Source organism: Rhinolophus sinicus, linkage group LG05, assembly GCF_036562045.2.
Source record: "Rhinolophus sinicus isolate RSC01 linkage group LG05, ASM3656204v1, whole genome shotgun sequence".
NCBI lineage: Eukaryota > Metazoa > Chordata > Mammalia > Chiroptera > Rhinolophidae > Rhinolophus > Rhinolophus sinicus.
The window spans coordinates 154,477,971-154,721,519 of record NC_133755.1 but is presented as its reverse complement, the minus strand read 5'-3'; the positions used below and the strand labels follow the sequence as shown (position 1 = coordinate 154,721,519).

The 243,549-nt window shown below is 37.7% G+C and overlaps 2 protein-coding genes across 11 annotated transcripts; one reads left to right on the top strand and one right to left on the bottom strand.

Moving 5' to 3' along the window:
• The first annotated feature begins 90,699 nt into the window (after nt 1-90,699).
• On the top strand, nt 90,700-133,005 carry SAMD3 (sterile alpha motif domain containing 3). The gene is made up of 10 exons (XM_019729461.2): nt 90,700-91,139; nt 91,816-92,005; nt 94,799-94,906; nt 107,915-108,100; nt 108,353-108,437; nt 111,147-111,314; nt 124,299-124,499; nt 128,690-128,861; nt 129,364-129,446; nt 129,670-133,005. Exons 1-10 carry the CDS (start codon nt 91,061-91,063, stop codon nt 129,946-129,948), a joined length of 1,551 nt encoding a protein of 516 aa, XP_019585020.2. The 5' UTR covers nt 90,700-91,060; the 3' UTR covers nt 129,949-133,005.
• Nucleotides 133,006-133,156: 151 nt separating this feature from the next.
• Nucleotides 133,157-238,308, bottom strand: L3MBTL3 (L3MBTL histone methyl-lysine binding protein 3). 10 transcript variants are annotated; one of them, XM_019729420.2, is made up of 23 exons: nt 238,152-238,308; nt 234,584-234,660; nt 216,446-216,564; nt 209,408-209,519; nt 208,969-209,043; nt 207,383-207,542; nt 206,170-206,305; nt 204,225-204,309; nt 202,621-202,712; nt 200,468-200,572; nt 196,574-196,709; nt 194,905-194,996; nt 192,246-192,397; nt 182,797-182,873; nt 177,783-177,868; nt 175,886-175,996; nt 169,246-169,360; nt 167,639-167,741; nt 159,393-159,542; nt 148,286-148,365; nt 139,464-139,633; nt 139,171-139,233; nt 133,157-134,973 (listed from the first exon to the last, which is right to left on the bottom strand). In XM_019729420.2, the coding sequence occupies exons 3-23, from the start codon at nt 216,545-216,547 to the stop codon at nt 134,830-134,832; spliced, it is 2,346 nt and encodes a 781-aa protein (XP_019584979.2). In that variant the 5' UTR covers nt 216,548-216,564; nt 234,584-234,660; nt 238,152-238,308; the 3' UTR covers nt 133,157-134,829. The 10 variants fall into 10 exon arrangements, with proteins under 10 accessions (XP_019584979.2, XP_074189668.1, XP_019584980.2 ...); XM_074333567.1 differs by having other exon boundaries at nt 206,170-206,302; XM_019729421.2 differs by lacking the exon at nt 238,152-238,308 and adding an exon at nt 237,354-237,539.
• Between the last annotated feature and the right edge of the window lie 5,241 nt (nt 238,309-243,549).

The window sequence follows — 243,549 nt, the reverse complement described above, 5'->3', positions numbered from 1 at the left end:
CCCGGAGCAGTAGGGGATCCTCGGCCGATTCCGGTTTTCCTAGAGCAGGAGCCTCGACTCCTCGCCCCTCGGACTCATCTGAAGCCTCCGGGGCGGGGCGGGGTCCCCCTGGCGGGCTGCTCAGGCGCTGCGCCAGCGGAGCCAAACCGGTCCCCAGCCGACACTTCGAACCGCTCTGGAACGCCCATCGGATAAACCGCGGGTCTGGCACAGCATGGGTCGAGAGTCATGCGCAGAGGCGACGAGGATGAACCAAATAGTTGAGGGCTTCTGTGGACAGTGCAGAGTTTCAACTCTAAACATCAAAGCCAACTGGGGATACAGGTTACTCCCCCTTACCCCCAAGCAACAGTGAGTGGAGACTGTGCCCTATTCATAGAGGAAACCAATATGATAGCTACCTGCAATTGGACAGACACAGAAGTGGTCATTGTATATATGCTGGTCCGTTAAGCAAATAAAGTTTCATGTAAAAGTGGAATCCTGGCTGTTTTAACCACGACATTGGCATGTGCAGAGCACACCAGCTCCCAGCGCTGGGCGTGGGGTGTACCTGTGTGTCTTCTGAATGTATTTTAGATGGTGGACTAGAAGGCAAGTATGGCGTTCCGCTACAGTGTATTTGTGTATTTCAATGTGGAGTCTATTGATCTCATTTTCAAGAAGAGTTTGTTTTTGGAGGTGGAAAATGTATGAGAGAGTGAGAGAGAGAGAATTCTATGCAAAACTTTACACATTAAAAAAAAATCTGGGAGAGATACAACTGAAACCAGCAAGAATAAAAACAGAATCAAACTAAAAAAAAAAAAAAAAAAAAGCCTCAGAAATCAGATAAGAGACTAGAAATGTATTGCCTGTGGTACAATCTTCCTGTCTTGACTAGAAAAAATTTGGAGAATTGACACTTTTAGTAAAAATTTAACAATCAAAATGAAAAAAAAAAGCTAAAGGGATTGGGAGGGAGATGGAGAAATGAGTCACCCCTATAAACCATCTGTAGTGCTATTTTTACCCCACCCGCATCTAGTACTTTTTATCTCACAGCCACCTGCTCAACTCTCTTAGGTTTCCTTACACACTTGTCCACGCACCCCATCAAGGGAGTGTGATTCCAACAGACCTTCCATCTATAGTTGTAGCCCCTACATTTTCTAAGGAAATATCCACAGGCTGCCGGATGGCTCAGTTGGTTAGAGCAGGAGCTCTGAACAACAGGGTTGCAGGTTCAATTCCCACATGGGCCAGTGAGCTGTGCCCTCCACAACTAGATTGAAGGACAACGACTTGGACCTGATGGACTCTGGAGAAACACACTGTTCCCCAATATTCCCCAATTTAAAAAAAAATATTAAAAAGACAAAGAAATATCCAGAAGCCACCCTTCCCTAGAAAGCTTCTGAGAATGGACACCTCTTGGTTAGGATCAGTACCTTCCCAGGGAATGAGGAGTAGGGAATGGGGAGCAGGCTCGTAGTATCCTTGGAGATCAAATAAACATGACATCCTATCAAAGACAGACAACAAAACATTTAAAATGGTCATCTAACCATTTTAGACATTGAATGACTGAGCCTTCCTCAAAAAAGGACTGATGAAAGAAAGAACAAGCACATTCTTATGGGCACCAATATTAATGATTCCTCATTTCTGCACTTAGATTTCAGTGATTCAACCACAAAGGAAGCAGCAGAAAGATGAACTACAGAAGACCTACAAAGTGAATTATTTACATGTCTTTTTAAAATAATTACTACTAGTCTCAGTAAAGACTGGGGTAACATGTCCATAAATAAAGAATCATCTACAGTTCAGTGGACCGAGCAACTCCCAAGATATTAGTTATTAAATTCTTCCTTGGCTCTGAGTGCTCAAGGGCAAGTTCAGGTAAATTATTTAATCTTTGTTAATGGCCAGTATCTCTCCATCTGAAAAAAGCCCAGTGAATATACCACACAATAATAGATTTTTGAATTTAGCTGCATACTCACTTTTGAAGTAAAGGATAGGACCTCTCACCCTTCCAGCTGCACTTCACACATAATAGTTTTTGCTGTGTCTTTCTGAGATGTGTAAATTTCCACTAGAACAAGCCCATTTTATAAGTGTGCATCGTGGAAACAGAGCACTCCTTCCTATAATTCAAGCTCAATTACCTACTAACACAGGGACTTTGAACCTTATTTCCCATTCCTTAAGTAGGAACAAAGGACCTATTTCAAAGGGGTTTTAAGCAAATTGAATGAAATAATGCATATAAGACTCTTTTTACCCGTGACATAGATCCTCAATACATAGTTAAACACACACACGAGCACGCACACACATGCACACACACATCAAAATTGTTTGAATCCTATTAACATAGTAAAAAAAGAAGACTTCCTCTGGAATCAAGAATTAACTTGAGAAAAATGTTGAAATGTGAAGATTAACATTTTCACTCTTGGTACACTATAAATGTAAACCCAATGGTGGCAACACATTTTTAATGAATTACTTTTGAAAACATATATTGGAATGAAAAATGATAAGTATTCTGAAGTAAATAGTGTGACAAGGCTAAGGGAAGGCCTATCAGAAAAGTTTATGTGGGATTATATGCATTTTCTTTTGCCATAAATGTAGCCCATAGCATCTCCAGACCTGAGAAGAGGGTCCTTTACCAGAAAATAAAAATATCTTCAATGGAAAACAAATGGCATTGTTTGCCAGACTCTTATCTGAATCACTTTGCCCCAGCTGTGAAATAGATTGATAGTCTTAAAGCCCCCGAGGTATCTCTGCTGGCAGCCATAGTTGCTGCTTCAAAGTAGGGAGTAAGTAAAAACAACATCAATTAAAAAAAAAAAATCTGCCTGATTTTATCCTTAAAATATAGAATTTGGTGGAAGGAAAACAACAGAAAGAAAAGGTAGCAGAAATACATTTAAAAATAAATTTTAAGGTCATTTTTATTTCACTCTGATTTTGACTAGCACTTTGACATGTTTTTTTATTTTTTCTATGTCATTATGTGCAATTGACTAATAGTTCAGTAGATTTAGCAGCAGAAAGATGTTGCTAATTTCTGTTCATTAAATGTGTAAGTTAGAGTGCTACCTCTCTGAAATAAGTATTTTATAATATTGAGTCTGATTATGTTACTTAAATATCTAATGAATTCTGTGTTAACTTCCTTATTTGACAGTAAACCTGATTAAATTCTTTTTGCTGAGGAGAACTATCAGCATTCCTTTAAAACATGCAAAAGGGTACCCTCTGCCCTGTCTAAAGCCCCAGTTCTCTTCTCTGGACAGATTTATACTTATATGAGGGGAAGGGTCACCTTATAGCTGTAACAATACAAGAAATAATTTAAAAAAAAAATTCTGACTGTGTATTTTGTTACCAGAATCTACCCATAGAAGACATTAAGAGATTTGAATGAAATAGCAGAGAAGATGGTAGTAGTAGCACACCTGTTCCACTGTCCATGGTACTGAATTAGTCATTGCGCATTGGGACTTGGCTACTAGAAACGTGGTCTCAGGATTGGCAGCATTGCCATTCACTGGGGAGGTGTTAGAATAGCAGGCTCTCAGACCCTCACCCCACCTACTGTCTCACACTGCAGTGAACTACACCCTCAAATGATTCATTTGCTTGTTAAAATTTGAGAAGTGCTGCACTAGGACACAGCTCGTGTTGCCTGGTGCCTTTCTTGGTGCTCTGCTGACATAACCCTTCATCAGTCCCCTCCAAGGCAGAACTCCACTGCTGCCTTTTTAGCTACGTTTAATTTGGTGATGGTCGTGTGATGTTACACAGACGGCATAGCCTTTGAATCAAACAACTAGGTTAAAAATCTCAACTTGTACTGACAATTCTGAGCTTCATCGTCCTCATCCATAAAATGTCAACATTATCATATATCCTTAGCACACTGTTTTCAAGATTCAATGATAATAAAACTGTATTTGTAAAGCACTTAGCCTGACACATAGCAGATGTTCAATAAATCTCTCAACTACTGTGTGAGTGCCACATCCTCTACCAAGGAGGTGTGCCCTCTCTGCACAAAACTCTCAGGCATGGTAAAACAATTTAATCTCAAATTTCTGCTCAATCAAGTCAATAGTACATCTACATTAAATTAATTAATAAGATAATAACCTAAAACCCAGCAAATATGTCAGTGTTGTATTTCTATAACTACATCATTGTAATCTGGAGTAAACAAAGATAAGATCTTTCTTGACAATTATATTAGATCTGTTTTTGTTAAATTAGAACAAGATGACTTGGTATTTTGAATTGTAAAATGTGTATAAATATCTGGATGCCTTAATTCTATAAACAGAAATCTACATGTGCAGTTTACTTTGTAAACAGTAATTATTTACACTAATGTATAGACCCTAATTAAGCCACAACATTGGTAAAATATAATGCAGTTTAAATTGTGCTATTTAGGATCCCTGGGAATACCCTTTCCGATATTTGTTTTAGAACATGAGGAAATGTCACCACATTCATTTTTCAAAAGAAACGTCAAATCTGATAATCTATTCTATTACAATGGTCATTGAACACATTTTGACACTAGGCTCATTGCTCATTGCACCACTACTGATCTGGAAACACCTATTTCAATAAGTGAGCTATAATGAACTCGAGCAGGTCAAATTTTCTTTCAGGCACTACATTCAGTTTTTAAAGTTCCTGGAAAATAATCTTCAAAACATCTTAGATACCATTTCTTTGAGTTTCCTCGCTTTTTAGTTTATGAACACAAGTTAAGTGCCTATCTCAGGATCACATAAGCAGAGTTTGACAGGGCCTAGACCACAATCCAGGCTTCCCTATTTCTCATTTAGTGCTTATTCAACGCTCATAAAACTGACTCATATTAGCCTTCTTTGAAGCCACCAGGTGATTGTTGGAGAGTTGTTTTTTTTTGGTTTTTTTTTTTTTAATTAAATTTATTGGGGTGACAATTGTTAGTAAAATTACATAGATTTCAGGTGTACAATTCTGTATTACATCATCTATAAATCCCATTGTGTGTTCACCACCCAGAGTTAGTTCTCTTTCCATCACCATATATTCGATCCCCCTTACCCTCATCTCCCACCCCCCACCCCCCGCCCCCCTTACCCTCTGGCAACCACTAAACTATTGTCTGTGTCTATGAGTTTCTGTTTCTCATTTGTTAACATATCCCTGGAAGTATATACATTCTTACCACCCCTCTACACATAAGGAAATAGGCTTATGGTAAAAATAAAAGTAGAACTTAAGGTTTAAAATGTTCATTCATTAATTCAGAAAGTATTCATATAATGGATGTTATATTCAGTTAGGACCATATAAAAATGAACGAGTCAGAGCTTTTTTTCTTCATAGTTATTGTGGTTTGGCGTGTTTGTTACTTTCCTAAGCCTATAATAACAGTATGAAAAGTGCCCTAAGAGGGGTACAAATTGATGATATGAAGTACGCATCATCAGAAATTCTTTGGCGATCTATAGTTCAAAGGAGATTTCAAAGACATGGAGATACAAGATCACGGCCTTAAAAAACAGGGTGGCTTCAGAAAGTGGACAAAGGGGGAATAGAATTCAAAGACAGAGAAATGTGTGTGCAAAGGCGAGAACAGTGGGACATTCAGAGGAGTGTAGGTAAAGCCAGTATGGTGAGAGTGTGGAATTAAGACAGGAGCTTTAAAAAGGAAACTGGAGAGATAGTCAGGGACCAGCTCACAGAAGTCCTAGTATTCCGGGTTAGGGAGTTTAGGTTTTGTCCTGGAGAAATTAGGGAACCATTGAAATGTCCTTTTGGCAGCAGTAGCAGAGGTTGGATGGAAGGGACGAGGGACTCCAAAGCAAGCAGACAAAAATATTAGATTTTTGTAATAGCCCTAAAGGAGATGACAGACTGAGCTAAGACATTGGGAATGGAGGTGAACTGGAGAGATGCATATGAGTAATGTTCAGCGTTTGCTGATTGGGAAGAGTGTGGGATGAAGCCCAAGTTTCTGGCGTACGTGATGGATTTTCCTCCTCATGCCGCCAACCAAACCCAGTAATGCTACACAAAGTAAGTGTAATCAAATCCCATTTTTCTACAGTAGTTCAATGGACAGTGCATTACAATGATAATTTTCATGTTTAAACATAAAATTTAAAAATCAACCAATAATTTAAAACTTGTAGTAAATTGAAATCTACCGAAATTGACCCCATTTCACTCTACTCATTCCAATTTCACACAGGCCACTTTTCAAGATCTACCATCACTGTCCCTGAAACACTTTATATTTTTCCATTATGGGTTCTCACTGTGTATATACTGCTGACATGCGCAATTGTTATTTTTATGTTTCCTCCATTATAATATGTTGGAGGCAAGCCCTATGTCTTCTACTTCCTACACAGCTGAAAATAACACTTGGGATCTAACTTATGTCTGAAGGTGTGACCTCACTCTGTGAATTCTCTTTTGGGTGGAAGTAATGGATGTAACACACTGGGATTATATGAAAAAGAAGGCGATTGTGTGTGTGTGTGCATATGAAACTTGGGCTATTTCTCTGGGCTGGAATCACTTTCTAAAAGACTGAATAAGGCCACCCAATCAACTTCTAGATCACTAATGCTGGAGACTAGTGACCACACATTCCAAAGAAGAAATGATTATACATGGTCTGACAATGGAACCTGAAGTTTATTCCAGAAAATCCAGAATTGCCAGTATTTGGACTCTAGGTAATGGCCCCCAATTTTTTCCAGGCTTATTATGCTTAAATTGAGAAAAAAAACTTATATATCTTTGTTTTATAAATATAATCTTAAAATTATGAATCAAGCTGGGGAAAAAAACACCAAAACTCACATCAAAACACAGAAATTTACAAAATAAGTATTTTTATTTACAGTTTCTAGTACTAGTATTCAACAAGGAGAGCAATGCACTGCCTTTCTTATTCATTCTACTTTTGCAAAATAAGAAATGAAGAGTAAGAGTTCATTGGCTGTTTTCACCACAGTCTAATTCTGTGTCCTCAAAAACATCAATTTCATTCAAGAGTTAAAATTCAGAAATACATGAAAGCAATGGGTTGCAGTATAGTCCATAGTAACAAAATACCATAGTAAACCTTCCCATGGTAATTACTATGAGGTAGGCACTATTCTAAGCATTTTATATCCATTAATTCTTCACAATAATCTAGAGTTAGTATTACCCCACTCCCCAACCCCATTTTACAGCTGAAATATCTGAGAACTAAGGAGATTAGGTAACTTATTCAAGTTAGTAAGAGGAGGAGCTAGGTTTGTGAACCCATGCAAACTGATACCAGAGTATGGATGGCTCTGAAGAAGTATGTTACCTGTCTCAGTGAGAACTGGAAATCACCCCTGCGCTCATCAATAGGAGAATAGCTAAATTGTGATATGCTCATACAGTGGAATACCATGCTACATTAAACAGAAAAGATCTCTATCCAGTGATATGACTAGATGTCAAAGAGACACTTGTAAATGAAAAAAGAGGCTGTAGAACATCTTTTACAGTGTGATTCCACCTTTGTTAAAAGTGCGTGTGTGTGTGTGTGTGTGTGTGTGTGTGTGTGTGTGCAAGGCATGGAAGTGTATGTACAAAAATATTAACAGAGGCTACCAGTACAGCATGAAATTAAAGAACGAGGAAATTCTTTTAATTACTTTCTAGTCCTGTGTGACTAGAAAGCATCCTTTTCATTCTCCTGGTCATGACTTATGAAATAGATAGTTCACTTAAGATTCCAAGCTCTGGAGATTTTGGGGCTGCCTGGAGGGATGGCAGGGAGAATGTCTGAACTTTCACTGGAAGATTTCAATGAGATCTCTTCTAAGTTAAAAAGGTTATTTGAAAAAGATTCTGAAAGTGATTGATAATACATCCTTGACATTGCCTTTTATACCAGCTTCAATATGAAATTATACAAAAAGTACATAAAAATCAATAAAACTAATTCTAGAAGTAATTAAATCCCATTGTCATTTCCAAAAAGTTACGTCTCCTTCCATAACTTTTCTAAAATCACTTACTTGACTCCATTCTAGAAAAGTCGTTTTTTTTTCTAGTAGTTTTGAATCAAGGCCACCCCAACATGATCTAAATTTTCTAGGTTCACCAGCTATGCCGCTTCCCAAAGCATGTAACATTTCATTTTATTATGTCTTTGTCTTGATCAAAGACAAAGCCTTTGATAATGTAATAAAATTTTAATAATATTTGTTACTGCTACCTTTCAAGAAAGCTATCTAGCTTCCTACTGTAGGTCAAAAATAGTTACAATCAATTAAAATACTGAGTTACATATGAAACTTACTATATAATTAAGTATTGGGTTAAATGATTAATTGGGTTTAATCTTTTCGTTTATTTCTTTTAACAACAGAGTTTCACATTCTAAGCTATCATTAAAGGGAAAGATGTGTATATTTTCAGTATTATGGAATTCTGTCAAAATGAGATGGTGTTTCATATTTTTAAATGGAGATAAATCCTTGAAAAAACAAAACCAGCTGTAAGGTTTGCAGAGCCTCTAAAGTGAGTTTTAAAGCAATCAACTTAATTAATTCTAAATATGATTGTAAGATATTAAAATTCATAGCCTAATTCTTAGCTGAAATTAATTGAAAATGATGCTGAATGCACAGGTTGCTTAGCAATTATATTTTTATGTTTTCATATTAATTTTCCAAAGCTGCTGCTCAGTTTATGCATGATGGCCAAAAACAGCTCATTATGATGCTAAACAATTTTTTTCCTGCGGTTCATAAGCAACATATTGTAAAAAAAAAAAAATCTAAATCTCTGGTCCTTAACCATTTTATTTTTTCTGTTATTACTTACTAGACACAGGGTTGTTTGAGACTATGGTAAAAGCTGTGGCTCTTCATTTCAGAAAAATCCACCTGCAAACACAGTTTTTCCTACGATTATAGAGGATGCACTGTCGGACTGATATCCTTTTTGACCACACAGTTATCCATTGACCCTGGTTCAAAAGCCAGGTCAACGTTTTGTGTTAAGATTAAGAGATATGTGTGTTTTAGCTTTGTCGTAACTCTTTTCCCTGCCAAGTTTAATCCATTGATTGAAAAACATGAATAGTTTATGAATATTTGATTTTGACTGAGTTGAATTGATTCAGGAGGTTGGGTGTGGAAAGCAATTAATTACCCATTTTAGTATTTTGGCCAGTCAGCAGGGTTAAAGTAGAGAAGACAGTGAAATGTCATGCAGTATTTCCTGACAGGTTCCCAAAGAGTTTCTTTAATGTGTTTAACAACTTGCTACAATAACAACAAACCTACTGCTCACAAGTGTCGCCACCATTCCCAGTGCACCAATTCCAAGGCGCTGTCCAGGTCTTCACTCACTGACAGACGGAAGTCACTCCGCACCACCACCAGGTTCTCCTATAAATACGCTCTTATCGCAGGCGCCACGGAATCTATTGCCCCAGAATATCTTCACTTACCTGTCTGTAATTTAAATGTTATTGTAAATTTCAAGTCAAAGTGGGTTTCAACTAACTAGAGTGGGATTCATTTAATTTTGAGGCAAATGAAGCCTGCTTTTATTTTATTTCTTATTTAACAAATATTAGTACGTTCTTAAGTGAGAGAAAACAACTAATGAACAAAACTAAAGCCTGAATTAAAAACAAAATTAAGAGCAAGGCATTCCCACTGCATCTTTATTTAAAAAAAAAATCATTACTGTTTGACCATTTTACATTATACGTAGAATAGTCTAAGTTGCAATTACTGAAGAATTCTAATGTCATGTGTTGTGTTAAAGGAAGAGTGATAGGCCATATTAGTTATTATCACTTAGTCTCCTCTCTCTCTCTCTCTCTCTCTCTCTCTCTCTCTCTCTCTCTCTCTCTCTCTCTCTCCCCCTAGCAAGCTGTCAAACAATACATGAACATTAACACTGAGAGTTTGTAGAATTTAATGTCAATACAACTCAGTCATTAGACACACCTGAAACTTTATGTGTATTGGAAATCTTTTAATGCTTCTGGCATCACTTTTTGCTTTCCAACAGATTTCACTTAAGGATGGCATACTTGTTTGAAGGCCTACCTGCATCAGGAAAATTAAACATTATCAGAAAAAAAAAAACAACACACTTCAAGAAGAGACTGAAGCACAATTTGAAACAACGTAACTGAACTTTTTATAAAGAATGCCAGATGGCTGGCTACAATAGCAGAAATCCTCATACTAGGTGTTGTGAAAAAGGCCTCAAAATGATATAAATATGATCAAACTATCGATCAGATATACCGTGTTTCCCAAAAAATAAGACCTAAATGGAAAATAAGCCCTAGTATGATTTTTCAGGATGACATCCCCTGAACATAAGCCCTAATGCGTCTTTTGGAGCAAAAATTAATATGAGACCCTGTCTTATTTTCCAGGAAACACGGTAGTATTTCTTCCTTTTAGAGTTTCCAAGGAATGTTGGTAGAATTAAAAGACAAGATTTTGAGAATCCATCCTGATTTTACCTTAACCCTTTCTATTTTTACTTAATTTATTCGTATTTGTGGTAGACAGAGTAGTGGTTTCCCAAAGATATGCATAACCCAATCTCCCAGAAACTGTGAATATGTTATGTTACATAGCAATGAGGAATTTAGGTTGTAGATGGAATTAAGGCTGAGAAACAGCTGGCTTGTCATGGGCAGATGGACCAGGTTGGCCCAATGTCATTTTTATAAGGATCCTCATAAGTGAAAGAGTGGTGAGAGAGTTGGAGTCAAGAAAGAAATTTGAATATGCTATGCTACTGGCTTTGAAGATGGAGGGAAGGGGCTATAGCTAAGAAATGTTGGAAAGGAAAGGAAACTGATTTTCCTCTAGACAGTCTGTCCACAAGGAACTTGCCTTATCGACCCCTTGACTTTAGCCCAGGTTTTATTATTTTATAAATCTGGACTTCTGACCTCCAAATTTATAAAATAATAAAAATTTGTTGTTCAAACCACTAAGTGTGTGTTAATTTGTTATAGCAGCAATAAAAAAAAAAAGAAACCCAAGTACAGTATTATTGAACACATATTGTGTGACCATCTCTGCGTTATGGATTGGGTACACTTTAAGATATAAGTCATGGTCACTACCTTCAATAAATTTAGTGAAGGGTGAGATAATATTTACAAAATATCTCTTCTGTATGCCATGTAGTGAGTCCTACGCATCTCGGGACATTGCCACAATATTAAGAGTCCTCTGACTTTTAATGGACTACATTAAGAGGATAAACTTGAGCATATAAGCTAAGAGATATAGACTTAGAAATGTATGTAGAATTTTCGAGTTGGAAAAGCCAATATCTTACATTTACTCAGGACTGGTTCCCTGATGTTCTTTCTTCTATATCCAACCATCTGCTGCAGAAGGTAACAGTGGGAATTAATTCTTAGAAGTCCTATTTTCTGAAGGAAGGGCTTGGAAAGGAGAAATATCATTGTGGATTTAGGTGCCCAAGGGTACTCAGTGCAACTGGCAGATGGTGAATGCTGGTGGCGCTGAAAGTCAACCTTCCCCAACTGGTGGTTTGCTTCAGGCTGCTCTTACAGTCTCTGCTGGTGTTGTTAAGCATCTCATGATCTAGTTAGGGTTTGATCATAACTTACATTCAGGACTTTATATAGCTAAGTCGTAACACATTTTATAAACCCTTCTTGAGTACAAACATTTTCTAACATGTGAGGTGGCTGGAAACAAATCCTTGGCAAAGTCCAACACAGGATTGTCTAGCAAGGTGCAAATTCCACATCTTGCGTGGATGGGTTGAGATTCGAAAAAGAGTACATTACACACCAGGTTCTGCCATAAGTACAAGGAAGTGCTACATCCTCCTCAAAGAGTCACAAATTACAGCAATTACCGTTCCCTTCTGGCAAAGAGATCCAAAGAATCATCAACGAACATTCTCTCGGGCACTTGGGCACAATAAACAGTGTGGAGGACAGTGGTGGCAGATGCTCCCCCTTATTAATGTGAACAGCTGAAGTTCTAGGTGCTACAGTAACTTGATAATGACCAGCACTTTAGATACTGAGTTTTCCAGCTTAGGAGTCAATCATACACATGCCTTTTAGAGCATGTGTAGAACACTACCTACTCTAACAAGATGAATTACTGCATTTTCAGGAGGAAGTGACTATATTATCATAGGTACTTCCACAAGAGTACTAGTTGGTGGCATAGAGGAAAATATGAATTTTTCCTCTGAATACTTCTGAATAGAAATCACTATGAGTTGCCTGCCCATTGTACTTATGGGAAATGCACAACTACGAAATCTGTTATCAAAAACATTACTTCCACTCACCCAGTATATCCTCTACAACGGGAATCAGTATTCCTTCCTCCTATTTCAGAATGAAAATTTCCCAGAGATAGTTCCATGCACTAGGGTTGGAGCCCTTGAACGTACCATTATCCAGTGATTATACACAGAGAAATCAGGATTCAAACCCAGGTTCTAACACTGTGTGGGACCCTAGCAAGCTGAGCCTCATTTTTCTCATCTGTAAAGCAGGGATACTAGAAATTAGTATCATAGTTTTTCTTTGATAATTAAAGAGATAATTAATGCAAAGTGCTTAATACATTGTATTAACATTAGCTCTCATTTTAATAGCTGAAGCCCAGAAATCTACTGACAGAATATATGTTTGATAATGTTAGTTTACAAAACCCCAGGCTGGTTGAATGAATAATGAATTAATGAATGTGTATCTGATTTGCTTAAGTCTGTAACATGTAGTACAAATGAGTGCACTGTTCTTCACTTAGCAGGATGAGTTGTCCTCTTTCAAGAAGATCCACCAGTGGAATTATCTCCTTGGTGGTGATTGGCTTGGGCTGATTTGCCGCATTCTTTGATGCGTTTCTCCTGGGGATTGGTCATACACATTAGTTGTTTGGTCAGAGTCAGGGCTGGAACTCATCAGTCTCGGCATATTGTTCTCCCTTTTGGGAGTGCACCTACACATAAAGGAAGAGAACTCACAACCTTGGCCTCATTTCCATTCGCCCTGGATTAGCAGCATTCGCCAAATGCTGCTAATTGCCTGCCTGCTGACCAATTGGCTCCTCTTTGGGAATAGGAAAGCCAACTTGAGAGAAATAGCAGCTTGGGAGCCTGACTCTTTACTACTGTCAGGCCTTGGTCCATCTTCCGCAGTTTATAGACAAAGGTGATTGCTGTTGCCAAGTGTTTTCACAAATATTATAAATCTTTTATATGAAAAGCGTTGATGGATAAATGGCATGTTGTCCTTTTCACACTGAGCACGCATCCTACCTGTCTGCTGGTAACAGATTTGTGTACTGCTAATGGCCTGGTTGTTCATATTTTACTGCTTTTCTCAGATGACCACACTAATGGTGCGATATGAAAGAACTGGAGAGGAAGGAAACCTGGGTGTTTATTCTGAGCCTGCTCTGCATGGCATACATATGGCTTTGAGCAAAGGGGAAGAAACCAGCATTGTTAAATATCTTCCATTACCAGTCTCCGTGTAAGAGACCGTATATGCGTGCAAGCTCTTTTATTGTCCCGATGACCCTGTAACGCAGGTGATGAATAAGCTGAATCCCAGAAAGACTGTACAACTTGCCCAGATCATCGAACAGAATTGGGAAGCCAACTTAGTTTTTGTGTTCTTTTTTTAATTGAAGTATACTTAACACATCATATAAATTTAAGGTGTAAAACATGTTAATTTGATACATGTATACATTGTAATATGATTGCCACTGTAGTAATAGTTAGCACTTCGACATGTACATAATTAGCATTTCTTTTTTTATGATGGGAATAATTAAGATCGAGTCTCTTAGCAAGTTTGATGATTATAACAAAATATTGTTGTCTATAGTCACTACATTGTGAATTAGATCTACAGGACTTATTTGTCTGCATTGCAAGTTTATACCTTTAAACAACACCTCCTATTTCCCCACCCCTTAGCCCCTGGTAACCATTATTTTATTCTCTCTTTTTATGAATTTGGTTTTTTTTAGATTCTACATATAAGTAATATCAGGCAGTATTTGTCTTTCTCTGTTTGACTTATCTCACTTAATGTAATATCCTCAAGATCCATCCATGTTGTTGCAAATGGCAGGATTTCCTTTTTTCTCATGGCTGAATAAGATTTCATTGTATAGAAATATACTGCATCTTGTTTATCCATTTACCCATTGACAGGCACGTAGGTTGTTTCCATATCTTGGCTATTGTGAATAACGCTGCAACTCAGTTCTACTGATTGCAAAACCTCTGCTGCTTACTTACTACACCACGTTGCCTCTGGACATCTGTTGTCCCATCCCTAAAAGAAGGAGGTGAACTAGATGAGACATCCACATTTTCTCAGTACAGAATCACACAAGATCAAAACCCAATGCCATGTAGGGCACAATCTTTTTTTCCTTCCTCTTCTTTCTTCTCTTTTTATAACATGTTCTTTAATAACATGCCTGTACATTATGTAGAAATATCACAGGATTATTCACTGAGATAGTAATTTGTTTGAATGTGTTTCTTTCCTCCCTTCTCTTCCCACTGCCAATTTCAAACAGTGGGCAGGGCTGTGCTCCTTCGACTCAAGGTATCTGTGGCAGGATGGAAAGCAGAAGCCACTTGAAATCAGAGAATGTACCCAGTTTTTGTAAAAGCCTAAACTCCCTGATGTTATTAGAATAAGTGTTCCAGTGGGAGAGGAAAGAGAAAGCAGTGCCTCTGAGGGCAACAGAAGGAGGTGGAAAGATTTTAAGAGAGAAGGAGAATGGAGTTGAGCATGCAGGAATCTAAACAAAGCTCCAGGACAGAGTCCCAGGGAAGTGGCAGCTCCACAGAGGGGTCTAGTGGTCCTGTGGTCTCATCAAGGCTGGGTCTCCAGACAGGATTTGCAGGCTCCTTGTATGGAAGCAGAAAGTGCACAGACTTAAAAGCATGAAGATAGATGACTACAATGAACTGGAGATGAAACAATTTTCCCTGTTAGTCAGTCCCACATACACTTCCTTGATTGTTATACACCCTTAATGACTAAGGCTGGATTTCTCACCTGCCTGAGAGTGTCGGAGCTTAGAGCAGATTTTATGTGGATTTGCAATAATAAATAAACGTGATATTTCCTGCCACCAGAGTTTATAAACTGAATCACACCTGCTCTGTAATATTGGATGTGACTTAGACCTGAGCCCAATGCCTATAGAAGTTTTATTCAAACCTATTTTCCTTTTGTTTATAATCCCTCATAAGGCCCCTTTTCATGGTGTAATTTTAAAGGAATTAAATATGAGCTACTCAGAATTCTATATTAAATGCGACTCAGCTTCCCTTAGAATGGCTAATTGATCCAAGTCTGTTTAACGATATCATTGCTAGTCGTGAAACAGTTATGCAGGCTGGGGTTAGGATGCCCCGGGCCACTAGCTCATCCTTAGGTTACAACGTCCATTTATGAATCTTGGTGAATTCTGGGGAGGAAGCGGAGCAACAGGATCAGGGAGGAGCACACAGGGACGTGAGCGGTTCTGGTCAAGTTCTAAAGTCCAGATGGTAAGTGGGTGGTAGGAGCACAAAGCTTTCCTTTATTATGTACACTTCATGACATACACATGCATAACAAATACTCTTTTGTGTGTATCAAATACACATTAAAATACTTTTAATGCTGAAAACCTCTAGCAAGGCCAAAGTCATGATCCTAATACATATCCCCAGCAGGTTTGCTTTTCTGCTCTGCCAGAAGGCTCTTGCACCCCTTCTTACCCCTCCTCAAACCTGAAACCCCCTTATCACACACACACACACACACACACAACTGGGCCCTCTTGGACGTCATTGAGGAAATAAGCACAATGATATGCATTAATCACTAAATCTACAAAACTGACTGCCTCTGACCTTTATTTCTTCCCTCTCTTCTGCTACAATGGAAAAACTGCAGTAGTCCTTCCACGTGTCTAGATCCTGTTTGCTCAAGCACACCACATATTTTCCCCGGATCAGCCCACGAAGACTCTAATATCTTTCCCTAAAACAGCCTCCCATGACCTCAAGTCCCCCTCAGCTAATTCTTTTTTCCCTTTCCAGCAAAACTTCTTTATAAAATCCTGTCCATCCTTACAGCCTACATTTTCTTATCCCCTAGTTTCTTTCTCCTTGACCCACTTGGCTCTTATCTCCACTGAAACCACTAATGTCAAGTTTCTTTTCCAGTCCCCTCAACTGATGTCTTCTTTAGTCCCCTTTCCTGACAGTTTCTCTGGCTAATCCTAAATGTTGGAATGCTGGGGGATCTTCCTGGGCCCCATTTTTATTCTGCAATCCCTCCCTAAATGACCATCTCTCATCTCATAGATTTAATAGTATCTGTTTATCATGATTCCCAAAGGTACACCTCTACATCTGACCTCTCACTTCTGCTCCAGACTCATACATACAGATGCCTTCTTGACATCTCCATTTGAATATGTAACTTACCTCTCAAACTTAGCGTGTATCAAGCATAACTCCTGCTTTCCACCCGCAAACTGTTTCTTATCTAGTTTTTTTCCTTATCAGTAAGTAGCATCAACTTTTACAACCCTAGTCACTCGAAACAAAAGCCTAAAAACGATACTTCATTCCCCTCTCTTTCCTCTTCCATGTCCAAATTCTCAAGTTCTGTCAATTTTACCTCCTAAAAAAAATACCCTAAGCATATCAACCCTGCTCCATTTCTACCACTGCCATCCTTACCCAATTGCCACATTGTGTTTTGGTCCCCGCAGTAACCACCAACTGGTCTCTTGCTTCCACTTTTACAACCCCATAAAGCACCTCTGCATAACAGTCAGAGATGCTTCTGAGTATAAATCAGATCACATCGTCTCCATCACCAGAAGGCCCTCCGATCTGCTCCTGACAATCTCTGCAACTTCATTTCCAATCATTCTCCCCATTTTGTTTTGTTTTGTTTTATATTTGTTGAACACACTAAGCTTTTCCTACCTGTAGGTCTTTGTTCTTGCTGTTTCCTCCACCTGGAATGATTGGCCCTAATCATTGCAGGGCTACTTCACGTTGATGTCCAAGTCTTGTCTCAAATGTCACTTCCTAAGGAAGGACATACTTTGCCACATCATGTGAAGCTGTAAACACACACACACACACACACACACACACACACACACACACACACACGTAAAACAATCACCATCTGTCTAAAATCTGAATTCTATGATATCAGAAGCCTTGTTCCCCACTCTGTTCCCAGGGCCTAGAATAATTTCTAATGGGAGGCAGGCACTCAGTAAAGACTTGTTGAATAAAGGAACAGTAAATATTGCAAAACTACCTGGGTATAGGTCTCACATTTCTGGTTAAATTATTTCTAATATTTCATGATTTGTTTTTGGTATTATAAATGGATCTTTATTTTTGCCATTTTATTTTTTAGCTGGTTAGAACTGGCACATCACAAAAGCTAATGAATTTTTGTATAATTGTTTTGTATCCAGTCACTATTATGAATTCTGCCATGAAGCCTAAGATTTTTTTTTTAAGTAAATTCTCTTAAATTTTCGACTAAACAATCTTATTTTCTGGATGTAATATCAATATTATCTTTGCCTTTATAATTGCTGTATGTCTTATTTGCCATTTTTTTGTATTATTGCATTGGACAGAAACTCCTAAGCAATATTAAATGTTAGTGATCATAGTAAAGAGCAGTTTTGTGGCCCTGAGTTTAATAGAAATAGCTGGTGATGTCTTTATTTGGAGTCTCCATGAAAACCCTCCTGTTTTCTCCAGCTCATTGCCTTAATATGTTGATCTTGATTTACAAATTTCTTTCATATTCAGTCATAGCTTAATTTAGTTTCTATTCCCTTTTCCTCTAGCTTATATTCTAAGAAATAGCCTATCCCCTAAATGACTTCTGCAGATAGCTAAACTATTCCATCTTCTTTTAATTGTTTTAGTATCAATGTGAGCAACTTATTTTATTTTCAGATTCTTAAAAGAGAGAAATAGTGCAGACGATAATTCAGGTACCTAGTAATCTGAAAGGTAGGGATGTAAATGTAGGGATTATGATGTTGGATTGTGATATTTTAGAACAGTTTCTTTTCCCAATTCTGTCAAGCCTGATCAAGGGAGCAAGCAGTGCCCTTCAGCCAACGCCTACCCAGCTCATCAAGCAGAAATCCTAAGACATCTTAAGTCTACCCTTTCCACCAATGAAGTTTGGCTCCCCCAAATTTTCTTCCTTCATCTTTTCACTTGTCAGTTTTAGCTTGTCTAGCTCAGGAGTATGTATTACATGATTCTCCCCCTTTAACTGTACTTGCTCAGTAAAATATTTATATCTTTCTCTAACTTAGTGGCCATGAATGCTGTGTTAGGCCACTTGGGCTGAAAAACAAACAAACAAACAAACAAAACCACAGACTAGGAAGCTTATAAACAAATAATTTATTGCTCATGGTTCTGGAAGTCCAAGATCATGGCACCAGCATGGGTGAGTGAGGGCCGTCCTTCTGGTTCGAAGCTGCCACCTTCTCACTTCCTCACGTGGTGGAAGGAGCAAGGAATCTCTCTGAAGCCTCTTTTAGAACAGCTCTAATCCCATTCATGAGGACTCTGCCTTAATGATGTAAGCACCTCCCAAAGGCCACACCTACTAATACCATCACATAGACCATTAGGATTTCAACATATGAATTTTGGGGAGACACAAACATTCAGATTGTAGCAGATGCACTTCAGCACTTTATTCACATAAGTTCCCCCTTTTCCTTCTTCTAAGCTGTAAACCATTCTCAAAAACATATATACATGACTGAATCTCACAGTTTTCCATCCATTGAGGTCCTGATATTGTTAATTTTTTTATTATTTAAATATGTTAGAACTTTGGAAGCAACATAAACTCTTAAGTACTATTTAAGTGGAAAGTTTTTAACACAAAATGCAGCCATTTTAACTTTATCCCAAGTCTCCCATACTTATACCCCAACATATTCTTTCTGTCTTTATATGGTGCCCCCATATCCTAAATGTCCCCTTCTTGTATCCACCTCAAGCCTAGATACTAACATCTTCCCAGCCTCTGAGCCTGTTTAACTTTCAGATAACTCTCCTTACTCCATTATACGTGAGATGTATTATCCTGGAGTTAATTATTCATCATTCCCACACTTACCAGAATCACTGGACTGTTTAGCTTATTTATATTACCTTCTGGGAGTGTAGTAGAACGAAGCTAAAAAGTCTAGTAACTCTGATTGGTGCTCTGTATCTGAGAGTAGATGGTAAAGATGTCAGACAGATCTCATTGGTCCCCAAAATTAATGCAGTTCAGCAATAGAGGCAAGGCTATCAGCAGTGCTAAACTTTATCAGACCTTTTTTTGGAGATTTGTTCATGGTGCTAATCTCTGTATTTAACTACTACAAACAAGGCAGTGATAATGATGGCAGCCACTATATTGAAGATAGTGAATAAAACTGTGGTCTACCTCATTAAAAACAGAAAGTACACGTGGATTAAGTGACCACCACTTACAAATGTAATATATAGATCACCTCTTACTTGTGCCCACCTCAGGTCAACCTCTTATATTCTGATTTCCTTGGGACACTCTCAGCCTGGTTTCAGCAAATATGCTAGCTTTCCTTTATACTCTAAACCTTGTACTTACTTTGTCTCCACTTAAATTTCTCTATATTATGTCTATCTACTTGGGCTTCCATATGACTTTCCATATTTTATCCTGATTATTCCTTAAAACTGACAATAGATAAATACTAGGAAGAGAGAGTTTGGGCAAGCCGGGTCAATATTTGGGTGACTGGAACAAATGGCATATATTTTCAAGGTTCAGGGATTGTACTTGGCTAAACAGGCTTGGCCTCAAGGCATTCTGTGCTCCTAGCAGCAGCATTGTGAGCTGAGGGAGGTGGGCTGGGACTATGCAGGGGAGTAGCTGAGAGGACCAAACTTGCTTTGGGTTAATCTTGTGTGCAGTTGCCCAGTAGTAAAACCTCAAAGTCCAAGATGATTTGGCAAACTCGGTTTTCTTCTGGGCTAATGTGAACATCCAGAGCGTCTCCTCTTTCAGCTGGGGTATGGGATCAGTGTTTCCTGAGCGTCAATGACACTTAAGTGGTAGCGTCTTGATCCTAAGAGACGTGGAGGAAAGGGGAATTTGGGATTGAAGTAGAACCCCAGAGCTACTTAGATAGAAGACAGAGTTCAGCCCACCAGAAAGCAGGCATTGCCAAGGGCTAGGCAGGTGTGTGTCTGCCGCCAGCAGTCAGACCCCAGAGCACGTAACTCCAGGCCCAGCAGGTCCTGTAATATGAATCAAAACTGGAGCATGAGTCCTGTCACACAATAGGGCCAACCAGTAGCAATTGTGGAAAGAGTAACCGTCAATCCGTACATGGGTTTACTCCCAGGGACTCATGCCAGATCTGCAACTTAGAGCAGCAGGTGAATTTCAAACCTCAGTTTCTGTGGAAAACAAAAAGGGGGTGGAAGACAGGCAGGAACAGACAAGGGTTGAATGGACTGTATGTGGAGAGTTATAGTCTCTTGGCCTGGTTCATACTTGAACTTATTTCTAGGATTAGGCAGTAATGGTCTTATTAATGTTCACTGTTGATTTGAAAATATTTACTTTTTGATTTATTTGTCATTCACTTCTTTATTTCCTTTATTTACCTCTCCACATATCTATATGTTTCCTCAATCATAATGTGGGCATTGTAATCACTTTTACCTTATAAATTCTTTTGAGTATAAAAATGACAAAATGTTAAAAGTACTTAATATTTAGTATAGTACCTGATACATAACCCTCAATATGCGGTTATTATGAATATTAATACCAATATCCATTCCATACAGATTATAAATACCAGCTGTAAATTTAATAAGTCTGTACTAGGTTTTATGCTGAGGTGACCATTTACCCAGTTTTTATCTGATACCTTTTTGATGCACAAATCCAACTGCTATTTTTACTAGCTTCATTGCCTTGAAAGAATTGTCTGGTTTATTGTCCATTAATTTATAATTTGCTAGTTACTAAATATGGAATTTCATGGTTTTTAGTCTTATATTCTCTAAGAGTTAAGTTTCCAATTTCCTAGAGAAAATTGTCTTTTTTAAAGTAAAAACCTGAAATTTAATGATAAATTCAACTATTGAGTGTAATTCTAGAGTGTGGAAGATGGTAACATCTGTTTACTGACAGCTTTCTTTAGCATCAACTTCTGTATCCTCTGATTTAAAATATATATATATATATATATATATATATATATATATAAAATGTTCTAATTTTTACTGATTTGTTTGATGAAAATAGCTATTTTACAAGCCAATGCTTATTTTTCATAGAGAATTCCATTGACTTATATCTGTCCATCTATATAAACTTTATGTTCCAGGGGTTGCAAATTCAGTCAAGGAAATGAGGACATGGTCCAGGTAAGAAAGGCAAATTTTTTCATAATTTATGAGGTGCATACTGGGAAGAAGTATATCATACAAAAACAAATGTTTTCCTAGAAACAGACTCATAGATACATGATAGAAAACAAACTTATGATCACCAGATGGGAGGGGGTATGGGGGGCTGTGTGAAAAAAGTGAAGGGATTGAGAAGTACAAATTACTAGTTACAAAATAGTCACAGGGATGTAAAGTACAGCATAGGAAATATATAGTCAATAATATTGTAATAATTATGTACAGTGCCAGGAGAGTACTAGACTTATGGGGGGGGAATCAGATCATAAATTATATAAATGTCTAACCACAACCTGATACTAATATAAAATAATGTTGAATGTTAACTAAAATTGCAAAAAAAATTTTTAAGTGGAACAAAAACAAAACAAAACAAAAAAGTAAAACAAATGTTTTCCTATGAAAAGAGACAGTATCAGATAAATAATCCCAGAATTCTTTTGTTTAATGAACACATATATGATTTTTAAAAACCCAAAGTAAATTTCAATTTAAAATACAAGTTTCTTAGAGTTAATTATAGTTGCTGCTGTGTCCTCTTTATCCATCAGGGCAGCTGCCTGCAGTTTGGTACTTCTACAATTTACAACTAAAGGGGTAGAGTGGACATTCAGAATAGAATCTATGATACGAGTACCTACCCCCTGAGTTGTGCAGTGCACAAATGTGTGCAAATGTATGCAGTGGCTCTAGACATGCTAGACACATTTATAATTAGTGGAAATATTGAATTCCTGTTTGTTCCACAAAAAGAAAAATACAAGTATCCACACTTCAAATTAACACATATTTATGAACTACCTTTTATGTACCATTGAAGTTATTATAATGCCTAAGAAAGAATTCCTTCCCAAAAGGAGTACACAAGGAAAACCAGATTGTTAAACAGTCAAATAGAATATAACAGATGTATTCAGTTAGGGAAATGCACAAGGTGCAATAAGAATAAGTATTCAATTAGGAAAATACACAAGGTACAACAGGACAAAAGAAAAGGGGCACTTAATAAAACCTGGAACTGCAGAAAAGAATTACTAGAAAATGTGTCACGTTGACTGAGCAATGACAATGAGCAGGAGTTTGCAAACAAAGTAAAACGACCAGGCACTTCTAGAGACAGAAACACCATGGGTAAAGTCATAGAGGCAAGAAACAAAATTACATATGCCAGGAGATATAACCAGCGTGATACCATGTAAGCATAAAATGCAAGGTCAGGAGTAAAGAACAATAAGGCTAGACTTAAGGCCGGTGTCGTGAAACATGAACAGAGTCTGAGAATCCAAATTAGAAGCTATTGCAACAGTCCAGGTATGACTATGGTGAGTGCCGAAACTAAGGTCGAGATGGCAGAAGTGGAGAGGAGGGGATGGAATAGATAAATATTCATAAATCATATATTCCTTAAATATTTATTGAGCATCAGGGACTGTGCTGCCTCTGAGTTTACAAAGTCCCTGCCTCCATGGCAGCTGCAGTCAAATAGGGGAGACACACAGGAGACAAACGCCATCATTAAGTGTCTGGTAAATGTAAGCGAGCAACGGAAAGCAGTGCAGGCCGACTTCTGGATTTCTGATGGGCAACCAGATAGATGTGGCCCATTCCCTGAGATCAGTGACACTGAGAAAGGAGAGGGATGATGATGAGTTCAATAATGAACATATTGAATTGGAAGCTTTTAAATCATGACATTTAAAAAATAATTTCAGTCCTGAACTGTGCCAAAAGTACAAAGACATTCATACATTCTAAATGAATAGATAGCAATGAGATTTCTGCTAAACTAAAACCCTGCTGGGTATAGCTCTTGTTTGTGAATAGATACATTTCTCCAGGGCTGAATTGCACCTGCAGTATTTCATTTAAGATTACACTGATATCGATGGCAATAAAGAGATACTTTACTTAAGAATGGCAAGATTATAATTTAACATTTAAAAAAAAAAAGACCCCCTGACTTCTTGGCAAGCTTGCACTGTCGTGTCCCAGCATGCACAGGAAAGGATTAATTCTTGCATATGGAGGCTGCACCCAGACCAGATTAGGTGATTGTGTTTGGGCAACTGTTGTGCATGAATTAACATTTTTCTGCTCCAAGAAAATTTCTCCAAAACATAATTTTTGTTATTTTAGTCCCAGCTATTTTAAAGAATGTTGTTCAGATCTTCTGAGTTTCGGAATTTACTGATATATTTAAAAGATCATTTGTCCTCCTCTGAGCCTAATACGCAGAGCTTATTACTCCTGATAAGCAGAGCTTTAACTTAGTGTCTTCAAAGAAGGAGAAATTGTTTTAAAGGGAAAGGTAGCACATGGTAAACTGGTACAAACAGTTCAGAAAGTGCTACATACTTTGAAAAAGGCCAAGTACAGATCTAAGAATAGAATTGTATATTTTGAGAGTAAAAAATCCAGTTTCAAAAATAATTAGGCTTCAATATTACATTAAGTTGATACGACCATTCAAAAATACAGAATGTAAAAAATATTCCTCACATACATTTTCAACAGCAAAATCAACCACAATACACATACTGATCATACAATAAATTGGCTTTTACCAAAAAGGGGCAGTAATATGTTTAAAAAGAAAAAAAAAAGCACTGTATTTAAAGGCCTGATTTCTAGTCTGAAAATAAGAGTTAACCTTAATTATCTCAAAGACAACTTCTAACTCTGTTATTCTAAATCAATACTTTGAGATTCAACTAATCTCTCTTAACTATTATCTTAATGTTTAAGAACATTTGATCAATCTAAAATTTAAAGAAATATTTAAAGGATTATTTATGCTTAAAGTGTTCTGTTTTTTAATCATGAAAGAATAATATGTTCATAAATATATTTCAAATGTTAAATGCTAGATTGTATTTAAATGCTCCCTTAGGTATCTCATGTGCACACCAGATTTTAGCTATTCATTTATTCATTTGTTGATTTAAATAGTTATTGAGCATACGTTGCATATCCAGCACTTAAAAGACACTAATAAAAAGGAACCAGAAAGTTCAGTTTCTTATCTTTTCCCTTGCATTCTGGTTGGGGAGCAAACTATCATATGGTGTTTACCATGTACCCTACCAGTTAATACAAGCACTCTTCTTGTATTAACTCATGTAAGCCTTGCAATAACCCTACGAAGTCAGTACTATTATCAACCTATTTTACAGATAAAGAAAATGAAGAACAGAGAGGTTAAGTAACTTATCTAAAGTCACAGGGCTAGCAAGTAGTGGTCCCAGAAATAAGAAAGAAAAAAGAAATTTTATAATGCAAAATGTTAGTGTGTTTTTTCACATAATTCCAAAGGCATATAAATGAAGAGAGTGAAGTAAAATAGTCCGATGAGGTGACTTGTCAGGGATTTGTCTCCAGTTGCATCTCAAAAGAATAAAAGAGAATGTGGATTGGATGGTAAGGAGGAAGTAGGGCCAAGGAACTGAAAAAGCCTGCTAGGTATAGCTAGGGAGGCTCGCTTTTGGAAGGGTTGGGGAAATGGTATCCATTGTCCTGTTCTCTCACCTGTCTATATTTTAGATATATCTGACATTCATCTATCGGAAGAACCATCGAAGAACATAGCAGACATTCTTTTCTGTTTTGACTGTTACAAAACACTTCACTGTTAACTACTTGTAAAGCAGTTTTATTTCATATGTCAATGGCTGTTCACATGATAGTCACTGTTTGACTTTTCAGCTATTATTCCATGAATATTTTCTATTATAAATGTCTAAATGTCAGGAAAAAAGAAAAAAAACACCTAGTAGCTTGCGATTCAACCCTAGTTATTCCCTTTTCTGTGTTAACCAGCAAATCACGACCACACTGCCACCTAGTGGGTCTTAGCAGCAGCCTCCGTGATTGACAGAAATTGTATTTCAAATATCTCCACCCCACAATTCTTTAAAATTTCTGTTTTTACAAAAATCTGTTTTTACATTGGCGCCTTGGAATACACAACTCATTTTAATACAGATATCATGAGTGGCTGTTAAGTTTCCAGCTCGTTCACAAAATCATTAATCCTATAATGTATTTTGAATGAATACTTTCCAGTTATGTTGAAACTGCAGTCAGTTTCACGATCTCTTTGGATCGCGTCCCATATTCCTTCTGCTTTTACTGTTTTGGTAGCTCATGAGAAAATGCCCAACTCTCAGCCTTCCCCTCCAGCCATGTTGTCTCAGCCTGTACCCTGGCCTTGGCCAAAAAGAACCCTCCCTGGGAGCCAATCTTTTCCTCTGAGCTTGCTGCTGGGTCCTGATGCTGTGACTCAACCACCAGGTGGGCCCAGCCTCTGTCCCTGCCCCCGCTCAGGGCCAGCCCGCTGTGAGTCTCCTCTGCTGCCCTTGCCTGGCCCACTCTGACTGCCCTGTCCAGCCTTGCCTCGCTCAGTTGAACCCTTGCTGATGAGTTCCTGTCAGTGACCTTCACCCTGCCCTCTTGGCTCCTCTGGGAGGGAGAGGTAGTTTTCTTGCCTGCATGTTTCTCCTTTCCAAATATTTTGAGTACATGATGAATTAATACAGTGGTTGCCTCATCCTAGGGAAAAAGGAACACTGTAGCTTCAGGAATTTCTTGTTCTTCTGGTTTCCTAGGAAAGACTCTTCCCTTGAGGTGAGATCTATATACATCTATGAGACTATTAGCTAAGGAGAACCTGCCTCACACTCAGGACTTTTGTTTAAATTCTATGTAAGGTTTTCAAATAGGTTGTTAAAGTGCATTGTAATCATTTGGTTACTTGTATATTACTACAGTAGAGACTTTCTTATACTTCATTGCATTGCCAGTGCCTAGAATAGTACCTAACACATAGTAGGTCTTCAAGAAATACTTTGATGAATGTTCAGTGAGCTCTTTCTGATTCTTTTTGGGAAGATGTTCATGGATGCCCCACTAATTCAACTAAATCTGGACGGTCTTTCCATCAGCATTTCAAGATTCCAAGAAAGGGTTGGAATCTGCTGCTGTCTTCATTCTCCCATTCCCTTGTCATCTAGTGGCTTATGGTTGCTAGGAACATGACAACTCTAAGAAACTCTAAGGACAGTGAGGCAGAGAGCTGATGGTAGCTGTGAAGTAAAACCAAATTGTGTTTCTGAGGATTTCTCATTAGTCCATCTGCATTGAGTTCTTAACACATCATAGACCAGGAATCCGAAGGTCTGGATGGACGTTCAGTCTGCCCTATCACCTGCTGTCTGTGCAAACTTGGGTAATTAACTAACATTCTGAAACCATTTTCTCCTTTATTCAATTGGAATGATAATAACACAGATTTACAATTTCTATTTGCAATTCCCAAATCCTAAAATACATGAAAACCAAATGCTTTTTCATAATTTATTTGGCATCAAAAGCTGACCTGAATGAACTTCTGTGAGGCTCTTTAAAATTTTTATTTATTCCATTAAGATCATGAGGTGCTTTCTCAGAACCTGTTGGCTGTCTTGTTTAATGGACGGTAAAGGTATCCACTTACCTTTCTAAAAACTTTAAATTCTGGATTCTACAATCTAGCTTCAATGTACACACCTTAACAGAGCATGTATTTGGGCCTAAACATTTTCTAACAGGGACTTTCGGTCTTTTCATATCTGATGTGAAGTGTAATAATATCATGAATGAAAGCTGTTATCACAGTGCCTGGATGTAGAAAGCCCTTAGCGAGTATAAGTTATTATTATTATTATTATTATTATTATTATTATTATTAAATTTTAACTCCTTTTACCCCAAAATAAAAGATATTTTCTCACTCCTGGATAGGCACACTCTTCCCAGCCATGTGTTCAAGTTTCTTTTTCCTTTATCTTTCTTTTTTCCCCCCTCACATTTTCTTCTACTTCCTTTCCTCTAACATCCCATTCTTTTCATTTCTGAGAATGTGATGAAAGATATGGATCTTGCTGTAGGATAGCTATGATCTCCTCTCCTCTCCCACATTTTCTGTTGACTTTCCATCTCAGCACATTTAGGTTTTACAACATGCCATTGAAAGTCAACAGATAGTGAAAATCAAGAACACCATATTATTTCTCAATGCTTGTTAGCTTGAAAAAACAAGGTAGTACATAATTTTAGCAGGGACCTTGTGGTTTGTCCATATTTTGGGGATTAAATAAGTCATAATACAATGGAAATACTAATTTATATTTAATAACATGTACTAACCAAAATTGTTTAAAGAGCTAGTATTCACAAAGCACTGATCATTCATAGAAGTAGATGGAAGGTATTTTGTCAAAAGAAGTCAAATGCCAGGTTCAAGTTTTATTCATATGAATAAAACTTAGTCCATTTCCGCTGTGATGTTTCTACAACTCCCCTGCTCAGAGAGATTTACTCCTGAGGGATCCAATAATTTTCCCAAAGCCAGGTATTTGTATGTGAAGAATTTCTACTGGTCATTTCATTAATTATTTAAATTCAATATCCTTTTTGGTTACTTCTTATGGCTAAATCCCACCTGACCCCCAAAAGTCAGGAGTTGGGAACTCTCTCAATAATAAGAGGAGTTATACATGAGCACGTATGATTAATACCTAAACCACTTTCAGATTGCGTTCAGATTTCAGATTGCTAATATTTGGGAGAAGCAGCCAAGTGGTTCCACTGTCTAGGATATTAATAACAACAAAGAACAAAAAAAATCTCTAAATTCTTCAGGGGGTTTTAAACTCACTTTTAAGCTACTTGGATTAGTGCCAGTATTATTTTCAAAGTAGAGAGCAAGTCTACTGTAAGATTATATGGCTTTGACTTTGAGGGTAAAAATTAAGTTCTATAATCTTTATATTTTAATTGGGGAATCATAACCCAACCATAGGTGTATATTTGAAATTTATTAAAGGTGTTAACAATTTTTTTAATTTTTTTCTGCAAATAAATCTGCTATTTTGGGATCTTTCATTTCAGAGTCTCTTAACAGCTATATTTTTCACTTCAAATGTTAGTTTTATTGAACAGACAATAATGAAATATAACAATCATGGCTTTAGGGAAAAAATTGAATTATGAGAAGAATGTATTTTATACGTTAAAATTTTTTTTTGTTCATCTTTAACCAAAATCATTAGTAACACCTTTCCAACTCACATACCTTTAGCCCATTTCCACCCTCCCTGTTACCAAAACTTAATTTCAAAAAAGCATCTGAGAATTCTGGTTACACACAGCAGAAAAAAACCACACATGTTTATTGTTGCCCCTTTGTAATACGATAAAATGAAAAAGTCTTATAAGGGCATAAATCTACAAAAATAAAGAGAATGGGAGAACAGATAACAACAGATGAAAGATGTCAACAAAAACTTTGGACTCAGTAAAGCAAAGGGAGGAATAGTAAATGATGTGACAGATCAGAAAAGACAGAACTGTGAGCTTACAGGAGAGGAAGCTGCTTAGATCTGGTGAACCTCAGAAAGACTGGAAACCGACGTAGGTATTTTGAAAGCAGAACTTCAGAACACAACTTCAAGCTGGAGGGTAGGTTGAAAGTTTCAGTGAGGGCCAGCTAGACCCCCCAGTTTGCCTCCCTAGGAGGTGGGTCCTTTTCTACCTCTATGAAGAGATTTATCTTTGGAGAGATTTACAGGTGAAAATGGAGAGTGGAGCGATAGTGGCAAAAGTCTGTCATTGCTCCAAGATTCTCATTGCATGCTAAACCCACTCTTCACATTCCCTTACATGAGTTTTACGAGACAATAGAATTGTTCTTGACCATGTCCTAGCTAAGCAAGGTACGGTTTGCTCCGTTGTTAATACCTCTTGTACTTGGATAAAACACCTCTGATAAAATAGAAATAGGTTAAATAAAATCTGGGCACAAGTCAAATAATTAAATGCAGTGCCCACTAACACCTCACAGCTCTTTAATACCTTCAGCTGACTGTCCTCAGGCATTGCCTTCTGGTTCAGATCTATTCCTCAAATTGGACCTAGCATTTTGTTTATTTTTTTTTTTTTTAAAGAAATTGCTGTTATCTTTGATGTGCGTAGTTCGATGTCTGACACCACTCTGATAATGGTTACTCAACATTTTGAGATAATCGCTAAGGCCTATGTGGCTTCATATGAGAAACCCCAAGAAACTACAGAGGATGCCCTCAAAGAAATATGATGAGAAAGACTTACTCTGTTCTGGCACTCTTGTTGCTCAACTGTGGCCTTAGGAAAAAAAAACAGCAAACCACTTTCGCTCCTACATGGAATATGACAACCCAGGAATAAGTCTTCTTGGTGACAAGGGACTGACAATGGCATGATGTACCCATCACAAGTGACCTGACAGTGAGGGACCAATGGTACTTTTTTTTTCAATGATACTTTTAATAACTGATCAGTGCTGCTTTCTGATGATTTATCAGGAATGATTTCAAGGAAACATCTTGATGAAAGGGGGAAATGTCAAAATAACTAATTAGAGCCACTTTAAAATGGAGCCAGAACTGCCATCCCAGAGGAACTGCCTCCTATGCCTCATGCCTCAAATCTTTGGAAAGCTAAAACAGGGCAAAATAACCTTGGGGCTGGGCCTAGGGCAACATTGTGTCCCAAAGAACTGTTTGCAAAGATAACAAGAAAGAAGTTATGACTACTGGACTGATAATTACTGGACTGAAAATGACAACATGGTTTAGAATTAATATCATTATGTTATACTATCTGCACCAATAGAAATGTCATCCTTCTATTGATGTAATTTCCCTTCTCATAAGTATCCATTGCCTTTGTGTCCTAATTGGAACACTGTTTGGCTTCTGTCTGAATCAGTGTATCCCAAATAGCTACTCTTATTGATCTCAAATAAACACATTTTGCCTCTCCCTTTGAAAGGCCTTTTGTTTTTAGGTTATCCTATTTCACCAAAATAAGGTAGGTTCCAAAAAGCAAGTCACAGATTTAGCGCAGGGAGCTCAAAAGTGAGTCCCAAATTACAACAAGAATAACTTGACACTGAGTCCCCGAGTGAACAGGACTTCACCAACTTCTATTGAAGGACTGGGTTGGTCTCAGACACACATGTAGTTCAGATGACAAGTCTCCAGCTCTGGTTGAGAGGAGTGCAAAACTTAGAGAAAGACCTTGTCAGGAAGGTCTTTCCTGACAAGGACAGAACACTTTGTAACAGTACCTTGACCAAGTATGACTCAGGAATCAATGCACAATCATTTTTGTTTTCCACTATCATTTTCAGATTTGTTCGATAAAAGCTGTCTTCTCCTGTTTTTAAATGAAACCTTTGGCAGTTTCATGAATTCTCACTCTTACATTAACAGAACATCCTACCATCACTTAAAGTCACAAAACACAGTCTCAATTTACACATTAACAATGTCCAGCCCAATGTATCAATCAACACATCTGTATATTTATTTGTCGTAAGGCTTCTCTTCCCTGTCTTTCCACTACAACCCACACAGCTAAGATCCTGTGTTTTAGGCAGAGACACGTTAGCTGTGGATTCTCTTTGTCTTGCTCTGCCTTTGCCATCATTGCTAACTGTAGTGTAGCCCCTCAGGTCTGGGAAGCGGGGAGAAGGAGCACTCTCTGGCTTGATGGAGGTTTCAAGCTGTCTCATTCCTCCTCGAGCACTTCCTTAGGTTCATCAGGAACCTTTCCTGGTGGTGGAAAGATTCTGTGCCTTTAGTTACCACTCTACCCTTGATTCCTGGTTCTCTCGTTGTCCATTGAAACACAGATGTTCTCCTTAGGCAGTTTCTACAGGACAGGCCTTTGAACTGCTCCAGACCAGCTTCTTTGGCTCTTCCTCCTCTGTCTCCAACATGACCGTCATCTGGCAACAGAAAACCCTTACATATCCTTTATCCTGATAAACTCAGGCATGCCAGACCACCTCAGTGCCGCCACCTCCATCCTGCTGCAAAGGCCTCAAACTTTCTCAGGTTGACTCAGGTACAACAAGCTCGCTGAGGGGTCCTCTCACTCACTAAGTGTGGGGCTGGAGGTCATTTCCTCCTCCTTCTGTTTGGGTAGGGATGGGGGCACTCATAGTATAACAGCTCTGTCTAAAAACTTCCCCTCTCAATGGGATGTTTCCAGACCAGAACCTAAGAGATGAATTAGGAAAGACACTGAAAAAAAGCAGCAGTTTTATAGATGTCTCCACAAATTTTATTTTCAACACTTCAGGTGTTCCTCTTGCTCCAAGTCACAGCCAATTTTTTAAAAAAGTGTTGGAAGACTAACCCCTGCAAGATGCCCTCTCCGCTTTTTCAGCAGGCACTCTGTACCATGCAAGTAGCTGCAGCACAGTCCAGGGCAGGTCGGTGGGCTGGAAGGCCTGGCCTGGCCTCTGGCCTTGGCTGGACACAGGGCTTCTCCAGGTTCCAATTCCCCACATCTCTCAGAAAATGTATCTTTAATAAAATTTAAATGATTTCTCAATAAACTTCCAGCCCTGATATGTTGTAATTCTGGCCACATAAATCAAACACTATTATGGTAATTGAATGAATAAAATCGATATTCACAGTAGAAAAGTCTCAATTATAATAAAAGATGAGATGCAAATAATAATAATTCAAATTCAAATTTGAAATTGATTCCAATTCACTTAAATAAAATTTAATTCTAACATCACTTCTGAAAGTAGGGAAAATAAAAGAATGGGTGGGAAGTTGATTCTGTTTTCTTACCTTATCAGTTTTCCTCGTTAAATATTGCTTCTCCTGTCTGTAGCTACATGCTTTGGTGAGGGAGGTGAGATGCTGCACCGAATGTGTGGTTCTTTGTCAGAGCTCCCTGGCTCAGCTTCAGACTTTATTCACTCCTCCCAGCACTGCTCAGCCTGAGGTCATATACCTAAGGTACAACTCGCTAGTGCCTAGCATTGGGTTTACCACTGACAGACTCCCTTCTTAATCCCCAGGGGAAGAATATTAGCTATGTTTTAGTTTACCTTTCTTAATATCTAAACCTGCTAAATACAACACATGACTGAGGTTATTGAATACCTCATGCTCAGATCTTAGCTATTCAATGCAGTAGAAAAAATTAGTGTCAGTGTTAATAGACATACAGTTGCAATCATTCTTCAACTCATTATTTTTACAATATAATTCAGATCCTTAAGTCTCTGAGATATGCAATCTACAATTGTAGGGCTTGGGAATTTACAGGTGTTAAATTATCTGCACAGAGCACATTTACTGTAATTTTGAATTCAATAGAAGTACATTATTTATTGCCAGGAAAAATTTTAGCAATAAAATGGCATAGAAAAATTATAACATTCAAGGAAATTGTGTTCCCTAGCTTGTAACCAGAACTATATATATGCACAATGTATTAAGATTTTGTTGTAAGATGGTATGTTGTACCTTGCTTTTTATACAAAAAAAAAGAGTTTAATTGCTATTAGCCAACAAATGTGTTTAGAAGACAGAGATAATTAACCTTGGAAAGCATATCACTCTTTTGGTCAATGATGAAATAAAATATATGAAGTTTTTCTATTAATACAAATTCTACCCATGAAAGATTCTAAAACTCATTATATATGAAATGAAATCTTCTCAAAAGTCAGTATAGGTTTTATTAAGACTACATTCACATTACAGATATTGCAATATATATAAAGATATGGAGGCCCAATTTTGGATGATGTTTTACATTCTTTGAAGCAATTGAAACAGATTCTGTGACTCAAATGGATAGGCATGCCAGAAAATTCTGGGGAAATATTATTTCTAATATAAGAATAGAGAAATCATGAGTATACTATTCTTCTCTCATTTTGCTTCTCTCATGTGTCTGCAGCCCATTTAGCATTTCTGTTTAGGATAGGAGGCTCAAAAAAAGGTATTATCTTAATTGAATAACAGAATTACCTGCAATTTTATAAATTGGAGAAAGGTTTTTTTTCCTTCATATGGTATTATTTGGTGATTACTTTCTGAGCTGGAAGGAGAAAACTGAGAAGGCAGAAATATATCATTAAAAAGGAGTTAAGTATGGCCTTTTCCTTCCCAAAGGCACAGGAGCTTAGAGGAAAATAATCAAGACATCAGTTAACAAATTCAATGGCAGTGAAAGTGGTCTGGATTCTGGCTCCCTTCTCAGCATAACTGATGCCCCCAATCCTGCAAATCTCCTTCCTTCCTCTGGCAGGGTGGGCACCAGGAAGCTCATGTTTCTTGATGACTTTTAGGCTCTTGCTGTTCTTTTTCAGTTCCTCTGGTTGGTGGCCGTGCTTCTCGGTTAGTCTGTAGCTTCTGATGTCAAAGATTTTTAAAGCCCTAACTCTGACTTTGTAGTTCCAATACGAATAGCCACAGTAACAGAAATAAATTCAACAATAGCTACCAACGTCTTGAGCATTTTGTTGTGCGCCAGGCATAGTGCTGACTAAACCCCGGCACCATCTTATCTGATTACCACAGCAACCCTACTAAGTGGGGAATACAATTGTCCTCATTTCACAGGTAAGAAAAGTGAAACTTTCTAAAAGTCATACAACAAGCTAGATCTGCGTTACAAATGCAGAATTTAGAACATAACACCTAAGTTTTATCCCTTCCATTCTAGTTTCCCGCATCATAAAACATAGTATTTCTGACAGCGTATAACATGCCAGCCATGGTATCAAGTCCTCTGCATGTATCGTCCCATTTGTGACCACAGTACTTGAAATGCTCTGACTTTACTTCAGTGAACTTGGAAAAGGCTCTCTTCCCAGGTAAAGAGAAGGTAAAAATTAGATTAAAAGATTGTTGAAATAGTAGCCAACTCTCAATACCAGAGATAAGAATATGAGTCTTGATTTTGCCACTTACTAACTTTGTAAATTTATTTAAACTCTCTAAGCCAATGAATCTTTGTTATTAAAATAAGGATAATGATTGTATCTGTTTCAATAGTTATTCAGAGAATTAAGAATTATAACATACAAAGAGCAGTGTGTCCTCCTATTATTCTCTCAGTAAGTGTTGGCTATTCTATTAACATTGGTATTTTTCACCTGAAACTTTCTCTTATAAACCTCTCTCCCCAGTTCATTGGGACATCTTTGCTTGGAGTTAAGTCAAATAGCCATTGTGAATCGGTATTTAAGAAGCATTTTCAGCACGTTGATTTGCTTCTATGTCAAAATAACTTCACTTCTCAGAAAAGAAATTTTTGCCTTCATTTGAGGCAGACTTTATCGTTCTCTTATTCTAGGTTCTTAGCCTAGTTATCTAGGAACTATTCACCAGTCCCCAAATTCATTCCATCAATATCTGATGTGACACCATCCAAAAGGGGTCTTAGAGTCTTTCTAGGTTGGTTTATAGATGAGGTTTCTCTCCCAGGACTACCTTTCTTACAAAAAAAAGAAAGAATATAAAGTAGCATGAAACTTTGAACTGGCCAATTCATAAAGGTTGAGATGGAATGAGGGCATCTTGACCAACTCCAGAATTTATAAACAACTAAAAATCTGAAATCTTCTGGGACTTTATCTTAACTTTCTGAAACACTCCCAGGAATTTGTTGGTCGTGTTTCTGGTTTGAGCAAGACTAACATAGAGCTAAGCCAAGCAAACCTAAACAAATGAAGCGAAAACCAAATTAAACCTTGTTTGATCAGAGGCCAAATGTGGAACAGAATAGGAGAGAAGACTCCCAGGAATATACCATATATAATCTCATTAAGTTCTATATGTTCACTAAAAACAAATTCTAATTATTGGGTGGGAGACCCTTGGGCCACCTATGAGACGAAGTCTTCTACTTCATGGTCAGCCACTTATGTCAATGTCAAAAGATGTTATGAAAGCAGAGGCCTCAACTGGCAATGTGGAAAATGACTTTTGACAAATCTTTAGCTCTGAAACAACCCTCTTATATTTGATAGATGCTAAACTCTTTTAGAACCGCATCTGTCTAGCCATATAAAAAATTGATTAGAATGATAAAATTAAATAAAGTGTTGGCCAACTACATTTTGTAACCAAATTTATTTAAAAGTTATTCTACCTCGTGGATGTAATCATTAACATAGCCAGTTAACGTAAATTAATTCTGTAGTAAAAATCTTATAAAAATTCACTGAGGATCAGTTATTCGATTTTCCAAAGTAAATTTTCTGTTTCTTCCTCAGTTTGTGGAATGATCCAAGTAAATATTAAGCCCATTTCTCTTTCATTAAATTGTAAACCTGGGTTTCCTAAATCAATATTTTAATTCCTCTCTTAAATCGTATTTAAATTTATATTTTTAATAAAGCCTTAAAAGAATCCTTATTTTTCACGGTTAATGAATACTTTTTAGCAATTACCAAAATAAATAAATAAATAAAAGAAAGCTTAATTTCAAACCTGTCCTCTAAAACTCACCCAAGGATGAGCTACATAACTTGCAAGCCTCAATGCAAAATTAAAATGCAGGGCCCCTTTTTCAAAAATTATTAACAATGTCAATACAGTGGCAGCAGAGCAATAAACCAGGAGTGGGCCCTCCGTGGGTTTCATGTGCACGTAGCCAGCTCTGTGCACAGCTGTACTCCTCCCAGATATGGTCTCTCACATTTAGTGAGTGCTTCTGCTTTCACTGTATGCGTAGTTTAGATATGTGCATAAAGTTTGAGCCTTGTGAATTCACAAATACTATCATACAGACTATTTTAGATACATGAAAATGAATATGTTCAGAAGCACAGAAAGTGGAAATGGATTAAAATAATTTTTAAAAGTTAGGGGACAGAAAGAGTGAGATAGAAAATAAATCAGAACAATAGCTCGATGATCCATATCCTTTGTCACATTACAGAAGTAGAACCTCAGTAGGAAATTCATACTTAGAACTTTAATCAGTAGTTTAAATATTTTCCAAAAAAGAAAACAAACATCAGGCCCAAGTGGTTTATCAGCTGGTTCTACCAAATGAAGAAACAAATAGCTCTATGTTCATCAGCTCTTCCAGAGAATAGAAATAGAAAGGACATTCCCTTGCTCATTTGATGAGGTTAGTCTAAATCTTGATACCTGTGGTAGACAATGTTCTTCCTCTACTCTGCACATGCCCTTAATATTTTTTTCTATGTCTCTGGGCTAGAAGCCTGCAAATTATATTTCACAGTCTGCTGGTCATCTGGCTTCCCATTGCTTTCTGCTGATGTGAGGCACTGACAAAGGATTGGAAACTGGAAAGAATGAAGAAGTGATTTGTTTCTCATTTCTGGCAGCAAGTCCAGCAGTTGCTGCTTCCTGGTGGGCAGTGGCAGCCACCTAAGAAAGTGGGTTAACTGCTTAGTCAACTCCTTTCCAACTGCCTTAGGATCATAGCAACCATAGTACTAGGTAAGACCATTTTTACATTTCCTTTTTAGCCTACTTTTACCTTCATTGGGTAATTAACTTTTCCTTTTGTGCTCCTCCAATTCTTCCAATAACTTTAGGGAGCAAATTTAACTCCCCAGATTAAGTTTCCTCTTCTAGAAACATCTAGAATGGCCCTATATTTTTCTATTGGGAGAGTGACCTATTCAGTGCTTAAATCATCGAGGTATAGTTTGAGAGAGAATCAAATATTTTTGTATGAGTGCAAAAGTCCTAAGTAAAATATCAGCAAATTAATCTAGCAATGTATTAAAAAAAGATAATATGTGATTGCCAAGTTGTGTTTATTTCAAGATTTAAAAGTTGAATATTGGCAAATCAATCAACACATTTTATACCGTTGATATTTGAAAGGAGAAAAATCAAATGATCTTTTTTTATAGATTCAGAAAACAGTCTTAACAGAACTTATTATCCATTCATGATTAAAATTCTTATCTAACTAGGAATAGAAGGCATTATCCATAATCTCATAAAGGAAATCTACAAAGGCCTTATAACTTTCATTTCTATTAATTACAAAATGTTATAAACATTCTCTTTAGAATCAGGAAAAAACACAATGATTCCCACTATCATAATTTCTATTCAACCTTTTTCTGGTGATCATAGCCATGGAAACAGGTAAGAAAAAATAAAATAGAAGGACAGAATATTGAAAACTAAGAATGAATACTGTAATTATTTAGATGACATAGATAATATAGTTGATTGTCTACAGAGAAAACCCAAAGAATCTGGAGGAAAATAATTAGGATTAATAAGAGTTTAGCATAGTTACTAGAAACAAAATCAATGTAAATAAATCAATTTCATATTTTTACACTAGCAACAATTAGAAAAAGCAACTTTACTATTTATAATAGCAACCACCCTCCCCCCAAAAAAACCTTATAAAGATGTGTAAGCACTTTGCAAAACAATTATAAAATTTTATGGAGAGATATTTTTAAATACCTCAATAAATAGAGCAGTATAGCATATTCTTGGAAAGAAAGATTTAATATAATAATTATATATATATATATATATCAGATTTAATCTCATTAACTTAAAATTTGGATAGAATTCTAAAATTTCAACATGATACTTTTTGTGTGGAACTTGGCATAGTGACACTAAAGATCAAAGAGTCCTGAGAAGAGCCAAAACTCTTCAAAAGCAAAAGAATAAATTGGGCAGATTTGCTTCAACTGTAGTAAAAAAGTTATAAAGCTCTATTAATTAAGATATGTTTGATATTAGCATAGAGATAGGGAATTTGGCCAAGAAACTAAAGAGAAAGCCCCCAAAATAATCCACATATTATAGAAACTTGATTTATGAACTCATTTGGCATTTCAGACCAGTGGAGAAATAAGGGAGTACTCAATATTGCTGACAGAACATCTGTTTTAACCACATGGGGGAAAAAATTAAAATTGATAGGTACCTCACATGATACACAAAAATCAATCACAGGAGATTTAAAAACTTGACTTTGAAAGGGGAAACAAACATTAAAACACTCAGGAGAAAATATGGAGAAATATGTTTAGACACTCAAGTTGGAATTGATTAAAGAAAAACAGAGATGACAAACCTTAAAGGAAAAGATTGATATATTCAACTGCTTTAAAATTAGAGCCTTATGTTAATCAACACAGTTTTGAAAAATGAAAAATCAGACAGAAACTGGGAGAATGCACTTGCAACACATAAATATTAAGAATTAAAATCTAGGATGTATTTTGGTGGGAAGTGACATGATTTTACATATGGTTTTAAAAGATTAGCAGGCCATTGTCCAATAAATTGAATAGGTTCAAAAGTGAAAACTGGAGAGCAGGTAAGAGGCAAGTTAGGTGAATAATGATGGAATTTTAGACTGGGGTAGCAGCAGTGGAGAAAAGAAAAGTGGACAAATTCAAGACATATTTTTTGTATGTATGGCCAACAGAACTTACTGAAAAATTGCATGTGTGTTTTGAAAGAATAGAAAAAAAATGTTATTTGATTCCAAAGTTTATGGTTTGATCAACTAAAGAAATGGGATTCTATAAATAAGTACATTGTTTCTATTGGGTGACCTGGGAGAGGAAAAGTTTAGTGATGAGGAGGAATCAAGAGTTTCCTTTTGGTGAGAGGTTTTGGGAACGTACAGAGGGATAGTGGATGGGGGGAGGGGGGTTCACACAGTGTGAGGGATATAAATGATAAACGTCTAAGTTTTGCTTTGTCTTGTGCACCTGAAACTAATAAAAAAAAAAAAATAGCAAAAAAAAAAAAAAGAGTTTCCTTTTGGCCCTGTTAAGTCTAAGTGGTCTATTAGATATCTAAATGAAGATTTGGGGACCATTAAAATAGGCATTGGCTGCTTTAGCTCAGAGTTCAACAGGGAGATCGAGCTCAAACAGTTAATTTGGAAGTCATTGGTTATATATGGTGTGAGGATACCCCTAGACTGTGACCTGAAACAAAGAAGGTTGTGACTTTTGACTTTGGGAAAGAAAGACAAAGTGAAGGGGACAGCTATCTGGATGAGATATGCTGCCCTGGATGATGGAGGCAGGAAGGTACTAAAGGCAGCATGTCCAGTAGGGTCTCCCAGGGAAGGTATTCATTGGTCACCTCCAGGAACAGTAACATGTGACATTGTTTTATTACCCAAGTAATGGTCTCCTAATGTCTTCATTGACACACTTATGTGGGGGATAATTAAACTTGCTGTTATGTCCATGGCTAGGGCCAAGCAAGGGAAAGAAGTGACACCAACCTGGGGAAGTAGATACAATGCAGTAAAGAAGCAACAAGCAGAAAATCCCAGAACATCACCCATGGCGGCATGCTATGGAATGACTGACTATCCAATATCCATTTTCTACCCTATCTGAGGTAGGGGCTGGGGGAACAGGGGAAGAATCATTGATTAATATGGGCCAATTACAATAATTCTCCTTTGTTAGAGGGTGTTGGTGGAAATGCTTAAGGCAGTTTACACCAATGAGAAGAAAGGAGAGTTTTGCTGGAGTCTTCTGGGAAAGATATGTCTTGACTATTAGAGGAAGCTATAAAAAGTCAACCTCCTTCACCCTAGACTTGAAAATGGAACTCTAATTCCAACTGCTACTGACAACCACCCTATGACCACAAGGGAAATTTGGAATGAAATTGCTCCAGTGGATGCAGTGAGTAAAGACAGAAAGAACCACGTCCTTCTCATAAGGCATGATTCTGAAATATGCCTTACCCCTGGAGATCCTCTGATGTGAGTCAATACATTCCTTATTGTTTTCAGCCCAGTTTGGGTCAGATTTTATGCTAGTTGAAACTGAAAATATTTCAACTGATACAAACCTGGTATACAATAATCAGAAGGATTTATAGAAAAATTACACATTCCTGGCATTCAAAAATATTAAAGGAAGGAAATCCAATAATAAGAGATGAACTACCTGCAGAAATTCTAGATGAATGATTGGACTGTGGTTGTTGGATATTGAAGAAAAAATTGATCCTAGAGGTAAAGAACTTAGGGACATTTGGGACATTCAGGATACTCAATAATGTGTAAATTTCTATAGACGCAAAAATCAGAGTTATATAATTTTGAGACCAACCTAACAGTCATATTGAAAAATAAATAAATCATTGGAAAAGTAAAATAAATCCTTAAAATTGGAAACATTAATAGATATGTAATAGTAATGATGAATGTGTTCTTCAGTTGAAGGCAATGCAAGAATTAAAAAGGAATAATAGCATTTGCCTTGGCACTTAATCAGTCCTTTCTGGAGAGTCTAAAGAGCTTCACAAATGAGATGAACATGAATAACTGGATATTGAGTAGAAACACACAAATTGTTTGGGCAAAGTTTTCTTAGATTAATTGGAAATAGTCTGAAGAAAAGCTTATTCAAAACTCTCTGAAGAATTTTCAGAGTTGTGTAGAATGCTTAAAGCCCTTTGAAGTCCAGTATTATATTGTATGACATCCTTAGGCTGATCCCACTTGAAATACAAAAGAGAGAGCGAGAAGAAAAAACATTATCTTAAGTAAGCAGTTTTCTTAAACAAATATGAAAATATGATTTTAAAATCAATAATGACTTGTTTACCAGCTCTTCAAATCCATATCCCTCAATCACTGTTGCATTTCCCAAAGAAATGTCTTGAAAGTGAAATCTGTGTCCTTTACAGAATATGAACAATCAAGAGGTTGTCTGCCCTCTCCTGGTCATTCTTGAGGCCAAGCCACACTCAGGTCCCACTGCTATAACCTCATATGCACAAAGCCCAGCTGTGGGTTTCTTCTTGCCCACCTAACAGAAGAATTACGGAAAACAAATTCAATATTTATGTAGAAAAATTTAGAGATTTAAGAGACAAACTACAAAGTCTTTTGTAGTATGAAGCACTAAAAACAAGTTTTCAGCATAAAGTAGCATGGAGTGCTCTCAAATCTATAGATACAGTCAACTCACTTTCTGACAATAAAATAGAATCAGTCTTCATTACATTAGTAACACGTCGATATTAATATATTAATGCTATATCTTTATGGAATGTTTTCTGAAAATTGTTTATGGAGACCGTGGAAACACCATATTCTGGGGCTATTCTTAGGACTATAATATAACTCAAGAAACCTGTATCTTACTTAAGGATAATGTCACCTGCCAGAAAATTATGGTGATATGGTTATTTGTGAAAGAGAGTAATTGGTTGGATAATAAGATTTTTTTCTATCTTTGTCTAATGGAAATAGACAATGTATCTGGAAAACATCTGTATTCTAATGACTAGAGTGAAGTGACTAGAGTGAAGAAATGTATTGTGGGTCAAGGATAATTGTCAGCTTTTGTTTAATAGCCTAGATCAAAGATAGCAGATACAGGGCATGCTTGATTCACACCAAAAATCTTGGGCAGATGTAAGATGCTGTCATTCAATCATAGCATTCCTTTTCAGTGGCCTCAAATGTCGTCTCAAAATAGTTTTCAACCCAGCACCCAAGAAATAGAGTTGGCCCATAATAAAGGGGATCAAATATATGGTGATGGAAGGAGAACTGACTCTGGGTGGTGAACACACAATATGATATATAGATGATGTATTACAGAATTGTACACCTGAAATCTATGTAAATTTACTAACAATTGTCACCCCAATAAACTTTAATTAAAAACAGAACAAACAAACAAAAAAAACCAAATTGCTCCTCTGACATAGATTCAACTTTCCAGTTTTCTTTACCTTAATTATGGACTCTTGAAACAGAATTTTAAATACTAATTAAGGTTTTCAGAGACTTTGATACTGAAACCGAGGATCCTCATAATTTTGATTTGATTTGTAGCCTTAGTTTAAACATTATTTTTTTTCTCTGTACATGTCACAGATCTTAGCCTTTACTCTTGATAATCACTCACCCCTGAAGCAGCAGATGACAATAGCCTGGTCCTGACTAATGATCAAAAGGTTTGAGCTAAAGAGAAAATTTTGACCTAAATTATGTTTCAACTCCTGAACCCTAAGGAAGAAGGACCCCCTTGCTGACTTACCTCTCCATGAAACTGGACAGAGGGACACGGGAGCTGGCCCCACAGCTGTCCTCAAGACCTGAAGAAATGATTTACTACCCTTACCTCACCTTCGATCAATCAGCTCTTAACATGACCCCCAAATCCCTAATCCATGGTGTCTCATGATTTTGCCCTTATAACCTGTTCGTTACCTGTCATAGGGCACCTGGGTCTTTTAGAGCACAGGATCACCCAAACTCTGGACTGATGTCGACCTTAATCAACTCATTCTTTTCTCCACTGTAAACTCTTGCTCATTCATCTTCTTTCTGCCAGTGTGTATAGCTGGACAAACTCACATATTGGGGTTCCATAACAATACCAGACGAAGGTGGTACCCTAGCTTAATCTTTGGATAGAATCAGCCTCCAGTGTAAATGAATAAACCAACGTTTTGAATTATATAGCCATCATTTATGATTTTGATTCTTAGATTTGTTCCTGAGAACCAGCTTGACTTAAGGGCCTGATGAAATTGAGGTTCTAAATATGAAAAAGCAGGATCCAGGCACAGGGTTAGAGTGGCCCTGCCAACTCACTGGCATCCTGTGAGAGCCTGCCTTGGTAGCCAGCTCTTCATCTATCTCTGTAAGTACAAAAAAAATTGACTTCTTACTCATTCATAATGTAGTAAATCCACATTGAAATTTTATCTCAAAAACAGTATTAGATTCGTTCTAATAATAAAGGTCACCTAATCAAACTCTTACAATTTTGAATTCCTTTTTAAATTTTCTATTTTCTTTTTCCAACTTAAATTGTTTTTATCTAAACAGATCTGGTGTAGAGATACATTAAGAACCCACATATCTGCCCCCATACAGTTATTCTGATGGAACTGGATCTTACTAAGTACACACTTACATGACTAAAGGAAAGCCCAGTTAATTAAGTAATTCAGAAAAACCAATAAGAGTTGGAATGATAAAATCACATGAGTATTCGCAAATAAAATCATATATCAACAACTTGTTTTAGATGATGATGCTATGTTCAGATGCAGAGAAGTAAATAAACTATAACCTTTTGAGATTATGGCAAAAAAAATAAATGAATAATTTTGCATGATATTAAGAATCCATCCCCAAGATACTGCCTACAAAGCAGCAAGGCTTTTTAGCTGACAGATGGCTGATTTGCTGGTTCTCTATTAAACTACAGAATAGACCATGAACCTGAGTAGTGAAGCTTAACTACCATCTTAGAAAGGTCAATTATCTTCAATATTTATGGCATGAATATTTTGTAAACCAAACATCAGAATGAAAGTTCTAAAAAATAGAGTGTGCTAATGGTGATATTGTGGCAGGATTGAAACTATGGCACCGAGGATGGTTGGTTACTATATTTATACCTGAAACCTGAGGAAAGGAAAAAATAGGACTAACAAACATAGGGAAAAAAAACAAAAAAATTATTTTCCATTTAAAATGTTTGTGTTGTTATATTTCCAGATTTTAAAACAGTGCTAAAAATAATGTATGCCATAATTTTCTGCATATTTCCTCTGTGCTACCCTATTCTGAACACTTTACAGGTATCATCTAATCTCATAACAATTCTGTAAGGTGCTTTAACAGATAAGAAGACTGAATCACAGAAAAGGTACAATATTTACTCAAGGAACTCAGCTCCCAAAAGGCAGAGCTGGAATTAAATCTAGGCAGCCTAACACAAGAGCCAAGTATTAATTATAATGCTGTATTGTAATGGTTAATTGTATGTGTCAACATGGCTAGGCTATTATACCCAGTTGTTTGGTCAAACATCAATCTTCATCTTACTGTGAAGGTATTTTTTTAGATGTGAGTAACATTTAAATCAGCAGACTGTGAGTAAAGCAGATTGGTGTACCTAATCCAATCAGTTGAAGACCTTGAGACCAAAGACTGGTTTACCGAAGAAAAAGCAAGTCTGTCTCAAGACAGCAACTCAGAAACCTTGCCTGAGTTACCAGTCTGCAGATATAGGACTCAAGATCACAACACCAGCTCTTCCTTGAATTTCCAGGCTGCTGGCCTGCTCTGCAGATTTCAGACTTGCCAGCCCTCATTGCTGCATGAGGCAATTCCTTAAAATAAATCTCTCTCTCAGTCTCTCTCACAGAATTATATACAGGTATATAATTGTATCCTAGTTGTTCTGCTTCTACAAAGAACCTTGACTAATCATGTATATTGGTATAATCTGTTCTGTTATATAATGTTATTTCATTTAATCTCACTCGTAACTTTATGCCCTAGGTAAAACAAGTATCATTAACATGTTAGAGATAAAGAAAAGGAAGCCAATCAAGGTTGGATTATTTATCTAAACCACAGCACTAGTAAGTAATAAAGCTTGAACTAAAAATGTAAATCAGAGATTATGAGATCCCTCAGCAGATGTGTTATGTCTGGCTACAGCAGATGTGTTAGATTTCTGTAGGGATTGGAGTTTGCCACCACCTAGTACCTAGGTCATCTGACTCCATGGTTTAGAAAGATTTCCTCTACTTCACACTACCTCTCAAATGAACAAGTACATTTATCAGATAATTCAAACAAACACAGCAAGAAGAGAACACTGAATCAACAGCTTTAGATAATTTCTGCCTCCTAACCACTTTCTGGGGCATGATATGCAAAGAAGCAAAGATGTAGAAATAGACACAAGAAAACCAACACCTTCCTTCGTTTATTCAAATACCCATAGAAGGCCTATTGCACAGTGTGTATGCTTGTACTTTGAAAGATGGCACAAAGAGTGTGTTAATATTGAGCCACAGAGCAATGGGTCTATACTAGAAGCCTCTAAAGTACTTCTAGCATTTAAATTAGTCCCAATAGTCATATTCTCCTTAAACCGATACACCATGTCACCTGTGCACCACTGTAAATTTTACTATTTATGATATACATAGTGTTACAAGGCAAAGAATAATCAGGTCTTCAGACAAGCAGACCACAGCTGACACTACTTAGGGCTAATAGATGGAATAAGAGATTATATATAGTAAGATGCATAGCAGTTAAGAGAAGAGTGGTGTTTGCCAGCAGAAAGTAAAGAACATTACTGTGTAAACACTTATAAAGATATAATCTTAAGTAAAGTGGTATAGCTAAGCAATGAGTACTTATTAAGGAGTTTGTACTGCTCATAAGATTGTGATTACCAGCCCTTAGCTCTGCTTAGCAATTTTACTCTATTTCACCTGGCAACTCATTTTCCCTTTCACTGTAGAGAATTTTGCAAACCTTATCTACTATCCTCAAACCTTCAATCTCTTCCTCCCAGCCCAGGAGATCTCATCTACTTCATGGAGAGATAGAAGCCATCTGATGGGAATCCCCTATTCACCCACATCAAGACCCACCCTCATTTCCCGTTTACATTGGAGGAGCTGACTCACCTCCTACCTGGTTCTCTGGCTTCCATCCTGTGATAATGAATTTTATAAAGCAACTTGCCTTGTCTGTGGTACCCTGTTCTTAGTCAGACACCAGCCTTCCCGTTGCTGTGAAATTATTATTTTGAAGTGATTAGCATTTAAATCACTGGACTTTGAAAACAGATTACCTTCCACAATAAGGTGAGCCTCATTCAATTGAAGATGAGAACCTTAAGAGAAAAAACTTAGGTCCCCAGATGAGGAAGGAATCCTGCCTCCTGACTCAAGACTAGAACAGCAGCTCTTGCAAGAATTTCCAACCTACCAGCCTGCCCTGCAAATTTCAGGCAGCCAGCGCACAATTGGGTGAGCCAATGCCTTAAAAATCTCCCCTCTCTCCTCTCTCTCCCTCTCCCTCTCCCTCCCTCCCTCCCTCTTTTTCAATTGGTTCTGTTCCTCTGGAGAACTCTAAAACATGTCCCCACCTAACTTCTTGTGAACCTCACACCAGGACTTCCCAATATTTTTCACAAAATAGCCTATAGAACAATAATATTTGTATAACACACCGGGTGCTCATGATTGGAAGCTTCTGCCACCTGGAGCTCATGATTTCATCACACCTGTAATTCTTATCTGTGGCACCTTTAAGGGACTCCGTGCCTACCCCATTTGCTCACTTTCCTCCCTTGTATATACCTCTCCTTGGCTTTTAAATTATCCCAAGCTATCAGGTTAAAAAAAAAAATAGAATATGGATTTCCACAGCCCCCTCAAATTACCACCTTATTTCTTTTTTCTGCTTTATGTTTTTTATAGTTATTTATTCTTTTGTTTCTTTTTTTGTGCTTCCCATTCAAGCATTTGTTGAATGTATGAAGAAATAAATTAATGGAGAGTCTACTAGATGTAAGACTGTTAAGCAATATGGAGACTAGTGAACAATATAAAAATTACTCCTTAAACAAGGCATATATTGATACAAATAAGCATATATATATGTGTGTGTGTGTGTGTGTGTGTGTGTGTGTGTGTGTGTGTGTATGTATATTCATGTGTTAGTTATAAGGAAGAGGTATGGAGATGGGGCAGAAAGGGGGCTAGGATTGTTCGGAAGATTTCTAGGAGGAGATAAAACTTAGACAAAGATCATTGTAATAAAGGACAAACCCCAAGAGCTCATTTAGAAGACAGAAGAAAAATATTGAAGCCAAGTAAGAAGATAGATAGGAAATGAGACATCCACAAATCATTCTGGAGGTAGGAAAAAGGTGGGGGAGGGAAGAGGTTTTAAAAGAGAGAATGAGTTTCTCCAGGGATAAATTCAGTTTTGTGGAGATGTCTATGAAGGAGAAAATTTAAAGAAAATGAAGAGGGGTTGAGGAGAATAGAAAAAAAAAAGAAGAAGAAATATATAAATATACATTTTTCAATTAGTACGCCAGAGGTGACTACAGAAAGAACAGTTTCAAAAAAAAAAAAAAATTACTTGAGGCAGAAGCTAGATTATGTGTTAAGGGATAGGTGAAGGAATGGAAGCAATGAATACTAAGTCTTTTTTCAAGGACAAGGGAACTAATCAAGACCTCTGAAATCTGTGTGATGCTTCACTACCCTTTATCCTGTATCCGTCTGTCACTAAGGCTCACTATTCCTCTTACAAATGTCTATCATCTTGATCCCTCTTTTTTTTCTTCCTATGCCTACCTCTACCTTAATTTGTCTCCCTGACTCCCATTTCTCCTTCCTTCAAGCCATCCTGTGTGAATGATTAAATGAGAAGGATAAAGGCAGCAGTGCCACAGGGCAGAGAGTGTAGAATGGAAAAAAGGTAGGTAAGAGAGCCTGGCCTCTGCAATTGAACAAACCAGACTTAAATCTAATTGCTCTCTGATCTTGAGCAAATTATTTAAATTCCATGGGCCTCAGTTTTCTCATCCATAAAACATAGACAAATACCTTCTTTATTGTTTGTTATAAGGTTTGAATGAAATAAAATCTGTTACACAGACAGCTATGTGCACACAAGATGATCAATCATTTTTATTATGATACAAAACTAATGTTCCTAAAACACTGCCTTATTATTTTACATCCGTGACCAAAAGCTTTCAAGGCCCTCCTATTTCTTACCACTTTAAATGTAAATTTCTCTGTCCTAGACTGTAATCTCCTGAGCCAAGGACCTGTCTTAGTCATCTTTGCAATCCCAGTGAACAACTTAATACACATGTATTTTCAACACAACTTTCCTTTATCTGGAAAAGAAATGGACTCGTTTAATTGCCACTAGGGTAGAATAAGATACTTTTGGCTTTAAATAGAGGAAAATATAATTAGCAGTGACTTTACAAACTAGATGCTTATCTCATATAACAAAATTCTAGAGGTAGTGAGTTGCCACATCAGTCAGGTGACTCTATAATGTCAAAGTCTTTCTCTAATTCACGATCCTCAGCATGTTAAACTTGCACCTCAGTCTTGCTCCCGCGTGGTTCCAAAATGGCTCCGGTAGCTTCGGGCATCATATGACCACTTTCAAAGCAGGAAGCAGTGAGGTCAAACAAGAAAGCTTTCCTTATTTCTCTCTCCCTTTACCTTATCAGTGAGGCTGATTTTCTGTGTTTTATTTGCTTGATTCTCTTCCTCTCAGTTTGCTCTTTAAATGTTGGAAAGTCCCAGCATTCCAAGGGCTTTCTTCCCTACTGATTGTCCTTGATGACCTTAGGCATTCTCATGCTTCAAAAGGATACATGCAGACAACTGCAAAGCTTGTGTCTGCCCAAATCTCATCTCTAAGATCCATGTTTATATAGCCAATTCATATCGCCACTTGGCATCATACTATATGTAATATTTTGCAACTTTCTTTTGCCATTCTGCATCATGTTTTTGAGAATCATCTACTTTATCAACGAGATATAGTCCATTTTCAACTGTTGAATCCTAATCTAATGTAGAAATAAAGCACAGTTTAGCTATTTCTTTGACTTGGGACAGTTGTTTCTACTCTTTGCTATTACAAACAAAGCGACAAAAGAATAATTTTCACATATCTGCTTGACATACTATTATGGAATAAGGAGCATTTACTTCCCAGTATAATTATGAATTTGTCCATTTCTCCTAATTGTATAAAAATGCTCTCTCTATATGTTGTTAGAGGCATATAAATTTGAAATGTTATTAATTACTTGTGACTTGAACCTTATATCAATGTGTAATAACCATCTTTATCCTTAATAATGCTTTTCCCTTCAAAGTATATTTTTCATATTAATATAGCTACATTAGCTTACTTATGATTATTTACCTAGCTATTTTTATCATTTCTTTACATTAATTAGTTTTGTGTTATTATGTTTATGTTTCCGTATAAAAAAAAATTTTATTGGATGCTTAAAACCCAACTTACAGCCTCTGTTCTTTAACTAGAGAATTTGTCTCCTGACATCACTCATGATTACTGATTTTTTTTTAATCTCTCTTTTTTTTTGGGGGGGGGTTCTATTTAAAATGCTTTTATCTTTCTCTCCTTCTATAAGATTGGCCAAGGTATATTTAATTCCTTTTTATCCTTTAATTAGTTAGCTATTATATGAGCAATTTCCATTATTTAAATGATTATGATGAAATTGTTAACATATATACTTGATTAAAACAGGGACTAAAATTAATCAATAATTCTAACCTCTTCTAGACAATAATTACCCAATTCCCTTATTAAATGTTGTAGCTATTTGGAGTTTTATTACATCTTGCTTTATATTATCTAAATTAATGGCCATTGAAATGAAGAATTGTTATTGTTCTACATAAGAAAGGCTTCTTCATATTGAGCCACATGTTTACTAATTTCTTTCTTACTGTTCCTAATTGAAGCCTGTAATTCTTTCTGTTTTTTTCCTTACATTCTTTAAAATATTTTTATTTACCATGCATCTCGGAGTGGTAAGTCCTCTGAATTTTGTCTAAAAATGTATTTTTAAACCCTCCTTCCCAAATGACATTTTGGCTAATTTATTCTAGAGTAAAAGTTACTTCCTCTTATTATTTTGAAGAAAGACAACAGAAAAATAGTATTGACTTTTAGCCTCTATTCTTGCTCTTGAAAGTTCATGCCAGTATAATTCTTATTTCTTTTTAGGTAACCCATCTTTTCTTTCCGATTGCCTTCAAGGTCCTCTCTTTCCCTTTAGTTTTCTTTATTTTTAAAATAATATCCTAGGTGTGATTTGTTTTTATTTAGCCTTCTCATGACTCACAGTGTTTCTTTAATCTAAGGATTCATATCTTTCATTAATTCTGGGAAACTCTCAGCCATTACCTTAATAAATTTGGTTTCTCTCTTTTTCTCTTCATTATCTCCATCTACAATTCCTACCACACTGTATTCTCATTCTAACCTCCATAGTTCTTAATTTATCCTTTCTATTTTCTAATTCTTTACCTCTCAGTGTTATATTCTGGTAATGTTCTCCAATCTAACTCTGTGTTCACTAATCCTTGATTTAGTGGTGTTTCCTTTTCTATTTTGAATGCCTATTGATGTTTTATTTCTAGAAATCTATTATTTTTCAAATGTATAATTTTTTATAGTATCTTGCTGTTTTTACATGATTTAGATTTCACGTTATGGGCTTTATATGTTTTGAACAAACTTGTTTTATACGTTCTACCATAGTGTTCCAGGAGTGGAAATTCTCAGCGTTCTAATCCTCCTTATTGTGGCATCTGCTGACTTTTGCTCATGTTCAATTATTTCTCTACAGCAAGGGTTGAGGGATGCCTCTGGAGAGAGGTATTGCATTTGCTTCTTCCACATGTCCCAACGGTATCACTTTGTTGGGCCCAATTCTTATGAAAACTTCTTTCCTTCATTCCAAGCTTAATGACAAGTATTATTTTGAACCCTAATTCTGCATGAAATACAAGTTTGAGGTTTAGATTCTTAGAAAATTCAGCTTCCTTGTCTTCTTGCTATACCAGTGGGTAAATTTATTTTATTTTTATTTTTTTACAATACTCTTTCTTTGAGAGTTTCTCAGAGCTTAATACTTTGAGGGTCTCATACTTATTCAAAGATCTCTGTTTCAATCCTCCTCTTTTTCTGAATACAAAGCTTCAGTTTCTGTCCCTATGAGGCTGTTAAACTTTGAGCCTCTGGGTTACGAAGACCAAGAATCATTCAGAGCAGCCACTGTAGCTCATAGTCTCACATACTTTACTGTGAGACTTACCACCTGATAGTCTGCTCTACCTTATATGCTCAACTATGAATTAAAAGTTGTTTTTATAACATGCATCCGGCATTTAATAGGTTTTGGTAGCTGGAGAATTTCTGCTTCTCTTTGTTCTCCATTTGTCATATCTCTTTAAGGCTGCTGTCATCTCTGTTAGGCTAGGAAAAAAGGTCCTTTTCCTAGCTATAGAAGCCAACTTCAGGATAAAAAACAAGGTCAATCCTGTGTGTGTGCGTGTGTGTGTGCGTGTGTGTACATAAGTAAGGCTTGTGTAAATGTGTTAAGTGTGTGAAAGTAGGCTTCAGTGAGAGAAGACTTTCCTGAGGATCTGTGTCTTAAAAGAAGAAGAGTTTGCCAGAAAGACACCAGAAGCCTCTTCTGGGCGCTGGACCCAGTGGTTCAAATGCTCAAAGGCTTAAGGGACCACGAATTATTTTACAGATCTGTGAGATGGTCCATTCAACAGGAGCATAAGGTAAACATGGGGAAATGGTTAAAGTCTAGGACTGGATGATAAAAATCCATTGTAATTCCATACTAAGAAGCTTAGATTTTGTCCTAAAGACAGTTGAAAGCCTTTGAAGGATTGCAGGCAGAAGAGTGACATAATTAGATTTCCTCTACAGAATGCCAATATGAAGAACTGATGCAGGAGCCAAGAGACCATAGCACAAATCCCTATGTCTGGTTCTTCATGCCACAAAGGGTCATTTGGGAGCAGGTAATGTCAGGAACTAGGGGAGGGATGCAGAGAAACACTGCCAAGTGTAGGTACCTGACAACAAGAGCACTAAAACCCAAGGAAGGATTGTGTGGGAAGCTGGGCAGAGGGTCTGAAGTGCAAAAGAACCCGAAGAGGTGTTATGAGGATGAACAAAACTGGGTCAGAGGCTCGTATCCAAATTTGGTTAAGGGGCCAAGAAATCTAGGCCAGGAACATGCAGACTAATCTAAACAAACAGGGAGAACAGGGATGGAAGTTTGGAGTTGTCAGTTATGGCACATTGTAGTCAGGAATGGGAAAGCTTTTAGATATGTCTATTTTCACTTGTTCTCATAACAGGTAGGCATGTCCTCTGCTTATTTCTGCTGCCTTTCTGATTGGATCTATTTGACCCATCAGCATCTCTGAAAATTCCTTCTTAAATAAAGCCAACAATAAAAACAAGATGCACAAGCTTAATTATATATAAATAATGCATTCCACTGCTTCGGCGAGAGAGAAATAATTCTTTAATGTACCTATAGTTATATCTCTATTTGTACAGGGATAGAAATATTGTATGGGGCAAGGTGGCAGTGTTCTGCCAGAAGAAACAATCTGGACTGCCTTGATTTCCCATTTGCTCTGTGAGAGGATCTGGCAGACCTCTAGATGCCTGACAGGTGTTTATCACAGTATTTCTCCTCCAACAGGAGAGACACAGCCTGACCATGTGATTCTCCAAATTTAAAACAAAGCCTCCTTTATCCCAGATGATGAGCTCTAACTGGGCATGCTCCGGGGAAGCAACTGCTGATATCTGGCTTCTGTGTTCTTTGGGGAAATGAAAGCCTTTTTCCCGTCTTGGCAGCAGTGCACCTCTAACCTTAATTAAATATCCACAGTGGTGCAGGCCTGCTAGTTCTGAAATTTAAATAAAGGGGAAATGGTAATTTTATACTGTAAAATCAGTAAGCAAGAGACTTTCCCTTTTTCTATCAGTTTGAACTGTGGTGATTTCTACTGTGCTCAGTCGCATTATGCCACCTTTTTAGAATAAACAGTTCTATGCAAGTATATTATTGAGCAATTATAATGATCAAATAAGTGCTTGATGCCATTGAGAAGAATGGCTACAGAATCGTTATATTAGGTTGGTGCAAAAGTGATTGCGGTTTTTGCAATTATTTTTAACCTTTTAAGCCACAATTACTTTTGCACCCACTTAATATAAGACTAAAGGAGTCAAAGATGAGGCAAGCAGATTAAAGACAGTACAATTACCATCCCAAGGAGTTTGTAATCTGCAATACAATACTCCCAGTAACTACAGTATAAGACACTGTGTAATATGTGCGAAAATTGGAGTGTGAACAATTGCCAGGTGGGTCCGCAATCTAATTTTAGACACACGAAATTTGAGGTGCAGGAATAAATTTCATATGAAAATTTGATTAGGCGATTGGGAGGTTTAAACACAGTTCCAGTGAGAGGCTGGTGTTGAAGGCTAGACTTGGAAGTTGTCCATCTAGAGGTGCTATTTTGAAGTCTTGAGAGTGGAGGTGAGTGCCAAGGAGAAGCATGTGAGACAAGAGAAGAGAGCCAAGAACTGGATCTTCTAGAAGGTGCTGCTGGAGGGAACAGGAAGAGGAACAGGGTCAGAAAAGGTCATATGGGAATGGTGAGGAAGGAAAGAGGCATGAGATTGCGTACCATCATCAAAGGCAAAGGGAATCAGAATGTCAAGCCAGAAGGGAGACCTACAATGCAAAATGCTGGTGAAGTTTAATAACTCAGTCATGGTGAGGCTGGTTATAACTGCTAGAGAAGAGTGTTAGTAAATAGAAAGAGAAAGGGATATTATGATGTGCTGCACAGTGAATGGGAACTTGAAAAGTAGAAGCAGCTTGTGAAATACTACACAAAACAGAATATTTGAGAAGTTTGGTGATCAGAAAGGGGGAATATAAAATAGCCTAAAGGGGCAGTGAAATTGAAGGCAAGGTTTTTTAGTTTGTTTTGGTTGATTTGGTTTTATTTGTGACTGAAGATAAGAGTCAAAAAGGCAGAAAGAGACTTAAATCTGAGGGGAAAGGAGAACACGATAGGGTGCCTGAGGGATGGGCGCTCAGAGACTCAGGTAATAATAAAGACTGCTTTTTGTTTAGAACTCACTGTACACCAAGTAGAGAGCGAGGAACTTGACATACATTAGATAATGTACTCTTTACAACAGTGGTAAAAGGGCTGTCAAGTTCATACAGCAAGTGAAGTTATGGGCTAAAAATAAATTAAGATCTATCTAACTTGACTCCTAAGCTCATTCTCCAATTCCTCTACTAGGCTGATCCTGACAAGGGAGAATGTTCAATAGAATTACAGAGTATGATCATATCCATGTTTTCCCACCTTCTGTCGAACCACTAGAGTCAGTGATATGCTCATGCTAAGCTCATCGTGTGTAGTGGGCATTACTCTAGTTCACCAGCATGTGGTTTTTCCTTTCCAAGCACATGGAAGAGTATACATCTCAGCCCCTTGTTGTTGGGTGGGTCTGTGTGAACAATTCAAGTGGATGAAACGTGAGCAAAAGTAACATGCCACTTTGGCACTGGGGCAATAAAAAGCATGATTCTCCTATTTCACCCTTCCTTATCTTGACAGCAGTGCACCTCCCACTCTAATTTTTTTGTTTGCTTAGTAAAACGTGAATTTGTTATTTGAAGGTCAGAAATTTCTAATCAGTTTTACTGAGCTAAAATTGGGGTATCAACAAGCCTGAATTCCTTCCGGAGTTCCTAGAGGAGAATACTTTCTCAGCTTTCCCAGTTTCTGGAGGCTGCCTACATTCTCTGCCTTGTGGCCCCTTCGTCCATCTACAAAGTGCATCGCTCCGACCTCTACTTCTGTCCTTTCTCTGATTCTGGTCCTCCTGCTTTCTTATAAAGACCCTTGTGGTTACACTGAGCCCATCTAGATAATTCAAGGTAATCTCCTCATCTTGAAATCCTTAACTTAATCACACCTGCAAAATTCCTCTTACCAGTAAGATAACATAGTGACAGGCTCTGTGGATCAAGAAAAAGACATCGTTGGGGAGACATTATTCAGCCCGCCACTGTACTTAAAGGAATTTTGAGCAAGGACATAAGCAGAGTGTGAGGGGCAACAAAAGTCCTAAAATAAGAACACAACCATATTGGGAGTGGAACACAGAGAAAATGAATGAACAGAACATGATGAACAAAGAGAAGAAGCAAGACTGGAAGATCAGTGGGGAAAAAAAAGCAAATCAGGACCAAATAGACAATTTCCTGATCATAATATGCTAAGGATTGATTCCTTTCCCCATATCATTAGTGAGGAAGGGGATTAGTAAATTAACAAATAAATGCAACTCTATAACAAGAATAGATTACTGTATGTAATGACACTTTCATTGGGTACTCTGCTTAAATTATAAAATGTGGAATTTGTCACTGTAAACCAAATATATGTTTTATTACTGTTCATCTAAAGTCCAGTGCAATAGAACCCTGCTAGGTATTGAGACAAATAGATTCCTGAACACTTTGGGCTTTATCTGAGTATTTTGGTCAATATTTTAAAACCCAGAGTTGACAGTCAAGAAGGTACAGCATCTTTTGATTGCTTCCCTAGTATGACTTATTATTATGTCAGTAAAATATAATATGCTGATAATGGGACCCAGGCCAATTCAAGAAGCAAGAGAAATCACCAAATAAGCCTTTGCAAAGTTGAGAACTATTGATATAGAGTTAGCTGCTGGTATAGGGGTAAATTTAATTTGTAGGAAATATTGGAATAAAGGGAACAGGTAAATGACATCACAAAGAAGCAAAGAGAGAAATAGAGAATAAAAGACATTTTTGAGCAGGGTTTCTCACATTGAATGGGTGTACAACTCACCTGGGGATCATGTTATACTGCAGCTTCTGATCTGGTAGATCTGGGATGGGGCTTCAAATTCTACATGTCAGGTAACTCCAAGGTGATGCCACTACTGCTAGTCAGCAGACTATATTTGAGTAGAAAGGGTCCAAAATGTCACAAACTTGATTTATCCAACAAATTAATGGTATAAGAAAAAAAAAAAAAAGCAGAGTGGGAACAGTAAGAGAACTGGGCTTAAGAATCTTAAGAGATACTGTAACCAAATGTAGTGTGTAATGCTTGTTTGGATCCTGATTTGAGCAAAGGAACTGTAAAAGAAACTTTTCTAAGACCATTGGCTGCTTTGATTCTGAACTGGGTTTTACGTAATTCCAAGGAATTCTTGTACGTTGTGTTAGGTGGGATAATGGCTTAATGGTCATTCAAGATAATGCCCGTATATGTATTTTAGAAATGCATGTTGAAGTATGAAGGAGTGAAATGCTTTCAAATAGTTCAGTAAAAAGAAAAAAAGAAAAGAAAATATTAATAATTATTATATTTGAGTGATGGGCGTATTCTATTTTTATTTCTATCTGTATATAGAAAAACTTGAAATAATTTTAAGTTAAAAAAAATCGAAGTATTTATAGTAACGGAGGATGAAGATTCCAATATCTGTATCTATCTACCAGTCTGTTGATTTTTTTCTCCTATGAATTCTACTGATTCTGGTCCTCTAAATCTATGAATGAGTGAGCCATAGTTGAAAGTTGAGACACAGTAGTGTATGCTAAAAAAAGCTATAAAAACTAAGGCCATCTTGGATGAAATTTGTCCACATCTTCATGCAGCACAATATTTAATATCAATTGAAGACTTATTATCTCATCACTAGCCAGCCAACTAATCACTGTGATCGTTTAAGCGAACACATTCCTGGCTCTCTAGTTATTCCTTATTGTTCATAGAAATGAGAAGTATTGAACTTTTTTGGCTGTTCCAGGACACTGTAAAGCTACAATTGAGATCTGAACTAAACTGAAACAGTAAGAAGATCGATAACTAAATCTTTTTAGAAAGTTGCTATCTCAGTCTGACCCCTGGATGTAAGAGAATCTCAGAAAAGTAATTGATTTTAGCCATCCCCAAATTTAATCCATTAAATAAAAGATTGATAAATATACCTGAGTATAAGCAAATGATAAAGATGGTATTTCAAAATAGAAAAAAGATAGGTTAATTAATAAACAGAGATGGGATAATGCCCAGCCATTTGGAAAATAAATGTAACTGACTTTTCCCTTACTCTTTTCACAAAATAAATTAATGGATTTAAACATAACATCAAAACTTTAAATATAACAATGTAAGAGAATTATTTATAATCTTGGAAGGGATAAGATCTTTTAAGGCCAAATGCAAAACTCAATAAACCACGAAGAAGAGGGTGGATATATTTGTCTATGTAAAATTTTGAAATTCTGCTCAAGGGAAAAAAACATAAACAAAGTCGAACACAAATGACAAAAACTTAAAGGATATTTGCAATACGTGAGACAGACTAAAGGTTATTTTCTGAATATATGAATGTTACTGAACTCAGGTTTGGTACTGCTTGCCACTCATGAACCAATAAGGGTTAACAGAAGGAAAAGAAGGTTTATTCAAGAAAGCCGGCATTCAGGGATGATAGCGGACTTCTGTCTCAAAGATCACCTTCCCCATTCCTAGAATGGTCAGGGGTTTTTATAGGTACACAAGAAGAAGCAGAGCAAAGGAAACGGGGAGTTAGTCAAGCGACTCCTCCGGTAGAAACGTCTTCTGGTGTCTGGTTTGTCCAGCCATGGTTGTCTCAAACCCAGTCTTATGGGTGGTTCATATGTCATCTGACAGAAAATCGGAGTCCAGAATTGCAGCCTGGTTGCTGGTGTCCAGATGACTGAAGACTGACTCAGTTTCTTGTAAGTTAGAGTTCTGTTGATTAACTAGATTAAAGAGGTATGCATGTAGCCTTGGGAAAGCAAGGCAATTTAAATCGGGCAGTGAGGGAGAGAAACAAAGAGGGGAAAAATAATAATAAACCACAACATAAAGTAAATCAAACTGTAATTCCGTAAACCAAACTAGATGGCTAAATCTTTAACAGTATACCGTCACCGTTACATGAAGAGCATTTCTAAACCAAGTAATAAAAACCAAACAATTCAATAAAAAAATGGGGAAAGAATATAACCATAAAAAAGTCTTAAAAGCATAAGAAAAGATGTTCATTCATAATCTTAAAGCTGCTTATTGAAATCACAATAAGGAAACATTTTAACCCAAATTTGTAAGCAATCAACTACTTTGATAGCACACAGTGTCAGTGAGGTTGAGGGGAAACAGGAATTCTCAGACTGTTGACACGAATGGGTACAAATTATTTTGAGGGTAATTTGGCAGTGACTAACACTACTTAAAGTGCTCAAATCCGGGGCAGCTGGCTGGCTCAGTTGATTAGAGCGTGAGCTCTCAACAATGAGGTTGCCTGTTCAATTCCCACATGAGATGGTGGGCTGCGGCCCCCTGCAACTAAGATTGAAAACAGTGACTGGACTTGGAGCTGAGCTGCGCCTTCCACAACTAGATTGAAGGACAACAACGACTTGGAGCTGATGGGCCCTGGAGAAACACACAGTTCCCCAATATCCTCCCCACCACAAAAAAAAAAAAAAAAAAGTTTGAAAAAAAATGCTCATACTGGTATCCTTTGATCTAGCGATTTCACTTTTAGGAAATTTCAACAGATATATTTATACAGATACTCCACGAAATATGTACTTATTTCCTGCAGTATAATTTTAACAAGAAAATCCTAAGAATATCTTAAACTCTATTAGTAAAAGACTGGCTAAATAAAGTATTATTTATTCATAAAATAGATGTTATGTAGCTATTAAAGTGAATAAGATATGTCTATGTATTAATGTATTTATAGGATCATATGAGGGCCATATGAAAATATTTTGGGAAGAGAATGTCTGAAAAGGTGATGTTTAGACTATCTATGGTTTACATTTGTAAGTGATTATATCGTGGTTTAGGTGTAACTACGTAGGCAATTCTTGTTTGTCTAACCCCCTTACCTAAAATCCCCAGAAGGTTGAAGTTGAAATAGAAAGAGGAGATTGCTTCAGGCCAAAACAATTCCAGAAAATATCATGAGATTCAGAGCTAACCTGTGTGTTTGGGTCATAACATCATGGGAACTATATATATGTATAGGAACTATATATATATATGTATATATATGTATATGTAGATGTATGTGTATGTGTGTGTGTGTGTGTGTGTGTGTGTGTGTGTATCTCCCCCAGGCTTCAGAGATATGGAACTGGAAGTCAAGTGTATGCATGGAACTAGTAATATTTGGTTCTCATTTGCATATATGGAGTGTTAACAAATTTTATATACTGTAAAATAATTTAATGTACTTTAATAATTTAACATACTTTAAAGTAATTTTAATTTTACTTTAAAGGCAATACCATATGTATAATTCATGGCATAATTTTTATTTTTGCTATGAAATGATATTAACACTTTGAAGAAGAGCTGTTTAAAAGATCAGACATTTGTTGCTCACAATTACAGGTTATTCTGAACAGAATGACAATTGATTTTTGGATAATGTCCAGATTTCTATGGTTTTTAAAAATTTTTTCTTGTATGAATCACAGTGATAAAGCTGAATCTCAAGATCACCAAGATATCTGTACATACAGAAACCGTTGAAGGTCTTTATAGAGGTAAATCATTCTAGTCCAAATGTTTCCACTTAGGACCACAGATAAACCTTCTAAGCAGATCATTTGTTCCTTAAAGACAGGGACTTTTCTCACAGAGTTTAGTACATAATCATGCACTGAACAGGTGCTCAATACGTGCTAGAATTGATTAATTGTTAGAGGAGACTAGACAAAGGAAAAGAACTTGGTCTTCAGAATGAGACCCACTGGATTCCAATTCTGGCTCTTCTACTCACTAGCTGTGGTGACTTACAGTGAGTCAGTTTTCTCCTCTGTGGATACAGTATATTTCCCCAGCCTTCACCAACGGTTTTCTGTGTCATTATGAGCATTCAGATTTCACTGGCTCATTTTCCTCACATGCAAATTTCATAACTTCAGTATTCTGTACGCTTCTCTTGTTTCTAGAAATCCTTAAGGGATCTCATTTACCAAGTTTGCTCCTTCTTGGTATTGCTTTGCTCCATGAGCTCTGCAGTTCTCTGCTGTGCCCTGCTGCTCCCCTGCGGGCCAGCCCTGCTTCTGTATCCACTAGGCAGGCACCTCTGCAACAAGGTTACTCCGCCAGCGTTAGTGTGTCATTGGTACTTATTCCACCTGCTGCCACTCTACCTCTAGTCCTGGCGGCAACATCCACTGCTTCCATAGGTGCCATCCCAAACAACTGCCCTCAAAAGCTCAAAGCTGCATGGTGATCTGTAGTAAAGGAGTGCTCCTCCCTTGGTCAATACTTTCTGTTAGTTTCCCCAAAAAAACGTGGTACTTTTGTGTGGCAGGATAGAGCTCTTTCATTTTCTCTTTCTTTCCCTTTTTCCTTCTCTCTCTCTCTCTCTCTCTCTCTCTCTCTCTCTCCCTCCCTCCCTTCCTCTCTCTGTCTCCCTCCCTCCCTCCCTCCCTCCCTCCCTCTCTCCCTCCCTCCCTCTCTCCCTCCCTCTTTCTGTCCCTGTCCCCTTCCTTCCCCAACCCATGTTTCTGTCTCTTTTCCCTCCCTCCCTCCCTCCCTCCCTCCCTCCCTCCCTCCCTCTCTCCCTCCCTCTCACCCTTCCTTCCTTCCTTCCTTCCTTCCTTCCTTCCTTCCTTCCTTCCTTCCTTCCTTCTTTCTTTCCTTCCTTTTCTCCCTTCCTAATTTATAGATGCCTTGCTTTCTGTAAGACTAAGTCTTCAATAGAGGCCGTGTGAGAAGTTACTGTCAAGTGATGCGTCTCATATTGTATTGAGAATTCCTTTTCCTCTTCCATATAACCATTTATGACTGCTTCAGCTCTGTATGCCTGGCTCCTCTTGCCTTAGGAAATTGTTTCTCCCAGACCACACTTTAGCCTCCATGAAAACAGAATTATTTTGGCCCATGTAACCAGTTTGCTAGGTGGTTGGAGCTCCGTGCTCCTAATGCCCAAGGCTGCCGGTTCGATTCCCACATGGACCAGTGAGTTTTCAACCAAATGGTTGCTGTTGGACTCCTCGACTCCCTCAAGGGATGGTGGGCTGTGACCCCTGCAACTAACAATGGCAACTGGACCTGGTGCTGAACTGCACTCTCCACAACTACGATTGAAAAGACAACTTGACTTGGAAAATAAAATCCTGGAAGTACACACTGTTCCCCAATAAAGTCCTGTTCCTCTTCTCCAATAAAATCTTTACCAAAAAAAAAAAAATAGATCTGTTTATAAAAAATTTAAAAAGATATGAATGTAGATATCTATGCTTAAAGTGAAATCCCCATTAAACACAGATTACATATAGTGATGCCCAAATTATAAGACTGTTATAATATCTTATAACCTTAATAAGGTTGTTGGAATTGTAAAACAATTGCTGATACATGGAAAGCTGCCAATAAATGTTAGCTGATGAAAGTAGGACTAGCAAAGAAGTCAATGAGTGAATTCAACCAGGGAGATGATGAAAGAAGGGATTTTGGAAAGTGTTTGGCTAAAGATTCAGGCAACTTGCATTTCTGTTTTAATTCCAGTTTTATGCAGTTATTGAGACTTTGGGAAAATCACTTATCTGTATTATTTCAATAATAAAAATGAGTTATTTCAATTTTTAAATGAGGAGTTGCAAAAAATTATTTTTAAGTAGTTTGATAGCTTTAAAAATTCTATAACTATGATTTCAAAGGGTTGAAATCATGCAGTGTTTTTTTTTTTCCCAGACCACAATGAAATTAAAATGAAACTCGACAACAGGAAAATAATTAGAAAATGTTTGAGAATTATACTCTTTTAAATAGTCCATTGGTCAAAGAAGAAATCACAATGGAAATTTGAAAACATATGAGGTGCCCCTAAAGCAACATTGAGAAGAAAGCTTATAGCACTAATTGCTTATATTAGAATGGAGAAAAGATCTCCAATAATAAGAGTTCCTACCTCAATATAGAAGAAAAAAAGCATAATAAACCCAAAGCAAGCAAAAGGAAAGATAATAATAAAGTTAAGAGTAGAAATTATTTAAATTGAAAACAGAACAATGATACAGAAAATCAATTAAAAATGCTGGTTTTTGAAAAAAAATCAATAAATTGATAAACTCTAGCAAGATGACAAAATAAAAAGGAAGATACAGATCACCAATATCAGAATTGAAACCATGATGTTATGACCAATCTTAAGCCATTAAACGGACCGTAAGGCAAAACTACAAACAACTTGATGCTCATAAATTAAACAACTTAGGGGAATTGGACCAAATTCTCAAAAATCACAAACTACTGAAACTCAACCAAGGTGAAATCGATAATCTGAAATGTTCTGTAACCATGAAAAAAATTGAAGTCATATTTTTTAAAAGCTCTCAGGAAAGGGATTTGCAGTTCCAGATGGTTTCACTGGAGAATTCTACCAGATATTTGAAGAATTAACACCAATTTTATACAATCTCTGTCAGAAAATAGAAAAGAAAGAAAATTTCCAAACTCTTTTTATGAGGCCAATATTACCCTGGTACCAAAACCAGAAAAAGACAGTATAATAAAAGAAAACTAGAAAACTGGAGACCAAATCTCTCATCAACTTAAGTATAAACATCCTCTGCAAAATATTAGTATATTGAATTCAACAACATATAAAAAGAATTATATGCCATGACCAAGTGGGAGTTATTCCAGGTATGCAAACATTTGAAAATCAATCAGTGTAATTCACTATATCAACAAGCTAGAGAAGAAAAATCATATCATATCAATTGACATAGAAAAATTATCTGACAAAATAAAACACCTACTCATGATAAAAACTCTCTATGAGTTAGATATAGAGGGGAACTACAAATATTCAGGGATAGGTGAAAAGTAAAAGGATGGAAAAGAATATACCATGAAAACAATGAAAATAAGAAAGCTGGCATGAACCTTTTTAGTATCAGAAAGTAGACCAAGAAGTATGCACAATAATTTTCAAATAGCTTTACTCATGATCGGCAAAAACTAGAAACCCCACATGCCCATTACTAACAGAATGAAAATATAAACTGCTGTGTATTCATTCAGTGGAATACTAACAATAATAAAAAAAAGAACAAGCTACTACAATGCAACAACATGGATTGTATAAATATGAACAAACAATAACATGTATTGCTACCGACAATAATAGAAATGAATCACACAGATATAAGTGCATAAATTTTATGATTCTATTTATATGAAGTTCAAATAGAGGCAAAACTACTCTATGATAATGCAACTCAGAATAATGGTTACCTCAAGGGTATCAGCAGAAAGGAGCATAAGGGAATTTTCTAGATAGCTGAAAATGTTTTTTTGTTTTGTTTTGGTTGGCTTTTTTTTTTTTTTTTTTTTAAGGAGGGTGCAGCTCACAGTGGCCGATGCGGGGATCGAATCGGAAACCTTCGTATTGTTAGCCCCATAGTCAAACGAACTGAGCGAACCGGCCACCCCTGGAAATGTTTTTATCTTAATCTGAATGCTGGGTTGGGGGCTGTATATATGTATGTTAAAAATCATCAAGTTATATGCTTACAATGTATACAGTTTGCTGTGTGTATGTTATAACTTCAGTAAAACTATTGTAAAGGTCAGAAGGATTTCATAAATTAAAAATGATAATTGTATATAACATTTTGAGTAAGTTAGATATGAATGATTCCTAGAAGGTTTGATCCAACTAGAGAGGAAAGTTAGTGTTGAGAGGTGGTGGAAATAGTAGTTGAGGGATAGAAAATACTGTTTTTCTTAATCTAACAGCAGTTGAATTATTCTCCTAGTTTATTTTAAAAGCACGTCAAATGAATTGACAATTATTTATAAAGCTCTGTTTCTCTATTATTCTTTTTCTTATTTTAAAAATCTTAGTTTCAATTTAAAAAAATTAACTGAAATATAGTAACACATAACATGTAAATTTAAGATGTACAGAATGTTGATTTGATACATTTATATATTGTAATATGATTGCCATTGTAGTGATAATTAGCACCTGTATCATGTCACACAAATAGCATTTCTTTTTAGTCGTTGAATAGTTAAGATTTACTCTCTTAGCAAGGTTGATGATTATAATATAATATTGTTGCCTATATTCACTATATTGTGCATTAGATCTCCAGGACTTATTTACTACTCCTTGCAAATTTGTACTCTAAACAACATTTGTCATATCCCCTCACTGCCATCCCCTGGTAATCTATTATTATTAAAGTACTTTAGATCAGGCCAGTGCAGCCGTGGGACCAAAAGACTTGTACAGCAATACAGAGAAAAGATTTTTGGAGAATTATTTACAGAGCAGCTATTTCCAAAGAATATAAGCTAGCTAAGTGATGATTCTTGAGTACTTGTAAAATGCATTTGTTTCATGCTATTTCATAAAGCTGAATTAAATGTCTTACAGAGTGGTAGAAATAATGAACTCATCCACTTAATGACATCTGGATCAGCTGAAACATCTGGGTTGGATGTTTAAAATAAATTTGAGACCAGAAAATGTTTTGGTTTTTATTCCAATCCTGTTTTATTTATTACATTGGAGAAAGAGCTTAGGCAATAACATCTGTTTCCATGAACATTAGGAGAGGAGTGCACGTAGACAAAACATAAAATCATAAACAGACAAGTCAGGGGACAAAGACTCTGCTGGTTTAAAAATGGAATGACATGAAACAGTGTAAACTAGAAGGATTGCTGAGCAATATTTGTTTTCAAGAACAATCGTAGCAGGCAAGAAAAGAGGCTACAAAGAATGATCATGGCGTACAGTAGAATGGCAAAATAATAGTGTTCGAAATACAGCACCCCATTTTACTAAGAGAGGAACTAATACATAGTAGGCATTTAATAGTATCAAGTGAATGAATAAAGTCCAGTGAGGTAAAATGAGTTACCTATGGCTAGTAACCGAATATTGCAGTTCATGGAGAATAATCACTTTGAACAAAACACTGATTTCACACGGAAAATGTTTTTAGTTGACTTCTAGTGTATATATGGTGGCATTAATTTAAAATTCCTCCTTTTTGCTCCTGGAAATCACCTTAGGGCTGAACCATGTCCTGTATGATTCCATTTATATGAAACATCCAGAATAAGCAAATCCAAAGAGACATAAGGGAAATTTGTGGTTGACAGAGGCTGGGGCAGTGGGGAGGAAAGAATGGACGTTTCCTCCCATCCACCCATGCTAATATGGGTGCCATTTCTTTATGAGATGATATAAGTGTTCTAAAATTACATTGTGGATGATGGCTGCACGGCTCAGTGTATATACCCCAAATTATTGTACTATATACTTAAATGGGTGAATTTCATGTTATGTGAAATTATCTCAGTAAAGATGTAAGAGGGAGGAGGTTTTCATTTAGTGTTATAGCTGCTTCTACAGCTTTTCCTTAACCACTCTCTTCCAGTCCTTTTGCACTGAACCAAGGGGATAGCTTAGTGGACCCTCTAGAGAGCAAGAAGTGGAAAGCATAGAGCAGGAGGGGGAAGGGTTTGGAAGGCGTCAAATGTGTTATGTTGTTGTGTCCAAAAATGGTGTTACTTCTGTGACAGTCTTAGGAAACACTTTTATTAAATGTGCTACACTTGTACTTCTTTTTGGTTTCGAAACTTAGCCAAATCTGTGTCACTGTGGTGTTGGAGATTCTAGTCTACACGCATAGTTGTATGTACATGTTAGAGAGCAGTTTGAGGGCTTGTATACAAGCCACTAAAGGTATAGGTGCAGGGAAAGCAAAACTCCAGCCAGTGCTCCGACGTTCATAATATTAGACAAATTAAAGTACCCTTGTCTCTCTCCACAAAGTTCTCACACACCATTTCTTTTCAGAAATGAAGCTTGGATATATTCAAGAAAATAACAAAAACATTTTTAAAAGGTATTTTTACTGGAGTAAGACAAATAGCTTTGGAACAAGTACTCCTTGGCCAATTAGAATAAGTAATGGTAGAGTCATGAAGACAAAGCATTACATCCAGGGCTTTGTGTCCAAATCATGATGACTGTTTAGCCCCCACCTCTTTCCTTTCCTTTCCTGAGGAATCTGATAGCCAGCATAGCCTAGACTCATGGTTGTGAGGCGTGCATCTGGTCCCTTCCCCAGCTGTATTACCAAGTTTTCCAGGAAAGGGAAAGGAGGTCTAGAAGGGCAGATATCTGAATGCTTAGCTCATGGATGATTTTTATTTTGTTGTCTTTTCAGAAGTCCCCAATACAATCATGATTTTAAAATCTGGTATTGAACCCTTTATCAGATGTTCTGTGAGTCAGACATAGATGATATTTCTGCCCTTGAGGGCTGGTTTTAATCAAATTTACCCTGCTAGCTGTCTAATATCAATTTTAAATTTCCTGATGCTGCAAAAATAAGAGCAGGATTCATTATTAAAGTTTCTAGGAGGTATCTCAGCCAAGCTGTTTATAAGCGGAGCCTGGGTCCTTTCTCTAAAGCCTTCTCTCGCTTATCCCTCTCCCCCAAGGAGAAGCCAGCTTATTACTGCAGAGTTCTATCCATTATTTGGGTCAGCATTAATCTCTTCTCTGCCAGATATTGCCATGCTTGGAGCATCTCTCTTGGCTTTTTCTCCATCCTGAGTCCCTACCCGGGACCTAGCTGATCGACAGGCTGAGAGTAGGGCAGACAAGGCTCGGGAAGTATCCTGGCATCTGCTGGGTGACAAGCAGTATACTTCCTTTTTGTTCCTCAGACGCCTAACCCTTTTCCTTGTTAACCAGATGGCCCCCCCAACACCTCCACAGCAATTTGTTTCTGTATGTTTTGTAACTCTCAGGGGTATTAGTGAAAATTAGGAAAAGAGGAGATTAAGATGCTGAAGGGGCAGACCGGAGGAGAACGGGCTCCAGGTAGGATGGCTTTGACCCAGACATTAGGTGGTTGCTTGCTGGGGACACTGGTTACAGTTTGTGTGCTTGTCGTGGCTCTTCTCCCAAGAAGCTTATATTCACTAAGAGTCTCTGCTTATGGTGTTGTGGTCATCAGTGTGCTCTCGGAGAGTATTTGTCTTTATTAGATTATGAAACACATAGGGCAGTGGTGCCCTTCTTCCTGGCAGGTAACAGTGACCTCCCATCTAAATGAAATATCAGTTCATCTCTTCAAGACCGGTGTAAGTCTGAATTGAGATATTGTCACAGAGAAGTTGTGAGCGAGTACACTCTCTCGTCCATAGTTGGGAACACATGGGACCCTGGAAAAACAGTAAGAGATCTGAACACTATGAATTGGATCTGGTAGTGAAATGTAGTGATGTCACTTCAAAATAGCATTACTTGCTCCTTTTCCATGCTAAGAGTCCTGGAAATTTCTAGACATTTCCAATCATGGTGTATTTTCTACTGTTCATTGGCAGCAGAAACCATTTTTAACCACTTTTTAAATTATTCTAGTACCTTCCACAGAAACTTAGTTTTTATAGAAGATGGCTATGCCTTAGGCTATTCCGGGGAACTTTTTCCTAGGGGCATTCATAGGCATGTGCGCAAAATATCCCAAATCCAATTTGGGAACTTCTACAGAAAGTTCACCCTGTGTGGGAATTCATTCAGCCCAGGAGCATGTCAGAGCATTTCAGTGACAATGTGACTTTCCAAGAATGCATGCTCACATTCTTCATATCAGTGCTCCTAGAACATGGCTTGGAAGTAAAAACAGTGAAGATTTACTGAGGGCATAGTTAGTGTCAGGTAGAGTTCTACGCAGGTCTCCAGTATCGTCACAGTTACTCACAATAATTTTATAAAATTGATGTACCATTGTGCTATTTCACAGGTGAAAAAACGGAGGCACAGAGATATTAAATAATTTACTTAGGAGTACATAGTTAAATGTACATTATATACTAAATGAAGGAGCCAGGAATTAAATCTAAACATTATGACTTTTGGGTCCATTCTTAACTGCTACACTTCCTGCCTTCTAATGGAAAATGCTACCAGAGAAGCATCTCAATCATTTATATGTTTTTATGACACATCTCATAAGGTTAGTGAGGCTTCAAATTGTGTGTTGTATAGAAGTTTTATTCTTTGTCAAAGGCATGAAATATTTTCCTCTAAATCAAATCATCCAATAAAACTAAATTTGCAACCCAATTAAAATATACTTCTAACTTACTAGGAACACATTTACCAGTCTTGTTTATATAGGAAAAGAACCATTATTTGAAATCTATCTTCTGTTTTGTATTTGCAAACTAATTAAAATTTTGTTAGTCATTTACCTAATGAGAATTTAATAGCTACCTACTCTTTTTATCTAGGGTCATAAACAGAGAAGAGAAAATCAAGTTACAGACAATATATATTCATGAGACTTTTAGAGAACAAAGCAACATACACACAGCAGCAGATGAGTTTTTAAAATTTTTATTATACAGCTAATGATGTTTGTGATCTGTGTGTATGTGTGCGTGTGTGGGAGCTTGTGTGTGTGTGTGTGTGTGTGTGTGTGTGTGTGTGTGTGTGTGTGTGTGGCATAGACAAACTATACCTTTCCACTGAACTATTGGACCTTGGAGAAAACTACTAAGCTTCATTGAGCCTCATGATTTTTAAAAGAATGAAGTGAGATGACATACGTATAATGTCTAGCACACAGTATTTTCTGTGATTGAAAGAATTTGGTAAGAACTCAGTTCAAATCTTGATTCTGTATTTAATAGTTAAGTGACTTCGTATAAGTTAGTAAACCTTGCTTAGCTTGAGTTTCTTCACCTGAGAAAATGAAAGCACTGCCTTTCTTGTAAGGAGGTTGTTAAGATTAAGTGAGAAAATAGATGGAAAGTACACAGCACCTAGCACTATTTATGTCGTTTCCAGTTCTCTCTTCTCCTCTGTCTGTATTCTCCTCTCTAGAAAGAAGTGATAAGACATGGGAGGTAATGTGTGGAAGTAAGCTGCCTCCCACTTAGGAGAGACCTTTGTTTCTGAAAGACTCAGCCAAGCCTGGTGGCCCAGAGAAGAGGAAGCAGAGAGCAGAGTACTCCAATTCTACATTTTGAGGAAAAGAGGGCCTTAACATTTTTTTCCCATATATTCAACTCTGTTCATCAGGACAGCAGAGTAGTTAGGGATTCAAGTGAAGGCATAACTAGCAGGCATTTGTCCGCCTTTAGTTATGTGCCCTTTCGCATTCAGGGAGCTCTGAAGCAAAGATGAGGCTCTTGGAATTGTAAAGGAGGAAAAATTTTGGAGTTGGAGGAGGTTGTTGTTTACCTCTATGGTGTGAGTAATGAGCTCACTGTGTCCATTTGGGTGTGAGGACTGCATGGGCTCAGGTTCTCCTCTTACTCATGTCCTTTTGGAACCTTGCAGTTCCTAGAGCAAGTTGTGTTGTGTGTCCTCTTTCTTGTCTTCTGATCTTTCTTCACAAATCCCGAAAGACAGTTTTCTCTGTTGTTTTTTTAAATTGGCAAGCATGGTCTCTTGCTGTTTTCCATCTTTACTCACATTAATTTTTACTCACATTAACTTTAATCAAAAAGAATTGACTTAATAGAACCAAAAGTAAGTAATTGTTATTGATTTCAAACTACTACACACTATTTTTTATTACACACTATTACTATTTTTTATAGGGATGAGACAGGATAGCTAGCATGTTGTTAGGTAAACAGGAAAGTCCCTATTAGAATAAACAAAGGAAGCCTTATCTTGAAACTCCACGTTCTGAAATGACTCATTCTCTCCAGGGCAACAATGTAACTGCACCCTGGGGATAAATGGGTTATTTCGTAAATCCCTTCAGGCTGGACAAACTGAGCAAATCTGATAGACAGAATCCATTAGAAGGTGCCAGCTCCCTTCCCCAAGCATATAAGAAAAAGTATAAAATATAAGCCTTTTGCCTTAGCCAGTGGGCATCCCAATTTCAGGTACCCCCTCTCACAAATCTTTTTTAATAAAAATCTTTGCTCCTCTACCTCCCCTTCCGAGTCTGCGTTCTTATTCTTCAGGTACATGAGACCAAGATCTCAGGGCACCAAACACCAGAATCCTATATCATTTGGGGGACCAGATCCCTATAACAGGGAGGGAAAGAATACTAACTGATAAAATATTTCCCCTGCCATCCTCCAAAAATATTTCCGTTTTTAACATCAATTATTTGTCTTAACTCCACTTTAATAACGTTAAAGTTAAGTCCCTAATTTTAAGACTGTTGGGGTTTTGTTTCTGTGCATGTAGTTTTAGCTGAATAAAATTAATTTTACAAAATATTGAGAATGTTGGCAATTTGGTTATATACATATATATTAAAACATTGCCATATATGTATATGACTATAGTACATTTTAAATTATACTATAAAACAAACTAAAACTGTAGTGATTTAGAATATTTTATACCTTTCATTTTAATTCATTTTCATTATGACCTAAGCTGGTAATTGAACTGGGATTATTTATTTATTTTTTAAGTTTTCTAGACTTGGAATTGAAACTTTACTAAATAAATATTTTTAAACACTTCATTGCATTCCTCGTAATAAGCACTTTTGCAAATATTAAATCATCTAATTCTTACAACTAATAAACTACCCTGAAATATCACCCAAAGCAATGATTTTAGTGTTGTGTTTATTTTTAGAAACAGTGTCTCATTGGGATCAGAATGAAATCTTGGTTCAGACATTTATTAATTGTTTGATTTGGGTAAGTTATTCACTTCCATGAGCCTCACTTTCCTTGTCTGCACAATACAGATCACAATATTTATTTCAAAGGGCTTATGCAAGTATAACAGATGGGTGGGACTCCAAAACATGCAATTAATATATGTATTCAAAAATAATTTGAATAATAATAATACAAGTTACCATTAATTCACACAGTTCACATCAAACAGGATAGTAGACTCTTTGCATACATTATTTTACTTTATTCTCGCTATCCAGACAGACCTCTCTTTTTTTTAAAGATTTATTATTAAAATACAGCAAACATACAATATTATATTAGTTTCAGGTGTACATCATAGTTATTCAACAGTACCCACCTACCTCTGTACAGTGTTGTTACCACGTTATTGATTTTATTCCCTATGCTACAGAAGTGATCACCATGATAAGTCTACCAACCATCTGACACTGTACCACACTATCACAATATTATTGATCTTCCCCCCATTTTTTAAATTTTCAATTAGAGTTGACATTCAATATTATTTTATATTAGTTTCAAGTGTACAGCATATTGGTTAGACATTTATGTAATTTAGGAAGTGATCCCCCTAACTAGTACCACCTAGCACTAAACATAGTTTTTATCATCTTATTGATTATATTCTCTGTACTTTACAACCCATGAGTATTTTGTAACTACCAATTTGTATTTCTTAATACCTTCACCTTTTTCACCCTGCCCCTAACCCCAATCCCATCTATCACCCTGATAGATCTAATACCTATCTGGTACCATACATAGTTATTACAATATGAGTGACTATATTCCTTATGCTATACCCTATGTCCCCATAACTACTGTGTAACAACCAATTTGTACTTCTTAATCCCTTCCCCTTTTCACCCATCCCTAACCCTCTCCCTTCTTAAAGAAGTTCCTCTAAGATTCCTTGTAATACTGGTTTGGTGATGGTGAACTCCTTTAGCCTTTTCTTGTCTGGGAAGCTCTTTAGCTGTCCTTCAATTCTAAATGACAGCTTTGCTGGGTAGCGTAATCTTAGTTGTAGGTTCTTGCTTTTCATCACATTGAATATTAACTGACAATCCTTTCTCGCATGCAAAGTTGCTGTTGAGAAATCAGCTGACAATCTTATGGGGTCTCCCTTGTAGGTAACTAACTGCTTTTCTCTTGCTGCTTTTAAAATTCTTTCTTTATCTTTAACCTTTGGCATTTATATTATGATGTGTCTTGGTGTGGGCCTCTTTGGGTTCATCTTGTTTGGGACTCTCTGTACTTCCTGGGTTTGTATATCTATTTCCTTCACCAGATTAGGGAAGTTTTCTGTCATCATTCTTCAAATAGGTTTTCAATTCCTTGCTCTCTCTCTCTTCTCCTTCTGGTATCCCTATAATGCAAATGTTGGTACGCTTGATGTTGTCCCAGAGGTCCCTTAAACGCTCCTTATTTTTTTGGATTCTTTTTTCTTTTTGCTGTTCTGGTTGGATGTTATCTGCTACCTTATTTTCTACATCACTGGTTCGATCCTCTGCTTCATCTAATCTACTGTTGATTCCCTGTGATATATTCTTCATTTCCATTATTGTATTCTTTATTTCTGACCGGTTCTTTTTCATGTTTTCTATCTCCATTTTTATGTGTCCTATCTCTTTGTTAAAGCTCTCCCTGAGATCAGTGAGCATCCTTAGTACCAGTGTTTGCAACTCTGTGTCTGATAGATTGCTTATCTCCATTTTGTTCAGTTCTCTTTCTGGAGCTTTGTTCTGTTCTTTTATTTGAGACATGTTTTTTTGTCTCCCCATTTTGGCTGCTTCCCTGTGTTTGTTTCTATGTGTTAGGTAGGGCTGCTATGTCTTCTGGTCTTAGTAGAGTGGCCTTATATAATAGGTGTGCTGTGGAGCTCAGTGGCACTGTCTTTCTGGTCACCTGAGCCATGCACTCCAGGTGTGTCCCCTGTGTGGGTTGTGTGTGCCCTCTTTTTGTAGTTGAGCCTTGGTTGATAATTGCACATCAGTGGGAGGGACTGACCCTTGGGCTCACTGGTTGTGAGGACAGGCCTTGATTACAGTGGAAGAGTTGTCCTGCAGGGGCTGATCCTACAGAGCAGGATCTGTTTCAGCAGGACTTTGGTGCCTGCCCAATCCGCCCCTTGGGTGTGTTGTAGTTGGAGATGGCTGGGTGATGCTCCAGTTTGTTTTGAAGCTGGACACTGGGAGCACCAGCCCCAGGACCAATTTGGAGGGGATCTGCTATAGATCAAGTTCAGCCATAGCCTGTGTCCAACCGGGGGCCACCCAGTAGGAGATGGCTGCTGCCTGTGCTGTGGTTGGAAGCACCTTGAGAGGCCAAGCCGCAAACCAAGGCCAGCTGCCACCAGTGCTGAACTTAGGGCTGCTCAGCCAGAGGTACAGGACACGCTCAAGCCAGATGCTGCTTGTCTGGGTTCCTTGAAACTTTGAGAGACCCTAGGAAAGTCTGCAGCTTGAGCCAAGGCAGGTGGTCTACATGAAAATGCCACTGAAAGCAGCCTGGGTGTGCCTGAAAGTTGGGCGGGGTGAGATCTCGAATAGCCAGGGCGTGGCAAACTACGGGAGGAAACTCAGAAATGGTGGCCACCTGTTTCCACATGCCAGGAAGGGGGAGGGCTCAACAAAGAAACAATGGCCTCTGCCAGCTCCCTCATCCCGGAGAAAGCCGCCTCTCCAGCCCCCGGCCCAAGGCAGACAACTCAGTTCCCTACCATATGTCTCTGCCGCCTTTCCAGCTGCTGCCCTAGCACTGGAGCTCAGAGTGAGTGATTCCGTTGGTGGGTAAGTTCTAGTGTGGTCCCTTTAAATGAGTGTCTGTGAGTGCAGCTGTCCTCAGTGTTAGTCAGTCACAATCTCCACTGGTTTTCACAGTCAGAAATTATGGGAACTTCTCTCCTGGGCTCTGGAATCCTGGGCTGGGGTGGGCCTGGGACCTCTTACTCCTCTGGAACATGGTGGGGGACCGCCACAGCCAAAATATCCCTCCCAATCTTTAATGGTCACACGCCGGGGAAGTACCAGACCATTCCACATCTCTGCCCCTTCTACCAGTCTTGAGGTGGCTTCTTCTGCATGTTTTCAGTGGTAGAGCTTTGGTTCAGCAAGATTTTAGGTGGTTCTCAATGATGGCTGTTTTGTAATTTTGTTGTAATTTTGATGTGGTCGTGACAGAAGGTAAGCACAGCATTTACCTACCCTGCTATGTTGGTATTTCCCCCCTCTTTTTTTTTTTTTTTTAAGCCCAGACCTCTTGACCTTCAGTCCTTAACAGTCAGTCCATAACCAACTGACTATTGTTGAACTGCTGGGAATAGAAATATTTTTTTAAAAAAGTCAAGATAGCTTATTTTTCATTTAATAGGGTACACGTTAGTCATTAATTATATTAAAACCATAGTAAAATTAAGAATGATGATGAAGTTTGTTTTAGGGTTTTTTAAATTAAATTTGAGTTTACTTGAGCACCCTTATTAATAGGGCTGAATAAAACTGTGCAATATTTTATTTATTTAATGTAATACAAATGGCTGACTCTTCTCTTAGTCAATTTCTTGTTGGTGGCCATATCAATCTGATAGAAGGGAAAAAGTCCCCCACAATAATAAGTTTACATTAAAAAAAAATCTAAAGTGTTTTGTTATTAAATAAAATTCACAAATACTTTGTATACATAGATTTGGACAATGAAATCACATTCATTTAAAAAATTTGTAATAGATGTAATTAATCACTTATTTTAAACATTTTAAAAGTGTAATTAAAATCCCATAATTTAATATTTGTTTTTAGGTTATGGGTGTTAGAGTTTGACATCAGGGTTTGAAAGCCAGCTACTTTACTTATTGGTTATTAAATTAAGTTGTTTGTATCTCTACATCTCAACTACAAAATGAACATAACAGTACTACCATGCCAATGATAATATGAGATAATGCCTATAAATCATTTTTCACAGTTCCTAAAATCTAGAAATTGCTCAATAAATGTTATTCTTGTTACTGTTGTCATTATTCTTAAATATAAAAGGAAAAACAAATAATCCCTACAACATCATTTGAACTTGAACTAAATATTACATTTCCTTGTGTTTCAAGCTTTTTCAAATACTGAACAGTAATTACTTTATCTTTCAATTTGGGAGGAAATAACTGACTTAGAGTCATTTCAAATGTCTTCTTACTGTTTGGGAGTCTAAAAGCATATAGTTTTAGCTGTGTGTTCTGCAAACCTCAAGACATTATCCAGGTAGAAAATCTTCCCTTTAATTTTTTTTTTAATTATTACTGGTATTTTGTGTTCAATCTAACAGTGACCTTATACTTAAAGATCAGGATTTCAGATCGATAAATGGGAACTTAAGAGAAAAATTACATCATTAAAGATGCCGCTATTAAATTAAAAACTCACCACAATGTTCAAGCTCAGTAGGAAATTAAATTATTGTTTTCCATCTCAGTACAAACACTTGGAATTGCTTTGTAAAGATCACTTGTAAAAATGATAGCCCTATATTGGAGTTAAATGATGAGTACTAGACACAATATGATTTATTTCTGCCAGAAAACAATATGACTCCATATAGAGAAGTTACATAGCTTGCATAAAAATTGCATTTTTTGGCATCATATACATTGTTGCTAGGCATAAATATATGTACTTTTTCCATCAGTAGTTTTCTTAACTCATTAGAGAAAAGCATAGATAGATGTTCCTATATTTGTTATAATAAAACCAAAAAAGAAACTTAATTTGTTAATGTAAAGAATTGTAATTTCTCCATTTCTTTTAAAAACTTATTGAAATTTCAAAGTTTAGAAAAATATGTAAGGATTACAGATCAAAGGAAAATGAGTTTTTATTCCCTGACATGAGTGAATATGAGAATTGGAACACCATTCCCATCTGTAGGGCAGGAAAATTAATGGTAGGATAGACTCTAAGTAGGGTTCTGTGCATTCAAGGACATCTTAGGTCGTTTGTTATGCAGATTTGGTAGTAATCAAGAATATGAAACTTTGGGGGTGATGGAAATGTTAATTTTTCTTGATTATGGTCATGGTCTCAGAAATATACATATTCATATATATGTGTGTGTGTGTAACTTATATTCATAGCTATGTGTGTGTGAAAATTCATCAAATTTTGCCCTTTAAATATGTGCAGTTTATCAATTAAGGTTTAATAAACATCAGTTAAACTTCAATAAATTTGCTTTCAAAAAAAACTCTTTGATATTGGGAGAAAATAGTCAAACAACCTAGTAGAGAAATATGAACTTCATATAAAATAAATAAATGGATCTTGAACATATGAATAAATGATTACCTTTACATATAAGAGAAATACAAAGGAAACCTCAGCTAACTACATCACAGTGACAAAAATCCCATAGTTTGGCAACACACAACAGCAAGGAAGGGTGGGGGTGAGGAACCACTCTCTCCACATTGCTATTAGGTTGGTGCAAAAGTAATTGCGATTTTTGCAATTATTTTTAACCTTTTAAACCACAATTACTTTTGTGCCAACCTAATAATAAGAATGGAAAACCCTATGAAGGGCAATTTGGCAAATTCTCCCAAAATTTCTACCAAAGTGACAAATGTATTTAATTTTGGTCATGCTCTGGGGAATATATTCAACAGATCTCTTTACTCACAATAAATGACGTATAGCAATGTGCAGCATTGTTTCTATTAGCAAAAGTTTGGAGACAATCCATGTGAGTCATACTCGTAAGATACTGGCGAATGAAGCAATGGTACATCCACACAAAGCACTGCTGTGGGAAAGAATGTGGATGCTCTCTGCACTAATAAAGAAATATTTCCAAAACTTATTTCTAATAAAAATAGCAGTGTATTCAGTGTACTACTTTTAACAGAATGAGGAAACATAAGAATATATTTTTGCATTATCTTACATTTGTACATAGAAACAATGAAAAAATAGTAGAATAAAATAAACAAGGTTACTTGCAAGTAGGGGGGAATTTGGTAAATGAGGACAGGAATGGGAACAAAATATTTCTTTACATTTCTTTTAAAATTATTTTGAGTTTTTAAGTAAGTGAATGTATTTCTCATTTTAAAATATTAAAATGCATTTTGTATTTTACTATTAAAAGAACATATTTATGTCACATGTTTGTGAAAGATTTTAATGTAAGCAAGGAACATTATCTGATCAGCAGTGATTCCAAGTTCATGTAATTGCAATCTCTAATGAAAAGTTCCTTTCCCAAAGATACTCTAAGAATTTAGGTATTTTGAGGGACATACCTGTATTTACATCTAAATATAACTGAACAACAAAGCTTAGTTCCAAGAACTTCTAGAATTATCCTAGGATGACATTATAAACAATGGTGTTGGATTCATGTTATAAAAAAGATTACTCACAAACTCCACTTTTTTTTTCTTTTTAATTAATTTATTTTTTTTAATTAGTTTCAGGTGCACAAGACAAAGCAAAACTTAGACGTTTATCATTTATATCCCTCACACTGTGTGAACCCCCCTCCCCCCATCCACTATCCCTCTGTACGTTCCCCAAATTAATTTTCAAACCCCCATGACCATCTTGTGGTTACCGACTATTTTTCAAAACCTCTCACCTTCCCCTTATCCCCCCCCCGCCCCTCTAGCAACCCTCTGTTTTTCCTCCATGTTTCCAAAACTGTCTCTGATTAGTTCATTCACTTATTCTTTTCTTTAGATTCCGCATATAAGTGAGATCATATGGTATTTGTCTTTCTCTTTCTGACTTATTTCACTTAACATAATGTTCTCTAGGTCCATCCATGTTGTTGCAAATGGTAAGATTTCTTTCTTCTTTATGGCTGCGTAATACTCCATTGTATAAATGTACCACAGTTTCTTAATCCAGTCATCTACTGATGGGCATTTCGGTTGTTTCCAGGTCTTGGCTATTGTGTATAGTGCTGCAATAAACATAGGAGTGCATAAAGATTTTTGAATTGGAGTTTTGGATTTCTCTGGATAGATACCTAGGAGTGGGATTGCTGGATCATAAGGTAGTTCCATTTTCAGATTTTTGAGATACCTCCAAACTGTTTTCCACAGTGGCTGCACCAATCTGCATTCCCACCAACAGTGCACCAGCGTTCCCTTTTCTCCACATCCACGCCAGCACTTGTTGTTTGTTGATTTATTGATGATAGCCATCCTGACTGGGGTGAGGTGGTATCTCATTGTGGTTTTTATTTGCATTTCTCTGATGGTTAGTGAGGTTGAACATTTCTTCATATGTCTGTTTGCCATCTGTATGTCCTTTTTAGAAAAATGTCTCTTCATGTCCTCTGCCCATTTTTTAATTGGGTTGTTTGTTTTTTTTGGAGTTGAGTTGAGTGAGTTTTTTAAAAACTTGTGATATTAACCCTTATCAGATATATCATTGGCAAATATCTTTTCCCATTTCAATAGGATCCCTTTTTGTTTTATTGATGGTTTCCTTTGCTGTGAAAAAGCTTTTTAGTTTGATGTAATCCCACATGTTTATTTTTTCTCTTACTTCCCTCGCGTGAGGGGATATATCAGTAAAAATCTTACTCCGGGTAATGTCTGTGAAGTTTCTTCCTATATTTTCTTCTAGGAATTTTATGGTTTCAGATCTTACATTTAAATCTTTAAGCCATTTTGAATTTATTTTTGTATGTGGTGTAAGGAGGTGATCCAGCTTCATCTTTTTGCATGTGTCTGTCCAAGTTTCCCAGCACCATTTATTGAATAGACTGTCTTTACCCCACCGTACATTCTTGCTTCCATTGTCATAGATTAAATGGCCATATAGGCATGGATTTATTTCTGGACTCTCTATTCTGTTCCATTGATCTATGGGTCTGTTTTTATGCCAGTACCATGCTGTTTTGATTACTGTAGCCTTGTAGTATAATTTGAAGTCAGGTATTGTTATACCTCCCACTTTGTTCTTATTTCTCAAGATTGTTGAGGATATCCGGGGTCTTTTGTTATCCCATATAAATTTTAGGATTATATGTTCTATTTCTGTGAAAAATGTCGTTGGTAGTTTGATAGGAATTGCATTGAATATGTATATTGCCTTAGGCAGTATGGACATTTTAACTATATTAATTCTTCCTATCCATGAACATGGTATGTGTTTCCATCTATTTGTATCTTCTTTCATTTCTTTCTTCAGTGTCTTATAATTTTCTGAGTACAGATCTTTTACTTCTTTGGTTAAATTTATTCCCAGGTATTTTATAGTCTTTGGAGCAATTGTAAATGGAATTGCTTTTTAATTTCTCCTTCTGATGTTTTATTATTGGTATATACAAATGCAACTGATTTCTGAATATTAATTTTGTATCCTGCTACTTTACTAAATTCATCTATCAGCTCTAATAGTTTCTTGGTGGAGTCTTCAGGGTTCTCTAAATATAGTATCATATCATCTGCATATAATGACAGTTTTACTTCCTCCTTACTGATTTGGATGCCTTTTATTTCTTTTTCTTGTCTGATTGCTGTGGCTAGAACTTCCAGCACTATGTTGAATAGAAGTGGAGAAAGTGGGCAACCTTGCCTTGTTCCTGACTTTAAGGGGAATTGTTTTAGCTTTTCCCCATTGAGTATGATGTTAGCTGTGGGTCTATCATATATGGCCTTTATTATGTTGAGATATGATCCCTCTATTCCCACTTTCTTAAGGGTTTTTATCTTGAATGGCTGCTGAATTTTATCAAATGCTTTTTCTGCGTCAATTGATATGATCATATGATTTTTATTTTTCATTTTGTTAATGTGGTGTATCACATTAATTGATTTGTGGATGTTGAACCACCCTTGCATACCAGGGATGAATCCCACTTGATCATGGTGTATGATCTTTTTAATGTATTGCTGAATTCTGTTCGCTAGTATTTTGTTGAGGATTTTTGCATCTATGTTCATTAGCGATATCGGCCTGTAGTTTTCTTTTTTTGTGGTGTCTTTGTCTGATTTTGGGATCAGGGTGATAGTGGCTTCTTAAAAAGTGTTTGGGAGTCTTCCGTCCCTCTGGATTTTTTGGAAGAGTTTGAGGAGAATAGGTGACAATTCGTTTTTGAACGTTCTGTAAAATTCACCTGTGAAGCCATCTGGTCCAGGGCTTTTGTTTGTTGGGAGATTGTTGATTACTGATTCAATTTCCTTGGTGGTAATCAGTCTATTCAGGTTTTCTGTCTCTTCTTGAGTTAGCCTTGGAAGGTTGTATGCATCTAGGAAATTGTCCATTTCTTCCAGGTTGTCAAATTTGTTGGCATACAGTTGCTCATAGTAATTTCTTAAGATTTTTTGTATCTCTGTGGTGTCTGTTGTCACTTCTCCTCTTTCATTACTGATTTTATTAATTTGGGTCCTCTCTTTTTTTTAATGAGTCTGGCTAAAGGTTTGTCAATTTTGTTTATCTTCTCTAAGAACCAACTCTTGGATTCATTGATCTTTTGTATTGTTTTTCTGGTTTCTATTTCATTTATTTCCGCTCTGATCTTTATTATCTCCTTCCTTGTACTCCCTTTGGGCTTATTTTGTTGTTCTTTTTCCAGATCCCTTAAGTGTGAAGATAAACTGTTGATTAGTGATGTTTCTTGTTTCTTTAGGTAGGCCTGCAGTGCTATGAACTTCTGGGTCATTGTATTTTCATTTTCGTTTGTCTCGAGATATCTTTTGATTTCTTCCTTGATCTCCTGCTTGACCCATTCATTATTTAGTAACATATTATTCAGCCTCCATGAATTTGTGTGTCTTCCAGTCTTTTTCCTGTAGTTCATTTCTAATTTCATAGCACTGTGGTCAGAGAAGACAATTGGTATGATTTCAATTTTCTTAAATTTATCCAGACTTGCTTTGTGGCCTAACATATGGTCTATCTTGGAGAATGTTCCATGTGCGCTTGAGAAGAACGTGTATTCTGCAGCATTGGGGTGGAATGCTCTGAAAATATCGATTAAATCCAAGTGGTCCAATGTGTCATTTAAGGCTGTTGTTTCCGTATTGATTTTCTGTCTGGAAGACCTGTCCCTTGTTGTCAGAGGTGTGTTGAAGTCCCCTACTATGATAGTGTTACTGTTGATCTCTGTCTTTATGTCAGTCAATATCTGTTTTATATATTTAGGTGCTCCTATGTTGGGTGCATAGATGTTTACTAGGTTATGTCCTCTTGTCGAATTGATCCCTTTATTATTATATAGTGCCCATCTTTGTCTTTTAATATTTTCTTCATTTTAAAGTCTATTTTGTCAGAGATAAGTATTGCAACTCCAGCTTTTTTCTCATTTCCATTTGCATGGAATATCTTACTCCAACCCTTCACTTTCAGCCTGTGTGTGTCTTTTGATCTGAGGTGAGTCTCTTGTATACAGCATATACAAGGGTCTTGCTTTCTTATCCACTCAGCCACCCTATGTCTCTTGATTGGAGCATTTAAACCATTTACATTTAAAGTGATTATTGATAAGTACATAGTTATTGCCATTTTTAAATTTATGGTTAGATTGTTTTCATCTTTCTTCTATTTACAGAAGTCCTTTTAGTATTTCTTGCAATGCTGGCCTGGTGGTAATGAATTCCTTTAGCTTATTCTTTTCTGGGAAGCTCTTTATCTCCCTGTCAATTTTTAATGATAGCCTTGCTGGATAAAGCAACCTAGGTTGTAGGCCTTTGTTTTCCATCACTTTGAGTATCTCCTGCCACTCCCTCCTGGCCTTCAATGTTTCTGCAGAAAAGTCATTTGATAGTCTTATGGGAGTTTCCTTGTATGTAACCCTCTGTCTTTCTCTTGCTGCTTTTAGGATTCTCTCTTTGTCTTTAATCTTTGCCATTTTAACTATAATGTGTCTTGGAGTGGACCTGTTTGGGTTTATCCTGGTTGGAACTCTCTGCACTTCCTGGACTTGTATGTTGGTTTCCTTCATCAGGTTAGGGAAATTTTCAGACATTATTACTTCAAATATGTTCTCAATCCCTTGTTTCTTCTCTTCACCTTCTGGTATTCCTATGATGCGCATGTTGTTGCGCTTGATGTTATCCCATAGGTCTCTTAAGCCATCTTCATTGTTTTTTATTCTTTTTTCTTTCTGTTGTTCTGTTTGGGTGATCTCTGCTAACTTGTCTTCTAAGTCGCTGATTCGATCCTCTGCTTCATCTAACCTGCTGTTAATTCCTTCAAGTGAGTTCTTTATTTCGGTAACTGTGTTCTTTAGTTCTAACTGGTTGTTCATTATGATTTCTACATCCTTCTTGATGTCGTCTCTAAGCTCCTTAAACATTTTTATCATCAGTATTCTGAACTCTGTCTCTGATAGTTTGGTTACCTCTGCTTCATTTAGTTCCATTTCTGGAGGTTTCTTCTGTTCTTTTATTTGGGATATGTTTCTTTGTTTCCTCATTCTGGCTGACTCTCTGTGTTTGCTTCGATGTATTAGGTAGATGCCCTGGAGTTCTTAGTTCTTGCTGGATTAGTATATAATAAATGTCCTTTATATTTGACTTGCACTACTTCGTTCTTCTCCCCTGCGTGTGCTCTAAAAGTGACTCTTGTGTTGTGTATATTGTCCTGTTAAAGAAGATCCTTAATTGCTTTTCGCTTGTGAGTAGGTGGGGTTAACTCCTAGGCTGACTAGTTGTGAGACTTGGCTCTGCCCACGCAGGGTGTTCTGCTGCATGAGGGTTGACCGCTTAGATGTGGTTTGGCCTCTATGTGCCTGTAAAGAATCCCCTCTGGGTGTGTCACTTGTAGGTCAAACCCGGTAGTACTCTGGCTTGGTCTGGAGTTGGCCGCTGGGTATGTTGAATCTTGTGCCTCTTAAGCTGGGCACTGGTAGGGCAATTACAGAACAAAGCAAATCACCAAGCACAAAACAACAAGGAAAAAGTCAAATACATTCACATGTAAAAAAAACAATCCACAACCACCACTCGACACAGGCAAAGATGTCAAAAATATAAAGACAAATCAAAACAGAACAAAAAAACAGCGCCAGTTGTGGCTTAAGCCCACCAAATAATCTCCAGGTTGTTCTCTGCTGTACCACAGAGTCCCCTGCGTATTGTGCAGGTAGAGCCGGTCACCTGGTGCCCAGAGTGACGCTGGGGCTGCAGCTTTAGATGCGTGGGGCTGAGGGGTCTGGACAGTAGGTTTTACAAAGCCAGTGCAGTTTCTGCCCTTGCCTGCACATATGCACACTGAGAGTAGCACCACCAGCCCTGTGTCCAGTTCTCCTGAGTCTTAGGGCACCTCTTCCCTGTGTGTGTGTGTGGCGGGCGGGAGATTCCTCAGCTGCTGAAAGCTGAGAGCTGCATCTGCCACTTACTGCTGATCCCTGGGAGTGCCTCCGCGGATGTAATTGCCCCGCCCTAGGCAGGCCAGAAACGGTGATGGCTGGGGATGGAGGAGTCTCCTGTCTCCTAGGCCAGGGCAAACCACACTCTTACAAACTCCACTTTTTAAAGGGGAGTAATTTGGTCTTAACTGCAGAAGCAATTAGTTTACATAAAGGAGTAATGTTCCATAAAATTAATTTTTAAAATAAGTTTGATATTTACATCTCAAGCACTAGATTAATTTTGTATTAAGCAAGTCAGCTTCCAGGGTGATAGAAATCAAATGATTCTACTTCAGAGTTTTGATTTAAAAAGTAGAAAAAAAACAACATAGCCCAAAGGCCAAATGTCATCGTTCTGCTAGTCTTGCTTTTTAAAGTGTTTCCTTCCTACAAAATCACTGTTGAATAGAAACTCAAGCAAATACTTGACATTTATTCCAGTCAGCTCAAAATCCTTGATAACCTCATTTTCTTTTAATTCACATTGCTGGATTGCTGGGAAGATGGTGTAAAACTTTCCTTAATTTGAAAATTAAATGAAGCCCTTTCTATTTTAAGCTTGAAAGTTGAAGCATCAATGATCCTTAACCATCAAATCAGAGAGTGAAGGTTGTCTGATAATCAGTGATTTTATACAAGATGACAAATCCATTTTGGGGCAGTTTCTCTTTCCCAGCAGCTTTCACAGTGCAAATTAAAACTCCTAACCTGTCTGTGCCACCTCCATGCTAGGCCAAAACTGACTAAGAATAATTTGTGTGCTGACATGGCTCCTAACCCCCAATGGGAAAGGTAAACCCTGGGTGACTTATAAAGGCAAATTGTCCTCATTAACTCAGCTTCCTTTGTTTGATCTTAGAAATAGACAGAGTTTGGTTGCGTGTGTTTGTTTCTTTGAAAGAAGTCAGAGGAAAATAAAGGTTTTTCCGTTCCTCACTTACGTGTTTTCTCCCTTGGATACAGAGAGCTTCAAGTGAAAATTTGGTTGTGGAATATAAATAAGGTTATTGCATCTTCCCTGCACTGCACCTGGGTCAGCTCAGGGAATGTAATGCGACAAACTTAGATCACTTTCAGGAGTTTATGGAGAGTTCCATGGCTGTGGTCTACTGTGGACTGCGATCGAGTTTTCCTCGTGTTATTTCCTTTTTAGGCTTTGAAACCAAAAGCTTTTAGAGCGATCAGGGAGAATGAGGGCACTGGGTCCACACATTATGGTCTACGTCCCGGGGTCCACACATTATGGTCTATCTCCCTAGTGATTATAGATCTCATGGACTCACTTTGCTTCAGTCCAATTACTGTCGGTATCATAAAGGATTTGTCTGGTCTTTGTCCCTGGGAGATAACTTGTCCCTTGGAATTTACCGAGTGATAGAAGAGTCTGTGTTGTGAGTCAATCAAGCATGTCTCCATAATGAACCCTCAATAAAACCCTGGCCGCCAAAGACTGAGTGAACTTCCCTGGTTGGCAATACTCTGAGTATTGTCACCCTTCAATACTGGGAGGAGATCACATCCTGTGAATGGTGGAAGCTTTGCATTTGGAACCCTCCCAGATTTTACCCTATGTGTTTCTTCTTTTGGCTGGCTGTTTGTATCCCTTTGCTATGATAAAACTGTCCACACATATAGCACTATGGTGAGTTCTGTGAGTCTTTTGAGTGAGTTATTGAACCTAAAGTGATTATGGGAACTTCCAAATTTGTAGCTCGCTGGTCAGAGTGGAGGTGGCCCTGGGGACCACTGGACTTGCGACTGATTTTGAAGTGAGGGCAGTCTGATGGAGAACTGTGCCCTCGGAATGTGTGTTCTGACAAACTCGTACTGTTTTTCCTAAGCTTCCTGCCATGCCTGTCTTTGCTTATCATAAACTTAGCACAACAAGCTCAGCTCGTGTCACAGTGAGTGACCTAAGACTTGTGCCATACCTGTGAAATACTCTCTGTATCTTTCCACTGGCCAATTCTTCTGCTAAGTACCATGGAAGATATTCCCGTTTTTCATAAACCAAGTTGGCTCACTTAGCAAAGAGCACTCCACACCATTATTACAAACACAATTACTAAAATAACGATACATGCTAAGTGCCAATATTAGCTAGTTGCTTTTTATGCACTCTCAGTAGTCCTGTGAGCAGACACTTACTACCTTCCTTTTACAGACGAGGACACTGAGATGTAGGTTGCGTAATTTGCCTAGGGCCAGACGCCCAGGAAAAGGAAAGGCCAAGACTGAATCTCAGCTGTCTGACTCCACTCCTTGAACTCTTAAACTGTATGCTCTCAGAACATAGTGTCTCCAATTTTTCCAACATGTAGGTATATTTCTGGAAGTCGCAGCATTCTTAGTTTTGCTTTCCGAAGAAGTAGATCTTGAGAGAACGTGGGTACAAAGAAACACTAGGAGAGAAGTGGAGAAATGAAACAGGGAAGGTAAGAGCCCATATAAGGTAAATCAACAAGCCTCTCGCTGCTACCAACTGAAGTTGATCCTGCTTGGGAACCCTTAAAGTCTGCAACGGTCTTGTACCTCTAAGATATCTATCATGGCCTTTCCTAATCCCACAAATGTATCTGTACACCCACTCCTATCAGTCCATTGTTAAGACAGTTCCATTTCCAGTTTGCCCCAGGCATCTGCTTGCTAAAGAAAGCTCCTGGGCAGTGGAAGTAGGCCTTTCCCAGCTGTGGTGGTTACACCTGAGAGGCTATGGGCGGGGGCTGACAAGTGCCTCCTGGCCAAGAGATTAGTGACACAGAAACTGTTTACCTGTACTGTCCAAAATTTAAATTTAAATTAATTAAAATTAAATAAAATCAAACATTTATTTTCTCAGCCACATTAACCACATTTCAAATGCTTAATAATCATAATGTGGTTAGGGACTAATAAATTGGACAATGCAGATATAAAACATTTCCATTAGCGATAAAATTTCTATCGTTCAGTGATAGACTATGTTGGTTTGGGGGAGATTCCTTCCAGAAAGCATTTTGGCAAAGAAAACCAAAACCTTTATAATTGTTTATACCTTTGAGTGAATGATTCTGGTTGGTAAGGGAAATAATTCTTGAACTATCTATCATCTATGAGCAAAGACGTTCACTGTAGTGAAGTAGGAATATTTTTCTGTTAGTCCCCAAATTATGTAAATGATGCGGGATCTGCCAGCAGTTTCTGGGTGTGGGTCAGGATTGTGTCTCATGGAGCCAAAGACTGGACACATGGACCAGGGAGAGGCAAAGAGTTGTAAAAAGAGGATAGTTTACTAGAGGCAGGAGAAAAGGTTGCAGCTCCCAAGTGGGAGGGGGTCCCGAATAGGGGTGCCGGTGACTGAGGCAAAAGGCTTTTACTTTTATACCTTCCCTGGCCTGCTTGGGGAAGGGGGCTGGAGCCTTCTAATGGAATTCATCTATTAGGTTTTTTCCTGTTTGCTCATCCTGAAGGGATTAAGAACCAGCCCATTCCTATCTATCAGATCTGCTCCTTTGTCTGGCCAGAAGGGATTTGAGATTATCTATTAACCTTAAGGCATATTCTCAGGTCTCTGTCCTGGAGTGAAGGAGACATTCCAAGGCCTGGAGTTTCAGGATATGGCTGCTTTTTTGTTTATTCCACTAGGGAACCCCCTGTCTACCTAGTAATCATACTAACTAACTTGTCTCAGTAGCATTATTTTTAATCACTATACATACACATACACACAAAACCAGAAAACAATTCAAACACTCAACACTTGGGGTAAATAAATTATACCTCCACAAATGGGAAGGCTAGCTATTAAAAATTATATTTTAAAAAGTTGAGGGGCCGGCCTGGTGGCTCAGGTGGTTAGAGCTCCGTGCTCCTAACTCCGAAGGCTGCCGGTTCGATTCTCACATGGGCCAGTGGGCTCTCAACCACAAGGTTGCCAGTTCAATTCCTTGAGTCCCGCAAGGGATGGTGGGCTCTGCCCCCTGCAACTAAGATTGAACATGGCACCTTGAGCTGAGCTGCCTCCCGGATGGCTCAGTTGTTGGTTGGAGCACGGGCTCTCAACCACAAGGTTGCCAGTTCAATTCCTCGACTCCCACAAGGGATGGTGGGCTGTGCCCCCTGCAACTAGCAACGGCAACTGGACCTGGAGCTGAGCTGCGCCCTCCACAACTAAGACTGAAAGAACAACAACTTAAGCTGAACAGAACCCTCCACAACTAAGATTGAAAGGACAACTTGACTTGGAGAAAAGTCCTGAAAGTGCACACTGCTCCCCAATAAAGTCCTGTTCCCCTTCCCCAATAAAATCTTTAAAAAAAAAAAAAAAAAGTTGAATGACATGGGGAAATTCTTTTGATACAAGGAGAAATAATAGAAGTAAAAAATAAAAATAACTATACAATAGTCTTAACTATATTAAAACCTATACAGTACAAGGTTTAAATATTTTTCTTTGTATCTTACTAAGTCTGACAATTAAGTTTGCAAACTTGCCACCATGCTCTTACATTGGCAGCACTGTACAAACAGCTCAGTGAGGTTTCATAGCCTTGGTTTATCAGTGTCTCACTGCTGTGTTCGTGTGGACGTGTGAGGTGTCTTGCTGAGTGGTGTTCACTATTGTTGCATGTTTCTGTGTGCCGTGGTGAGAATATCTGAGATAAACGCTTCCTTCTCATACATATTATAATGTACTTCAAGAAAGAACACCCTTTTATGTAATTTATCTGGTACAACTGCATAAAAAAATCTCACTAAATTATGAAACATACAGTCAGCTCAGTGACTGTCCCAAGCATAAGTATATCTATGCTTGTATGGTCCACTTACCCATCCCAAAACCTCGTTTATTTCTGGCTTTTTAATTTTTAGTTCATTCTATTGGCTCCACTTCCTCTGGCTCCTTCACTATCTAAACTATAACTTTCAGTCAGATTCCAAATCAAGGTTCCTCCATTTCCAGGTGAGTGGGAAAATCCAGCTCATAGGGCTTTTTATGGCACCCATCATAACTGACTTTATGTTATACTCTGCTTATGGAGGTGTCTTATCTTCTTGGTCAGGCTTCTTACTTCTTTGGTGTATCCCATTCACCTAGCTCTGAGCTCTCTAGGCAGTGACCATTTTGATGACTTCAGGTTATGCAGGGGTTCTAGTTAACTATTCCAGTTTTCATTCCTCCTGATCTGGTGATGACTGGAATGAACAATGGCACAAAGTGGACGCGATGTTTCGCTCCACTGGAGTACAATGATGTCATTGCTTCATTTCGGAGCAAGGTTCTACCCAACAGGATTGCCTGGACAATGCTCCATGCAACAGTCACATCCCTAGGCTTGTTCCTTCAAGTACAGCCGTTCCTTTTCCAGGGGCAGAATGAGCCCTTGATCCAGGAGAGGGCATAAGCCACCAGCAAAGCTTTTGAAAATCTTTTGTTGTCTTAGCTTGGAGACTCTGGGGATTTAAAAACAAAAATGCAAACAGAAAGGAAAGCGACAAAATGTTTTCATATTTTCTTAAACAGTGCTTTTTTGTGGTTGATGTTTTTGTATGCTACATTGCTCTTGAATATTATAAACCACACTCATAGCAATTTGCACTATTACCTTCCTTTGGAGTTTTCACAAATGTATTAAATAAAAGTTGCCCACATTTTGGTTGCATTAGCTAAAGTTTCAGCTCTTCCTGGCTTTAATTAGATGAGATCCCTTAATATTTAATAAAAACTTTTTTAACTTGAAGTATAATTTGATCAAATGACGAGAATAGTTTGGCTGGAGTAGTCACACATGCTGTTATTATTTTTATTCTTTTTGTATTATTGTGTCTTAAAATATTTAGTGATAGTACTTGTCTTCACATTTCAAAATCTTTTCAGATGTTTCTGCAACTTCTGGACATGCAGTAAAGCTACTGGATGTATCTTTTCTCATTTGACATATCTTTTATCCCTTTATGTATAAAATCATAAATAATCTATCCATTCTGTATGGGAGAGGACGTTGTAAGGTTGCTTTTTAAAGATCTTATATTATCTAGGCAGTGATAGTATTTTATTTTCTTAATACTCAGAAAAACGAGTGGGCAAAAACTGTAGCACTTTTTTTTTTTTTTTGCCTATTCCACCATCTTGGACTGTCTCAAAACTGTAGTATTCAAAAAAAAAAAAAAATCTTACTGTGTTTGTATGAGGTTATAATTTGATAGCTGTTTTGTTTTTCCCAGAAATAGAATTAGGTAATAATCTGGGAATTAAAACATGAGAGGGTTTCCAAGTACTCATTTTATTTTTAAATTTCCTTTTATCATTTGATGGCTGCAGGGAAGTATCTTATGCTCTGCATTCCTTTTAATCTTGGAGTTTAGAGAATTGTTTTCGGGTTTTTTTTTTCTTTCTACGTCCCACTCTTCACCAGGAAGCCAGAAGTGTGACAGGAAGGTGTGATTTTTAATTTACAGCAGAGTCGAGCAAATAATGACTTTTCACACCCCGCTTTTGCTGCTTACTTAGCCTAAGGGAGGAGTTCTGTGGCTATTGTTGTCTTAGCAAATTAAATCCACTGCTGTAATTCAGAAAGGCATTCTTCTGTACTTAACCCTTGTTTTCAATTTTGCAACTTGGTTTTTGTGAATACTTATGAGAATGTGGCTTATTACTTTGAAGTGCACTTGTTTTATAGGAAATGATCTTTGAAGGCTGTTCTCTTTTCAATTTGTCAAGTATGAAAGGTAAATATGTTTTCCCTTTCCACCACTCTCTGATGTTGGAAATTGTCCACTTATTCAAATACAAAGAAATGAAAAATACAAAATTTATTTTGAGAACTTCTAGCAAAAGAAATTTAAATACATGATCTAATTTTTTTTTATTTTTCCGTATGATTCCATTTCTCCAAGAGTAGCGTAGCTTTTTCCCATCTTTATAAAAGAGTCAGTGTCTCACTATACAAGTAAATCTACATCATCTTGGTTGAAAGATGAAATCGAAAGTAATGTTAAAAGATTAAAATGTTTCACGATTTTTTCCAGTTTCTCCCCAGTCCAAAAAGTAATTTGGGTTGAATTATAAACACACACACACACACACACACACACACACACGCACAGAATGAGCTGCCTCAAGGAAATAGGAAAAATTATTGAAACTGGTATGCTTGTTTTAAAATTTCTAAGTGGTTATAGATGAGTGGTAGGAAGCATGCAAAAACAACTGAATAATTAAAAAATACTTTAAACTCTGAATGCATGTCTTTCACTTATGATTAACATAGTTAATTATTTTCCCATTTTGAATCTGCCCAAATAAATTTTTTATAAAATGTTTTCAATCAACGTGCTAGTGTTTCCCAGTTATCTTACCAGCTATAATGGTGTTCAATAAAGTTCTAGAACTGAATGGAATATATAAGAGTATTATTGGAAGGAAGGAAAGAAACATTCAGAGACATTTGAGAAATCTGGCTCCTGCTTCCTCCTCTTGCTAACCCAAAGTAATCAGAAGCAGCAACCAGCTCTGTCTCTTGGCTGAGCAGCAGCAAGGGGTTAACCAGTCTTGGTTTACTAAGTGTCTCTGTCAGGCTTTTATCTGCTGCTTCCTCCCTTCCTCCCCTGCCCTACCCCTTTTGTAAATGTCAACCACTTCCTGATGAGCCTAGTAGTGGTGAATTTCACACCTTTCTTTTCTTTGTGAAGAAACCTGGGTGTTAATGGTACAGGATTGGGTACCACTGTACATCTCTGGCTGTCTGTTAGTAAAGCTAAGGGATGCCTGTGGACAAAAAAGTAGGGGAAGGTGGAAAAATTTGAGAAATGAGACTAGGAAATAGGTTCAAGTCGGTCTCATTTTTAAAGAGAGTATTTGTTCTAGCAACTTTTAGAGGTGTATTCACAAAATAGTAATTTTAAAGAAGCTTAGTATTGAGAGTCTAAAAGAATTTGCAAAAGGAAGGAGATGAGATGAAAGAACTGACTGGTAAAAATATAAAATAAAATAAAACAAAAATCAGAAAGAAAACTGAAGAATCTTTCTCTTCTACAGGTGTATTTTTTTACAGGATACAGCAATGGAAGCTTGGTCAGTTGATGAGGTCTGCAGTTGGTTGGTGGAGAAAAACTTAGGAGAACTAGTTCATAGGTTTCAAGGTGAGTTGTTTATACTTTTTAAAATGTTAATTGAGCTGCCTAGTTATTGAGTGTCCTTTGTTATTGACAATTGCTTTTGGTGCCTGATGCCTGTGAGTGTGGATATGGAGCTGCTGCAGTGGGGAACTTGCATTTCTTGACCGACTGGCAGAGTCTGCATTTGGCCTAGTATACACAGGAGAATATATTTCAAAAAGAACTCAAATAAAATAAAGTCTTAAGAGTTACTTAAAATACATATTTCTTATCATTTGATACTACTTTTGTCCTTAAATAATGAAGCATGTGTCTTGTGCAGTGCTGGATTTCCAAGTAGTGAGTATTGCCTGGGAGGTGTTGTTAAGAATAATTTCTTGAGAAGATTTTTTTCCGTATAAAAAATGATGCCAATAAGAAAGAATCTGAAGAGGGGGGAGATGGAAGTAATGTGGAAGTAATAAGATTTTATTGTGACTCCATATTCTACTTTTTTTCTTTGGAGCAGATATTGATTTGGAACTAGGCAATATCAGTGTTCTACCTTTGTCAAAAATACAAATAATTATATAACATCAGAGGATAAGTTTAGATGGTCCTTGTAACACCAGAAATGTTTTTTTCTTGCTCAGAGGGCTGTGTTTTACAATGCTTTAGCCAGACAGGCACGTAGAGACTCTTTTTTCTTTCATTTTCCCAGAGGAAGAAGTAAGTGGAGCCGCCCTTCTAGCACTTAATGATCGGATGGTTCAGCAATTGGTGAAAAAAATTGGGCACCAGGCAGTTCTGATGGATTTAATTAAAAAATATAAGCAGAAGAGTCAAGGACTGAAGTCTCCTGGAAGCCCTCAAGAACCAGCTCTGCTCATGCAAGCAGCAGCAGCCCCAGAGTAAGTCGTTTCACGAGTGCCTTACCTGTGTTGCTGTGCTTTCCCGATCATGGCTATACCACAGCATTTGAAAACTGTGACAATTATCAGCTAGACTGTGTGTACAGTATTTCTAACATCTGCCTAAGGAACACTTCTTGCAAAGATTTATGAATTGCAATACGTATTTTTAATGGACCGCTTTGTAAACAGTGACTCCAATTGTTAGGGTAGTCCTATAAGCCCGGAGTTCCTATGTAGAAACTTCTGTAACAAGCAGTTGAAATGTACATACAACCTGAGTAGGAATGGATTCCTTCAGTTTAGGTCTTAAAAATCAGGATTTGGGAAAGGCATTTTTTGCTGCTCTTTTGCTTTTCCCTAAACTCTTATTTTATTTATGTATGTGTTTATTTGCCAAGAATTCCTTATAGTAACTAATTTGTATTCTCCTCTAGAGGCCTTCATATTATAATTTGCTGCAGGTCTTCACAGTATCATTTGCTAAAGACTCTTGATGCAATGGGTTTTCTAATTTCTCAAGAGTATTCTCAGAATTCTGAATGCTATGATAGAATCCCACGAAAGTCATGTAGAAAATTTGTGGTCGCTTTGAGGTTTAGGGATGTTTTCATTTGTTTGTTTTTCACCACTGACATTTGCAATGATAACAGGAATTATAAAATTTCAATATTCACTTTACATATCTATGCCCCAGGATCAGTCCAGGCATTCTGATTTGGTTATTCCATATTCTAGACTTTTGCAATTTTTCTAAGGTTAAATAATTACTGCAGAATAATTGTCCATTAATTTTAAAAATAAGATTGTGAGGTTTGATGAAATCTATTCTATGTATTTTTTTTCCAGATGACGTCTCTAATAATATATATATCTCTGTCTTGCTCTCTGATAAAGAACATAATATTAGAGAAACCTGGCTTAAGTAATTTGATTTCTAGAATATTTGGATGTATGGGACTTGGAAGGGGCAGGTAGACTTGAAGGGATGGTTCATGGTTAGTCTGGAGATTATACATCCGATTTGTTTGAAGGATTTCTCCTAAACAGTGTTCTGACATACATATACAAAAGCACACTCTTCAATATGTGACTATTGGTGAAGTTCCCATTGCATGCTTTTACTCCTTTCCAGCCAAGGGAGGATATGAACCTCAACAAAGCTCAAAGTAACTTCCCAAAAGTCTTGGATGAATCGGACTTTTGAGCTGAAGTTATCTTCAGTTGAGTAGAATCTTGATATGGCCCTAAGCACAACTTAGAAGAAAAGAGACAGCCTTGTTGCCACTGCAAAGCAGTTTATAATGTTCTCTAGTACAAGAGAACTAGCTGGACTGCCAAGAAATCGGCTGCGTTCCTGGTTCTACCACTGACGTGGATTGATTATGTTAAATGTTGACATTCCTGCTGCTTCATCTGTAGTTTGTGAAAAGTAATACAGTACCTAACGCCATGTTAATTCACACTAATGTTAGGAGTATCACAATCTTTAACAAAATCTCTTCTCCTTCTCCCAGACCAAAATAGTCTCTTATTAAATATTAAGCTTCGTTAACCTGATTAAGAAAGCTCTTTTCAAATGTAGCCAAGACTTGGAGCAATGGTTGTCCAGCAATTTATGAGGGAGAGTTTTTCACTCAACCCAGTAAGTAGCTGACTCATTTTAAGGATTGTTCTGATATAAAACCACAATTACAGGTGGGCTTATTGGTTATATTTGCTTATTGTCAAATATGTTGTCACTTGACAAGTATATTGTCATGTGGGAATCATGATAACAGAAAGAGGCACGGGAATATGCTGTTTAATTAAACTCAGAAAGTGCTTACTAAAGATAGGAAACATGGTGTAGTAGAAAGAACCCTGAAGTTAGGTATCAAAACACTTGATCTCAAACCCCTGGTCTGATATTAGCTACCCATCTAATAACCTTGGAGAGTTGCTTGACTTTTCTGAGTTTCAACTGTAAATCAAAGCAGGTAGAATAAAGAATGCTTAAGACTCCTTCTAAAGAGTCTATAATGTCATTCTAGATCAAAGATTGCAGATTGGTTTCAACTTGAGTGCATATTTCATTTAATGGCTAGTGGTTGCCTGGTATGTTATTTTGAAAAGGGTTTGCAGACCTCATCTGGACAGGATATTCAGACTTAGGCAAATGATAGGAATATATAATAGGTAGGAATAGTTGCCATTGCTTTTGGTTGTTGTTCCTTTTGCAGCTGGTAGAAAAATCACTGAACAGGAAGTTGAAAAACTGAGGTCAACTCCTGGCACTGCTTCTGTGTAGCTTGTGGTGGTGAGCGAGATGCTTTCTCTTCTGGGCTTTAGCTGTATTACTTAGAAAATGGAGTGTGATTCTAATATCATGAGGTTTTTCACAGATAATAAAAGGTTCCCCCAAATGGCAGGGAGTGGAAAGGGAGCTGTTATAGAGTTAATTTCTTTTCAGTCCAATAAGACTATTAACCAATAAAGGTACATTCTATTATTACCATCATTTCATAAAGGAAAGGATTATTTTAACACCATTTAGAAATATGACTGGTTGGTGGAAATCACATTGTGAACTGGCATCAGCGTATCTCATGTAGACTGTGTTTATGAACCACTGAGTGAGATGACCCCAGAGGGTCTTTCTTTCAATTCTCTTAGTCATGACTAATGTGGGTCTTGGACGTAGACACAGATCATATGTTTCCTGTGGGTTGACCCCTACCCTCAGAGCCGCTGTGAGATCAAAGGTGCTCCTATTGAATAGCCCCTGACCCACCTCTTCTTTCTTGGTGACAGGGATGAACAGTCTTCCAGTACAGCCAACTGTGGGGAGCCGACTGCATCTTTCTATCCAACTGAAAACCTTGATAATGGACTAATTGACCAAAGAGTACTGAAACAGAGGTGAGTTGCCAACTTCTAGACACTTTAAAGGTAAGGGATAATATTTATCTCTTTTTTTATGGGATTTCATGTGTTTACATGTATTTCTAAGTGGAAACTTTTTGTTTTTCTAGAAGGAGATTTTTTTTATCAAGTGATAAAGATGTTTGGTAAAAGATGAAGGTTACATTTTCTGACCCTTGTGTTGGAAAAGTGAAGTTTTAACATTACGTTATGCATCAAGTACCTACTATTAAGGAAAAAGACAGATTTCTCTTTCGTAATCTGTCCAGAGTGATTGCCAATAGCCACAAAGATAGAATTCACTCAGTGAAAATGTCCTATAAAATATGCTTTTTGTGGAGTCTTTGTTTTTGTTCTGAATTTTGTAATTGTTGCTTTAACTTGATTATTCCTGATGGAGGCATTGCTTGGATAAACATTTCCTTATATAGTAGTCCCCCCCTTGTCCAGTTTTGCTTTCTATGGTTTCAGTTACCTTCTCTCAACTGCAGTCCAAAAATATAAAATGAAACATTCCAGAAATAAACAATTAATTAGTAAGTTTTAAATTGCACACTGTTCTGAGTAGCATGGTGAAATCTACGCCATCCTGCTCCATCCTGCCTGAGACGCGAATCGTCCTTTTGTCCAGTGTATCCATGTGGTCTACCTGTCCCTTAGTGATTTAATAGCCGTCTCAGTTATCAGATCAATTGTCACAGTATTGCAATGCTTGCGTTCAAGGAACCCTTATTTTATTGTTGTAATTGTTTTATTTTACTATTATTGTTGGTAACCTATTACTGTGCCTCATTTATAAATTTAACTTTATCATAGATATTATATAGGAAAAAACAATATATATATTGTTTATATATGGTTTGATACAGTTTAATATATATATATATATGGTTTTATATATATATGGTTATATGGATATATATATATGTATGTATATATGTGGTTTTTCGATACCATCCGTGGTTTCAGACACCCACTGGGGGTCTTGGAATGTATCCTCTGCAGATAAGGGGGACTACTGTTTTCCTACACTGGATTTAAATTGTGTAATATTTCAATATGGACTACATTGGAACAAAGGAAAACTAGAGACCTACAGATCTAGCCCCAGGAATGTGGTGTTCCGACAGTCCTAAGGGCGATTATAGGTAAGATGTGGCAGGCAGCCTATTCAGCATTTCCCGGCCTCCTGCCTGCGTGGTTCACATATCACTCAAGCTACATATTGTTTTCAGCCATTGCTGAGCAAAGGCTTTTCCTTAAATGTACTGCCATTGAAAGGAGAGATGCCAGGAGAATAATCAGGTACCAGGTAAGCCAGGGTATAATTCTTTGGGTTTTCACAAACCCTTTGCATTCTTCTCTCATTTAGTCCACACAGCAGTCCTGAAGGCGGGCATTATTCTCTCTTTTTCGGAAATGAGTAAAACTGAGACTTAATGAGATCAAGGGGCCTCATTTTTACCGAGTCATTCTCACCTCGACAGAGGATCCACCACCATCAGGGTAGGAGCTCAAGGGACCAAGGACATCTGCCTCAGACCCCTACCACCAGGCTCCAGCGCCCCACAAGTTTAGGGAATAGCTGTATCTTTGATCAGGAGTTCTTGCAAAACAGGCTTCAGCTCTGGGCTGTTTTCTCTGTTCCCTTTCCTCTCTAGCACCTTCAACTTTGCACTCCCACCCCTGGTCACAAGGGCCCCAGGTCCTTAAGCTCTCCCAGTTTTAGGGCCCATCTTCCTCCATGCTATTGGCTCCTGTTTGGGATGGGGAACCAAAAGGTGGAAGGCAATGAATGCCCTAGGAGAGATCATTCCCGGTGGTCTCTCTGGTCTGAACTTTGGTTCAGAAAGTGTAAATACACTTTCTGGTGGCTTCATGCCCCTCCTTTCTGCTCATGGGTGCTTAGAGACTCTGAGTTACTTTCCTTTAGTGTGGTTACAGGTGCATGGAGTAAATCATGAGTTCTCAACTGTCCCTTCCACCACAAAGCTTCCAAAAGTAGCCAGTCCCTTCTGTGTAAGTGTTCAGGTGTGGCTAGACACAGGAAGAATGATGATGAGTCCCAGTGGTCTGGCTTTAGTACCACTGTGAATCAGCATTCTCATCTGAAAAATGGGAATAATAGCAATGATACTTTCCTCATGGGGCTCTTGTGAGCATTAACAATAGGTAACACCTGCCGACTGCAGCTTAAATGAAGCAAACAGAACGCACCCAGTGTACCACCATCTACACAGCACTGCTCCAGGTAGTATTTCCTCTTTCCTTAGGCCTTTTTTCCTCTCCCTACTTGCTGCCAGTGGGAGGTGAGGGTGAAACGTTCTATTCATGTAGGATCTTTCTCTTTGCTAAGCTCTCTGATTGGTATTCCATCCTTATCATTGTCCTGAGATTCTGACAGGGCAGGATTCTTAGTCCGGATTTTCCACCTGGCTCGTTAAAGGCGCAGCCCTGTGTTTCATAGTATTTCTCACTCTTCATAGCACCTGGCAAGAGGGAGACAAAAATGGGACTGGCTTAGAAACAGAGAGAAATTTGAGGGTTGGGAAGCCAGAGCCAATGCTGCCATATCTTTCTCTTTAATCATAAAGTCTCCCCTAATCTATTTGACCGCCTACCACCCATCTCCTCCCACAAGCATTTCAGCATTAAACATGCCCAGGAATGAACTCATGTTCCCTGCCTCATATATGTTCGGGTGTAGGAACCACAAGTCCACTCTAATTTAAGGGGAATTTATTGTAAGAAAAGCGTTTCATAACATCCAAGGGCAAAACCTGGAAGAACTGGTGCTGGAAAGCTAGGGGTGGAGCTGTCCTTCCTCTCGTGGAGTCATGTGACAGCCACATCAGTCTGCTCTGCGTCCTTCATCGGCCTCATTCCCTTGCTTCTCCCTCTGAGGATGGATGTGTCCTACTCCTCAGGGCTGCTCTGCATTCCTCAGACTGACTGGCATATGCCTCCCTTGTCATAACACTGACTCCAAAGGAAATTCTCCCTGAAAACAGCTCAGGTCGTTCCAGCCAACTGACTCAGTCTTTCAGTGTTGCTTAGTTCAGTATCTGGGGAGGGGAACTAATGGGCCCATCATGGATCAGGCGCCCCTTCTGCGCAATCAGCGGCATGGGGCCAGGGGCAGAAAATGACACAGCAGCGGTATCCATTTTAAATATTTTCCCTCTGTTCCAGCCCTTTATCCTGAGCCGTGGTTGTGGGGGTCAGAAGATTTTCTCTCTTCCAGTGTCCTTGCTCAGACAGTGGTTCCACTATCCAGCCATGTGAGCTGAAATCATGGCAGCCAACCATGATCGCTTCCTCCTGACCTCCTACCTAGGGTACTATTCATTTGACAGGTGTTGATTAAGGGTATTTTGCATGGTGTTTGTGTCAGGCTGTGTTCCCATCCTTTACCGACCGTACTTGCTCATCCTTGAAGATTTTGCTCAAAATCCCTTTTTCAGTAGCTCCTCCATTGATATTCCAGGCCAGGCAAGGACCCCTGTCTTCTCAGTGTAGTATCTTTGCTTTACTTGTAAAACTAGATAATAAAATTGATGACTTTAAAGTGTGCAGCCCTCATTAGTTTGCACCTCAGGGCAAAGACCATGCCTTTTTTGTGATTATAAACATAGCATTTGGCATAGTTTCTGGCACACAAAAACGAAATAGGAGCTTTGAAAATTGAACTGAGAATGTGTGATCCAGTAAAAAATTGAATATATTTTCACAGGACAGGATAAATATTTTAATAGCATCGGTTTTGTTTTTTGTTTTTTGTTTTTTTTAGACCTTTTGATACAATTCATACTAAATATGCAATTTTTTTCTTTTTTTAGCACAGAGTTAAACTCCAGGAGTTTTTAAGTTACTCACACGTATAGACTAGAAAGCTGATGGTGTTTGGTTACAGGGCTCTCGTGAAGCCAGTTGCTTTCCAGAGGTAGGAAGGGATGGTGGAACAAGAGCTGGCGTTGGGGTCTTACACACCTGGATTGGGATCCTGACTCCTCTACTTGTCTGTCAGGTCATCCGTGTACAACATGGGATAGGAACACTCACCTGCATATGTAGGTCCAAATGAGATAACACGAAAGTACCTGGCAGCTGTTACCATGCCATACAAGATGGCAGTCATTATTCTTGTGATACTTTTTCCTATGTTCCCTGAAATGAATATGTGTTTTCCATCCCAATTACTTGCAGACAAAAGGAAAAAGAAGGCTCTAGAGGCAAAATGTTCACTTGACTTTGGCTCTTGAAAAATTTCTCATAGAGCTGTGTGTGTGTCCCAATGGATGAATTTCGTGTCCCGAGGAAACACCAGGGTTGCTGTAAAACAATGCAGTTTTTGTTTTTGTTTTTGTTTTTGTTTTGGTGATAGGTGATACCGCGCTGTTTACTGAATTGCTTAAATGCACTTTCTTGATGGAAGAATGATAATGTACCATATTCAACTTGCATTGGTAATCCTTTGGAAAGATGGGTTGTTTTGTTTGTTTGTTTTTTGTTTTGTTTTTTGCAATGTTATTCTTTGTTTTTCATCTACATTATTTGAAACTTTTCACTTCCCTTTTACTACCTAATAAGGCATGAAATCACATAAACAGGTAGAGGTTTCCTAAATGTTACTTTATAAACACTTTGCTTGAATTTTAAATAGATGTGTGCAGATGTTTTGCTTCTGCCTTTGGGCATAATTATAAATTAGTTATGGTTTCATGCATATTTAAAAATTATTTTAAGGATGATTTTTCTTCTTGGTCTGGCTACTGCTGTGGAATGTTACAGAATGATCTTACCCACTATTGCACACACAGCACAACTGAGGAGCACCAGTTCTGTGTGCATCTTATTCAGCACATAGTAAACAGAAGGCGTGATGAAGTGCGTGAGCCTAGTTACAGGTCCCTTAGTACAAGTTTCAGTGAAATGTGTGATTACTGTTCTCACTTCCTATACATTTGTGTCTTCTATAGGCCCAAAGCTCAGGGGTTGTCAGGGACAAGTCTGAGTCACCTTTGCAGGGCCTGGCACAGAGTAGGTGATCAACAGATTTTTATTACATGAAGGTATAGATGCATGAATCATTTTCTGTGGACTCATCTTCATTGAAGCAAATATTTGTGACCATGTTAGAGAATGAAAGAGCCTTGGGTGGGCCGTTAGCCTTGAGTAGGACATTCTGATGAGATGAAATATCTTGAGACCCAACTCCTCAACATGGCATTTCTATTGCAGCTGTATAAGGCAGATGGGGTAAGAGATGTAGAGGTATTATAACGTTGACCTTAAAAATAAAAGTCAGTTATTTTACCAGCAAAAATGGGTTTATTTGGGAACAGCAAATAATTGTAATTTGGGACAGCAAACTATAGCAAAAAGCATAGGCAAGTCCAGCAAATAAATGATAGCAACATTATTTTACGGAGACAAAAGAGAAAATTGACAGGGGTTGTTTTGAATGAAAGTCCATTGGAGTAAAAGGAGAGTTTGAGGAGATGATGGTTTCTCATTGGCTGAATTGCTGGAATAGTCCATTTCTTGTAGGAGATGCAATGTATATCTTTTCTAGTTGGAACCTATAATTGATGATTCTTTCCTGTTGAGGATTCTCCTGTTGGGATCTGAAATTCACAGTTCGTCCTATAATTGACATCAAGTAGTACTTTGTGAGAGGCCTCCTTCTGGAACCCCAACTCTATTTCAGTGAGATTTCCCTTTATTAATTTTCACAAAAACAAGACACCAACTCTGCTAATGGCCAGGGTTGGTAAATCTGGAGAAGCCGAATAAGCAAGTAATTAAGAGTTTAGTTTTAAATCCTAGTTCTCCTATTTACCAGATGAATAATCTTGGGCAAGTTGTAGGACCTCCATGGATCTCAATTTCTCATCTGTGAAATAAATAGAATGAGTTAATGTGTGAAAAATACTTAGGGCCTGACACATAGTAGGAGCTCATAAACCATAGCTGTTTTATTATTAGACCAGTCGCCAAGGCACAGGGTCCAGAGACATTAACAAAATTCTGATGTCAGCTCTAACATGTGGCCCTAAATGGAAGCAGCAGGGTTTGCACCAGGAAGTAGAGATAACAGCAGTGTCTAGAGTCCGTCCCAGGGCTCGGGGTCCCGGCAAGAAGAGGATCTGCTTTAGTCCTCTCAGGTCTGCAACATCAGGTCAATTGTTGCCATGGGAAAAAAGCAGAAACAAGTCTTGTGAATGAGTATGTACCGTGAGGGAAGGAGAGGGGATGTCAAAAACCTGAACTGAGAAACCCCGTTACCACTGACAACACAAGGGATAAATTGCACATTTCAATGCTGAATCCCAGCTCAGTGCAACGGCAAGGATTTTTCAGAGCAAAATGAAGGCTCCCACCATCTCCCAACACATGGGTCTATAAGACACCCATACCTAAGGGTTCTGTGTTTTGGAAGTGTGATATTCTAATTCCAATCCTTAATGGGAGACTCCCAGTCTACATATGAGTAAAGCCCATGATGAGTCCTACAGCAAGAACCCCATTTCACGTTGACCCAGAACTCTTTCTTTGTGTAACATCTATTAACATTATAGCAAACACCTTAGGGAATAATGACTTGAAGATGTCCTACCTAAGTCAGGATTCATTCATTCACTCAATATACAAGTTTTTACTGAGTGCTTTCTCTGTGCCAGGCATGTTGTACGCACTGAGGATAGAGAAGTGAGCAAAGCAAACCAGCACGCCTTTCATCTCACAGAGCTCACAATCTAAAGGGGGAGAAAAAAATTGTACATAGTGTGTTTAAGTGCTATGAAGACCAACAGCACAAAATGAAAAAGGAGGGGGGAGAGAAGTGGTGCGGAAATGTGCATGTATGTATTAGTGCCCAGGAGGAGTCCATGACAGATGGGGAGTCAGGAGAGCCCTGTGACTCTGACTAGTTGATGTTTGAGCAGAGCGACAAATGAAGTGAGAAACATTGGCTCACTCAGCTAGAACTGGAATTTCTTTCAGTGGAGGATGTCTATGGACCCAGCCAAGCAGGAGTTGCAGAATCAGGGGAAATTAGGCTGACATGACTGATAAATAAGTCCCTGACTCCTGCCCATTCCCGTTACATTTAATATAAAGTCTTTACAGAGATCCAAAGTAGCTTGATTTCTAATCTGTTTTTCCTTTTTGTTCAGTGTAAAAGTTACTGAATATGCACCATGAGGTAGGTATTATTTAGACAGTGGCGGGGTGGGGGTGGGGTGGAGCAATTTAGTCTTTGCCGGGGGGAACTCAGAGTCTCATAGATGAGACAGATACATAAGCTAATAACTGCAATATTGAGAAAGATGCAGAAATAGAAGTGCAGAGGGTACAGAAATAGCATAGAAGGCTTCCAGGGAAGAGAGTTTGGAGACGGCTTCTGGAGGAAAGCTTCACAAAAACTAAGGGAGGATTTTGAAAGGTGATTAGAAATTCACTGAAGGAAAATGGGGCAGGAGAGCACAAGGGCATCACAGCAAAGCAAACAGCAAGTGCAAATGTACAAACACCTGAAACAGCACGGAGGATTCTGTTTCGAGTAAATATTTTTGGAATGTGTGAGATAGAGGCAGAGACAATGGAGTCGCTGGAAATGGTGTCAGATGCGTTAGAGAGGTAAAGAGGCTTTATGCTCTGCCAGTGAGCTTCTTAACCCTGACTGTACATTCGTCACCTAGGGGCTTTAAATGAAAGCTATCAGTGCTTTAGACCCGTGCTTGTCAAACTCTAATGTACCTTAAAAAATCCCCCAGGAGTCTTGTTAAAATGGAGATTCTGATTTAGTAGCTCAGGGATGGGGCCTGACAGTCAGCATTTCTAAGAAGCCCCCAAGCAATGCCAATGCTTTTTTGGACTATCCTTTGAGTAGCATGGCACTAGACCAATAAGAATTTCTGGGGGTGTACAATAGACTGAATCACTTATGTCACTTAATGTATGGGTTAAGCATTATTAGGAAATCATAAGATTATTATGCCTATAACAATTGGAAAAAGAATGCGTTTTGCATGAAGAATTACAAAAGGCAAAGCCTCTAGCATGGTCAAGTATTGAATATGAAATTTCCACTTTCTCACACACTTGGTCTTTAACCTATTGGACCTTCAGATTTGAAGTGAATTTTCTACATTGGTTCCTCTCTAATCCCAGCTATGTATCGGGACGTGAAAAGGTATTCGAAATTCACTGATAGACAGGGAAGTCTCTAGAAATGGGGTCTTGGATATTTGGGCTGCAAATGGCTCATACATGAGGTACAGAGATCAGGTTATATAAGCCCAAAGATGGCTCAGCTCCTTTGTAAACTCCAGTCACAGGAGCAAAGACACACAGACAACCAGTGAGCGGTCCTCCAGAATAAACTGCTTCAAAAGACAACAGTTGAAGTCATAGTCCAAGGATTTTTCAAATCAGGACAACATTGACTGTGTAATCAGGACAAATATAAGAGGCCAGCAACAGCCAACTATCCATGAGTTATGCTTCTCTTCTAGCTCTTGTATGGTCTTTGTACATCTTGTCTTCTCTGGAGACAGTTTTCTTACGGATACTCCTCCAGGACCCCCATTTTATCACCATCACAGGGTTACCCAGTCCCAATAAGAGCTTCTCTATGTAGGAATCTGGGAGCTGGCAAGCTACAGAGAGATTTTACTTTTGAATAACATTGCTGACAGCTTTCTTAAGCTATCCAGACCTCAGGTAGCCAGCTCTGAGTTGGCATAATTTTCTACGGTCATTCACTTAGACTAGGAGCCATTGTCCCAAAACTTGAGTTGCTTCTCCTTCTTGTGCATGGTTACTATGTCAAGGGAGACTGGCCTCATGTGCTGGGACCCAGAGCTATGTCTTGAAGCAAGGAATAGCCTGGGAAGCCATTGGCCATCTCCACCTAGCCCCTCCACTAACTGAAATCAGTGTTTATGTAAAACTGGATAGAAGGTCAAGGAAGAGAAGGTTTTAGGGCTATGTAAGGGGATAAAGTGTGAGAACTTGGAATTTTAAAAAATGGCCTATTACTCTATTTTTTCCCAATCTCTTTTCTCCTCATTTTTCTGATTGTATTATTTCTCTGGTTCTGCTTTCAAGTTCACTACGTTTTTCTAATCTCTATCCTGCTGTTAATCCTATCGAGCACATTTTTTTACATTTTAAATTTTGTAATTTTCTAAAATTTCTTTTGGATTCTTTTTAATAATTTCTATTTCTCAGCTAAAATTTCCTAGTACTTCGATCAGTCTAACATATTTTCTTTTAAGTCACTGAACATTGTCACAATAGCTGCTTTAAAATCCTTGCCAACGTCTGGATCATCTCAGCCTCACACTCTGTTAATTGCTTTAACTTTTGCGAATGGGTCACACATTTCTGTCCTTTTTAAAAAAATACATTACATAATTTTGGATTGTATATTGGACATCGTAAATGTTACAATGTGGAAACTCTTGATTCTTTCTTATTCACCCAGGAATGTTAATTGTTAGTTATTTTGTGTTAACAAGCAACAAAATGGGTTGTAATCAAACTGAAAACTTTGTCTCCTGGGCTTTAGCTCAAATCTAAGTTTAGTTTTTTTATCCTTAGTAGGGTTATGCACATATGTGGTACAGGGTCAGGCAGAGATTTGGGCAGTTTATACACAGAATTTGTAGTTCCCCTTCATTCTCTTCATTCTGAGATTCTCCACTCCTTTTCGAGAGATGTCATTCCCCAAATTCTGTAGTCTGTAAAGCCTGCAGGTTTTCTATTACAGTTTTATTTAGCCGCACTGCCTGAGGCTTGCCTTCAGGCTAAAAGTTATAAAAAGGGAAACTTACTCCATATCTTCCTTTTCTTCTGAGCGAAGATTCCTCTTCAGAATCTGCCTGCTTTTTCCATTATCACGTGTTTTCAGTTTTAAAAAAAACATATTTTGTCCAATGCTTATGGTTATTATTTATGGGTTCGTTGGCCCAGTGTGAGCTAATTAGTTCGTTCTAGAAACAGAACTCTTATTAGACTATTGAAATCCTCTACATTTAAGTGGTAAATGCCTGGGTTAGGGTAGTACCGTGAACCATGGGGAGAAACTGGCAAATATGAGATAAGATGTAGAGAAATTTTAATGATACCTAGAAGTGAGGAATTAAGATAAAAAGGACATCACAGTAGTAAGCTTGAGTTGCTAAGAAAAGATGTACAGTAAAGGAAACACAGAAATTGGTATGGTAGCTTAGCCAGCTTGGGCTGCCATAACAAAATACCACAGACTGAGTGGCTTAAACAACAGAAATTTATTTCTCACAGTTCTGGAAACTAGAAAGTTCAAGATCAAGATACCAGCCAATTCAGTTTCTTGTGAGATGTTCTTCACGGCTTGCAGATGGTCACCTGTGCTGTGAATTCACACTGCAAAGAGAGTGAGCTCTCTGATGTCTCTTCCCGTAACCCTGATTATTTCTGTAAAGTCCCTTTCTTCTGATACAGCCATATTAGGGATTCAGGCTTCAACATATGAATTTGGTGTGCTGGGAGGAGGTGAAGAGACACAATTCAGTCTATAGCAAGTAGAAAACTGGTTTAAAATATAAAAGATAATGAATTATTTCAGATGTGTTGTGTATAAGATGAACAGTGTACACGTTGTTAGAGATCTGGGGTGGAGCATTGAGATTATTGATGATAGATTTGTAATTCTTCATCATAGAGCCCTGAAGTGCGAACAGAAATATTATGTCTTCTTCATTTGCCCGTGTCTTCTGCTCTTTGCACTTACTTTAGGCTGACTTCTATTGGTGTTCTGCCCAACTCTATATAATAAAGATAGTGTGACTAATCTTAACCTCACAGTAAATATGTTTTTAACCCGATGCAAGCATCATTTTACGGGTAGGAAATAATTGTGCCTGCAGTTACCTGCTTCCAAATTAGAGTTGTATTTTCAATTTCTGATGAATCCCTTTTCTTGTTTAATACTAGTTTTGACTTGTATTCATTGACATAGCTTGTATTCTAGACACTTCCAGAATACCTTATTAAATTGTTTTACCGTAAACGAAAGGAAAATGTGATGCCTATGATTTTGCCTAATGAATCTATTAAGAGTAAGATAAAATATCTGGCTTTGAAAGAGTCTGTACGTGTCTAAGCTACATTCTGGCATTTGAGAAAAACAATACCATGCTATATAGTCCCTACACTGATGTTGAAGAAAAGAGGCATATGAAAAAAATATGTAGAACAATAAAGTAAGAATTATACCAAACCCTATTTTATAGCCTTGGAATACTGAAGTTCTCTACTGATGTGATACTAAATAAGACATAGCAACCTCAGAATCCTAAAGGGGTCCTAAGCTAACTTCACTACTTGAAACCCCTGGGCTAAAACGTTGTACTATAACCAACCTTAACACCATCACTGTTATATCACCTTTCAAAAAACCCTGGGAAGGCCCAAAATATGGCAAACAAAGCTTGTCATTACTTTACACCCTTGGTCTGAACAGGTAAGGGAGAGATCATGGGGAAAAGAAACAAACTACATAACAGAATGGGGATTGTAAAAATAGGGATTGTAGTAGAGTAATTGCTACATAGTGGACCCCAATAAATAGCGACTGAATGAATGAAGGAAATGAGAGAGAAACACTGGAAAATAGTTTAGGCTGAAACACAGATTTCCAATTGTCTGTTCCTGTATTAAATCAAGTGTTACCGGTGTGCTTAGTTTAGCTAGGGCATATTTTCACCACTGATATAGTGACTATCAAAGGGGAAAAAGAGAGAGCTTATCATAAAAAGAGAGGAGACTGCTTTCTCTTTTCTTTATTCCCTATGTTTTATTGCACTTCGTGCATTCTTATAAGATATGACCTAAAATTCTAAAGGAATCTGACTTTTTTAAACGCATCTGCATTTTGTTGGAACTACTAAAGATTGCATGGTTGTGCCAGAAAATTAACCAACTTAGGCTAATTTAGGAAATCTTTCTGTTTTTTCTCTTTTCCTTTGTTTTTACTCCTTCACTTTCATTCCAATCAGTCCTATCAGCAAAGTACATGGAAAGCTACCTAGTGCCTCTGGGTAACGGTTGCTTGGAAATTTCACTATAGATTCTTCTTTTCACACACTTAATGATCAGTCACTAACTTTAAGGTTTTAAAGTGGTTCTGAGACTTAATTTTGTAAACAGCCTTATTGAGGTATAATTTACACAACATAAAATTCATCCATTTAAAGTGTGCAGCTCAGTTAATTTTAGCAAATTTATATGTTTGTTCCCCCATGGTCGCAGCCCATTCTGGAATACTTTCGTCTCCCTGAAAAATATCCTTGCGCCCTTTTGCAGTCAGTCTTCTTCCCCCCACCCCCAGCCCCAGCCAACTGTTGATCTGCTTTCTGTAGTTACAGTTTTGTGTAGTGTTTGGTAGAAACTTTTTTTGGATGAAATCAGAGTATCGGATACGTATTTTAATTTAGAAACTTAATTTGCCTATTAAAATAGCCAAGACCAACTAAAGGAAGTGAATCTTGTATTTCACTATTAAACAGCAGCAGAAGAATAAACAGCAGTTAGAAGAATTGTCTTAATCGGGTGCTAAGACTTTATTGGATGCCTCTTTGGCTTTGCAGAATTGCAGCTCACTCTCTTTTTGCTTGAGATCTTGTTCGGTGTTGAGCTATATATCACATATTATTCTTTCGAGATATACGGATTAATATTCTTTTCAACTTCAGACTTTATTCTAAAGTCTATATTATTATGACATCCCCCCCGCCCAGAACTACAAGTATTTATGTGTGTGCAAGGGGAAAGAAAACAGAAATTTCTAATAAGCCTTCAAACATTTGCTGATAGATGAATGGAGGAACATGGATTGATGACTTCCATATATTTAGGTCTCCAGTCTTTATATCATAAGTTCTCAGGATGTAGAAAATTAGTAAGTTGCGTATGTTTGCAATAGCATTTCACTCGGTGTGTGTTTTTATTTAACAGAAGGAACGTGAAACATGTTCTAGCAAGGAATAAAGCATTGCAATGGACTAAGTCCTATGTTTTGCCAGAGTTTCCCTATGATGTCAAAAGCATGTTAGCCGAACAGAAGTGTCCTGATCACAGCATGAGGATAAGGATCATTGAGTTTCTCCAGGCTGATATGACAAAGTATTTGGAAGGCTCGCTGTGAGTAATAACAGGGCAGACTTGTTGCTTTGGGAGAGGGTCTGCTTGCAGAGTAAAGGAGAATTCATTTGGAACCAACACTGTTCAGATTTTGGATGACACATGGATAAGAAGTCCAACGTTGTCCAGTATTTGAGTGTGTACATTATTATATAGAAAGATTTGAAGCAAAGTAAGCAGTTTAGACTCACCTTAAAGGAAGGAATGCGGACTGCTTGAAGTGAAAACTGTCCTCCTTGTTGCACCGAACAGGTATCCCACCACCCAGCAGTATAATGATGTGGTGAACGCCCTCCTGCAGGCCCACCCTTTCTTGGATGAGGACGGCTGTGGCTTTGTAAGTGACCACATGGTGCCACCGTTAGTCTCAGCCCATCTTAAAATAATTGCTTTGCGTTGTCCAATAATTTTATGCCTTACCCCACTTTTCTCAGTCTCTCCCACTCTCTGATATCTTCTTTGTCTCTCTTTGTGTTGCTTTCTCTCTCTCTCTCTCTCTCTCTCTCTCTCTCTCTCTCTCTCTTTAATAGACTTTGTTTTGGAGCAGTTTTCAGTTCACGGAAAAATTGAGAAGATGGTACAGACATTTCTCCACATGTAGCCCCTGCACCCACACATGCACAGCTTTCCCCATTATGAACACCCCCTCACACCAGAGACGTGCATTTTTCTTTCTGTCTAGGACCGTCTCTCTGCCCTGTTTTGTGTTTCCTGATATTTACTTTTTGGGCATGTCTAGTCTAGATGCTGTGCAAGAATGGTCCACTTTCTGGGTTTGTCTGTGTGTTTCCTCATGATTATATTTGGGTTTAAAATGTTGGGCAAAGCTCTGCTGGCGATGCTGTGGACTGCTTCATGTATCAGATCAGGAGGCCCATAACTTCAGGGCCGGTTTTTATTTCAGAGCGATTGGTGGAGAGCCATATCCATGTAGATCTTCCCATATCCCCTCCCACTGGAAAACTGTGGAGAAAGGGGATGATGGTTCAATGACACAAATATTTTCTACTGAGGCATCTGGTGCCAGGCGTGTAGCACCTCGTTGATTGACTGTCCATGTGGACGATCACATCTGATTTGTCTTTATTCTGTTCCCATCAGACAGTTAATAAGGAGAGAAGGGAGAGGCTGGGTGGAAGAAATTGGCAATTTAAGAATGTCCTAGCAGTTGATGGCCATAATGCTTCCCACTACGTCAGCAAGTTTAGAAGACCTTCAGAGCTGTAGGAAACATGAGGGGAAAAAAAATACATTTGCACAAGTTCACATTTCAGAACTAAGGGGAAAAAAAGCCATCCATTATTTCTGTGCTGTTGTAAAACAGTGATGGTGGAGTGCAGGCCCACAGCCTGTGGGAGGTAATGAAGCATCCCTGACTCACACACCCCCAGGTGCTTAATCAGAGATGAAGCTGCCGCCAACCTTAACCCACGACATACTTCACCAGGGCTGTGGAAGTTTTTATGGATAGTACTTTAGTTACAAATACTTTCCACAAGTAGCTACTTATTTGAGTCTCCTAACATCCAGTGCAGTCGACAGGACTGATCTTAAATTGCTTTATTTTATAGTTGAAGAAACTAAGGCTGAGGCATTACTTGTTGAAGATTTCTTGGCTACTATGTACTAGAGCTAGACCCCAATTTAGGTCCCAGTGCTTTCTGAAGGGCAGGGAATAATTTCATTGGGACTTAAGCCAGGGGACCGGGAATGGCAAGACCTAAGTGCCACATACTGGACTAATGTAATCTTAGTAGCATTTTTATTTGCCTATGAAGCAATCGCACTCAGAAAACATGTCCAAAGTCACCCGGCTCTTCACCACCCTCCCTAGTGGCCAAGACCAGGAGGCACATACGGACCTGTCCTTAAAGCGTCCTTTCCTTCCCCACGCCCACTCCTGGGCCTGTTCAAGCACATGGCACTACAGGGCACGTGAGGGGCTCAGAAGCAGCCTTGAGGCCTAAGCTTTAAGAAGTGCCAGGCCACTCCACACGCAGTGAGTTACTTACCAACTAAGGCCAGGACTCACAGGCTTGCTTCTAGTCTGTTCCTTCAACACCCGGGTCTCTGCACTTCACAGAGGACTGACACAGGACAACCAATGTTCATAGTTTCCAAGATGCATCAAGCACTGTGCTGGGCTTGGAGCAAAGCCGACATGAGCTTGTTTTCACGTGCTTATAGCCTAGCGGGAGGAAAGCAGGGAGAGAAGAAAGGAAAGGAAGGAGGAAGGGAGGGTGGGGGGAAGGAGAAACGGGAGAGAGGAAGGGAGGCAGGAAGGGAGGAAGAGAGGAAGAATGAAAAGAATAGGAAAAAACAGAAACAGAAATGCATCACATAGATGAGGGTAAATTACCAGCATGATTAGTTGACCAGGAAAGATGAGAGCTGACAAGGGAAATGAGCTGTTATGGCAGCCACAAGAGAGTGATGGCTAAGCTGAGATGCGGAGGCAGAGCAAGAGCTATCTAGAGACCAGCAGGGTAGGGGAGGATTATCTTTTTGTTTGAAACAGTAGATGCTCCATAGATATTTGGGGTGTGAAGAATGCACACAGTATTCACCAAAGTGAATTTCAAAGGATGACAGAAAAATCATATGTGGATTGATGCATTTAATATATTTTCTTTAAATACGTCAATCCATGTATGCATAAGCCATTATCAGTTCTTATCTAGAACTCACTAGAAAAGTGGAGTATGCTGTGGAGACAACAGAGTAAGGTGAAAAGTATCCAACTTTAATAATTAGAAAATCTAGATTCAAGAGCCAGTGTATTTATTTAATAGTTTTATAACATTAGGATAATATTTTTATTTCTCTGACTCTGTTTTCTTATTTATAATTTAGAGATTGTAATTTTTGTAGCAATATCACAAAATTATTGTGAGAGTAAATGGAAGGATAGATATATTATTTCTATTACTGTGATGTGAAAAGATTTCAAGCCCATAGGTGATAGACAAATAAACATTTTATTGTTTATATAAAATTATTTCAATCTCCTTGAAGATTAGCTGTCCTGTCTTGTTACTTTACACAGTTTTTATGGAAACGAGCCCTCAAAGATCGCTTTAAATATATTCGAAGATCCATAGAAGATGATGAACAAGTGATGAGAAATAAATGTAAATTTGGACACCGAAGAGGCCAGACAAGGAAATCTCTTACAGACACAAGATTTGATGAAATTAAAATTGTCCAGATAAAAGTAAGATTGAATCTTTCATTGTTCTCACAACTTATTGATTGGTTGATTGATTAAGGAATAATAAGTAACAGCATTTGAAATAATAAAAACAAAATACCTGTTCAGTGTAGTCAGAAAGCAAGAAATCTATGTTTTTGTATAGCAAATAACGTGAATGATGTTTGCAAAAGAAGCCTTGTAAAACCAGTCTGAGCAGAGTGTGTTAGTACACATCTCATGTTTATTCTTTTCCAACCTTCAAAAAACCTGGAAAAATCCCTTATGTTCTGGGTCCTTGGATATCTTCCTGTCATATTAAAATGCATTGTGTGTTCTTGCTGTTCTTATTACTACAGAAAGTTTTTAATAATCACATTATAGGGTTAGGTGGTCTGTAGTCTCAAAAGTGTCAGGGAGGGAGGTAATGCACATGCATGGTTACAAAACTCCATATTGCCGTTTCTTGTCCCAAAAGCGGTCCCACAACAGTCAAGGTGGCCATGAGGATTGTCAGGCCAAGGACCCCTGCAGGTCTGCTATACACGATGTCCATATGGGTCCTAATGATCTGAGATACTACAAATATTTCTGAACTGCTTCAGAGCCCCCAGATATCCTTAGAAACAAAAATGTCCCCTGCCAACAAAGTAGACTGAACTCCTTGAGGAGGATGTCCAAACTACCAAGGAGAGAAGCTAAATCTCACACTCCCCCAAATCTATTTCCACCTCAATCCAACGTGAATCTTAACTCTTCACCACAAATACATTGATTTTAGTGCATGTACTTCGTACAAATATTCTATTGTCTTCTTCAGCTGGTATATTTATTTGTGATTAATAGAGCAACCTATTGGGTCATCTCAGTTTTATTAGCATTAATTATAAGCTCCAGGGGACACGAATATTCTTCAACATAGTTTGTAAACCATTCATCCCAGCATAAGACATAAAGACAAAAATTTGAAGAGGGTATATATTCTAAATATCTTATAATTTTAAATGGAATTTTCAAATAATTGGCCAGTTAATATAATTCTGTCTCCTCTTTGACAAGACAGATGGAAGGTACCTACATTTACTGGTGTAACTTTTTAGAAATTTGACTGCAATAGTACAGTATAAGCTGAAATCATGGTAAGCTAGAATTACATTTATTTAAAATATCTTTTATATTCTTAAATTAAAAGTCATTCTATAAAGGAATATAATTATGTATAAATTGGCAAAAATTTGATTTTCAGTATACTAAAAATGGAGTTTTTAAAAAATAAATTAACATTTTCAAATTCAGTTTCCTTCTTTTGCCACTAAGATTCATTGGAATAGATGAATGGTAAGACTGGAAAATTAGCAATTGTCTCCAACACTGGAACTCAAGGGGTCAGTGGTTACCTCCAGGGACTAAATGGCAGCTTCTATTTCATTGACACATCATCATTGAACCAATTTTTGATTCCTTCTCCAAACCACTTTGGCCTTTATGTAACTATTCCCTTCATGGCTACTCCCTTCCATCTTCCCATCGAGTCCCCCAGACTTGCCTGAATCCTAAAAGGAATCTTGCTAAGGCTCATGCAGGGTCTTTTGCTTAAAAAAACAAATAAACAAAGAAATGAAAAAAACCCACAGGGAATTGAATGTACCAGGACCCAAGATAAATTAAGTTGCAAAAGAATTTAGTTTTGACATTCCCGCCAGCTGGGGTAACAAGTAATTATAAAGTGGTCATTGTTCACATCTGAAGAGACACCATTTTTCCTGGCAAACAAATCTAATTGGTAAGGATTTACTTTTCTCCTCCTTACAGATGGAGCTACAAATTGCTGATTCTTTTAAAGACTGTAGCATCCCTGTTTATGACCTAGTGGTCTATAAAGCCAAAAGCTTTAAAGGATGGGGAAATATTCACCCTAGAATATTACAAAAAACAATGTGTTTCTGGGTTTTGTACCCTACATGGTGATTAAGCAAATGTAAAAACACTTAAGAAGGGTGGAGGGACAAATCTGTTGAGTATACAACTAACTTATCTCATGAATTTTATACTTCAGATTGTCTAAATAATTTCTGATCTCCGTTTTGAACTTCCAACAGCTGCTTTTTAATATCTTTAAGATTCCTGAAAATTAAAGATATTTGTATTAAAATACCCTTTGGTAACTTTCACATTTTAAAAACTGTTTTGACTGCGCATAATAGTCCCATAATATAGAAAAGAAATTGCAGAGATGGAAAATGCTGATTCAGGCAAGAAGCCAGGAGTCAGGCCATTCATTCAAAGGCAGGGAAGTGGGTTTGGCTAAACTGGAGGAAGATTTTGGAAAGGAGTGAAGGAGAAGAGATTTTCATTGTTTTTGTTTTGTTTCTGTTGTTTTTGCTTTAGTGGTTGGAAGGAATTTACCTAAGAATTAGAGGTAAATGTCTCAATGAAGGAAGATGCATTTCTGAGTCCTGTCGCATGGGTTTCTTCCTATAACCCAGGCAGCTGCAGAATTTGTGTGCCTCTGAGCATGGGCCACAGATCTTGTGTCTCTATCTCTCCTGTCTCCATCTCCTAGGGCAGTTTTAGTACTGCATTAAACTAGGTTACAAACCTCAAAGGATCAGTAGCGCCAAAGCACTAACCTGTGAGTCAATATACCTGGACGCCTCAGCTTAAAAGACTTTTCACCATGTTATATAGATGGCTGTACTTGTCAGAATCCCAGACTATGTACCCAGAACTCGTCCTGCAGAATACTGGGTATTATGAGAAGGGAACCACGTTTTTGCCATCCTGAAACTGCCTTTTGGGGATATTGATTTTAAGCTGTTTATTAAGAAACAAGCTTCAGAAAGAAACTTTGACCCTCCCCCTTTCCCGCCCAAGAGATTCAGGCAGAAACCTGCTTCAGGAAGGAAACCTTAGGATGCTGCCTTAGCCTACTTTGAATGCAGTGTGGTAAATAAGAGGACATCAGACATCAGGTTAGCTAGCTACTACCCCTGGGTCCCATTGTTTCTGAGTTGCCCAGCAAGAAATTTCCTGCCATGTGTGTCCCCGCTTTCTCAATCACCAGTAAATCGCCCATACTCACTTCTGAAATCTAATACCCCTTCCCCCACTTTTTTTTTGTCCAAATATCTTATATACCCAATCTTGCCTCACTGTCTTTGGAATTGTCATGTTTATGTGAATTCCCCATGTGCATGTATTAAAACATTTGATTTCCTACTGTTAATCTATCTCTCTTCATTTGATTAAAAGCCCAGCGAGAAGAACTTAGAGGGTGGGAGAAAAGGTAATAATATTTTTCCCACATATGCAGTGTCTAAAAGTCCTCCAACGACATGACCTCATGTTACTGCTGTGTGTAGGGTCACACAGCCAAATGCAGCATAATTGGTATAACTCCTTATGTATGTGACGTAGTTATAGGTCCAAATAGTTCTGCAGACCCATGAATTGATAAATCTGTTTCTTTCCCTTCATTGGCTTTTACCAGACTTCTTTATGTATTCTAAACGGTCGGTATAAGAACGTTCAAACCTATAAAGAATTTTTGTAAGAGTTTATTTGAGCCAAACTGACGCCATAGGCCAGGGAACAAGATCTCAAATGCTCTGGAGAGTAACGGTTTTGCAACTTCTTTTATGCATTTCAAATAAAGGCGGGAGTGTGGAAGAAGGCAAAGTGGGGATCAGATTAGTTAAGATTCTGTGCTCTCTTGAGGGTGGTCCGCTTTAGAAGGAGGGGTCTGAAAAACTGGTCATATTAGAGTGAGCGGTCTAAAGGGGGCATTTCAAAGGTGTGCTAACCTAGATGCACAAAACACAATAGACAAGCCTTGCTTAAGGCAAAGATCAGCCTTTTAATAAAGAAGTTATATGCTCAGGAGAAGACTACCCACCATGATCTGCCCAGTTAGGAATTGATGATGCGATCACCCTGTGAGGTTACTTTCTGTAGAACCCCTTTGTCATCCACAAAAGGAAGATATAATTAGATTCTTGAAACAGGAAACTTAACTAAGTAATTTCATAAGTTGCTGGCTGATAACATTGTCCTTTTTAAATGATGAAGACACTGGTTCTGAAAGTTTATAGGGATTATATGGAAATGCATGACAGTGTAGTGGAATTCTATTTTATACTGTAGTACTTTTTTTGTAAAATACCTCAGGTATTAATTAAAGTTGAGTGAATCAAACTCCTCATGGCATATTATTGTCATTGCCCAGTGGCCTTTCTCTGGTTCTATTCATTTCTTTTTGTCCCCGTTCCAATCTGCCCTCCTCCCCACCTCTGCCCTTGGGCAACCATTCTAATGTCTTTCGTAAGTGCTTTTCGTTTGTAAGTGTTGCAAAATGTGTATTGTCACTTTAGATTTATATATACCATATTTAACTTAATGTCAATGATATTCTTATTCAAGTTTCACTTGTTACACTGACACTTTTTAAGACTCACTCATGTTACCATGTGTATTTCTAGTCCATGATTGTAATGATTGCTAAGCACTCCTTGCCTCAAGGCCTGTTGCACTCCACCCTGAATTGCACCATCATACTAAGTCACAAAGATCTCCTCCTCCTCTTTCTTCTATTAAGTTTATAGTTTGCACTTTCATGTTTAGATCTTTAAGTCATTTGGAGTCCTTCTTTGTATATGCTAATAAGTAGGGATCTGCATATAGTGAGTCACTTTCTCAATACCAGTTACTAAACAATCCATCCTTTTTTCATGGGTAGCACTTTTATTGTATATTAAGTTCCCAAATAAACGTGGATATGTGCTTGGCACTCTCTCTTATTCCGCTGGTTGGTTTATCAGTCTATCCTTATGTCTTTACCATATCACATTTGATTATTTAGTGTTTATTACTTAGTATCCCTTTATACTTAGTGTAGAGATATTTTTTGTTGCCAGTGGAAAATGTGCTGGGTCAGGGAAATCCCTCAGTAGGAAGGCTCCTGGGGAGATTTCTCCTTATTTTCCAGAGTAAGGGGAACGACAGGAGATTCTTTCCTCAGGAACTGACCCCTAGGACTACTCTGTACCATCTGCCTTCCCACAGGAGAACTAGAGCCTGGGCTAGGGGTGCTATGTTCAGGTGGGAGGGTTGGACCAAAGGAAAGTTCTGAGATCCTGCCAGCGCATGGAGCAGCAAGGTAAGCCCTGTCTTGCTGTTGTGGAGGCTGTGCTTTGACAGAATGGAGAGGCCCTGGTGGATAGATACATCCTACTCCTGTCATCCTGACCCTGGGGTGGGGTGGTGGTGGCATCTGTTTCTACATGGGGCACTGGACCTGGATCCTGACACTGTCACAGCATCATTCTCATCCTTTCTTCTAAATTTCTTTATCCAGAATGATCCTCTCAGAACATTTGAAACAATTTCCCATTTGAAACATTAGGAAGTAAGCGTAGTTTTTGAAATGCTTAAATTCATCTTTAATGCTTTTTTGACTAATGCATGCATATATATTTTTTAAGTTATTGATGTTTCTTTCACCCCTAGCGCCCTCAACCTATTATCATAAACTTTCACTCATGGCATATAAGCTGACTTTGATAATAGTCAACACTTCTTTCATAATTTTCTGGAAAAAAAAACACACAAAAAACAGGGCTTGTATCTTTCTGGTGTCCAGTTCTTTACATGTATGGCTGATTTTTTCATCTACTTTGAAAACATTCTTCTCTGTTTTTATGGAGTAAATTAACTCTAAATTGGCTATTTGGTGAAAATTCATTTTGTTTTCTTGAAGCAGAACAGGAAAGATTTGGTCATTTCTGTAGGAGCTTTTGTTTCTCTCGATATATGTATGTATGCATGAATTTGTTTATTTATCATAATCGCAATGAAGTTTCCTCAGTTTGAAGGCTTTTAATGTGATCTTTAAGTGCATTGATTCTTTTCTCTTTACCCGTTAGTTTATCTACATTTGGCTGCTTTTTGAGAGTTTTAAATAAGTAACTTAAACCTATTAATCAGTTTCCTCAAAACTCCTTTTGATATCATCTTCTCAGAGGTCTTCGTTTTGTGATGTGTTGGTCATACCCAGTTCCAAGTTCTTACAATCCATGTTGTCTTCTCCAGGCATAACAGTTGTTCCAGTCTTCTATTTCCTTGTTTATCATCTGGTTCCATTCATTATTGAAAGGGGAATGCTGAAATGCCCAGTGATTATTATTCTTGAATTGTTTCTCTCTTCAGTTCTATCAGTTTTTGTTCACCACATGATTTTTGGGACTCTGTTGTTAGATGTATATAAGTTTATCATTGTTATGTCTTCCTGATGGATTTTTCTTCTCACCATTATAAAATATCCTGTTTTGTCTCTGGGAGCAATTTTGTCTTAAAGTTTATTTTGTCTGCTGTTAGTATAGCCATTCTATCTTTATTTTTGTATCTTTACTGCTTGTATGATATATCTTTTTCCTGTCTTTTTACTTTCAACCTATTTGTACCATTGAATCTAAAGTGTGTCTCTAATAGACAGTATATAGTTGGATCATTTTTAAAATACATTCTGCCAATCACTTAATGTAATTACTGATGAGGTAGGATTTATGTCTGCTATTTTGCTATCTGTTTTCTATGACATCTCTTTTTTGTAATTTTATTCCTAACTTGCTGCTTCTTTTGTGTTAAGCAGATATTTCCTACTGTACTAACGTAATTTCCCTTATTGTTTCTTTTAGTAAAACTTTGTCCCTATGTAACTCCATCCCTCATCCCTTTTGTGCTGTTATTGTCATACATCACATTTTATACATTGTATGCCCATCAACACAGATGTATAATTATTGCTTCATGCAATTGTCTTTAAAATAAGATGGGCGAAAGAGTTACAAATACAAAATACATTTTACTGCCTTTTACATTTACCTACAAAATGACCTTTACCAGTGCCCCCACGCCCCCTTTTTTTTCCATGTGGATTTGAGTTACAGTTTAATGTTCCTTCATTCTTGCTTGAAGGTCTACCTTTAGTGTTTCTGGTAGGGCAGATCAGTAAGTGACCAATTGTCTGAGTTTTTATTTGGGAATTTCCTAAATGTTTCTTTATTTGAAGGATTGTTTTGCTGGATATAAGATTCATTTAGGAAATTATGTTCTGGTTTAACAATTGTGTGTTCTGGTGTTTCAGTTAATATGGTTTTGGTTGTAGCCAACAGAAAACCCTTCTAAAACTGGCCAAAACTATAAATAAGGAAAGCTATGCTCTCACATAACAAGAAACCCAGAGGTACATGAGTGTGGACGTTATTGCTGCTCACCAGTTTCATCATTCCATCCAGATAAGCAGCTGGACTGTAGTCTCCACTCCCTTGAAGTTAGGTGTGGCCATGAGACGGACTTTGACCAATAAAATGTGAGCAGACGTGTCCTGTGCATTGGATGAAGATCCCATGTACAATGCCCCCATGTTACCCGCTTCCTTTTTCAGTGATGACTGACAGCGTTCTAGATGGTAGAGCCAAGTATTTGGGTGAGGGGATGAGGAGCTGGGCCTGAGATGAACATGTCACAGAAGTGATTGATAAACTGTGGGTAAACTGTGTTGCCTGAAGGTCTGGGGTTGTTATGTACAGCGGCAAAATCTTGCCTTTCCTGAATAATGCCAGGGGCTCTGTGGGGGTCGGGAGGGGAATATCCCCGAAATGTGTCACTCAGGCACACAGATGATTTCAAACTGAAATCAATTAAAGCCCAACAAACTCAGGAAGAGTATTTTATTTCTCCTTTTTCTTAAAGAGATTCAGATAGGAAAACAAAAAACAAAAAAAACTTACTTTAAGAAGGGAGCTTGACTTGATCACCCTAAGAATTTACACCTGAGCGTTAGTCAAACACATTTCCTAGGTTACCCACTGTGTCCCACTGTTTCTGAGTTGCCCAGCAGGAATTTTCCTGTTAGTTATGTTCCCATCTTCCTCACCTACCTGTAAATCACCCATTCTCACTTCTGAAATCTAATACCTTGTCCCCCTTTCTTTTTGCCCAATGATGCCTTATATACCCCATGTTGCCTCACTGCCTGGAATTTTCTTGCCTATTTGAGTTCCCACATGCATGTATTAAAAACTTTGGTTTTCTCCTGTTAATCTGCTGTTTGTTGTTTGAATTATGTGACCAGCCAGAGGAACTAATGGGGTAGGGGAATCAGGCATTGGATCCATGTTTCAGTGACTCTTCTGTCCCTGGACTGGCTTCATGGTGTGACGGAGGAATTTTTGAAGGTCTGGCTCACCCTGCCCTCTTCCCCAAGGATTTCACAGTCTGTGTCTGTTACTGTATCTAGGGTGCAGATATCTATAAAAAAAGTATTGCCATATTATAAGAAAAACACTTAAAACATAGACAAACATTATTTTACATTATGTAAAAATACATAGCTTTAACTCATTTTTTCCTTCTAATTCATTTGGAGATTCTTTCCATTTCCTCAAGAAAAGGAGTAGATTATTTCCATGTGACCTTACTTTTGAGGATACTTCTCAGTCTGAATTATGGCAGTGGTTGGGGCAAAAAACAAACAAACAAACAAATAAATAATACTTTTCCTCCTGCCTTCTAAGTTCTTCTAGCTGGGCTAAATAATCAAATTAACAGGGAAAGATTCACAGGAGAAAAATCAAATGTTTACTACATGCTCATGGAGAATTCACATAAACATGACAATCCTGAAGACAGTGAGGCCACATTGGAATATCCAAGACGTTTTGGACAAAGGCGAAGGAGGGGAAGGGGTACTAGATTTCAGAAATGAGAATGGGCAACTACAGGTAGCTGAGGAAGAGCTGAACACACATGGCAGGAACATTCTTGCTGGGCGCCTCAGAAACAATGGAACACAGGGGGAACCTAGCTAACAGGCTTGGCGTCTTCCTAACGAATGCTGAGGTGAAGATTCTTAAGGTGATTAAGCCAAGGTTTCCTTCTTAAGGCAGGTTTTTCTGTCTGAATCTCTTGGGCAAGAAAGCAGGAGGGTCAAAGGTTCTTTCTGAGTCTTGTTTCTTAATAAACAGCTTAAAATCAATATCCCCAAAAGTAGCTTCAGGGTAGCAAAATTTTGGTTCCCTTCAGAGGAAACAAAATGAATATTTTGTCCCAGTCTGATGTGAAATATCTTATTAAACATATGCCGAGAATGTTGCAGCAATTTCTTTACAGAGGTTAACTTGTGCTTCCTTTTTCTTAACCTACATGAATTTAAGAAAGTGATGTGGGGATTTGATCAATGCTTATGGGGTGTTCTTGTATCCCGATTCCTCTACATATTTGCTAAGCAAACAAATAAATATTAATAACACCAGATGTTGAATTACTTAGCATTATACTTGTAATTCATTTCTCTCTTAAAACATTTTCTTTTCCGACTTCTTGGGTATATATATGTACCCCATAACTTTGAAAGTCATGAAGGATTTTTATGTGTTAGCTTTTCTTTGAATTAGAAATAAAATGGAATTGAAAGTTATGCAAAAACTGCTTAGATAGTCAAATGCTAAGAATATCTACTAAGTTCCTTTGGATTTATTTATTTATTTATTTATTTATTTATTTATTTATTTTTTTTTTTTTTTGGTATGGCAGATACTCTTTGTTTCTTACTGCACCTGACACATAATGATTTATTGTCTAAATACTAATCACTGTTACAGCCTTTTCCGCAGATGTTTCTCTCATGGTACAAAACTGAACAAGACAGCAAAAGTTGAGGAAAAAGGTTGACAGTTAATAGCATTCTGGATATGATGCAATTATTGCCATCAGCAGGTGGCAAATTTACTAATACTGTGAAGTTTTACAAGTCAGCTGTGCACTTGGAAATGGGGGCAAAGTTGCAGCAGTTTTTCTGATGATTGACAGAGACATGTGACTGAATGCTAGGCAAAGAGACTCTGCAAGTCCCAAAGGGAAGAACCATTTCCATAGTCAATTTGATGACAATGGAATTGAAAGTGGCACAATTGGAATTTGGTATAAAGAAAACTCTAGCATCTAACACAGCCCTGTCCCATAGAATATAATACCAACCACATATGCAATTTTAAATTTTCTTGTAGCCATATTTACAAGAATGAAAAGAAGCAGGTGCATGATAATACTAGTATGTATCACCCAATCTATTCATAATATTAACATTTCAACATAACATTTCAACATTGTAAAGCGTTGTTAATGAGATAGCTAACACTTTTTTTGCACACTAAAGTTTTGAAATACGGTGTTTCCAGCACACATCTCAATTTGGCTTAGCCACATTTCACATGCTCTATAGCCACATGTGGCTTGTAGATATTATACCGGATGAGTAAGGTAAACACACCCTTAGTGGACTTACAGGGTGAAATGACACTCTATCGGGAACAGCAGAGTAGGACGGGAGCGTGACTAGTTATTTGCTGATGTTGTTCAGAGCGACAGCCCCTAAATCTTAGGTACAGGACCTTTACATAGTGTCTTTAAAGTGAATTTTAATAATGTATTTACAAGAATTATTAAATTTTTCATAAATTGTCATAACAAGATACTTTCTTTGCAAACTTACTCCGATTGTAGAATGTAGAACAAAATTATGTTTAATAAAAGTTGAAGAGAGATTTTATTCTTTTCTGGGGAGAAAATGTTGTAACTGTACATTTTCAACCATGCTGTGTCTTACTACTTCAAAACCAGTCTCAGTTTTTTGTTAAAATCTAACTTGGAAATATTATCTCCCTCTGTTCAGCTTAGAAGTTGGTTAGAGCTGAGCTCGCTGCGATTCCACGCAACACTCGGGGTGCTGTAGGTCGTGGTGGTGTGATGTAGAGCCCAGTCTGTTACCAGCACTGGTGTGGTAGAGACCTGCGTAAGCTCCTTGTCCAGTTTGCTTGCATCCAACTCAATGTTCTGGTTCATTTATGCAGATTCCTTTGAAGTCAGGAATCCCGCGGGTGATTCCCACTTCCCTTCAATGTGTCCTTTCATTGGCATTCTTCACCAGGAATGACCTGTTGTCTGCTTCATGCCTTCTTCCTTTGATGACTTCTTCCGCTTGTCTCCCCACTTGCTTTGACTACTGAGACAGATACCCAGCAGTCGACTATCCTGCAGCTGCAGTCGTGTAAGATTTGGACATTGTTCATTCGCTGGTTCCTTCATCCTAACATGCACTGCTGAGGAAACCAGCCTGTCGGAACAAGGCTATCCACCTCCTCAGAGAAGTGGAGAGCTGCACTGAGACAGGAACCTCCATCCCTGGCCCTCTCCGTGCTTGGGAAAGTCCCTTCCCCTTTGAGAGTCTCAGTGAGCTCATCAGTAAAGTGAGAGGCATGGACCAGATGATTTCTAAGTTCCTTCCAGTTCTAATGATAAATACATCATTTAAAAAGTGAGAATTTTAAAGTCTGATGCAGCCAGCGATTCCTTTTAATAAGATAGGTCACTTTAATCTAGGATTCGACCGACCCCCTAACATTATGTTAAACAGATCAAGTAGAAGCTTCCTAGAAACTCCATGATATTTCATGCATTGGGTGGGGGTTTTAGGGGAAGCAGTACATCATGTGTTTAGTAGTCTATAAATGTCAATATTAGCAATTGCTAATATTAAATTAGCAACTAAAGGAAAGCTATTTATATATAATTAAAATTTTTCTTTTACTTTTTAAAAATTAGGATTTTTTCTTTCTATTAAAAAAATTGTCATTATATACATTTGCGACTGATAAAAGAATATATGTAGCATATGTGTGATTTATGAGACAAAATGAACACTGTGAGCCCAACATTCAGTTTAGAATTGGAATTCTCCCGACACCTCTGCCTGTTTCCCTCCCTCACCGATACCCGCCTTTCCTACACTTCTGCCCTCTACTCTCAATTTCATGTTTATCATTCATCTGTTTTTGAAATACTTGATTTTATCACATATGCAAGATTCCTAAGAAAAGACTTTGCATAAAATTGGAGTGCTCTGTTTTGAAAGTTTAGTAGACTTTGTCTATAAAACTGTCAGATCTTTGTATTTTCTTTGTGGAAAGACTTATCTACTTAAATTTATGTTAGGATATAGAAACTTGTTTTCAGTCTGTTAAATTACATTTTTCTAGGCAATTGTTCACTTGGTGTCTAGCTGGTCATCCTATGTTCACCGATAGTGGGTTTACCTGGAGGTTTCTTAACGTGCTTGTAAAAGCCTTGAAGTAGGAGCATTTTAGGGTCTTTATCATCTTTTTTCACCCTTTACAGGTAATATATGTTCACAGTCTGATCAGGTAGACAGTCTGTCAAGTTAATTCAAATGTAAGTTCAGCTGAGTGTCCTCCCAACTAATTTTTCTAGAAAGATATTTTTTTCTTGTATCCTCAAAGCTGATTGTCTTATATTTTTCATGATAATATGTGGGGCATTTCTCAGCCAGCCACCCCGCCAAGTGTACCCACATGTATAATGAATAGCACTGACAGTTTGATGATTTAGCAACACAAAATACCCACTGTTTTTATTTTGAAATTGGGTTATATGAGATGGTACTGAAGCTTATATAAAAAGGCATTTAAAAAGAAAAAAATACAAACAGTAACAATAACAAAACTTTAATTTAAAACCTTTTTATTTCTTCTTCATCTTTATCTTCTAAAATTTAAATGAGTAGAAATAAACATTCCTGTTAGGTGTGAACCTTCTGGATAATCTAGATTTCTATGTAAAAGGGTACGTAGGAAATGAAGTTACTCATAGTTCTGTCAAAAGAACAGATTATAGTGTAATTAACTATCTGATTTGTCCACAGCATTAAAGACTATCCATTTGTTAACCACATTCAAGACCAAGTGTAATTATACACGATGATGTGCATCTTATGAGGGCATTGTAGTATGGTGTGTGTGTGTGTGTGTGTGTGTGTGTGTGTGTGTGTGTGTGTGTGTGAATCTAAGTGCAATACAGCCTACAATTAGAGTTTTCATGAAGGATTAAGCTGAAACTTGAAATGCAACATATTGATATTTTGAAAATATTTTTCAGGAAGAAGCTGTTTGTTTAGATTCTGAGGTAGATGAACATATTAGCTGGTTCCAGCAAGAATATGTGAAAGTAGAAAAGGACTGGAGAGAAATCGATAAGAGAATGAGCCAGACTTTGCAAATAAGAAGGAAGTTGATTGGAAGCAGAACACCTCTGAAGGACATTCTTAAAATGTTTCCTTTCTTGAAGTGCCCTTATCAGGTATTTTTATTCACTTATAATACTCTCTGATTATAGTGTCAAAATAGAGTTTTCTCTCTTTCCTCTTGGAGTGGTAAGAGCACCATGTAGCAAGGTCAAGGGTAGGAATCTCAGTAGGGTGTGAGGCCGAAGGGGCTACAACGAGGACAATTTGGTAAGAACTTCTGGAAGTATATTCTAATAACACACACTGGCTGCTTTAGATTTAAAGAGTTCCCTGTCATTGGACGTATTGGAAGGCTGGGGGCGGGGGGCGGGGACACTACTTAGGGAGTGTTTTGACAGCATGAAACATTTTTCATTTGTATGCATTTTGACAATCAAGATAGTCTATTAAGGAACTATTAGCATGCAACACTACTCCAAATCTATTTCCTTCATGATCCCAAATCATTTCATAGAATGGTCTCAAACTATACGAAGAAGTTTAAGGAGTAATTCAAATACTCTGCCATTTAGTTTACTTAAGGTGGTCATGAAAGGGTCTTATTACAATGTTAGTGTGATTTTAGCTATAGTATATAATGAAAGCGTCATCAGAGTTTTCACTTGAGAATACATTTCATGGAAGAATGCTTTGGGTACAATCAACCAAATTGAAAATGAAAAGTTTCACATATTTTTCTTCTTCTAGAAAAAAGAAAAACTGAAAGAATTTGCTTGCATGTTTTATTTTGAGAATAATGTCTGTAGTAAACATGTGAGCTTCCTAAGTAGCAGGCATGTTCTTAGCACTGTACACTGACTATTTTATCTGTTCCTCTCAGCAACCCTACCTTGGTTTTTGTTTGCTTTCTCACAATCGTTCGGTTGCTGAAATAGTAATAGCCATTAATCTCTGGCCATTACAAAAGTATGCCAGATTGACACAGCTACAAAATATAGTTTTCAGGCAAAAACCTGTCAAACTTAAAAGTCTATAAACTCTTTAAATGTAGGGAGCATCTTTTAAACATCTCAGTAGTTCTCAAAGTGTCTAGCAGAGTAGTGTATTTTTGAATGCTGAATGCGTTCGTGGATGATTGGTGTTTTACTCTGTTTGGGATGCTATAACAGAAATACCACAGACCACAGGGTGGCTTATAAACAACAAAAAATTATTTTTGCACTTCTGGAGGCAGGGAAGTCCAAGGCACTGGCAGATTCGGTGGCTGGTGAGAGCCTGCTTTCTGGTTCATGGATGGTGCTTTCTAGCTGTAATTTCACGTAGCTGAAGGGGCAAGTTAGTTCTCTGGGGTCTTTGTTCTAATCCCATGACCTAATCACTTCCCAAAGGCCCCACCTCCTAATACCATCACATTGGGCATTAAATTTCAACATTCAGTCCATAGCAGTTAATAAGGCTGCCCTGTCACTGATGTTGCAACCCTAGGGGTTTTCATTGAAGTGCAGCTTGCAAAGGTTTAGTGATTAAAATAGATAAGCTATAAATAAATAAATAAATAAATAAATAAATAAAGTAGATAAGCTATGGTTCAGCGGTCTTACAAAAACCCCGATAATGGTAAGTCTTAGGTCGTTATTAGCCTGAGTGTGGAGTAGAGAGGACATGTCAGACCTAAGACTGTATCTCTCATGCTTTGTCTAAGTCTCTGTCTTTTCCTCTAATCCCTCAGTTATTTAACCATTTATATCCAAAATATGCATTGGGGTATGGTTTTTGTAATGAGTATACTTCCTGAATAAAGTTGTCGGTTTCTTGTTTTAAAAGAGCTAAACATTTTCGTCTTCTTCAGGAAGTACCTCCCTAATTCTGCCTTGTGTAGCCAGGTGGGATTTACAATTGAGAAAACCCTTGTACTTCCTAAAATAAATTCAAGCTTGACCTTACTTACAAACGCTCAGTTACCAAACAGCCCCTACGGTGGGACAGGTGTCCCTGCTCCAAACCACCCCCACCACTTGTAGTTGTTGTTACCATTGTGACAACACTTGGAGCTTAGGGAGCTGTGGACACAGATGTGGCAGAAGAGAAGCAGCTGGTGTGGGAAGCTGGTCCTACAAGTTCTCCATCACCACCTGTACTCATCAGTCTCCTCCCCTCAAAACACTTTCAAAAGAAAATTTAAAAATCTAAAATTAAAAAATATACTTTATTAGACTAGCTAAACTACCATGTTTTCCCCAAAATAACACCTAGCCAGACAATCAGCTCTAATGTGTCTTTTGGAGCAAAAATTAATATAAGACCCGGTCTTATTTTACTATAAGACCAGGTCTATATAATATAATATATACTATACTATACTATACTATACTATACTATACTATAATATAATATAATACAATACCTGGTCTTATATTAATTTTTGCTCCAAAAGACGCATTAGAGCTGATTGTCTGGCTAGGTCTTATTGTTGGGGAAACATGGTATTATCAACTAGGAATGTGTTACCGGGACCTACTGGATATGGCACAAGATGAGGAGGGAGTTGAGAAGGGGAAAATACCAAACAAATTTAAACAATTCCCCAAAATTTTCAATAAATCCTTTGAGATGCTAGTTTTCACCTTACTGACAAACTATTTCACTAATCATGTAGAACTTAAGTGAAGTACATAAGAATCATCCGCTAATATAATCTAACTATATATTAATAAGTATAACATACATATTAATTAACTTTATAGTAGAGAAACCTGGCAGATTGCATCTTAACCAAGTGATAAAATTTAGTATTTCCAATAACGGGACCAATTACCATCTTGTGCCTCCTGTTGCAGTGCTAAGTGTCAGCACTCTTGCCAAAAATGTATAAATCATGAAAAAACATACAAATCTAGACTGACAAAGTAATTGGCTTCTGCTTTTCAAAAACGGCGAGGAATATGAGGAAAACCCAAGAAGCTGTTTCAGACAGAAGGACACTAGGAGACATGATCTCTCAATCTCCCATGTGTTCCTGGATTACATCCTGAATTTGTAAAGAGCATGACTGGAGCAATCGGCAAACTTGAATGGGGTCCATGGATTCAATTTTCCTGATGGCGATGGTTACGCTGTGGTTATACAGGACAGTGTCCTTGTATATACACAATGAAGAATTAAGGGGGAAGGGGCAGCATATAGCTTACTTTCAAATGGATCGAAAATGTTAGCCTGGGAGAAGTTGCACGAAGGGAATTTGTGAGTTATGCTATCTCTTTAACTTTAATGTAAACTTGAAAATAAAAGGTAAAAATATTTCCTAGCCTTTGTGTACCCAGGAAAATGGAGGACTATGCATCTTTTTCATGCTCTACTTTACAATTCCCTGCTGAGAGAAGCCCTTTTTAGGGTATCAGTCTAGATTAGGAGTCCACTGAGGGCTGCCTGGTAACAGCCACTATGGCTTGAGGAGAATGTGCATTCCAGCTCCCTGATAACTTTTGGACCTTATCTTTGGGCGATAGGTGATCTACCAAAATATTCAAGGAACGATGAGACCCAGTGGTGGTATGCAACTGTTCTTTACTAAGTTTTAGGATAGTGATGATGACATCAATTCCTACTAGTGTAGCTGATAGCGTCTTGTAATGCCACTCTGTCAAAAAAAACAAAAAAACGAAAAAAGAAAAGCGGGGAAGGAGACAGTGGTGATGGAATTCTCTGAGGGGAAGAACTTAGACAGTGGCAGGAAAAGGTGGTTTTGAGTCAAGGAGATTCCATAAGCTGGTTTTGCTTTTACCTTGTAGTCAAATATCTTACATGTACATTGGTTTTTAGTTTCTGTCTGATCTTATAGTCTCCAAAGCTGTCTCCTCTTCCTTTAAAATACTAAGTTTAGGTATTTTACTAGGTTTGCCTCCTAAAATCTAAGTTTTCCTCTTTTGTCTCTTTTTGGATGTTGCCAAAACATAACAGTGTAGTTTACCTAAAGAAATGTAAGCTCCTAGAGTCTTAGTTGGGTAACTCAAATGGCCAAATATGCATATATACTTTGAAACCTTCGTTTAATTGAGTCTGCATCCCAAGTGTTAATTCTACAGACTTTGAAGTTTGCCATGTCCATTCTTTATATCTTTTCCTATTCACTTCAGGCGTTCATTCTTTTGTCCTCCTCTGTACTAAATCTTTACTTCTCCACTAAAGCTACTCAGCTATCTAGTATATATTTTAAACCACATTCAAAGTTTAATATGATCCTACAGTGTTATTTACTTCTTTACATTAGCTTTTCTAGTGATCTGATATCTTTTTCTTCTTTCAGTTGTTTAGAGAATTTCAACTACTTACAAGAACAGATATTTGTAAGAAAACAAGGCACATTTTGGAATCGTATTCAGAAAATATACTGACTTCTTTTTCAGTGGTGGACAATCCAATCAATATTGCACTGCAAGAAAAAATGAAACAGCACACAGATGAAGACATGTTGAAATGTTAGTAAACCTGAGGAGTGGGGTGATCTGGTGTTAGCTATATGTATAATTCAGGGTAACTAGAAAAGTTGTTTGGGTAATATATAAAATTTAGTCAAACAACATTTGGGAAAGAAAAAACAATGTCTCAAATAGGAGGAGCTGGGGTCCAGATTTTTGAAGTACACTCAATATTGTAAAGTTACATTTCAAGAATCTGTTAATTTCATAATCTAAATCACAAGGTAAGGCTTGATAAAGTCTCCCTGGCTGATGGACAGAGAGTAAAGAATTTCTATCTTCTCCTGGCCAAGATTTGGAGGGCAGGCCATGAGATCTTGAATGTTTATTAGAAGGAGATGTTGGTGAAAATGGTTGCGAAACACTAATCTAAGAAGGCTAGCTTGTTCTCTATAGAAGATAATGATTTCTTAAAAATCCCGATGTTTTACTACTGGCTTTGCTTGCAGTAGTTGATAAAAGCTTATTTTCACTTGGACTGTAAGCATGTTTGCTTTGACAGATATGAAGATGACAGCCACATGTTTACTCCTACCAGATGTTTTTGGGGATGATCCCAGCCTTTTTGTCATTGTGAATGAGAAGGTATGCCATCTGTCAGTGATCCCTGGTTGGACATTTCACATGTTCACGTAATTTCTTTGAAAGTAGGACGGTGGTCTGTTTGGAAGTCTGTTTTGTCATAGTTACAAATGTGCTCAGTTGCAGCAAGGTCATTTATTGTAATATCGTGGTTAAACCCGGGTACCTTGTATTAGTAGCTATTGTACACATCCCGGGTGGTGACTCTATTCTCTATTTGTTTCAGGTGCAAGCGTCCACGCCCGTGTTAGAAGTTAAGGACCCTTTCAACATTGATGTCTGTGAATTTTCTTTGTATTTAGAAAAAGAGAGACTCACAAAAGTGAATGACTGTGTTACAGGCTTGGCAGCTCTCGTAGCTGCCTTTCATGTATTTGGGATCGAGTGTCCTAGACGACTGTCCCAAACCCTCAACTTCCTGCAGACACTGATTTTTGAGATGCACAGTCCCCATTTTCCATCTATGAAAGAAAAGGATGTAGGATTTCAACACCCGGTCACTTAATAGCATGCCAAATAGTGTATCAAAATGATATTTGGGGCAGCTGAAATTTTATAAAACATTTTGAATTAGGGTTGTGGTAGAGGTAGATGTTAGAAAATCATCTTATCTCAAAGATGCGAATGAATTTCAATGCCTTCTGTCTTTACACCTACTTAAATTCTTTGTGAATTCTGTAATACTACTTAAAGAGCTGTTTCTGTATTTTGAGTTTAAGAAATTTCATAGTCTAAGATACACTTTCATGGGTGCATTAGTTTTTAAAAGCTACTACAGTTCAGATTTGCTCAAGTCCTTTGGTTTAGGATATGACCTTGCACTTAATTCAATGTGCGCTCCTTTGAAAGAGTTAATGTCCAGGAAGGAGCTGCACATTTGGGGGCCAAGGGCTGCCTCTTTGGTCTAAACATTGCTTGGAAATGTTCTGAACTTGAACGTTTTAAGAAGATGAACATACTCCTGTTCCTTCCCCCTCCCCCACCCCCACCCCTATCTCCACCCCCACATGATGACCTGCCTGGCCCTGGGAGTTTGCTTTCCTTCAATCACATTTGTGGAGAATGAAGACTGCTTCATTCCTCAGGGTATGGAACCTCCTCACTGCTGGCTGACGTCACTGGCTTGGGTTCTGACCATCTGCAACCTGTGTGTCTTGCACTGCTTCCTCCCTCGAGGTGCAGTGCTGCACACCTGGTTCTTTTTCATTTTTTAAATTATTTTTAATTTTTTATTAGTTTCAGGTGCACAAAACAATGTAGTAGTTAGACATTGATCATTTATATCCCTCACACAGTGACAACCCCCTCCCCATCCACTACCCCTCTCACATAGCACAGCCATTGTGCTACATATATATATATATATAATTGTAGTTGACATTCATTATTGTTCAGCTTCAGCTTCATGCACACCTGGTTTTGTCTTCTCGCAGTTTCTGGTCCTCCCTGGCTTTGACCTTGTGTGTCTGTCTGCCCTGGTTGCCCTTCAGGCTTGTTTGGGTCTGCAATGCAGACCGAGCTTTTACTCCCAGGGCAACTTGGGCACCAGCTTCCGGTTTTCAGGTAAGGGCCATTCCTACACCTGCTCCCCAGCCTCTCAGGAGACCTAGTCCTGGCTCCTCATCCAACCGCGAGTCCCACGTCGTAATTCATCCCCCAGTTTTAAGCTGCCCCTTCATGTCATTATCATAATATCAATGTTACTTACCAGTTTTGATAGAACAGGTTGGTTTAGACTGAAGAAACTGAAGCGTGCTAACACACGCATCACAATGCAATGAGCATTTCTTGGGTTACTTCATCAAATTCAATTTTTAAAAAATTTAAGAAGGGGTTCATATAAATTATTGAAAAAACATTTTTATAGCATACATCTCCAGAAATAGTATAAAACACTAATGCCTTTCTCTATGACTGTTCATTAAAATGCTTAAGTCAGTGAGATAAGAGAACATGAAAGAGCAGCTGCCCACCTCTCCAATCACTATGCACTGACTGCTGACAAGGGAATGGACAGGCAGAGTAAATAACTTGCTACATGCCATTCTTGCCGAAAGCAGTTCCCAGTCCAGTTTCCGTTTCTTCCCGTTCACTAGAACATGCCTTTAGTCCCTTACAAACTTTCTTTTCTTCCCCAAATTAACATCCCTTCATGCTAAATTTCACAATCTGTTTTATTTCTCGTCCTCCAAATTTACCAAATTCTTCAAGATTCCCTTCCTTAGGAGGTTTGCAATCTCTATGGTGAAAGTTAAATAAAATCCTCTGTTACATCACTGGGGTGGAGTGACGGGGTGGATTTGTGGGAAACTGTAGTGAAGTTTGGCTCCAAACATGACAGTCATGAGCCAATCACGAGGGCAGATTCTCATAAACTGGATTCTCTTCCAATGGTGCGTTGATCTCCAATCTGTATCATGACGGTGCCACTTAGTAAATATCCAATTATGCTGGACTAACCTAACCCTGTTTTCTTTGGAGGCTGAGTCCCCTGAATCTGGAAGTTGCAAAAGGTAGGCTCGGCTATATTTCAATCTGCAGATGGGTCTCATTTGGCTTGCACAGGGTTTGTAGTTTTTCCTTTGATCTGCATTTTAATTAATGTATTAAATACACAATACATCTTAACATAAAAAAAGACATTCACATATATCATACAGGGTTTCCCACAAGTGGACCATTAGTGTTAGGCACCAAAAATGTTTTTTTTCGTTTAGCCTGTCCCATTTATACCGTGTTTCCCTGAAAATAAGACCTAATAGGATAATAAGCCCTAGAATGATTTTTCAGGATGACATCCCCTGAACATAAGCCCTAATGTGTCTTTTGGAGGAAAAATTAATGTAAGACCCGGTCTTATTTTTGGGGAAACATGGTACATCCTCAACTCTTCTATTTATTTCTGCTCTGCAGGTATCAGCATTTTCATTAAACATTTGCATAGCTCATAAAAATTCCATTCTGGACAAATGAATTGGAGATTGTCCTGTCTGGTATTCTTTATTGCATATTTTGTCAGTTATCTCACTAATCACTGCAATCGCTATTACCATTTAAAAAGGGAATTTCTATTTTAGCCACGAGAATTAATATTACATATACGCAGTTATCCAAACTAAACACAAAACTATGATGTGTGAAGTTGAATGAATAGTAAAAATGAATTTTATTCTTAATGGTTACTGTAGAATAATATCAATCGTGTAATTTTCTCCTCCCTTTTGTCTTACCCCTAGTCTGCTTTTCAAATTTCAGGGACTCCTCTGCCATCATCATGGCACCCTATTTACTCTGTTAAGACTTAGACTCTATCCCAGGGAAGGAACGGTGAAAAGATTTCCCCTTTCTTGAGGGACACCGTTCCTCTCTAAGGGTGCTTAATGGCTTGCCTCTAATTGTATAACAACATGCTGTTTAGAATGAGTCGATGTTTTCAGTAAGATTTAAAAGTCTCTTTTGTTATATATATATGCCTTAAAGCAGACAGGGAAATTTCTCAATACGTATGATTCCTAATGGACCTAACGATACACTTTTTGAATTTTCTGTGTCACTTTTCACATAGTCTGGAACATAGTTTGACAAAGAGTTCTGACTCCTACAGAGTGATTACACAGCTAGTTAATGCTCATGTGTTTGATGTGTTACTGTTCTCATTTGCCCTGCTTGTTTGACAAGCTTTCTTAAAAATCATACATATGTAAAAAAGTATCTGCAATTTAGACTTTATTTCATTCATGTCAGATGTAACAAGTGCAACTTAAATGTACAAATTCTGAACAAAACATAAAAAAAGGAAATAAAAACTAACAACAAAAAAGTTATTTAAGCAGATTCATGCAAAGAAATGAATGGGACACTGCAGATGTCACTGACCCTGTTTTTACCTTGAATTATGACAAATGCAAAGACTGTTAATAGACTTCCAACAGGGGATATCAAAGGAAGTTCTACATCAGAAAAAATGAAAGCAACTAAAGAGAGCGTTGGACCTTTCTCCAGAATTCAGACAGCATGCTACAAACTTACTTTCTACTTTTAAAATAGTCCAATCCTAGAGTTAGAAATTACATGCAAAGGCTGATAAAATAATTTAGCTTTTGCATTGGGACTGCATTCTTGTAAAAGAAACACTACCAGCTATCATTTCATAGGTAATCAAGGGCTTTCATTTAAAGTGCATCTGTACGCTTATATATTGAGGTGAACTGTTCCATAGAGAAAGGAATCTTTCCAAAATGGAGGTTCTTGAATAACTGTTTTGGTAAATCGCCTCCCTGACCTGTAAGCATTTAGAATCTTTGATGCTGCTTCCTCAAACCTTGCCTTTTCAGTAAAATCCAATCTCTCACAGTCAACGCTGAAGAAAACCTTTGGGTTTGGAGGACACAGAAACATCTGAGACAGCTCTTTAGGGATTAATTAGTGTGTCTAATCACAGAAGGAACCTTTCATCTAGCTCTGAAAAGCACCAGTTACCTCAATGACAATGACAGAGACGCTCAAGATAATCTCATAAATAGTTCAAGATTCCTATAACCTCAACCCCCAAAATGGAACTGTATATTCCACGATACCGTTGGACTCTACAAGAGTCCAACACACAGGGCACCACAATGCTTGTGATTGATGCCATTCAAATACATCACCTAATTTATTTATGTTTATATATTTTATTTTTCAATTCCATTATTTATATACACGTTTTTGGTAATTATAGTAAAGATGCTGGTGAAAGTAATTTGTTTAAACATTTCATAATACGTGCAAAAGCAAAAACACTTGATTTAAGGAAAAGTAATTTTACAACTATTCAGCCCCAACAAACGATGACAAGCAGTTAGGCAATATCATGACTTGCAAAGTTATACTTAGCATAATGTTGCAATTCAAAATATGGCACAGAATTAACAATACAGGTAACAGTTCCATTGGCTAAACTTAGCCAGGTTTTGACTAATTTGGTTTAAGTTGAAATTTGATTATATAAAAAGATTCCTGAAAGTATTGAAAAAGAAACAGTGTACATGAAAGAGAATTCAACAATGTTTACAAAATGCTGAAAGTTCTTACTCTTCCCCCTTATCCATAAATAATTAATGAAGTCGCCCTTCCCCTCCCACCCCCCAGCCTCAAAAAGATTACAAAGATAAATTTAGCTCAGTGAACAGAACCAAAAGATGACTGTTGTTAGACAGTACCTGGGTAAAAGCTCAAGCACTTTCATAAGAATTCATATATATTGTCTCTGGAGGAATATAAATAATCCAATAGCATTGCTCTTTTGGGTTTTGGAGACTTCCCACTCAGGAGTTAGAACTGTCCTTGTGCTTTGAATAAAACATGAGCTTTAAAGCAGAAAGCTGATTGTATTTAAAATTCATCTTCAAAGTTCATTGTGAGAATTCTTCTCTGCAGCTTTGAACATCAGGATAGAATTGAAAATTTTGAGAGCAGGGCCCAGCTTGATGCTCATAATTTTAACAATGTCTGTTTGGGTCATAAGCAGAAATGCTTCTCCATCAATTTGCTGAAATGGGAGAAAAAGACAAAAGATTGTGAATTAACCGGATGTAGTATTGTGGGAAATAGTCAAGGTTAAATTATCAGCTTATGCATAGCAACACTAAAACGGCATGGGCAGGAGTTTGTGTGTACAAACAGCATTTCCTCATAAATGGATCTTCCTTATCTATAACACCGCATCCAAATGTGGACCAGGAGTGAAGTAAAACTCATTCATCTGAAAAATCAGCTCACAGGAAAATGGAAGTTGCTCATACCTTCCTGTGATTACTCTGCCTTACGTGCTGACTCAAGAAGAACTTGGAAAAATCTGGGGTGCCTCAAATTCAGTTCCTATCATGACAGGTTTGAGAATTAGAGAGGAAAATAGGTACACAGATGTTTGTGGATATAAACCAAAAATTCAGGTAAACGTATCTGCTATACGCTAACCGTATATATATATATATAAATTAGCCTCCCACAATGGAGAAAAAAAAATCCATGTAACATTTGCTTCTAGAGTGACCACAATTATTTTTCACATACAAAAGAAAAGCAGTGACTAACAAGGGCAAACCACAGTGGAGCTGGAAGAACATGAAGTTGATGTTAAGAGTTATAAACTCTACTGGTTCTCCTACTTGGGTAACATGAGAAACTCACTTCCTCTCTCTATCTCTTCGAAGGCTAAAAGTCTGTGCTTCTACAGAATAGTGTACTTTGAGGTTCAAAGATACAATTCTATGGAGATGACGTCTGGCCTAGTGGGCAGGGAAAAGGAGTAGAGTCTTTGTATATGACTGTCAGCTCTCAGGAGTGCCACCATCTTAAAAAAAAAAAAAAATCAATCCACTTCTTTTTCAATCTGCCCATGTTGCACAAAAAGTAAATCACGTATTTGCTTCTGCCTTAGCGTGCACTGGAAACTTGGACAGCAACGTACTATTATGGGTTGAAATAAGTCCCTCCCGAATTCACACGTTGAAGTCTAACCCCCCCATAACCTCAGAATGTGACCTTGTTTGGAAACGGTCACTGCAGATGGAGTTAATTAAGATGAGGTCATACTGGAGCAGGCTGGGCCCCATGCAAGATGATTGGTGTCCTTATGAACACGGGAAATTTGGATACAGACAGACACACATAGAAGGAAGACGACGTGAAGACAAAGAAAGAATACCATCTACACGCCGAGGAGAGAGGCCTGGAGCAGGTCCCTTCCTCACAGCCCTGAGGAGAAGCCCCCACACTGTCAACACCTTGACTTCTAGCCCTCTTCACACTTCCAGCCTCCAGAAAGTTAGGAGTGGGATAAGAATGAGTTTCGGTAGCTTATTACTTGTAAGGTTACGCTGGAAAGAAAAAAAGTCATCCTGAGGCTAGTCAGTGCCAAACAGTCTATCACATCAGGCCACTCTGATGCGTGGCCGTAAGGACAGCCCTCAACTGGGATGAAGCAAAGGCAGTAAGAAAGTACTTTCTAAGAACAGCAATCAGCAATGTATTACTGAGTTTATGTTTTGTTTGTTGCTTTTGTAATAAATATAAACTGGTCCAACTCCAGAGATGATCTTGCTACAGGCCCCAAACTAGGAAGGAGGATCTGGAATTTGGAGGGGGTAACTCCCCACTCCCGTGTCATTCCTTTTCCTGCTATGCACTCATGGTTCATTTCCAATGCTTTCACTCTGAAAACCACAGCCAGCTGCTCTCTACGTGTCTTTCTCAGAGTGTAAAGGTATGAGTATATTCACTCATTAAAAACTTACTAAATGTCTGTTATGTTCCAGACATTCTTCTTGGACTTGGGCATTCAGCAGAGAATAGAAGAGATAACAAAAACAAGCAAGTAAGCAAACAAAAATTCCTTGTGGAGTTTATATTCTAGTATTGGGAGACTGTAAGCAAAAAAAAAAAGTAAGAAGCAAATAAATAATAATTCTAAAAGGTAGCTAGTGCTGTGGAAAAAAGCAGCTGATTGAGGAGATGAGTGGGCAGGGATGGTGGCAATCTGAGGCAGGATGGGGAGGGTAGAACTGAGAGAAAGCAGCATCTGAGCCATGTGAACACCTGGAGGCCGGTGTGAGGGACGGTGTAAGTAAGGTGCAGGGTGGGAAAAAGGTCAGGAGGTGAGTGAGGTCATGGGGTGTCAGACTGTAGGCCCCTGTGAGGACTTCGGTTTCACTCTGATTTGCTAGTGAAAGGATACGCATGGAGGAGTGACATGATTTGACTTACGTTTTAGCACGATCACCCTGGCTATGCTGGGAATAGATTGCAGGGAGGAGCAGGGAGACTCGTTAAGAGGTTATTGCCTTAATCCAGGGGGAGATGATGGTGGCTCAGACCAGAGTGACAGTGGCGGAGGTGGAGAGAGAGCCAGAATTGCTGTATTTAAAAAATACACTCCATAGGATTTCAACAGATCAGATGTAGAGTGTGTAAAAGAACGTCAAAAATGGTTTCAAATAGTAGCTCATCTTGATACCTGTACTTTTTTGTCTAGAGATGACTTACAAGACTTCAGATTTTGGGTTTTTTTGATGGTTTACTTTTAGGACTTAAAACCAACACGTGCAGACCCTGTGAGACATTTAAGAGCAAGAATTGTGTCCTATTATCTTTGAATGAACCTTCTCCCCAGAGCATTGCGTGGAGTAACATACACATGGTAGGAATTTAACAAGTGTCGAGAGGATGAATGAATAAAGGAATAAATGACCATATAAATGACACGTCTCACTCCTCACAAGAAGGCTCTGGCTTTGAGGATACCTGGTGCCTGAGAAGTGCCAAGAGATAATACAACACGAAGAAAAACTTATTCAAAGAAATAACATCATCTGAATTTGAACCTGAATCTTATTAAATTAAAGAACAGCAAATCCATATTAATTGTTTAGATATCAATAGAACCGGAAATAGAATTTCCAGCTATGAAACAGATATATTATTAATTCATTATTTAAAATGTTTTTATTTTCAAAGGTAATAACTATGTGAGTCTTTCAAAGAAAGAACAAAAGCTCCCTGCAGGTCATCTAAGTCTGTTCAGGGATGGAAATTAACTGAGTGGTCCACCAAGACACTTAGGAATTAAGGGGAAAAAACTCAAAATATGAGTAATTGCCTATTAAAGATCAACTAGAGAGAAGATAAAACATTTCTGAAATAAGAACATGAATCAAAAAGAATGCTGAGAATCGTATCCATGTGTCTTTTAACAGGCATCCATCTAAAGCATACATGGTATCTAATAGTGTAATGACATGGGCAACCAGTGGCTAGATTCTTAGGTCTCCTGACTCTGGCAACGCTGTTAATTGACAATGTGCTATTCTTAACAGTTGAGGCTAAACATAGGAGCAAACAAGGTGTACATCCTTATAACTAGGCAGCAGATGTTGGAGAAAGGCTTCTGAGATTACATATTCTTTCTACTTTCTGGTAGCCAAGATCAGAGTGATAACTGACTGTTCTGCTTGGAGGAGCTGAGAGGCAAGTGGGTTATTTTTAAAGGTCTCTAGTGAAAAGAGTCACTACTGTACTCAAAAAGCACTACTTCTAATGTAGTAGAAACTGAATTCCTCTTTGTTCCAATGCTCTATATAGGTGATATCATTATTAGTCATCCCTTAAATTGAAGTTCTGGACAGGCAGATGAAAACAACTAATAAAATAATCTTCCAACAGCAGACTACAGTGAATATAATGAATGTCAGTTATTATAAACATTACTGAGAAATGTATAATAGGATCTAAGGGGTTATTTTAGCAATAATGGTAGTATTATTATAAGCATTAAATGGAGTTAATCATGGTGTTGCTAAAATGTTTGAAAATAAAATAATGGTAACTAATTTCTCCGTATTAAACATGTTTTTTTCTTTGTTTCTTTCTGTGCTATAAACTATATAAATGCATGCTCGTAAGTTTTTTGCCTTTTTTATTTTTTATTATTATTTTTTTTAAAATAATGAGTCCAGTGCTTCTGCTTTGGGGCATCACAAAGTGGTACAAACATTTCCATCTAATCTTACACAAAGACATTTTTATACAACTGATTAATGCTGCCTGTTAGACAACTCTCTATCAATTTGTCAGTTTCAAATTAACCCATCTCTTTCCTCCTCTGTCAATGCAAAACATTTTACCCTTCACTGCATTTCAGTGCTTTGATCCCATTACGGTACATACTGCAATTCAGTGGAACACTTACTTCATCTTTAAATACCTTTCCATGTTCTTCACACCCAGGTAAGCTCTGTATGAATTCTGACACCTGTCAAAAATAAGACCAAAATTCCAGTTTGAGAAAGAAGTCAAAAGCTAAATGCTCAGTTTCAAATTGTTGAACTTACATGTTTTAGTTGTTTCTCTCAGAATAATTTCTTATCTTTCATAAAAAAAGACTAGCCCCCACCCCCTCACCCCCCCATTCCTTGTGTTCACTCCTTAAGCCAGTATCACTCCCATATCTGGTCCTTGGGAGACAAAGGAAATAAAATATACCTCATCTGTGCTCCATTTGGAAACTTTACTGGCAGGGATTCCGGCTACAGTTGGCAGAAGTTTGCTTTGCTGCTCCCAGCGCAAGGGCAGACATGGAATGGGGGACTTAAAGGACAGGAAGACAGCAGACCGACGCTGTGCTTGCTGTACGGGAGGTTCTTCCCGGGCACCTGGTTGATGGAAACAAATGGGGGAAATCACTCTCTGAAAAGCAGGGGGAAAAAGCCAACCCCAAAAACAAAAGCCTCAAAATGCCATGTGTTACCCCCAAATAACGAGTTGGGGGGAAGGTTTAGTTAAAACATCAGTTCCTTTCAACATTATAGTCATTGAATAATTACACTCTTTGTCTTTACTGAAGGTCACCTGAAGGTGACCGTTTAAGACACAACCTGAAAATGCAGCTTACATGCTGGGTAAATCACTCACTGATGACATGCACCATTATGTCATTCAATGTTCCAGGTAAGAAATGTGCCTCAGAGCTTTGGTGGCAAGGAAAATAACTCTCACCTTAGGAAGCTGTATTTGTTTCCCCGTCTGCTTTGGATGTCCTAAAGGTAACAGCCAGGGTGGAGCCTCGAGTCCGCCCCTGTGTTTACCCTGCAGTTCCTATACCTGTTCTTGCCTTTCATCTCAGCCCAGGTTTGCTCTTTGAATTTGAATCACACAGACTTTTTAAACAGCCAACTTAATTTTTTTGAAATGAGATATGAAAGTATTACAACAAAAATAAAATAGCAGAAAGGCAAATGCTTTTGTCATTCTTCATTTGTGGAAAGCAAAATTAAACTACGGAATAGTCTATTTATCTGCTAGGTCTCCTGAATCCAAACCGAGTTTACTGCTGTTCTCCTAAAATAAACTAAATTTAGCCAATGATTTTATGTCCTGGGCACTCTTAGAGTTTGTCAGTAATGATCTGTTGCCTTAAGATCCTCTAGAACAGAAGTCTTTTCTGGAAACTCCTTACTCAAAGCCCATGAGAAGGAAGGCAACTTCTCTCCCCCCACGCTCACCTTCCCACACAGCAGCTCCACTCCAGTGACACTTCAATTATACCACAAATCTTTGCCAAATGTTACGTAGTTTAGCCTTTAGATCTCTAAGAACATTTTACGCTCTTTTGTATCTCTAAATTATTTTGAGGTTTTATTTCCCTTGAAGAGTATGGTTTACAGAAAGGTACACAAATCCTCAGTGTATATATAGCTCAAAGACGTCACACAGCGAGCACACCGGAAAGGCGAAACGCAACAGGGCAGCACATCCAGAGCCCCATGGCCCCTTCCAATCAGTCACACCCCTCCCCGACCTCTACCTCCACGGGTTCTTTATCCTGCTTCTGAACTGCATGTAGATGAAACGCTGTCTGGCTTCGTTCTCTCAACAGCATGTTGGTGAGACTCATGCACGTGGCTGTATGTGGTTGTAGCTCACCTGCTCTGTGCTGCATGGTTGTTTCACTGTTATACATGCTCCACTATTAATGTGGAGTGCATGGACATTCGAGTTGTTTTTAATTAGGGGCTATTACCAACAGTACTGCTGTGAACATTCTTGGGCATATCTTTTCCTGACAAAATGTGTGCATTTCTGTTGAACATATACTGAAGAGTGAAACCTTGAGGTCATAGCGTTGTGCACATTAAGCTTCGACAAATTCTGCCATTTTTCCAAAACAGTTGTACAATATGCATCCACTAACAGTGAAAGAGTGTTACAAATGCTTCACAGCCTCACCAACATGTGGTATGTCTATCTTTTTCATTTTAACCAATTGGATTAAAATGGCTAAACCATTTTAATCACATTGTGGTTATAACAGCATTTGTCTGATGAAGTTGGTATCTTTTCTTATACTTACTGGCCATATGAAGAATCTCTTTCATGAAATACTTATTTATGTTTTATGCCCATTTTTCAATTCGGTCTTCTTGCCTTTTTCTTACTGATATTTAGAAGTTAGATATATACTATGCTCTGAGTAGGAGTCCTTTATTGGAAATACATATTACTAATATCTCTTCCCACTCTGTCTTCCTTTTTACTCTCTTAATAGGGTCTTCTGGTGAACAAGTTCTTATTGTACTAAAGTTCAATTTATCAATGTTCCCTTCTGTGGTCAGTGCTTTGTATGTCTACTACAGAAATCTTTGCTTACCCCAAGGTCCTGAAGTTAGTCTTCTCTGTTTTCCTCTAAATATGTTTTCCCTTTCACATTTAGATCGACAATCCATTTGAAATTTATTGAGATAAAGATCAATATTCATGTTTCTCCACATGGATTTCTAATTGTTCAACCATGATTTATTGAAAAGACCATCCTCTCCCCATTGCACTGCAGTCCCAGCTTTAACATAAATATAAATGTGTTTTCAGATAATCTGTTCTGTTCCACTGGTCTCTTTACCCCAACCCACAGATTTTAATTCCTGTCACGTTATAAGTATACTGATATCTGTGATCTAGGTCTTCTTCAAGATTGTCTTGACTATCCTTCGTTCTTTGTACTGTGACATAAATTTTAGGATCAGCTTGTAAAAACAAAAAAATAATGCTAGGATGTAGATTAGGATTACCACCAAACATAGATCAATTTGGTGAGAAATAACATCTTCATAATATCGAGTCTTCCAATCCAAGAACAAGGTATACCCCTCCTCCATTTCTTTGGGTCTTCTATAACATATCTCTTTAATGTTTTGTCATGTTCATGTAGAGGTCTTTAACATCTTTTGTTAAATTTATTCCCTACTGTTTTGTTGTGGTTCTGTAATAACTTTTGTCTTAAACTAGCCTAATCTAAATTTTGAATTGCTCTGAATGTCACAGAGTAACTATATTGAAAAAAAAGGTTCTGGTTCTACCTGAGTGAGCTCATTCAGAAAAATGTATCTGCTCCACATGAAACATTTCAATTCTTCAAATATTTTTTTAAAAAACCATTACAATCCCTCTTTACACATTTCATCAACAAATCTCATATAATTGGTTTTAAGGTTTTAGATTCTCATCCTGTTTTACTGAATACCTTATTAGCCAAATACATAAACCTGTACCAGTTTGTTTTTATCCTTTTTAAATAACCCAGTGTTCAAGATGTTTTTATTTAGCATAAATATGGGGTAACTTAAAAACTATCCTTAATATCATATATTTCCAAAAGTTTAGCAATTATTTAAAATATTCATAAATCTTTCATGAGACAAGCTTATATGAAATGGTAAGATTTCCAGCTCCACACTAGAGTAAAACAATAGCTTACTTTATTATTTATATTCTGACTGCTTGCCACATAAGAAGTGTCAGTCTTTTTCGAAGCTATGCACTCATTATATAACCGTTTATATATTCTATTAACATTTGCCATTCTTCATTCCTTTCGTCTAGGTCCATTCTATTTTCATTCTATTTCCTGCCAAAGTTGTATTGTTCCCAGTTTATTTCTAATGCTCCTACATCATTATTGCTTAGGAAAATAACTGAGCCATTCTGAAGAAATAACAAAAAACCTTAACTACTGTATTTCTAAAGTAGCTTTTGCATGTCTTTGCAGCTGATACTATAAATAGGCCTAGACACTCTCCACCCCTCCAATCCCAATACCAACTTTGCATCCTTCACTTTAAGTCTCCTTCCTTTTGCTGATTCTTTCATGCTGACTGATGCCCTGGGGCCCAGCGTTATTTCCTGACGAATGGGGCAAATGCAGTATTTACCGGCCACAGAACATGCCATCTCTTTATCAACACAATAATAATGTGTTAGGTAGGATCCCAATCCCAAAGGATAAAGAAAGCAACTTCATTTGATTGAATGTATATTTGACTCCTTGAACCGTATGGCAACATGACTGCAGGTTTTAATGTTAGTTAACATGTGACACAGACCAAAAGAAATGCCAATAGACTTTGGCTGAAGTAGCTGGCTCAGTGTCAAGAGTAAGGAAGAGGAGGTTGTAAGGAATGTGCACCATATGCTTCTGAAAACACAGCCTTTTGTTCTGGAAGACATTTCTGCCAGCACAATTTTACTAGGGCTATATACCTTATTACCTGCTTTCAAACTAGTTACATGCATGAAAAATAATACTTTTTAAGAAGTTTTCCATATTTTTTAAATTTGCTGAAATGAAAATTTACCAAAGGTACACGGTCAAACATTTTTCTCCCCCATCCCGTTTAGTTTCAGGTGTTGTGCTTCTATGTTTCTTTTGTTTTGCTCAATTCTTTATCACTGGATGCAGAACTGACTGGGGTGAGTTCCAGGTCTAGTTCTTACTAATCCTTGCAAAGGTAAAATATTATCATTAAGAAACTTCATTTTGTCTAGAAATTATCAAAATAACTTTTAATGTGTTATGAACATCAGGGACATATATTTCTGGTATGTATATATATATATATATACATATACATATACATATACATATATATATATATACCAGAAAGGTGTGGAGGAAGTGAAGGAAGGAGGAATAGGAAGCAAGGAGCATTCTCAACAAAAACAACAATACTGAAATTCTTTGAAATGGCTTTTAGGAAGGTTATGTCCCCTCGCCCCAATTTAAAAAAAAAAAAAAGTATCTTTCTTTAGTATTTTTTCTTTAAAAAAAAAGTATTCTAATTTGCTTACAATAGAAATAAATTAGGAGACATATGCTTAAGCAAATGTAAGTAAAAGTATTTTAAGCTGACTGAGAATGACTAAAGTGACTATATAATAGGAATTTTAATTCTTCCTGATTCTTGGTCCAACAATTGAAAAATCTGTAAAGGTGAAGGTGTCACCCTCAACAGTGGCAAGACGAGAATTATGAGAAACTTTATAGTACATTAAAATGTGAAACAGCACAGTGCAGAGAAAAATAATATTCATTATGTTTATGAACACGTCAATTTACTCAGGCTAATATTCAATCAAATAATCAAAACTTTTTTTTAGTGAATCATGTATATGTGTATAAGATAGACAGAGACAGACACTGAAGATCTTCTAGTCAAGGAAAGGAGGTATAATGATCAGAATGTTTTAACAGAAAGGAGATGACAGGAGAAGATTTTTTTAATGACAAACCTGAAGAACGAAGTCTACACTGAAGTCAGACCAGGGCCAGCTGAAAAGCAGTTCCCAGTCTTAGAATACAGTCCCACCAAGATCCCTGACCCTACAAGCCATGAGATGGTGCATCGTATGGGAAGTGCATTGTCAGGATCTCCTTTTAACATTCAAATTCCAAACATTCACTCCCTGTACAGAACCTGCACAAGCACAGCGCTCTCAGGGTCAGCAGGATGCTCTGCAGGGATCAGACTGCACATTCCCGTGAGGTAAAAGAATGTTCCCCATTCTTATCATCATGCTAAAGAAACTACAAAACATTCAAAGTCTCAAACGGCTGTGGGCAAGTCTTTTCTCTGACCTGAAATAGGTTCTTCTGAGTTATCCACTGACTCAGCAATTCCCAGTCTAGAAGTTCATCTTAAAGAACTAACGAAGCAGGAATGCTAACAATCATCTGTAAGAAAGTCACCTTGGAGGTTCTCTGCTAGGTACATAATTGTATCTAGAATGAAGACTATCTGGCCCAGCCTCTCTTGCAGCTAGATGTGGCCACATGACTAACGAGAGACAAGCAGAAGTCATACTAGCAACACCTTGGAAGTGCCCTGAAAGGGTGAGAGCACTTCAAGGTACCCAGCAACACTCCCTCACCCCGACCCTCTTTCTTCTGGGTAAATACTAACTGAACAGCTAGTCCTCCAGAACCACCTTTGACCAAGATATGGCCTTGTTGGTTTTACTGCTATTTCATTTCCCCAGACAATTATCAAATGAGGAATATTTTTCTGATGTTGATACTTGGAGAATGGATAGTAAAGGCCTGCCTCTACTATTTACAATTACTATTTACTATATGGAAATCATTCATTTAGCAATTGTTTATTGTATCAGAACCTGGGGAAGACTGTGTCAATACAGCATATCCTTGCAGACTTTCTTGAAATGAAGTTCAATAGATAATATAATATTCCAAAGTAAATACAAATTTGCCCACCATGTCTCTCATTTCTGGTTAAGAGTACAGGTATTAAAATTCTGGATTTGGCTTAGAGTTAGGAAAAAGTGAAAGAGAAGGTTAACCCTCGTAAGAAGACATTTCTGACAACGTTCCTGAAAGAAAAATCCTCCAATGCTTCATGTAGAATCAAGACAATAAATCTTGAGTATAAGAAACCCCATCTAAACCAAACATGGAGTCTCCTAGTAGAAGGAGACGTCCTCACCATCACGGAGGGCGAGAACCTGCTTCCTGTAGGACTGTTCCCACTGGGGCCCAGTAGAACCACTCCATGGTAGGCTGACCACACAGGGCAAGTCCCAGAAAAGAGAAGCACCCATCATGTTGCCTGCTACTTTCAGACTCAGATCCCACTCGGCTTCCCATTTCCAAGTCTGAACAATGCTAAATCGACAGCCACAGCTTGAGTTACCACTGACCTCTTGTCATGGCTCATTACTGTCTCTTTAAGCCAGTGACAGAAGTAAAACCAGAATCTCCAACTGCCTCGTTTCATTTTGGTTTCAAAACAATGCTAGGAGGTAGCTATTCCCTAAGGCGAGGAAACGGAGGCCTGCCCTGCCCAAAGCCACACTGTGAGAGGGGCACAGCATCAGAAAGTGACCCTCCATCTCTTGCCTCCTACTACAGAATATAAGTTCATGGCCAAGAGGGTGAGTTTAAGAGTCTAATGAACATGGATCAAATCCCTGTTCTGTCACTGACCATCTCTATCATCTTGACTAAATCAATGTAACAGGATTGCTTTAAAAATTACATAATATTTTTACAATGCTTATCCCGGTATCTAACCTATCGTAAAGACTCAGCAAATAGAGGAAATTATTCCTATCTTCAAAGAAAGGCATATTGCTGAGAGTGTACTGGATATAAAAAGGCAAAAATAAAAAGGAGTCAATAACCCTTTCAGGTTAATATTCCATAAGTCTATAAAATATGCTGTTAATGGAGAAAAAAATACAGTCAGAAGAAATGGGATACATCTGTCAACTAAAAAACTATTTTTTTACATGGAGTTACTAACTGGTAACTAAATATAAAAGGATGAATAATAACAGTGATTGGGTAAAATAAGTGGATCGTGGCATTAAAAAAATGTAGATAAAGTTAGCTCCAACATGCTTACCTCAGGTATGAAAGATATCTGAATTATTTCAAGGGTAACAACCAGAATAAGAAACCAACTGCTATGCAGGCAAAAAGCAAGGCTGATCTTTAAGTGAAAATCTAGCACATTACAAAACGGAATTCAACCTTTTCTGTGTATCAGCCACCCATGACAGAAAATGCTTCCATGAGAGAGAAAACAAAATTATACCTTTCTCAGGAATACAAAAGTTTAAATTTGAAGAACAAGCCAATATAGGAAATTACAGGCAGACAAAAACTACTACTGGTCAAAATCATGTTAAAGGCAGTAAACAGCAGATTTGAGAGAATAAGAGGCTGAGTAAGATATTTCAACTTTACATCCAGCAAGTTATCTGGTTTCTGATTTTCCTTTAAGAAAACTACAAGATAGGAGGAAATTCCGCCTAGCGCCAGCCACACAGCTGGTAAGTGGGGCTGAGATGAGAATGAAGGCTGTGCTCCTAACCACTATCCACAGACAGGAAGATACCTTTTTCTAAGAACCCAATATACCCTCGTGACAAAACCTGCATCAATTAAACGCTTTTCTTCCTTTCTAAATGACCAGACACATTTAAAATAATCAAATATTGCTTAGCACTGCCGAGGCGCCAGCACTGTTCTAAGCAAGTTACAAACGTTGTTGCATTTAATCCCCATGACAACCCTGTGGAGTTACCATCATCAGCTTTCTGAATAAATAAGTAAACAGAAGCACTGTGTGTGTTCAGTGGAATGTCCCAGATCACGCAGCCAGCGGGTAGCTCAGCAGGAATTCGGACCCCAGCCATCGGCAGTGTGTGCATACACTGCCACATTAAACACTACGGGGCACGCTGAAGACAGCAGTGAATGAACTTTTAAATTCATCACAAATTGCTGCTTTATGAGAATCAGATATGGAAATCAAAGCATCGCTTCTGGAATAGGACATTATAGCAAACAGTCGTTGGGTGCCATTCACAAATATTATATGACAATGTGAATGAAAAAAATGCACATGACAAGCAAAGTCCGCAAGGATAATCATTAAAACCATAATCAGGCCAACAGTGTCTTATGAAAAATAAACAATAATTATATAGCTATTTGTATAAATTACAATCTATACTATGACTAACAGTCATTACAACTTCACTGCTTAAACCATTCTAATGTCTTTTAAAGCAAAGATGTAAGACACATTACTTTCTCTAGTACAACTTAAAACATCTGTTCAAGTGATTTTCATTTGTGGTATTAGATTAAGACTGTATTAATCCTGCTTGGATTTCAAGACACATTCTAAATTTAAAGTATGTAAAGCAAGTGACATTAATAATACCAAAGAAAATGTATGACAAGGGCCAAATACAATGTCTTACCCGAGCTTTACATACAATATTGTACAGATATGTGAAAGAGAATAAACAGGTTGCAGGTAAATCCTTATCATTATGAATTACATGCTGTATTTAACCTTAACAATAAACTTTTATTGCCTGTGATAATGGAACCAATCAAATGATGTTCATCTTTAACATAAAAGTGACTGCCATATTCCAGTGAAGTTTTAATTTGTGAATATTAATAGAACTATCCATCAATAAGATGGTATTATTGCTACCTCTGCCTTCATGTGACGTCCTCATTTCACTTTCTGTTCTCTCTTCAAAGTCTTCTTTGACATCCTCAGCATGCTGGTCTCTGAGAAAAACAGGTGTTTTAGTATTTTGTAATAGAAGCATTTAAATAAATGGCTCAGCACAACATCTCAGCAACTGTTTTTTTCTTAATTTGAAAACAAATGGTACCACTGAAATGTTAGAAAGAATTTTTAGACTCAATTAATGCTAATAACATCTAAATGTCCATTCTCCTCATCAGTTGTCATTTACTGCTCAGAAAAGAGATTTTAAAGCAAAGAATGGTATGAAGGTTAACTATTCTGGGAAATGTAGCTATTGAGTAATTCATCTTCAAATGGAGACATGTATTCATGAGGAACTCCTTGTATTGTTTGGTAAGATCACAATTTAAAGGAAGACAATGCTTTGAAAGTCCATACCATTTAATCAATTCACTATATACTCCTCAGCTCTGCGATTTGGGATTGAGGCTGCAATTGGCCCCGGAGAACCAAAGTCAATTCTAGGTGGCTTTTCCTGGCTTAATCAGGTCAAACTGATAGACTGATCTGATCCTACCTCCTTCTGACCAGGAATGAACTAATGGTACCCTAATGGAACAAGCCTGCTCTGAAATGGAATGGACCTATTACAATCTTACTTCAGAGCTTTACCTTTAAGTCAAAGACAAAAATTAGCTTCAAAGGGAACCAGGCACAAACTGCTTATATTATCTTTAAAGTTCAGGTATTTAAAAGTGTGCAACCTAATCTATTCCATTATCAGAGTTCAAAATAAATCCCACTTTATAATTTCCTGGGACCATCTAGGTTATGATACCTGGCCTACACTTAGTGCTTTATAATACTCTGTATTCATGACATTTTACTGTTTTGTAGGTGTTGGTACCTTTACAAACATATCCTGAGTTTCTTGAAGACCTAGACCATATTTCTCAGAAAAGGGCAAATACAATTGAAACCAAATATCCCAATAAAATATAAAAGTTTTACAGTCTTAAATCCAAAGGTACCAATTTATTCTCCATTGGAATAATAATTTAACACAATGGAGCTAAACTAACACAGAAAGCATGCAATAAATAAACGTTTACTTCTTAGAAAGATCATTTCCAGAGACACATGAAATTTCATTGGAATCTGAGCTCCCTGGCTTAGTTCATACTAAAAACAACTGTTGAAGGATATTTATTTAAGAATGAGGAAGAATCACTGTTATTATGCAATAAAACATATTTTTCCCCAAATCAATTAAATGACTATGATGGCTCTTATTCCACAGAAAGTGGAAAGATGGAGGTATAGCAAAAACAAATATAAGAAAATCACTGATAACTGGAGAAAGGACATTAGCTAAAGTGATAATAGAAAACTTTGTATTAAAAACAGTGCTGAAGTATACTTGGTAATTTCATGCTAACATCAGCTTACTATGCTAAAATTAGCTTATGTGATCTCTGAAATTGTTTTATATTCAACTGGAAATGATATTCTTTGAGTCCTATCCCAGTAAGTACTGTGGCCACTAGAAAATGTTGTTTGTGGGTGGCCATATTAATATTAGAAACAATCATACATCACAGTGATAGAACATAAAATTGGCACATCTCAAGCAAAAAAAAAAAATTCCAATTATTTATTGTAGACTTCCTAACAGCTTTAATGAATGATTTGTTTTTTTTAAAAAAAGACAAACTGAGAACAACGGCTGTAACTGTATTAAAATTTCCTGTATATTTCAGTTTTCATGATCGGAGTTATCCACTGATAATTACAAGTTACATTTTTAATAAAGCGTATTATTCTGTTAAAGTAATATTTATAAAAATAAAGGTATAAGACTTAAGTATGAGGAAAGTTCTTCTATATTCTTATGACCAAATACAATGCCAATGACTTATTTTATGAAATATAAGAGGAGTATTTTCAAGCAATGAACAGAAACAGAAAAGGAAAATAAGCGCTTTGACCCACAAAGTTTCTTCATGCCTGGATCTGCCTTGATCTACCCCAAAAAAGAAGCTCAAAATGAAACCTATCCGCTCTTTATTATTTATGTTGCTTCATTGTTGAAGCATGTTCAGTTTTTACTTTCCCTACTTTAACTCACGATATTTCATTAAATTGAACCCATATAAACTCAGGAATATATAAACATGGGTATTTATTTTTGGCAAACATGATTCAAATAAAGGACTCTGCAAGAAACGTTTATTGAATGTTTATTTCCAATTAATATATTGATTTTGCTAATTCCTTAAAATTCAAAGTGACTAAGCCCCTTAGTGTTCTATTAGTGCATGTTTCCTTTAGCTAGAGAACTGGAAGGGTGTGTGGGGGAGTGAATATGAGCAGTCTGTTAGAACAGGCGTCATGCAATAGATGGATGAACAGAACCACTGAAGTGAACAGAATCCTAATCAAGCAAATCCAGAAATGTGGAATCAGTTAAGAATCAGAAAAGTTAATGTTCTTAAGAACATACTATGGATCAAAGACTGGCTGAGCTCTTTACATATCCAGTATTTCCTAACAACTGGAAGATTCTATTATTATAGCCACTGAAACTTAAACAGGTTAATCCCAATTTATAGGGCAAGTATAGCGCCAGGTCTTACACCAAAATCCATAATCAGAATCAATGCCGGGGTTTTTTTGTGTTTTTTTTGACTGTTTGTTTTTTACCTTGTGTTTTTGCAGAATACAGTACGTATTCTTGTTATATGAAGAGAAAGGGAACATGCCTTCTTATGCTATAATCTTTTCAAATTTTTTTTATTGATAAGGTCAGGAATGAAGAATCTGACTCATTAATCTTATTTGTTTTGTATTTTATTTAAAATAAAAATTGCTTTCTCAATTGGGCAACCAATATTTCTCTCTTCCAGCAAGTTAGGAATTTCATTCATAATTCTAATTGAATAGATATTGTGAATGGATTTCTTTCTCTATGCAAAAATGAAATCCTTGATGTAGGATTTCAATTTCCTAAGCAAAAAGTTACTCTAGTAGCACAGTCTTCCAATTACAGACAAAATATGTTCATATCAGAATGTCAAAACTGTGATAATATTAGAATACACTCTGGAATGTAGTACAAGATAGGCGTCTTCACAAAAATTGTTTTTAAAAAATGACAACCAAAAATATTTTTATGTTGTAGTTTAACATTAATATTTCAAGTTTCCTCTACATAAACACTCATTTATCTTCTGCTCTTGATCATTTTTCATTACCAACAATTTCATTTAGGAAGGGGAACAGGCTGATTAGGCACTTGATTAGGGGGCAATGAATTAATCATAACATGGAGGAAACAGCCCAGCAGTAGAACTGAACAGAGCTGGTTCAAATTTTAGCTCTGCTACTACTCACTAGTTCGATATGACCTTCACCAAGTTACTTAACTTCCCTAATCCTCAGCTGCATCATCTATAACAAGGAAAATACATGCTTTACCATGCAGGCCTGATGAGGACTCAATAAAACAATGCATACAAAGTGCTTAGCATACAGCTGGACATAGAACCAGGAACATGATAAATGGCAGCTATTACTATTTAAAAATTACCTGGATCGTAAGGTAAAATCATCTACTGACAACTATTTAGGTAACCTGTTTTATTCAATTTTAAAATAGCTTTTAGAGTAATGGTCACGAGCCAAACTGTGTGGGTTATATATAATCTAGGTCTGATACTCACTAGCAGTTTAACCTGTAACCAAGAGAGGGTCTATGTTTAGGATGGGGATGCAGTAATAGCATCCATGCCACATAAGATGTCATGAGAATTAAATGAGCTAACACAGGTAAAAGCACCTAGAAAAGTACCTGGTGTACAGCAATTTCTCTGGGGATTTTAGAATTTTCAAGAACCAACTTATTTCAACATTTCTTTCACTTGAATTGAAATATAATCATAGCTAAAATCTTACTCAAGAATACTCTTTAGACTTTTAATTAAGACAGTGGAATCCACTCAAAGGGAAAAATACATTGTTTTATGAGTCAGCATTCTCTTTTGCTCTATAATTATGTGCCATGCTTTAGATGTCTTGTTATCTTACTCTAATTATGCTTTGTGGTAAATATTAGCCAAACAAACATTAGGAGAGTAAATACATAGTAACAGGACAGCATTTGAATGCAAAGAATTGTTTTTCTTCAAATCATTTATGTTTCATGTAAAAAAAGATCCCTAGCCAATTATGTTTCAATCAGTTCCAGTTTGTTAAAAACAACATTGAAAAAATATGAAACAATAAATGATTTTGCTTCAGTTTAGAGATTTCAGGCACCACCTCTAATATCCAGCGAGTTCGGCTTGTTTCATAACTTAAAATAACCCCACGTTACTCCTTCCAGAATAGCTTAGTCCAGTCTCACAGGGGCTCTGCTAGAGGTGAAAAGTACCTGCGCTCCCCAATACAAATGGCGATACAGTGAATGTAATGAGAGCTGTAAAAACATGTAGGGTTTTCTGTGTTGAATGTTAAAAGGATGTCTCTTTCCATGTCCCCAGGATCTTTTTCCCATTAATAACTGGGCTGAGGTCACGCGCAGTTAAAAAAGTCAGAGACTGAGAATCTCAGGGGTCTATGTTAGGGGATTATAAGAGTACTTGAATGAAGAGGAGACTGCTCGAACAGCTTCAGGACAAGGAGGTCACCATCTTCAAAGGGATTCAGAAAAGTTGCAAAACCATTGGGATTAAAACTTTCATGTCTATAGTTAATAGTGAATAAAGAGTTTTTAAAATTAAATTCCTTTTGAGATGATACACTAGCAATTGTTTTAATAAAACATGGCCCAGGAGAAATAAACATGATTTACTATTTATTTAATATTAAAAATAAAACATTTTGATTAATAATATGCCTAATGAATTACAATTTAGCATAAGAAACAATTAGTGAAAAAAAAGACTATAATGAGTCAATACCGTGGATATTATCAAGATGCCAAAGAAAAACCCTCCAGAAAAACTAATTTAGCAATTAATTTAATCAACCCTCATAAAGTGAAAAACTCTAACTGATAAGGTGAGATTTACAAACAAAAGACGAGGTACATAAGAGCAAGACAGCATCACTTTCATGTTGCTGTAGAAAGAGATGTCATTGCTTTCCGATTATATGTTAATGTAAGAGTCTCCTGAGTCAGGAATTAGTGCTACTCGAGGGGATAAAACAAGACCTTGATACAATATTGTTCCAGCAACTTCACAGACATACAACAATAACATACTCATCTCGTCTTCACACTTTGAGTGGTTGCCTTGGTGTCACAGCAGTTGTCATCAGAACTGAGTGTTTTAACTAAAACTGAGCTTCTCTCTGGTACACACAATAAACTGAGTAGATCTGACTCAGATTCCCAAGAGCTGGAGTATTTAAAAACTTCTATAGCTCCTAACGCGTATCTGCAGCCCATCGACAAAAAATGGGGAAGCGGCTTTGCAACTGCTTGGGAATGAATGAATGCCCAGTGGTTGAAATGACTTTCTCTAATCAGCCATACCAAGCCCTCAGACCCAGAACCCTTAGGAGGCAAAACAAAACAGAGTTCCTGAAGATTCCTAATTAACTTCTGAAATCTCTTAGAACTTTTGGCTCTAAATGAATTTTGTTCTCCTTGATATCATAGTTTTGCAAAGTAAATAGGTTTATATATGTGTATAGTTTCATACTTCATGTTAGCTTGTTTGGCTATCTGTTTAATAGGGCCCTCCTCGACGGTATAGACTGGCTCTTCGTGTGACTGGCAAATCTGATTTGTCATAAAAAATATAAATCAGATTGATAGCTGCAATTTCTACAACTGCTTTATGCAATTCTCAGAGTGGAAACACTGGTCCTACAACTTGAAAACCCATTTGAATGGCCTATAATGAACTGAACAGGCTAAATTTTTTTCATTACTTGCCTTGCAAGGTAATACAAACACTTAGCAGGCATTTAAAAAATGCTTTATTGTGTTTCTGTGGTTAAAACATTAATTCAGAGCTTAAAACATTAAGTGATTTTTAATGGAGATAGCACCTAATGTAAAAACACAGTTACAAGCAGCTGTAGAACAGATTTCACAAGAATAGACTATGTGAGATAGAAGCTGCTGTTCTCCAACTGCTCATGTATTATGAATTATTACTCTGGAGAAGGGTCTTTACATTCAGTAATGATTCTCAGAGCCTGGTTTATAGATCACTTGCATCCATCTGCTGGGGGTGGGGGGTGCTTGTTAAAATGAACGGGGATGGGTCTTACATCTCCTGAATCAGTATCTCTGGAGATGATACGGCCAAAGCTGCCTTTTAACAAGCACCTGATGATTCTAATGCAAAACGAATTGAGATCCATGCTTCTTATTAAGCCATATAGAGAAATATATATATCCTTTTACTCAGCTGTAGACATGTAGAGACTCAGGGTTCCCAGTCCCCAGGAAAGGCTTGTCCACTGATTGGTAGAGCCCCTGACTCACCATTTTGTGGCTGGGAGCTCTAAGCGGGCAGACGAGCTGCCACTTCCCAAGTGAGGAAAACACCTTCTCACTGAAAGCACCAGGCACAACACAGACAGACACTCCTTACGCATCTGATGAATAAGGACCAGGACTGCATCCTCACATTTCTATCTAAACACACACTGGGGAGTCACTCATAACCTGACTATCCTTTGACAAGCTGCTGTAGGAAAAGAGTTCCAAATATCCAGCACACTTACAAAGGGACGGGAGCCATCTTCATGTGGGCAGCGCTTCCCAACAGGATGCCAGACTGTCAAGTACGGATCCCTGTGCTCCTCCCAGAAGCCAGAGCCCCCATCTTTTCCCTTGGTGTGCCATACCAATGTTGTCATTTCTCTGGTACCATTTTCTATGTGGGCCAGGACTTAAACAACAATAGTTTGGGAAGCATTGCTCTAATTTATAAAACAGTGCAGGTAGTTATTTGGGCTATTTATTACATCAATTAATAATTACCCCTCAGATATCTAGTGTAGAGACCTTCTTACAAAGTGAGAAAGTAGGAGCTCTCCTGGAACAAAAAGGAGGTTATAGAGCGGTTGCCTGAGGTTATGTAACTGATGGCTCTCCTTTGAAAGTTGCTGGATGACTCAGATCCCCTCGCATCCTTACTGCACCCAGGTTGTCCGCTCCGTGCTGAGGATGTCTCAGCAACCAGAGAAGATGTGGCCTCTGCCCGGATGGAACTTATCATGAACAGAGTACACGGACTTGGAAGAAATATTTACACAAAACCATCAAGAGCGCCAGGATGTATGATACTAAAGCATGTAATGTGGATCTTGATCTACAGCCTGGAGGATCAGATAAAGCTTCCCTGAGGGAATGGCGGTTAATCTGGAGCCTGCAAGATGAGAGGCTACCTAGGAGATGGTAGGGATGGAGTTTCTAGGCAGAGAGAAAAGGATGTCTGAGGACCAGGGTCGCTGAAGCATTAAGTTTAAAAAGGAGCCTGGTAGAGATAAAGCTGGCGAATTTTAGGCAGGGGCCAGATAACATAGAACTTTGCAGGCCACATTCAGAATTAGGGTCTAAGTTCTAAGAGTAATACTAAGAAGTCAGTGAAAGTTTTCAGCAGGGAAATATACTCCCAAATGAATTTTTAAATGCAGACTCCTAGGCTCTAGTCTGAAAGATGCTGGTGGGCTGGGTTTCCAATTCTGAATTTTAGAGATCCGGGGAATCTAATGTGAAGCAAGTATGGGAACTACTGCTGCGGAGTACTAGCTGTCCATGAGTGTATCCCGAGCAGGTAGCCTGTGAACTGGCCCTTAAAATAATGCTTATGGTATGAAAAGGACATATGTGTATCTTCCTTGCATTGTTAATTTATCTATTATGTCAGCTCCTGAATCAACAGCAACACCAGCATATTTCTCATTCTGGTGATTGTATGACATTCGAAATGGGTGAACGGGATGGCACAGCTGACAGCATCGAGCCCATGTCCCCTGGCCACTCACTCCCACTTCAGCGCACAGGGGCTGACTCCAGCCTGTCTCACCTGTTCGGCTTCCCTGCAGGATGAACCTGGGTTCTGGTTGCTTTGCCCGCTGTGCAGCAGGGCAGACCTGCTGGGCAATTACCATGTCCTTCCTCCCCCTAGCAGCCTCCCTCTGTGACGGAAGGAAACTGTTGTTTAAATACCTCAGCTCCCTCATCCCGACATAGGAAAACTCTGAGATGCATGTTTTACACAGACTCCCAGTTTTCCCCGCAGGGCTGTGCTCCCGCTGTCCCTAGTGGTAACCAGGGTGACAAAGAATCTTTCACTGCCGTCTTCCCTTCCTGTCTCCTCCTCACACCTCTACTGATGCTTTTCTCATTTCCCAAGGAAACCACTTGCAATCAAATCTTTGTCTCAGGGTCTGTTTCTGGTGGTGCAAATTATCTCTCGCTGTGCCAAAGTGAATTAAAAAGAAAAAAAAAAAAGTAGAGTCTAGCAAGCAAATTTTAGTAAATTATTCAGAATGATGTAAAGAAAATGTATTATATACTTAGTGGGAAATTAGATCCATGAAAGCAATTATGGGGAAAGAAGATAGACGGTAATCTGATACGAGAATCATCTTGTTTGAGTGCTCTATTCAAAGTTTAACGTACGAATAGCAAAGAAACAAGGCAGCCTTGCTTTTTGCTCCCCAGGAATAAAAGGAATACTGCGAAACAAATGCAACATTAAAAAAACTTAACATTTATTGAGGGCTTATTACTTATTAGTCACTGCTCTCAGAGCTTCGCATTTCATCCTTAAGTCCAGGTTAAAGAAATCAGTAATCAATACCTATTGTATCTACTTTTAAAATGAAAAAAACAAAACAAAACAACAACACATGAAATAAACGTGTTCACACAGACTCACTAGTGGTAAAGAAGCCAGCTAACTTTGAACTTTTACCCTATAAATTCTATCTTAAACCAACCATCTGCAAGCCATAAAATAAACTTTTGTTAACTACCTTTTTACTTTTTTAACATTTGACATGTTGCCACCCCATGATCATTTACATCTGAAATACTATGTACCATTTTGATTATTGTGAAAACCAGTGACTGACTGGAGAAGAAAAAATAAAATAATCTGAAAACAATTTTTAAAAATTTTAAAGACGAAATTTAAAATTTAATAGAGCGAACAAATCTATGTTATTCTGGAAAAATGTTACTTTAAGTATGTAGAATGAAGTATTTAGGTTGGAATATCATGATTCTGTAATCATTTCTTAAAAATACTTCAGTGTAAAAAATAAAGTGAGAAAAAAATCTTGGTAAACAATGTTTACCTTAAAAATTTAGGGATCACTTAGATCGTCTCCCTCATGTTTCCTTTGACTGCATATAACTAATTTAATCCCTCACAGTGTTTTTTAGACATACATGTAAACTAAATCAGTCAATATGTAAAATGAAGTAAAAATAATAAACATGGAAAGATGAAGACGAGAAGAAATCTGAACAAAGCTCTTAAAATCATGAATAACATGATGCTCATTTACCAAATCCTGGCGCCCCAAAACGAAGGCATATCACTTGAAGACATTTAACTTTAATACAAAAATAATTTTTTTTTAAATACAAATAAATTTAAGTATTCATTCACACAGAAATAATGTCAGGTCAGAATTCACTGATTTCAAAAGATGGTATAGGCTAAAAATCTATGTAATGTACAAAGTATTTCTAAATAAAACATGTGTTGTGAGTTACGACAGAAAACTTAAAGTGTTTGAGATCGTCTCTGTGATGACAGGAAGAACCATGATCACACCCTCACAGAAGATAGATCCCGGCAATGGTTAGATCCTCTGTAAAAATTACTATTTTCTTACATGGATTTTGAGTTGAAAAGGACCCTACAAAATCATCCAAACTGACCTCCTCTCTCTGCCGTGAGGAGACTCTGGTCCTAGGTATCAGGCTGAGTCCAGATAGTTGGTCAAATGAGAGCTGGTACGACTGGCCCTTAAAACACCTGTTGACATTTTAAACACTATCTTGGGTTTTGAAATCTAAAACTCTAGGTATTCGTACTACCTTGTGAGCCAATGAACTCTCTATCTGTAATTACTACTACATGAATTAGTACTTTAATTTGTCTTAAAAGTATGTTACTTCAAATGATATGCCCTCATTTTAGGGTTGGATAAATGAGTTTACATTATATTAGTCATGGTTTTGAGGATAAAAAAAAATCATCACTGTTGTTAATAATGAAAGAAGTTACAACTGTCCCCCATGCACAGGGCAAAATTGCTTTTCTAGAAGGATATTGATACTTGAAATGTCATTACTCCAATAACATTGCTGTGAATTCAGAATCAGATATATTAATTCAAATGTCTACCTTTTTCATCCATAAGAATGGAAGTCATAAAATATTAAAATAAACAAAGAACTATGTTGCCTTACATTTTAAAATACTCCATTAAAAAAACCCCAAAACTTAGGCATTAAGAAATATCTTTCTATTAATTTGCTCTTTCATTTAGCAGTTAAGTATCCTCAGTTAATATAAGGGCACACACCATTTAAAGAAATATCAAACAAAACTTCGTTCTTTACTTAATGTAACCCACTGAGGCTGAAACATCTCAACTCAACTCTACAAGGGAAATAAAAAATAAATGACTGAGCTTATAGTGTATTTAACATTTTAATAGTTACATGAGATAATGTATATGCAAGTACTTGGCCTATAAGGAGCATTAAAAAGAAATAATGTCCATTCTTCATAAGTAATCTGCCGTCTTATAAATGATGGCTCCATATAAACATATATACTCAGAAATATGAACTGGCATGATTAACAGCAAGTAAGTCCAACTAAAAATGAGAAGTAAGAAGAAATCTGCCTGACTTAGACATGCTTTTATAAATTCTCCCCCTAATTTCAAAAAGAATTTCAGATTCTTATCCTCCCCGTCATTTCACATAAAATCAGGTGTATTTTCGATAATGTACAAGAAAACCTTACCATAGAACATAAAACATCTAAGATAGAAAACCTCTTTCTACCAGAATACTTCTAAATAGTACTAATATTATCATTTAAATTACCTGATTTCAGGAGATGAAGAGATTTCATTTGTGTCTGTTCTTTTATTTCTTGGAAATGATGGACTAGCCGGAGGCATCTCCCCACTTAAGCGGTCAGGGAAAATTCGGTCTTTGTTCAAATTGATTTCTGAATAGGGACAGTTGGCAGCACTAAAAGATTAAGAGAAAAGGAAAAGAACATTTTCTATTAGAACATATTTACTTCTTTCAACTAAAATGACATGCTACAGATTATAAAATTCCAAAATTTAACTGAGTATGTTATATGTACTTATATATGTGTATGCGTATGATTAAACATACACTATGAAATACAGAGGGTGCCAAAAAATGTATACACAATTTAAGAAAGGAAAAACCTATTAAAATTGTAATCCTCAATATATACCGATAAAAAAAGATGAATACAAGTCACGTTTGACTTCTGCAACTACAAGAGGTGCTCAAAGTGGTTACTATCAGCATCCAGACACTTCTGATAATGGCGAACTAATGCTTGAGCAACACTGACCTAAGTGTCCACTTGTATACATTTTTTTGGCACCCCTGGTATTTTATCTTCAAACCATAATTTAAATATGTTTTAATAGAAAGTATGTTTCTCACACTAGGTTTTTTGGAAATAATCTGATGCAATGTTTAGAACTGAGCAATGGTCACGGAAGGACTCCCCCTGTATCATCCAAGGCAGGGCCTGCATCTCTCTGGGAACAATCAGCCCCAAGAAAGAAATACGTAAGACATCGTAGGAGGGCTGGTGCAAGAGGCTGGACAGAGAGAGCCGGATGGATGGAGTGGATCTGCTTCCTAAGGCGACCCTCCAGGCCCAGGCTCACCACACACCGTTTAATGTCCTTTACAACTGCTGCTGCCCCCCCAAAGGAAGGAGCTCCCCTCACGTTCCTGTCTCCAGGTCTGGATGTGCACCTGATAACCTAGAAAACCCATATACCCATCTGTAGCTGATCACATCTCTAATAGGAACAGGGACCAGAGGCCAACTTGGATAACGACCCATCTAGTTCACTTCCCTTCCGTCTCTCAGGTCTCACTGGGGGATCATTCTTATTATCTAAGCAAAGGAAATCTAGGGCACTAATTGTTAATGTAGCATTAAGTCAGTATACTTCTGTGCCTGGCCTCAGCTTTCTAGTCTCCAGAACACCCTCTGTATCTTAATACCTGATGAACCCCTCCAACTACTGACTATCTTCCCCTTCTGTTTTTAGGACACCTCCTTAAATCTGGAAATGGTTTGTACCTTAGGCAAATTATATTAGTTTCTTACATATTCTTTTCCTCAGTTTATGTGGTAGTGGCAATGTTGATAATCACTAATATAAAATGTTTAAACTGTGCATGTCTACCCTCCACCAAGAGAATCTGACACATCCGCCTGACAGAAGAAGGAAAACAGTCTGAAAATGTTCCCAAGTGATTCTGATAATGGCCTGTAAAATTTATCATCTATATCTTGTAAGCAAAAATGCAATCTTTATTTTCTGTAACTACATGCTATTTTACACTGATATCTATGCAAAAGAAAAAAGTAAATACCATGTGGTTATGTGTTGACATAAATGTACGTTAACCCAATAACAAAAACAATAACTGATAATATTTATGGAGCACTTACTATGTATCTAGCACTGTACTAAGTGCTTTACATGCAGTTAAAATAACTGTAAAATCGTAGTCTTGACAACAGTATTGACAAAAGGAAGGCTTTTCATGTGACAAACTAAGGCTTTTTAAAAAGATTAATTTCAGCCTTTATTTCACTCGTTTGTTCAACAAGTATTAAATAAGTAACTATTATGTGCTAATTACCTTTCTAGGCATTGGAAACACAGGGTAAAATAAAAAGAGAAGATCTCCGCCCCCAGAGAGCTGATGTTCTAGGTGGAGATGAGTAATACACAATTACACAAATAATTAACTTGTAGTGACTTCACACAGTGACAAACGCCATGGAGTATAACATAAAGGAAGGACGTGTGTGGGGTTGTGATGGGTGGTGAGGAAGGGCCTCCCTGAAGAAGCAGCATGTGTGCAGTGCCCTCGAGGTCGGGAAGAAGACCACTACCTCAGCACAGGGAAGAGCATTCCAGGACACGGGAAGAGCAATGGAAACACAGGGAAAGCTTGGCACGTTTGAGGGAAAGGCAGACCAGCTAGGCCAGAGTGACATGAGCAGGGGAAAATGAAGTAGCCATAGGTGGGGGAGGATAACACAGGGCCTGGTGGGTCATAGTCACGAGTTCATATGCTTAGTTTAGGTTTGATTTTGAAGCCACTGGAGGACCTTCAAATAAGAGAATGGTATGGTTTGATTTACAATTTAAAACAATCACTCTCAGGATGCTTTGTGGAGAGATTTCAAGGGGACAGAACTGGAGCAAGAGAAGTTATGTAATAATAAGGAAATGATGGGGACTTGGATTTGGGTGGTGGGAATGAAGAGGACAGCCATGGTACCTTATGGATCCCTCCTGGGAGCCCTGCAGAGGGACAGGAGCTGACAATGATGTAAAGGAATGAAGACTGGCCTTTAAGTTTTTGGCTTTAAGAATTTGGAGGTAATAGGGATGCCATTTTTCCCCCAAGATGAGAATGAATAGAGGGATGTAAGTTTGGGGACATTGGGAAATGGGGACTGCTTTTCAGACACCTACATAGAGATGCTGCTTGCCCGTGGTCACATAGCAATGAAGTAGCTCAGGCAAATGAACATACTGTTTTATTCATCTTATTCAGGATGGGCAGACTCTTTTATTTCATTTTTTTCATTTAGTAATGATGTGATGGAAAATTCATCTCCAACCATGATGTCTCCTTTGAACAACAACCCTTCGACAGCTTCATGGAATCTCTGACTCTATTACATTTTTTCTTCCTCATATTGTATAATTCTATTGCAAATTTATTGCATTTTGTGACAGCAAGAAAAAAAATCTATAAATTTTAGGTTTCTTTTGACAAACAGTATGCTGCTATTCCTAGAATACTGCAACCATCATATGGGTCATTCACCATTAACACCTGGCTTTATAATTCCTGAATAACCGTCTGCACATTTACCTTGAAATTTTATCAGATATGAAGAAAGTAAAACAAATGAGCGTCCTGTTCCTAACCCCACCCACCACTCCCACCCTGGGATGACTCCTAGGATTCTTAGAAGGGCCGGGTGCCCAGCTGCACCCGATAGTGAACAGTTGCAGCTTCGAAGATTTGTAAGCCCCATGAGGCCATCCCCCTTATCTATTTGTTGAATAAGTGAAGACTATGTCTCTCTAAATGTAGGCTGCTCAGAGAAGAGGCAAGAATGCAGGCCCGAATGACACTTAGTGCTTCAATACCCCCTGAGAGGAATTTCAAGCTCTCGACCTGAAGTAGGGGTACTAATCACAGCCCCCCGAGCAGGGATTTACTAACAGGCTAGGATGATCTACCAAGGGAGCCCACCCTCTCTTCTTGTGAATCTCCAGAAAAGTCAAACGGGTTTTCACACCTCCCACTCTTACGCCTACATTGGTGTCAAGAGGGAAGCCAGCTTGTTCCTGAAGTGGGAGGTGGTGAAAAAAAGGGGATGCCGCAGACGCAAGTGAAGTGTATACTCCAGGACGGAATGTGTACAGAGGGATGGGTGATGCCCTAGACGGAACTCAGGAACCTGGCTCTCGGTGTGCTGTCGGCTGCTCTATCACTACCTAGTAATGAGCAAGCCCAACCTCTGAGACTCAGTGTCCTCATCTGTAAAATGGGCTGGTAACAGCAGTAATTACCACAGACGGAGTGCATAACCCCCGTGAAGTACTTGCTTTTTGTTGTCTCACTTACTTCTCACAACTCTGGGAGGCTGTTCCTATTCTAAGGCTCATTTTACAGATGAAGAAGCGGTGTCTTTAAAAAGGGAACTTGCTCTGTGTCACTCAATTAGTTCTTGGTAGACTTAGATTATGAGCTCTGGCTGTCTCCCAACCATTACACTGTATCAGTAATAGGACCTCGCAGTATTGAAGAATTTCCTTATCCTTAATCCATGCCAGTGAAATCCATCTTTTAATACTGTTCTTCTAGAAAGATGATGCTGTCATACAGCTAACAGGCAATGAGTTAATACTTAACCTCTCTGTGCCAATTTCCTCATTTTTATGGTTTTAAGTTCCTGTGCAGTTTTAAAAGTTAACAACTTTATAAACTCACCAGTGCTTATTAAGGTGCACCCTGTTCTATTAGCAAATATTCCCTATCAGCTATATATGCAAATACTTGCCCTCTAAGGAGGCAGTTTTTCCTCGGAGAGACTGGTCTAGCTTATTAGGAAAGGTGGACGGACTGCCTTGTTCACTGCTCCTTGTTCACTGCTACGTTTAAAACCCTTTTAATTGTAAAATCATTCATTTAAACAATTAGGCAACATTTCAGTTTTCTAAGTGCTCACAATCATTCTCACATTCTGTCGTGACAAACACCTGGAAAACACATGAGGCAGATCTATTAGACCACTGTGCTTCACACGATAGTCTAGCAGGTAACAGTGGGCTGGTCCTGGTTCTGCCACTGCCTGAGCTGGGGCATTGACTTAACCATTTGAAGCCTGTTTCCTCAGCTGGAAAACAGGTTACAACAGTGCCTGATTCATAGAGTTACTGTGAGGATTAAATGAGGTAACACATGTAAGTCCTAAAACAGTGGTTGGAACACAGGAAGTCATCAATGAATCTTACCTATTATTATACTATTATTATTATTATTATTATTATAAAAGGGGAAGACTAACAACCTCTCTGGGGTAAAAAAAAGCACAGCAAAAATAAACAATGGCCTTAAAAACTCCACAATACACCTCACTTATGAAGGCTCTCTGCTCTCCGAAGAGGAATTTGATGCTTCTCTTTCAGAGTGCTACTCCATTCATGCCTCCAGGAAAATCTGTTTACACCAGACTGGTTTATAGCTCTTTAGAAATAGGGGCCCTCTTTCCTATGTATAGCCTATCACCTAACCCAGTACCAGGCGTAAGGGAGGCACTCAGTAAATGTTGGTTGGATGGATGGATGGGTGGCTCAATGGATGTCGAATTAACATGATGTTTATAGTTTGCAGGTGTGTGTCCAGAGTTACTAGTTTTTAAAACTTTCCATGGACTTTATAAATATCTTTTAGAGGTTGTGAGAAATACTCTCTATTTTTTCTTTTCTCCTTTAATTTCTCTAAGACCAAATCCTACATGGGAAAGATTTACTTCTGAAGGCACTAGACATGTAGAATATTTTTATATAACTTTAGTTCTCTTTAAACTCCTCCCATTCTTTGACCTTTCCGTAGACCAAATGAATGAATCAGCAAAGGGAAACACAATGACACAACCACATTAATGGTCCCTTCCTGGAGAGATAAAATTAAGCATTCGGGCTACTGAATATTCCTGGAGATGAGAATACCACATCCAACTCATTTGTTGATCATTTAGATTTCAACATTTAAAACCATAACATTCTCAAGTTTCATTGTTGAGATACATATTCTATTTCTAACACTTCTTAGATAAAATTCGACTATTACAATTTTCAGAGAAGCTAACCACAAATGCTAGTCAAAACACAGGCTTTTGCTAACGTCTTCATAAAATTGATTATTCTTACTAAAAGAGAAACTTTCCTTGTTATCTAAGCAAAGAATGCATGTTTTGATTTATGCAGTCTCTCAGTAAATTAATCCAAAGAGAATTTTCTCATTATGTTTTCCTAAACACAGCATTCTCAGCAAGGACAAAAATAAGTGCCAGCGAAATGAACCTTTCAAAGAATATCCATGATGCAGCAGCTATTCCACAAGTCTACTAATGGAATGGAAAACAGGCTGCGCCGGTTAAGGATTAATATCCTGCCAGATAAGGAGCTTCAAGTATTGTAAATGGAAGATCAGTCAGGAAGACTAAGAAAAGCCGGTTGAAGGGGCTGAGAAAAAGGAAGATAGGACTCGGGTAGGAGCTGACACTACCCGTGAAGTTCTCTGAATTGCATCCTCGTCCCCGACGCTCTAGTCCGACTTACGCACAGATCTGCCCTACATCTGACAAGGAAATAAACACAACTTCTTTATCAGCGCAAGTCTTTTAAGATCTTCCTCTCTCGTTCCAAAAAATTCGTAATTCTTTACTATGGTTCCAATTATACTGAAAGATTTCTTTATCACATTTCTCCAGAAAATTTTCCATGATTGTCCCCTTCTCTTAGCAAATACAACACTGCATCTCTGAAGAAATGCTCCAAAGATAATCATGGCAGTGAGACTTTGTGAAGCGGGTGTGACCCAGCTGAGGGACCTTCAGACGGGGTCCACAGCATACTTGGGGAAAGGTGGTCCCAAGGAGTGGCCGGGGACATCAGGGAGGTGACAGGATTACCACCACAAACCTGACAAGCAAACTTCTGATCAGACCAAAAGCGCTTCTAAAGAGATTGTTGACATCGATATAAGGTGGGTTTTCCTACCAGATACCAAAAAAAAATTTTTTTTTTAATTTTCACGTGCACTCAACAAAATAATGTCAATATTCATCCATTTAAAAATTTCTTTTCCTTCACAGGTGCATGTGTCCAAGTTTTAGTATTAGTTACCATTTTGCATCTATATTTTAATTAAATTATGTACAGCTTGCACAGTTCCATCAGTCCATGAGATCTCTGAAGGTTAGTTCTGTGACTAATTCATGGAGCCGCGCCCTGAGAGGCAGTAAGAAGGAAGTGGTTAAGAGGTCAAGAGCACAGTCTCTTGAGTTAGACTGGTTGCCAGTTGCAGCTCCCCCCTCAACCAGCTGTCAATTGGGAAGTTAGTACACTTCCATCTCCCCAGTACCACTGTGGCCACATCAAATATTCGGAGAAAATAACAGTTCTGTATTACAGGGTCATTTGAAGGTTATCCAATACATGTAAAACCATTAATTAGTGCAATACTTCACAGAGTAAATAAATGCTCAATAAATGTTAGTTATTATAGGAAAAAACTACTGCTCAAAAATACTTCCTGAACAAAATAACTTATAAATATATAATGGAAACTCAGCACATTAATGAGTTATTTCTGGCATTTAGACTTATATGTCTGAAAATAATCTAGTTGCCTTTACTTGGCAATACTAAATAATTTCTAAGATGCAGTATTTTTAACTCAGTTTAAATTAATTATATAACTTTTGGATTGCAATCATACAAACAATGAAAAGGATTTTTAAATAGATACTTGCAAATGGAATCATCTTTTGTATGCTCCGATTTTTTACTCTGGAACATTCTGAAACCCATAAAAATAACTCAGGAAGAGTGTTGCAAAAGGAAGATAAGCAGCATTGTAGAGAGGTTAGAGATGAGAGCAAGAGGAAATTATATAAAGAAGAAAATAATCCACACCAATTTTACAATTCCTATTAACTCTCAGAGGAACAGGGGATACAAGCTGCAGATTTTTTTAAAGACCTAGATTCACAACCTGCAGAATCTAGATAAACAAGGAATCATTTTTCTTACTCGGCAATCCAATTAACAAGCAGTTAGAACACTTACACTGATAAGTTATTTTAATATATACCTAAATAGATGATGCTTTTGTTCTTCAAAAACCCCACTTAAATCACTACAATTTCTCAGTATGTCAGGAAAAATTTTAACTATCTACAAAGACCCCAAATCGCCTAAACATCAAATTTTCCACATATAAATTTGGTTTACTTTTCAAGTTACTTAGAGGTAAGAGAACACATTGAAAAACACATTTTTGATCAATGCATTCTCATGTTTGAGTATATTTGCATGTTGTTGTTATTTTTTGTGATCTTTGCTAATCTACAATGATCTCACCTCTCATTATTCCAGCTGTTGTGTCACCCAATCATATAATATTCTACCAAACAAATATTTCCAACAGGGTCTTCCCAAAATGACTGTTTCAGAAGCTAAGTATCTGTACAACTACTCATGTTGCCAAGAAAAGCCAAATAGCTAGAGTAAACCTATTTTAAACTGTGAATGTGTTTCTTCCTACGAAGATTTAACTACAGATAGATTCTTCATTTTTTACAGAATCACCATGGTAACAACATTTCCTATGGATCTGAATTTAAAATTAGTTCACATCGATTCTGTATACATGAACACCATTATCTGGCATCTATGAGGGACAGGCACCCTCTACCTGACCACGTAAGGAATCCCCATGTGATTGGCAGCACCACATACCTGTGAGGACCCAGGTGTCTTGCTCTCTTAAAATGGCCAATCCCTTTACATCCTGGGGTTGAGCATCCACTGTGTTCTGAAGCTTCCATTAATTCTAAGGGGCCTATGACAAAGGGAAAAAAAAAAAAGGAAAAAGAAAGAAGAGGCATAAAGTTAACCAGAACGTTGTAAGAATCAAATGAGATTAGAATAGGGAATTTAAAAATCCCTAAAAACCCAATTTTGAATCAACACATGTAAATAAAAAAGAAGTAAATCCTATAAATTTAAAAATATCTTAGAAGTCTCTTCTTCTAAAAGGTTTTGGCCTATGACTTTGTTCACGATATTTATCTTTCTTTAATAGTGAAATAGTAAACTTTGATGTAACCCTTTCAAAATGTCACAAATTCCAGAGTTACCTAAATCTGGATTAATAAGAAGGTTCTAAACAAAGTTTTCAAGTAAATAACACAATTAACACATGAATATTTATACACTGTAAAAACTTCAAACATCACACTGGAATAAAAAAGAATAGTTACAGATCCCATTCAAGCTATCATGTCTCCACATTTCATACCCTCCCTTATCCTGACCACTTAGGTTAACGTGAATCCTCCTGAATGTTGTTTTAAGCGTCAGATACACACCTACTGGTGAGTGTGTGTGTGTGTGTGTGATATATATATATATATATATATATATATATATATATATATATATACACATATATATTATCACGTTGTTACTCTGTTTTATTTTGGCACATAAAAGGGACAACATAGATGTGTACTATTCTGAAACATTCTTCTTTGGTCTTTAACTTTATGACTGTTGCATAGTATATATAGTATCAGTGCACTATAATTTACTTAACCAATATTTGTGTCCAACTTTTGTTACATTACGCATACTGTAACCAATACCATGTCTGCATCCCTTATGCAGCTCCTGAGAGGGATCCAGAAGTGAAGTCACTAGATGAAAAAAGCAAGCTAAATTTTTAAAAAACTCGATGATAATTATATTTCCTACATATTTTTTTCTACAATGTGAATATTTTCCTCTAAAATTGATACGATGGTATGCTGAGTTCTTGTTTAACGTTTTTTAAAATTGAATTTAACAGAGGTTTATTGAGGTAGCTTAGGTTTGCATGCAGTCCTAAGTAGTAATACAGAGGAAGATCCCTTGTACACTTTGCTCAGTTACTCCCAATAGCAACATTTTACAAAACTATAGTATAAAATCACTATTAGGATACTGATGTTGATACATTAAATTTTGATAGTATTGCCAAACTGCCTTCCAAAAACTCAGTATTAATTTTAAAAGATAATTATTTCTAAATAAAAGTAAAAGAATGTCTATACACACTGGACTCTTTCAGACATTAATTTTTTTATTTCTATTTTTATATATTTTATATATATATATTTTATGTATTTTACACATATATTAAATTTGTATTTTTGTGACTACCAGGTAATTAAAAATGCAGTAAGAGGGAAAAGGACACATAGAGAAGAGATGTAGAGTAGAAAGAGAAGGGTAGCAGGAAAAAAATTAACAAGCACACTAAACAAGAAAATGGAAACATTTTTTGTTATCCATGTGTTTCTTACTCAAAGGAGGCTGAAGAGGATGCCCGGTTTTTGAACACCAGCCTACGGGGTGAATATCAGGAGAATCTGCATCTATCCAGTAATCGTAGCAACTGTTCCAGCCATCAAAGTGAACCTGGATAACAAAAGGAAATTAACCGTACAATTCAGGTCCAACACTTCCTATCATAAAAATTCTGTCTACCGTAACCACCTTTTCATTCTCTTCTACATTATATAGATTTAATACCAAAAAAAATTGCTTCCATTACTTAAATTACATTTTGACCTATCTTCAAATTACCTAAGCATCAGTAAGTGTCTTGCCAAAGGCACTTTTTGGGCAATATTTTGACAGATATATTACATGTATTTCCCAATACTATAACACCACCAAACATCCAATAAACATTACTAAAGTAACGCATAAATCAGGGAAGGGAAGGAGGATGGCGGGGAGAGTGGAGAGAAAGACCTTTTGTATAAATGTCAAGTCTCCTGGAATTATGCTAAAAAAGACTTTAAAAAAAATTCAATGTCCTATTAAATATACCCAGTTTATAAAATATCCGTCTATCAAATACATTTTTAAGTATAACTTTTTAGTATAAATAATTATAGTATCTCTCAAAGAGGTTTTACAACTTCATTGGCCACCATGGGAAGGGGCAGTTGGTCTTTTAGGCATAGTCCCTAGGGATCAGCTTGTTACCTGTCATTTTTTAAGTATTAGATATTGTTGATCTTTTGGGATGAGATTATATACTATAAGGCTATATATATTTTACCTGTAAATCAAGTTTCCCATCTAGGTTTCCTTTTTAAAGTCTATGAATCTCCAATACCCTTCAGGATAATAAATGCCACGTGGATAAAAAATTAAACATTAAAAACTGAACAATGTTAAGTTCTAGAAGAATGCATGAGTCAATGTATTTGTAATCTTAGAGTACGATAGCCTTTATAAGCAAGACACCAAACTCAAAAGCCATAAAAAGAAAGACTGATAAATTTGACTACATCAAAATTAAAACTTTAGAATAGCAAATATTGCAAGCAAGATTGAAAACCCACTAGAATCCAAACACACATTTGTTACACATATGACAACGCACTGTTCCTTAATTTATAAAAACATCATGTATCCATTTAAAAAGATGAAAAGTTAATAGGATAGAAAATACATAGATAAAAAAAAATAAATGGTTAGTAAACATACAAAAAGACAATCACTTTCACTTATAACTTTAAAAATTAAAACCACAAGTTTCAATTATCCTCTTGTCAACCTGACAAAAATTTTTCATTTTGGTGATTCCTGCAGCTGGTAAGTGAGAGAATAAATGGTTGTTCTCATTGACAACTGGTAAGAGTATTAATTGGTGAGATATTTCTGAAAAGTTTTTTGGCAATAACAATTATCATTGATAAAAAACATCATCTTTGACCTGATAATCTCAGTAAGTCAATTCACTGTTTGTCGTAGAAAACAACCAGTATCTACCATCAGGAGGCGAGTTATATAAATTGTGGTATATTTAATGATGCAATAGTACACAGTTGTTAAAGTACATATATATGGGCTCAAACTAATGTCCTTTGCAAAGAATCTTCTTTCTCAAGCTTAGAAATCAATTAATCCTAGAATCAAAACCCATAGATTTCCGTATCATGAAGAAATCATGGATATTATCTTAAAGAGGAGAAGGGATCATCCAGCTAGTTAGGAGGAGTAACCAGGCCTAAAATGTAAGAAACCAAAATAAAATTGTTCATCATTCACATATATTAAATATAGAAAACAGCACCTAGTTATTTAACTCAAAACAACCCTCTCCTTTCCTCTGATCAAAAACAATGTTCAAATAACATTGAGAATGATATTTGTGATAATTTTCTGAAAATATCAATTTATGCTATCAACGCTACCAATAAATTAGTCATAATTTATGGGGTCACTATCAGTTTTAATCATTCTAATTCTCAACTAATCATCAAGTGATTACTCTTTCACTAGAAACATGAAACTCTAATGTCTTGTGATCTCGGCTAGCAAGATCGCCTCCGAAAACCTTGATATCCTCATACATAAAAGGGTTCCTTTAAAATTTTCTGCAAATATAAGAATGTTACGTTGGACTATTGTGTATATGATACCATCCCCTCTGCTGGTTTTCATCAAAACTGACATCTCAGCTTGGCAATGAAAAGTGATCTATCTAGGATTAATACATCTTAGTTACTGTAGATAAATCTCAGACCTTCTACAAACTAGGCTGCCAGGTAATCTGGAAAATATTAGTAGTTTAAGGGCTAAGTTTCAGAGATAAAATTTAGTTTAGATATTATGGACAGAAGTAACAATAAAATTCTCTCTAATAAGTTGCAAGTGCATTTAAAATGCTATCTGCAATTATCTAAAAATTAATATATGTAAAAGTTAATATTAACCCTAGTCAATATTCTCACTCTGAAAGCCCAGATGAAATAATTTTATTAAGGTTTGTATAGTTTCACTTGATCTTTTGTAACTTTTACTACTTTAGTCCTTGGTATATTAAGAGGTTTTTTACTACTTTTACTACTTTTAGTCCTTGGCATATTAAGAGGAAAAATAGAAAATGAGAAAAAAAATTCTTGAAAATGAAAAGAAATTAAAATCATAGTTGTAATTAAAATTTAGTATAAGGTTTGGAAAACACTCTAGTAATGTTAAGTGATCATTTTACCCTTGCTGGAGACTATTTTGAAATGAAATAAAATGCGTAACAAAGAACAAGAGCAGAAGAAACATAAACATGAAACATAAAATATTTAAAAATTTCACAAATACAAAAAAGACATACAAAAATATTTATAATAGAAATGATCCACTATAAGTACAATTATATATAAAGCAACTCGGCAATGATGCTGAATTTAATGAAAATTCTAAAGAAAATATACTATTATGAATGAAAGTATGGTATGGATGATTTAATTCATACATATTTAAAATTGTAATTTAGGAAATTAGATACATTTTTCCCCCAGAAGTATAATTTGGACCCTTTATAAAAACTTAATACATATCATTGACAATTTCAAGATTAAGACAGAGAATATTTTTAGAAAGCAAAACTATTTGTTTATAAAAATCATCTGTTTGGATTTTTTGTTCATATGAAAGGCAGCTCAGTAAAACATATTATAGGCTGCCAGGTTCTTATCTCTGCTCACTTCTGAAATTAAGGTTGTATCTGAAAGTATAAACCCATAAGGACAAACGGCAAAGGAAAGCAGCTGACAGATGAGAAACAACAATGCTGTGTGTGGACAGCAAAAGCAGGGGAGGGAGTGCTGAATCTACTGGACAGAGTGGTCGGGCTACAACCTGCTGCCTACAGGAGTGCAGGACTGGAGTAAAGCAGTCCTCTCTGCAAAACCCAAGGAAGACTCAATCTGGTGGCAGCAGGTACGTGAGGAAGAGGGTCTGAAAATTGGCAGAATAGGCTCAAAGTGTACATACGGAGTAGTTAGGCCCCCCAGATCCACTCCCCGACCCTTCCACCAAGGCAACTGCCCCTTCGACAACCCTGCAAGAGTAAAGGTTTGCTTTCTAGAGAAATATAATCACGGAGACTCTGAACTCCAGGACACAAATGATGTGGTGAAGTGTTTGATGCAAAGTTCAGGGACTAAGCGAGGGTCAGCATGCTCCAAGCCAGTCCTCCTGGTCTCCCCCACTGGCTGCCAGGGTCAGCCTTCCTCAGGGAGGAAATGACAAAAATTAAAAGGCTCCAGAGAAAGGATCCAGATGGTGACAAATGGGGGTCTCCCCGTGAAAAGCTGGCTCTGCTTTCTTATCTTACAGTGAAGCCCACTAGTCAGTAAGTTCCACCCATGAAAAAAGGCTAATTTTAAGTGCCTTTTTCTTAACGTGAACAGACAAGAAAGTATCTGAATTTGAGCAGAGCGTATAATATGGAAGCAAAGACAAAACTAATAAACTGGAAAAAAAAAAAATTACAGGAAATAAAACGGAACAGAAGAAAAACTATCACTAGTATCCTCAGATAAGAAACAATATTGCTTCAGGAAATAAAAAATGCTGCAATTTAAAAGCAGGGAGGGGAGAAAAATAGAAAATGAGAAAAAAAATTCTTGAAAATGAAAAGAAATTAAAATCATAGTTGTAATTAAAATTTAGTATAAGGTTTGGAAAATATAATAGATATCTCTAAGCAAATAGAATTAAAAAAAAAATTAGAGAAGCACAACAAGGAAGAAAATCAGGGTATAAGTTCAAAAGGTTTAATACCGAAGTAGCAGGACTTCCAGAAAGAAAACAGAGAAGAGAGGAGGAGGTGATGAAAGCAATAATACAAGAACATTTTCAAAAACTGAAGGACATGAAACTCCATCGTGAAAGGGTATGAACAGCCAAATGAAAAAAGACTCACACCAAGACAGGTCATCGCAAAACATCAGAACATCAGAGATAGAGAGATGGTCCTGAGAGCTTCCAGAAAGAAAACGTGTATCACCCAGAGCAAAGGGATAGGAATTGTCTTGGATGTCAGAAAAATGAGTGTTTTTGCTGTTTTATTACTTGTTCAGTGGTTCACCTTTAGGCATGAAATTTATTACATTAATTATGAAAAGATGATTGTCAACTACGAATCTCACAGCCGATTTTTTTGGGTGGTAAAGACTGACGAGGATGTTTTATAGAAAGAGAATTCAAGTCAGAAGCAAAAAGAGCTGGACTCTAATCTAAACTTTTCCCATTAACTAACTGAACCACGAACTTTACAGTGCTTGGCCTTCCTGGGCAAAAATTTTCTCACATGTGACATCAGATTTTTACTACAAAAGTAGTGTGTTCCTGAAACCAGATAATTAAAAAGAAAACCTAATCATTTATAATCCTAGCACCTCAAGAGAAGCAAAGTCATTATCTTGATACGTTTATTTCCAGGACTGCTTATGCATATAGTATTTTAAAAAACAATACCGGACATCATACATAAAAACCTGAATTTTTCACTTGCCAATATTAAATATTCTTCTAAAATATTTATCATCATATAGATATGCAGAAATTTATTTTACCCATATCCTACTATGGTTGTCCCCAATGTTAAATACTATAAAAAGGACTGTTATATTCATGTAGTTTTTATCTTTGCATATTCTCTTTGGTTATTCCCTTAACAAAAATTCTTAGGGCTGAAATTCTTGAATCAAAGGGTAAACAACATTCTAAGACTTTTGAGGCCTATCGCCAAACTGCTCTTCAGAAAGGCTGAAAACATTTTATATTTCTACCAGCTAGCTGTATATGAAAAGAAATTTTTCATGCACCCAAACCAAAGACATACTTTTTCTAATTCTGACTAATTTGATTTATAAAAATAAGATTTTGCTTAATTCTATATTTCTTTCATAATTGGTCTAGATTAAAAAAAAGAAACACTTCTATTCCTAAAATACGGATTGCTTTATAACTTACATTATTACCAATGACAATTAACAAGAAAATACAGTTGAAAAAGGTTAACCATAGGCCTTCCATTATTTAAAAAATTTTCTAAAATATTAAATAATTATATAATATTTACAACTAGTGAATCAAATGTTAACATTTCTATTTGAAAGAAATGCCAGATTTGTACAGGTTATTCCTGTTATTTTCCAATTTATTTTCTTGTACATTATATCATTAGAAATAACTAAAGATGTGATTTATTTTTTTTAAAAGAGCATAAAGTTAGACTCTTACAGTTTAGGACTGTGCCTTAGTCCTGCCCTGCCTGTAATTAATAAGAAATTCATTTAGTCTTTCTCAGCTTCAGTGTCATCAATAAAATAATGATGATACATAAATCTCCCACATGGTTATCACCACAAATGTTACCGTGAAACACCATGGAAATTTAACATCTGGCTGTTATTACAACTATTATTCCTAACAGAAATTCTAAATGATCATATGAAGCAAGTAAAACACATATTGTTCTGGTTTGAGAGTGAAGTTAATTTAATGCTGAAGCCAGAAACAGAGACAAGCGCTCTGGCACGCCCCTGGAACTGCGGCTATACTTCACTTCATCACGCGTGGACATAATAAACCAAACCCATTTTCCTGAATGTTTGCTTACTTTATGAGATGTACTTGGCTTTTATTAATCCAACTCTAATTAAACTGATTTTAGTCATAAAATTATTTCTCTTTACTTGTCCTATATTAAAAAGCAGGACAGTCTTCTGAGAAGTCTATATCTAACATAATCCCATAAAAAACAATTAATCTTCAATGTTTTTAGAAGAGTATAGTACTGGAGAATGAGTTATTCTCTTCAGAGGAAATTTCTCTATTACCTACGTGAGATGTTTTCCCTTAATTTTGACCGACCTTTAATATTTTGCATGTGCATTTAGAGAAAATAGATAGCAAATATTAGAAGTCAGCCATAAGTAGAGAAAACTTCTTGCACAGATTAAAGGAAAATGCTGGATAAACACTGACTTTCGAAGATGTGCAGGCATTTAATTTGATTATTCCTATGGTTTTACTAATTTAATTACAGAACTTGACAAATCAAATACCTGCTAAAGTTTCCATCCAAGATGTCTTTTAACAAAAAGGCAAAATAAAACCACAAAAGAAAGTACTTACTTTTATTCTGTGATCATCCGTGTCTGCAACTGTTGCTACTCTAATAAACACGGGATTTCTTTTGTCTACGACCTCCAGCTTCATTTTTTTCTGGAATCCATGTGGAGGTTTCTGCCATAACAGAAAATTTTCTACAGTGAGATTTAAAACAAGAGAAGGTGGGCTCTAAGTCACAAAAACTAGAATTAAAAAAATAAAGTAAAAAAAAAGATGAGCTATCTAGAGAATCTGCCTTTCAAATTCCAAGTGTGGTTTTGGACCTCACCCTCCTTATCAAAAAACACAATCCGAAATGACATGGCCAAACCCTCAGTCAATAGAAACAGCCTGGCCAACTAGCCATAGGAACAAATGGAAAGCAAAAGATCTTAAGATGAATTCCAAAATACTTTGGTTATTTGATTAGCCATAGGGAAGACAGAATTTTTTCTCATTAGTTGGCAAGCATGAAAATTATTTTTAAAAAGAGAGAACATTCAAGTGGCAGAAATAAGCCAAAGACATTAGAGGTGCTAACGAGAGCAAAAAGCAGAAAACACCTTTTAAAAAAGAAAATTAGCAATGAAAGCATGCAAGATGAAATCACTCTAGAGAGAAGAGGAACCAGAAGGAGGACCTACAGTACCTACACCGTGATATTCAGCAGCAAGCTATAAATCTCCAATAAAACTACAGGCAGTAGGAAGCAAGGTGAGTATTTGGAATGTTAGACAAATTACTTAAATTTACTAAATTTCACATTCCTCTTCTGGAAAATGGGTGTAATTAAAGTGTTGCTCTGAAAATTAAATGTGAAAATTATGTACAGGGTACAAAACAATCAATACAAGGCATCTAAAGGCCAAACTAGAGAAATCGGTTTCCTCTGTGTATCAAGGTGACGCTAGCTATGTAGACTGATCCTGATGTAATTTTATGCAGTTCAAAGCAAAGTACAGTGCAGCTCTTGGTTGTAGTAGCGCAAGTTAGAAAGTTGGATAAAAATTCGTAAGTATGGCATAACTCAAAATATCACTCATTTCTAAATTCTGAATTTACTATCAGTTGGAATCATACACATTCTTTCACATGGCTTTTTTCATGTAATGTAGTTTTTCTCTTCAAAATTTCTGATGTTCTTTTCTTCTATATTTGGGCCCATACCTACTAATTAATTCTACCATTAAAAATCAAAGCAATTTATACACAAAAGGATCATTTAAAGAAAAGTGTTCTTTATAACAGACTAATTATGCCACATTAACATTTTTTAAAGCATTTATCTTTCTTTTCCTTTACATTCCTGGGAAAATATAAATTGAAAAACCAGCTGTTCGAGATGGAAAACATTTAAAAATACATTTCATTTCTAATTCTTCCCTTGTACAGAAATGAGGTTTACTTTGAACTTGAATATGCAAGAAGCAATGATCCTGAGTTAGAAAGATACTATAATAAAAGCAGATGACCTTGTATTTTGGTAATTAAACATGCTGATTTATAGCAATAAAAGAAGAACAAAATAGCATCTCATCTTGCCATAGACAAATCCAAATTAATTACTGAATATAATTTTCATTAGAAAACAATGTCTCGATTGGTCTTTCAGAATATCTAGCTGGAAAAACAGAAGTTGGACATACAAACAACTCAATCCACACCAACTCAAACAGAATTATTTTTCGAGGAGATTTTAGAGTCCAAAATGGAAGTATTTTTTTAGATGCCAACAAAGAAACCCCAGTAATAATTCTGGTTTTCAAAACTGTAAAAATTCAAAAATACCTTTTTTGGTCTTCTGTTTCCCTCCCATTCCTATTCCAGTTCACTAGTACTATTTCTTTCTGTTCTTAAATTTCAATGAATGAACACTATCATCAACACAAATTAATCAAATATTGTAAAATACATTACTCACCACTTTGAAAGCTCTTGCAGGAGCAGGTAAAGAATTGGTTTCTTCTAAGTATTTATCCCAAGAAAAATGTTTCACATTTGGATAACCTAAGGAAGAAAGAAAAAAGTAAATCCTGTAAGGTTTAACTAAAATGATAGTGAAAACCATAAACTGACCTATAAATTCTAAAATGTTATCATTATAATGTAGGAAATTATGTGCATATTACTAATGACTTTAAACTAGTCATGTATTCAGAACTATTTGTAATAATGAAATTGTTTTCATCTTGATCGTGATTTCTCTATTAATTTTTAAATGAAAATTTAACATATATGTATATGTATAATTTACATTTCAGGTAAGGATAGTCTTACAACACAAGACACACACAAGCACATATACACAAACACATATATACCCTTTAATCCAGCAATTTTCCTTCTAATAATCTAGGAAATTCTCATATACTGTGTTTGCCCGAAAATAAGACCTAGCCGGACAACCCCAGTGATAATTTTTGCTCCAAAATAAGCATTAGAGCTGATTGTCTGGCTAGGTCTTATTTGCAGGGAAACACGGTGCGTATACAGACAATGCACAATTATTTGTAAATGTGAAAATGTAAAAACCAGTTAAGTGACCTTGAATAAAGAAATGTGTAAAGAAAGTATGTAGTATGTATAAAATAGAAAGAATTTATTAAAAAGAATAGGCCGATTTATAGATACTGATATGTCATCATATTGTTAGTGTTGGGACGGTTTTTTTCCTGCAGGCCCCCGCTTAGAGCTCCATTCCCCTCTTATCGGAGCTGTCTCCCGCGGGCACCATAGTTAGCGGCCTCCTTGTCAAAACAATGTTGAGCAATCACAGCTGCTAGGGACGGACCTCCCCGGCACCCTGGCCAGATTTCCCCCTAACCTGGAGGCCTAACCCTATAAAACAAAGCGCCCAACCCCAGTTAGTGCTCAGTGTTTGGGAACAATCCCGCTGAGCCTGCTGGCGTAATGAAGCTGTGTTCTCCCTGATCTCTGCATGCCGCTTGAGTCTCTCGGTCCTCGTCATTTTTCTGCAACATTAGGTCAAATAAATAAGCCAAAACAAATCGTGGAACAGCATTAATAAAATGTCTAAAAGCACCTATCCTTCCTCCCTCCTGCCCTCTTTTGCTTCCTCCAGAGTCCAAAATCCATTACGTAGGTATGAGCAGGAATTAATGGTGACCCAGTAGGTTGAGAAATTGGCTATATAAAGGGAACTGAAAAAAAATCACTAAATATATTGGCGATAACAGAAACCAGATTTCTCACTAACTAAACAGAGAGTTATAATTTTGGAAAGTAGAAAACTAGAATGGACTCAGTGGTGTTGGATCTGAATTGGAGCTAATGGTATAAATTCATGGTTTTCAATATGTATAAATGAATATAGAAATAAACATAAATACAAATTTTTTATATATTTACCTAAGTATATTTCCTATGTACACTGAGAGGCCGGAAGCAGCAATACCCCAATAGGAATGAGTACATCTAGTGTCCAGATCTTACTTTCTAAATATCATATTCTACTAAAACCAAACCATGGAGACTGGGAGAAATGGCTGACTTCAGAGTTGGATCAGGGAAAGTACAAGATAAGCCCACCTATGCCAGAAAGTAGGGAGTTCTCAAAAAAATTATAAGAACATGGCAAAAGGACACATAAAAAAGCTTAAAGAGGCTCCCACAGGCCAAATCTGAGAAAAACCTGTACATGAAAATAAATAATGCTAGTAATTGACTATGAATCATTGATGACAACAGTAATCTATGGGTCCATGCTGATATAAATAAATTAATTGAATGAATAAATGGGAGGATAAGAAAGCTTATCTCTGCAGAAGAATACCCATTAAGTACAAGGAATGATAAAATAGGAAAAATTATTTAGCAACTTTCAGAATAATTCAAACTAGAAATAGCAACAGATTCTAAAATTAGTGAGTGATAACGGGATGAAGTACAGGATACTTACACAACCTCAAAGTATCTCCCCATAAAATACTCATTAATTATAGAGAAAAAAGTAACTACATTAGTGGAGAAACCGGCAAAACACCAACTTGATCAATTAATGGTAAAATTCATCCATAATGAGATAAACTGACATCACGTGCCACCTGAGAGGATGCAATGAGAACACAGCATTGTTTCTGTCATATTCCTGCCATATCCTAGGTCTAATCACAGGGAAACACCAAGCACACCCAAATTAACATTCTATAAAATGACTAATCTTTAATCCTCAAACATTCTGAGGTTATGCAAGTCAAGGACAGCCTAATTACTAGAGGGATATGACAACTAAGTGCAATGCTTGATCCTTTTCCTAGAAATGACATCACTAGTATAAATGACAAACTTGAATGGGTCTATGGTTCAAGGGTATGAATGAGTTCTGTACTATTCTTGCAGCTTTTCTTTACATTTAAAATTGTTTCAAAATAAAATTTAGGGAGTAAATACACAAACGTTCCCATGTATGCAAACATTTTACAGTATTTTTTTAAGGAACATATCTTACACAATTTAAGTACTATTAAATCTGATTCTGCATACATACATGTATGTGCATACACAGAGGCAAAAAGGTGTTTCTGGAAAGATACAATAACCAACTATTAAACTATTAAGAGATAACAGTGGTTATCTCTATTTTCACTCTAAACTTTTAAAAGCAAGTAAGTATGTCTTAATATCTAATTTAGATAATTCAAAACAAAAATCATTTTAAAAGGCATGAAGACTTTAACTTTGGAAGAAGAATAGCTATGTTACATGTTTCAAGAACACAAACATGGCCAGGAGGGCTGCTCAGGGGATTCACCCACAAGTAGCAGGACTCTCAGCAGAGCAGCTGCAGGTGATGAAGATCCCTTCTTTTCAGACAAGAGATCAGAGCTCAAGCCACAATCTGACTGTAGCAAAAAGGGGCCCCAAGCATCCTCCTTTCTATCTTCCTTCTTCCCTCCCTCCCTCCCTCCCTTATTTATGGTTGTGGAACCAAAGTAACATGCAGAGTAACATCAGCACAAGTCCTGAAAACCAGTCTCATTATGTGGCAGATTTTTTCTTGTGTGTTTTTTTTTGAAACGCGTGTGTGTGTGTGTGTGTGTGTGTGTGTGTGTGTCAGGGGTGGGTGTGAAAATATATCACATAAAATTTACCATTTTATCCATTTTCAGGTGTACAGTTAGTAGCACTAAGTATATTCATATTGTTGTGTGTTTGGCACTTTTTAACATGCAATTTTTTATATTCTTAATTTGTCAAAAAGCTATGTATTTCTCTTCTACTGAATTATAAAAGCCCATGAAAGGAGACAAGATGACTTGGTTACTTGCCTCTCATCAGAATCAGCAATGATGCCTTACACCATCCTTCCCAGGTACCTAACCCAGGGCTATGAAGACATAACCAGGACCGTCTGGTCCACTGGTTCTCTGTTTGTTTACCAGATTCCTGATCATGACCAAAAAAGTGGTAAGGAAAACAAAGGATCAACAGCAAATTCATAAATCGAAAAGAATCCTCCCAGAAATTTAGATGATGATAGTGATGATCAATATTCACCAGCTTCTAATATCCCATCAGCCACAGGACACAGGATGATGGATCAGAAGTCTTCCAGATGGCACCACATTTGGGCCATGAAACCATTAAGGCCCAGCTTTAATACTTTATGGTTTATGTAAATACCCTTTCGTCTTCAAAATAGCTCTAAATCAGTAAAGGACAGAGGCTTTTGTCCCTTAACATATGAGAAGACTCAGCAAGTGGAAGGGACTTGCCTCACCCATCACTGCTAAGTTTGGTTCCCTTAGTAAGTAAATGTCTAGACACTGAGATACACACAGTATCAACTGGGGACAAGCCTAAAAATGAAACCAGCTGTTAGAACAGAATAAGACAAGTATTTGAAGCTCCAAGCTGAGTCTCTGCTGCTTACATGCTGTGGACAACAACAACCCAACAGTTCCTAGCAAACCAAGGAGCCATCCTTTCCCTGGGATAATGGCAGCCTTCATGAGTGTGCACAAGCAACCACCTCCAGCTAAGTGCCACGCTGTTAGCTGATGACCCTGTCTTTTTAGATCAGCAGTAGTCATGGCACCTTAGTGATACGCTCAGCAACCCAATATCTTAATGTTGATGAAGCCACAGAATCTGTTCTTTAGCACATGAAGATAAATTCAAATTGACATCAAAGAGACTATTTATCAGCAGTTACATTGTTCCCTGTCAGAGAGTAAATACGCTGAGAGGGCTCTGTGGCCAGAGGCAGACAGCAGAAGTACCCAAAAACTTCAGAAAACAGAGAGCATAAAGAGCATAAAGGTGCAAAATCCATTTTGGAACCAGGAATCACAACCAGAGGGAAAAAAAGGAAAAATGAATGTGTGAATTCTGATCTCTGAAAAAAAAATCTAACATCTCAAGTTCTCAATTAAATGTGAACATTGTGTTTTTGCCAGAATTGACCTTGAAATATATGAGCCAGGCTCCATCCATAAATGCTGTTCCATATGTCCATTTTTCTGTACTCACCAAAGCCTTAGACAAGGCACTTCTATGGTTAGACAATATATTTAAATGTGTATGAATATAAAGTCTAGCTAGAAATGAATTTCAACTTGAGAAATGAAAGACCTTTTAAAACAGTGCTTCCTATTTGTCCAAAGAATGCAAAAGTTGAGACTGTTAGAGACGAAGGCAATGCTTATATACTTCCAGGTGTATCACAGTTCAGCAAACTACCACCTGCAGGCCGGTTGCCTCTTTTTGCAAATCAAGTTTTATTTTAACACAACTATGCTCAACTATTTGTTTACATATTGTCTAAAGCTACTTTTGTGTTATATCACATTTGAATAGTCTGACAGAGACTGTATGGCTTAGGAAGCCAAAAATATCGACTCTCTGGCCCTTTATAGAAAATGTTTGCTGACTTGTAATATATGAATAATATTAGACACTTAGTAAACACAAACCTGGAGGAGTAATAAGGGTTCTTCTATGTTCTTTACACCAACCAACTGGATGAATGTGTGGACTAGAAGCTTCACACCTGCAGGTTATACAAATTTAAAAATTTTAATTATCAGGATAAAGTCTCAAATACTAGTAAAAGAAAAAACATTAATTGGAGATCATGAATACCTTATTACAATCAATCTTATTTGGAAAAAAAAAAATGGGTATACCAAAGAATCTTTCACTCTTCCAATATATTAACACCAAGTAGATTTTTATTATATAAAAATAGATGTACAGATTTGACACCAGGCAAACAGTTTTCATCCTCCTACAAATTCTGCTATATTCTGTAACTTCAAATATAGCTACAATTTAAGTATGTGATTAAGATTCAGAATTTCTATTCATAAAAATCAGGTGAAAAAATAAATGTACGTATATGAATAATCATGCAGACAGGCAAACTGAAATTATTTCAGCATCTCTGAGGGCAAATGTCCAAAAGCAGGAAGCCTGAGTACCATCAAAAACGAAACATGCTATTTCTATCACCCATTAGAATGGCAGAGACCCGGTATGAAGTCAGGGTATCCCTTTCTCTTTCTCACCTTTCTTCTCCTCTTTGTCACTTTTAATTCAGTCAAGCACACATTTTTCCAAGGCCTCTTTATCAGCATACACATCTGATACATCTGATTCCTTGTTTCTACCAAACTTGTTCTATGTATTCATCTCAATATGCAACATATTTCACTCACTCATTTGTTCACTCAATCATTCAAATGTCGAGAGCTCATGATATGCCAGACACTGAGTATACAAACATATATAAACGTATATACTCAGCAAATCAAACATATACAAAGATTTTGCTTTCCTGGAGCTTAACAGTGTAGTGGGAAGAGGCAGGAAATAAATTAACAAACAAAACACATACTCTGGTAGCACAACGCCACGAAGACAAAGAAGTAGAGGGCAACAGTAGAAAGACACTCCTTTATCTAGCATAGGCAAGATCAGCTCTCAAAGCAGGTGACATTGAAGGAAGTAAAGAGAGAACTGAGCCACTCAACTATATAAAGGAAAGCCATTCCATGCAGAGGGAAAAGCAAGTATATAAGCTATGAGGTGGGAGTCTAGTAAGGCTGTGCCCCGCAGCACAGACTGAGGGAAGCAGAGAATAGGAGATAATATCAGGAAGGGCCTTTAGGCAATAGTAAGGTCTTGGGGTTTTACTCAGAGTAAAATGATGTTTACTAGAACATGATATAGGTTTTAGGCAGCGAAGTAGCATAATCTGATTTATGTTTTAAAGTATTCTTCTGACTGCTCTGCAGACAATAAACCACATTAGGAACAAGAGAAGATGCTGTTAGAAGGCTTTTGCTAGTTGATGATGGTAACCTGAACCAGAGTGCCGCTAGTGAGGAAGTGATGATGTTTTCAGGTCTGTATTTTAAAGGAAGAACCAACAGGACGTGCTGAGAGATTTTGATACAGAATGGGAGTAAAGTGAAGATTTTACGTTCCAAGGTTTGGGGAATGGCAACTGGAAGAACACAGGCCCATTTTCTGAGATGGGAAGACTACAAGCCCAGTCTATGGCGTTACAACTGGTAATTAAGAGTTCTGTTTTCAGCATATGTCTGACAAACAGGTAAAGATGTCCAAAAGATATTGAGCATAAAAATCTGGAGTTCAAGGACAAGATCAAGGCTAAAAGTACACATTTGGGAGTGATCAGCATTTGGGATGGCATTTAAAGCCATGAGCAGAGATGAGACCATCCAGAGAATGAGTCAGGAGAGAGAACAGAATAGGTAGGAGGCCAAGACGGCATAACTAGTAAAGAGAAAGAAGGCAAGAATAAGTCAACTGGGTCAAATGCTACCACTAGATGAATGTAGAGAAGAAACAAGGACCGTCATTGGATTTATCCACATAAGGTCATTAGTATCCTTGGTAAGAGCTGTGTGGTGGAGCTGGGGATAGGAAAGGGCAAAAGCCTTATTAGACTGGGTTTAAGAGAAAATGGAAGGAGAAAAGATGGAGGCAGTTAGTACAGTGAACATGTTTAATAAGTTCTGGTGGTTTTTATAAATCTTTTTTCTTTTTATTGAGGAAGGGGAACAGGACTTTATTGGGGAACAGTGTGTACTTCCAGGACTTTTTTCCCAAGTCAAGTTGTTGTCCTTTCAATCTTATTTGTGGAGGGTGCAACTCAGCTCCAGGTCCAGTTGCCATTGCTAGTTGCAGGGGGCGCAGCCCACCATCCCTTGCGGGAGTCGAACCAGCAACCTTGTTGTTGAGACACGCTCCAACCAACTGAGCCATCTGGGAGCTCAGCAGTAGCTCAGCTCAAGGGTCCGTGTTCAATTTTTTTTAGTTGCAGGGGGCGCTGCCCACCATCCCTTGCGGGAGTCAAGGAATTGAACTGGCAACCTTGTAGTTGAGAGCCCGTGCTCCAACCAACTGAGCCATCCGGGAGGCAGCTCAGCTCAAGGTGCCGTGTTCAATCTTAGTTGCAGGGGGCAGAGCCCACCATCCCTTGCAGGATTCGAGGAACTGAACTGGCAACCTTGTGCTTGAGAGCTCACTGGCCCATGTGGGAATCGAACCGGCAGCCTTCGGAGTTAGGAGCATGGAGCTCTAACCGCCTGAGCCACCAGGCCGACCCCCGAGTTCTGTTTTAAAGGAAACTGAGAAATGGGACATTAGGGGAAGGTGGGCAAGCCATACATGAAAATTATCTATACAATTTTACAAACTTTATAAGTTTAGAATGACTTCAAAATAAAACATTGTTAAAAAGATGAGAAATATTACTTCATTTATTCAAGCAATACACGCCGAGCAACTACCATGATCAGGGCACTGTTCTAGGTGCAAGGGCTACCACAGGTGTCAAAACAAACAAAACTCCTTTCTCCCGCTTGGGTCCTGGTAGGAATAATTTAATAGAGAGGGATGACCTACTGATGCAGAAGACAGAGAACTGACTGGGTAAGAGGGAATGGAACCCTGTGCAGGGGAGCAGGGGTGCGTCACCCACAATTACGAGAAGGTTCTGTCTCTGGGCAGAGATCAGGAAGGTGCCCAGCAGAGAAGATGGTGGGAGCATGTGGACTTGTCTTCTGACTGTGTCCTTTTTCTCAGTGGAATAGGAAGCAAGGTTATCAGCTGAGAGGAAGAATAGGAAAGGGGTTGTGAGAAATGCGAGGGGGAAAAAAGGGGGAGTGAAATTTAGTGGGCTAGACAATCGCTCTGTCACAGGATTTGGGGGCAGAACTAAGGGCCACTTGAGGTTAGCAGTCATGAATGTGAAGTCAAACCAATCAGCCTGTTGAGTCTTTTTCCAGCTGTATTCAATGGCTCAGGCACAGGCATACAGTAGGCAAAAAGTTGATGCAATCAGAGTTGGGATTTAGCCAGGCAAACACAATATAAGGAAGTGGAGATTACAGTGACAAGGTAGTTGTAACAGTATTACAAAAGCTAGGCAACTAGAGGCATGTCACAATTAGTATCTGGAAAAAAAAAAGTTGGCAGAACATTTCCTATCTGTGTTCTCAAAGATAATAGGCATAATGAAGTTTAAAGAAAAAAAAAACCAGGATCATAATATTCAGAAAAATGCTCCATCTCCCTCTTAAGAGATTTATAGAACATATCATTAGCATATTAGACTGTGGAGTTATACTATAAACAAACCAGTTTCAAATGGTTTAACTTAGCATTTCTTAAAGATACTTCACAGTGAAGCACGACTTTGGTGGGCAATCTGTTAACATCATGTGGAACACCAGTGTTCTGTAGAACGTGGTTTGGGAAACGTTGGTCTGAAGGACGCAGAAGTCTAGTCTTGCTCTATTAACCTGATCTTTTGAGTCTATCCTGAAAGATTAGGAAATCTCAATACAGCCCTCTAGATGGGAAACTAGAAGGTAGAAAGCCAGGAAGGTAACACTGCATGGATTTCTGGTGCATAAAAAAGTGAAAAACAAAGAACTTTCTAAGAGAAGTACTAAGTAAATAACATTAACACATAGTTATCACTTTCTAAGTCAACCTTTCTAAGTGCACAACACCAAACAGTAACATAAGGTGAGTTGATGTAAGCCTGACTTAATGCTGATTTTTCTCAAAATTATTTTAATGGAAAATACCTTTAAATTTATAATTAAAGGTTTATTCCTTCCTTCCTTTATTCACTCATCTCTTACCCAACCTCCCCCACTATATATATTAACTCATAGAGGGCTCATTTAAAATGAAAAAAATAACGAATATATAACATTTGTTTAATTTTTTTCCTTCCCAATCTAACACAGCTATCAAGTGCTTTTTATAATTATCTGCTAGGCTCATGGTAATTAACGTAATAGCATTAGACATTACTAATTCTTTTGATTTAATTGGATTTCTATATAAATTACAATTAAGGAAAATACTGTAGTCGATTTTGGCCATTCATTCCTGTTCTGCTTTTCATAGTATCTAAATATTGATCAAAGTCAGCATGTAAAATAAACAAGGAAGCCACCTCAATAGAGAAAATAAAAACAGCCCTATTTTTATCTAGTTTACTTATACTCTCAATAAGTAGACAATGCTTCATTGAGAAGCTGGGAGGCTGCGAAACCTTTCTGCTACTATTGTAACACAAGTCATGTTAGTCCCACCTAGTGTTCAAAAGCAGAAATGGAACCAAGAAGCAATATAGTGAAGAATAGTGAATGGTAAAGTTTGGCAAACCACTGGATCGCTATACCTCTTTCTTTCTTTTGCATTTTCATGTATGTCATCAAAGAAGTCCATTTCAAAAAAAAAAAAAGTTTTTTAAAGTCCATTTCATATGTAAGTGCAAATTACTCATGAATGAGGGCTACTAAGATCCAATCAAACCTAGACTGGTAGATAATAATTCATGAAAAATCCATGTTTATACTGTAAGCATAAAGTGAACAGACATTAAAATCCTCATTTTACGGAAACACAAAGGGGTTAAGTGATTTCACCAAACCCTCCCTTTGAAAAGAAAGAGATCCTGGTTTTATCAGTCACAGCCTAAAGCTAAATAAAACTAATGCACGTGTGCTGGGTTCCACAGATCTAGGCAGAGAGACAAATAAGAAGGTTTCAAGATGCTTACATGAGGAAAACATCAAAGTATTCATTTCAAGCAATAATGATTTAGTTTCTTTGAAGAAAGACAGGACACGTGGCTTATCCCACTCCCTACATCAAGAGTGTGATGACTCTGACAACTTACTATCCAGTCCCCTACTTTCCTGGTTTCCACCAGGTGCTAACTAACTTCAGGGCTCCATCGCTGTGTGTTACTACTAAACCCTCAACCTCGTCAGGCTAAGTGATCTAGTTCTCCATTTTGTCCCTAGTTCATCTGCAATCCCATTTCTCATAGTAGCTCTTTTTAATATTATTCATCTTTTTCAAGCTTAAAACCCAACTTTCATGAACACAGTGAGTACTTGGAAAAGATAAAGACGATACCATCTCATTACCCTAGTGTCAGTTTTCCTTTCATTTCTTCATTTTCTCCAGGCTGAGAGAGAGGAGAGTTTACTTCTTCCCAAGGTTTGCCCCGCCTCCGGGAACTGGTGTCCCAAGTTACCAGTCTCAGATACCTCCACTCTCCCTCCACAGTGTGGCTTTCTTCCTTTGGCCTAAAACCAAGCTCAAAACTCACTCAGCGCAGGAAACCCTCCTCAGAGTGACTCCCCGTCAAGCAATAATCCACTTGCACCTTCAGGGCCAAGCTTCACTGCTTGACATCCCTTACAGTCATCTCTTTAACCTTTTGCAAATTGGTTTTTGCTTCTAAAACTTTTTTTTAATCCTCACATCACCCTATGACACAGTTATTAACTCTTCTTGCAACAGGGGTAACTATAGCTTAGAAGAGTTAAGTCACTTACTAAATAGACAGGCTGCCACTCCCCAAAACACACCCTTGTTTGGCCCCCAATCCCCACCCCAGGCTTAAACAAAAGCAAGTGCTTTCCTTGGCCAGGAACATTCCATCCCAACATCTAATTACGGATTCTTATCATTCTTCATGGTCCAGCACAAATCCCATGTCTTCCAAGAAGCCTTCCCCAAGAACCCTTCAGTGAATCAGTGAAGGGAACAAAAATTTTGCTACCCTGAAACTGCTTTTTGGGATAGATTTTAAGCTGTTTATTAAGAAACAAGCTTCAGAAAGAAACTTTGACCCTCCCCCTTTCCCGCCCAAGAGATTCAGGCAGAAACCTGCTTCAGGAAGGAGACCTTAGGATGCTGCCTTAGCCTACTTTGAATGCAGTGTGGTAAATAAGAGGACATCAGGCATCAGGTTAGCTAGCTACTCCTGGGTCCCATTGTTTCTGAGTTGCCCAGCAAGAAATTTCCTGCCATGTGTGTCCCTGCTTCCTCAACTACCAGTAAATCGCCCATACTCACTTCTGAAATCTAACACTCCTGCCCCCCCCCTTTCTTTTGTCCAAAACGTCTTATATACCCAATCTTGCCTCACTGTCTTTGGAATTGTCATGTTTATGTGAATTCCCCAGGTGCATGTATTAAAATATTTGATTTTCACCTGTGAATCTGCCTCTGTTAATTTTTATTATTAGTGCCGCTAGAAGAACTTAGAATGTGGGAGGAAAAGTATTCATTTTTTTAGCCCCCATCAATCAGTCTTAACCTCCGTGTGCCACTACAGACAGCAAGCAGTTGGTTCTAATAATTAAGCACTAACCACCCTCGATCTACCCTGCAGCTGTTGGCTGGACAGCCCAGAGGCAGGGGTGTTTTTCTTTCCCTCCTCAGACCCCAGCCCCTCAGGGCTGAAGTGCAGAGCTACCTAGGCTCCTTTCCTCTGTATAACTCCTTACCTCCACCAAAGGGTGCTTCCCAAATGTGACAGATAATGACAAACCTATTAACTTTGTCATTGCTCTAGGAAATTGACAACACACTGAAAACTTTTCAACATTATTTTGGGGAGACATATAAAATCACTATTACTCTCAATTTATAAATGTAGAAGAGCTCCATCTCTAAAAATAAAGTTGGCAGCACACGTAAATACACTGAGAAAAAGGCCCAAGCCCCAGGTTTGTTCTAATTCATTAACTCAGTGCTTCTCTTTTGTAAAGATTTGTTTCCTAGATCTTGACTGTTGACTTTTCAGCCTGACTCACTGGGACACCACGTTGAAATTCAAAGATGTAAACTGCAAACTCATTCATCCAGTGCCTGGGGGAGAAGGGAGGGTAACTCCTCTTGCTGTGTTAGGTGCAGCCCAGCCCTCAGGCAGCCACATGATGAAGGAAGGAGGCTGCCCACTGCTCTCAGAGGACGGGGCACCCTCACTTTCCTGCCCACATCTTGAAAGTCCTTTCTAGTTCCAATATCCTGTGATATTTAGGATTATTCCTAAGTCAAGAAACAGAAGTAAACAGTTACCAGTAACAAAAGCACAGAGGAAACCCAGAGGTAAACTGATTTTTATTATGATACTATATTCCTTTCATAAAAATCTACTTCAATCTTACATACAGTTAAATCTATACAGTGTCCCTCTTTGAAAAGAAATGTTTTATTGCAATTAAACATGCAGTACCGTGTGTGTGTGTGTGTGTGTGTGTGTGTTTAAATTCCTACTAAGGTAAAGAGACATAAGATCACTATCTAATTCAAAGGGAAAAAAAAAATCTCATTTCCAAACTATTTTAAATTGGGAAAGGTAGTCCAATTTGTAACCTCAATTACATACCTACGTAAGTAATTTATGCAGAAAAAAAGTTCCAAACTTCAAAGATCAAAGAACATAATATTTAATAAGGCTGGAGAAATTCCAGTGCACTTAATAATTTTCAATGTGTCTTAATTGCATATTGAAGAGAATGCACTATTCTTTTCCTAACAATTAAAAAAATATAATTTCATGTCAATAGTTAAAAATATAAGTTAATCTTCAAAGTACACTGCATCCTAAAAATAATTATTTTGTGCTCAAAAGTACAAAGTCAGAGCTAAAAGATGTTTTTTTTTTCTTCTCTTTCTAAAAAAGAACTCAAGATCCTTCCTATTCTCTAGATATTTGGCATCAAAGTGACTGACAAATTCCTCTACACTTCCGGATTACTATTTCCCAGAAGTTATGTTTTAAAGGAAATACATATGCCAAATAAGCAACTTATACTTTTAAAACCATGTAATACTTTTAAGACCACAAACATAACTTTAATATTCACTCATTTTGTTTGTCAGGCAAAAACTAAAAACAAAACCATTTACCCTAAATGATTCAAAATCCTAAAAACAAAAAGCTGTCATTTCAACAAATTCTAACACTGCTTTAACGTATCTCTTCTTAATAAAAGGACTAGATCCCAGCTATCACACTGGTACTGCCATCATCACAGCACATCAAACACAGGAAGGGTGATCCACAAGGGACAGATTTTACAGTATTTTTAGATTTAGTTTTCTCATCCATTCACTCACTCAAGGATAATTTTAAATGAAACAAAACTACCAATTTACAGGGAATATGCAGAACAGAAGAACATGGTAAGCATTATGACAAGCATTCAATCAGAAAATCCAGGCTGCGGGAGATGCAACAACCTGGTTTCTTTAATAATAGTTACAAGCAGAAGAAAATATAGAGGAATAGGAATCTATAAATTAAAAGAGATCAAGAGACACATTAAAGGAATCACAAAGTATGCAATTCTTTGGACCTAAAACCATCAAACAAACAAAAACAAAACCCAAGATAATTGGGAAAAATGTATAAATATGTTAATACTATTACAGCATATACAACATTGTATGTTTGGGGGGAAAAACAACAACCTGTCTTTAGAAGATGCTGAAACATTCACAGATAAAACCTATCTGGAAACAAAATATCTGGAATTTGCTTCAAAACAATCCTGGAGTTGGGATGTTAGGAAAAGGAATACAGAGGAGACGAGCGGATATAAATTGATAACTGTTGGTGCTGTGTAATAGCTACAGGAGGCTCACTCTAGGATTCTCCTTGTGTAGATGCTTGAAATGGTCTATATCTCAATAAATGTTTTTACTGCAAAATGAATTAAAAAAGACATCCTATGCGGAAAAATTGTGCTTTGCAGAGAAAAGCTAGGGAAAAACACACCAAATGTTCAAAAGTACCTGACTCTGTAATGCAATCATGGAATTACTTATCTACAAAAAAAAAATTCTGTAAAAATCATATATAACATATAATTCAAAGCATTTTTTGAATCTGAATAGCAAATGGCTTTCAACAGGTAAAAGGTTAAAATCTGAAATGGAAAAGAGTGAGGCAGCACTATTATTTTCTAGTACAAGCTTTGCATTATAATTGTTTTTAACCATGTACCTGGTGTACTTGGATAAGCACTAAATTAGGAAAAGCACACAGCAATGGAAAATGTCTCACCAATAGTCATAGCTCTCATCCCAGTTGTCAAAATGTACCAGGAAACGATTGTCCACCATATCTGTTACCGTAGCAACACAGATAAATGCAGGGTTCTTTTTGTCTACAGCTTCAAGCTTCATTCCAACTCGAAAGCCTGATGGGATCACTGTCTATGAAACATACAGATTTAATTAGTGATAAGTACACACTTAACAGCAAGACCTGCACCCTCTTTGTACCTCTGCTTGAAGGCCTGGCATCCATCAACTGTATTCACATAATTTAAAAATCATGTACCAGTTGTACAACAGGGTCACTTTCCAAGCAGCAACAATAAGAAAAATGCCCTGTTGCTACACCCAATCAACTATCTGGAACTCAAAACTAAAACACCCACAACCTTACAGAGTTTAATTAATATTCACACGTGTTTTAGTACGTTAGTTAGATGACTATACTAGTTAGGCAAGTTTTATTCACCATATAGTTCACTTTCTGTTTTTCTCTTCCTTGACTATAGGCTTAACAATGAACATTATTTCACACAAAATATGCCATTAATCAAGTTAAAAATGTGTATGAGTCACTACAAATTCACTCCCACTTCTGAAAAGATCTCTCAGATGAATACTCTACTGAAAGTAGGTCATCTTCACAAACAAAAGGCTGCAAATTATTATAACTTTTATTTAACGCTATAGATATTCACAACCACAAGAAGTGGCTGTTATTATATACAGCCATTCAAAATAGTTTTGTAATATAAGGAAATCCACAGATTATCAGCCATTTGGGACATGGAACTAAGACAATTAAATTAAAGTTCAGTAAGATTTAGTGCTTGAGGTGCAGTAAGATGTAAGCATTCCTTACAATCTTTTGTGAAAAAAAAATCTTAATCTCAGAGAAGTGTACTTGGATATCAGTTATGCCAATCACAATACACAAGTCATTTCTGCTGTGAAAAAAATCCTTCTATCCAGACTGAAGTATACAGATACTACTTTATTTATTTTAAGCAAAATAGATGCTGTCTCTTTTTACTATAGTTATACTGCTATCATTACAAAAATATAAATAACCGTGTACCTGAATGAATACGTTAGAATTAAGTCCGGTCTGAATTTAAGCAGCAGTCACTAACCGCTACAAAGACACCTTTACTATTCATTTAAGTCCTGAAATTATTTATTAGGGTTCTGACCATAAATTTGAGTAGTCTGAGGTAGAGGAACCTAGAAATACAAAAATTAATTTTTTCTTAGATGCCAAACACATAGCCCAAGATTAAGTTGTATGCTAGCAAAGCACAGAATTTAGGAAGATGGTTCAAGTAATCAACCCTGACTGAATTCTTCATCTGAAACCCAGTCAGGGATTAGGAAGCCTGGAGCAGCAAAAGCAGGCCGGAGTTTTCCACCTAACTAGCCTTCCTCCCTTGTCTTGACAGAGAATAATACCCACTGACAATGCAGTATTTACATTTCAGCAACTAAGCTATCCTCTCAACTAAGGTATTTTAAAATATTAAGCTAGCTCTTTATCTCTATCAGCCACCTAAACACACAGACACACACACCTCTCTTAAGTTCTCTAATTTGACCTGACTTATGTTCAATTTGATTAGAGAAACTTTTAGCCATTAGACTGATGCTCAAAACAACTGGTTAAAATCATTTCCCAAATGGAGGATATTTAAAGTAGGTGAGGTCCCCCCCTCCCCCCAACTCCTGACATTTATTTCCAATTGGAGGGACTGTTATTGAAATACTACTGCCTTTTCCCACATTCTCACTCACTGTTACCTAACTGGTGAATAAGGAAGAAGGAACTGGTCACACTCTTAAGAGTAAGCTGGACTACAGGCTGCACAGTTTCCACTATGCTCTTCTGGGGGGAAGCTCTGTCCTTGCAGGTGGTATGCATGCCCTGGTTTATTACTCCTGGGCTCGGGTGGTGGGGCAGGAAGGGCCAGTAAATCTCTTTAATTCTAGGGCTCAACATCAAAAAGCTCATTTGTCAGCAAATATACACCATGCATGTACTCCAGCTGAGCCCTTATCCATGATAAAGATAACATTTTGGTTTTCTACCTGCTTGTTTTCTGCTCTTTCCAATTTGATCAGAACTTGGACAAGGAAGAACACCGTAAAGTATCAGGCCTCCTCAGAGATGCCAAAGGTAATGGACAGTGGTAATGTGGTAATACAGGTCAAGAAGTAGAAAACACACACACAGACACATTGAGACTATGCTTCTGTTATACTGCAAATAAAGCTAGAAGCTGGATTGCAAGTAAATCATAGTCTCTAGCATGCAAATCTTAAACAAGCTACATTCATCTCACTATGAGGCCCCATTTGAACAGCACTCCTAAACAAATGACAGTAACAATGAAATATCCCAGTCAATTTAATTTTTTATGCACCTTAATTGTACACTGCACCTGCATTTTGTACTATGTTGCCTTCTACCATGCAATAGAAAAACACAACCATGATATGGCTATAAAATAGATATGAAGGTTTTAAGCTAATTTTCAAGTTTAATTAAGGTAAGAGTACTCTACGAAAGCAATAAAATGTGTTATAGCTTCTTGTTACCACTTGTAATTTATCCTCTGAAACACTCACAAAAGCCACTTCCTTTGAAAGAAAAAGCACTTTGGTATACTTACTATATTCTGATTTTCAAATAATGACTTGGGAGCAGCTTGAGCTTTGCATGTCTTAAGATAGGTCTGCCAATTAAATTCTTCTTCTTTATAACCTAGGGTAAGCACATACCAACAGTAAGATATCAAAATATCTCACCCTTAGTTTTCTATTCCCACTTTCATCTATAACTCAAACATGCCAAAATCATGCATCAAGTGATTTTTTGAACAAACATGTTAAATCATAATTCATAACTATGAATTTCTGTACACAGACTGTTTATTTTCAACTAATTGTACTATGTTTTTAAGTTCTGAATGAATGGCAAAGGATATAAATGAAAGGTGTAAGGAAACAAATACATATTATACTCAGGTGTGCTTCTTTTTATTACCAGGACATTTTTATCAGTATTTAGGCAGAATTCTTTAGCAGTAGACTAGTGAGCTAGAGTAGCCAAATTCTTTGTTTTACCTTCACCTGTTCTATTTTGGGAGGCTAACTTGTAGGAACAAGTGGGAAGCTGGAGAAAACAGGAATAAAAGAGATAAAATCTTTTTTGCCTATCACCATAAGAATGACAAGTCAAGATTTATGAAGTAAGCATGCTGGCAAATTACTGATGTTTCATTATGTAGAAAATGGAAATATCCTTGCCTTAATTTTCACAATTTAATGTTTAATATTGTTAAAGCAAACACGTCCTTAAAAAGGAAAATTGAACATTTTATTTTATCTGCTCAGGTGCTCTCTTCTACTTCCACTGAAGTCCAGAAGGCAACATGAAAAGAACAGCTGATAATTCACCGTATCTAAGAGGTCAACTTATATAATGGCTTACCCATTTTCTTTTTCACCCACATTTGTCTATGTGTTTTTGTTTAATCCTTCAGCCACCTGAAAATACCATTCTACCATTAATTTCTCACTTAAAACCAAAGGATGGCAAGTCCATTAAAAAACAATAGCCCTGAGACAGGCCAAAAATATCAAACTAGTAACCTGGATGTTTGATATCAAGTAAACAAAACTGAACATAATAGCTGAAAAAGAAGGGAATAAGATATTATTAAGTACATTAGGGATGGACTGGAAAAGATGGTATCTGTTACTCTTGGATCTTTGTGTAAATGTGAGACAGGCAAAATCAATGGCAGACTGTAACATAAAGAACTCACTAAAAAAAAAGTAATTGCTATTAGCTTAAGCCCCACCCAAACCAAACTTTGGTGTTATAGTCTCCTTTCCAACCTACTAAATATTAAGATCCGTAAGCTCAATGCAAAGTTTCTCAAGATTTTTCTACATTGTGAAACATCAGTAAATAAATTTATTTGTATAAACAGGTTAGAACTAATCAGTTTTTTTCAAGTATATATATATATATAAAATAGAAATCTATATATATAAAATAGAAATCTAAAGCTAAAATTTATTTATACTCAAAATTAAGTATCATGCAAATGTCATTTTATATGCCAATAAGTACATGAATGTAGTTTATTCTCTTCAATAGGATTCTACTTTTGAAATTTCTTTCACTTTAATAAACATATTTTTCATCACGGACAATAAGCTCGAATTTGGGCCTATGTGAATTATGAAGTCTGAATTCTTAAAAATTCCAAATTAACATATAAGAAAATAAGTTTTTAAATTTAAAATATGAAACTAAAAAAGTGACAATACCTTTGGGAGGATGAAGCTTATGGCCGGTTTTCTCACACCACCCAACTGGATGAATATCCAGAGCATCTGCATTTACCCAGAAGTCATAGCAATCAGAATATCCATCAAAGTGCAGCTTTACCCGGTATCCACAAACCTGAAACAGGTAAACCAGGCTGATTAATAAAAAACAAAAGAAACTAAAAGAAAAAACACCAGAATATCTGTGTACATGGACATCAAGTATGACGTAGCTTATGTTTATCAAAGCACCCTCATTAACAGCAACAAAAACAAGCAAGCAAATGACAAAATCTAAAGGCAAAGGCTATTACGTATTTTGGGACGAGCTGAGCTGCGGTATTCTGGCATCATCCCCAGGTACACTAGGAGCACATGGATAAAAGATGAAAAGTAATTTTCCAGTGTACACACGTCCTCTCTCATTCGCTACATCAAACAAGCACCAAGGAGAGCCAGCAGCAAAGCAGCCAGCCCAGCACAGGGCGCTCAGCAACTGCAGAGTCCCGGGATGGATGCCCTGCTGTATTTACACTGTCTGCCTGCTGGCTCCCTGTCCTTTATAAAGGTGATATCCAGCCAGGCCGAGGCTGCTACAGACACAGAGAGAAGTCAACAGAGTCTCCTCCCCACCAGTAGCTGGGTTGGAAGAATAAAAAGCCTCCCCAGTTCATACTCAGATAAGACAAGCCCCCTGGAATGCCAGTAAGCACTCACTGTATGTAACACCCGCTGAAAGGTGAGGCCGTACATCTGCTGAAAGAGCCCCACTTGGGGAAGTTCCGAGTTAAAAAGGTCACATGGGTTTATGGGGTCTCAGCTGGGTCACACTCTGCCTTGGGCTCTTAGAGTGAAGTTCAGCGTCTCAATCTTCTTCCCACTAGCCCAGCAGATGTGTTCAAGTGGAACCATACACCACACCAGACCTCTAACCGCTCCAGGAGCACTTGCCCTGCTGAAGCCTGAACAAGAAGCTGGAGACTAGAGCCCAGAGCCAGGGCAATTACCAAAGCCAAAATAAAAAGGGAGCTGTACAGTTATTGCTGTGGAAAGTCCTCTAAAACAAACTGTACAGGGGGAGTCAGGTTATGAGAAAAATTATATATGTGTTGAGTCCATGTGTGCATTTATGTGTATGTTTGTATGTATATATTAATGTGTGCACATATAAACATGTAAGTATGTGTATTATACACACATTTACATATATAATTACATGTACATATAGATGTAAATTCACAGTAAAAAAGTCTGGAAGGATGTACGCCAAATATTAATAATTTCTTCTGAAAAGTGGAGGTGAGAAGGAAGAAGCAAAAAAGGGAATGGTGGACTTTTTATATTTATCTTATATATATTAGTATTTTTTCAATTAGAATGCATTGGTATAGTACATATATGAAATTTACAACTGAGCTGACCGCCCCCACCCCCCACACACCCGCAATGGAAACTGGGAGTCCTGGAAGTACAATCTCTCAAGAAGGGTAGGTGGCTGCCCCATGGCCACAACCACCACATGCCAAGAAGGAGCTCAGGGGTTGCTTCTCTTTAAGCCTGAGAGCAAGGCAAACTTATTTTGATTTATACTCGCTTTTCTCTGGTCAGTGCCTAAGAAACAAGCCCCGTTAGTAATTTATCCTTCTCGTCTCTCAGGATCACCTCTGAGCTTCTGCCCCTTGAGTCAACCTCCCTGTGTTCCCCGCCCTAGCTCCCCTCTATGCCCGATGGCCTCTGGAGCTCTGGTCTTTGGTAAACTGCCTGCTACATCCTCGACCTCCTGCTCAAAGGCATACCCACTCTTCCCCTCAAGCCTTCCCTCAAGTGGAGGCCGCTCCTTCTCCCATGCTCCACGCCTCCGAGGCCTCAGGCCACACCACGCTCCTAGGCCTCTGCTCCACTCTGCTGCTCTGACGTGTGTGCTCCATGGCTGCGCCGCCTCATCTTCATCATCCTCCCAACCATCTGCTCTCACTCATCAGGCAAGACTCCCTGGCTTCCTCTTTCTCTCTCCATCGTGGGTAGTTCCACCATGCACATGATGGCTCATCCAGCACCCTCGATCCTTGGGTCCCGTATTTCCTCTCCACTTCAAACACTCTCTCTGTGGCTATCGTCTCATCAGAAACTGCACGGCCTCTTGACTACCAAACATCCAGCCTTATGAAGACGTGCTCTTACTCAGTTTGCTAACCCAGTTGGTTACTCCCAGTACCTCTCTCCTCAATCTCAGTGAAAGCTCTAGCATCGCACATTGATCCTTCTACTTCCTTCCTAGCAGAGCTTGCTTTCTTTAGCAATCACTTAAAACATTTTCAAACTGCTGCTCCTACATCCTTCCTGAAACATCTGGCTGACAAAGTTCCATTATACCAACTATGCACCTAGTCTGCACCTACACCTGCTCTAGGGACTGGGGCTGAAAAAAAAAATGTGACATACAGTCAATCCTCATTATTCACCGATTTCGTATTTGCAAATTCACCACCTGGTAAAATTTATTCTTAAGGTGAGAATGTAATAACTGATAAACATTTCTAGACCACAAATAGCAACACGCATCAAAAATTTTAATGCCTGCAACAGTGCTCATGGGGGCACTGTTTGTAATGATGAGAAAGGGAAAACCACTCAGTTGTCCATCAATATGACAGTAATTAAAAGAATTGCTGCAATTCGGTAAAATGGAATACTACCCAATAGTTAAAAACAATATGTATCATATAATACATAAAATACACTGTCATAAAAGCAAGCTGCAGAATATTATGTATGATACCATTTATATGTAAAAAAGAGAAAAATACACATGTACATATTTTTACATGAAAGGAAACATCTGGAGGGAACACAGTAAACTGCTAAGAGTTGTTATCGCTAGGATATAAAATCAGAGAAGGGGATGGGAAAGGAGTTTCATTTTTTGTAATATATGCTCTTATACTCATTGAAGTTTTCATGATGAGAAAACATTATTGCTAATAATAAAAACTAGACAAACTAAAATAAATCTTGTTCAAAACCAAGGATTAAAACATACACCTCTTAAAAAGATCCTCTTCTCTTTTATAGCTAAGCTTCTCAAAAGCAGTCTATACTTACTAAATATGCTTCCTCATAATGCTTTCATAAAACTCAACTTTTCTGAGAACTGATATAAGTTAATTAATATACGGAAAGCACTTAGCATCTGTTCCATGATACTCTCTACATAACTGTGTGTTATTATTTACTGTGATTGTCATCATCCCGCTGTCAGATGTTACTTGTTCTATAGAAGCCAAACTTCTTACAAATTCACTAAGTCACTGAAAGATTGCTGTGATAAACAGAGCTAATACACAAGATCATTTTATTCTTTTGGGGACAATTTTTAAAGGATACTCACCCCAGGCTCAAGGGAGGGAGTAAGGCAGAGGCTAGCACAGGAGAAAAAATATAAATTCTACGAAGTGTTCTCAGTAATATATTAGACATATATATATATTTGCCTTGGACATTTTTTTCCTGAAAAGTTTCACAGATACCTCAAAATACTAAAAAATATACAAATTATCTGTTGATTTGTTCCTTATGTTAAGGAACACAGTATGACAAAGGTTATGGAGTCAGACGAACCTGTGGTCAACTCCTGGTTCTACCACTTAGAAGCCGTGTAGCCTTATATACCTCACTTAACCTCTCTGAGCCTCAGTTCCTTCATCTATAGAATGGAGAGGAAAAAATATGGCCTGCGTAGGGTTTTTATAAAGATTAAAGGAGGTAATGTACATAGAACACTAAGCACCATGCCTGGAATTAAGTAATAAGCACTCAACAAGTGGCACCTTTTTCCACTATTAAAATTCCCCAGTCATCATTTTAATTGAAAACGGAAGAGAAGGCAGAGCTTACCTCAGCCACGGTGAGGACGCAGTACACTGACTGGTGCTCAGGGTCTACGCCTTCTAATTTCATGCCAACTTTAAACCCATTTTTGTTATAAGGAAAGGATTGATACTACAAGGCAAAATGACAGCAGTGTTAGTATTTTTATCCTGAAACTCTATTAAAAACAGGAATAGTTACCATTCTTAAATAGACTATTTAACCAAATAAATACCTACTCATAAATAACTTAAAAATTTTAAAAGATTCAATGGAAAATGAACAAAAAATATAAACAGGTCACAGAAAAGGAAATGTAAATGTCTCACATATTTGAAAAGATGCTCAACCTCGCCCGTCAGAGCCATACAAAGTAAAATTACACTGAAATACATTTCAGCTATCAGACTGGTAAAGACCAGAAAGTTGATAACACTGTGTTGGCAAGGCTCTAGGGAAACAGACACATACATCTATCACTAGGAGGGATATAAACTGGTACAGCCTCTAGCAATCTCATGATATCTATAAAGAAAACATCCTCTTTGACTCAACAATGCAAGGAAATTATCCAACAGAGATACCCATATATGTGGAAAATGACAGGTATACAAGGTTATTCACTAAAACATTTATATGACAAAAGATCTGTATATATATATATATATATATATATATATATATATATATATATTCCGTATATATACATATGGTATTCACGTAAGTCTGATCTATAATAATTTCAGCTGCTTCCTGTTGATATATATGCCAATTGACATATATACAGCACATGCATATACTGTATGACACATATATGTCAATCAATAGGGGGCAGTTTAAATTATTATGGAACAGACATAAGATGGAATATTAAGCATTGATAATAAGGAAATGAACTGAGATAGAATAATTTCCAAACTAAGTTAAACAAAAAAAGCAAAATCCAAAACAGTATGTGTGACATGTTACCATCTGGTTTAAGATGGGGGAGAAGAAGTTTGTATACATATTGCTTATCTGTACATATAATTTTCTAGGAAGGGAATATAAGAATTAGTAACAACTTCAGGAGAGGCAAACCTGGGACCTGGAGGACAGGGCTCTGAGGATCACAGTTCATATTCTTCTGGTACTTTTATGTTTTGAAATACACGTTGAATGTAGTACTGAGTCAAGTAATTAGTTGTATTTAAACTTCTTTTTAAAAAACGTAAAAGTCTATTGTTCATTGTTCAAAGGACCAAAGTTACAGAAAACAATTATATAGTAACAAGTTCCTATGTAATAATTATTATTTTTAAATTAAATATGCTTAGTGTAGATGTACTCATCCTTACATTCACTATCCATCACTTAAAAAAACTCCCTATGTTCCTACATATATAACAAGGTATCAGTGGCAGATTTATTATATACCATGATTAAATAGAATTAAATAATTTAAACCAGGAGTCAGCAAACTATAGTCTGTGGGTCAAATACAACCTACCTGATCATGTAATTCAAGTTTTACTGGACTACAGCCATATCCATTCATTTATATATTGTTTACAGCTGCTTTCATTACAACACAGAGTTGACTTGTTGCAACTGAGACCAGATGCCCCACAAAGACTAAAAATGTTTACTCTCCGGCCCTTTACAGAAAGTTTACTGACCCGTTTTAGACTACCGGCAGCAGCTCCTACCTAGATGACAGTTGGTGTCTATATTTTTAACTGATTTTAAATCACTTATGATAAAATATTTTTTATAGTTAAAATACAGTAACCCTTTTTAAGATTTTTTTGTGATAGTATGTGAACCTCAGTAATTCATTTGTATTCTTCCAAAGCCATGATGTTGACATGAAACTTCATTCCAGTGTTTCTTTACCTACCAGTGTTTTAGTAGTGGAAGGATCCCTCTTAATTAGAGTGAAAGCCTGGTAAATGTTGAGAGAAAAGAGCGTATGTGTCGGTGTGTGCCCATGCATGTGGCATGCAGGAAAGGTGTGCATATATTAATGCTAGCTGCCCTCGGAGGTAACTCTCCACGTAAATCCACACATGAAAAACAGTATGCTTGAGAAATTATCCCAAGTCACATTTCAAACAGACAGTGGAAAGGACAATATTAACTCCAGATTAATATGCAACTCCAGGGCCCTTACGGACAATGGTTTCCAAAAGGGCCCATACCTCCTTGAACAGCTTCGCTGGCACTGCCACAGCTTTTTCCTCTTCCAGGTAGGAAGCCCAGCACCAAGCTTTCTTCCCTTTAGGAGGCAAACCTGAAAGGCAAGTGAGATTAAAATCACAGAATTGCCAAATTAAAAAAAAAAAATCACAGATGTATATTGTGAACTCTAACTACCACTAGACCTCTTGGCACCTTGTCTATAGAAATGAGAGCTAAGAAGTGAACTCTAGTGCAGATCTACCGTTATGACGGTAAAAGAAAGAAGCAGAAGAACTCAGAGGAAATGAAGAAGACAGAGCAAGAAATCAAGCTAGAACAGTAACATGGAAGCTACAGGAAGTGAGTGCTTCTGCAGGCAGGATGCTCTAAAGACTTTTCCTAAGAGATCAAGAAGTTGAGGGCTAGAAAAGGCCCGTGCACTGACTGGTTAGGGAATGGCTCCTAATCTTGGAGAAAGGGAAGAAAATCAACTCAGTAAGGGGCAGATTTTCAGCAGCAAAAGAATATATGTTAAAGATACGGAGTCAGCTAAAATCAATTTTATTTCGGATTAATTTGACAACTAATGGAAATAAAATGAAGAATACGATAGCTTGATAGGTAACAAAATTGGGGGAAAGGTATTTTGGGGATGAGATTGGAACAGGCTAAGATGGAGCTCATGAAGAGAAAAATGTCTGAGTACCTAAAGGGGGAAAATAAATGACTAAAGAAACAAAGCCGCAGAGAAGGCAGGCCCCTGGGAATAGAATTGACGGGGTAGGGAAAGAAAGGTTAATGATAGTTTTGAGGCAGAAAGTGAAATAAATAAGAATTCAATCCATTTAATCTGAGTGATGTAAAATAGAAGGTCATGTCTCCAAATGTCAAAGTTAGGCTGTGTGCTTGAAGCAGGAAGAAATATTTCAAACTCTTTGAAGACTTAAAAGATGAACAAGCAAGGAATACATCCAATCATGGAAGAGGAGCTTTGCCGTGGCCCTGGTGTGTAGGGATAACCTGAACGGGCCGGTCGGGAGCGGAGCTGTGCAACATGGAGGTACCTAACATGAAGGGCTGGCTGGACAGACGTGGCAGGTCAAGGGGACAAAGCCTAGGGGAGGACACTGAAGCCTCTATGGAAATGACCTAAGGTCCAGCTGAATATGGTGGCGAGTTCATCTGCTCCAGGATTAAAGGGAAGGACCCGAGGACTGGGTTCCTCAGGAGAATAGAATGTTGCCTGTGGAGCAATGAAAGAAAACATGTACCACATCAGGAGGTTGTGGTTTGAGAGGGAACATTCAACACTTAAAATCCTAGGAAACGAACAAGAACAGAGGTTTCTGGTAAAAGTGCAAAAGTAAATGAAGCCTATTTGATGCAGAAGTAAAGCATGATGGTCTCCTGTTTGCCCTGACACTACTCGAAAGTTACTAATTTCCATTTTCTCCCATCTACTTCAAAATCATAATTTTTATGGACAAAAGTTAATCAAAGAAAAACCCAAAGCAACACTTTAACCGACCTAGTGTACATTACAACTAAAAGTAAAACGTCTACCTGTGCGAAGGTTTTTAAATTTCATCAAGTTACAAGTAAAACCTTTCTTTCATCAACTCACCCTGCTTTAATACAGTCGAATCACCTCGTCTTTTCCTTCGGGCTCTCTGAGAACCCCTCAGGATTCTTCCATCTTGTTTGTTCTCCTATAATAAGAAAGGAAAATAATGATTTTTAAAAGTTCATGAAATTGGCACCAACGAAAAGTTAGAGAGCTGTTAGAAAGCGTTATTTTTTTTTTGTACTCCCCTTCAATTTCACTTCCTATGTTTTAAGGAAAGTAAGAATATAGGTCATTTGAGAATTGTGTTGCTTTTGGCTTGAGGTCATTACAAAATAAGAACGTTTCCAAGAATTACACTCTGGAAGAGCACAGATCCTGCTCCCCCTCCTTAAAGAACTTTCTTCTCTTAGCTCATTGACCTCTCTGTTCTGATTTTTCTCACACCTCACTGGCCCTTCTTTCTCAGTCCCTTGGCTGATATCTCCTCCAATCCAATCCCCTTCTTTTCTCTATCCAATCACTCTCCTTAGGTTCGAAAGGTCACCTGTCTACCAGGTATCCCGTCTGTGTCTTCAGTCCTGAACTCTTCCCTGACTCCACACTCACATATCCAACTGCCTACCTGGGAGCTTCACTTGGATGTGTAATAAGCACCTCAAATTTACCAAGCCCAAGGGTTCTAGATTCTGCACCCCAGCCTTGCCTTCCCATTCTCAATCAATGGCATCATTATCTAGTCCATTGTTCAAGCGAAAAATCTAAGAGTTATTCATGATTCTTCTCTTTCCCTCACACCGACAAACCTACCTCTAACATCTACCCCCAATCCACTGACTTCTGTCTTACACAGCCCTTAGCTAATCTACTGCAATAAACTCCAAAACTGGTTTCCCTGATTCCACTCACACTCTCACATGTCAAAGCTAGAGCCATCATTTCAAAACATAAATCCTATCAAAGTACTCCCTAGCCTTTAACTTTCCAATGGCTTCCCATCACACTCAGAACGAAACGGAAACCCATTCATTACTCTGGTTTACCATAAAGCCTTATATCACCTGGACCTCTTCAACTTCATCTTACCCCACTCTCTCCTAACCCCCAAAGTTCAACTACATTGTCTTTTTATTTCCTCAAACAAAACATGCTACACATTACTTTAGGGACTTTTCCTTAGCTGATCCATAGCCCAGCGGGCCCTTCATTCCTAACATTAGGAAGCTGTTCCTTCTTATTATTCGGATCACATTGTTCGTGCCACCTTCTCTGGGAGGCCTCCCTGAAACCCGACTTAAAGAGTCAGCCAGTCCTAATGCCCAATTGTAATTCTCAGCAAAGCACTTACCACAGGCTGACATTTCTCCTGTTTATTTTATTCTATGTCCTCTTAGTAAGAAGGTAATGTCCCTGACAAAAAAGATCTGATCCTCCTGCTGTCATATGCATACCTGCATTTCCAGCTCCTAAAACAGGGACTAGCAAATAAAAGTTGCTCAATACTGATCTTAAGGGAAATGTTTCAAGATCTCAAAGTTCTTTTTTCATCTAATACTATTAATACATACTTTAGGGATAAAATTTTTGTTTTAATTCACACATTCTAAATTAGTTCTCCTTAAATATACTTGACCTTTATCTGCCATTTTTCTACCTACTCACATAGTTTTATGAGATCTATCTGCAATTTACCAAAACATGATTGGCAACTTGCTATGGAGAGGGACTGAAGATTCATTTGCAACACTAAAGATTTTGCTGTTGCCTCTTTCACTCCAGCAATAAATTCCAAGACATCCTACTTCCTCACCCTGAGGAAGAAGTACTATGATTTATTATTGCCACGTTGAGATGAGGTCAGCAACACAGAGGATAGGTAGGTGCTTGCTGATGGTGACACAGAGAGTCGCAGAAGCAGTATCTGAATTCAATAACTGGCTGCAGAGCCAGTGCCTTTGACTGTGGTGCTACCCACTTAGAAAGCACCCCTGTGAGAGATACTAACCATTTCATCCTCTCTCTCTTCTCCATCCTCCTTGGAGTCGGCTTTCAGAGATAGTTTTGGTTTTTTCTTCCGACTACACTTAGGATCTTCTTCCTCATTGTCTTCTCCTATGTCCCTTTCTTCCTTCTGATCTCTGCTGTGTTTATAAACCCAAAATAGTGACAGGAAACAATACCTATCAAACATCTACATGTTGAATATCAATGCAAAATTTAAAAAAAAATAGCACCCTCCAAAGTAGAAAATATTTAACCACCAAGAGAAATGTTTGGCATTAGACTATCACAGATAAGGAATACTTCAAACATGTATGACACTGTCAGAGTAGAAAGTAGAAATTAGCTTACATGTTAATTTCAAAAGGGGCTCTGCACTACATGTGAAACGGTCTAACAAGGTAAAAATTATTTGTCTTTCACATCTGCCATCCATACTAATAAAAGAATAAGTCATTTAAAGATATTTAAGTCTTCAGGGCGCAAGGAACTAGCAATCATTAAGAATGACAAGTCCAACGGAAAAAGGCCAAGAGTAACTTTGTAAAATATCAGCTGGCCAACAAAAACAGACAATTCACAAGCCTGTGCTGATTAAACTACATGGGAAACGCCACTAAAATATAAATGTCAACTCATTTATTTGTAGTGTAAAATTATATACAAGAAATACACTTTATTGGTTATAAGCTGAACTCTGTCAGAGAGTCCCCCAAAAGTCACACCACTGTCTGTCCCAGCTGACAGCCTTGAGATCAGCAGTAACGTAACTCATTGCACTACTCACTATGGCCATCTTCATTCAGTTGACTTCCAATCAGCTTTATTCCATTTGTAGCATTATAGCTGAGTTACCTTAGAACCCCCCAAATAGAGACAAAGCTGTGTTTCCATAACCATCAGTATCATCAAAATGTGTATGTAGCCAGAGAACTTTACTCTTAGCTGGGGAACAATCGAATTAATAAAAACAAGGACTAAGGAAGAGGCAGAAGTTGTCCTGCAGGTAGGACATAAGCAGTAAAGCTCAGATCAGACAGGATTGAAGTTACTAGGACCAGGAATGGGATAAAGGTCCATGTGTCTCTAAAAGAAAAGTCTCTGAGAAAAGAAAGGGCATAAAAGGGTGACAGAGGTCAGAGTGTCTCTGTATTCCCAAGCACCATGACCTTGGACTCTAAAACCCACTTTATAGATGGAAGGGAGCAAAAACCTACTTGTCTTTGATATGCCGAGTACAATTCTGGCTGCAATAGTTCCCTGCAGAGAGACACTCGTCTACGTTGCCATACTGACAACAGTTCTCACAGAACTGAATCCCTTCGACCTTCACTGGATCCTTCAACCTGAAAGGCATCCCAGTCTTCTCTGAAAAGACTAGAAGATGAAAAGCAGAGACAAAATTTAAAACCATGACAGAAAACATTCCAAAACACATTTCAACTTTTTCTTCTAATAATTTTGTTAGCAACACAATAAAAGAAGAATGTTTGGTGAATGAATGAATGATCAAACCATAGCATTTGGGAGAGAGAAGAGAATGGGCTTGGCAGAAATCACTCAAATAATTTATATAACAGATCAGTTCTACAGAAAAGACAAATAAAAGCTTGTCCAAGGCTGTCTCTACAGAGTTCAGAGTAAAAGAAAATTCTTTATAGACAGTAAATTCAGATGATGAAACCATCAATCTACACAACTGTATTTTACTGATGTACCCTTGACAAAACGTAAAAAGGGTTATCTGTGTTATTTCATGGTTACTTTTTGATTAGTAATTTTGTTTTTAAGGCTAAATCAACGTCTCTCTGTTTTCCTTTTAATGAAGCAGATCTCCTGGATCATAATTATCCAAATTGTTTAGGAACTCACATTTCCTTTTGCCTGAATTGTTAGGCTAATCATTCATTCAGCAAACACTTATTAGGCACCACTTTAAGCTAGACACTGAAAATGACAGTATAGACCTTGCCCAAGAGAGCTCTCAGTCTAGAAGAGAAGACAGGCAAGAAAACCAATACTTATAATAAAATGTGACACATGCAGTAATTAAAGCACGAACAAGTTCCAGAAGTAGTACAGAGGAGTAAGTGATTCATTCGGCATGGGGTGAGGTCAGAGAAGGATTTTCTGATATAAAGCCTCAACAGGGTTTTGAAAGCCAAAAAGGAATTTACCAGCTGGACAAAGAGAGAAACAGCATCCCAGCCAGAAGAAACAGCTCGAACAAAGGCAAGGAAGCATGAAGCCACATGATGTGTCGGGAGAATTACATGTAATTCAGTACTGCTGGCATTGCCAGAACACAACGTACAAAGAACAGAACAGGGAGCAAAGAGATAAAGCAAGCAGATGGGTGTGGGTCACCCAGATCTTTGTATGTTTTGCTAAAGAGATAAAAAGAAATTGGTGAAGTGTCAGATAAGCAATCTACAAAAGTTCCTCTAAATTCAGTGTACAGGATAAATTGGGTGAAATCAGAAGCAGAATGATTCTTTTAGGAGATGTCTGCAACAGTTCAGGTGAGAGTTGATAGGGCCTGAATTAAGGCAGTGGCAGTGATAATAGGTAGAAAAGGCCAGATCTGAGACACATTTAGGAAATAAAAACCAAGAGAATTAAGTAACAGGCTGGGGCTGGGGAGAACAAACTCAGGATGACTCCTAGATTTCTTGCTTGTCCACTGGGTAGATGGTGCTACCGTCAAGTGAAATATGGGTTACAGAAGAAAGAGCAGGTTTAGGGGGAGGGGAGAAAGAAATAGAAAATGAATCGCATTTTAGACATGTGGAGTTTGAGGTACCTGTGGGACATCCAGGTGGAGATGTCCAGTAGGCAGGTGGAAATACGGGCCTGGAGCTCGGGGGAGAGGTCGGGGCTGGAGATATAGATTTAGGAGTCATCAGCATATAGGTGTTAGTTACAACCATCGGAGTAGATGAGAAAAAAGTGGCAGGCTTTTGGCTAAATCACCTGGGTAGGCTATTACATGGATTTACTTGATAATTTCCAATTAACCTGGTGCTATTACAGATCTGGCATTAGGAAAGAAGACAGTTCATGATTATTTAAAAATATAAAAGCTCGGAACATATCAGTTTCGTTACAGAAATTTACCTAAGAATATGTGACATGAAGATCACCCAGGATTTTCAAAGTTCCAGCCTATTATAAAACCTTAAATATTCTTATTTTAAAACTTTCAAAAGAAAGAAATGGCAATGCAGATGACCCGTTCTTACCTTCTTGAGCAGTTGGTACCATCCAAGTTGTGGTAGCTGTTGCTTTTTTAACATTTTCCATCTCACTCTCATCTGTTATAACTTCCAGGGCTCCAAATTCATTTACTCGAAACTAGAGACAACATGGCAGAAAGAGGCAAAATTTATAAAAGTGTTCAAAGCAGTAATCATTCAATGGCTGACACATAGTCTTTAAGAACATTAATTATGTTTTAAAAGTTAATTTAAACAATTATATCTACGCAAGCCTTCTACCGATATTAAGCCCTTTGCATTTCAGTAATTTTGGAATTCGGGGAAGGGCACTAGAACAAAGCAGCAAGGCACTTTAAAAAAAAAATTTATTGGGGAACTATTGGGAAACAGTGTGTTTCTCCAGGGCCCATGAGCTCCAAGTCACTGTCCTTCAATCTAGTTGTGGAGGGCGCAGTTCAGCTCCAAGTCCAGTCGCCGTTTTCAGTCTTTAGTTGTAGGGGGCACAGCCCACCATCCAATGTGGGAATTGAACCAGCAACCTTGTTGTTGAGAGCTGGTGGTGCTCTAACCAACTGAGCCATCCGGCTGCCGCATCAAGGCACTTTTTAAGGATATAAACAACCAACCCTGCACTGTCCTGTAGAGTTGACAGCTCACTTATATGTCCTGTAATTTCGAACACCATGTTTTTTGCTAAGACTTTTTTTTTATATTACAGCTTATTTGATCATCAAAATTAGTAAAAGGAGAATTACTGATTCCTCAGGAATCAACCTGTCTCACCCAAGTTAACCTAGTTCAGAGAGAAGGAATTATCTTTATTCCAAAAATTATAACATGTATCCATATTGTTATATTCCAAACTATGAGCAAGGACGGTGGAAGCACAGATCACGTGACTCCCAGCCCTACACTTCCTCTTTCTTTCATGCTCTTTAGAATTCCCCATCACATTCACCTTTAGTTATCCAAAACAACTGGCAATATCAATGAAATATGAACAAGTCTACTAGCTCCAGGCCAATTTTATCACTAAAAAGTAAGGGCATTTTGATTTCATGGACATTTTTTACTCCAAATATTGAAAATGTCCTCTCATTTAATGGCAAGCTGCAAACAAAATACGTTTCTGTAAAGCCTGGTCATACAGTGTGTGTGTATGTGTTGAAGGCTTAACCACAATCTATGTGTGAGCCTCATCCTCTTCGAAACAGCTGGGCTTATTCTCATGTTCATGAAGTTCAACGTTTTCTGTATTCTTTCTGTTTTTCCATAAAACACAATGACATTATGAGTCTACGAATTTTAACAGGTGATGAGTTATAAAGCTCAAAATTCAAAAGGATAATAAAGCTCTGTTTAAAGTTTTTAGATCTTTCAGACATATATATGAGCATGGAAAAATCCAGCATTAAAATGAGGCCTTCCATTTCCAAAACTGAAAAAAAATTGATTCAGTTAACATGCCAACAGAAATATTTGTTTTACCAAACTTGATTCGGACCACAAGTCAGAAAAATCTTAAGCAAAAAATACTAATAATTATTCTTTCCATCAGGAAAAAATAGCACCTTAAATAATTTTTTGCACATAGTCCACAAGCATTAAATGCTTTCTACATGGAACGAGTTGAAATAGTTAAGAAAAGCAAAAAGGTTTCCTCCCTAATACATATTCCAAGTACAAGTTCCCTATATCTACCTAGGATTAACCTAAAACTGCAGTCCAGGCGATGACAAAAAGTTAATTGGAAAGAAAAGATGTAAAAATAACTTTACTTTTTGGAAAAGAAATTAATTTTAAAATGATAAACACTGAAAACAGAATATTTCAAAATAAAGCTGACAGTACCATCTACTGGGCAAGAGTAGAAAAAACAAGCTATAATGATTATTAATTAATGATATTAAAGAACATGACAGAAAGTAAATTCTGAATGAAAATTTAAGAAAACAATAGGCATGAACTTTAAAATTCAATGCAGGTAAGTAATTTTTATTTCATGTTGATGTTAATTTATAGTTTTTTGACAATTACAAAATGTGAGAAAGCACCAAACACATTACATTACACAGGAATTCTCCTGGAGCATAAGTTTCCAAATTGCTGCTAAACTACAAACCACCGGGCAGCTCAAACACTAAGAAAGATACCATCACTAAGAGGAATCTTCAAATAGAAATTCAGACCTAAGACACCTGGAAACTTGAGGCTCAAATACTTTCAGAGCTAAAAGGCAATATTCCCACAATACAAAATTTAACCCTTTCTCTCTCTCCTAGTATTTATTGCCAGTAACTGACCTATAGTTCAAGTACAAAGTAAAGACCAATGGCACTTAGGGACACAGTTAACTCCTGTAAGCCAGGGATGGACTTTAGGGGTCTATGAATCCCATGACATATATGCCGAATTATGGTATGGACATATACGTGTGTGTGTGTGTGTGTGTGTGTGTGTGTGTGTTTATTTTAATGGAGATACTGTGTTTCCCTGAAAATAAGATCTAACCGAACCATCAGCTCTAATGCATCTTGTGCAGCAAAAATTAATATAAGACCCAGTCTTATATTATGTAAGACTCGGTCTTAATATTATAGTAAAATAACACTAGGTCTCATATAATATAAGACTGGGTCTTATATTAATTTTTGCTCCAAAAGATGTATTAGAGCTCATGGTCAGGCTAGGTCTTATTTTCAGGGAAACGCGGTAGGGCTCGTAAGGTTCATCATATTCTCAAAGGCATCCTATAACCCTGAAATGTAAAGAACATCTACTCGAACCAATGTTACTTTATCTCAAAAGTTAACCTCAAAGTGTTTTCAAAGTATCACATCACATGCTAAAAGATACAGGCTTCGATTTTTTTTCTGGCTTCTCAATTTGGATTTACTGTGTCTTTCACAATATTTTATTATTGGTATAGAAAATGTTGGACAATACAGGTTGTTAGGTACTGCTAACATTACTGGAATTCCAAAAAGACTGACATTTCCTAACTTTTTTTCCCCCAATAAAACACTCGGGTTCTGAAATTGATAATGTTGTTAATGGTTTTAGAACCATGAAAACTTGACATAATCATTTTAATTTCTTTTTTTGAGATTATTAGTTCTTTTAACTTAGACATCTAAAACACAGTATGAAAATGTATCAAATGACTCCATTCTACAACCAAGAATATCAAAATTATAAACTTTACAAATGGATTTATTAACCAACTCAAACATCAGCTGATATTGTAACATTTTCTGTAAGTGGATACATCCAGGTCAATCAGAACACAATTTCCACTAAAATATATAAAGGGTAGCAAAGGTTTTGTTTGTTTGGCTTAGTTTGAATTACCTTTAATTGATTCAATCCTCTTCTTATTTTTGCTTGTAAAGGCAAAGAATCTTTTGCCTATTTTTGCCTGTTTTTAATAATAGATTAAAAGACACTGCTGAGGTTACTATTTTTGTTTTATTACTTTCAAAGACGAAATCTGAGTTCTACTTACCTACCTGTTTTAAGGGCAAAGATATTTGGTAACTAACTTGTTTTGAACATTAATCAACACCAGGAAAACTGCCCTAAGAGTGCAGGTAATTAACCGCTGGGTTTCTGCATTGCTGCTAAAGGGTCTTTCTCTCTGGTTAAGAGGCAACTATTCTTACTAGATAAGATGCCATTGCTCTTAGGAGTGAATGTACATTTTACTCAGGGACTCTCAAAGATGAAATCCTTATGATCCAGAGAAATAAGTAAGTCTCTGTGGATAAATTTCAGACATCATCAGAAGTTCAGGTAGAGAAACTGCTTTAGGGACAGGGAGACATACCATACATCTTTCCACTATCACTTACTGTCTGCCTTTTCTGGCCCTGAGATATTAATCTACAAATACTAATTTACATTTTAAAAGAACAAATTAGGCAATGGTAAAGTTTCTAACACTTATTTAAGCAAAAATGGCTTGTAAATGACTACAACATTTTTTCAAGAGGGTTAGTGGACACTTGTTGCTCTCCCTTAACACTGTACTTTCTTATGCTAGTCCTTCTTCTGGACACCTTTTCCTTCCTCTCTTCTCATCCCTGCCCCCCAAGTCTTCATGTAATCGCTTACCTATTTTTGGGTACCTAAAAGCTTTCCTGATCTCCCCAACTAAAACAATACCTCTTCTAAAACGCTGTAACATTGTTCTTGCATCTCTTTTGATAGGAACACATTTTCTCTCTTTAGACTGTAGTATAGCAGTGGTAAGAGAATCAATTTTAATATCAGAGAAAACCTGGTTTTAAGACCCAGTTCTGCCAATAGCCAACTGTTTGACCTTGAGCAAATGACTTAACCTCTCTGAGTCTCTGCTGACAACAGTGGTTGAAACTATGTACCTCCAAAGATTAAATAAAAGGATTAAATAAAAAGATGCAGGTAAAATGTTCATCCGAGTAAGTTCTCTATTCTTCCCACTACTGCACCCAAACAAGAAACTTTTGCAGTGTTTTATATAAGGGCTGATTAGCCCAGTGTGGGGAGGGGAAAAGGCATTCCAGCAACAGGGAATAGTGAAAAAGGAGCGAGGTGTGAAGTCTTCAACTAGTGGTTTGGGATGGAAAGAAAACAGAGTAGCGCTGAGGACTGAAATGAGATGCAGCCAGAAGAGAAAGTAGGGGCCAGGCCACCAAAAACCTTTTGTGACAAACTTGAGGGACTTGAATTTTACCAGGCAAGATACAGATAACTACTAACATTTTAAGTGGAAGAGTGACGTAACTTGATTCGCCAGCAATCAGGAGGCTTTTACAGAGAAAAGTCTTTTCAAAATGGCAATATACTTACTGTAGCACAGAAAAATCTGTTCCCATGATAAGAAACTGACTTCTCTATATAAGCTAACTGTATTAGCTGAATTACCTTCAGCTCGTTGTCTATTAGGAAATTCAACATCAAAAGCTTTGATAGTGTAAAACAGACAAAGCATGATGTGAGAGTAAATTTCATGATTTATTCAAAGTTCTTTCTAATACCTTAATTTTGTGTCAAATTAATTTCTCAATCAGATCTCCTAAGCAACCCGAATTTTAATAGAAAGAGCAAATGAATTAGAAATTCTAAGCAATATAATCAAACCAGCTAGCCTCTGAATCTCTTTGGATAGAAAGGGTTACAAAGCGGAAAATAGTTTTTTAAATTATTTTTTAAGTGGGGTATCAAACTATCTACAGTGCATGAAGTGTGCTGGATATATGGCAATTGCCCAGTTAATTAGATGAGCCTAAAAGTCAAATCAAATAACCCAGATTATAATACCCACTAAGTAGCTCAATTACCTGATTACCTTAATAAAAATATAGGTAACTTCCTAAAATCCATTGTTTAGAATACCTCTGGGCAATCTAAATTTCTTAGGGATGGAAACTTCACTCTATTGTCAAAATCTAACTATACGAAAGTTACAAATGACAACCCCTATTTCCCCAAAAAAAAAGCCACTGAGAAGGGATAAAAATGTACAGAAAAAAATAAGGAAATGCAGCCAAAAAAAAAAAAACCAAGAGGGCAGTTTACATAATATATCACAAAACCAGAATAGATACAATTTATTAAATGTTTTATACATATTATTGCTTTAAAATCCTCATAACCACTCTATGATATAGATCCTATATGTCCATGTACAGACACAGATTCTGAAACTTAGGAAATTTAAATAACGTGACAAAGCTCATGTAACTAATACATGGCTGATATCAGAGTCTGAAAAACAATTTCTTCTTTTTCAAAAATTCCAGTACTCTATTTCCAACATTTCTAATCCAGATTAACACTTGGAGAATGTTAGAACAGATAAAATCCTTAGTATTCATTTAATTTATTATTCTACTAAAGAGAAAATTGGTCTAGAGACCAACAGACTTGTTCAAGGTCACACAGACTAAAACTAAGATCAAATTTCCTCTCCCGATTTCACTCAACGTCACTGCAATACTTTTGTTAAGCTAAACTCTGATAGGTATGCTGGCACATTGCACTTAATCAAACCTTACCCAACTAAAATCTAAGTATTTTTCCAATAATAGATCATCCAAATCTCACCACTGAGGATGAACTAAGGCAGGCTTGGCTGAGATACTTGTCAGGAAGCCACTAAAAGGGTTTAGTTTCCAAGAATTTAAGTTCCAGGAATTTCTACTCAAGACAGACTAGAACACCGAGCACTAGAAAGGAAAGCCAACTGACAGCCTGTTGGGAGATTGGAAGTTCAAACACCTGAGCGACCAAGTACAAGCACAAAGTCTAAAGGGCCACAGACAGTTTCAAGGTCCCACAGATAGGATCGGAACAAAAGCAAATTTGAAATGAAAGCTGTGGGTGGTTGGCTTCCCAGACGGGTGCTTGCATAACCATGCTTCATGGGGCAGCAGATGTGACCCCTGAGTGGGTTTAGGCGGCCTAGGCAAAAGAGGCAAGGTGAGAACCTCAAAAAGGAGCAGATGGAGGGATCACTCTCTGAAGACCTCATTTATACAAAAGTAGCCTGGTTTACAGGAAAAACCAGCTTTTGAACAAGTGATTATATAAAAATCTGTATTTATAGTATAAATAATTTGAGGAGGTGAATAATCCTGTTTAATCAATGTTTTAACATTATCCAGTTTGTAAATGAGAAAACTAAGGCATAGGGAGTGTGGTTATTAAAGTGACAAGTCCATTCTTACCAAATATTTGAAGCGAGGTTTTCTAAGCCTATCGTTGCCACATTTATTGGCCTTCATGACAGAGTCAAAACTGAGATGCTCTTCCTTTACGCTATACCTCACTTCCTGCAAAATGAGCACATGCTGCCGAAATGTTCCTTACTCGCCTACTCCAAGTGACAAAGGCTCTGCCACTCCATCAGCATTTCAAACTGTCTTGCGAGTTTATTATACAGGGCTAAGCATCATAGAAAACCTAGAGCATTATGCTTAATGCTTTTAATTCTTATTTTACGCATGTATTCAGATTTGTTTTAGCAAACACACACATATGCACACACACATATAATTTTATGTAATGAAGGCAGCTTACCTTTAAATCACTTCCTGGCAACGTACCTACTCCATCTTTCCAGTCCATAACACTGAATACATCAAACTCTTGACCACTTGTGCTAGAGGCGGATTCAGTCATGATTTATTTTTTTTAATCTGGAGGGGGAAAAAGGCATATGACTAAATATTTCACATACAAATTAGTTTTTATTTGAGTGGTCATTACTTCAGTTTCCTTTAATTACTTAATTTTCTTGATTACAATATCCTATAGCCACAGATCTAGAAATAACTGCTTCAGAAATATCATTAACATTTATTTCTAACGCAGTCCATAATATATTATAGAAGAAAAATTTCATAAAGTTTCTAAGTTAAAAAGTGTCACAGTATACATTTCTATTCTTAGAAAGAAAAGGAATTCATTTTCATAGCATACTCACTTAAAACAAAACAAAAATCACAACACCTTTATGAACATAATTCTTTGACCTCCAAATAGTTATTACTGTTTAAGACATTGAAAAAAGAGCAGGTATGGATAAAAAATAGAATATAAAATGTTAATAAACAACAAAAGGAACCATTTAGATAATAAAATAGAGCAAGAAAATTCTGGTCCATTACTGACTGTCATCTACACTAAATTTGTCAATTAAGTTCATGGTATCAATACAACAAATGCACAGTGTGATTGATTCTTTCAATAAATTGATTTATTTAATTCAGTTGAAATATCTGCCAATTTGATGTCCTGGGAAATAGGAAAATAGTCTCAAAATGTACCGCAAACACCAATAATAAGTCCATGTTAAAATAACCAATTCAGCTAGCTAAATTGTGACAATGCTTAATTTTCGTGTTTTAAAAAGTTGCAAAACAAACTTTTTCATAATCGTGCTGTCAGCAGTAGTGTTGATAACTGTTATTCTTGGACTTTCATCTGTGTAGTATAGGATAAAACAAATAAGTTATTATGTTGGCGTCACTGACAAGCCATGAAAGATCAATGAGTCCTAAATTTGAATGGAAATATCGATATGAATTCTTGATACATTTTATCTTTAAAAAACACACAGATTTTCTAAATTTGTCCACTGGAAAAGTCTAGCAACAACCACCAATCAAAAGTAATGATCAGCCTAATGCTCAGACTGTGGTCTCTAAATACCATCTGGGTAAGGTCTTCCCAGAGAAGGAGGTGATTTCTGCTGAGGGACAGGAAATGTGCACACCTGGAACATCTCAAACAAAACAGCAACGAAGCTCTTAAGGACAACAGAGGTCATATCAAAAGAACTCAGGAGCCAACTGAAGAGGCTCTGGCAGGCCAAACGTAAGGATTCTAGTTGCAGTGAACTGAAACATGTCAAGTAAGTTTAAATCCATAAGTTCATAATCTCAGGGAAACCAAATTGTTGGTGAGAAGTTTGCCTTTGGAAAGAATTCCTGCTAATAAAGGAATGATAGAACTAAAGCATGACCATTTGCAACCCTTAATAAATTAATGGCTCTAGGCAACAACCATCAATAGCTGCTAAGAATACAAACACAATAATACCATCTATGAAGTAGTCTTGCCAGGAAAAAAACTAAATCAAATCTAATTGGATCAAGTCTCTTTACAGAAAATACCAGAAACAAAGGGACATGTTAAAGCACACCATAAGACATAAGCAAACTTGGACTGTCAGAAACTCTAGCAACATTTCTCCAAGTGTGGTCCATGGACCCTGGGGGGCCCTGAAACCCTTTCAAAAGGTCCAAGAAGTCAAAACTACTTTCATAAAAATACTAATACATTATTTGCCATCTTCATTACGTTGCCATTTGGACTCATGGTGCAAAAGCAATAGTGGGTAAAACCTCTGGAGCAGCGGCATGTAACTGCAGCAGGAGCCATGGTTTTCTTCACCACCATGCACTCACAGTAAACAATCTCAGCTTCTCTAAGCCCATCCTTGACAAAATGAAGTAATAAGTTATATTGTCTTGATATCTGAATATATATACCTTTTTAACAGTCTGTGCTGAAATAGGAAGTACGTACCATGGTCGCCTGGAGGAAAAGTACTTGTGAACTATTTGAGATACAAGCTGAATAAGCTGTTTTTGTCACAGAAAACCATTTTTATTTGACAAAACTATATTCATTCAGGTTTGCATATTTGGCAAATATTTTGTCAAAAATAAACGAAGTGAGCCTGTCACATCAATGAAAACATTGACAGCATTTGTTCCTAATGATACAATTTGCAGATTCATGAGAAAAATCATAATTTTGGAAAACTTGTATCTACAACCATGAACTTGACAGCTTCCCAACAGATAAAGGTTTTTCTAAGGAGATGGGTGGTAATATTCATGAATATGATTTTTTAAATATTTCATAATGAAATATGTCAACATTTGGAAGATCTGCACAACTCGGTAAAGCAGTATTTTCCAAATGCTTGGTGTTACAAAATTATGCACGGGTAAAGGATCCATTCAAAGTGCAAGACAGACAAATAGATTTTAAAATTGAACAGAGTGTGAAAAGCTGAGTGATAGGGTTTCAAATTGCATATTGCAACTAACCTTTAAGAAATGACTACTTGTCAAGTTTTGGTATAGTATCAAAGAAGAATGTCCACCATTAATTGAAAAGACTTAAAATACTCCTCTTTTTTTCTAACCCCGTATTTGTGTGAAGCAGGTTTTCTTCAAATATTTCATCCAAAACAACATATTGCAACAGACTGAATGCAGAAGCAGATATGAGAATCCAGCTATCTTCTATTAAACCCAAAATTAAAGAGATTTGCAAAAATATAAAACAATTCTCTCATATTTTTTTTAATTTTCAAGACTACCGTGTTTCCCTGAAAATAAGACCTAGTCAGACAATCAGCTCTAATGCATCTTTTGGAGAAAAATTAACATAAGACCGGGTATTATATTATGTTGTATATTATATTGTATTATATTATATTATATTACATGATATATTATATAAGACCCGGTCTTATACTGTAATAAAGTAAGACGGGGTCTCATACTAATTTTTGCTCCAAAAGACGCATTAGAGCTGATTGTTCGGCTAGGTCTTATTTTCAGGGAAACAGTATATTTCATAAAAATTATGCTTACATATACTTGTATAATTGGTTTACTACTGTTATTTTTAAATAAACAGTTTAAATTATCTAATTTCTAATACAGTAAATACTGATAATATACAACCTATACAAATAATAAATAGCTCTTTGAGGTTTTCAATTATTTTTAAGAGCGTAAAGCAGACTTGAGACCAAAAAGTCTGAAAACCACTGCTGTACAGGATAAAAATTTGATAGTTTTACATAAACACACACACACAGACAGACAGACACACACACACACACACACACACACACACACACACACAAGGAATAAAAAAAAAATTTGGAAGAACTTCGAAATTTAGATTAAAAGAGATTTAACCGATGTATTACAAATCACAATATCCCAATTCACAGATCTTGTCTGAACCCTGATTTAAACTATTAAAAAGAATCATTATTAGACAAAAGGGAAAGTGTGTATGACAACTGGATAGTTGATGATATTAGAGAAGTCCTGCGGCTAGAGGGATGATGATAGTATATATTTTTAAAGGCGGAGTTCTTTCTTGTATTTCAGAGATACAAACTGAAATTGGCAGATGAAATGATGCAATGTGAGGACTTTGCTGTAAGTTAATTAAGGGTGTGAAGTGGTGAAATAAGATTGGCAACCCACTGGTAATTGTCGATGTGTGAAGGGTCCATGGGCATTTATTACACTTAATCTGAGTTTTGTAGAGTAGATGCTTGAAAAATTCTATAATGAAAATATTTTTAAGTGCCGTCTCCTTAGCTATATAATATACACTCATCTTAAAACTATCAATAGAAGGGAAAAAAACCTGTTTCTAGCTATCTCCTGTTGGAGTACTAGATGCTTCAATATTCTTTCTTCATTTTCTTCTCTTTAAATTAGAAAATGTCAAATATCAGACATATATTATTAAGTCTATTTCTGATCATTTCAAAATTTATACACTCTGAATTTGAAGAAGCATCAGATTTCACTATCATTAAGTCTTAATCCTCAAAGTAGGAATTGGGATATGAAGGCCTAAGGAAGAATTAATCTAAGAAATAGTAAAACTATTAAGTGAATTAAAACGTGCACTTAAATTCTCTATGACTCCTACCTCACTAAATAAAGATCAGCAACAAAATTGACTTCCCTGCTAAATGATGGAGGAATCGCAACTTCTTGATAGACAGTAGAATGACAGAATAATTTCCCTTGTGGATAAACTGGGTAAAACTTTAGTGATCCCTTAAAAAACAAAAAGTTTTACTGATCTTCCTCTATAATTATAATTGTATTTGTTCATCAGGCAATCCGTGCCAGACATAATACATACACTTTTTAATTTATTAATTCGACTTCACCTTCTTCCAGAAAAAGATTGAAAGCAGCCATTTACATCCATTATTTCATTTCTTTCTTTTCCACAAAAAGCCAAGTTCTAGTATCCTTCCAGTCTCCACTGAAGAAACTGAGCTGTAGAAAGGTTCAGTAACTCAGCCAAAACCATAGTTAGTGGCATAGACAGGATTTGAACCCTGGTCAGTCTGATTCCAACCAAGGCTATTTTTCTCAATTATTATCTAACCTTTGTAGAATCTTGTCCCTTCTGATAATCTGGCAAAACCTACTTTTCCCTATGCTACTACTTTGAACATGACAAAGCCAGAAACCACTTTACTAGGGCCTGAGTTCTTGATTTATGCATATCAGTGCAACACGTACCCTTTTAACACACCATCAAAAACATGCTTATTGACAAAATGTCATTAAGATACCTATACAACACAAACAGATTTTCAATCTTTTCTTACTTAAAAACCATAAAGGTATAAAATTCACAACAATAAAATCTCGTGACTAGGAAGACAAATAGAAACTAGGAGAACACTAAAAGCTAATACTGTACAAAACTTGCAGTTAAGTGTTCATTACATGTTTTAGGAAAGATTTAGAATATGATTTTGCCATACAAAACATTGGTGATGTTACACAGTGTGCTCTGCCTATCAGCACATATCTGAAATTTATAAAAAATTGTTTTATTCTAAGGTTTGTGGACATTTTGCATAAAATATTGTTGCATAAAAATATTTACTGTATTGTCTTTTAAAGTCACTGGCTACTTTCACTATCACAATTAGTTGGAATAGCTAAAATAGATTACGTGTTTTCCCACCATCTTTTAATCAGTGGAAGAGCCAGCAAACAATATTATTTTAACAGAAGCTGCTTCTATTAAACCCTAAGTTTTCCTCCTGTTTCCATCCTCCACAAGTGTGTGCGTACAAACACACAGTCCTTTCATGCCAACAAATCATGTTTCTTCTATAAGTTAAGCATTTTTTCTTTTTGGTATTTAGAACTGCTTTGTTTTGTTTCATGTTTTCTTTAATGATCACCTAGCACTATTCCATAATCTCATGTGTAACCTATAATCCACAGACCAGAAAACCCAGGTAGGTAATAGTCACTCACAATACAGGTTACAATCAGTATCTCTCTTTCTGCAGAAATCTTATCCCAAAGCTCTCTCAAAGGTGCTGAGATTTCCCAAGGAAGTTCCTTAAAAGGGCACCATGATGGGTCCTCGGTGCTATCACACAAGATCCGCCATTTTCCTCCTAATCTCTTCTACGTTCTAATAGTCTCCAGCCACTGCTGATGTCAAAAAGGGACAGCTTTGGGGTTCTGGTGTCCAGCAAATGCAACAATGCAGCTTTTGATTTCCACTAACATACATGTCTTGGTTGACAAAGGCTACAATCAAAGCTACTGATGTCCAGTGTGCTCCCACTGTGAATATCTCATCAAGAGATGACTTCCTAAAGGTAGAGGCCATTAATGCTGGCACTTCCACAAATGCAGAACACTTCCCAAATCTCCCTTTTTGTGAAACAGTTCACTTCAGCTGTTACTAATTGTTATTACAATCTTCTTGCGCTAAGCCTCTAACAAAAGGGCTGGAGGACAGACTGAATGACACACAACACTGTCCTCAGAATTACCTCCTGTATCACTTTCCTGCACCACTAACTGTCTACACACCAAAGCTGTGCACCTTGCTTCTCCCGTGGGATACTCCCTTGGGAACGTCCTCAATCTCTCATACAATTAAAGCTCCTGCCTACCATATACACTAGTAATCTTGTAATATTAGGCAGTGATGAGATTTGTTAATATCTTCCATTCAAAAATCCCATGTTGTGAGAATATGGGGAAGCAGGCCCTCTCACACATTGATGGTGGCATTATAAATCAAATCAGTCTCCATGGAGATCAATTTTCAAGAACATATCCACCAACTCAGCAATTCTACTTCTAGAAATGTATTTTACAGATACTTGTACATATGTATAAAGGGGAAAATGTCAAAGGTTATTCACTGAATATAGCAAAAATTGGAAACAATCCAAATGCCTATCAATAAAAGCCAATTGTGGTACATTCATACAACAGTATATAATGCCATTACAAAAAAAAAAAAATGAGGAAGCTCTTTACATTCTGACATAGAAAGAGCTCCAAGCTACCATTAATACTACTGATTTTATGCAAGATATAGAAACTATGTGCTACCTTTTACATAAAACAAAACGGGTTAAATATATATGTATTGCTTATAGCTGCACAGACTCTCTCTACCAGTCTGTCAGAAACTGGTAACACTGGCTGCCTCCAGGAAGGGACAATAGCTTGCTGAAAGATAGTCATGAAAGGGAACCTTCTCTCCGTACATGCTTTTGTACCTACTGAATGTTTAAATATTTTCTTTAAAAGAAGAAAAAAAAATTAAAAATGTTTTAAAATCCTGTTTTAGGTTTATTTAAAATAGTTTATGTTATGAAAGGCATGTCTTCCTAAGTTTGTTATTGAAGCCAACAACTGAAGCTATCGCCTAGAAGTCACTAAGAGAGATCAACTTCCCCAAAGCTCTGGGGCAACTTAACTAGTAAGTATTTAACTATATATGCAAATGTATCAGCTCCACAGATCAGATGGGTAAGAAAAGGGAGGGTAAGGTTCACTTCACAGCTCAGGTATCAGAAACATACAGCAGATCCTTGGCGTTTGCAGACTATTTGTCATTGCTACCATTCCCAAATGACATCTGAAGTTCCAATGACATTTAGTAATTTGTAATTTTGCAGAGACAGGATTCTGAATCACCAACGCCATAAACCTGAGAGGCAAACGAGCAAATCGCCTGGACCAGCCAAGGTCCAGGTATGCTCTTTGTCAGTGCTTAGTCTTTGCACTATGGCCACTGTAAATAAAGTGATAAAAGCTTTGTTCCTTGTTAAGAAATGAAACAAACAAAATTAACTGCTAGTTGAATCTAGTGTTGATGACAGAATGAGAGGAATATGGAAATGTTTATGAAAGTGATAAGTCCTAGCCACAAAATAGAAGTTTCGGATAACTTAAAGATTGAAATGTCAAATGCAATGATGACTCAGACACATTTGTGTGAACAAAATTGCCAAATGCTCCAAAAGGAAATAAGTAGAAAAGATGTGTGAATTTGTTTCAATAAGTGCTCCAGACAGTACAAAAATTGCTCATCAAGTGAGATAAGTAGTTAAGGTCTAGAGAGATCATTTACATTTTTCAGTTATACTTTAGTAATTTGAGGAAGGAATTATGTGCTACAATGATTTTTTTCCCCAGTGGAGAACTTGTGATGGTCTTGTGATAGATCCCTCACAACTGGCAAGAATCTACCGTATCTTATTTTGCTAGAGATAAACCAAGTTTGTGTGCCCTTCGTGATCCTCCCTTTACACAATTACTTTGCTCATATCTGCCATGTGGGGATAAAACGATGGATCCGACTGAGGGCCACAGACTTCCCCAGTGTTGAGCTCCTGCAATATATTCAAGATGAAGAGCCTGCCTAAAGCTGCGATGAAGAGAGTCCCCTGAAAGATAAGCCACCCAGCCTGGGACACTCAAACATCACATGAAAGAGGCCTGGCCTACAAACCAAGTCTGGATCTGCAGAGAAGGCAAGAAATAAAGATTACGAAGAAAGGGTCCTTACTATCTGTGGCCTAGCCGTTGCTGCTCAAACCATTGTTTGCGAATATTGTATTTAAAAGAACCGCTAGCTAACCTCACTAAGAGTCACAGATTTTTAATTTTACAGATTTTTTTTTTAGCCATTGCATTTTACAGCTTTATAGTAAACAGATGCATTGTTCAAAAATAAGGTACAGAGATGCTATGGCCATGAGTTGCTGTAAAATGGGTACAGACATCATCTGAAAAGCAGCATCTGAAACTCAGATAGATTAAAATTCTGTCACTCAGAGGACAAGCTGACATTATCAGTACCTGGTGTCAATGGGCTAAACTTAGCAGTTTGGGTTAAGAGGGCAATGTATCTTTTGTAAAGAGTGAGTCAGGAATGCACCCCTCAAATCATTGTCATGAACCACACAACAGTGACACCCATGCAGAAGAATAATAGAGCAATGAGAAAAGTGAAACGCCACCATGGGAATCCAATGCCTCGTTGCTGTCACGCCCACTCTAACACTACCATTGAAGCTGGCTTTTGGTTTACTTCGTAGAAATCATCAGTCACTAACCAAATGCTGGGTCTGGCACATGGTGACATACTCTCAAGTCCTAAATGTCCTTCTTCAGTGAATAGGTGCCAATCAAATACTTCATGGATCATCCTCAAAACTTGCCATATTCTCACCAGGTCCTCTTTCTATTCCTCATGCCTTCTGAGACCACTTCCTTCCTTTCCTCCTCCTCATTTCATTTTGCAAAGTTTGACAATTACGTACTCTGTGACTTCAGACCAATTAAAGTCTGGAAGTCTCAATTTCCTCACCTGTAAAGTGTGGTGACTAACAAAACCTTTCTTCATTGGACAAGGATGAGGATGAGATGAGATGAGCCAATACCTTAGCACAGTGCCTGCCCATCACATAGTAAGCAATCGATAAAATGTTAACTTTTTATTATCATGATCTGGTTTAACAATTATTTGAGTTCATAAGCGCTGCCCAGTGACTTTAAAAACATTAATTTCATTTGATGTCAATAGCGTCTCTTGTAGTAGGCCCCGTTTCCAAATCTATATCACAAATTGCCCACGTCACTATACAAAAGTAGCTCTTTTATTGTTAATAATCCCTCATATTTACATGTCTCCAGAAAAGACTGCTAGCTCCCTTACCTCTGAAGTAATGGAGAAGGATTAGCCATGTGAGGAGAGAGCTGAACTGGAAGGCCAGGCTCTCTTTGACACCATGCTAGTCTGACTATACGCTGTAGGCCAGGGTAAAGCATTTAAACAAGACTAGATAAAAGGCTAGGGCAACATTTCCCAAAGTCTGCTCCTCAAAATTAACTTTTAGGAGACCATGTACTCATGTCCCATGATAAAGTTTCATGGCAAAAGAGATCCGTAACACCCTCAGGGTCTTTGAGAGCCGTACAGCGGACAGCAGCAGCAGTGCAGCAATGTGTGAAGTGCTGTATAAGCTGAAGTGTCCCACAGTCACTTAGCCTTGTGACTCTTACACACAACATTGCGTTCCCCAGACCCCCCCCCCCCCCACACTTTTGGGAAAATGCTGAGCTATGGAAAATATATTTGGGAAATAAGATCAAAGTAGGTAGTGTTTTACAGGGTAGAATTTATTCATCTTCAGGTTAGATTCCAGTACAAGGATGCTATCTTCTGGCCTAGCTCCCAGCCTGCATCCAAGTGTTGAGGTTTCTAGAGTCTAATACTAGGGAGCAACCTCAGGATCTGTAATTCTTTAAGTCCAGGCCAGAGAAAGTGATCCTGAGAAGACATGGCCACTGCCTCCTAAGGTCTGCCTATGGTTTTCTGATTTATTCTCTGATGGCCTCCTTTGTACCTTCATGAAACCAGAGAGGTACACAGCTTGTGGGAGGATGCACATACCCACAAATACGAGACCACGCAGGGATCAGACAAAGGCATAAGCCTAACACACATTAAAGAGACACAGACATACACGAGCAGAAGCTTTGTCATTTGAAGGATCTCACCAACACCAGCTTATTTGATCCTCACAACTACCTCTTTAGACTGACAAGTACTATCCTCATGTTACAGATAAGAAAAATTAGGTCATCCAGTCAAAAAACAGACGTTTACCTCCCAAGACAGGGCCCGTCAGACCAGACCCCAGTGCTCAACACAGAAGCCAATCTAATGTACATGGTGAAAAGCACAGGTTTCACAATTTGCCAGCTACATATTAGGCAAGGTACCTAACCTCTGAGCCTTAGCTCCTTCATCTAAAAAATGGAACAGGAATATCTACTTCATAGAGTTTTTTTTTTTTAATTATACATGTCAGAGTGTTTGCACACAGTGGACACTCAGTCCGTGACAGCTAGAGTTATTTGTAAGAAGAAAACAAGCTGATCTCCAGTGTCCACAGTCCCTTCCAACAGGGCTTTCCCAGATGTCGGAAGCGCACCACGGCACAGGCGTGCTACCTGTGCAAAGGCCTGTGTGATTTCTCAGGAGTCCAGAGATGAAGGTCGGGAAAAGTGGGGCGTGAAGAACAATGATGAGGCTCTGGGATTTCATGGACAAGTGAAATTTCAAAATGAATTTGGGAAACTGATGTAAAGTCAGTAACGATTAGTTTTGCCAAGCTCTTATAAAGAACACTTTTCAATGTTCTTTCAAGAAAGATTTTTTTAAAGGACATAATCACTGAATAGCGACCAAAAGCTAGGCCACTGGCAACCTTACTGTGACATTTTCACTGAGGAGGCATAAGAGCTTCCTCACATACCAACTGTGGTTCCAGAACCTGCTCTCAAGAAAGCTGGTAACAGAGGCAAACAGAAAGCACAATGGCAGATTACAGCAAGAGGCCAATAGGAAAAAGAGATGAAAGCTATGGATCCTCCCCAAAGGGGACGAGAATGACTCCAGTGAGAGTCTTTGTAGGAGTACTGGAGTATGTGTAGTGAAATGACAGAAGAGGGGTTGGGGAGATAGAATCTCTGCCCCCCATTATAATGCATATTACAATGTATCATGATCTATTTAGAGGTGGCTTTGGGGCAACGAGAGCTGGATTTATTCATTTCTTTATCCCTTGTGAATATCTAAAGTAGGTACCAATAATATATATCAAATCAATGAATAAAAGAGAAGGGGAAAATGCAAGACTAGTTGCAGGTGGGAGGGGACTGGAGAGGGGAAATCAGGGGGAAAAAAATCTTCGTTTGTCCATCTATCTCATATACTAAGCTGCTAAGTATTTATTTACCTCTTTGGCACAAGCCTGACATTACCGCTCCAAGAAACACTCCTTATTTAAGTGTCAGTGGAGAACACATCAAAAGAAGTTAAATTCAAACCTCTTAAACAGGCTTATTCAATAGGATAAGAGAAAAATCTAAACTCACACTTGAAGCATCTCTCAACAAACACACACTGCTACAAAGAAAAAATTTCGTTTCAAACCATGCAGACAGATACCAGGTCTGATATTCTACTCACCCTGCCTGACAAGAACTCTGAATCACACACATACTGGGATTGAAATCTGTTGTGGAGAGATGTGAAATTTTGCCCCGAGGGCCCAAGTTCATAAATTTTAGGTAGGCAAAATTCTGGATCATTTCAATATGAGAACTGAAATCATAGTACCATCAAGAACAAACCCTTGAGAATCTGGGTCTTCTGTACACATCTATCCTTATATAGTAAATACCTGAGCGGTAACTGATCTATGCATCCTTTAAATATGGAATCAATTATTCCTTCTTATTGATATTTTCTCAAAAACACTCCCCTTTTATCTAGTGGCCATATTTTAATAAGAACGGCCCTACGTATAACGTAGCAATGGTTTATCTGATTTGCTACCTTTTCTGCCATGGAGGTTATATGCAAAAGGGTAGTCACTGAAGGCAATCTTTACAAAATCTCAACTTCCTGCACTTCCGTTTGTTACTGTATGAAGGATGAATTATTTGAGATTCTGTGGCCTAACCTACATACTTCCTCTAAAGGAGAAACAGAAAATGAAAAATGCCTTTGAAGGAAAAAAATATACATAGAAAATGAAATCACACACTGACATTAACAGGTCTATGGCATATTCAGTATACTCTCATCAAATGCTTTTATTTGAATTTCACTTTCAATGTACAGACTATGAAGATATCTCGATTTGAGGCAGAAATAGCCTGAAAAGTGCTATCGTATCATCAACATACTACACTAGTAGGATAATAACAGAAATTTTACATCATTAGAGGGATTCAAAGGGCATAAAAGAACAAGAACCTGTCTGATACAGATATTTCAATGCTTATGCAAAATATGCATGAACTTAAATTTAAAAAGAGAAACTAAAAGTAAGATCTTGTTCTTTTTTATTTTACTTCATAATTTTTTTAAAAATGCTAGAAGTCTTATTGTCTGTTTTCTTATTCAGCTTCATATTTTTACAGAACATAGAGCTAAAATGAAGATTTACACTTGATTTCTCTTTTGCAGGTAATAAATCAGATTTGAGCAGATTTTACTTCTCTCATAGATGTCACATCTACAGGCTTATCTTGGTCACCATTTGTAGCTAACCTCTTTACCAACAGATTGAACAGCTAGGCCTCAAATCTACCAAGTAAGACCACAAACCAACAGTGAATTACTTAAACCATTTAACAACCAGACCAGATTGACCACTTAGTAGTTTCAACTTATAATTCAGGGTTCAATCAGTGTAACAGATGGGGACAAATAATCAACAATCCTACTCAGAATGATCTAGTAAATGAACTAATTTAATTACATAAAATTACACATAACATAATCATGAAAAGGCCTGGTACATAGTAGGTGCTCAAAATAACTTATTAGATAAAAGAGCTTCAATTAAGGCGAAACAGTCCATTATCCTATAATCAACACATGCAATGGCATCTTTCTGAGTCAGACTAAAGCTCTCTTGATGGACCATAACTCGTATCACAGATATTATGTAACTCCCACTGCAACACAAACCCACCCACGGAATCAAGAGACTCTTCACCTCATGTTGTAAACATGGGCCTACTCTTCTGGTTAAAGATGTGACACCAGCAATTACAGTCCTGCTGATGAGTATATTCTTAGAGTCCGTTTTCATTTTTTAATTTTTATTCAAATACTGTACATTCCCCCCTGCTCCTACCTGTCCCCATTATCTCTAGCCCTCATTTTTAATTTTCTTCTTGCCTTTGTAATCCTGGCTTCTGAGTAAATTGCATCATCTTTTGAGTTCAGTGTATATATTTAGGTCTCATTCTTTTTGATTGATTGATTTACATTTTTTTGATAACTAACCTATTGCCGTATTAAGTCTCCTCCTACAACGAACAAATGAAAGCTTTTTAATAAATAAGCGTAGTAATTCCCAAACCTAATCTGAATAATGTTTTGTTACCAGTTTGTCATCATTTCAAGGCCATGAGCTAGACCAAGGTGTTCTTTTCAGTATAATTCAATAATTGGTCTTTTCCTAATTCTGGGTTTAAAAAAGGGGAAAAAAAAAAAGAGACTTTTCTTCCCATTATTTTTCCTTATACCTATTCCCTATTGCTCATCTTAGTAAACCAACATACATTAAGAGAAAATACATTAATCTGGAATGAGTTTTTCTCAGAAATAATTCTAGGAATTATTATTTTGAAAATCAGAAACCTAAAGACAAAACAATTATAAGCCAGTATCAGTTTCGCTAGTCCCACCCCTTTCAAACTACGTGATGCGAACTCAGAGGAGTTACTAAGTATCTCTGAGTGCCAGTTTGCTCTAAACTAGAAATAATAATACCAAATGCTCAAGGTTAGTGAGAGTGTTTGAGACAGTACTGCGTGCCTAGAACAGTACCTGGGCTTACAGAAAGCACTTGGTATTTGTTGGATCAATGAATGAATATGAAGTACCTAGCTTATGCTTGACATTCAGAAGGCACTCAATATACAATTATACCTCATATATCAACATTTCACAGTGTTTTGCAGAGGACACCCCACCTGCCAGGTCCCTAACTTAGGGAACACGTTTAACACCTCATCTAGCCATCCCCCTATAGTACCTACTGCATTTATCTTTATCATTCATTAGCACTGAACCATAACTTTGTTTTGTTAATTACCACTGGATGTGTTTAGGTTATTTCCTCACACTAGATTAGGAGTACCCTGAGGCCAAACATTGCTGCTTTCTTTGTGCCTCAGCACATTCATGGGACCCTGTACTAAGTGTTGATTACCTGAAACTCCCCAACAGAGACTTACACAAAATAGATGCTCAACAAGTATTTGACAGACACAAAACACTGACTCACGGAAATAATAACACAAACGGCATTTTCCTATTACATATAATACACATGTAATTCTTCCCATCACTTTTCAAGTCATTAATTCTAAGGCCACTTCTGAGGAGGAAACTGAGGCTCATCAGAACTTTACTCAAGTTCTTCTCAAAAGTCCCTGTTCTCTCCACCAAACCACCCTGTCTCCTAAATAGGGATTTCTTAAAAGTCATTCCCAATCTGACTTCATAAATCAAATTCAGTTATATTTCAAGGGTACCCTTTCCTGCATTTCCCTTTCTTTAACTTGTGGCATAGCTGCTGCTGCAATGAATACAAACTCATTCACAATCTGCCATTACTGATTCATATCCTCATATCAGTGAAATAATTTAATTTATTAAAGAGATAACCTGGGAATATTCCCATCGAATAAGGAAGCCCTTTACAAAGTACATCTTCTACGGCCCTAAACTTCAAGACATCATATGTAAATATAAACACCTATGAATATATAAATAGTTCTTTTTAAATACAGTGTTTCCCAAATAACAGTTCACTTTAAATACACTGTCCCCCAAATCCTTGTGAGGAATGAGTCCCTCAATAGTAGCAAGCTGGGACAGAGGTACAGCAGATCATCACCAGAGCCACCTTTGTGAACACACTGGTCAAAGGGAAAAGAATCAGCCCAAATCCACCTCCCTTGCTAGATAAACAATTCAGGCATTCCTCGTCATTGGGCAAAGAGATTCTTATTCATTTCTGAAGACTAGGCATTAAAAAAGGGATGTTGTGTTACAGAACTGCACACCTGAAATCTAAGTAACTTTACTAACAATTGTCACCCCAATAAACTTCAATTTAAAAAAGGGGAGGGGATGTACCATATTACTTTATGTGTACACAATTATGTGCCAGGGACCTGCACTCGTGTTGACTCAGGAATCCGTGTGCCCTGGCTCACTAGCTCCCGAGAGAGCGACAGCCCTTACGCTTTTCTACGAGCACGAAGTGCAGCTGTTATACTCTTATTAGCAGACCTCAGAGTTGTATCTACTCCTCGGGTAAGAGTCTAGGGAATTTCTCAAGGGCACAAACCTACTCTTTTAGTGTTTGGCACTGTAAGAACTCAATAAAAACTGGTTAGCTAGTAGAAACATTGCCAGAGGGACGACTCGGGTTTCCCAGCCTTGGGACCCCAAGGGTGCCTTGTCCCATATCACATAAAGTAACTTCTCTTGTAAATTCCCCATCCTAACTGTACCTACTATAAATAGCCCTGGTTGAAACATATATTTCTTAGAAATAAACTCCCAAGAAAAAAACAAGTAGAGATTACTCAAGAACCAACCTTCAATTACTCAGGGACTAATTAAACAGGATATATACTGCTTCTTTTCTTCACTATTGGGTTTTTGGATTCTTAGACCCTTGATTGGATAATCTGTGAAAAGAGAGGTGAACTAAAACTTGTTGGGGTTTGCCAAGTTCAGTATCAACAAACGGAAAATAATGACAGATAGTACTTGTAACTTTTTTTTTCTATCTAGATAATAGTTGATTATAATTAGAAAAAAGTAGCAAAGGGGTCTAGAAAACATAGGGGTTCGGGGAACTGTACATGGACCGTTCCCGAAATGCAGTCATTTGCAGGATCCATTTTCTGGCCCCTATATTCTAAATCCTTACTATCCCAGTTACCTATTTTATCATCCTCATTTCCCAGCAGACTCATGCAACTAAAATATTAATTACAGGACATGAATTCCCCTCACACCAACCCTTCTACTTTCATCACCCTACCATTTCCACAATTAGGCATCATTTTAAATTTGAAGTATTTATTTCATTTACTCCTACCTATTAAATGACTAGCTTGGGATAAATAAATTTCAACTGGTGTTCAGCACCACGTTAAAACATGGTCCCTTCTCTTAAGTAGCCAATACCTTAAAAGATAAACTACTTTTTTCCCTAAAGAAAAGACATATACCCTGGAAGTATTGTGACAAGTCCATATAATATATACACCAGAAACCAATCTAATAATTTTAGCCAGGAATTAAATCATTCTGTTCTGCCCTAAACAACCTACCTTCTGTCCTTCACAAAGCCAGGCTGAGGTGAAATGACTACCAAACACCTGAATGAATTCTTGATAGTTCTCAGAACCCCGTTTCATTTGATTCTTTCAACAAAGGAAGGCAGGCAAGCATTGTTGCTCCCAGTTTCCAGATGGGGGAATACAGGCTCAAGGGGTAAAGGGACTTTTACAAGGTATTGAGAGACTAGCACTCTATCCATAGCCCCAGAACTCCCCAAATGAAGAAAACATAATCACTGTCTTCCTTCCACTCAGCAGGTCTAAATACAAGACTCACCATCCTAGGAAACACAGTTCTTCTGCATGAACTCTACTTCTGTCTGCATGATGTTCTTGTAGTTGGGATCTTGCCCCACTGTCTCTGCTGCACCACACACAGGAACCACATCTATGCATTTTGCTAATAACACTATCCAAGACAATCCACAAGCAGAAACTGACAATAAACTGCTACAATCATTTTTGTATTGGTAATTATTCAGTGCTGACATTTAGACCATACCTATCCTGTGGCCTAAGAGGATCATTAGTCCTGTTTCCGCCCAACAACTATTAGCAACTCATTTAATACTCAGGACAGTGAAGGAAAATTAAAAGAAGCAGAAAAGGAAATGAAAAGGATTAAAGGCGGGAAGAAAAGAAAAAGGTATAACTACCATGTTTCCCCAAAAATAAGACCTAGCTGGACAATCAGCTCTAATGCGTCTTTCAGAGCAAAAATTAATATAAGACCCAGTCTAATATAACACAATATATAATATAATATAATATAATATAATATAATATAATATAATATAATATAATACAATATAATATAATATCTCATAAGACCCGGTCTTATATTAATTTTGCTCTAAAAGACGCATTAGAGCTGATTATCCAGCTAATCGTTATTTTCGGGGAAACACGGTAGTAGAAAGCACTAGAGTGGCAAAATGTACTTTGATGCTCTACCCAAGTGAGGGCTGGCCCATCTCATCTGCCTGAGAATGACCTTTGTCCTGAAAGCAGGTCCTGGATTACTGAGGAAAAATCAGCACCCTCCAAAATTGCCAAAGGGATCTGACTGGACAACAGCTGTATTCCCTGTGGAGATATGTTCAAAAATTGACAAGTCTATGGTAACACACTAAAAACTTACTGCAACCCTATGACATGATATTTGGTATAAGTCATCCCATGTTGGATTGAAGCCATAGGAGTTAAGTTACTTAAATATGCCCAAAGTTCTTGCTGTCAACTTCACCTACAAACTTTTACCAAGTTCCAGAATCTTCCGTATCACTGTGTACTTACACAACAGTTATGTTAATTTACAATTGCTTTGTTCTAGTTTTCCCACTTTTTCAACTCCAAAGAATAAAATAATTTACTTTCAGTAGAAAACAGCAATTGAAATATTCGTTAAGAATCCAGTAAGAGAGCCAGTCCAAAGATTATCCAGGGCACTCTCATAACTTTTCCCAATGTTTTATTCCAGCTTCTATCACAGTGTTAAGATTTTCATACATTCAAAGCAACCCCCACAAAACTATGGTTTTCTGCCATTCTCGCCCCACACTCTCCTTCCGGATCCCAATATGCAGCCTTTAACATTTGCAACTATATCAAGCAATTTGTTTCGACAAGCAAATCTTACCTAGTGGCAGTGAAGAAAAAACTGTCTGGTGGTCTTTATGACTGTTGTCCGCCCCCAAGACTCCTCCTGAAAGTGTACTATTGATTTAAAGATAGGAAAAGTAAAATCAAAGCATTATCATAAAAATAGAAGCCTTCACGTCCACCATCCACAACTACAAAATTTAAATTTTGAATCATTAACATACTGCATAATTTCACAATATCACCTAGTATATTAAAATAAAATAAACTAGTTCTGGATGAGGTGAAATGAATTTTACCATTCATATTATTCCCCATATCCTAAATTCCCCCATTAAAGTCTCTCCCAGTGTATGACAATTATTGATTCAACTTACTCTCACTGCTTTTACCTTTAAAATTAATGTTACTTCACAGAACACACACTGGCAAAAGAATAGATATTATGTGATCAGTTTTTGTCCATGTATTTAAGTATTTAAATCACAAATTATACAAAGTATTCAGAAATAATTTCTTGCCCAGTGAAACAAAATTACACTCTTAGAACTAAAAGGGACCAATTATTTTATGACTATATATAACTGTCTGATAAAGATACTAAATACTAGCCTTAAATTATATTTACTAGAGAATAAAATGATCAGCTCATAGAAAAATTTCAACCAAAGGTCTTTTTCATTTTTGTTTTAAAAATGAAACATATTGTAAATAAACACATATTGTACTTTGTACTTTTACTAACATTCAAAATGAAATTATCCGCTTTCTCCTGATTAAAAGTTGATCAAATGCATAGACAACCATAAATAAGAAAAAAATAGATTTCTAATCCAGGGAGTGACGAAGCTCAAATTCCAAAATAAAAGCAAAGTATTTTTCCCATATAAATAATGAGGAATGGAAGTTATAGGGTCTGGGTCTTTAGAATTAATTTGCTCCCCGATTTACCGAACGTTCTACTTCTGATCAGCATCCTTTACACAACATCTGGCTGCTAGCTCAGGTCCTCTAATTACTTCCACGTCTGAACGGACTACGTAGCTCCAAGTAAAGGCCAAACTTTGCTCTCGGCCTCCCGAACTTAAAGATGCATTTAACCACTAGAGGTCTCCCCTTGGCCAGTTTTGCACGTTCGCTATTTTGCTGCACTTGAAACTTTCCGGAGAAATGCTCTACTCGAGTCAGTGTTTTTCTAAAAACTTGCGCAAAAATCCACGCGACCGAGCTAGCCAGTACGGAGACTCGCGGGCTCCCAAAATCAATAAAGATATCACAAACAACGCTCTAGTAAAAACAAAATTAAAAAATCGACGCACTCGCCCCGGACACCCCCTTCCCCGTTCTTATTTCTCATCTGTTTCCCTTAACTTAAACTTAGAACAATTAAAAATCTATTTTTGTTTCTGTGCACTTTGAATGATCTCCAATGCGTTTTTCTGGCGGTAGACCCGAGGTGGTTAAGGAGCGGGCCAAGGGATGCAGGGAGGGGGAAGGGCCGAGCTAACAGCGCCGAGGAAGTTGCATAAGGAAAGAGACTCCGTTTTTTGGGTCCCCTCAAAAAATCGGCGGGGAGGGGGAGGAAAAGGAAGCGGGGGGAGGGAGGGAAACCGAAGCGACGTTTACCTTCGTCTCCCCGTAGAAGGGTGGGGTGAGAGCCACGGTCTGAGCCACCCCGGAGGGCGACTTGTTACCCCCACCTTTCTCGGAGCGCAAACGGACAGATACCCCCACCCCTCCGCGGGGAAGGTGGGGAGGAGATCGTCCGCTTTTAAACTTTCTCTCACGGTCGCACTGTGGGCCGTGCTTTCACCAGAAAGGGTGGGGGGAGGATTATAGGGCCTTTTTTTTTTTTTTAAGGTAATTAAAGTTTTACCACCAGCACTAAAGTTGCGCCCTCCCCCAGCCCATGCCACCGTACCCCGCCCCCCGCCTCCAGGACTCACAAGTTTTCCTCCCTCTCCCCCCCCACACCAGCTCGCCGGGCGCGCGGCGGATGCCGCGGCTCCTGCGCTTCCCGATCCCCACCCCCGTCGGCCTCTACTTCCCCCCCGCCCGGCCGCCGCGGCGTGAGGACGGCCCGCCGGGCCCAGGACGCGAGTGTGCAAAACCCATTATTCCGGAATGGCACACGCACGCGGCTCCAGGCCGGCAACGGCCCCACCTCGGACCCCTCTTTGCCTCCCCAATATAAGGACGGCGTAAACAAGTTGCAGGAAAAGCAGCCCCGCGCTTGCCCCCCCCAACGCCGCCCAGGCGCGGCGGTCGCCGCCGCCCGCCGCTACCGCCGCCTCCCGACACACGCCCGCACCCGGGCCGGCGCGGCGCGGCAGGGCGCGGGGCAAACGCCGCGACGGCGCGGGCTCACGGCGCGGGCTCCCGGCCCGGCCCGCGGCCCGCGCCTTCCCCTGCGCGGACGGCCGCAGCGGGCCCGCGCCGCCTCGCTTCCCGAAGCACTTTCCTGCCTCGGGCAGAAATAAACCGGAGGGTTTATTTTTGTGCAACTTTCCCAAAATGGCGGAAATTGGAGCTGATCTATATGAAATTCTCACACAGTCGGTCGGGAAGGGGGAGGCGGCGAGGAAGAAAATGCAAACTCTCGGCCGCCGAGCCCCGCCGCGGGTCCGTGAGTGTGTGCGTGCGTGTGAGTGTGCGTGTGCGCGGTGGGAGTCGGGGAGGCCTTTCCGCCGTGCACACACAGCACACGCCGGGGAGACGCGCCTGCACATTCAACCAGTCCATTCTCCGCAGCCCAAGCGGGGAGAAAGTGGCCCGGCCTCTTTTCCCACTGCCTCGGTCTCCCGTACTTGTACTTCTCGCGCTCGCTTGCTCGCTCGCTCTCCGGTGCGCGCTCGGCACAAAGGCCACACGGGCGGAGGGGGCCGCAGGGGCGGCGCGCGGGGCTCGTGCCTCCCGCTGCACGGATCCGCGGCCCCAGCCGCCCCCGCGCCCCCCGCCGGCGCCCCCCGCCTCGGCGGCTGCGCTCGCCGCCTGAGCTGCGGCTCCGCGGCGCCCACTCGGGCACGCACCCTGGCGGAGCCCGGCGCCGCCGCGCTTCCCCCACCCCGCGCCCGGTGTCATGAAAGCGACCAAAGTGACAAGCTCGGGGGGCGCGGGGGAGGGGGCCCACACGCATCCCGCCGCCTGCGCGCTGGCGAGAGCCCGACGCGGCCGCCTCGCCCCAGCTCCCTTCCGCACGGCCCCACACACCCTTCCCCGTGTGCGCGCAAAGAAAAAAATACAAGTCTCTCCTCCCCCCATTTTTTCCTTTCTCTTTTCTCTCTCTTTTGTTCCTCTTTCACACTCGCACTCACTACTTCAGAGTGAGATGCACAGTGACTCCCCCTCCAGCCATTTCCGAGTCACTTGCCCACTTTTTCCCCCAGGATTAAGTTTTCTCCTCTTTCCCAGAGGCGCAGAGAAGTGGGGGAGAAACCCCTTCTGTCCTTTCCCCTCCCCTGATCTGTTTCACAAGACGAGGGTGCGCTTCCCTCTCTCTATAGGTCTCTTAACTTTCATCCTCACACAGAAAAATAAATGAATGGCCTTTGCACGGACAAATCTTCAGATTAATTAGAGATTAGATCCGATCAAACGCTTCTTACCCCCAAAATTTCTCTTTTTTTTTTCTCCGTCTCACGAGTAGTCCTGACAAATGGTCCAGGGCTGCGGGCGCAGTGCGCATGTGCGCGTAGAGTCAGGGCTGGGGAGAGGGGAAACTGCGCTGGTGCCGGTGCCGCCGCCGCAGCCGCCGCCGCCGCTGCCGGGGAGGCTCGCTCTGGCTTCCCTGTTACTGCTGCTGCGCCTTCGCCGCTGGAAAGCAGCAATAAAGCCGATTGGCAAATGCAGCTGCCCGCAGATACTGTTTCAGGTGCATCTTTTCAATATCCGTGTCACCGGCTCAGAGCTGGTTCAAGAACAGTCAAAACAAATCTGAAAGACAGCTAAGGTTATAGATTTCTTTGTCTATTTTTCACTTTACTTTTTTAAAAAGACAATTCTCAGAGCAGCTAATCCACCACGTACTGTTCAATGTATGCATTCAGCCATTAAAGAGTGGGCCTTAGTCTTACACAGACACTACCCAAAGGCTAAATGCATGCCACAGGTCATGAAAAATATGAAATAAAGTTTTAAGCTTTTACGCAGTAGAACCTCCCCCTCTTTAGGACTGGAAGAATGCATAATAAAGTATGCGTGTAAAATGCGTGTTCTTTCCGTTTCTTAAGTGTTGGTCTCTTTGACGGCTTTTAAACATGTTAGGCCTCTGTTATGAAGTACTCGTGTGTTGAGATCCGTACATCAACTTAGAAATCAGTGTTAAAGTACCTTGGCAATAAGCAAGTCGAGGACTGCCTTTTAATGTATTCAATCAAGATGGCTGAGCGGTCCTAAACAGCAAAATCTGTCTTTGTTAAGGCATCAAAACTAGATTAAGAGAGTACTGTATTTCAGTATTGACAACTTTCCGTTTACTGACTGTAGGCCTCCTTTGGGCAGCTCACCATTCTCCTTTTTTACTAGGTACAAGCACTTACAAAATAATTCAAACAATTAAAGTTATGATAACCATCTTAATGTCAGTAACAGAGTTTGCTGTGCAAGAAATAAAGTAGCCTGTGTGATTTCAGGAATGAGGGAACCAACTCTTACATTTTTGCAGCGGTGGGAAAGTAAGGCAGAGGCCCCAGTCCCTGAAGCTGTACTATTTATTTTGTATCTAATAAAGAGTAAAGGAGGCCCTTATCTGCAATTGCTGCCTGAGGCCTAGAATTGAAATATATCACAGATGGAAATTCTGTGTTAAAAATCCTTCTCCAAAATGTAAGTAATATTATTCTTGATTGAATTTTTTTCACTTAAGGAATGTTCCTTGAACCAGTTTCAGAAAATAAACTGTTAAATTCTTTCCTCAGGACCATGAAATTACCCTAGAGAAGCAGACCACCAGACTATTTCTTCTGTTGGTCTAATGAGGGAATTCTCCAAGTCAAAAATCAGGGCATACAAGTATGGCTTGATATGTACTCAAGAACAAAGGAACAAACGCCGTAAGGTTGAAATAAGCTTATAAAATATGCTTCATATGTTGGGAAGCCTTTGGCTTAGAGGTGAAGTGCAGAAGGCTGGGTTACTGAAAGCTATAGATAATCTCATACTGCCAGTTAACTATTCATTTCACCCACCACATCCAACCTTTTTCAGAGCTGCTCCCAAACAGCATAATTAATCTAAATTTCAGCTTCTCTCCTTTTCTCTCTAGTCCTTGAATAATGAGCACCGCAATGGCCAAAGGCCAACTACAGGAAGAGAAGGAAAGAAAGCCCATGAGCTATGTGCAAAACTAAGACCTTACCCCAAAAGAAACTAAAATTAATTTTAGATTCCTCTTTCTGAAAATCCATTTTAGATTCATTCTCTGTAGATAAGTTCTGGATGATATTTCTATTTCACATGTACTTTCAGAGATGTTGGTTCAACAGTCTATAAACCTATTAACGGCCTACCTTGCGCTAAGTACTCTGCAGGGTGCTGGGGAAATAATACAAGATAAAAACTAAGCCCAAAGGAAGTTAGTCCGGCAAGAGAAACAGTCTAGTAAACTGGGCATTGCATTATAGATGGTAAATATTGTAGTAGAGGTTTGCAGAGCAAGTACAATTGAGGAGCACCTACAGTAATAAGAAAAGGTTTTCTAAAAACAGTCATAGTTAAGCTGATTTGAAGGACAAGTGTCCAGGGTGTGTGCTTGTACCTTTCCTCTGGGAAGGTGATCCAATCAGAGAAATCCTGAGTAGAAGTCCAAGGGTTTGGAGAATAAGGCTTGCCTGGGGCCTATGCACTTATTGAAGTTCACTAACAAAAATCAGGAGGCTCTCTCTACATTGTCTTTCTCCTCCAGAGATCATCAATATAACCTCAAAGATTTCATCTCAGTAGTTGCCAAGATGTGGTTCAGAATAATAAATATTTTGAAGGTATTCATGTGTAAGAATAATAATGACTTTAAAGGCTGCTACCATTTTTCCTACAAAGAATCCTTTGGCGCCACCACCGTAGACAGAGGCAGAATGCAGTATTAGTATCTGCATAGGACTGCAGTATTCTTCATACAAACTGGTACTAGTTACATGACCTTTCTTCATCTGTTCCCTAAATGGTAGTATACTAGAGGAAGCATCTTTGCTTTCCTTCACCCTTCCACCATTCAGTCACTGTAATTCATAATGAATCCTTTCTTTCCAGCGTCACTTAATCTCATCATTCTCTACCACTCTCCCCTCTTCCCATCCCACCTGCTTTACCCTACCACACGTACAATACCAAATCCATCCTTCAGACCAGGTCTATAACTTCCCTGAAATTCTAAACTAAGGTCTTAGCTCACTCCTTTACTTTCCTTTGTATTTGTTTATTTATTTCCAAACTCATTCCCCTCAAAGTAACTTCAGATTACTCCATTCCTAAATATTTGGAAGCTAAAATTGTTTTCCATGGAAAATGTGTTAAATAAATCTTCAGGGTTTCTGACGCTTCTCACCACCTCCCAGATGAAGATCATTCAAAACTTCTCTCATTGTACGCCATGCTGCAACCTTCACTCTGTCAACTTCCACTGAGAAACCAAAGCTCCCTTTTCCTAAAACCAAACTTGTTCTGCATTGATAGGACACACTTGTCCTGTCCTGGAACAAATCAAGGACAACCTCCTCCAGGAGCCAGCCCCTCACAAATGAAAAGTGCCCAGGAGTGAAGGCCAAGAAATTTTCATTCTAATCCGGTTCTCTCACCACCCACGGGGAACCATTACTGAGCTTCCCTTTTCAGGGCTTCAATTCTCTCATGAGTTAGATTAAGAAAACAGAGTAATTGATTTCTGAGGTCTCTTTGAAAACCATGTCCCTCCCCATCCTTCCCACCTAACAGGACCACTATCACATTTTAGTACAAATAATGTGGGACCAAGAAAGGAATTTTAAGTAAGGAATGAAAATCCATCCTTCTGCTAGGTATCAAAATGTTATCAGTTTATAGCTCATTCAGTTGGTTTAAACCTGGTACTAATGAGATGAAGGTCATGGGTTCCATTCCCTAATGGCTAGTTAGTTTTGATCTGTTTCATAGCCACAAACTTCTTTCCTAACCCCAGCCTCCCAAGTTATAATGTGTGCAAGTTTTAAGGTAAAATTGAATCCGTAGAAATTTCTAAATGAACAATATTTGAAATCAACCTTTAAATGTATTATCTTACTTTTAAATATGAATCAAATTATTGATCTTTTTGGCCTACATAATTGTGTGCTCCATGTTTTTCCAAGTATAAAAATGATGTTAACATTGATTTGGCCAAGATTCTTATTATTGATATTTGTAAGAGCTGAGTTTGATTTTCTTGTTAAGTGTTCTAGATAACACCAAAATGTTCATATAGGCACTCTAATTTGAATCCTGGTTATCTTTCTGTGATACATCTGCATACATTCTGAGTACAGAGCTTGTGATAGTGAAATGTAATTGAAATGCTGAGGGTGAAAGGAAAAGGGTATATTATTCATCAGGTAAGGAAAGGATTATAATGTGTATCACGCTCTCAACATCTTAAGGAAATTAATACATAAAGAGCTTCTGGAGAGATGTGAATATTTATTATCATTTCGTTTAGATGCAAAGGTAAAGATAGAAATATGACAGACATGTTCAAAGGAGTGGAATAATATGGGAATGCAAACTAACTCCTAAATTAAAAAGAAAAAGACAGTTTATAATTTTCCATAACATACTTACTCATTTAAAGCCCAAATCCGAAGCCTTATAACTAAACAATGCTAGAGGCACAAGCCAGACTTGAGAAGATGTCTGTGACAACAGCCGCTGATACCCTTAGATCCTGGTTAGAATGCTCTTTTCATTTAACCTGGCCTCCTGGCCACAGCTGATTGGTCCAGGAGTGAGCATTTACTCCAAGGACTGAATTGAGTAGCTAGAGGTTGATTATGAATCAGCAGGGTATGCTTTCCCATATGACTGTAAATGATGAAATTGCACCAGTCATATTCTCACACTTGGCCATGTGAACTGGAAATACTGAAGATAAAGTCAGTTGATAGGCATTACAAAAACTAAACTATTCACAGACAGAAAAAGGTAGAGTGCAAGTTCATTGGCTATTAGGCATTACAAGCTACCTAAGTAGAAATCATAAGGTAGAACAAAGCAGAAGTTAGCCAGCCACATAAAGGTAAAGGTGCCAGAGCTGCACTGGGCTCTGTATAACATCCTATTCCCAAATGACCTTCTAGTCTTGGAAAGGCCTGGCCCTTCCGTAGTCACCATGAAGACTCTCCGCAAAACTAGAATTTCTGCCTTCACTAGTATCCCCATAACTCCCCATGCGTTCTAGAAAATTGAATCATTTTTTGAATTGAGTAGATAAAAGACCCCAAGTAACGGCAATGTGTTATGCCTTGTTCTTTTTAGCCTTACAAAATTAAAGGAGACTAAGTCAGAAAGTCAACGTAGTCAGTCCAGTACCCAATCACTTTGTTCTCATTACTGGAACATGTAGGCCAGATGGCGAGGATCAAATCTCAATTCCACTAATTGCTAATGTGTGATGTGGGGCAAGTTGCTGAACCTCTCTTGCCTCAGTTTCTATATCTGTAAAATGGGGATATTAACAATACCTAGCTCATGGGGCTGTTTTGAGGATGTAATGGGTTAATGCAAGACTCATCCTTGGTACATGATTAGTAATCGATAAATGTTAGCTTGTAAGAATTTTTGCCTGTTTTGTTCCCTGCAGTATTCCTAGCATCCAGAATTTTACCTGCACATAGTTAAGTATGCAATAAATATTTATTGAATGACAAGGAAATATTAGTATGTGAATCATTACATCCGCTCTTTTACTTGCCCCTTTCCCGCTGGTTACTAGACCGTAGGTATCATGTCACAGGCATACTCATGGGCGACATTCTCCTAAAAGTTCCTAAAAGCATGTAA

Excerpts from the sequence above, each read along its gene's own strand:
- SAMD3 (XM_019729461.2), top strand. The coding sequence starts at position 91,061 with ATGGAAGCTTGGTCAGTTGATGAGGTCTGCAGTTGGTTGGTGGAGAAA. Across the intron at positions 91,140-91,815 it reads ACTAGTTCATAGGTTTCAAG|AGGAAGAAGTAAGTGGAGCC; the intron begins GTGAGTTGTTTA and ends TCATTTTCCCAG. Across the intron at positions 129,447-129,669 it reads TTGTCATTGTGAATGAGAAG|GTGCAAGCGTCCACGCCCGT; the intron begins GTATGCCATCTG and ends TATTTGTTTCAG.
- L3MBTL3 (XM_019729420.2), bottom strand. The coding sequence starts at position 216,547 with ATGACTGAATCCGCCTCTAGCACAAGTGGTCAAGAGTTTGATGTATTC. Across the intron at positions 206,306-207,382 it reads ACTCGGCATATCAAAGACAA|CAGAGATCAGAAGGAAGAAA; the intron begins GTAGGTTTTTGC and ends TTATAAACACAG. Across the intron at positions 139,634-148,285 it reads GACGTCACATGAAGGCAGAG|GTGCCCGGGAAGAACCTCCC; the intron begins GTAGCAATAATA and ends TCCATCAACCAG.